Source organism: Anabas testudineus, chromosome 17 (genome assembly GCF_900324465.2).
Source record: "Anabas testudineus chromosome 17, fAnaTes1.2, whole genome shotgun sequence".
Lineage (NCBI taxonomy): Eukaryota > Metazoa > Chordata > Actinopteri > Anabantiformes > Anabantidae > Anabas > Anabas testudineus.
The window spans coordinates 2,326,790-2,594,280 of NC_046626.1; the positions used below are offsets into that span (position 1 = coordinate 2,326,790).

Below are 267,491 nucleotides of genomic sequence, written 5' to 3' on the forward strand. Positions count from 1 at the left end.
AGCACACATTTTTTGGTTAGATTGTGTGTGTGTGTGTGTGTGTGTGTGTGTGTGTGTGTGTGTGTGTGTGTGTGTGTGTGTGTGTGTGTGTGTGTGTGTGTGTGTGTGTGTGTGTGTGTGTGTGTGTGTGTGTGTGAGTGAGAACCCTTGTTTGTGTTCTTTGTACACGGTCGCATAATGTGTCAACAGTAGTTACTGTGCTTATACTTGGCCTGAGTCATTCGTCCTTCCTCCCAGCCTGCGCATGTCTCAGGTGATTTGAGCGATGGGTAACTGGTTGTTTTAATGTAAGGCATTATTTGTAATAAAAATGTAAGAGAAAAATTATATAGAGGATCACAGCACATGATCCCTTTGTTTTTTAGTCTGTGAAGGAAAAAAAAAAGTTTTTTTCACCTCAGCCTGAGTTTGAACTGTACTTTGCAATCCTGCATTGTTATAAATTAACCTGCATAGCTATCGCAGTATAGGTTATTTAAAAATCTACTAATCGATTTGTTTTTGGGTAATTGTAATGAAATTTTGTTATCGTGGGGATGCACAGTAGCAAAATTACAAAACAGAAGGGAAATAATACAACTACAATATTAAACAGTCATAATTAGTGACTAATTAGTGTCCGAATCCTAAATTGAAGTTTCTTATGTTTCCCCATTTAGAATGTGTATGGAAAACCCCATCCAGTTGTGTTGGATGTGATATGTCTAAAGTGGTCATTGGTGGGAAGCCAATGAGGGATAATGCCTTTATTTCTGCCAATCTATTGGTCAGTGGGGTTACCCATACAGAGCAAGGTGAGATCCATGACTGTAATCATAATTATATCAGATTAGTGTCATTTTAAAAGGCTCTAGGGCCTTTGTCATTTAGGTATGATGAAAACAATGCAAGCACACAGCAGTGTACTCAATGTATCATGTCTCTGTGCTCTCTGTAGCTTTCTGAGGTGTAGTGTTTTTTGTGAGTGTCTTGGACCTCAGGCTGTCTCTGTTCACCAGCTATAATGGATGCAGGTCTGAGGTCTGGACCTGTTAAAACAAAACAGAAGTCAACAGCTGTCCTCTTACAGATATGACTGCGGTTTGTTTGGGTGGTCAGGAAGATACCTGTGCAGCAGCAACAGTTCCAGACCAGCCTTAGTACAAGCACAGTAACCAGCAGGTGAATAATGAAAGACTCCAGTCACACTTGTATAATTGTTGTGTACAGATGTGTGTTTAGAGAGTTGATTGGACACAGAGAACCACAGATAGTGAACTGATCAACTTAAAAGTTTATGTAAATAAATGTATGCAAAGTGTACATGTTAAAAAAGAACATTCCTCTCTTTTTGAGTTCTGACTGTGAAGGGTGTTTTTAGAGGTTTGATGCCACCATGATGGCTTTAACTATGATGATATACTACAGAGAAAAAAAGTTAATTGTGGTGTATGTGGTGTATTAAAAAAAACATACAAATGTTTAATAATAAAAAATATTGGTCTTTTCAGTAAGTTGCATTGTGTGATGAAAGTCTGAAGTGCTAAATATGAGTTCAATGGGGAAAACAGTTTACTGTAAAAATAAATTAAGTGATAAACCTAATCAAAATGGCATTTTTGTATATATATGGGGATTTTTGTAAATTTTTATTTGAATCTAATGCAACACAAACTACCAAATTCATTTAATAAAGTACACTGTGGTCATTTTTCTGGCCTTAAGTTTGTTTATTTGTTAACTACAACCCCTATTCCACAAAACAAGTTGTGATGACATACAAACTGTAAAATTAAAACCTTGATGATCTGCACGGAAAATAGACAAGATATCAAATGTTAAAACTGATATTTTTTCTTTTTATGGAAAATGTGTCCTACCAGCAACATGGGCCAAGGATATAATTGATTTTTGATGTTTGTTTCACCCAAACATCCTTTTTTTAGGTCAAAATTAAGCTCTAAATTCAAAAACATTCATTCTTGCTGAAAAACCAAACTGCATTTCTTTATTACAGCAGCATAGTGCAACAGTGTAAGTGCTGTCACAGCACATAGTACAGCACTCACAAGTTACACCTGCCTGTTTTACTCCCTGAAGGTTTTGAGGATGGAGGGGACGGTGAAACGACTCAAAAACTTAACCAAAGTGGCTCAAATTTCATCCAAGATTTCTTGTCCCCTTGCCCTGTCCCTTACTTGTTTTCGTCCTCCTTCTCCACCACGTCGTCGTCCTCCTCCTCTCCATCCTCAACCTATTTCTTCTTTTCTCTGTCGAGTCATTGTTCCTGATGAACTGACTCGTCTGATCTGTTGGAGGATCTGATTGGTGTGTTTTCACTCTTAGTGTTTCACCTGGGGAGTTGCGTGCTTATTGAACTCCAGCTGTCCTGGCTTGAGTGAACAGTATTGAGTGCTGGTGCTACTCACATGACCAAAAGGTGTGTGCAATGAGAAATAAAGAGATTTGTGCGTAGAGTTCTGCTGACTCGTGTCAAAGGGGGGAGTGGTGGAGTGTAGGAGTTTAGGGAATTGGGTGTGCTTTTTGAAAAATGGCATCATGGTTTTAATATTTTAGAAAAAAAATTATATTATAAAGTTATATTAGTTATAGTGTTTTAGCAATCTGGAAAAACTAATATGGTGTGTAAAAACTCTGCAAAACTGAGCAAATAATATGAAGAGCATCCCACAGCCAGCAGTTCAATGTTAGGGCTACAGACACACTCTTTCACAGTTACATGACCAGGATGGCACCACCTGTTAAAGAAAAGGGCAAGCCCCCATCCTCTCCTATCCCTCTTCCAAGTGCACGGTGCCACTAGGAACCACAGGTAGACCTGCACTCTGAGAGCAAAGTGATCTGCTGGTATAATATGGAGCTACGAGATCTTTAAGATATGATAGAACGTGATTATTAAGGTTGTGTGTCAGTTGAGTTTTTGTACATCGCGGAAGAATCAATAAATGAATATTATCAATGCACCATTAATGATACACTGCCGAAAGTGAAATCGTTTCTTGACATTCTGGAAAAGCTCTTTAATCTTTAATAATTTTTTTCTAAAACATCTGCAATGGGAGGTTCACACTCTGTAACCAACTTTATTTATAACTTTATTTACTACTAAGGATAGTTTCAATCTTTAGCTGCCTGACAGTGTTACACATACAAATTAAAAAACATGACATATCTAATAATAAAATAGATTTAATAACAGTTGAAGTGGATTCAAAAGTGCATTTTTTACACTATATTGACATAATTTAAAAAAATACATGTTAGATCAACTTGAATTTGGAAAAAGGCAATGAGTGATGTATCCAGTTAAACAACACTTAAAAACACACTTGGTCTCACAAAGGCTTGATTAAAAATGAAAAAAAAAAAAAATCTGATTTGGCAGTGATACTTTGAAGATGTGCAATCATGTGCAGAACCACAATATTTACTCATACATGCACATAAACACACACAAAGATTATTACACACCATATCCAAATCACAATTTGAACGGTACTTAACAAATGATTAGTTTACACATCTGATAAAGCACTAAAGATCCAGGAATGAAACAAAAATCATGATCATCAACAGCCACACAGAAACATCAGTATATGTACCGATATGATAAATGTTACAGTGAGACGATACTTGACTTTTGGAAGGGGATACTGATCGGTTTATGAGCAGTCACTCATTAGTCAAGGTGAGAGGTTTGGTTGTAACAGCACATGCATGAATATCAGGATACAACATGCCTAAACTGCATCTGAAGCATAATGTAAAAAAAAAAAAGGAAGAAGAAAAAAAACTACTTAATGTATAATGCTAATGTGCTTCTCTTGAGGTTTTGATGGAAGGCTGTTGATCCATTTCACATGTAACATCTGCTTATTTACAGTTCAGTAGGTTTGTGTACCTTAGATCATTTTCTGTATTTTCATGCCTAGTCCTGAAACTAAATCAAGAGAACCCAGTTAATCAAACGAGTCAAAAGCATATTATTTTCATTAATTTACTGAGGTAAATGATTGAATCTGGAATCATTAATTTAAGTCAAGTGTTTTAATCAGTAAAATCAGTTGCGAGTCTGGGAGGTCCTGATTTATTTAAGGAAATCTGGATTTGTCAAGTCAAAAATAGGTTTCTGAATACGTTAGCAGAGTTGTTGATGCTCACCGGGCAGGAAATGGTTACAAAAGAATCTCTGAAGAGTTTAGACTCTAGCACTCGACTGTCAGATAGATCATGTACGAAGTGCATTTAGCACTAGTGTTACCCTGCCTCGGGACAGCTAGTCCTCATTAGTAATGTCTGCCATCTGAGCTGATGTCGTTCTGTAGTTGTAGGACTAGATGTGAAATCCTGATCATGTTTCAAGTCCTATTTATACATTAAAGAACAAAAATTCTGAGGGGTTCTCAAACTTGTAAGTGATCTGTATGTGTCAGATCTGGATCTTAGAGCTGAAAGTGCCAATATCTTCAAACATTAACTTCTTTAGCCTGCCTTCACTTTCAGGCTAAAATAGTCACAAACACATTTCAGTCATTTAGTTTTAACACATATTGAACTCATGGTTAGCATTTTTTAGTGTGTGTGTGTGTATGTGTGTGCACAACTTTTTGACTTTTACTTAATGTAGCTGTATATACTCATCTTTATTACTTAATTTATTAGGTCTGACTGATAAAGGACAACTACTGCATCCATTCTAACAAATGACCTCATTTCAGCTCATTTGCCATTTTTAGAGGTTCGGCACGGTCCACTGCTAGTTTCTGTGCCAGAACTAAAGCTTTTTATTATTCAAATTTGTAAAATGTCAAAATCTTTGCAGTTCCCATAGCACAGAGTTATGTCTTGTCCTGTCTGACCAATAGTCCAATATTACATATTCAGCTAGAAAACATTGACAACAGCTAATCGAACATTTGTTGATGTTCTCAGAACTTGGTGGTTGTTCTTGTTGCTGAGTCAATGTCAAAGGTAGCAACACATAAGGAAACTGACTGAGACTTTTCTCTGAATTGAAGGTGCACCTGGACATTACAAAAAGAATCCCTCAGGAACTAGTGGCTCCCTGACAAAAAACTCTGTGATAAATAATTTCAGTAGCATTTAAATCTTCTATGTACAATTTTCTACTTATCTGTGCTTTTATGACTTAGTTCTTTTTTTGGAGGCCAGTTACATTGTGGTCGAAATATCACATATTTTGTGCAACCATGGGCAAAATACTCAACACCTTACAATATAATATAAATATAATACAACATCATAAAGTACAGCTTCATAAATGACCAAGAGATGGTTAAGTTTTAATGTAACCCTGCAGTCTGACTCCAGGAATCAGTGTTCCACTGTGTTCTCAAACTGAAGATGTGCAAACTCAAAGTCCTGATAAAACTTTCAATTTCAAGCAAATATGTGCATAATCATACACATTGGACAGATGTTTTAGTGCTGATGTTAATGGCCTTTGTGTTTGGTGTGGAATCTCTCCAACAAGGCTCTTAGTATGCTCCCTGGGATCTGCTGGTTCTGGTCTATCAGAGACTGGACTGCCTGCTGCACCTGAGACCAAAACAGGTTCAGTCAGTTGGGTGAGTATAATTCACATTTTACCAATACTCAGCAAGACAGCCTTCAAATGTAAACACTACAGTGGTGTTATTCAGCTTGGAACCCATCTGAAACTGACATTTCAAGACTCAAGAAGAAGAAGAAGACTCTGCTCTGCTATGTTACAGAGATGTTGTGTCTGTTCCTTGAGGTACATTTGTGATTTATAAAACTGGGCATTAAAGGTGGTTCTGAAACCAGCCAAGACCATAACACACATCCACAGTCTAATGTCACAGTTCAGTTTTTTGTAACTGTGACACAACCCGACCTATCCACCACCAGTCTGTTAGAGATACCCCACCTCTCCTGCAGTGGATTCTTGCATATTAATACCCCCCGACTCCCCCAAATATGATACAATGTTGTAAGATGACCTATCACTCAATCGTTTTGCACAGGCTTTATGCTAAGACAGTAACATTGTGTCCAGACTAGCATTAGCAGTCTATCATGGACTATACAGTGTGGAGTGCAGAGGATAGAAAAGGAGAATTGGACAAAATGTGTAGGAATGACATACACATACATACACAGACCCCAATTCTGGTGGCACAAAATATTCAGACAATGGCTGCTCAGCTGTTTCACAACCGGGTGTGTGTTTTTTTTTTCTTTAGTTACTTTACAAGTAAGCAGATTAAGTGTTGCATTTGCATTTGGAACCTGTTGTTATTAAACTGTCAATATGAAGTCCAGAGAAAGCATCTTCCACTGAACAAATAATCATTAAGCTTAAGAACCAAAACACCAAAAGCAAATACATTACTGAGGACAAAAACAGTAGAACTAGGCAAATCAACTATGTGGTACATCCTTGAAAAAATGGAAAAAGTTTGTAGAGTAAGTATCTGTCTGTAAGCAACAACTGATGCAACAAATGAGACTAAAAAACACCTAGAAAAATGGCAAGAATGGAATTTGGAGAAGGGAGGTAAACATGGCCTGAGTTACCAAGAAGCTATGTTCGTCTAAAGTATGGTGGAGGTAGTGTTATGGTATGGCCTTGGAAATCTGGAAATCTGACCATAATCCAATTAAATTTGTATTTCACATGTTGAAGGCAAAACTGAAGGCAAAACAAGAACTGAAGATAGCTGCAATAAAGACAATAAGACAGAGCATCGCCCTTCAGTTAGTCACTGACACCCAAAGAATTACATCCAAGTATTAAAGTTGACCATTTAAATTGTTGTTCTCAGCATAACACCAGTCTCAGCTGCCTCACCTTTTCAGCCAGCTCTGCAGCATTTATGTTGGGGTCATATGGGATAGGGTCACCAAGGAAGGTTCGAAACTTCACAGGAAATCCACCATAAACAGGAGCTATAGGAAGACGAAATCTCTCATACACCCAGCGGAAAAATCCTGAGTAGGAAGAGACAGACAGTATGTCACAAGGAGAATTTAGATTCTAATTCTAATTCTAAATTTAGATTTAGAAAGTATTTTCTATTATCTTTCTTTTTGTCAACAAACTCCACATGTAGAGCCAAACCAATTCAGCTGAGTGCAGCAACATCCAAATATAAGGTGCAGAATGACCTGTGCTGTGTGATCTTCTGGATATGTGTCCATCAGCTTAGTTTTGATATCTTTGGGATTAGATTTTGATCTACACTTACTGAGTGTTCCCAATGATCTGAAGCCTTCTCGGACGTTCTGAGTAAACATTGGAATTACTGGCTAGAGGAGAGAGAGGGCAAGAGAAACAAATAAGAGACGACTTACTACACTGCACAGTTCTAAAATAGAGAACAATGTGAAAGTAAGATGCTGCACTTAAAACAAAACATTACAGTTGTTAATTTATTTCTTAAGGAAAACTTAAGAAAAACAAGGGAAATCTGGACCTTCACTATCAAAATCAACATGACAACACAGTCATAGTCCAGGATATCACAAGGAGCGCCAGGGTAACATCCAGCAAACTAAAGGCCAGTGGATAATATCTGTGTTGACCATGAATATCTGATCTTATTTTAGGTCACGTTTATGCAGAAATTAAAAATGAAAATAATTAGTAGTCTGTTGTTATGATAGTCCTGGAGCTTTTCTGACCAAACAACAACTAGGAATTCACTTGTCATTGTTTTCTGGGACAACTCACAGTATGGCTTTTTTTAAAATGGTTTGTTTATTAAAGCAAATGACTTGTGAAAAAATCCTTTTTCTCCTTAACTGAATACCTTGTTGTCTTTAGTAACAACTGTAATGAAATACTTTAAACAACACGTCAGTCTTTCATACTACTGTGGTGGGATTGGGACCCACTCTTTGCAGAATCACTTTGATACAGCCTCAAACATGAACAGCCTGTTTAAGGTCTTGGCAGAGCATTTTAATATTGTTTGAAACAGATTTGCTTCCAGCTCACTCTAAATCACCTTCTTCTTGGTCTCTTCCTTCGATTGTACTATTGCGTGCTTCTTGTTGACACCTTTCAACCAACTTTACACTGCTGAAGAAATTGCTTTTAAATTATGTTTAGGACAAACCGTGTCCTACAGACCAGAACCACAGCCTACCAGTGTTTAGTAATTTATTAAATGCAAACTGCACACAGGGATAAGGTCTATCAATTCGAAATAGTATTTTGGCCCTATTCAGGTAACCTTTGTTTTATGCTTATACAAGATTTTACAAAATCAAGTGGGGAAAAAACACATTTGTGTGTATTATAATCTCCAATTGCAAGTATTCCAGACTGAAACTTGAACAAAACTACTGAGCGACGGTGACAGATTTCTTGAATACCAACATACCACTTGAGAGTCTATGGCAACCTGGGCGAAGCCTTTGCGTTTGCCCCAGAGAAGAGGATAGGTCTCATCACTGAACAGAGCCTCCCGCACTCCTCCTGGAGAAATTCCCAACAGGTGACCGTTCCTCAGAGCCCGAACACACTCCTCCTGAGGACCATGGATTACACTGAACACTTCTAAAAGTAATTTAAAACCTGGAGCAAAAAGACAGGAAGGTAGACATATTCAAAGTCACTGCATTCTGCTGTGAATGAAAAACATGCGAAAGATAATTAGGGTGAGAAATCCTGAGGTCACACAAACACTGGCAAAATGTAAGGATTCACTAAACTCCAGCATCATCCATTATTAACAACTGGCAGGATACATTATTGCTGCCAAGGGGGGAGGAGACGTTTTTATGGTTGTTCTCAATAAAGACATACAGATCAGAATTTTTTGTGTTATCATTTTAGACACATTATATTTGTTTATACTCTTGACTTAGATAAGGATCAGAGCGCATTTTATAACAAATTAATGCAGAAAACCCTGAAATTCAGAAGAAAATTTACTTTACTTTTTCTTCCCACTGTAAGTTGTATTTGTATATTTAAATTCTATACCCAACTTTAGTAAATATATGTATTTGAAATTAAGAATACAAGCACATACTTTAATACATGCTAAATTACTTAAAAAGCTTATGCTCAGTAGATAAGCTTGAGAACACAAGCTTACTCAATTACAGGTGTAAATGGCAATCTACACAAGAGAAAGGAGAAAATAAGTGTGGAAATAAGTGAGAAGCAAACCAGAAATGACCAACTTTGCCCTATAGGTTCAGGTAATAGGTTAGTAAGTTCCTGCTGATCAAAAGCAATAGGAGTATATCCATTTAATATGTTTGAAATCATGCGAGTACCTGGGACCTTGAAGAGGAAGTGGTCGGCAACAGAGTGGCATGTCCGTCCCTTCTGGATGATAACACTGGCCAGAAAGTAGTAGTAATCGATGGGAATGGCCCCATGATAGTACACTATCAGTGCCGGTCCTTTGTCAGGGATCTTCTCCATCCCATGGATCTCATAGCCTTGCACAGGGGTAAAGAACATGCTACCTAGGTCTACAGATTTTATGCTAATGCCAAAGAACAGGAAATGTAATGATCAACCAGTTTTATTCTTTTCCTAAAGAGATTTTGGATAGAATATTAGACATTAAATAGGTCAAGAATATGAATTTCTGATTATCTCTGATTTTTCAATTCATACATTTTACTGTTATTGCTGTTTTGTATCTAATAATAATGAACAACATTTGCAGTTAAAGTTTCCAGTGGGTTGCTTTAGACTTTGAAATTAATATCTCCAAGGCAGTGAATACACACTCATATACTCTGTGTAAATTCTTCTCTAGCACATCCCAAAGATTCTCAATGGGGTTAGGGTCTGCACTCAATAGTAAATGGTGGTCAATCCATGTGTAAAAATTATGTGTCATGCTCTCTGAACCACTCTTTTACAATTTGAGCCTGATGAATCTGGGCATTGTTATCCTATGCCTTTGCCTTCAGGGAAGAAAAAATCCATTGATGGAATAACTTGATCGTTCAGTATATTCAGGTAGTCAGCTGACCTCATTCTTTGGGCACATAAGGTTGCTGAACCTTGACCTGACCAACTGCAGCCACCCCAGATCGTAGCACTGCAGACTTGTATAGTAGGCATCAGGCATGATGAGTGCATCACTTCATCCTGATCCTCATCCTTCATCCATCCTTTTTACCCTGATGTGTCCATCACTCTAAAACAGGTTGCATGCCAGTGATTTGACCCTTCTAATGCAGATTACCATCTTTTCCTTGATCACAGGATGTGTCTTTCGACATGGTTGTTTAAGAAATGAGAAGCTACTAATTGTATCAGTTAGGGTTAAATAACTTGTTGCCAGCTAAAACATAATCATCCACGCAGGCTGACCTGGCCTCTTGTAGTGTCACGGTAACAAAATATGAATTGAGTAAATTACTCCAGCCTTTATACTTGTACACTGAACTTTTCTTGGCAAAGACACATTTGCCTCATAAATGAATATATACTATTAAAAGAATCAATTCACTCTCTTACCATGCCATATGGCTCCATGTCCATCCCACAGCATAGCCAGGGTCTTCCTGGCTCCATCCCACAGGTTGTTACAGTAAGCTTCTCTTAGCTGATTTTTCCTCTGTTAGAAGAAAGAAGCCATGGAAGCAACAAGTTTCTAACAGCCAAGCTCTCCTGCCTATTGTTTTGTCCAACACTCTTATTACCAATAATCAGATTTATTTAGGTTTCATTTCAGCGACCAAGATTTACATATCATAGGTGTAAATCCTGGCTGGGTGGGGCCACACCTGATTGGGTGGGATGGCAACCCCATGGCCTTCTGTTTCCCAACCCAATTCCCCATCAATGAGCCAACAGGCCCCCATGAAACCTTCACTCTATGTCTACATAAATATGACCTAAATCATGACCGGACTTTAACAAAAATCTTGAAACTGAAGATAAACTGAATCAAATAAAAGAAAATATTATTTAATATGCTATATTTATTTATTATTTATTGTGGAAAATTACCTTAAAGAGTCAATACTATGTTTAAGTTAGGTTTTATATTTTATTCTGGGGGCACATTCATTCAAGATTCTCAAATTAAAAAAACGTCCACAGAACATTATTTGATTATCTTCTCCTGATGGACAAACACTGATATTTAGCCGCTGTAAGAGAGGCCTTTGGGTTCCTAAACATTACTTGGGGTTTCTTTTGACCTCCCAGGCTATTATACACCTCCTCTAGGTGTGATAGACCACTAATGGGGGAGGGTAACAATGAAACAAAAAAAAAAAGGAATAAGCACTTTTAAAGACATTGCTGGCTTAATTAGTCTGTTAAAATAATAACTAATTGCTTAAAATATTAATTTTACACATATTCATTTGTAGTTTACACATTCCCACCTACATGTTTCACAGTCTGCACTCTGCAGTCGCTGAGATAGTTCTACTGGACTACATCCCGTCCAACTTAATTTATTTTGCTTATATCTTAATTTAGTGCCAAACAAATTCATCAGACTTCTTGACTTGAAGTTTTCTGAGCAATGATTTTCATGGATGCTGTTCACAGGTTTCTCCTGTGTTTTTCATACTAAAAATCAGTTTCCACAGATAACCATTTAGGCATAGAATCACTGTTTTTCAACATCAGATTTGTAAACAGCCAGTTATGCAAGGGGTCATCTTCAGAGAGACACTGCACATTATGTTATTGATAGCGGGGCTCTTCCTATTACCTATTACCACTGTGTAGCTGTGTTTCAGCTCATGTTCAGTAGCTACTAATGCTTGTTTTTTCTCTCCCATTGTTATCTCACAATCTGGTTTCTGGCCGATCCTCACCATCTGGGATCTATTTTGCATTGGACACAGGTCAAAACTAATGAAGATTTGATCACTGTAGGTTATACTATAACTTTTTTCATGCAATTAGCCTTAATTAGAAACCACAGGTGTAATCACCTTTGTTGTTAGTAAACTATAAAACTACTTCACAATTTAAAAAAAAAAACACAATTATTGAAAGATCATACAGTTTAGACTCATTTTGGGTGATCTTGCACTCGGGTGAACTAAAATGTGAATGTTTTCAACAGTCCCATTATGAATTAGAAGAATTGCAAGTAGAGCCTAAACTACAGTGCAGACAGAGGTAAAGCATAATTGATTATGTTAAGACTGAGAATTGATGGGTTACAGTATTCTAAAAAGGTAAAACAGGACAGATTGAGCTCTCCGGGTTTTATACCATGAGCTGATCCGACAGTAATCAGTTCAGTTTTGTCATTTTGGAGGAATGGAGGGGATTAAGGCAATGTGATCTGTGCTGGCATAACAGCTCTAGCCTGTGGTTGGGTTCACCAGTAATTATTGTTTGGCATGTTGAATGGCATTGTCATTTTTGAGTGCTTTTGCAAATTACATTGTGCAGATGATGGACAGAGTGTCTGTGTACCTTATAGACGTGAAGGAAGAGTATAGACAGGTAAAGAAGGATAACAATGAGGAAGGGCAAGATGAAGACGATGGCCAAAGGGGTGAAGACCCACAGCAGGTACTCCAAAACACTCAAGTAATCTTCCTGACCGAGGCCTGCCCATTCCTCCCACATGTGAAACAAGCACACCTAAGAAACAAGACAAAGAGGGCAACACTTAGATCTCAACAAATGCAATGAAGCCAAACTACTTCTGGTTCAGAGCATAAACTATACAGTCTATGTTTCAGAGCTGCAGATGCAGTTGTAAGTGTCTTGTTCACATCTAATGTTTATAGACTATTCACCCACCCTGTTGAAAAGAGGTGAATATCTGAAAACATCAGCGCTTAAAAATAACTAACTTTTTTGTGTGCTATTCAAAAATCAAGTTGACATTTTTTAGAATCTGTGACTAATAATGAAACATGGTCTGCACTTATACTATAGCGCGCAGAGAAACTTGGGGTTCAATATGTTGCCTAATAAACACTTCAACATATGAACCATTAACCATAGAATTGGTGAACGACCATTCTACTTCCTGATCCACAACCACACTGTGTCTCTCATCCATCAAACAATGCCAAACCGCATTCCTCATGTGTTACAACAGCATGGTTATGTAGTAAGAGTCTGAGTAATAAAACTTGTCTGTCTGCATTCCAGTCGTGTCCCACTGAAAACATCTGATATGTTGTCTTTGTTTTATTTTAAGTTGGTTTAAAAATATGTTTTAATTGCTATTTGTCACTTTCTGCTTTTTTTTTATTTTACATTTTACAAAGTGCCCTAACTCTTTTGGAAATGCGGTGAATAATTCTGTCAATTGTTTTGTCTACAACGTGATAATGAAAACACTTAAAAATATTCTCAGTGCTTAAGAATCCTTGCTGGTTTGTTGGAACAACAAACCTGAATATATTCAGTTCACATGGACATAAAACAGAGAAAATGAAGAAAATTGACAACAATGAGCTGTGTTTTATATCACCAATAAAAATACTCAGTGATGAATGGCCTCACCCTGTTCTCGTCCAATACACAGAGGGTCTTTGAACCAGCATGGTCACATCCTACAAACAATCAGCCTATTTGGATTTGAATTTGTAGCAGCTGCACTACATCATATTCATTTTGCAGATGACAGGCACACAAAGAGGAGTTTAGAGACTAGTGTCTTGTTGATTATAATGATGGAGTTTTCAGCACTTTTCATACTAAATGCACAGAGTTCGTACCAGGAGGGAGACAGTGTCCTCTGCTCCTGTCAGACAGGACTGGTTCCCGCTGTCTGCCATCCTGCCCTGCTGTCAGTCACTGAAGCTGCAGATCAACCAGCTGATGGCAGTCCAGCACCCACAGGGGGAGAATCACTCCTCATGGAGAGCATCTGCTGCTACATACAAGCCAACTATAAGAGAAGAGAGGAGAACACCGCCGAGCTATGACAGATTTCTACTGTATTCCTGTTATACCGCACATAACTGTCAGTGATGCATTTTACCAACAGTGTCTCTTTTGTAGTAAGTAAAACGTATTGGCATTCAAGTCACGTTACATAGTGCTAGCATTTGTTGCAGTAAATTAAACGTCATCTATACTGCATATAATTTAACGATAGCTAACATTAGCTAGCTCTGGAGTAAAGTTACAGCATATCTATGAAGAAGAGACCCGCGATATTCGATAATAATGATAAGAGAAAACTGGATTCAGAAAACGTTAACGTTACCTAAAACAGTTACTCTGTGAACTGCGCCTTTAAAAACACAGTATCCCAATATCCCACCTTAAAGGGAAGGGGAAAGTCCAGGGAGGAACATTTAAATCTTTAGGGAATAACTGTCTGGTCCTGATTCCGGAAGACTTGGTGTGTGACACAATCAGGGCCTGGATAATTCAGTCCCCCTGGAAACCACGGTATAGATAGAATGGTTCCTCTCAAATAGTGACATACCCTTCAAAGTAAAAGCACAAAAACATGCAGCAGGAAATCACAACAAACAGAGGAAGAGGAAAGTCAAGGGAGGCTTTGTGGAAAACAAAGGTGTTAGTGAAGTTGGTCCAGTATAACTGCGTATCCTATATAATCCCATTAGTTGTATATGTTTTTTTATATAATTCTATAGCGATAAATAAATTTAAAAAAATGAAATCTTTTTTAAAATACATTTTAAAAAAGATTTTAAAAATGTATTATATTTTCAGTATTAATAAACCAACAATGTTAGTGTGTGATACATCTCTCAAAAAAAGGTATGACAGACAATGATAAACTATTTTTTTCTTAGGATGTAGAGATCCTATGAAAGAGAAAATTGTAAAAACTGTCCTCGTGTAGAAGACAATGCATTGTGCTTAGATGTATTGTTGATTCTTTGTGTGCAGTAAAACAAGAAAACAGGTTTAAGGTCAAATAGAACTTTTATTCTGAAGGACGCCACCGGAAGCATTGTTATTGTGCTTGGCAGCGGAACGGTGGAAGTTGTGCCTGGCCGCGAATCTATGCTAGTGCTGCAATGATGCTAGAGAGGAGCAGAGTGATGGTGGTGGCGGATATTTTCTTCAGCAGGAGACACTCATCTGACGAGGACAGAGTTCACTGTCTCTGCTCCAGAGCCTTCGTGCAGTGAGTCTTTCTCATTGTGTCCTATATCGAAACCACGTGGTGATGGTCACATATGAAGGGAGAATAGTGTAGGTGGATGTGTTGTTTTTCTTGATCCGTTTTCTGTGTCTCTTCCTCTGTGCAGGGATCGAGACCTGTACCGCTCTGACAACAGACTGCTGATCTTTGACCTGGCAGACACTGCGGTCCAAGGTGCTGTATGTTAAACCATCATCATGTTTAACATTCCAGCTGAGCTCAAAGCTGGTTCTGAGGTTTCCACTGACTGACTGACTGACTGATAGAGAGAATTGCATTTTTCCTTAACCCACAGATGAAGAAGACGAAGAGGAGGATGAAGAGGGCATATTGGACGAGGAAGCTCAGCTGATGGCCAGCATGGGTCTGCCGCTGGCCTTTTCCAGCTCCTCTGACCAGAGGAGACAGGTAAGTCAGAGCTGCTGCTGCTGGCTGTTCTATGTCTGCCTTTTAGAAGGAAGTGTTCCTACTTAATGTCTAGAAAAAAACAGACCTCCTCTGTCATGTGACAGGGGAGGAGGTCTTACAGGAAGCCTGACACATTCTGGGCAGAAGCAGCTGAAGATGAGGAAGATGACCAACATCCACAGCTTGTCAACAAAGGTAATTCAAGTTATGTTTTGAGGCAGAGCAGGAGGCCTGTGATTTTGCTGAGGTTGTGTTATCATGCATTAGTTGGTGGCACAAGTTTGGATCAACGGTGTGGATCTTTCCGGCTTCAGAACGTTCTGCATCAGTGGCTAAAATTACTGCAGCTGGTTAGTGTAGTGGTAACATCACCACCTCCCATGTGGGAGACTGGGGTTCATATCCCAGCTGTGGCTTACAACCAGTAGGGGCCCTTAGGCAAGACCTCCTCACGCTTACCTCGCCTACCCTTGTATCCTACTTGTAAGTTGCTTTGGATAAAAAGCGTCTGCTAAATGACTAAAATGTAAATACTTAATATTGTTAAATATTGCTGTCAGTGTTTTGATGTCATGTGACACTGCTTTGTAATTTCTGAACTAGGTGATGAGAAAGAAATGTATGATCCACTGGAAGAAGAAACGGGAGGGATGCAGGATCCTGGCTGGGAGACCTACTGGGGTAAGGTGAAGTGCACATATTTGTCATCCACTGAACACAACCACACATTTTTTTTTTTTTTGTCATTGGACAACATCAAATTTGTAATCAATATTTACAAGGTGTCTACCAAATAGCAGTGAAATTTCTCACAGTCAGCCATGTTGACCAAATGTTTAGCTCCAACCTCTGATGTGCATTGACTGCAGCATTGATCAGCAGATCAGCAGACTTTGCTGAGTCATCATTGTGTGACCTATTGATTGAACTTGGCTTGCATGATTCCAAGATGTCATATAAAGCATTAAAATTAGTGAAACAAACCATGGCATATGTCAAATATTAAATCCCACTTCAGCATGTTCTCCATTTTATCTGCTAAAGCTCAACAGGGTGAAGCTCTGCTGTGGGGAAGCTGGCTGGAGAAACACCCAGAGACAGAGCTGCTGTCTGCAGATGATCCCACAACGGTGACCGCCCCTTGGGACGACCCAGACAGGAAGGCTTTGTGGGACAAACACGCTGCAGACACCTACTACTCTTACTGGGAGCAGTACTCGTACTGGGCTGCACAGGGTTGGACCACTGGCCAGTCTGTCTGTCCATCTGGTGAAGAAGCAGCAGCAGCTGGTCTGATGGACAGAGACACAGAAACACACTCAAATGAAGGAAGAAATCAACATGGTGGAGCTGAGAGCCAACAGAGAGAAGAAGAGGTGAAGGCTCCTCCTTGTGACGCTGAGGTTTTGATTGATGCGTTTGGACAGAGCTGTACGTTAGAAGCAGTTGGGGACTCACACATTCACACTCAGTCAGAGGGAGAGCAGTGTGGCTCTAATGAGCCTTCAGATGGTGGGAATGAGCGCAAGAGATCTGCCGCCTACTCCCAGCGGAACACGGCTCAGCATGCAGGTAAAAGCTGTGTGTGTGTGTGTGTGTGTGTGTGTGTGTGGGTGTGTGGGTGTGTGGGTGTGGGTGTGTGTGTGGTGTGTGTGTGAACCTGTGTTTATTGCATTGTGTGGACAAATATTGTTGCTGTGAAGATATTTTGGGCAGTCCTTATGTTTTCAGAAAGCAATTTGAAGAGTCAGGTAAAGGTTTTATGTTTACTATGTCATATTTTATCTTTTAATCGCTAATGTCAAATTGCACACTATTACTATTATATTATTGTTAATTCAAATATTAGAATACTTCTGTCACCTTTCCATCATTTCAAGAGAATTTACAGACATGTCCAACATCTGAAAGGCAGGCTCATTTATGCACTCAATACTGCATCAGTGCAGTGTGGTATGGAGATGATCAGCCTGTAGCACTGCTGAGGTGTTAACAGGTGCTTTGAGAGCAGCCTTTAACACATCTCTGATGCTGGGTCGGTGTTTCTCATATTCCTCTACACCCTGTAGATTCTGTGTGGGGTTCAGGTTAGGTAAACTGACTGCAAATCAGACACAGTTATATCATTGTCAGCAAACCAGCTAGTGGTAGAAACAATATCTGATGAGTCACTAATTTATATCTTAATTTAAAATGTATTATATGTGATCCAAAGTTGCTAATACTCATATCTATGTCATTTTCCTTTCTTTATGTTTTTATGGCTTTACAATCTTTTAGCCATATTTAAAAGTAAAATTAGATTTTTCATGAATAATTCCACCATTTATTGGTAGATTATTCTAAATTAATTTCAGACTGGCACATATTAGGATCATAGGAATAGTTGTGATTAATGCTGATTGTCTGAATGTGTATTTGTAGTAAGAAATGTTTGTATTTTGGCACAGACTCCCAGCAGACTGCTGGCAGCTCTGCCAGGCAACATGACTCTCATAATCAGAAGCCAAATAGAGAAGGTGATGAAGATGATGACAAACCTCCACGAGAGGGACATGCTAAAGTCAAACGCATGTGAGTAAAAAACATACTACATACAATCTAAATTAGTGATGCAATAGGACTCTCGTAGTGAGTTTGGTGCAGACTGGACTGAAATCAATTTAATACTGCATCAGTTCAATCATAATTCAGTGCAATTCAATACAGTTTATTTACATGGCACCAAATTGCAACAATATATAACTACATAATTATATAGAAAACCCAACAACACCACTTGTACAAGCACTAGGTGACAATGGAGAGTAAAAACTCCCTGAAATTGAAGGAACTTGAAAGAACCAGGCTCAGGGTGGGCAGCCATCTGCTTCAACCAGTAGAAACATTTAAATTTGTCCACCTATACCTCTGAGTCAGGCACTGTGTTAAATATGGCTGCTTGAGTTTTTTAGATGCTACCATACTAATCATACTGTAGCAAACATCATGGCACTATGGCATTCATGAGAATACCTGCAACAGATTTCACAACAAAGATGACAGTACTAGCCTGGAAACAGTTTAGTTTAACTCAGATCAACAGTTGGGACTTTTTCTATAGGACAATAAAAACAAAAATTTGAGATTTGATAATTAGCTTGAACCTTTATTTATCTGACAAAATACAAAAGAAAATTCAGAATCCAGCATAGGTTTTTTTCCAAAAACAAGCTGAATTATGGACTTGTCTCATCACAGAACATCCACTGTCTTTCGGTTCATCTGACATGAACTTGGACCCAGAGAATTCAATTTCAATTCAATTCAATTCAATTTATTTGTATAGCGCCAATTTACAACAGAAGTTATCTCAAGGCACTTTACAGTGTTTAAGGTTTAAGACCTTACAGAAAATATTTATACAAAATATTATAGAGAAAACCCAACAATCCCATTTGAGCAAGCTTTAGGCAGTGGAGAGGAAAAACTCCCTTTAGAGGAAGAAACCTCCACTAGAACCAGGCTCATAGTGGGCGGCCATCTGCCTCGACCGGTTGGGGTGAGTGGAAAGAGAAGAGAGAAAAGAACAGCAGGCAATAAAGACAACAACAAGCATCAAGAACATTGGGCAGATGAACTGGATTCTGGAGATGTACAGCTCCAGGCCGAGGATACCTGCAGAAAAGTACAGAGAGAGGGAGACAGAGAGGAGGAAACACAACTACAGGAGAGAGAAGACACAAAGTTAATGACATGAAATGGTAGAATTAGAATGGATAGAGGAGAAAGGAGAGAGGAGAGAAGCTCAGTTTATCAGTAGAGGTCCCCCTGCAGACTAAGCTATATCAGCATAACTAAGAGATGGTTCAGAGTCCCCTGATCCATCTCTAACTATAAGCTTTATAAAAAAGGAAAGTTTTAAGTCTAGTCTTAAATGTAGAGAGGGTGTCTGCCTCCCCAACCTGAACTGGGAGCTGGTTCCACAGGAGAGGGGCTTGGTAGCTAAAGTCTCTGCCTCCCATTCTACATTTGGAAACTCTAGGAACCACAAGTAAACCTGCAGTCTGAGAACGGAGAGTTCTGCTTGGAAGATATGGAACTATGAGAACTCGCCTATGTTTCTGCCCTTTCTCTCTCCTTGCATAATTGAATTTCAGGTTGCATTTCTGGGTGCAGCAGTGGACCGTGTTACCTAGAAAACAGTTTGACAACATAGTCTTGAGCCAATGTGGGTTTTTTTCTATCATGGTAGCATGATGCAGTGCCACTTGAGGCCTTAAAGGTCACACACGTAACACAGGGGTTTTTGCTTTTGTAGCCATGTTTCTAGCTAATTCCATATTTTCAGGCATCTTGAGCTTGAAATTTTATGTTGTAGTTTTAAGTGTCTGTGATTTAATGTCTCACTGGAAACAAAGAAAATATTGAAGATGAAAGCATGTACAAAAAAGTAATATAAAAAGAAACATTCATAAGAAAATCTGTTTATCCTGTGAGCTCCAGCTGCTAAAAAGAGCTAAAGTAATCGTCCTTTTAAACTCTTGATGCAGCATTTCCTGTTTGTCTGCAGTCATGAGCTGGATGTGGAGGAGAGCCCACATCTTATGTCTGAGGAGGCCTGGAGTAAACTGGGACTCAAACACAACCCAGATCCTGTGTAAGTCTGATTCATTTATGCTCTAGTCATGATCCAGGTGTACTTCATTTGGCTGGTCTCCTGCCTGCCAGCCATGTTTGTTCATAGCTGCTTTAGGTTACATCTATGGTTGTTTTTCAGGTTCGAGAGAGTGTTGAGCTTTAAAGGCAGTGCTAGTCAGAAGCATCAGAGGCAGCGGTGGACTAAGAGGCCCAACAAACACACCAGGTTCTCAGAGAAAGATGGAGACACGCAAGCTAAGATCAGCACCTCCCTCCAAAAGGTAGCATCTGTGAACTGGACACACATCTGATTTGATTGTTGAAAATACATTGCTGGTTGGTATTGCTGAGCTGCCATGCTGGATATTTCCAATATAACAACTGGATCCTGTACAGACATGCATCTTTGAGACAAGAACTTAAATCTAACCAGCTGGGAAATCCAGTGCAGTGTCTGTCTTAGCCTTAGTCTTCACTGTCTAATCCCTTTTTCATCTTTTTTTGTGACTCAGCAACAATGCAACAACGTTTCAAGCTCAACAAATCACACTATGTGGAAATTGCACCAATGAATCAAGTGTATTGTTATAAAGCAACACAATTCACATGGTATGAAGGTTGCAGATAAGATCAATAAAATAATTTTCTATGTTTGTTTCACAGGTCCAGAATTTCCTTAAGAAGATCCAGAGCGAGACACAGATGAGTCCATGTGACCAAGGTGAGGTAGAAGGAGGAGGTACAAAGGAACTCGAGGACAAGCCTCCATTTCTAGGAGAAGAGGAAAAGAAGATGGATGTGAAATGGGATGATGACGAAGCAAAATATAGTTCTCTTACCTGCCTAAATGCAAAGAGGAGAGAGAGCACTCAGCCCAGCACCTCCTCCAACTCTGCTGGTGGGACTGTGGATAGTGAGGAGGAGGAAGATGAGGAGCAACTTGGCAGACAATTAAGATGCCTTGACATCCCTGAATTTCTCCTGTGTGACACACCTGAAGACAGCAGTGGTAAGAAGATGATTCTGATGGTCTCTTTTTGGTAGTAGAAAAAAAGACAACCCTTGCAGAATTGGTGCAGTCTAATAATAAAAAAACGTGTGTGTATGTACATGTGTAGAGTTAAATGTAAAAGATGGAAAGAAGACTGGGAAGAAGAAGAGGAAGCAAAAGAGGAAGCAGCAGCTCCCAGCAGAGATGGCAGCTGAACCAGAGCTGGCGAAATACTGGGCTCAACGCTACCGACTCTTCTCTCGTTTCGATGATGGCATCAGGCTGGACCGAGGTCAGTCTGCATTAACTGTAGCTGGGGACAGAAAGGTTGTGTGTATGAGTCATAATAATGTGATTGGCCCTGATGAGCAAGCCGAGGGCGACAGTGGCAAGGAAAAACTCCCTGAGAAGGCAACAGGAAGAAACCTTGAGAGGAACCAGACTCAACAGGGAACCCATCCTCATATGGGTGATTACATGCTGTGTAGGCAGCAGTCCAGTATAACAGTTAAAGTCTTTTAAGTTAATATGGAGTCCGGTTAGTTATTGCAGGCAGACTAGTTCCATTCCTTGACTATCGAGCGTTGAGTCGAGACCTCCAAGAAACAGCTTCCGACGTCCGCAGAGGCCGGGACCGACATCATAGTAGCTTGTGACCAATCCAGTCTCCAAACGCATCCCAAAGGGCAAACGGTGGATCCAGGCGACGAGATCTCCAGCCAGAAGTTGGGCATCAGGACGAGTCAGACAGGTCCAGAGGGCAAAGGGTGGAATGACGTGTAGCTCGACAGAGAGACAGAAGAGGGAAAAGAGAGAGGGAGAGGGAAAGAGTTGGTTATCTCTGGAAACATGAGCCACACTGGGATTTTCAAAGTCTTGAAAATGTGAATGCACATTTGTGCTGATCCAGTTTGTAGATTTGAAACAGAGTCTGTGTGATTTCAGTATAACCAGCCTGTATTATAAATCAAGAAATGCTTTTAACACGGAATTTCTGTCTCTCTCTCCCTCTATTACACACAAATGCACTGTTGTTGTGCACGCGTTCAGAGGGCTGGTTCTCTGTAACACCAGAGAGAATCGCTGAGCACATTGCCCTCAGGGTAGAGCACAGCTTCAAGGACTCTCAGCTGGTCATAGATGCTTTCTGTGGTGTGGGAGGAAACGCCATCCAGTTCGCCCTTACCGGAAAGAGAGGTAAGCCTGGGAGGGTATGTTCGTTTGTTCAAACCTTCATTCATCTCTATCAGTAAACAAGAACCAGGCTTTGGTTTGAGTTCATCAACGGACTATAATAAATGGGAGTATGATAAAGTAAATGTACTAGATTATACTGTAGATGAGACGATATTAACATCTGATTGTATTGTATCACAGATGTATGGCTGCATCATTTCAGCATTTATATTTCTTGATATATAATGTCTTGATATTGAATTTGATATACTGCGAGTCCTACATGGTTTCTTAAGGAAATGCATCATTTCCAAAACAGCCTTGACTAATAAAATCATTCCACATGTGAACCACCCCAGCTTTCAGTTTTAACCCAACTGTTGAACTGTCCAGTGACTCTATCACAAGTCGAGAAAGGTTCCCGGTCCCTGTATAAATGAAACAGCCAGACTAAGAGTTGCTGTCTTCTTGTTCTGTCACACTTTCAGTTCTGGCCATTGATATCGACCCTGTGCGCTTGGACTTGGCGCGGCACAATGCCATGGTTTATGGCGTGGCTGACCAAGTTGACTTCCTGCAAGGAGACTTTCTGCAGCTGGCATCCCGTCTTCGTGGTGATGTAGTCTTCCTTTCACCACCATGGGGAGGACCAGATTACCTGACTGCTGAAGTGTTTGACATCAAGACCATGATGGATCCTGATGGATATCCTTTGATGCAAAGGCAGTCAAGTCCTAATTGGTGGTACAGTAGATAGGATTTATTTCGTAGCTGTTTCACTGTTTCCAGGGTGTAGGCTGACTGAGCTAAGTGGGTGCCGGCACTAAACACGTTATAGAAACTGCTTCATTCAATCAAAAATGCAGCTTGTAATAGAATTGTTTTGAAAACCTGGACTGTAGTCATAGACAGTAAATACTGGTTCTTATCCTTAACAACCGTCACATTTGAGATTTTCCGCCTTGCCAAACTGATATCAGACAACATAGTGTACTTCCTGCCTCGCAATGCTGACATGGATCAGGTCTGTATTTTTGTTTTTTGTTGTTGTTGTTTTTATTAGCATCATTGACTCTATAATACATGTCTGTAGTTAGTTTGTGATTCACATTTCTCACAATAGAACAGAAGATTTTAACAGAATTGCTACAAAGGTAAATGCATTTGTACCTGTCCAGCATCTGCTGAGCAAGATTCAGATCCATCAGCGAACTGCTTACAGTCAGGATTATTCAGAGGTGTTTCTTGGAGGTCCAGTCCCGGAGAGCACACCTGCTCAATACAAGCAACACAGTTATGTGCCACCCTTTATCCAGGTTAGGGAGCAAACTGGTTAGATCAACTCTAGAACAGAATTTATTTTTTTAAAGTCAAGTTTCTGTCATTTTATCATGGGCTCCATTATGTTTACTGTTCTTAAGAGCTGAGAGGTGGTCACACACATCTTCAACAAGAGCCTCACTCTGGAGAAGGTCCCAGTCCTGTGGAAGACCTTCTGTGTGATTTCAGTTCCTAAGGCTGCAATCTTCATATTAGCATCATTAGGCATGCATAACAGTGTGTATGGCTCAACTGTAGGCAGTCTAGTTTTACACATCCTGCTATGTTGGAGTCAGTGATGTTACACTGTCTCCTGTGTGTTTGTGTGTTATCTAAGAACAACGTGGGATCCGTGTCTGGTGTCCGCTGCATCTGCCCTACTCCTTAGTCTGATATGGAATGAGGGGGAGCCTGTCTTTTGGTTGTTTCTGTATTATCTGGACAGTCTTTGCACCAATGCTCAGGGGAAGCAGATTTCAAGGTTATATCAATCCATATCATCACCCCTTTCTATGCCTCTCATTTCAGGACACTGACCTAGCCCTCTGTTTTGTCCTTTTACTCTGCCAGTATTGTCAGAACCAATATGGGTTTTTTTGGGGCCTTCTTTCTCTAACATTGGTATAATCAGGATTGCTCAGGATCACGTCACCCTTCTGTGGTTGGTGGTTATTTGGTGCTACATTGAGGAGAACTTGCTGGTACCAAAGAGGCTCTTTTATCCTTATCTTTTCCCTTGGAAGCATAGGATGGATGAGCAGAGCCTAATGCTGGATCCACTTTTCAGGTTTTTGCATTGGATAAAGAGGGATACAATAAAGGCTTAACTATAGCAGATTAACAAAAGAGGAGAAACACGCTGACACTGATGCTATATATATGTTATTCTGCTATAGTTAAGCCTTTATTTATGTCACAATTGATTTGAAATAAAACAATCAGGATGTGGTTGAAGTTTAAACCTTCAGCTTTATTTTAAGAGGTTTCACAAAAATACATCATTTTAAGTAGAGAACTTTCATTTTCAGTGACATTATTGTAAATATAGTTGTTTTCTTCACCAAGAAAAATATTCTGCAGTCATCCACTTTAGTTGTGTTCCATGGTCTTCCAGGCCCTCACCAGTTGTTTCTTTCTTTTTAACAATGTGCCAAACTGTTGATTTGGCTCACATAAGGTTTTTGCAACCCTTCCTATAGATTTATGTTGTATTTTCAGTCTAATGATGACCTCCTTCAGTTGTGCTGAGTTGAGATCCCCTTTGAACACCTGGTCAATTAACTTTTTCTCTGTGGTTTGTGTATGCCCTCCAATCTGCTTTGAATGGCTGATTTTCTTTCATGCTGTTTTTGAACAGTTTGCTGTGCTCCTCTCTGACCTCTGTTGTTCTTTCTTTCTCTAAAGCTTTTTTCTGTTTTAGATTTCATATTTTTTTACACACTTAAATTTAAACACTCTTTTTGTGGGTGGCAATGCTGAAGGACTAGGCAGCACAACATCCTTCTCTGCCTTTTTTACTTCCATTTTCTCTAACTGGCATGTCTCTTATTCATAAAGAAAGCAAGATAAGATTGACACCTTGACAGGTTGCCAGTCTATTACAGGGCCAACATATAGAGACAAGCAACTATTCACACTCACATTCACACCTATAAGCAATATAAAATCAGCAGTTTTGGGGGGTTTGTAACAATCAAGCAAAACAGCAGGGCTCTGACCTGGTGCTTGTTCTCAAAACCAGATGAATAAACTGACTACATTTTATTAATTACTGAAATGAATAAATAGATCAATAGGTATAATGTATGTCCATCTGTATGTCCACAGATAGCCTCTCTTGCTGGTCCAGGAGGGAAAGTGGAGGTGGAGCAGAACTTCCTCAACAACAAGCTGAAAACCATGACTGCTTACTTTGGTGGCTTGATAAAGTCAGATAGCTAGCAGCGCTGGCAAAGGCACAGACTAATAAGAATTCCTCCGTTAAATGACAATGGAACAAAAAATCTCTGCTCTGTGCACATCAGCTTTTACTCACAACACGTCCTTTAGGTAACACTCAGAAAAGGCTGGAGTATTAGGTTTTACATCAACAATTTATCTTTTATTCTTTTTTTAATTGTACCTTTAAATCAATAAAATGTGTCTTTTTTATAATTTAATTTCTCTTCTTATTTTTGTTGTTAAGACAACATGTCACTACACTGTTGAAATTCCTGCCTTGAACTTGACAACAAAATCAAATTAACCATGGATCACACACTGACAGTACTGCAGTGTGGCTGAAGCAGAGTTTCAGATTAAAGTTATACAGCATTTGTATTTATATGTATGTATATTTAGTGCCTATAAAAAGTATTCACCCTCTTGGATGTCATGGTCATAAAAGTTAGTGACACAACTAATAAAAAAAAAATACCTCATTAATATCAAAGTGAAAACAGGTTTCTACAAAGTAATGTCAAATTGAAATATGTAAGTTGTAATCAGTGTTTGCATTCATATTCACCCCCTTTAAAATAACTGACCTAATCCAACAGAGGTCCAGATATTTGGTGCTAGTAGTCCCACAATTAGTAAAATGGGGATCACCTGAGTGCAGTGAATGCATCTCAAGTGATTGCAGTATAAAGAAACTTGTGTCTGGAAGGTCCAGTCACTGGTTATTCAGTATTCCTGGCTACCATTGCACCATGAAGACAAAACAACACTCCCAGCTACTCTGTGAACAGGTCATTGAAAAGCATAAGTCAGGGGATGGGTACTAAAAAATCTCCAAGGCACTGAACCTTGAAGATGCACAGGTCGAGGTGGAGGAGTAACAGCAATCTTCCACTCTAGTTTATTAATCAACCCCAGACCTAAACATAGTTTGAATTCATTTGAGAGGCTCACTCTCTCTGTACCGTCCTCCTGTCCCTTATTGAGTTTTTAACTGAATTCTCAGACTTTCTATCTGATTTAGTTCTTAGTGCAGATACACTCATTATAGTGGGTGACTTTAATATCATGTAGATGTTGATGACAACTGCCTTAATACTGCATTTAATTCACTATTAGACACCATTGGTTTTACCCAAAATGTAAATAAACCCACTTTTAATCACACCTTTGATCTTCTTTTGACATACGGTGTTAAGAACTGATTCCATCTTTTATTTCAGAGCCATGTACCAACACAGAGGAAGGCAGTTATTTCAATGTTACTCCAGCACAAGTGGACTATCTTGTTAATAGTTCTGGTGCTTCACTTGGAACAATACTTGATACTGTTGTTCTTCTGAAAAAGAAGCTAGTGAATCAGTTCAGTTAGCTCAATGGTACAATTCACAAATCCGTAGCTTAAAGCAGAAATCACGTAAGTTGGAAAGGAGGTGGTATTCCACCAATTTAGATAAATATTGCCTAGCCTGGAAAGATAGTTTAATAATATATAAAAAAGCTAGTAAAGCTAGAACCACATGTTACTCCTCATTAATAGAGGCAAATAAGAACAACCCCTGGTTTCTTTTCAGCACTGTAGCCAGACTGACAATGAGTCTTAACTCTGTCAAGCCTAGTGTCCCCTTAACTCTTAGCAGCAATGATTTAATGAATTTCTGAACAAATAAAATCATAACTATTAGAGAAAATTGAAAATTGATCAGCTCCCCCCTGCAAACGGCATGGATGGTCTCATTTGTACAACAGCTTCATTTGTAAAGACCAATTTGTTTAAAGACCACATTTGTAGTTAGACTGCTTCCTCCCCATAGATCATTCTCAATTAATTTCAGTAATTAATTCATCCAAACAATTAACATGTCTCTTAGACCCCATCCCGACTAGACTCCTCAAGGATGTCTTACCTTTGATCACCACGTCCATATTAGATCAGATCAATCTATCTTTACAAATAGGCTACGTACCACAGGCTTTTAAGGTTGCTGTAGTCAAAACCCTGATCAAAAAGCCTACTCTGGAGCACAGGGCTTTAGTAAATTATAGACCAATATCCAATCTGCCCTATCCAATCTTTAAAAGTCTTGAAAAGGTATTTTCTAAGCAATTATGTGACCACCTCCGCAGCAATAACTTGTATGAAGATGTCCCCCTTAGGCAATATTATTAGGAAACACTCACTATAAATTTCCATTGCTAGGCAGATTATACCCAGCTATTCTTATCTATGAAACCATTAGAAACGAATCAATTAGTCAAACTTCAAGCATGCTTAAAAAGACATAAAAGCCTGGATGTCCTCCAAATTCCTTCTCCTAAATTCAGACAAGATGGAGATTATTTTGTTTGGTCATAAAAATTATGTTACTATGTCTAATCACATTCTTACCGTAGATGACTTAGTATTGGCCTCAAGTAATACTGTAAGAAATCACTGAGTTATTTTTGATCAGGATATCTCCTTCACTTCATACATAAAAGAAATCTCTAGAACTGCCTTTTTTCACCTAAGAAACATTGCTAAAATTAGGAGCATCCTGTTCCAAAGTGATGCTGAAAAACTAGTTCATGCATTTGTTACTTCCCGACTGGACTATTGTAATTCATTATTAATAGGATGTCCCAATAACTCATTAAATAGCCTCCAGTTAATCCAAAATGCCGCAGCCAGAGTTCTGACTGAAATTAGCAAGAGAGATCATATTTCTCCTATGTTAGCTTCTCTCCATTGGCTCCCTGTAAAATCCAGAATTGAATTCAAAATTCTTCTCCTCACTTATAAATCTCTTAATAATCAGGCTCCATCTTATCTTAAAGACCTCATAGTTCCATATCTTCCAAGCAGAACTCTCCGTTCTCAGACTGCAGGTTTACTTGTGGTTCCTAGAGTTTCCAAATGTAAAATGGGAGGCAGAGCCTTTAGCTACCAAGCCCCTCTCCTGTGGAACCATCTCCCAGTTCAGGTCCGGGAGGCAGACACCCTCTCTACATTTAAGACTAGACTTAAAACTTTCCTTTTCATAAAGCTTATAGTTAGAGATGGATCAGGTGACTCTGAACCATCTCTTAGTTATGCTGATATAGGTTAGTCTACTGGGGGACCTCTACTGATAAACTGAGCTCCTCTCCTCTCTCCTTTCTCCTGTATCAATGCAAATGCCACCATTGCATGTCATTAACTTTGTGTCTTCTCTCTCCTGTAGTTGTGCAGGTGTCCTCGGCCTGGAGCTGTTATCTCCAGAATCCAGTTGACCTGCCCAATGTTCTTGCTTCTTGTTGTTTTTGTTGCTTGCTGTTCTTTTCTTTCTCCTCTTTCCACTCACCCCAACCAGTCGAGGCAGATGTGATGTGATGTGAACCTGGTTCTGCTGGAGGTTTCTTCCTCTAAAGGGAGTTTTTCCTCTCCAATGTTGCCTAAAGCTCGCTCAAATGGAATTGTTGGGTTTTCTGTATCATTTTTTGTAAAATTATACTCAGTAAGGTCTTAAACCTTGCAATGTAAAGTGTCTTGAGATGACTTCTGTTGTGAATTGGAAATTAAATTGAAATTGAATTTAACATCCCCTGCAGTTCAGTGGAAACCATCATCAAGAAATGATAGAAATATGGCACATCTCTAAATCTGCCTAGAACAGGCCGTCCACACAAACTGAGTGACCGTGAGAGACTAGTGAGAGAAGCCACTAACACACCGATGACTACTCTGAGGGAGTTACAAGCTTCAGCAACTGAGATAGGAGAGACTGTACATACAACAACTGTTGCTGATGAATGCAGCTTAATATAAGACAATCCTGGAAGACAATCTTTTTCAATTGGCAAGACAACTACGACTTGGGAGAAGATTTGTTGTCCAGCAAGACAATGACCCAAAGCATACAGCGAAAGCTACATAGAAATGGTTTACCGACCACAAGGTGAATGTTCTGGAGTGGCCAAGTTAAAGCCCAGACCTCAACCTAGAGAACTTGTGGATGGACTTGAAAAGAGCTGTTCACATCCGATCCCCTTGCAACCTGACAGAGCTTGAGCAGTTTTGCAAAGAAAAATGGCATAAAATTCCCGGGCCCAGTTGTGCAAGCCTAAGTGAGACATATCCACACAGACTTCATGCAGTGATTGCTGCTAAAGGTGCATCTACTAAATACTGACCTGAAGGGGTTGAATATTAATGCAAACACTGATTTAACCAATCGGTGAATTCAACACTGATTTTAGGCACTGTGTGTATATATATATATATATATATATATATATATATATATATATAGTGGCAAGAAAAACTTCAAGGTTTTCTGCATTAATTTGTCATAAAATGTGCTCTGATCTTCATCTTACTCACAACAATAGAAAGCACAGTCTGCTGAAAATAATACTCACATTCACATACTTTTTCCACCCTGCACTGTGAATGTTTACATGTTATGTTCAATAAAAACATGAAAACATATAATGTTTTTGTACTATTATTTTAAGCAGACTGTGTTTTTTCTATTGTTGTGACTTAGATGAAGATCAGAGCACATTTTATGACAAATTCATGCAGAAAACCATGAAATTCCAAAAGGTTCACAAAGTTGTTCTTGCCACTGTATATATGCAATATGCACAACCCCTGTTGCCACCCCTACCCCACACAACCCCTGCTTTCTTTTTGTTCATCCTAACACTGACTTTATTTTACTTTCTAATTTTTATTGTGCCTTCTGTTTTTTTTAATTACTATGAAAACTTCAAAAATAGAAAAATACATTTCAGTATGATAGGCAGAGTTGCAGGTTGAAAGCGTCACACTGCATTTGTCTGTAGATAAAGTAACTTCTTTATTAGTTAGTACTCATTCTCAAAATCTAGTATGTATGTAGATTTAGTTTGTTTCATGAACTCTGAAAGTCAATATGTAGAATGGTCTTACATGTGGTAGCCACAGACAAATGCTCTCCCCTTAGACTTCCTGACTGATTCTTTATAAGTCTTGTTTTGTGTTTTTCTATGGCTTCACTGCTGGTGGCATGAGGCAGTAGCTGCAGCCCAGTCGGGTTGCACAAGTAATTCAGTTACTCCAAGATGTCATATCAACACATGCAGATGCAAAAAAAGTGTGCTGTCTCTTAGTTCAGTACTAAAAGTGGTGGTTTTAAGCCCTGTCCAGTTCTCCTGGTGTAATGAAGAGCTGTACAGGGCTTAAAACCATCAGGTAGTAGTGACCTATGGCCTCCATCCTGTAGAAGGGCAACAACCCAGCAGCAGGATCTTTGTGTAAGGAGAAACAGGCGAAGCGCTGCAAAAGCTCAAAATCAATGACTTCAAGTAGGCTACTGGTATTTATGTTTCTGACCAAACTGTCAAACAGACTCTGAGGGCTCAACATCTTCTGGTATGACCAGTGCTCACAGCCCTGCCCCATGCAGTGTGATTGACATTCTCTAGAGAACACCAATGTTGGCAGGTCTGCCATTGGCATCATGTTCACTTCACAGATGATTGCAGGTTTACACTGAGCACATGTGACACATTTTTAGATCATCAACTATGTAGCCAGTTCCTGGATAACTAAGTTATTGATGCAACTGACTCACGCTGCCCTGACCTAAAACCAATTGAGCACCTATGGGACATTTTGTATTGGTGCATCCAATACAACCAAGTCCTAGAAAGGCTGACCAGGAGCTCACTGATGCCCTAATCCTAGGAGGAACATAATCAGCTGACTCCTCAGGAGCATGTGCAGACAACTTCAGGAATGAATACTGTACTGGCAGGTGAGGGCCATACACTCTGATTTACATTATAAATTGTCAAGATGAAATTCATGAACCTACGCAACAGACTGGAAAAGTTGTATAGTTGTAAAACAATTTATCATGAGTATCATAATGTAAAAAAATCCAGTTTTCCATGTCTGCCCTTCCACCTTCTAATTGGATGAACACAACTCTGCCAGGTATTCGGCAGAGACAGCTAGAAAAACTAGCAGGACAGTGTTCCAGAGATGGGTACCCCTGCTCTACATGCTGTGGCTGAGAAGGATTCTGTCTACTCCTGTCAGTCCTGGACAATCTATCTATTCCACCCACAAAGTTAAACCTCTACCATGCAAGGGGAAAAAAACTATAAAAACAAGATCCAGAAGCAGCATGTTAGTCATCAATAGATTAATCTACTGTATTTGGTCATGGAACTAAGATTAGGAAGTGTAAGATTTGTTCTCATCTTTTACTGGTCGGTTCAAGGAAGCATCATTTTTTTCCAAGACAATGAGAAAAGCACAGAATGGGAAATCAGCTATAAAAAAGAAGAACAGTCAGGCAAATCTTTATACATGTAACATGAAGACAAAGCAGTGTGCTGCTACAGTGGCTTATCAAACAGAAATGTGTGTCATTCAGTGTCAAACAGCATGCCATTACACTGCAATGCAGCCAAAGGAATACAAATGCAATACAATCAAATGTCAGGATGAAAGCTGAAGTTCTGTAGGTTGGTAACAAACAAGACCCAGCTCAGGTTGTTAAAGGACAGATGGAAGAAGGGTCTTTCAGGTCATCTTATAGGGGTTTGGCAAGAGTTAGTGCAGCCAACTGTTACCAGAAGGAAGGTGGTCTCACCACGACCACACATCCCAAAATATCCTAATCCCAATAAAAGAAAACCTCTGCTTTAAAAATGTGAAAACAACAAAGCAGTGAGTGGAGCTTGTGTGGACTGAAGGTACATTCTTCAAAAAGTTAAACTCATCCCAGAACTCATTTGGCAGCAAAAACACAAAAACAAAAGATCAACACTGTAGAATCACTTAGAGACTGAGCCAGGTGAGTAGATGCAAGAATAAACAGGAGTGTGATGTTTTCTTTTGCCCAGTTCTTAATCCAGAAGATACGGACAAAGTCATGGCTACATCTCCTTTGCAGACAAGCAAGCCAGTCAATACACACACACACACACACACACACACACACACACACCAATGTTTTTAGTATTAAGGCTCAAATTAAACTTGCTGAAAAGAAAATGAAATAAGGCAAATAATGACACATTTTGAAAAATTCATGCCATAATTTTCCAATCTGAAACTCCAGCTAAAAGGCTTAAAGACAAAAGAAAAAATACAAGCTTATAATAAAAAAATAAATAAAATATATGACTCCAATATGAATAAATAGAAACATAAATAATTAAAATTACATTTAAAAACAATATTTAAAAAAATCCAAAATAAAAGCTAACACTCATCCAAGGCCTGTAAGTTCATTTTTTAAACCGTCCTCCACCCCATCTGAAGGCTGTCATCCTGTTATACTGTCCATTGTAAATAAAGTTAAAACATCTCCACATAGGCTCTGCCAGGCAGCGTTGCGTAGTGTGCTTTAACACCCACACTGTGATGTCATGGTGTCCATTGTCCATGTTTTTAAACAAATCACTTGCCACATCCTCAAGGTTCCACCTGTGGTCACCTCACTACTACTCCCTAAGCTTAGAAGACTACATACATCCTAACGTCATGTGTCCAGTGCTGTTCAGAGAAGATCAGATGAACCACTCCTTCTTGCTCTCATCGATGGTTTCGGTGAAAGCCGGGTCATTGACGATAATCGCCGCGTCAGCGCAGTCCGCTGATTCCGCTCCTTTGGCCTCATTGGTGTGATAGGAGCCTTTGTGACGAAACATGTGACGGATCACAAACACCATGATGCAGAGGACAGTGAAGATCACCATGGAGATGATGCCTGGAAATGAACAAATGAGACCTGATTAATAAACTGACCTTGTTGAGTGCTCCTAGAACATTTTCAGAAAAGGGAGCCATGGTTAAAACTGTTGTCATTCATAGTCTTGTTACATATATTAAGCATTATGTGTAGTATTTGATAAAGGGTAGAGCACAGCTTCCACTGAAGTGGTCCTCATGAATCCACATTATCAACCCATCTAAAATTTCTAAACTTGGTGAATATATTTATTTATACTTATATTTAACTGTTTAACTGTTGACTGATGCCATCTAAAATCTACAGGATCCAGTCAGGTAAGGAAACACCACGCTGTTGACCATATTTTCTTTGCAAAGCAGGTTTGACAGATTAAAAATGATGGGGATCCAGTATTGATAACCTCACTTTTAGTTGCTTTTAGAAGGGTGTAAAGTGTTTTACACTGATTTACACAAATATACCATAACCCTGTACATCAAAATAAGATAATATGCTTCTAATAAGACAGAACTGTATCTTTAATGATATTGAAATACTGAAGTCTGAGTTAAACAAAATTCACCTCCAATAATAGCAGAGTTGCGATCCACTCCAACACCACTGGCTTTGTCCTCACTGAAGGGGAAAACTGCTCCAGCTGAGGGTGAAACAAACATTTATTGTCTGGTTAAATCCTGACATACACTTATTCTTTGGGTTTTCATTTAAAGCTATATTCTCTGTTTTTCTACCAGCTTCTATGTGCCAGGGGTCACTAGCTGAGGCCATGGGGGAGATGGTCAGGGGTGAGGCTCCACAGTTGGACGGGACCAGAATCCCGTGGGTGCTGACAGGTGCCGCCATGCCCGAGCGCAGGGCAGCTTTTAATGGTGCAATGCTGTTAAACTGAACTCTGGACAGACAGCCCACAAAGCCTGGTGTGTTGTAGCGCTCAATTAGGATGGGGTCAATCTGTCCTGTTTCTACAAACAGAAAATGCTTTAATGAGAGGTGGGAGAGTTTTCATCTAGAGAAAGCAATAAATACATAGCTACAAATTATATCCTGTTTACACTCCATAATATTACCGACTTAGCTAAAGTTCAGCACTGTAAATACATTCTTTCAACAATACTGAAATTATCAATTAATGACAGTTAATATGTTAAATATGTCACTACAATGACATATTGCTAGGATGAGTAGATCATTAAGTACATATCACTGTTACTGCTACTTTCAGGATTGATGCACAGTAGAAAATATCAGTTTTGGTTTGGAATAAAAAATTTAGGCCGTCAAATGATGCTGATGTATTGTTAACATGTAGTCACTGTACACTATGACAGTAAAGATCCAATTAGGTTAGTCTAAAAGGCAAGTTTGCATTTATTTCAAATGTGTCAGGTGGCCATATTAACCATATGAAACTGGTTTTACCTGATGTAATCATACCCATAATCAATCATATGTTTCAGTTCTTCTTTAGGCATATGACTTTTGTTGTGTTTGTGTGTAGTTTTAGACCCTTCACCAACCAGTGAAGCTGCTCTTCACATGCATGTCTCTCTACACTCATATTCTAATTAGTTTATGTTTCTACTTCAGGACAGAATTAACATTAACAAACTTCCTTAAGTCAAATGAATTTAGTCTGAGACACACACACACACACTTGTATTCATCACACTTACCAAACACTTTTCCAAGAAAGATACTTTTGATCAAATTGAAGTGCGTGTCGGAGGCCTCAGGCATTGTGTATGTGGACACTGGGTAGTGGTCCAACTGGAGAATGTGGACAGAAAAAAGGACCAGAGACAATTTTATTAACTCTCCGCTCCTATTATCACCTACAACCACTCATTGTATCAGTCATATCTGTCCAGGCTTTGCGATATGTTATTTCCGCCCTCATCTCAGTACATGTTCTGATCACATCATGGACAGATTATATATAAACAACTCAGCAACAATCTCTCATTACACAGTGAAACAGACTCCTTGTGCTTCTGGATAATCCCAGGAGCAGAATTTAAATCCCAGAATGTGGAGGTAATGATCTCCATCTGCTAATATGCATTAGAAATGTAAATGCAGAACTAGTTCAACATTTTGAACATTTAGCTTTATGAATGAATTGAGAAATAGTGTTTGCAGTAACTCCACCTACAATTCTGTAAAGTGTTCTATTTCTGTTCAGGTACAATTAGAAGCCAGTGAACAAGGTCCTACATGTTAATTAGAGGGATGCAGGGCTGTTAGAGCTGGGCTAGCTTTCAAGATATAATATCATCTGTGCAGCGAAACATCTCTGTCTGCTCTGTTTCTATATGTTTTCTATTTGATTTTATTATTTCATTATTTATTTGTTTTGGCATGTTTTTCTTAAGTTTGGCTGTTTCTGCTCTTTACAATACGACCATGGTCTTGAGTTAAATAAATCTAAGTACTGAGAAGAAGAGAGTAGAGAAGCAGAAGCACTGACCTGTACTCGTATCTCCCTTAAGTTCCTGGTTAGGTTGACAGAGTGTGGCTGTCCATTAGCCATGTTACGATGGTCAACATCTATGGTGTAAGGTTCTGCTAATCCGCCAAGACTGTAGCGGATCTGGAGAGTACCTAAACATGCACATGTACAGAAGTAAAGTTTGTTTAAGCACAGAATATTCATGTAAAAGCAGGTCACAGTTAATCTTTTTTAGATAATTGAAATAATAAATAAAGACATAAATAAATAGAGACATTGCTGAGGAACCCACCATTGTGCCGGAGCACCACAGCCAAGTAGTCCTGGGTCCTGGAGCTGATGTAGACCAGGATGCTGGGGGAGCTGGAGGTGCTGAAGCTGAACACCAGCTCCTCTTGAGTCAGGTTGGCCTCACTAGGGACACTGACACCTGACTGACTCTTCACTTCTCGCAACGCAAAAGGTCCCGCCTCCTGCAGGAAGTCGTAGCGCACCAGGGTTCCTGTCTCGAAATAGCCACCTACGTCTAATACGCACACACACACACACACACACACACACACACACACACACACACACACACACACACACACACACACACACACACACACACACACACACACACACACACACACAGGATAAGAGGTAGGGAGAGGCAAAGATGAGAGTCTTTGCTGCATCTGATTTATTCTGATCTAACCTGATGAGGTCTTACCATCAGTGCAGAAGGGTCCATCATATGCAGTGAGGGAGCAGTCACAGGAGTAGCCATTGTACTGCTCCACACACTTCCCTCCATTCTTGCAGTGCATCCCATAGCTGCTGCAGTGACCCTGGCAGCCTGGATTCACCCCAGGAGTCAGCTTTGCCCTCTCCTCCAGGTCAAAGGTCATACCGTTTATCTTCAGAGCCCGCATACAGCCCAGGAAGCCCCGCTGACCACTAGAGGCACCTAGCAAAGGAAATAAAGCTGAGTTGGCAGCTGCAGGCGTACAGCACAGACAGCGCTCTCTCGCTCTGTCTTTAGCTATAAATTGACCCTGTTTGTTTGTGTCTGTCTTTTTCCCACAGCTGCACTTGTCTTCTAAGTGTCCTGCCTGGCCTTCTAAGGAGCCCTATTTAACTCCAGTATTCACTCATCATTTGAATTGATGTATTACATAAACAGTAATTAGATTTTTCAAATCACTACATACATGTTGTTGATTTTAATTATACTTTAAAACTGTCAGAGTGTGTCTTACCAACATACAGCTCGCTGTAAAACTCCAGTTTTGTGTGTCCCTGTGGGGGGATGTGTCTGACTTCCCTGTACTGTCCATTAAGCTGCAGCACTGCCTCTTTAACGTTCTTCTCAGCTTCAACACGATGCCATTGGTTGTCGTTCAGTGGCACTGGAGAGCGAACAGTGAGCTCCACGCGTCCACTGCCCACGTCAAAAGAGAAGATGACCACTGAGCCTCCTGACAGTACCATGATACAAAGAAAACATTAGTACGATTTTAGGAATATAGGAATTTTCACTAAGCAGATTTCTCTGTATGTCTGTAATTTCTGCAAATAAAATGTCAGTCCAGGTTGCACAGCTTTGACACTCACAAGCATATTTGTCTTATCTCATGTATCACTTTAATGTTATTATTTTTTGTTACTTCCTGTTATCCATCATTTACTACAAAGAGAAACAGGTGACGACTGGTATGAATGGTGTTACTGTCTCTCTCAGGGGAACAGAGTCAGGTGTTCCTTTCAGGATATTTATTCATGGCTGCAGTGAAAACATGGCCGACAGTTTGCACTCTTACTGCATATAAGATAAATTATCGCATTAGAGCAGTAACTGGACCTAAACACTAAATAAAACCAAGAGTGTGAATAAAGAGACTAGACTTAGTTAGGAATTCCACTAATTAAGGAGACAGGAGGTATATCTGCTTACTGGAACTGGACTCCTGCACACCTCTGATGTTCCACCCTTTCCCCAGCAGGGAGCAGCAACTCCCCACTGACCAACATGACCTGCCTTTAGACTGAATGGGCCTTTGTGGTCTGTTCCACTAGAACCAGCAAGCCAGGATTTAGACAGAACTGGTATTATGTAGTAACCTTTGCTGTAATGAAATGTACTCAGTTGTGTGACAGCATACCTGGCCCACACTTTCAAGATAATTGGAATGCTACCTAAATAATATTTGTAGATTAATTACTCACACATTTGTGCAAGATAAAGTACTCTGTGACTTTGTTTCTGTAGGTACTATACAGACTCCCCTGCTTTTTCACATTTTACTGCTTTGTTAATTATAAAAGAGGGAAAAGTTTTGCTCATCAACCTACACATCCACAGTTGGACATTACATTAACAACCTGAGTATGAGCTATGATATAAATGAGCTATTTCAGTTTTTCTGTGGCAAGGCTGGTACAAAAGAGGTAAAGAAGAGTACTGTATAATAATAATATAATAATAATAATAATAATGAATATGAGTATGTATGTATATGTGGTGGGGCATATTCAAGGAAGACCCAGAGCTATAGTCTCAGGTGACATTAGAGCTACTATTACTGATCAGGTCATATTCCACTGTCTGAGAGTGCAGCACAATCCACAATGTTCAGCAATAGCATCATGCTGCAAACCAGCAGAGCTCCAACAGTTGGCAGGAAATGCATAAATATCTGCCCCACAGGGTATGTGGAAATGTACCTTCCAAAAGCAATTCTTAACTGCCTGACTTCTCATACAGAGTACACACACACACGTACACACCTCTGAGTTCAATGTGAAGGAAGTCAGTGGTTCCTATGTTCTCCAGAAACACTCCATGAGTGGAGGAAGTCTTAAAGTAGAAGGAGATGTCAGTGCTGGTTTCTCCTCGGAACGAGGGGAAGTGGAGGGAGGAGGCGGGGCTGGAGAAGGATGCTGCGTTCCAGTAGTTCCCTTTAGAAGACAGCAGGATATCGGTAAAAAAGTACTTCATTTTTCTGATGATGCTTAATATCTCATGATTACTTGAGTGTATTTGTGAGAACACGACACTCACGGTCACCCTGGCACCGGAGTGGCCCTACTGTCAGTTTGGCCTCAGATCCAGCTCTGCTTGTATCTCCAACCACAACCTGACTCACTGGCAAATGGTCTTTATACACCAACAGGCCTGCATCCTCCTTCCTGCACGCATGCACACACACACACACACACACACACACACACACACACACAGAGGAAACACCTTTCACTCAAATGAGGATCATACTATATTACCATAGACAATACCAGTAGCAGTTGAACTACTGAACTTTTGAACAGCCTGGTTTTGTTATGACTTTAGTGCAGCACCAGTAAGAAGTGGTGATCTCTCCTCTTGTTGCTTCTCATAAAGGTTCTTCCATTTTGTTCCTGTTAAGGTTTTTTTGGATTTAGGAGCTTTTCCTTACATCATTTGTTTTACAGATTGTGAAGCTTCTTGGGGAGAATGTCTGAGAGATATTGATTGGATTTGACCAAAAGTCATTTCATTTCACATGTTGAACCATAATAGGTCCAACTCACTAATTTGCTCGGATGAGAAAATTCTACACTGACCAGGTTTCAGAAGCAATTAAACTGATTTCCAGTTACAGTTTGTCAAAATGATGAGCAAGACTGTGAAAAATATATTTCACAGACAATAAAACCCTTTGTATGATAGATCATATAAGCACAAAATAACCATACGAGACACTAAAAACTAACAACATACACTGAAAAGAAATAAAACAGGATACACAAGCATCCTACTTTTACATGAATATAATACAGAAGTCTAGTAGTATTAGTATTAGATGTACATTTACACAGTTAGCAGTGATCAACTCACCAGGCACGCAGGTCAGCGTCACAGTTGCAGTAGTGTTTGGGGTCAGTGCAGTTGTGTTCGATACCACAAGAACACTTCTGTATCCCTGGTCCTGAACCTCCCCAGTAAGAATGTCTCTCATTGGCTCTTCCCACCCACCAGGTAAATGGTACGTCACCTGGGAGTCAAACAAAAAACATATTCAAATTCAATAAATTCTGCATTGATGGCTTGACAGAACCTGTGATCATGTATTAAAAAGTATGTGTACTTACCTGGAGTGTTGAGCAGACGAGACATTCGGCAGGTGTAGGCTACATACTGTTCACAGTACTCCGCACTGCCAGTGACCAACAGCACCTGCATACACACACAGAAAGGAGACACAACTCCTTTACTAAACAGTGAGATAAGGTATTCATTTTTTACATCACTTTATCTTGTTATAGGAAGAATTCTTCACTTTAGACCACGTATCTCTTCAGTTATTCAGTCTTTCTCAGCCTTTGTCATTTCTGACCCTGCCATATACATCTGTTTTCTCACGTCCAAATGTTCCTCCAAAGTCCCTCATTAACTCAACAGTACTCTTTCCTATCTATATTTAAACACTGGTCTGTCTTGGACTGGCATTTTGCTTCCTCCTTTTTTCCTTGATCACCTGCTGTTGTCAACCTCTGTCTCTATGCTACCTTTGTAGCATGCTGCATGGTTGTCCACTCATGTTTCCTGTCTGCTCTGTACTGTCAAATGAAGACAAATTAAACAAAATAATTTTTTTCTAAGGACAACAGAGTGACAATGTTAGAGCATTAGGTTGTGCAAATATACATTATACAAAACTTAGCATGTGGCTAAATATAGGCTTGGGGCCACTGTGGATCAGGAGGTCGAGAGGTCATCCACCAACTGTGGAATTGCTGATGGATTCCCGGCTCCTCCTGTCACTTTTTGACATTATGACCTGACCACAGAACAGCAAAGTGAGCAGCAGGTAAGTCAAAAATAAAAAACATGTGTGCTCACTGTGTACCTGTTCATCAGTCAAATTGTAAGTGATCTGTAGCACTGCCTTCCCCTCCTGGTCTGCACTGGTGACAGACGTCTGAGGAGACAGGTTGTTCTTCAGTGTGGTCCAAATCTTTCCTTCTGAAAGACCAGAAAACATGCTGTCATCAGTCTTCAAAGCTTCTTCAGGAAAGACTAACTTGCACTGTTAAACCTTAACTGTCAAACACTGTTCTAGGAAATACAGTATATTCCTGCTATGTTACCTAGAATCACATAACTAAATGAGACAGGCTGTTCTCACAGTGGCATCTTACCTGCCATATCACAGTTGACTCTAAAGGGAGCAATAGACCCACTGCCGTCTGGGTCGATCCAGTAGCTCCCTGAGCTCTTCCCCTGGTACTTATACTCCTCACAGGACTGCTGGTACATCGCTACAGTAGAGACAGATCACACAGTTCAGTGCACCCAAAACTCTGTGTGCATATCTAGACAGTTTTTTTTGTCATTGTGAAGATGTTTTGATTGTTCCTCAATTTCCAGGACTATTCCAGGGTTAACGTTAGGTCAGACAGTCATATATGATACAGGTGTAAAACATAGATTAGGATAAGGGGCTCTGACTAGCCTTATGTCAGTGAATCTGAAGTGGTGAAGTATACAAAATTGTGTGTGCACTTACACGTATGGCAGGTAGCTCCAGTGTATCCAGTGCCGCTACAGTTGCAGCTGAATGTGTCCCACGTCTGGGAACAGCGGCCACCATGCTCGCAGTGGTTGGGAACACACCTGACACAACACAGAGTGATCAGTGATCACAGAAAGTACAGGGCATGGACCAGTTTCTGGCCAACATTTGCTGTGAAGCACTGGAACGGTGTGCTGGTACTAGTACTGTACCTGTCTATAATGGCACACATATCCAGGCTGACGTTTTCAAAGGTCCCAATCTGGCCCTGCTCCACAGCCCTCAGGTCAGCTAGATGGTCATCTATGTGGATCATCTGCATGCAGCCCTGAAAGGAGCGCTGAGGTGATCTGGAGTTAGTGTGCAGGAAATAGCCTGGGGGCAAGAAGATAGGGTCAAAGGTCAATGTTCCAATCATTGAATCAACAATAGAGAAATAAAAGGTTTTTCTTCATACTCGTTACCGGCATGATGGTGAGCAGGAGTTTATTAAGGAGGTCATGAGACATGAACACCATCTGCCATAACAATGTGTAATTCATTTAATATTAACAGTATATTCTACAGTATTCAGTATATTATCTGCCTATCCACAAACATCACCAGACGTTGTCAAAATAAAGTGCACATGACCACTGTGTTCTTGACAAAAAAAAAAAATACAAGTTTTTTTTTACAAGAGGTAACTGATGTGGAACTAAAAGAGGTCATCAGTACAGAATGTGAGTTTCTTTGAAGGATGTTGTGTAGGAAAGGATGTGTCACAGGATGAAAATGAGTGCTACTGCACTCTGTATTTGGATGACACCACACCGGAAAAAAAGAAAACTGATCGGTACAAATATGTTTGGGTTTTCAAAATGGAAAGCTGAGAAATCTCTCACATGTGATACACACTAGTCATGAATACGGTTGCTAGAGTGATTATACACCAAGCGTTTACAATTCCACCGTGACTTTAAGTTGGATAATATAATTAGTCCTTTACACTACTATTCTCACTATTTAGTATCTACCATAGCATCTGTGTCCTAAAATCTCACAGTGCTTCAGTTTATTACTTTCGCTGATTTTATGAACCCATTCTGCATGTTGGCTCTAATACAGAAGTCTGAATTCTGTCACACAGCCTAATTAAGGAAAGCCTGTGGCTGGTCCGGAGAAGTTCACAGTTTATTCTCCTCTAAATGCTGCTCTATCATATAGTGTGTGTGTACTGTTGTGATTGGGCAGCTTTGACTAGACAGAAAAGTAGCTGTGTTATGTGATTCACTGGCTGCTAAGTCCAACAAAAGTTATTCTGGATAGTTTGTTATTTTTTTGAACAGCCACCTCCAAAGTAGTAGGTTCCTCCAGTCTGGATCTGGATGGGGATGGCTGTTCTGATTGTGGATGCTTCATCTCCATCCACTGTCAGCATTGCATAGTTCTCCACTGCATTCAGATGGACACTGTGCCACTGGCCATCATTCAGACCTGAACCTGAGAGCATACATACACAACAATAACTGAAGACAGCAGCAAGATAAAAAAGGAGCCACAATGTAAGGATCTGAAGATTCCTGTACTTCCTGTCTAAAGACCAATTAGCTCAGCTCACCTGATGAGATATCAATGCGTGTGTTCTTTTTCTGTGTCACGTTCATATAGACGGTGACCTTGCCCTCTGTTAGTCCCACCTCCACCCAGCCATCAGCCAGTGCCGTAAACACGAGCAGCCCGTTGGGGTTCCAGGTCCTGAAAGACAGGCTGACTGACAGAGTGTCGCTGTCACTCTGACCTGGCAGCTGCAGGAAGGATGTGGAGTTGAAGAAGACTGGGAAGGAATTGGACTCTGCACAGGAGAATGTCAGGTTACGCTGCAGTGGAAGAGCAGTAGAGAGAGAGAGAATAAAGAGAGAGTGAATGTCTCAAATTGAGGTCCCAGCAGACTGCGTATTACAGCGTATCTACAAGCACCTTCACTGTTTCACACACACTTCTATTACACTGCTAGGAAAGATGTGACACCAAGAGTCCAATAGTTGAAATATTGGAGTTCTCAAGGTATTCCAGCTTCCCCCAACAGTCCACAGATATGCACTTTTGGATAAGTCTGCTCCCTGCCTGAGGGGCAGACAGAGAAACTGCTTATTTCTGACCAGAAGGAAAGTTGTTGACGTTTCCATTTGTCTCAAACTTACAAAGACAGGTAGATCTCAGTGATCCCACGATGGTGGAATGAGCTGCCAAACTCTGCACGCTCAGCGACCTCACTTTCAATATTTAATATTTAAAAAACATCGCATCTTCCTTTAGGTGTGAATGTTTGCCTGTCTCTATATGTTAGCCCCGTGATAGATTGGTGATCAGTCCCTTAAGAAAGAAACAGGTTTAGAAAATGAATGGATGTGTCAAGCGGCTGTGTCTATATGAATATATTTAGATACTGGTTATTTGTTGTGTACAGTTTGCATGGACATACCATGTAATATGTAATGAACCTACTGTATACCTGAGCTACTGTTATATGTACTACATACAGATATATACTAAACAATGTCAATACTGGTAAACTGTTCCCTCCATCCATTACATATACATGTACACTTATACCAACATCTGCCATCTGTTAGTTGAAGCAATCTCCTCCATGTTGCACAGTAGGTACAGTGATCTTTTCTTTGCATGCTTCATTTTTAATTTGTCCAAAGGACATTCTCCCAGAACATTTGTGGATTGTCAATATGCGTTTTCACCTTCTACATGTTTTTTGGTCTGTTCAGTCTACTTTTGGATAAGTCTGCTCCCTGCCTGAGGGGCAGACAGAGAAACTGCTTATTTCTGACCAGAAGGAAAGTTGTTGACGTTTCCATTTGTCTCAAACTTACAAAGACAGGTAGATCTCAGTGATCCCACGATGGTGGAATGAGCTGCCAAACTCTGCACGCTCAGCGACCTCACTTTCAATATTTAATATTTAAAAAACATCGCATCTTCCTTTGCAAAAAATTTTTTTATTTAAATTTAAAATGTAAAGGCAGACAGGAATAATGCAAGCCATGTCAAACACACACACACAAACACAGAGAGTGATGTCTTACAAAGCTGGAAGTGTCCACTTTCTTCCTGCGGACCAAGTTAGTGATGTTGTCTCCGTTGTAGGTGATTCCCTCCATGCAGCCCACAAAGTTCTCTCTGCCTCCTGAGGCTGGCTTTGCTGATACAGGCAGCCCTCCGAAACTGATCTAAGAACACACAGTCAATACTGTGACACTGGGCCTCATGCAAGAGTTTTTAGAAAAGTGAATAATCATTTCGTGTGATTAGCTTCTAATTAAAGATGGAATTCTATTGCATTTACTTTGAAATGCATTGTCTTTAGTGTTATATACAAATAATTTAGATCATATTCATTTACATTGACATATGTAGGCAGATGCTTTTAGCAAGGTTCAAGGCAAAGACAGGGTAAGTGTCTTGCCACTACTGGAGGTAGAAAACAGCAGCAACAGGATCTGAAGCCCAGTCTACTGCATGAAGGGCAGCGACCTTAACACTACACTATCCAGCCATCATATTCTAATACTAGCTCATGCTCATCGTTCTGCAAATTACTTAGGGATCAGCTATCTTGATTTTGACAGCTTATAATTTAAAATCAAATTACAATATCCAATTTTTGCACAACACTCTGTGAACCATTTTACAAGTATATTAATCTAATATTACATTGACAGCTCAGCCAGAACCAAGACTTTTATCTGTAAACCTGATACCAGTCACAACTTCTTCACAAAGATTGAACAGAGACTGCACACTATAAGTGTTTGTGAACACTTAACCAGCTCTAAAGACACAGTTTTTGTCAAATAAGATTTGAAGCTAAAACACCTTGGAGTTATAAGTAATAGTTCTCATTTTATTTGTATCTGCTGTTCAGCATCAATTGTCATCAGTTACTGACTGCATGAGAAACAGAGGGTCGTTACCTCATAGTCCAAGTCCAGGTGGTCAAACTCTCCATTGGTCCTGAACTGCTGAGTGTGCTGGTCTAGAGTGAAGTTAACATTTCTGCGGTAACGCTCTATGACAACTGAGTGCCAGTGGTCGTCATCCAGCAAGCTACCACTGGTCACAGAGGTGTGACCCTGTATGGAGCCATACTGGTTACTGCCTGGAGACAGAAACAGGTTAACACAGACTGGAGAAGGTTGTACATGTTTATCACTTTACTTCTTACAGTATCAAGAGAACACTGGAGAGCCGTCTCTGGAGAGACCACACATACAGTGGACAAAATTATTGGCACGAATAAACCCCAAAGGTCACTGAAATAACTATCCACAGATGTTCACAGCCTACCATAATCTAACATAGCCTCCTCCATGTTTCACAGTAGGTACAGTGGTCTTCTTTTCTTTGTATGCTTCATTTTTGCATCTGTAAACATAGAATTGATGTGACTTTCTCATCTTGCTTTTTTAAGATTCTTTGCTTTCAACAGTGGAACCAGCTCCCAGTTCAGGTTCTGGAGGCATCACACCCTCGCTACATTTAAGACTAGACTTAAAACTTTTCTTTTTTATAAAGCTTATAGTCAGAGATGGATCAGGTGACTCTGAACCATCTATTAGTTATGCTGCTATAGGTTAGTTCTCTGGGGGACCACCACTGAGCTCATCTCCTCTCTCTTTTCTCCAATATACATTCAAATGCTGCAAATTCAAATTGACTGTGAATACAACTAACTGCAATCTCTCCTCTTCTCTCTCTTTCCCTCTCCCTCTCTCTTTTCCCTCTTCCTGTCTCTCTGTCGAGCTACACGTCATTCCACCCTTTGCCCTCTGGTCCTGTCTGACTCGTCCTGATGCCCAACTTCTGGCTGGAGATCTCGTCGCTCGGATCCACCGTCTGCCCTATGGGATGCGTTTGGAGACTGGATTGGTCACCAGCTACTATGATGTGGGTCCCGGCCTCGGCGGACGTCGGAAGCTGTTTCTTGGAGGTCTCGACTCAACGCTCGATAGTCAAGGAATGGAACAAGTCTGCCTGCAATAACTAACTGGACTCCACATTAACTTAAAGACATTAACTGTTATACTGGACTGCCTGCTGCCTACACAGCATGTAATCACCCATATGAGGATGGGTTCCCTGTTGAGTCTGGTTCCTCTCAAGGTTTCTTCCTGTTGCCTTCTCAGGGAGTTTTTCCTTGCCACTGTCGCCCTCGGCTTGCTCATCAGGGACAATCACATTATTATGACTCATACACATACACTGTTCATGTACTGTTCTTTGGTTGTGTAAAGCTGCTTTGTGACAATGTCAATTGTAAAAAGCGCTCTACAAATAAAATTGAATTGAATTGAATTGAAATGCCACCATTGCATGCCATTAACTTTGTCTTCCATTAAGTGCACTTTGGCTCAAATAATGACTTATGGTGTGATCTGATGTTGATGTACCTTAACTTGGATTTCACCTTTAATGTATTTGGAAGCTCTTTAATTACCATTTGTATTATCTGTCTCTTCAATTTCTTACTGACTGTCCATGTGCAGGGAGGTTGATGGTCTTACAGCGTTTACCTTTAACATATTTGTCTATCATTTCTTTTCTAATCTCCTGAGACAGCTCTTTCGCTTTCTGTGGTTCATGTTGAGTGTGGTACACACCATGAAACCTAACAGCACTACTTTTCACCCTTTAAATAGGCAAACTGACTGATTACAAGCTTGAAGACACCTAATATGCTAATTACAGGACACACTTAAGTTAAAGATGTCTACCATGATGGGGTACCATCATTTTTGTCCAGGCTAGTTTCATTAGTGTGTATGTCTGTGACCTTACATTGACATTGGTTTTTCTTTCTTTAAAGGAAGGGTGCCAATAATTTCGTCCATGTCTGTATGCAAAGCTTGTGCTTTCTTTATGGAAGGTTACCTAAGTTGATACTGAGCTTTAGTCTTGCCCTGTGGAGCTCCACTGAAATGTAGTCTCCCTGTTGACCCTCTCCGTGGAGCAAGACTCCTTCTCCAGCTGTGGTTCTAAACTTCAGAGAGATGACATCTTTTACAATCTTCATCTTTTTACTTCTAAAGCGGTAGGAGATCACACCGTGTCCATCAAAACTGATCACATCAGCCCCTGCAAGAAAGAAAAGCAAAAAAAACTTTCTGTGCCTGCTTGCTTGACTATGGAAATAGAGTTAATTTGTGTCCTAAACTCTGTGTAAAATGACAATTACACATGCAAAAAAACTGTAAAACATCCTCAGGTTTATGAAATCAGGAATCAACACTTTGATTCGGATCATGTTTTCACCAAGTTTAACAATAAGAATGTGCCAGATTCATTCATTCTGTTCCTGCCTCTACCATTTTATAACTGCACTTCATCACATTCATCCAATCCCAGTACAGGTTCAGACCTTTTACTGTATCACTTTCCCTTTTCAGGCAGGCACCCACTAGTATACCATTTCGACCTTCCACAAAAGCATTCAAAACTCCTCACTGGGGAACTTTCCTACAGTGAGCTCCGCCAGGATCTGCTTCAGCCTCAGTCACTTAATCAACACAGACTGATTCTGCACCAAAGCTTTAACTTTATTCAGTCATGCTCATTGCATAGCAAAGTCTGTTCTAGCTGAAACACTATTTTTATTTGTAAGTTTAATTTGATTGTGTTTGTTTCAAATGATCCTGACAATTGTGGCATCAGTGACGACTGACAGAGCAGTAGCCTACTGTAATTGTTCCGGGACATCACTCTCCTGGAGGCAGTCCAGTCCAGTCTAACCCATACACTAAAATCAGTCAGTGTAAAACATTCTGAGACACTCTGAGAAGTTATGTATGGTGCATTCACCTAAGAACGCTAGGTAACTGTCAGAGAGAGTCAAGTAGTTGGTTTACCACAGTTTCCACTTCCCCCAGTGGTAGCTCTCTGTGCGGAACACTGCTGGTTTCATTTAATTAGGTTACCTAGCTTTGAAATGCTTTCCTCCACAGCTCAGATCTAAATGACATTTTGTTGGCACTGTGCAGAGAATAGGAAACTGAAATATCCCTTGCAGAAAATATGTCCTGCTTACTCCTGATAATCCACAGAGCTGCATTATTCACTGGAGCAGAATAGAGACAGATTCTAACAGCTTTACTACTGTCCTTTGTACTAAGCAAGTCAAAAGTCAACAGCTACATGTTCGGCAAGGAGATTTGGCATGTGTTGTTATGCTGGATGCCTGCAACCCTTAAGAGGTCACCCCTTGGTGGCTGGGTGGGGCCACATCTGGCAAGGTGGACTCGACTACTTGGACCTGGCTCTGGATTCGCTTTGAGTTTGTTGCCTGCTGTCACTGCAGTAATTAATTTTTTTTTTTTTGTGTCTGCATCTTTTGTTATTAATTTCCTTTTGATGAGCTCCACCAATATTCTGGTGGAAGCAGTTTTTTCTACTCACAATAAGAGCAGCCATAGAGTTCCAGGCGCACTCCGGTACGACCCTCCCTGCTCCACTCCAGTGGAATAAAGCGTATGTAGCGAGCCAGGATGGCGTGCTGCAACTCATGGCGAACCACACCCTCACTGTTCATATTCCCCTCAAATGTCTGAAACACATACAGAAACCAAACATATGGAGGTCTTCACAGTCCATGTAACACATTTAAGTTTAATTAAATTTTCCATTAAAATAATTATAACAAATGTAATTCAACCTTCTTATGTTCTAAGCATTAGCGCAAATTTACATTTTGTCATTTGGCATAGGCGTTTATCCAAAGTGACTTACAAGTGAAATACAAGGCAAGAAAAATATCTAAGTTAAGTGGAAAAACAATTAAAAAACAATCAGTGCTGATTTTGATCTATTTTGTATATAAATCGCCCCTTTTGGTTAAATTGCCGCTTTGGGACAAATAACATTATTTGAATTGAATTGAACAATGAAGAAAGTGCTCTAGGAAGAATTGTGTCTTATGTGGTGAGGTGAGGGGCCCACAAGACATTGTTCGCTGGTAGAGCACAGTGGATGGGAGAGATTGTAGACCTGGATGAGAGAGTTAGGTAGGGAGGTAGGCAGGTCCTGTTGAGTAGACCACTGGTGTGGTGTAACGTGTCCTTCTTGGCTGATCAAAAACAAGACACGCTGATGCAATTTAGATGATCTGGAGGGGTTTGATAGGGCAGCGGGTAACCTCATCATTAGGACATTGCAGTAGTCGAGATGAGATATGACCAAAGTCTGCACAATGAGTTGGGTTGCATAGTCCGAAAGGTAGATTCTGATATTTCTGATTTCAAAAAGGGCAAGTCTGAATGACCTTGAGACAGTCGCAGACTTATTGTGGACAATCACTGAAGATTGATGCTGATCTTGTTTTATTTGACTGGCTGGGAAGAAGAGAACTTATCTATTGGAGTGGTTGAGTTGAAGATGCCTTTCTCTAATCCAAGCAGAGATGTCAGAGAGACATGCAGAAATGTGTAATGAGACAGTGGAGTCACCTGGTAGAAAGGACAGGAAGAGCTGTGTGTCTTTCATCAGTGGAGTTCTCCTCTGTCGTCTTGTATTAAGTCCACATTAGCTTAAGCAGTGACTGATGGTGTGATCTGACTCTCTATGGATTCGTTTTTGGGTTCTTTAGTTACCATTTGTATTTTCTGTCTCATCAATTTGTCATCAATCTTCCTCTTATGGCCATGAGGTTGGCTACATTCACATGGACCTTAAACTTCTATCATTTTTATTTCTGAGAGACAACTCTCTCTCTCTCTCTCTCTTAGCTTTCTGTGGTTCATGTTGAGTGTGGTACACACCATGATACCAAACAGCACAGTGACCACTTTTCACTCTTTAAATAGACAGACTGACTGATTACAAGTTTAAAGACACCTGTGATGCTGATTAGACGACACATGTTAGTTTAACATGACCCTGTGGTCAAATTATTTTACAACTTTTCTAGTCGTACAATCATTTCTGTCCAGGCCAGTTTTATTAGTTCGTTTTTTAAATGATTCTGTTGAACCACAAGTCAAAAGCTATGCCTGATTTTCATTAGTTCATTTTTAGTACATTTTTATTTATCATAACTTTTGTCAGTTTCAAGTTTCTTCAGGGACCTTTTCTTTCTTTAACGGAAGGGTACCAACAATTTTGTCCACAAAAAATTACCCTGAGCATTAGATATATCAAAGTCATTTATAATGATGCAATTCATCCTCACCCAAATGTTTCCATCCTGTAGATAAGGTCTCCAGTTTTTCTGCGTGTCACTGTAAAGCAGTCGATACTTGCTTGTCCAGTCAGAGCTAATGTAGCGTCCCTGTGTTGCTATTGCAACCACCTGCTTCCTAGAACCCAGGTCCACCTGTAACCACTGGTAACGGTCTGTATCCAAGGGCGACCAGCCTCCAGCACCTAGCAGAAAGAAGAGCAGAAAAATACATATATGATGTAGTATATTGATTTGAAAATTATTTATATAAATATCTATGAATGATAGGGAAAGGTAAACTTTATTAATAATTTCACTCCTATGCCCCTTTCATCAGTATAATGAGCAACTGTCTAATATGAAGTGAATTAGGTGAGGAATAAATGAATGCTTGTAAACATACACATTATGAGAAGATGAACTTTATCACATCTTTTTGTGTGTGGCTATATGCACTGCATACTGAAAGAAATTAATTATTAATCAGAATCACCATGCCCTGCAAGCAATATCAGTATACACATACTGTATGTATCATCAGAATATCATGACAACATTAAATGTGGTGGATGCAGGAAACACACAGTGTTTCTCATTGAAATGACATACCTTGTTTTCGATTGAGTTTGGCATAACCTGCTCCACATCCTCGGTTGTACACTGATGAACTGGTGAAAGAGCTGTAGGGGAGTGGAGTGGCCAGGCTATCCTCACACCTCCCTAAACAAAGCAGGTAAAAACACACAGAGCACAGGTCATCATCAGTTATAAATATAGTGACTAAAACCACCACCAGGTCAAAGTGCAATATTTTAATTAGCAATGTTTACTATTTGTTACTCTTTTGTCAAAGGAGTATGTGGCCTACTAACATGTTCTCATTCAGTGATGTGTGACACAAAAATGTTTTAGACCCCATGTGACACGTCACAAAAGTGTCACTTCTACAGTACGGTAAAGCTTTGATTAGCGGAAGCTGATGCTGGTGTCAGTTAACAGAAACCCAACATACTGTTAAGGAAACAGGGTGTAAACAGCAACTGATAGAGTGTCAGGCACTATGTTTTGCCATGCTCCTCTCCTCCCATAGTGTTCTAACATAAACTTACATTAGTCTTTGCTTCTCAGGGAGAACAATATACTTTTTTGTGTAGAGCAGACCACCTGCTTTTCCCCACGCATAAACCAGATTACTACTACATTCTACTTATATACCTATATTAAGAGTGACCCACAGCATAGAGGACAACATCTGATGATATAAACAAATCTCAAACAATTCCTTGGCATTCATAGTCCAGCTTCACAAGTTGGTTTTAGGGAACACAGGCTAAAAAGATTACGATGGAATAATTTTGTACAAGTTAATGTTAGTAAGGTTTGGTGTCTATGTCTATCATGACATGTTCTCTTTAGTCAGACTGATTTTTTTTTTTGTTTTGTGGACAGAGGTGAATTCCTCTGAATGGCTTCTCTGCTCTTTGCAGGTGATATGGCTTCATCAGACCATGTTTTACGCTAGTTTGCTGAGTGTGAAGCTCAGAGAAGATGCCCACCTCTAAGTGTGAGTCAATAATTACCAGCCACAAAATGGTTTATTGTTCCTGCCAGGTTGGGAGTCATTTGCGGAGTCACTTGAGGTGCAGGATCAAGGGGTGAAAGACTATGCTGAACTCCACTCACCCTGCTCACTGCCTCTTCAGGAAACTCCTGGCTGCTGGTTCTGCTCCATTAGGTCCATCACCCCACCACAACATCCACACAGAAACTCTCAAGTTACATTTTCTTTTTATTTATATCCTGTGTCAATTTTTTACTTATCCCTGTTTCTTTATTCGTCAAGTCTATTTTTCACTGTCCTGTAAGTTAAATACAGTATTACTGGGTTTTGTACATGGGTTAAATGGAGAGGGAGATAGTCAGGCAGCTCTACACGGAGTAATGTAGGTGTTGTATCAGGCTCTTGAGAAAAAGAGGAAACAACAACAACAAAGTTTTTAATTTAACAGTCAATTTATGTTTCAACTTTCATCTATGGTCACGAGTTTGGTGTAGTGGCCAAAACAATGAGATATGCAGATGAATTACGGGTCTCCCCTTTAGGTAGGAAACAAAGATGACTCTTTGACAAGGTTGTTACAAGGAAATACTCCATCAATGTAAAATGTTGTGGTTGATTTTGTAAGAGTGCGCTGGACAGCACAGGCCTTCAGTAGGTGGTTGGGTAATGTAGGCAATCATGAGAGTGTGCGAGCACAGGATGTGCAACACAGGGTCTTCAGTGATTGTCCCCACTCCCAGAAACCTGGGGGTTATTACGGATGATGAATTGAGCTTCACTGACCACTTCTCCTCTGTCTCAAGGCCAGAAAAATATGACCTTACCTTTTGAACTACACAACCTAAATTATTGTGCAGGCCCTGGTGGCTCAATGGGTAGATCATTGGCATTTCGATGTAGAAGGTTTGGGGTTCAAACCCTGTCACAGACACCAGGTGTGTCCTTGAGCAAGACACTCCACACTAGCTCCCTGGGCACTGTATGTGGCTGCCCACTACTCCCCCCAGGGGGATGGGTTAAATGCAGAGGACCAATTTCATTGTAACATGTAAATGTGACATATGACAAATAAAGGCTTTCTTCTTATCCTATACTGTATCTGGTCTCAACTATTGCAATGTTATACTTACAGAGTTACCAGCACAAACTATCAAATGCCTTCAGATGGTCCAAAATGCTGCAGAGTGTCTAATTTTTGATTCAGATCTCTGCAATAGTTTTCTGTTGCTGCCTGCATCAGGTTCAAAGCCCTGACCCTTGCCTACAGAGTGGTCAACTCAACAGCACCTGTCTACCAAAACTCACCTATTCCAGGTCTACAATTCCTCTTGCCCACGCTCTTAAAATGAACAACTTCTAGTGGTCCCCTTTCCTCAACTCAAAAGATCCCAGGCTAAGCATAGTAGTTCCACAATGGTGGAACAAGCTATAAACCTCTGTACGCTAAACAGCCTCACTTTGGATTTAGAAAAATCTGCTGAAAATAGAACTCTTCCTCAACTTTCTCTGCACCTAAATTTGAAAATCTTTTTTTTTTATTAAATTACGTCTTGCAATAGCACCTTGTGAAACTGAAACATTTCTTCCTTTAGCAATTTACTTTATTGTTTTTCTTCCTGGCTTAGATATTTTGGTTGTCTTGTAGGTCACTTTCTCTCTCTCTCTCTTTAGATAAAAGCCTAAATGTTATTGTAAATCTACAACAAAAGTGTTGCAGGCAGAGAAAACCCACAAAGAGCAAACTCTTCACAGAAACCTACTGTAAGCACTCAACCACAAAAATACTAAGAAATAATACAAAACCCACCACAAAACTTAAATAATAAAAGACTTAGAAATACACTTTGATTTAGTTTTGATAAAGCAGCAGCATTGGTCATATTGTCAGTATGAAGTGTATCTGTGTGTGTGTGTGTGTGTGTGTGTGTGTGTGTGTGTGTGTTGGTCTGTCTTTGTTCTCTCGCTCACATTCAGATCAACTGATATAAGATGGTGTTTGGGATGGGGGAGGGGTGAGAATGTGTGTGTGTGTGTGTGTGTGTGTGTGTGTGTGTGTGTGTGTGTGCGTGCGTGACAGGTGCGGGGTATGGTAATGAGTGGTAACAAAGCAAGGTCTAAGCAGTTTAAAGGAACAAGAAAGAGATTATGTGATCAACAGAAAACCTAGAAACCAGACAGCTTGTCTCTGTGAGGAGACACTTTTTTCATTTTATTTCTTGTTTTCATAGTCACTGAACAAGATTGCCCCCTCTATGCTTCCCGGCCTTAATATTGGTCACTTCGGGAAAACCCTGGATACCACTGAATGATAATCCAATATAATATAATATAATATAATCAATTTGATGATTTTCAAATCTTTTTCAAAATAGTCAGTATTCTTATTTTTTTATTGGATCATATTAGAGTTGTATGTAGTGATGTTATTCGAATGGATTTGGAGCCCAAATATTAAACTATATGAATAGAACTTACAAATATTACTGATATTTGTAAGCATTGGGGTTTTATCATGAACAACTGATATTTTCTTTATTTCATGTCACTCACCTGATGCATTTTAATACTATTCCTCACTCTCTGGTTTTAGGACGGTGCTGGAGTGATGGCACTCCCTTTTTGTTTTACTTCATTTGACACTGATTTTTAAAAGCACAACATTGCTGATGCAGGAGTGTAAATGTATAGGTGTCTGCAAACTTCATGGAGAGAGAAGATAAGCTGAGAAGCAGTTTCTGTTGCATGGCTTAAGAAGTTTCTTTGGACATTTTTCACAATTACAATCTGTTGCAATCTGCCTCAACATAAGCTAAAGTAAATGATTCAGAGTCAGCATGGACTATAAAATAAAAAGTGGAATCATATCTGTTTCACTAGTGTGGGGACGACCTGCCCTCATCAACTATCAGGACCTATCTTGAGTAATAACTGAAAGTAGTCATGCATAAAAAGAACTGTACTACAGCAAAGTGTACAAGGTTACCTACCAACTTCACAAACATGAAACAGGCAGCATCAGTTAGAATGCACAGAAAGACTCTACAGCCCTGTTCATTTCCGTGCCCATGCCATTGCCCAATGTCATGTTTACTTGAAGTAATGACAGCATGTCATCAAGTTCCTGTTACCTTTGTGGTTGCTCTGTCCACAAATATCACGCTCAGTACCTGAAAAAGACTTTATGCTATTGTAAAGTCCTGTCAGTAGCTTGAGGAAAAAGGGTTTTAAAATTCTATTAGTATGTGAAATACACTTCTTTAAATGGTTGTTTAATCAGAATGTTGTATGACATCTCTGACTGCACCATGTGTTTTCCATTTTTATGATTGTTCAGCACCTGCAGGACTTGGACAGCTGCTCTGTGATAAAGCCCAGTAAGAGCAAGAAATGCTGAGTTTCGTACAACAAAAGCCATCTGTGAAACTGTGCTGTTTCAAGGGAAACAACATTTTAATGCAGTCCTGGAGCCATCTCTAAAAACATGAAATGTTCTTTGACATGTGGGAGGCAGGGCTCTATTAAGGACCAGCTATGGATATAGTATATGTGACTTTGTCTTTATGGACTGTTAGAGATTATTAAATATTTCAACAGATAGCAATTGCTCCTTTTCTTTAAACCTAGCAAACCCAAAATTCTGGAAAAGATTTGTAGTGAAAATGTTTTGTTAAGAAACAACAAACAAACTAACCTCGGGAAAGAAAAGTCACAGAAAGGACATCCTTTGATCAGGTATAATCAAAATACCACCTATGTATTTACGACCCTTAAGAATGTAAGGGATGATCAGTGACATGAGACACCAGGTCTTCAGGACATGTGATAAGACATTTGGTATTGTATTTGTGTGGGGGTTGTTTGTTCTTTGTGCCTATAAAAGAAACTGTAGAAGACAAAGTCAGAGAACACTGGCGATGTCTTCTCTCCATGCTGCATGTAGTAAACCTGAAATGAATCCTCACGCTGTCGTCTTAGTTTTTTTATTCTTGTGAGAAATTTCCACAACAGATGGTACATAATTATTCTAACACATCACACAGTCCAACAGGGGACAGTTAAGCTATAATTGTCAATAAAGGCCTCCAACCTACTTTACCTTTGATAAGTTCCCTCTTTGACTTTAGGAGGAACATCTATCTAGATTCTTAAGTCATCTATGCAGGTCTCTTTTTACACCAAGAGCACTGCTGCAAACAAATTTTCCTTAGTTTCAACAATCCATCCATTATTCTAACCACTTTGTCTGTTAAGGACCATAGGAGTGCTGGAGCCTCTCCCAGCTGTGAGAGAGGGGCAGGGTACACCCTGGGCAGGTCACCTGTCTATCACAGAGTCATATGAAGACAGAAAACCATTCACATCTATGGGCAATTTAGATTCACCACTCTAACTCTACCTCCTGACCCAACTGCATGTGTCTGGTTGCTTTGAGGACCCATGCAGACAAAGGGAGAACATGCAAACTTTGCACAGAAGGAAATATGGGTCAACCCTTGGATTTAAATCATTTTTGCTGTTAGGTGACAGTGCTAACCACTACACTGCTGTTCCACTTCATTTTATCAATTCACTATTCAGCACGGCAAAGTGTCAGCGTGCTCTTTGACAAACTTCAGGTGTGCTGCCATATTTTTGTGGTAGACAACACAAAGCACTATTCATGGTGAGAAAAGAGAACTGCAGACCAACATGAAGCATCCACCCAGAGGTGAAGTATGATGAAGGAAGCCTCTTGATTTGGGGCTGCTTTGCTTCCACTGGACCTGGAAAACTAAAGTTAAAGTAAGCGCCTGCTTGAGGTTGTTGCTGTGGACCAATCTGATCCTGATTTTAAAAAAATTAAAGGGTGTTTTAAGCACAGCTTGACAGATAAATAGCTAGTGGACGGGGTCCAAAAACTCAGCTCCACTGTATCTTTAATAGACTGTTAAAATAAATAAATTGTGTTACCTGGGATCAATAAATCTTTTTTTATTACTGCTTAAACATTTCTTAAGCTCCACACCTAAATTTGCAACTCTCGCGACTTTCTGTAAATAAATTTCATCATAGCTTAAAGTAAGTCTGATGTTTGTCTAGGTTTGTTTGTTTTATTTGTGCACACATAAAAATTTTGGCGTGCTCCTTTAATATCATTTAGTTGGGCAAACATAGAATATGTTTTTCTTCAGACCATCTTTAGCTTGTTAGCAATATAACAAATACATTGGCTATTGTACATACATATGAAATGTCTATGTGTATGCTAATATATGTGTCAACAATTAGCCTAACCCACCCCAAAAGTCATCCATAGGTGGTATACAATCAGAAAATAAATGACTGTCAACAAAATCAGATGTACATCAACCATGTGTCATTTGCAAATTTGCAAATTAAAACCAGAACCATGGAAATGCGAGCAGTGTGCATTGCCCACCCCTACTTTGTTCCTGGGGAATCATGTCATATATTATTACAATTCATGGGAAAATGATCTGATCTCAGCTTCTGGGTCATATTATATAAAGTGTTATCAACCCCAATAACCTAAATAAATAAACTTCCAACACAAACTCCACATCTGCTAACAACTGAACACTTTTGTGCTACAAACCACTCATAAAGAAATGAGAAATGCATCACCCTGTATTACCCAATGGGAAAGGCTCCTTCTATTTTGGGATGCATGTATGAAGTGCTGGTGATGGCCATTATTTATGGGCATTGTGTACAGGATATACAGTATATTTTGTGTGCACTGGCTCCACCGATGCACTGGTCTCTTCTCTCTGGAGGGTCGGCACCTAAACTAAAGCTTTCATAAATACACACACCATATGTTCCTGACTCCTTTTAAACATGCGGTAACACAGTCCTGATCATGATGAACACAGTGAGCTACTGTGTGAGTCAATGTCACCATACGTGATCGTGAGTAAACACACTGCTGTTTATGCTGCGAGGGTGCAACATGCTGACTGTAGTCCACATCCGTGACTGCACACAGGTCTGAACTGCTCCCAGCAAGCAGCAAGAGACGCCACCACATTAGCCACGGTGGCTAGTGTGTGTGTGTGTGCGTGTGTGTGTGTGTGTGTGTTAGCCTACTTACGGGATCCTGGGGATGTAGCGCTGCAGGTGCTGATGATGCTGCACAGGACCGGCAGCAGTAGCAACAACAACGCGGTGAAATCTGACATGTTCCAACAGAAGCCACAGTGAAAGGGAGCAGGCGGGTGTCTGTGCGGATCTGCCTCCGCTGGGCTCTGTTGTTCCTGGGATGCACAGCTGAGACGGTGCTTTCTTTATTAGCAGCCAAAGCAATGGCTGTCCGCCCGCTGCGACCTGTGCGTAATGTATTGTCTCCTCTGTCCTCTTCTCCTTCTTCACTCCAGTGGGCTCACAAAAAGAACCTCCGGAAGACAGTGGACGGAACGCGGCTGTGCTGCAGACTGGGCCTCGATCTCCAGGTGCATGGTCAGACACAGACAGACGGGAGCTGTCCAACCGCTGAGCTGAGCTAATCAATACTACCCCTCTCTCTGCAGCACTTGGTACGGTCCGGCATGCAACAATACAGGGCCAGGGCTCCCCCAAAATAAGGAGAGAGGGGGGCAGATGGGAGCAGACGGTCATGCACGAGCTCCGGAGCATAATAATACCAATAATAAAAACAATGATAGAAACGTATCACACAGGTTTTATATCAAAATCTAAGTATAAAAGATGTATAAAAAAAGAGCATGAGTCACCATCAGACGTGAATTCACAAACACTCTCTATTAATCAATAATGGAGCTTTTGTCCAGGATCCTAATGAAAATCTCTGTGTAACCTGCCACTGGGCCTAGTGTCAGGGCCCCAGCTACAACTGACATGATCGCTGAGTTTTTATGAAGCCTTCATTTTGGAAATGTAAACATGTTTTAACTATGTTTTGTCCATTTAAGAAAGCAAAGCCTGTTAAAGTTCCCTCTGTGCCACTGCTTAATGGAAGAGGTTAAATCCAGGGACAAGTGTTCAGCAGTGACCTGGGGTTGAACATTTAGTCAAGTCACTGCACACTTGTTGCAGAAAGCAGGTCAAACAACCCACGTGACCATAAATTCTGAAAAACAGAATTGTGATTAGATTGATGGTTAGTAAGTCGAATTTCCACTAAACAGCATTTGTTGAAATGCTTTGACTTGATTGAATAAGGAAGTCTTTAAACTCCGCTGACAACTGATTCATTTTTTTTTTTTTTGATGAAGGACAGGTTTGAGGCATGTGTGGCATAAAATGACTGCAGGCCTTTCATGTGACTGGTATACGGAGCAAGATCTGATCTCGTGGCGCACACAGCCAGTCACAGCGTTAAACATTCAGCTCGTCTCATTTGTCTACACCTATTACCAGATGGCCACAATGCTCATGTCTTGTGCTTGAGTGTTTATTCCACAAAGTAGAGTAGTAGCACGCCTTTGACTAAAAAGATTTCCCATAGATATTTCACAATAAAAGTCCCTCAGTGTTTTTAAAGTGGAATGCTTTTAATGTGGAGAAGCAGAGAGTTTAATTCTCAAGCTTTAAGCTATTAGCAAGTTGAATGTAGCCACATTAGCTGAGTAATGCTAAACAGCTAATATGGCTAACATTAGCTTCTCTCAGAGTCCGGAGTAGGAGAAATCTTTGGTCTTATTACACAGCAGGACAGTCAGGATGTCCCAGAGACGATGTGTGAGACAAAACTATTTATATGGCAGTAGGGGATTGGAGGGTAGTAAAGCTGCATGTGAGCTTTCTCACACTTGGACAGAGCAGGCAGCACAGTGAAGATCATCATTTTTGACTTCTCTAGTGCCTTTGATACAATCCAGCCTGTCCTTCTGAAAGAGAAACCCCTAAATATCCACTTAGTACGCAGGTAACCTCCTCCACAGCCTCCTGGATTACTGACTACCTGACGGACAGACCACAGTTTGTACAGCTGCAAGGTTGTGAGTCTGAGCAGATGATTAACACCACAGGGGACTGTCCTCTCACCTCTCCTCTTCACCCTGTACCCCTCTGACTTTCATTACAACACTGAGTCTCTGCAGTCATGAGGTGTCATCAGTGGGGACAGAGTACAAAACCTGGTGGACTGTTCTGTAAAGTGGTGTAGAAACAATCACCTGACATTAAATGTGGCAAAGACCAAGGAGATGGTTGTTTGACTTTAGGAGGAACATCTATCTATCTCTGCACACATTTTCAGACTTGCTGCTGCTATAATCTACACAGTTTTTCAGTCTGAAAATGTACAGGCACATTTTGGGGTCTACAGGGACCGGTGTTTTTAAGTCCCAAAACAGGTATTTGACCCTTCTAACCATGACAGCTAGAGTAACAGCTGAACCCGAAACCTTACCCTATCCTAAATAGTTCCTAAAAAGCGCTTTGTCCTCACAAAGATGGCATCAGAGCAGAAGTCCTCCACACAGTTATACACATACAGAATTGGCTGTCAACTTCAGACTCACACAGTTCAGCAGTACCACTTTGTGAAACCACTGCAGCTGCCAAACTTAGTTTTACTTCCGCTTATCTGATTATTCTGAACTTTGTCAGTTTACTCAATTTCTTCTTTCACAATGTTTGTTTTTGTTTCCATGTTCTATTTCTAAATATTGTAAAACTGGAAAATGCAAATAACTGAAAAACTGAAGAAAAAGATTGTGCAACACATTACTGGAGTAGGATAGTACTTATTCAGATGCAGCTTAATACACAATGTGCTGTTATTTGTTTACTGTTTGCATTGCTGTCCACAATTCACACATCACAGTGTTAATCAAACTACATGCACTTTTTACTTATCTGTACAGATGGGACTGCGTTCTGACACAGACAAGACACAGAGATTTTGTCCCCCCTTAACATTGCTGTCAGTGATGGGTTCACCACAAGGCTAAACTGCAAATGTGCGGGGGTGGCATGCAAAAAAGGTTTTATTTATCTTGTGAATGCATCAGTATGATGTATATGTGTAATATCTGCTTTCACCATATAATTTCCCCATATTATTGCAATCAAGTTTGGGAGAGCCAAACACCACCAATGTAATATGAGTAAATGTTTATATATATAACCAGGAGAAAAGAAAATCAGAAGGAGGTTGAATAATTTTTCATTGTACTACACTTTGTAAATATAGACCACCACAGTATAAGCAAACACATACGAGAAGTGAAAGTGTAAAAGACACTCTGATATGGCCAGATTTTCTGAGATCATATCATATGATTCACACCAGTGAAACATAAGAAAGCCCAGAATGAATGATTATGAAACTATATAAAACTATAGTGACGTAATTATTCGGTGCATCAGCAACTCCAGACATTTTGATCTAGGTTGCAGCTTTAAGTCCGCCATTTGCTGTATGTATGACAAAATTGCCTCATTGTGTTTTATTAAGTAGAAATTCATTTTCTGATACTTCATACTTTGCCTGCACTACATTTGTTATCTTTTACAATCTGACTAATAAAACACTCACTACACAGCAGTATACAATGAAATTCTAATGAATTAGATTTAATTATTAGATTCAAAACAATATATAATACAATATCTTTTGTATATAATGACATCAATGAAAAGTACTTTACTTTACACACATAATACATTTCTACTTTTATTTAAGTAACATTTTGAATGCAGTACTTTTACTGGTAAAGGAGTATTTCTACACTGTGGTAGTGCTACTTGCCCAGAACAGGCCAGCGACCTGTCCAAGGTGTAGCCGGCCTCTTACTCAGTGACACCTGGGACTGGCTCCAGCACTGTCATGAAAATGAAGGATTATACAGTAATAATACTTCTTAAGTGTGATCTTCTTCCACCACTTGCTATTATGAAGCTGCTTGCACTTGTTCAGAATGTATTGAGAAATGACACAGACTAATGTGTCATTAAGTTTTTTCACTATGACTGGAGAAGTGTGCATAGCTGAGAGGAAACTGCTCCAGATGTTCTGTCAGAAAAGGGGAACAATTTAACCACTGACCTGATCACACAGTACAGAGACACTGAAGAAGGACTGATGTCACAAGAAAACTGTTTGTCACCTTTATTGTAAAAAAACAAAGACATACATTATTTTAAAATACATACATTTTTCACAAGCTGACTGGAAACTATAGTGCATAGCTGCTTATGCTTTAGATGTAATGCTTTAAAAGTGAAAACACTGCATTTTCAGCTGTGTTGATGAAAGATTGGGTTCAGATAAGGGCAGTGATATGGGTTTGGGACTAAGAGCATTTGAGGCACACAGTACTGGGAAAGCTTTTCTTCTCACACAATGTGCTGATTGTTTCCTTTTTATAAGAAGAAAGTTTCGTTTCAATATATATGTAATTTATATATGATCAATAGCAGAATCACTTTGTAGCAATATACAGGCTTTGGAGCACAGCAGATGACAAAACATACTTAATTTCATTACATTTAGCCATTAATACAAATGTAAAGAATGTAAAGAAAAGAAACATATAAAGAGCAGAGGTGAAGAGTAACTATAAGAGCATTTATTCTGTACTTGTAATTTTGTTGAGTATTTTCATTGTATGCTACTTTTACTGCTATAAAATTCAGAGTAGTATATTGAACTTCTTACTTTATGTGTTGTTCATCACAGTTCCTTTGCAATATTTTACCCCTTTAACATCTGTAAAACAAATCTGGATTTTGTTAATGGAGAGCTTGCACATTTGTACTTCAAGTAGATTTTAGAGCATGTACTTGTAACTGAAGTAAAGAATATGAAGTGGTACCTCTATTTTTAGTTTTGTGAATATTTTTTTCAAAAATAAAAACATACATACATAAAAAGTTAATGATGAAGAAGATCTGATTTTTGCCAGCTGAGAATGGGATTTTGAGGTGTAGGTGCAGACATATAAGCTATATATGGAGTGAACTCAGACATTTGCTTTGTCTGCAATGCCCATCTGAAAAACACAAGTAAGCTGAACTCTTTGCACGTCAATGTGGTGTGCGTGGGTTGTGTCTGTGCAAGTGTCTGACTAATACTCATAAGTAGAGTGTGGAGTCCTTTGTGATGTGGTTCTGGTGCTCTGGCTGCTAATGCTAATGTGTCTTTTCAGACAGGGGACCTTCTTAGCCACCAACCTCATGAAGTGACTCTGGAATTTCTTTCCCAAAAATGTGTAAAACACAGGACTGATGCAACAATACAAATAGGCTATGTTCCGAGTCACATACAATGCATGGTCCAAGCGCTCTATGTCAGAACAAGTTTTTTCATCTGTCATTGAGACCTGTATAGCTTGCAAGAGGATGACGATGTTGTAGGGTGTCCAGCAGGCGAAGAAGGTAAAGATGATGACAAATATGAGCTTGATGGCACGGCACTTCTCCTTCATACGCGTAGACAAAATGCGGATGGTGATGCTGATGTAGCAGTACATCACCATGAACAATGGGAGGAGGAAGAAGAGCAGAAACTGCTGGTAATAACTGACCAGACGCCAGCGCTCCATGGTGCTCTTGGGGTATCCAGACTCCTCACACATCAGTCCACTAAATGTGTTCTCATACACATTTTGGAGAACCAGCTCTTTCAGACTTGCTACAATACTCATGCACCAAACTACCAAAGATGCAATGATGGCATACATCTTTTTCCTGCTCTTGGCAGCTGCCACTGCATGCACCACTGCCAGGTATCGGTCAAGCGTCATGAGGGTGAGGAAGAGGATGGAGCTGTAGAAACCGATGAAGTAGGCGCTGCTGACCAGCTTGCACATAGCAATGCCGAAAATCCACTCTGACGAATGGTATATCGCCCAGAAAGGTAGACTGGAGGCAAAGAGGATGTTGGACAGGACCAAATTCAAGAGGAAGATGTTTGTCACTGTGTTGAGCTTCTCATACTTGTAGATGATAAAGAGAACAAGCCCGTTGCCAAGGTAACTTAGGAGGAAGTTGACATAGTAAAAAACTGGTATGAATCTTGCACCAAACTCATTGACGGACTTCTTCGAACAGAGCTGGACAGGTCCACTGACCACATAGTTTGAGTCAGTGGTGTCATAAGTGTAATTCCATAGTTCCAGGAAGATCCTATACTGTTCATCATCATCACTCATGGTTGGAGTTTGTCCTGTGGCACAGACACATTAAAGAGACATGTTAATGTAGTTGCTGGTAGTAGATGAAATTCTACATAAAACACAACTGGTCCAAACAACAAAAGCTGAACTGGACCTCAGCTCAGCCCTGCCACAAGGAACCTGCATCCTGTAATCTCATGTTAACAAGATGGGTGACCAAAGACCAAAGTGATTACATTGTGACATGATAAAGATGAACTAGTAACTAATACATGTTAACAAACCCATTAATTAAAGCTGCTCCATCAGCTCTGTCAACTCTTTTAGATTTTTTTGTCAAACAGAAAACAGAGTGGTTGAATGAAGTAAAGTAAGTAAGCGCTGAGACAAACTGTTTTTGGAAAGTCTTTTGACAGATCTTCATCTTTTCCTTACACCTATAAACACACCATGGTGCAAACATGTTTGTGTGAACAAGGATTACTACTAGTTCAAAGAGACCACTAGTTCTAACACTGTGGTTTAGTTTGCAGCACACAAATGAAAGAAAAAATTCTGAATGTAGAGTTGTGGTACATCAGTGATTGGGCAGCTAATTTAATTCAATTTAATTTATATATTTATTATATTTATATAGGATTGTAATACTATGAGTAGCTGGAAGCTTTTCTATCTTGCCCAGTTACAGGTGATGGATAAAATAATGATTACTGCACATTACACTGCAGTAATCACTCTGTAGAGATTCAGAAGGGCAGCTGTTACCTTGACAGACTAATAAAGATACAACCAACAAGCCCCTGACAGTAACACGTTTGGAAGATAAAGTACAGAGTAGTGTTATGAAATATAATGAATTATTCACACTTTTTAGTGAGTATTTCAAAACAGCGAACGGAATCTGCTGACTGAAGCAGTACAAAAGTCCTGATTCTCTCAACTGCTGTGCAATACTTCCTCCCAGAAATGACTCATTATCAGCTTGATGTGGTTGAGATATAGTTGTTTCTTTTTCTCTTTTCTTTTTCTTTTTGTAGCTTCTTTGTACTATTTAAACATTTTTGAATCTTTTCAAATAAACACAACAATAATATTGTGGTTAAGGTGAAAATGTCTATTATATCCCTTTAAAATCAACCTTGTTTGCTAAAAATAATCTATGCAACTAAACTTTACATTTTTGTAGCAAATGTAATCATATCATAATTATATTCATAAATATAGCAGTTTTATTTTTTTTTTGACCAAATCTTTTTCTGACGTTATCCAAGTGCTGTGAGTAACAACACTGAATATTTAGACAGGGAGAAAAACACTGCTTCAAATGAAGAGGGTCTTTTTTGCATTGTGTTCAACACCACACATTTCAATTCATTAAAAGTTCTTCTATAGGGAAGTGCAGCTCTGTGAGTTCAAATTCATTTACTGGGTGGCTGTGGCTCTAGAGGTAGAGCAGGTTGCCCACTCACCAGAGGTTTGGTAGTTCAATCCTTGGTTTCTATGGTCTCTATGTTGAAGGATTCCTGTGCCAGACCAAGACAATGAAGTCCAAGCTGCTTCCAGTTCTTATGGAGTTAAGTGGGTAATAGAAGCTTTTTCTTATGTGGACTCTCTAAATTAAAAGGCCATGGTCATTTCCTGACTTAATCACCACCACCATCACTGTCTTATCTATCTTCATCTAATGCTATATAGCTGTGGGTTTCTTTGTTAGTTTCAATGCAGCTGAAATAAATAAATACTTACTGGATGATAAACAAATAAAATCCTCCTTATTGTATTCTATTAATGTATTAATTATGCCTTGTTACCCATCAGACCGGATTTTTTGTTTTGTGTTGTTATAGATAAGACATTGCTGTAATTAATGCAGAAAGCAAGAGTTTAGTTAGATTTATTTCTGACAGTGTCTACGCCCCACCTTAACCACCCACCATCATCAATAACAAATATAGACAAAAGGCAGTGGTAACTATTAGAAGAAATCTTATCTAAAAGACAAAAATCTAAAATATTTAAATAATGATTAATGTACTTTTAGGTCATTGCAAGTTTCCCAAGGCTTGTGTCTGAGCAAAACTGATGACTGAAGATCAAACAGAAAAATATTGATATCTCACAATAAACAAACCCTATAATGTAATTCATTCTGTTGATGTTATTGTCCTGAAAGCTGATGGAACTCACCAGTGAAGCTCATAAGAAGTGCAGGGGGGGAGGACAACCAGGAACTCAAATTGACTACAGCTGACTGAGCTCAAGCCTTTTACTGTACATTACTTAGGAAGAGGCAGTCCTAAAACTGTGTGTAGTTTCTGTAGAAATCATTCTGTGGAAATCATTTTGTAGGTCAATTACTACTGTCACCCAACATACGTTAAAATTAGCACTGTGATATAACTGATAAAATAACTATAATAGAAATTATGTGGCTTTTATTTTGATAAAACTAAACAAGAGGTTACATGCCTACCATTTGACTCTTTTACTGCAGTACGTTTAAGAGCTAATCACAGTATCACACCAAGTCAGGTAAATGTCAGCAATTTCTATCTAATGAATTGATTTGTTGATTGTTGATTAGGTTGTTTTTTTTTTTTTTTTTTTTTTTGATGAAGAGAATAGAAAGAAGTTTTGCATGTGGTGGCCACAGACAGATGTTCTCCCTTCCTGACTGATTCTTCTCAGAATTTGTGGTTTGTATCTTTGTCACTATTGATGACAGGCTGTACCGGCAGCCCAGTCAGGCTGCACATTGAATCCATATGGCTATGTGCAGTTGCAAGAAGGTTTGCTGTGGCTCTCAGCACAGTTTCATAAGCATAGAGAAGACTGGCCGTTACACCAGTAGAGCTGGACAGGGCTGAAGAAGGCCAACAGTCCAACAGAAGGCTTTGACTGAGAACAATCTGTAACCTTTACTGTCTTTTTTAAACACAACCATTTAATGTACAGAATTATAGTGAAAAAAGTGAAAGTGTCTTAATAACTGGTGGAACCATCTTTAGCAGCAATTGTCAGCAATGTCAAGGAAGCACTTATTTGAGGTTTTGTTAGAAACCTGAGCCTAAAAGAGACAGACACAACAGGACTGGATTTTTAGGATGTTTAGGAGCTGAACAGGAAGTGGTGCAGGAAACCTGAGAGTACAGTAGGCGGTGAAATTGTTGAATGTCAGTTTGATCTTCTGGCTTACCATTCTGTAGTTGGGGTAGGCTCTGAGACTGGGAGGTGAGTATTCTTTATCCAATTCAAGAGGAGCAGTGAGGTGTGAGTGCACTGCAGGCAGGTGAGTGTGTTCAAAATGGTAAAGCTCAGTGTCAGCATTCTCCAAGTGGTCACTTGGTGGCAGAGGGTCTCAGTGGAGATGTACAGGTTGTTACTGTACTTAAACACAGTTTTTAAATCCATAATCAAAAACAATGCATCCTCTTCTTCAGTCCATTAAAACTAGTCCAAAGCCAGATAAGTACAATCCACAATAGAGCCAGACAACCAAATCCACAAGTTCAGAGCCGCGGAGCAGCTGCTGGGAATGCTCAGTATTTCTGGAGCGGAGGTGTCTTGTTGTGGACTTTGGTGTGGAGCAGTACCACTGTGGATGCACTGGTGGATGAATAGACAGAGTTTGTATTCAATACAGAGATGGATGGAGAGCCAGTGAAGTGTAGGCAGCGTAACAGTGATGTGCTCTTATTCACGCACCTTTATAAGAATCCTGGCAGCACCGTTTTGAATGTGTTGGAGGTTTTAAAGGCACCTACCAGGGATTCTAATGATAGAGGAATGTGATCTTACAGATGTGGTCAAATGACAGGCGGGATAGATTTGTTGTGTGATTACTTTTCAAAGTAAGTATATATTATATGCTCTGATTGAATATCAGAATAAGCCTCTAACTTAGAAGTGGAAAACTTCACAGTAAACATTACACAGCTCTTATCTCATACCATTTCATGACTTCTTCCTCTTGGCGCACACCTTTAGTTCTCTTTCCTGTTGATCTGAAACTATTGTTTCTACTGTTTTTGTGGCTTTTGCAGCCTCTTAATAGAGAAGACTTAAGAAGGAATCGAGGTAGTTTCGGTCAGCAATGAGGAGCTCCTGACTGGATCTGTGTGGCTGAAAAGACATGTACCTCCAAAGAAAGACAAAAATATTTATATATTTTTGATCTTCTCTAAATGGCGTTCCAGGAACTGCCAGCTGTCACAAAAGGTGTGAAACAACAGCTTATTTCCTCCAAACTCTTTCCTTTCACATTCAAAAGCCCCACCCCACCCCCTACCCTCAAACCACACACACATTTACACACACACAAAGAAACCACACTGGCGAAGAAAACAAATTTGCTGAATCTAACTTAACAACTAAACCATCACAATTCAGAACTCCAAATTCTTTTAATTATTATCTTTTAATTATATATGCTGTCTGATTTCTATCAGTGACAACACACAATCTGCCTGTGGATGCTAGTACTGAGAAAGAAACGATTATCTAACCAGATGTATTTATCCATATACAGGCAGCTACGACAACAACAACTAACATTTTTAATGTTCATTAAGGTAAATGAACATAAAGCAAAACTGCAGATTCCACCAGGCAACTTCCTATTTTAAAAAGGAAGGGAGTTTCAGTTCTGCTTCAGCTGAGTCAGAACAGTCTCCAATGGTCCCACAGTCAGCCACTGCATATCGTATCAGAAACACAAACCTTCTGACACCATAACAATTACAAACATGTTAAGGTACACTATTTGACAGTTCCATTTATTTTATTCTCATATTACCTGTAGGTACGGAAAAAGTACTTACAGGACATCCTGTACGGGGTGGCTGTGGCTCAATAGGTAGAGCAGTTCACAGGACTGGTGGTTCGATTTCCGGCTGCCATGTCACATGCTAAAGTGTCCTTGGGCAAGATACTGAACCCCAAGTTGCCGCCAGTGAGCCAGGTCAGCAGCAAAGCAGCTATGCTATCGGTCTGTGTGTGTGAATGGGTGAATGAGACGCAGTGTAAAGCGCTTTGAGTACCAGCTAGGTAGAAAAGAGCTATATAAGTGCAGACCATTTACCATTACATAAGTATTAATACACTGTAAAAAAAAAACTACCTATTGGAATGAAATGACTCATTCAAAACTACACATAAACCTTCATTAAATGACTCTGTTGCCATGTTTGCCCCAAAACAAACTAAAATGTCAATCTCTTGAGGGGCAGCTCATTGCATACCAGTAGTCATAATGCAAACATTGCAAGCATTACCAGTAGCAGTTGTATCAGAGCTTTGCTGTCATGGTAACAACGATAAACAAGGGGCATAGGGGAGAATGAACAATGAGTGGAATTAATGTGACAAATAAGGGATCAGTCACTGTCACAGTTGTGGCAAATAGGTAGGTGGCTGCTGGCTTGCACGCTCAGAACTGACAACATACACTCTGAGCTACACTTCTAATGAATTGTTGCAATTCTCCCCATGCTGGTTGGAAATTGCAAATCTAATCTACAGAAACTTTTACTTTCGTTTAGGTAAGTCAAATAAAAAAAATAAAAAAATGCATCTACATTACAGTGAACACTAGGCAGAAATGTTTTGTTTTATTTTAGTTTAAATTTTTATTCCTGAAAATCAGATGGACCGATAGACAACCTGAAAACGTAATGCCTCTGTACACATGGTTCTGTCTCTGACTGTGTAGTCTGCTTGGCCCAGTACACATAACTTTACATTTCTTTGACAACTTACAGTATCTGGACTGGTGATACAAACATGGAGAAAATTATTGGAAACCTTCTGTTAAAAGTAAGAAAAACTCAGACTGGTCATTGAAATAATTTGAAACTGACAAAAGTAATAATAAACATTTACTAAAAATTAACTCAGACAATTAAATCAGACAATGTTTTTTGGTTTTGGTTTAAGAGCAGTATTTTAAAAAACAAAAAAATCAAACTTGCCTGGACAAAAATGATAATTCCCCTAGACATGTTAAACTAACGTGTGTCCTGTAATTAGCATCACATCAAACATCAGACTGACTGCCAAATAGGCAGTCAGCCTATTTGTGAAAAGTAGTCACTGTGCTGTCTGGTAACATGGTGTGTACCACATTTAACATGAACCACAGAAAGCTAAGGAGAGAGTTGTCTCAGAAGATTAGAAAAAAAGAATAGACAAACATGTTAAAGGTAAAGGCTGTAAGACCATCACCAAGCAGCTTGATGTTCCTGTGACTATAGTTACACATATTATTAAGAAGTTTAAGGTACACAGGACTGTGGCCAACCTCCCAGGACCTGGCCACAAGAGGAAAAATAATTACAAATTGAGGAGACGGATAATACCAATGGAAACCAAAGAGCCCAGAACAACTTCCAAAGAGAAGTGGATAACACCAGCAGAGCCAAAGTGGACTTAACAGAAGACAACAGGGGGACACCACTGTTGAAAGCAAATCTCGAAAAACAATCCTATTGAACATCTGTAGAAAGAGCTGAAACCAGTCTGGAGAAGACACCCCAACCTGAGACAGTGGGAGGAGTTTGCTTGTGAAGAGTGGATCAAAAATACCTGTTGACAGGTGCAGAAGTCTCATTCTGAGCTACAGAAATCACTTGATTGCAGTGATTGGTTGTGTAACTAAATACTGAGTTTAGGGTACCTACATTTTTGTCCAGACCAGTTTCATTAGTTTGTTTTTTTTAAAATGCTTCTGTTGAAGCACAACTAAAAAGCTTTGTCTGACTTTTATGAGTTAACCTTTTATACATTTATTTTTTTTTTTTATTATTACTGAAATTGAAACTGACTAAATAAGTGACTTTTGTCAGTTTCACGGTATTTCAGTGACCAATGTGGGTTTTACTTTCTGTAATTCATCTTCCCCTCAATCACTGACCAGGCCCTAATGCAGCAAAGCAGGTCCAAGCTGTAGAGTAGCCACAGTCCCAGTGTGTGTCCCAGTGTCCCAAGTGTGTCCATTTGTAGACGCTAACTGTAAGCTGTATTGTCTTTGACATCACTTTGTAATGCTTTTCAGCTTTATGTAAATGAACAATTCTTAATCATAGAATTCACATTCTTTTCCAGTAGCAATGTGAGTTTTTTATTGTTGTTCTCAATAAAGACATAAAATGTCCAAATTATTTTTGCGTTATTGTTTTAAGCACATTAAAGGCTGAGGTTAAGGCTGGTCCTCACACTGCTGAATGTACAAGAGCACAGACACACACAGTTATATTTTTCATACATGTTGACACACTTTGGTCTGAACCTGTGGCACATAATAGTTTGATTTTTAAAAGAGAATTAATTCAAAAAGAAAAGTTGAAAAATGACTTAAACGAGTGTCACAACCATCAGCCATTGCAACAACATGGCTGCATCACATCATTTATTTCAAATCAAATACAACAACTCACAGCAGTCTGTTAGGAGCCCAGGGCCATGCACACAGCTGTGCATCACAAGTAGCTTCATCTCTACCGTGACATTTGTTATCTTGGCTCTCGGTTGTGATTTGGACTGAATTGAAACTTTTATTGCATAGTAACCCTTCTGCTCAGCGTCTGCTGGTGCAGGACGGCTCCCATTCTCATTGTTCACGAATTCACAGTAGAGCAGCTCAGGGCCAGTGGACTGTGTCTAGCTCCTGTGTGTTCTCCATAGCCTTCGCTGGAGCTGGGAGAGGAGGATTCAGCAGGTCGAAGGTCTGTCCTTCTCGGAGTCGCAGGACCGCCTGCCTCAAGTTCCAACTACAGATAGTGACAAAGGTACAGTGGTTTGGTGAAAGCTCATGTTAAATCCATAGAAATCACTAACAATGGGACATAAACCTTGGCCTAAAAGTAAAACGTGTAAGGCTGGAGGTTCCCAAATCCCATGATCATCTGAAAATACTGTAGTTCATGGATAAATGTGTCATATGCCTTTCACAAGGTTTTATCCAGCACAAATGTACACATTTCATGTGTACATTTCTATTACCAATTCAGTTCCCCAGCCTTTGTCACATTGTACATAGAAACAGTCGTAATGTCTCATCAACGATTTGCTTCTGAAACATGAACATCAAACATGATTTACATAAAAGTCACAATGTGTCATTTAATGAACTGAAGAAAGCAGCTGATGCCGTCACTGCTCGGTCCTTCTCTTCTCACTTGTGCACCGTGTGCTCTCTGCATTGAGCACTGACATTTCCAGGCGAGGAAAATACCACACTGTATGAGCTTGTGTTTGTCTATGTTATGTTGCTATGACACAAAAATTTGCCTATCAAGCATGTCATCATCAGCACTTATACCAAACACTTTCGTGTTCTATAAAAATCCTGTCGTGATCATTTGCATCACACATTTAACACACAGCTACATCACAACAAACTAAATAAAAAAATCATCGTTACCAGTGGACTGGTATAGAACAGAATGTACTAACCTGTTGGTATCAGGGTCTCTAATTGAAAAAATATACAGATAACCACCAGTTTTGGTACCAGTCACAGGGATCTTCATCTGCAAATTAAAGAAGAAGAAGTTGCTATTGCAGTTAAATGTAATGACAATTTGACAGGAATACTTCACAAACTTCACTGACACAATTTCAGATACAGAAGAAATCAGTTTCCACATTATGGAACAATTACTCTCAGTTTTACTCCACTAGTCAGCACTGATTTTACCAGTAATTTCAACAGTGTGGCGCCCTCTTTTGCTTGTTGTTTAAACTGAAACATTTCACACCTACCACAACCATTTAACATCAACTGTTAAAACAACTTGAATATATCAGTGAATTAATTGATTAGTGAATGAGGGGCAGTGAACTGACACATAAAATAATTGGTTTATGTATCATGGCTACTATTTTAGTGAAAGTTTCAACAACATTATGCATTATGGATTTGAATATGCCACATCACATTTTGGGTTTTTGTGCGTGCAAGCTGATCACAACTGTTACACAGCCTTTCACAAATAGGTGTGTAAAGAAAAGGGCATTGATAGTTTTTAATTCAAAATGTTTTGAATGTGTTATCATTTGTTATTGTGGGCATATGATGTATTTTCTGAAACATTTAGTGAAAAGATGATGCTTAGTTTAAGAACCTTATCAGGTTCCAATAAGCCCAAATAGCAAAGAGAAATAAAAAAATGCATATCAAATTAGAGCTTGGGTCTTAAGAGGTTAAAGATAGTAACAACAAGAACGTGAAGCTGAATGTAGTATGAAGCTGTATGATCACATCATTTACTTCTTGGGTTTACATACTTCATTTTTTAGGGAAGCTACAGATCACAATACAGTGCTAGTTGTTTTCAGTTATCATCCCTGGTGGTTGATCAACAATAGCCCTTATGGCCACATACACTCTGATAGTGATTTTTTTTTAACTCAGTCCACTAACATGCAGCATTGATTCAAACGAGGCTTCGCATCCTGGAGCAGGCTCATAATAGAGAACTCACTGAAAAGCCTTACTTATTAAGGTAAAGAGTCTGTTTATATTAATCTAAATTAGTCTGTTTCATTGTGAAAATTAGAAAATTATTCTAAATTATTGCTCTGCATAAGGTGTGTACTTTCAGGTGTCCACCAACAATCAAAGACAACCTGGTTTCGGAATTCACAGTTTGTGTCAGTTAATCAGGTTCCGTTTATTTATACAGTGAGGGAAAAAATTATTTGAACCCAAGCTGATTTTGTAAGTTTGCCCACTAACAAAGAAATGATCAGGCTATAATTTCAATGGTAGGTTTATTTGAACAGTGAGACACAACAATGACAAAAAAAATCCAGAAAAATGCGTTTCAAAAAGAGTTATAAATTAATTTGCATTTCCATGAAGGAAATAAGTATTTGATCCCCTATCCGTCAGCAAGATCTCTAGCTCCCAGGTGGATCTTATACAGGTAACGAGCTGACATTGGCAGCCCTCTCAGCTTGTTACCTGTATAAAAGAGACCTGTCCACAGAAGCAATCAATCAATCCAGATTCCAAACTCTTCACCATGGCCAAGACCAAAGAGCTTTCCAAGGATGTCAGGGACAAGATTGTGGACCTACACAAGGCTGGAATGGGCTACAAGACCATCGCCAAGCAGCTGGGTGAGAAGGTGACAACAGTTGGTGCAATTATTTGCAAATGGAAGAAACATAAATTAACTGCCAATCTCCCTTGGTCTGGAGCTCCATGCAAGATCTCACCTCGTGGAGTTTCAATGATAATGAGAACGGTGAGGAATCAGCCAAGAACCACTCGGGAGGAACTTGTCAATGATCTCAAGGCAGCTGGGACCATAGTCACCAAAAAAACAGTTGGTAACACACTACGCTGTGAAGGACTGAAATCCTGCTGTGCCCGCAAGGTCCCCCTGCTCAAGAAAGCCCATCTACAGGCCCGTTTGAAGTTTGCCACTGAACATCTGACTGATTCAGAGGAAGACTGGGTGAAAGTGTTGTGGTCAGATAAGACCAAAATCGAGCTCTTTGGCATCAACTCAACTCGCTGTGTTTGGAGGAGGAGGAAGGCTGCCTATGACTCCAAAAACACCATCCCCACTGTCAAATATGGAGGTGGAAACATTATGCTTTGGGGGGGTTTTTCTGCCAAGGGGACAGGACAATTGCACCGCATCAAAGGGAGGATGGATGGGGCCATGTACCGTCAAATGTTGGGTGAGAACCTCCTTCCCTCAGTCAGGGCATTGAAAAGGGTCGTGGTTGGGTACTCCAGCATGACAATGATCCAAAACACACGGCTAAGGCAACAAATCACTGGCTCAAGAAGAAGCATATTAAGGTCATGGAGTGGCCTAGTCAGTCTCCAGACCTTAATCCCATAGAAAATCTGTGGAGGGAGCTGAAGGTTCGAGTTGCCAAACATTGGAGAGGATCTGCAAAGAGGAGTGGGCCAAAATCCCCCCTGAGATGTGTGCAAACCTTGTGGCCAACTACAAGAAACGGCTGACCTCTGTGATTGCCAACAAAGGTTTTGCCACCAAGTACTAAAGCACGTTTTTCGAAGGGATCAAATACTTCTTTCCTTCGTGGAAATGCAAATTAATTTATAACTCTTTTTGAAACGCATTTTTCTGGATTTTTTTTGTCATTGTTGTGTCTCACTGTTCAAATACACCTACCATTGAAATTATAGACTGATCATTTCTTTGTTAGTGGGCAAACTTACAAAATCAGCTTGGGTTCAAATAATTTTTTCCCTCACTGTATGTTCACAACACATGTTTGTATAATTATTTCAAAAATTAGATAATTAAGTAAAAAGGCAGGTTAGTCATGAAAAGGCAAGTTAGTCATCAATGTTTGCACAGCAATGAACAGATGTCAATTAGCTAGAACCGATGTGACAGATCTTGTAGAAACAGTGTGGTGAAAGCTCACATCAAACACAGAATAACAAATTGGAATGACTTACCTGTGCAGTGTGCTGATCTACACGGTTGCTTCTATCTGTCAGATGGATATTATGGACTCTTAAAGGCGGGGCCCCTAGGTTTTGCATGGCAACCGGACATGCTTCCAACTTGTGCAAAGCCAGTCTGTGATAGTCGGACTGAGCAAATTTTCCTAATTGAATAGAAAGGAACAAAGAGCATATTATAGACCAGTATCCAATCTGGATCTTTGAAAATGGTTGTTGCAAAGCAATTTTGTAAAACATCATGTCAGTATCATGGTCCACCATTGCTGAGAAAATGGAAATGTCATCACTCTTCTTCTAAATCCACTCTGGGAGAAATATGATTATATCTTGCTAATTCTGGTGAGAACTCTGGCTGCAGCATTTTTTTTTTTTTTTGTTTCTTTACACACAGCGGATTTCCCAGAATCACAGAGTAACAACTTGCTTTTACTATGAGTCTTACTCTCTTTCTTTCTCTCTCTCTCTCTCTCTCTCTCTCTCACACACTCACACACCTCATTTGTACTCACTCTGCATCAGGTAGTACATGGTGCCAACCCCTGCGCCAGTCACCAAGGTGGTGAATATGGTGAGCTGCTGCAGGTGACTAGTGGAAACCCTCATCTTCACTTCCTACCCTAAGGATGCACACATGGACAGTTGAGGGCAATGTAGAGCAGTGGCAAGATCAGTGTTATCGTTGGCAAGCCCTCTCACTGACTATGATGTGTGGCTGACGTAATGCTCGTTTAGCCACAGACCAAGTGCTTTAGAGGTCTCTCCTTGTTATATCCAACCCTTGAATATGTTCATATGATTAGATTAGATTAGATTAGATTAGATTAGAAAACATCTAATAAACGTTTCTGCAAATTGGACTTTTGGGCATCTTTAGAAGATGCTGCTCCTCTGGCTGAAAGATGTGGAGGGAACAAAGTTTGCAAAGATTTGCTATTAGGAATTATTTTCCTTTCAGCTGTTCCCTTTCAGGGGTCTCCACAGAGAATCGCGTGCCTCCGTCCTTCATCAACTCTATCCTCTGCATCCTCATCTCTCACACCAACTAACTTCATGTCCCTTACTAGATTGTCACTCCCGTAGAGAACCTCAACATCTTGCCGCCAGCTCTGGCTCCTGTCTTTTCTTCAGTGCCACTGTCTTTAAGCCGTACAGCATCGCTGGTCTCTCCACCATCTTGAACACCTTTCCTTTCATTTGCACTGATCCTCTTTTATTACACAACATGCCTGACACTTTTCTCCACCCGCTCCATCCTGCATGCACACACCTCTTCAGCACTTTTCCACACTGTCCGTTGCTCTGAACCGTTGACCCACAGATCACAATGTCATCTGCAAACATCACAGTCCATGGAGATTCCTGTACTATTAGGAAGTTGGTGAATGGAGGGGAGAATTCAGAATTAACAAAAAAGTCCTACTTCTTCTGAATAAATCTGAAAAGTAAGACTCTGGTAAACCAAATGTAAATGTAACTTTAAATGTTTAATATCACATTATATCTCATATCTCACATAGTTGAGAAAAAGAAACTGCCACTAGCTAATTTACTATAACATTAATGACAATTTGACCAAATGCAAAGAAATATAGACTGAACAAAGAGGCATCCTCAAACAAACCAGCACATGAACGTTTTAAGTTAGTGGTTAAACCCTAACACAAAGGACCTTTCTATTGATATTTTAGAGTCGTGTTTATCTTCATTAAATTAAATGTAAGACGTCCACTTCAATGATTGAGGCTTCTACATTACAAACGCCCTGTTTTAGGTAAATACACTTAATTAAATGAATGAAGATGACGTTTAGCAGAGACAAGACTGTGTAAAACATATAGACCGAGTGAACACATATAAAGTTTGGGTTTTCAACAACGTCTGTTACTTCTGTTACCTCTTAAATCTTTAACTAGAAAATCTGAAATCGTTCTCACCTTGTTTACCGCGGTAGGACAACGCTGTTCCGTTTACATCCGTAAACGTCACACGGACTCTTGTCCAATTGGGGTGTGGGTGCGCTCTGTTAATACTCTAGCATGAGCCGCTGTGTGTTCAAAAAGGCGGTGTCTGTACTCGGACTGAGATCGAGTGCAGTCAGTACGCAATGTGTTTTAACGTGACATAAGTAACTTGCATATAAACATTAGACATGATCAACATCCCGATTCTAATAACAATTATGTTTTTTTTTAAGTTATGCCGGGGGGAAGTTTAGCTCATACATGTAGATGCCGCATCAGGGCTTCTGAAATACGTCTATTGTGCCGCCATATTGGATCGGGACTCTGTCCTGTACTGACCAGTTCAAGTTATGTCGAGATACAAGGTAAAACAATTGTCATGGTGGTATGAAGCAACATGGCTAAAATGTTCCTGTCTAACAGCAACAACGTTTGTTTCTGTGTGCCCAAGGCAAACTTCCAAAAACTGGGGGGAATATAATTCCTGCTATGTTGTGATTTTTTTAATGTCAAAACCCACTTTTTCATCAGCAGGTTCTTTTGTATTGCAAATTATTCAACACATTTGGAAAGAATAACAGACGGATTACCCACAAAAACAAATCCCTGTATTATGAAGTTTATGGTAGAGAAGAACATCTGGTCAGTTTTACATTAATTGGAAAACACAGAAAATGTCTATAAAAAAATAATAATCGGTTTATAAAAAAAGAAAAAAGGATTTAATGTTAGTCAAAAATCTCTTCACTAATTCACCTCCCCTTCATGATGATATTAATTTTAAAGAGATAAAATTCACAACTACAACTTAGACTATTCCTTAGCCTTTTTAATATAAATACAGCCTTTTTAATATTATCCAAATTGCACAAAATGTAATTATTATCAAAAACCTTCGAAAGCAGGTATATATATGTATATACCCGCTAGTACTGTGTGTGTGTGTTTATATATGAACGACACAGTAGTGGTGTATACAAATATATGTATATATATATATCCATCTTCCTGATGTATTCTTGGAGCTTAGTTGTTTCATCCTAGATATTGGCTTTGACGCTCACTAATCCTCTGCCTCCTTCCTTCTGCTAAGTGTACAGTCTGGATTTGGGGTGAAACCCTCCTTGTCTTCCTTGTCTTGATGTCAGTGGCTTCCATCTCCTCTTTTGGCCAGCCTATTATGCCAGCGAGGTACCTATCCTCAACACCTGCTATGTTGCCTTCTGGTAGTTCTATCCCCTCAGTTCTGACTACCTTTCCTCTCCTTGCTACCATCCGTCCATCACGTAGAGGAGTTGGCTGATGGTTGTGGCATTCTGTAGTCAGTATCGGTAACCAGTCTTGGTGATGATCTGGCTGAGTGAGTTCAGGCCTATGCAGAACAGCAGCAGGGACAGAGCATCTCCTTGGTATATGCCGCCATAGAGAACATCCTGTTTATTCTCCTGGTCTCAACTTCTCTGGTGTATCTCTTCAGCCAGGTAGCCAGGGCTGTGAGCCTTTGCTTGGCAGTCTGCACGACCTCAGGTATGGTCATGTTGCTGTTCTTCTTAAGTACGTTGTACGTCTTCATGATGCTTTTCTGCAATTCTCATAGTTGGCTAACTTCTCTCAATGTTGCCTTGATCTTAGCCTCCAACCTTCGTTTCCATGGAGGATACTGCACCTTGTGCCTGGTGTTGATCTTATAGCCAAGTATCTCAAGGATCACAGTTGCTGTACTGTATATCAGTTGATTGGTCTCATTGATGGTCATAGTTAGTGTTGCATTCACATCTTCTAGCAAGCTTTCAGAAGGTACTGCACATATTCTTGGTAATCTGCCTCGGGGGCTCCAGGTGTCCATCTTAGCCATGATCTTCAATCTTAGGTCAGCTGCTCTTGCATTACGCTCTGTTATTATTATTGGGGCTTGGATTGTGGGGAGGATGATGGTAATATCTCACCGCTGTCCTGTCATCCTGGCTGCCCCTTGCCGTAGCAATTGTGTTGTACCTGTACCATTACATTTTTCTTTTGTATGACAGTGCTATTATAACTATATACCTGTTTATATTGTAGTGACTTGATTAGAATACAGCTAGTGTACATAGGAAATGTGTTTACAGTAATAAAACACATATAAAATATCAGAATAAACATGTTTGTTTTAACATTATGTTGGCTAAAGTGACAAATAATAAGTGTAACCTCTGTAGAGGAATTTGGAAAGGTCAAGGACAAAAACAGAAGTGATGAGAAGTTTCTTCTTTGAGAGATCAGAAGTCCAGCAAGGACCTGGTTTAGCATCTGGCCGCCTCATGTGGATGCCATGGTTTAACATGTTTCCCAAAATATATTTGACCAAGTTCTGGAACAAGGTCAAACTGAATGGCATGACCAGGTACTCATATTGGCCCGCAAGGGTGTTGAATCTTGTCTTTCACTCAATGCCCTCCTGGACATGTACAAGGTGGTAGGCAATTCATAGGTCCAGTTTGGAATGGATTGTTCGTAAAGATTAAGAAGGTGAACATTGTAATTTGAAAGTGGAGAAGATCAGGGGCAAAGGATAACAACCTCCTATTGAAGGTGTAGTATCTGGCAGAAGTTCAGTGGCATAATCATAGGGGTGATGAGGAGGTAGAGATGTGGAACGCACCTTAAACACCATTTTCAAATCCAGATAGACAGGGGGAACATTAGACACATGGTGGAAATCAGGATCCTCTGCCTCCAGGGATATTGACATGATGTATGCTGAAACATCTCAAACAGGAGGCAAAACAAGCAGTGCACCAGCCCCGAATCTCTCCCATACCGAAGTTGATGTATGAATTATGTTGTTCAAGTCAAGTGATGCCCAAGACCAGAGAGAGTGACATGGAAATGTCATGGTTTTTTGCAATTTCCCATTTTTCATTACAAGTTCAGCCCCTTCATCTGCCTGGTTCCTACTCACAGACACAGACTACACACAGATTGCGTCTCATTGTCTTCACTCTACTACTACTTAAACCGGTCAGCACTCTTCTGTCAGTCCGTTGCTTCTCCTGAGCTATTTACCCTCCCTCCTATCAAGTCCCGATTTACCCACAGGCCTTGGAAGACCATCTCAAAAGTTTGTTTTCGTCAGTCTGTATGTATGTGTATTCCCTACCTGTCTGTGCAGCTGCTTTTTTGTTTTTTTGCCAAGATTCTTTTTGGATTTGCCTTTGAACACTATTATTAAAAGGACACTCGTTACTCCTGCCTGCCTACATTGTGCTTTTGGGTCTACGTCTACTTTTGTAACAGGAAAGAAATCATCTCACCATGATTATTACTATGATTACTAGAAAAAACAGTCTTGAATGTGACATCATGGAGGAGTTCTGGTTATTCAGGGCACAGACCAATAGGGTTTGGTCCAAATTAGCTTGTCACACAGTTGTACTGTGAACGCTTTTGTATATTAAGGGCCTAAAGAGAGTCTTGACAAAAGAACAAGACAAAACAAAACAAAAAAGTGGAATCTATTGGTAACATTTGTTTGATTCCTGTTAATAATGAATGAATGAATCTTTGCTGTAAAAAACTCATTTATTTAACAGTTTGTACATGTGTGAAGTTTTGAATACTGGAAAGACAGAACTTGAGTCTGAGTAAAATTTTATTCCATGAAATTTTATTTAAGTATTGATTGTAGGAAAAAAAAAAGTATTAAACAGTTAAACAATTTTAAAAATATGAGCAGAAACCAAAGAAGCTGGAGAAAACCCACAATACCATGGCAGCTAATGCTCTGAGATTCCAGTGTTGACCACTGAGGTGATCCAAAAAGCTCGAGTCTTGCCTGCTTACCCCCAGATCCACTGTTTCGAAGGAGCAGAAGGTGACATCAGGCTATTGTTGTCTTTATTTTCTCCATACTTGTGAACTGGTGAACCTCGCCCATTCTTAATTCTAACAGACTTGTCTTCTCTTGAATGATTTATTTATGTCTCTGCACCAGTGATGGTCATTATGTAGTTCAGTGGGTTAAAATAACCTAGTTTACTCTTTTGTCTGATCAGAAACAAACTATTGAATATATGAGATGCATCATTAACCTTAATGATAGGTTATGTCAGCTTATTTCCATTGCCAGAGTGGAGAGAATACAGAGAAATATGTAGTGCAATATATGTACATTTGTTCTTACAAGAATTTGGATTATTTTTCTAGTCAAAGACCTCAGAGGCTCAGTTTTCATTTTCAACTGTCATCAGCTGAATAGAAAGATAATATAAATGTTCTGTTGTCAAGTCCAATTTTGTTTTTAGATATAAAATAATAAATGATTATTCAGGTTTTCTGAGTCAAAGATAAAATATACTATACAGTTATAGGCTGTAAGTGCAACAGTTAGAATATGTGTTGGTGGGTGCATCAATGAGTTGGATATATATAAAGGTAGGTCTATCACTACAGAGGGGTATATTGGAATTTAGAGAAACATATGTTGTTATCAAGGTAATATCTTTCCCCAGGAAGTCAGTGGATATTTCACTAGGGCAATGCCAGACCTCATTCTGCACGTTATAACAGTGTGGGTTTGTAGGCACAGGGGGTGTGTGCCTCCAGTCCAGATCTGTCTCCTGCCTTATCTGTGAAGTACAGCCCAGATAAATCCACCAGTGTCTCCAGCTGATTCTGAGTTCGGTACATATTGACCTGCCTCATGGAGTCAGTTCCTCTCTCAGTGATCTGTTAGTTACAACTACAGCTATCACTGACACAAATACAGCACAAGCTGATGCTGAGCTCAGGTCGTTTCAGTTGTTGCCTTAAAGAGCAGCAGCCATATTAACAGATTAGACCAGTTTCTACTTAGCACAGACCTGAGCTTTGCTAGTTAGCGGATTTTTATGGCAATTAGATGGCAATTATTAACAATACAAGTAATGATAGGGTAGCTTAACAGTTAATGAAGCTTTCATATATTATAGCCTTCATACCAAGACACAATAATATATATATACTGACATATAATGAGTACTGATACTGTGTTCAGTTTTACATTGCAATGTGCACTAATTTCAATGCCAGTTTGTAGTGCCGCAGTAATTATAGACTTATTTAATTCTTTTTCTAATGCTTGAATATTGCATGAATATTGATGACAATTCATATTTAGTGACCAAATGGTGGCACTTGTACTTTTCTTGTTGAGTGTTTCTGTCAGTACATGAAGGGTTAAAATACATCATCCAGAAAAACGTCGTTCAAAATACTAAAAACTGTCTTTTGATGCTGCTTTCTTATTTCTGTCTGTCTTCAAGTACATTTGTACCTGCACTTTTCACTTCATTATTATCTTTGTGTACCTCTGCTCCCTGTGTCAGTGATAAAATGCGTAGATCCTGCCCCGCCCCTCCGCTACAGGCAGGGCTGTCGGTCGCCTACAGCAAGCGCACCTTATATAAATCGGGCACACACACACACACACACACACACACACACAGTGAACCGTTCGGCTCCGTGGACAGACACGCGGCTAATGTCGTGTTTTGTGATCTAAGCGGTGTGTCCCCCTCCCCGTGACAGCAGCTCATCTCGGCTCATCTCTTCGTGCAGGCTGAACAAAGCAGGTGAGGAGACGGCTGCTGCTGACGGTGACGTATGACCGGTGTGACTGCAGCGCGCTGACAGAACTCACCCGAGCTCGTTTCAACAGTGTTTAGCTTTTAAAACCATCGACCATAATCGATTACGTAACGCTACTGTAGTCCCAGTTGTTGCCTTTTGTCATCCTGAGCTCAGCCTCTGACCGGATTTGTGTTCTGGGTCATCTCTGCAGTGAGTGTGCAGATTAAGTTAACATGACAAAACAAGAGGAAGCCCCCTCACAGCCACTGTCACCTGTCCCACTGAGCTGCACCTTGTGACATGTGCCTGATGTGACGCGCTTCCTCCTGCAGTCAGTGGGAACAGAGCAACGCTGCTGCAAAAAGAGTGAAGTCAGTTTCTCTCCTGATAAATACAATTCTCGGTCTTCATTATTCCTGATGTGACTAAGAGCGGACAGGCAGATGAAGTCAAACGTAGAACACATTCATTTTAAAGTCATGCCTAACAGAGGTAATGACATGTTACAGTGTGTAGTCAATTTTAACATGGAAAGAGAAATCTTCTAAAACGAGTTGAAACTTTTTGCATTTGATATTCAAAAACACCTCAAAGAGTCCAATACTCCAATATTATATAATAGGAATGTTCTGTGACAAAATATCCCTCATAGATCAGTTAATAGACCTATTCTGATTAGTCTCAGCCAGAGTGAGTCAAGTGATCTGGAACTGGAAACACGACCATTTCAGATCAACATAATGGAGGAGGTTAGGAGGCTGTCCTGAGTAATCAAAGACTTAACTTGTAATCACATGTGACAAAGGAACTCCACTGACTTAACCACTGTCTGGAACCTCTTTTCATACTTTGTCAGTGATTATGTTTGGTGCGGTGGTGATTGGCGTCGGCATAGCAGGGCAGGTGAGGATCAGAGACCTGTTGGCTCCAGAGCCAGGCAGTCCTGCAGAGAAACTCGCTGTCAGAGGATTCATATCCAGGTAACACACACATGCTGTCGAGCATGAACAGACAGAGAAGCAACATAAAAACACTCAGATGGTTAGAAATGTTTATTGCTGTAAAGAAGGTTAAAGTCAGCAAGAGAGAATAAACATATCAAACAAACCAATTAAGGGACCTGACTTGAGACATCTAACAGCCAGTAATAAGCAAAGTTAACTTAAAACACTAAAGGAAGGAAAAACGAAACACTAGCCTACACTTCCTTCTGCTGGAAAGAAGCAGTCCACAGTTAAAACCAAATACATGGCAGTGTAGCTCCTATAGCTTCTAAACAACATCTAGGGCAAGCAAGGAAAGAGGATTGATCTATTAAGGTAATTGGGATCCACCCACTATCTGCAAATGGAGAAGAGCTGGAATAATAGTGATTTTTCTCAGAGGTGACCAAGTGCACTGTGATTACGTCTCTCTCACCTCAATAAAAATAGTGACCTACAGTACGTATGGTGTAGAAGTGGCATCATAGGGAGAGTGGCGAGGTAAAAACCACTGCTAGAAGAACATTAAGTCTCTCTCTTAAACCTTTTGGGAAAATGCTCTACGGAGTGAGGAATTGAAAGTTCTCAGTTCCTGTTCTGCTGTCATAAATCCTCTGTGTCATCAGCTGTTTCCTCATCACTATGTTTTTGTCAACAGGAGAAGCCTGGACACTCAGCAGGGAGTGGGTCCGATTTCTGCTGAGGAGGCTGTGAGCAGAGAGGACATTCATGTGGCGATTATCTGCACTGAGAATGTGTCACATGAGGACACTGCCAGGTAATGCAAACATGGGACAAATTAAAAGGATAACCCAAGATGGAGGGATCTGTCAGAATACACTGCCATGAATGAATGATGAGTAAATTCAGTCTATGAAGCGCTCTTACTGCATCTTGTTTTCCATCTGCATTAGCATTAACTTGTGTCATCACAATGATCCACATAGTAACAACCTCCAATTCAATTCAATTTTATTTGTATAGAGCCAAATTACAACAGAAGTCAACTCAAGGCACTTTACAGTGTAAGGTTTAAGACCTTACAAATATAACTGTATACAGATTTATACAGAATTATATAGAAAACCCAACAATCCCACTTAAGCAAGTACTAGGTGACAGTGGAAAGGAAAAACTCCCTTTAGAGGAAAAAACATCCAGCAGAACCAGGCTCATGGTGGGTGGCCATCTGCCTCAACTAGTTGGGGTAAGTGGAAAGAGGAGAGAGAAAAGAACAGCTGGTAACAAAAAACAATGACAACAAGCATAAATAGCATAAACACTTGGCAGGTTAGTAGGGCCAGTAACTGCCCTCTGGAGATATACAGCTCCAAGGCTGAGGATACCTGCAGAGGAGAGCAGAGAGAGGGAGACAGAGAGGAGGAAACACAACTATGGGAGAGAGAAATTACAAGCCTATTGACATGCATGAAATTGAATGGAAAAATAATAGGATAAGAGAAGAGCTCAGTGTATCAGTAGAGGTCCTCCCAGCAGACTAATTTATAGTAGCATAACTAACAGATGGTTCAGAGTCACCAGAGCCATAACTAAGCCTAGTAGAAGCTTACATTGAGAAGAGCTTGATAGCTAAAGTCTCTGCCTCCCATTCTGCATTTGGAAACTCTAGGAATCACAAGTAGACCTGCAGTCTGAGAACAGATTTCTGCTGGGAAATAATTTGGAACTGTGAGGTCTTTAAGATAAGATGGAGCCTGATTATTAAGGGATGTGTAAATATAAGGAGAAGTGTTTAAACTGTATTCTGGATTTAACAGGGAGCTAATGGAGAGAAGCTAATATAGAAGAAATATGATCTCTCTTGCTAATTCCAGTCAGAACTCTGGCTGCAGCATTTTAGATTAACTGTAGGCTTTTTAAGGAGTTATTGGGACATCCTACTAATAGTTAATTACAATAGTCCAGTCTGGAAGTAACAAATGCATGGACTAGTTTTTTAGAATCACTTTGAGACAGGATGCTACTATTTTTGGAAATATTCCTCAGGTGGAAGAAGGCAGTTCTATGGATTTGTTTTAGGTATGATGTAAAGGAGATATCCTGGTCAAAGATAACTCCGAGATATCCCACGGTATTACTTGAGGCCAATGTTATGTCATTTAGGTTAAGAATATAATTAGATATCATGTCTCTAAGGTTTTTAGGACCAAACTAAATAACCTCTGTCTTGTCTGAATTTAAGAATTTACATCTTTAAAGCATGCTGAAAGTTTGATTAATTGAATAAAAAAATGGCCCAAGCACAGAACCCTGTGGAACACCGTAGCTAACTTTTGTGTCCATGGAAGACTCATCGTTAACATGCACAAACTGGAATCTATCTGATAGATACGATCTAAACCAGCCTACTGTTGTTACTTTAACCCCAGATCAGCCAGGCCACGGAGTGCACTAAATTGCATAATAACATATGTTGTAGTTTTCACTGTATATTATACATATAAAGAGATTTCATGCCACTCACATAGGACTTGAACAGTGTCAGATGTTATGAGTTAAATAAAATGTATATAGCACCAAATCACAACGCGAACAATCACCTCAAGGCACTTTACGGTGTGAGGCAAAACATTTACCAAGAAAACTTCTTCTCTTTCTCCTCCTCATCAGGACTTTTCTGCAAGCGGGGAAGCACGTCTGTGTGGAGTATCCCATTACTTTGAACTACAAGGCAGCAGTGGAGCTCTGGGATTTGGCTCAAAGAAAAGGTAAGTCTCGAACTATATGTTCCATGTGTAGTTGAGTCACGTCATCTGATGGTGGAGGTCAGCGCAGTGATTCACTAGTGAAGGTTAGCTCCGTTAGTTCAGTTGGTAGAGCAGTCGTCTATAAACCCCAGGGTTACTAGTTTGATTCCTGTTTCCCCCTGGCTATAAGTCAAGGTGTCCTTGACATATAGCCTAGACACTGATACCCCACGTGTGTCATCTACTGCAGGGGGATCAATAAAGTATATTATTATTATTATTATTATTATTATTATGAAACATCTTCTTAGCATTTTTAGCTGAACAACAGTTCAGAAAATGTCCCTGCTCCTCACCACACTACATAACAACGGTACATCCTACTGTAGGTTTAGTAACAGATTTGAACCCAGTTCCATCCAACACCTTGTTAGTGTGTTTCTACTCTCACTGTGTTTGTGCTCATCAGGATTGATTCTCCATGAGGAACACATAGAGCTGCTCACAGAAGACTACAAACAACTCAAGAGAGAGGTTGAGGGAAAAACCCTGCAGGAAGGTACTCTTCATTTTACAGGTAAGAGAGTGGAGTATGTTCCTTCATCTCACTTTTAGATTAAGCTTGGAAACTAAGTTAAACATCTTTTAGGAGATGTAGTAACAGGGTGTGTAAATTGTTATTTCTTGAAGGTGGAGCTCTAAAGCCTGGGTTTGGTTTCCCAGCATTCAGTGGTATTGCTCGCCTCACCTGGTTGGTTGATTTGTTTGGTGAGCTGTCAGTAACTGCAGCCACCATGGAGGAGGATGCTGAGAACAGCTACAGCAAGATGACTGCAAAGCTGCTCACTTCTGACAACAGGTGAGGGAGGTTATACAGCATACATGTACGTCTCTTACAGAGATAGGAGGATGCTTTCCTACTGTCCTACCCTGTCCCAACCTGATGCAGCTTACTTATACATTACTGCAGATGTGTTATCCATGCAGATAACCTTTCATAATAAAATAATAACCAGCTCCTGTTTCGTAAGGAAGTTACAAAGACACAGGTAATGACGGAAAATAGACTTAAAATCATCACAAATAGACAAGGAACACACAAAATTACTGCTGAAAAATGACCAAGAGACACAAAATGACAACAACAAAATCAGAATGGAAAACGGAACTGAACGACTAGAAATGCATAGAAAATAACACATGGCCTAAATGGCAGGAGGTTTATACTGTAGAAGGCCTTGTTTATAAGTGGTATTGTCTCTCTTTTACCTGGCTGTGCCCAGAGGCCCATTTCTGTCTCTAGAAGTGGCAACAGGTTGAATTTAAGTGTTTTAAACGTGGACTTCACCTGTGTCCTTTTAGACCTCTGACGTGGATTGAGGAACGGGGACCAGGCCTTCCCAGGTCCAAGAACATCAACTTTCAGTTTGACAAGTGCACTATGACCCAAATCCCTCCTGCACCCAGAGGGACCGTGGGCCTCTTCATGCAGGACTTGATCTACTTTTCTGCCAAGCTGGCTGGACAAGTGAGTCCAGAGGAGCTTCAAAGAGAGAAAACCAGGATCCTACACTGCCTGGAGCTGGCAGACAGAATACAGTCACTCTGCCAACAGTAAATGGGGGCCCTTCCGTTTACGATAATCATACAGTTGATGTTATTTCAGTATGAATTGATTTTATTATCACTTAGCTTTTTGTATTGAGCTGTAAAAAGTTAAGTTAGTAAGTAGAAAAGTAAAATCAAGACAAGTGACTGTATCATTTAGACCCCAGTTATAACTTTAATACCACTTTAATACCATACTGCCTTACATTAATGATTGAATCACTGTTTGTTTGTCTTTTTATTTTGCTTTTACACTCTAAATAAAAATTACACTAGCTTACATACTGGAAGTCTACATTATTTACACTGTGTGTTTCAGCTGAGGGGCTTTGCCAGACTGGGTAAAACTAGTAACGTTCCAAACAGTGATCCATCCAGACTGATGGATGTTCGGTGGTTGTCTGTCCTAACAGGCCAGTGGTTGAACAAATGGCAATACCACAGTGTAGAAATACTTAATTACAAGTGAAAATCCTGTAAAAGTACAAAATCATTAACTTGGTAAAAAACTTAAATATAAAAAGTAAAGGTAACCTCTGATTTTAATATTATAGGCTTATTTATTACTAATGTACTAATGTACTAATGTGGCCATCACTTCAATATTGATGGAGTTTATTTTAACAAACTCGAATGCTGTTTTGATGTTCATATAGATGTATACTGGTTTTAAATCTCAAGGATATCATTTGAATTATTTTAAATACTGCTATGTACCTTTGCAATTTTACACTGAGGATATTATGATTACTGTGTTTTGTATTGGTTATGCCATCACACCAGCGATAGTCATGGCCGGAGGCATTATGTTTTTGGTTTGTCTGTCTGTACAGCCATGCAATTTTTCTTATGAATCTAAAAAGTAACTAGTGATGAAAGTTTGGTCATTTTGCCAGAAACTGATACATTTTATTTATAATTTATGCAATTTATTTTTGAGGTCAGATATAAAGGTGCTGCTGTACATGGGATTGTACTGAGAAGTGTTTGTCCTGTCAGAAAATTAGAAACACCATCACTACCCGAAACTGAACATGATATGTATAATAAAAGTAACAGAACAGAACCTATAGGAGTCCTATTTACTTCGACAAAACTAACAGTAACAGTAGTACACATCTATAATTATTACCTAGTATGACTGTAGCTATTTTCCATTTGATATAAAAAGTTCCTAAAGTGCTAAAGCTTGTGCCTTGTATCTTCTGAAATCGCGATATGAATGTATATTGGGCTGGAAAAAGTCGAAATGGAGAAGGAAAAGAATAACAAGAAGCAGTACAGAAAAAACTGGGACGGTTTAACCAGTAAGACCACGCTATGAGAGAACAACTATACAATTGGCTTTCAAGTCCAGACACAAAGGGAAAACTTGTTTTTTTTTACAGAGTTAGTGTGAATACTGACATGAACCTATTTAGTAGTGAACCCCTAAACTCAAATGTAACTTTACACGATGTATAAAAGCAGCAATCCTTTCAACTGTTAAATGTGAGTTATTTTTCCCCTCAGAGCTGATTATCAAACAGTTCAGCTAGTTAGCTAAGAAGGTTACTAACAACTAAAAGATTATAAAAACAACTCTTCCGAATCGGCGTCTCTGAATGAAACATCGGCCACCTTCATTGTACTGACGCAGAAACCTTCTGAACAAACTCACTGCTGTTGTACAGATGCAACACATAAAACCAAAGGTTTCACGACTGGAACTGGTGCAAACACTTTCCAAACAGCTCAGAGCGAGTGCTCTCTATGTGAGCAGTTTGTTTTTCAGGTTAATGTACTTCGACGTTGGTTTTGGTTGCAGCGTATCGAGTCCTACAAATAGTCTTTGAAACACTTCAAAGGTTTTGGCAAGTTTGGGAGGATAATCCAGATTTAGGGCATAGGTCAGGCCAAAGAGAAGGCAGCAGGCTTGGGGCATGTTATCCACACCTGTCAGCACCGGAGTCCCCTCGATGATAATGCCCACAGTATCTGGTTGCTGACAAACATAGATCCTCATACTGTGGGTTTTAAGTTCCTCATGCACTTTATCTTGTGTTGTTCTCTGTAACACAAACATACAAACAATATGACTTCAAATCCAAAAACTGTTGATATGGTGTCACTATCTATGTACAGGCCACACTATGTTGTTCAAATAGCATTCACACATTTTACTGTGTTGGACATTTATTTTTGGAGTTCAGAAGGTAGAGCAGTCTTCCACCAATCGTGTGGTTGGTGGTTCATTTCCCAACTCCTTATATCATATTTTGAAATTTTCGTGGACAGGACACTGAACCCCAAGTTGCTGGTGGGTCAGTGTGTGATTGTGTAGGAACAGGTATATGACAAGCAGTTTAAAGCTCCTTGAGTACTAATAAGGTAGAAAAGAATTATATAGTTGCATATGTTCCATTCTTTTCAGTACAATTTGCACATTTTTTCAGGAATTGTTTCTGCTTTAACATAGTCCATAATTCTTCCACATGTATATTATTTCCACAGTAGTGCTTATCTTATCTATATGTTCTTCATTTTACTGCATATTGAACTTTTGTTTGGATGCATTTCGTTGCCACTTTTACATGTGTATCTAATCTAAACTAATCTTATCTAATCTCATCTAATCTAGCTTCTTAAGTCTGAGGATAGTTGGTAAGAGACCAAAAAATGTATCCCTTAGGTTGGTTTCATTTCACACCTGCTTTGTTGCCATCCAGGTGGATCTGTATATCAAGCCCAATTTACACATCCACCAAGTTGGCCATCCTTAACGATCCACTTTAGAGGGTAGGAGGGGTTGTCAGAGGTGTGACTATTAGATCTATTCACACCCTCCCCTTCCATCGTTATATAAGTGTTTGCGCCTACATGTTGTTATATACCTCCAGATACTATCATAGTGTACCACTAATAATAACATTCAATTAACTGGCATTGACTGAAAATGATTCTACCGTAGTCCACTATTGAAGTACTTAGCATGCTACTAGTAGATCACCACATAGAAATAAAGCCTGTGAAACAATCAAGTAAAGCCATGAAATACAGTAATTACAACAATACTTACATAGTAGTCAGAGATGAGCTCCTGCACACTCTCCCCCATGTACTCGATGAGGCATCTCAGAGTCACATCCCTCTTCTTCACCACTGAGGCATGGGGATCCTAAAGTTAAGCATGAAATAAACCCTGCTTTGAAAATTCCTCCCATCAGCACCTCAGTCTTTTATGTCACCTCCCACTTTGCAGGTATGTCACTTTGTTGTTAATTTAATGAATCTACACAGTAATCCATGATGATGAGGTAAAAAGAGAAGAAAAAGATTCTTGAAAGATTCTAAAAGCATGTTTTCATTTTGCCTTTCGTGGTTACTGAGTGTCCATCAATGGGCTACACATCAGCTTTATCCATCAAATTACATCTGCAACACTATCAAGAATCTGACACTTTCTATTACTGCAGCATTTCACAGACAGTTATGAATATGATACGGTGTTGAAGTCAACTCCCTCTTGGCTTTACCTTAATCAGCTCAATCAACACACTCTTCATACGCTGTCCAACAGCTCCTCCCTTTGAGCTGAACAATTCCAGGAACTTTGGCGTGTACCGGTCGAGCTGGGACATAAAGGTGGACTCCAGAGGTATGGTGTTGCATCTTCTGAACTCTTCATTTATCTGGAAGACAGGATTTTGTCAACTACTGATACTGAAGACATATTGTAGGTTGTAAAAGTTGCAGATAGATACAGGGAAATAATGGAGAAAAATACCAAAATAAGTTCCTACAAAAGTTTGTTGTGATGATTATTGATTATTATTAGTGTATTTTATGCGTCGGTTTGGGTTGAACATGTTGGCTATGATGGCGCATAACCAATACCATCATAGTAGTAAAGGTGAACAACTGTGTTAAAAATAGTTTGATCTGGTTCTGTGATGATAAGTTAAAAGTACATGTCTGGGTATGGAGCAGATGATCACAGAGCTTATTATTCTGTAACAAGACCAAGGAGTCTTCTTCCAGCTGACTTCATAGTCTCCCACAAGCTCAAGCAGTGTTGAAAATGAGCTTTTTTTCTCTTTGTTGCTCTCCTATAAAATGTCCACCTGTAAAGTCATATGTACCCATCGAAGCTGAACAAACTCCTCTGAAGGGGTCATAGTGGCCTCCTTCACTAGTCCCCTTCTTGTTAATCAGTTTTTGAGGATGTCCTGCCTTAGGCAGATTTACATATTTGCTGTGTTCCATTAATTTCTTAATAATGAATTTAACTTGACTTTTGTTGCATTAATCATTCGACTTTTGCTGTTTGAGGAGCTGCTTGGAGTGTTCTTTTATCTTCATTATTGTGTTTTTGAGCAGGAAACTGATCCACCAGGAACTTGACCTTCTAGATACAGGTGTGTTTATACCACAATCACTGAAACACATTAAAGGTAATCTCTATTTAACTATTTAACTAATGTGTGACATCTGAAACCAACTGGTTGCACTGGCGAGTGAATACTTATACAATCACTTATTTTCTGTTTCATATTTTTTATTTATTTGTATTTATTAAGTTGTGAACTTCTGTATGACAACAGAATTGTTCCATTTCAGTCCTTTAAACTCCTCCCTTTTTAAAAATCTACAGTAAACTTTTCTCCACTTATGTGTTGTTTTCTCTTATGAAAATCAATTACCTTTTAATTATATTATATTATATCTAGATGTCTAGATTTTTTAAAACAGTTCTGTGACAGCCATGCTTTCTTTCTCAGTTTTTACATTTAAACAGAAGTGACACAAAAAGTGGTTTCTTGCCTGCTCTCCTTCCACAAAAAATCATTCCTGATTAAGCTTTTTCAGACTATGAAAGTATCAACTTGGCATCCAGATGATGCTGAGCCAGGTCCTTGCTGCACTTCTTCTGGTCTATTAAAGAAGAAACTTGTAATCAGATTTTGACACCTGTTCCACTCTTATTTTTGTCATAGACCTCTCTCGTCCTCTCTAACTTGTGTTTTTAATACTGTATACATGTTTCATGTATTTTTCTAGTTGTATTATAACAAAGAGACTACGAAATAAACATAAATAACAGCTTTGTCATAACAGCAAATCTAATGGTGACCTAAGACTTTTGCACAGTACTGTATATCCATTTCTGTGACTGGGTAAATACTGACAATATGATTTCAGTGCCAACAAAATGTTGAAGAGAATGCACTGAAATTATATGACCTAGTTCATGAAGAGGATTCTGTATCTTTCACGAAACAAAAGGTTTTTTGACTCCAGTTTAACAGCCTGTACCACACTAAGGACATGTCGGTGAACATTCTCAGTCGTCCAGGTGAAGTTATCTGGAGGTTGACTCATGGCAACTGGACTTCCTTCTTGTTAGGTTCAATCAACCTAGACCAGACATGAATGACACGCATCTCAGTGTGTTTACCTGTAAAGGATGAAAGAGGAAGGGCCATCTCTCTTTGAAATCTGCCACCTGCATGGACTGGCCCACCACTTCCCTTCTTCTACAGCTATACGTTCTGGACATCATGTCATTTATCATCTTTCCACTGTCAGTTGTCTTGCTTGCTGTCATTAGCTCAAGCCGCACGTTCTCCAGGCTGTCGTCTGTTTCACCTGCTGGATGTGGAGGGAGGTAATTCACCTCAGATTTCCTTGGTTTCTTGATATTTTTGGCAGGCTTCTTGTCACCCTCCTGCTTGTGTTTCAGCGTATTTATTAGTAGTTCAGGGTTACCATGTGCTTTAAGTTTGCAACGGTAGTTTGCACATTTGTATTTTAGGCTTTGTTGCCAGCCATAACAACCATTAAAAGATCCGGGCTCCCTCAGGCAGGGATGCTTCTCTATTAGTGCCTGTGCAACCGCAGCCCTCTGTGGATCATTGGGATAAGCCGTATAGGAAAACATGGCCTCTGCCAGCCGCTCCAGAATGTCTGATTTAACACTGGGTGACGTCAGCGGGGTTCCATCTTTTAGAAACTTCTCATTGCCTTGTCTCAGAGCCATTTCTGTGTTGTAGGAGAAGATGGGAATGGGAAAGATGACTGGCCACAGGTTCTGCCTCTCAGGGACGGAGGGGCTAAGAATCAAATTGTCTGGCGAATCCACAGAGACCAGATCACAGACAGAGGACACATCAGAGGTGTCAAGGTTGCGCTCTTGAGGGACCGTGGTCATTATGATGCCTGGGGGCACATGCACTACTTTAAGTGTGTCTTTGTCCTTCAGGTCACTTGTAGACGTTAGTGTGAAGAAGTCATCAAAGTCTGCATCTTTGTACTGAAGGCCTATGTCTGTGGTGATGGAAAAAGCCTGTTTAAACACTTTTATGAAGTCCTCCACAGATGATGGGATGCCATCCTGAAATGTTATCTTCTTAATGTCGTGATCGATGATGACTCGAAATCTCATAGCTTGTTGCATATCTGGAAGAACAGGAAACATGAACATGGGAGAGATATTTAACCCCATAAGCTTTTTTAACCCTTTGAGAACACCAATCTATATTAATCGAAGTGATAAGACAACACTTTATTGATCCTCAAATTCACACGTCAAAGCAGCAGATTCAAACTACTAAACTACAAACTGACAGCAGATAACAAGGTTAACAGATGAACAACCACATATACACACAGATGTTTATATCATGTATAATCTGTCCATTGTATATCCTTATATATTAACTTATATATCTGTCGATTTATAGCTTCTATTACTGTAGATTATTGGTTATAATATATTTGCTATGTATTATTTATTAAACTATACTCTGTACATGTTTGCCTGACTGTTAGTGTGCTCAGGTTCATGTGTGAGCTCTAAAATCCTCCTTCAACTATCAGACTAATTGTTTAAAATTCCTCAATTAAATTAGAAAACCATGAATAACTGAAGAAGAATTCTGTAATTATTAATATTTGTTAGATTATGTGTGTCAATGTTTTAAATGAAATGTAAACAAACAGGAAGACCATGTGAAAGACTGCAGAAAGGAAGAGTGTGACGTTGTGATTTAGTGCATACTTGAGTTTCATTTCAGTGGTTGCACGACCCTTAGCTACAGATCGGCCTACTGTCATGTTTTTCCTTAGTTTGAAGCACAGGATGTTGTACGGACACCTGGATTTATCACATTCACAGAACTACTGCATAAAGAACAGTTCATCATCACATGGAGGATCACCCAGCCTAAAACAACAGCTCTGTAAAGTTTCTGTGACGAATTTAGAGCAGAAAATCTTGTAGCCAACATAGCTAAAAAGTAATAGCTAATTCTTTTTTCACTCACTGGACAATCCTACTTTGCTTTACGTAACTAAATCTCAATGCCCTTATTGTTTGGCTAATATAAAGTTTGTTTTGGCTCAGAAAAATCTCATCCAACGTTTACAACAGCTGGGCTTCATCCTGGTTTGGACTGGTTCCGATTCACTTCCGGTGTCACCGCGAATAGACAAAACGCTGCATGGCAGACTTGGTCCTCCAAGATCAGTGGAGGATATTAGAATCTGTATAATAACGACGCACTCTGTTTGGTAGATCGTGTATATGCACCACTGTTGTAGTACCGACGACAGCACCGATCATCTTGATCATAGTTTTCCGCTTTTACTCTGAAAGCCCTACAAGCGCAACTTCCGACCTCAACATGCTTTAGCTTGACGCAGCCACAGGAGACTAAAGCAGCTTTTCTCCGACGCCGCAGAAACGCGGTCCCGGCTGTTCAGTGGCTTTCACCGCAGCACTCTGTAAGGTTACAAAAGAGACGCATGTGATGTTTGTGAAACTGCCAGAGTCAGCACAATGTAGCAAACCTCTCCAGACCTGCTTTGTTGTTCACGAACTCGGACCTCTCAGCTTCCAGCAGCCTGCGCTGGCGACTCATCTCCTCTTCGTAGTTTGACACAGTTGTTTCCAGCAGCCCGAAGATCTCGTCCACCGCCACAGAGAGCCGCTGGTTGATAAAAGTTTTCAGTGTTTGGAGTGTGGACATGTTCAGTGTTTCTGCACACCTTCCTTTTCTTGTTGGCTGTCCTCCCGCTCAGCGACGTCATCAACACCCCCCACACCCACACATCATTAACCCCATGCATGATAAAATGGCTCAGCATGAATGAACTCAAAGGAGTTTGGTTCACACAACTCGATTTTCTGAATTTATGCAGATGTTATGATTTAATTTTTTTACACAGTTTTGCAGGACTTTGACCGTCCTGGAGAACATTTTCACATATTTCAAAGGAAATGTTTCTGTTCCTCAGTTTATCTCACTTAAAAGGCAAATGGATTTATAATGTTTAAGCAGAAGGGAGCATATGTTTTGGGGATTATAGATACAATAGAATTACAGCATACACGGTCGATCGGTGGTCTCAGAGGTCAAGCAGCTGTCTCTAAGACCACCCGAACGCTTGGTCTTGCTTCCCTCCCAGAGAAGTGGTTCAGAGACTGCTACTCATCTCCTGAGACCTCTACTACACAGCCTCATTGGGGCTCTAGAGGTTTCATCCTAATACCACTCAGGGTGCCGTTGTTTAGCTTGTATAGCTCTGTGCATCCCTCCTTAGATATGCCTCCCCACACCATTACTGACCCACCAAATCGGTCATGCAGAACGTAATTTGTAATTTCTCCAAGGCTTCTTCAGATCCGATCACGTCTGTCAAGTGGGGTCAGGGTGAACCTGCTCTCACCTCTGATAAGCACAGGGTGCCTGTGGTTGACCGGCCAATTCTGGTGTTGTATGGCAAATGGCAATTTGTCAGTGAGTAGAGGGCCCACTAGCACCCAAGCAGCTTAAACTAATAACCAACTTCCTCTGTTACTTGACTGACTGAAAAGATCAATATTTCAGAAGTTCAACTGGCTTGATGTTGTAGATTAAAAAGTGTTCCTTTAATTGTTGCGAGCGTGTGTGAGTGTGTGTGTGTGTATGGGACGCCATAACCAAGTGGCTGGAGTATGGGCTGGGAGTCAAAATCAGATACACCTCCAAAGGTGTTTGAGAATGACCAAGCTAACATCCTGTGGGAATTCCAGATATAGACTAACAATACAGTAATGGCTGATCAACTGGACATAGTAGTAGTGGACAACAGGAGAAAAAGGCTGTTGTGAGATGTTGCCATCTCAAATGATGACAATATCAGGGAGAAGGGAAATGAGCATATTGAGAAATACCGAGGGCTGAGAGAAGACCTAGAAAACATGTGGAAGGTGAAGGCAACAGAGGCCCCCGTGGTTATCACAACACTTTGGGCTCGATCCTAAAAGTTTGACTCAAATTCAGCGGTGGATAACAGGAGGATGTTGTGCAGGGATTTCAATGGTCACAGCATAGCATTTCTTATTTCCTAAACTTGACTAAGCAGTCATAAACAAACAGTAGACTAATAATTATTATACATATATGTATAACTATAATATACTAGTGAAAGACATTTACAGTAAGTATGTTTCCTTGGGGTTGTTATTTATGGCCAATCTGTGTCCAAAATCTACTTTCTTTATAATGAAAATCATACGATCGTTAATGGCAGTTAACTATTGTAGTTACTGTGAAGACACCAGACTTTATTAGTCAGGAATAAATTTAAATGTGCCCATGTACAGTATTTGCACTCTACATAAGGCTATTGCCTTTTGTATATGTTGACTTCACCATTTCCTCTTCCTCCTTCCACTGTGTGTGAATACAGTGGAGATAGTCTACCTGTTTGTGCCGTTAGATATCTCTGATGTTAATCGTGCTACCTCACAGAATTCCACTGCCAATGTCAAAACTCTCCTAGGTTTCGGTCCCTGCCTATGTGCTCTCCACCTGATTTTATTCTTCTTTATCCTTCTCCGACTCTCCGTTGACTAGAAATAAGTGAGGTTTTACAATAGTCACTGCAAAGGTGGTAAATTATTGTGTTACAGATTTTTTATTTTAATAAATTTGCAGAGATTTCTTAAAAACATGTTTTTTACTTTGTCATTATGAGTCTGGGGTTTAGACTGATGAAAAAACAAACATTTTATCTATTTAAAAAAGTGTGCAAAACGTGAAGGGGTCTGGAAACTTCCTGAAGCCACTATCATAAACAAACTTTAACAAAGAAAGGGGACATACTAGCCTGTGACATTAGGTCACTGGCTTGTTTAATTAGGACAAAATATGCAGGCCACATATCAGTAGAAATGTGCTACCAGGCTAGGTCCTGACCACTTTGAGCAATCTTAGGTACTGTGAAGACATTCAGGAACCAGGAATTGAAATTGTGATTAGTGGACAACCCACTGCATCTGCTGAGCTACCGTATTTCTAAAAACAACAGCAGTTTTAATTACTGCTGCTGCCTTTAAGTTAATAATGTCAGGTTACTGATGTGACTGTTTATTCAACATTTTCCCTTAAATGCAATTCACAGTTCTTAGAATACCTTAGTAAGTCTCTCACCAGCAGAACTTTTCCCTTGCGTGGACCGTCATGTGTTGTGTTAGATTTCCTTTTTGTGCAAATCTTTCACCACAGACAGGACAACTGCATGGTTTCTCCTGTGTGTGCATGGTCAGGTGTTGTGCAAGACTTCCTTTTTGTGCAAGATTTTCTCCACAAATGGGGCAGCTACAGGGATTCTCCCGTGTGTGGACTGTCAGGTGTTGTGTCAGATTGCCTTTTTGGGAAAATCTTTCACCACAGACAGGGCAGCTACAAGGTTTCTCCCGTGTGTGGATTGTCATGTGTTGTGTTAGATTTCCCTTTTGAGTAAATCTTCTTCCACAAAAAGAACAACTAAATGGTTTCTCTCCTGTATGACATCTCATGTGTGTCAGCAGATGGTGCTTCTGGCCAAACCTTTTACCACATTTTGAGCAGGTAAATGATTTATTGGTGGCATTATGTCCTGTATCATTTTCAGAAACTATGTTCTTAATAGTTTTTAAACCTGTCTGAGGTTTTCTGATCTCCCTACAATCATCACCACTGTCTTTAGAGTTATGTTCAAAAGAGTTATCCATCTTGTCATCAGATCCAGACAGACTAGATACCAAGATCCTGTGTGGTTCTGGTTCTCTATGCTCCTCTCCATCAGCTTCTGTTTTCATCTGGTCAGCTGAGCTGCTGGCTGGTGGCTCCTCCTCTCTGTTCTTGTCAGTGTGTCTTTGATGAAACTGTGAGGAATGACTTTTCTCTTCAGCATCTTCACTTTTCACATGGACACTGCTATATTGAAACCTTGTGGCATTCTTTTCATGCAGTCCTTGCAGGTCAATTGTGACTTCTTTACTGGTCCAGAAGTCTTGTTTTTCCAATTTTATACATGGGCGGTCTGGATCCTCCTGGTTCAGGCTGGGAATCCACTCCTGCTCCTCTGGAACCTCTTCTTTAACCACCAACTGTTGTTGACAAGCTGCAGAAAATATTGAAATTCAGATACACGGTCAACAATAACCTGAGCGTCTTACCTTTATTTGTGTTAATAACATAAGAGCAAAAAACACATTTACAGTGGTGCTTGGAAGTTAATGAAGCCTTTAGAATTTTCTCCATACCTGCACGATTATGGCATTAAACAACTGAGACGAAACATTACATTTATGAATCTCTAGGACTGTCAGTTAATTTGACGAGGAAATTAGAGTTAGATTTTTCAGTTCATGTAATGATAATCAGGGATGAGTCTGGAAGATACTGCTGGATTTAAAGAAGAGAAATCTGGGCTTTCACTATGAAAGTCTGAAAAGGGTTTTTGATGCTCACCAGGCATTTCCACAGTGCAGTCCAAACTCTTGGTTGTTCTTGATGTGATCTTTGTGGATCAGTCACTTCTGGTCACCCAACAAAGATCCCACCAAGAAAAAGAACATACACACATTATATATATATATATATATATATATATATATATATATATATATATATATATATATATATATATATATAATATATACATATATATATATGTGTGTGTGTGTGTGTGTGTGTGTGTGTGTGTATAGGAAACTAAAGGACTCTCTTGCAGTGGCAATGTTCATGGACAACCATCAAAACAACACTGGATGGCCATGGCATTCACAAGAGATTTGCAAGGAGGAAGCCATTACTCTTCAACAAGAACACTGCTGCTTGTCTACAGATTGTGGATGTGACATGATGAGACATGTGGATATGTCAGAATTCTACTGGAAGAATGTTCTGTGGACAGATGAAACCAAAGTAGAACTTTCTGACTTGAATGAGAAGGGTTATGTTCTGTGACAAACAAACTTTGCATTCCTGCATAAGAACCTGATCCCATTAATGAAACATCAAAGTGATAGTATCATGATTTGGTTCTTGCCATTATTGGTGGAGCCGTAAATTCTGAGTTGCACAAACAAACTGTACAGGGAAATGTGAAAGTACCCATCTGTGAATGAAACTCAACACAAAGTGGATCATGCAGTGAAACAACAACCTTAAATACACAAGCTTGTTCATCCAAAGAAAAGTTAAAGCATTAAGATTGTAATGTTCTGGAATGGTCTTTATTCTGTGCTCTGGAAGCCAAACAATATCCTTAATATAAAGTAAAGTTTTCATAGAGTTAAAAATGGGGTTCAGCTGACACGTTTTTTTAAATGTCCAACACAAGGTGCAGAGAAAGAGCAAAGGTCGCGAAGTCTCGTTCGCTTCCTGTTAACCTGTTAACGTTAGCGTTAACGTTACTTCTTGTACCACTGGCCGTTGCTGGTGTTTACTCTGAAGTGTGAGTGAATGGATCACGCTAACGTCCCCAGTTCGTGTGTGGGACCTGGTGAACACAGCAGCTACAGCTGTGTGTGGAGCTGTGTGGAGCTGTGTGTGGAGCTGTGTGTGGAGCTGTGTGTCGAGCTGTTTGTCGAGCTGTTTGTCGAGCTGTGTGTGGAGCTGTGTGTCGAGCTGTGTGTGGAGCTGTGTGTGGAGCTGTGTGTGGAGCTGTTTGTCGAGCTGTGTGTCGAGCTGTGTGTGGAGCTGTGTGTGGAGCTGTGTGTCGAGCTGTGTGTGGAGCTGTGTGTCGAGCTGTGTGTGGAGCTGTGTGTCGAGCTGTGTGTGGAGCTGTGTGTCGAGCTGTGTGTGGAGCTGTGTGTCGAGCTGTGTGTCGAGCTGTGTGTCGAGCTGTGTGTGGAGCTGTGTGTGGAGCTGTGTGTGGAGCTGTGTGTGGAGCTGTTTGTCGAGCTGTGTGTCGAGCTGTGTGCGGAGCTGTGTGTCGAGCTGTGTGCGGAGCTGTGTGTCGAGCTGTGTGTGGAGCTGTGTGTGGAGCTGTGTGTGGAGCTGTGTGTGGAGCTGTGTGGAGCTGTGTGTGGAGCTGTGTGTCGAGCTGTGTGTGGAGCTGTGTGTGGAGCTGTGTGTCGAGCTGTGTGTGGAGCTGTGTGTCGAGCTGTGTGTCGAGCTGTGTGTGGAGCTGTGTGTCGAGCTGTGTGTCGAGCTGTGTGTGGAGCTGTGTGTCGAGCTGTGTGTGGAGCTGTGTGTGGAGCTGTGTGTCGAGCTGTGTGTGGAGCTGTTTGTCGAGCTGTGTGTCGAGCTGTGTGCGGAGCTGTGTGTCGAGCTGTGTGTGGAGCTGTGTGTGGAGCTGTGTGTCGAGCTGTGTGTGGAGCTGTGTGTCGAGCTGTGTGTCGAGCTGTGTGTGGAGCTGTGTGTGGAGCTGTGTGTCGAGCTGTTTGTCGAGCTGTGTGTCGAGCTGTGTGTCGAGCTGTGTGTGGAGCTGTGTGTGGAGCTGTGTGTCGAGCTGTGTGTCGAGCTGTGTGTCGAGCTGTGTGTCGAGCTGTGTGTCGAGCTGTGTGTGGAGCTGTGTGTCGAGCTGTGTGTGGAGCTGTGTGTGGAGCTGTGTGTGGAGCTGTGTGGAGCTGTGTGTGGAGCTGTGTGTCGAGCTGTGTGTGGAGCTGTGTGTGGAGCTGTGTGTCGAGCTGTGTGTCGAGCTGTGTGTCGAGCTGTGTGTCGAGCTGTTTGTCGAGCTGTGTGTGGAGCTGTGTGTGGAGCTGTGTGTGGAGCTGTGTGTCGAGCTGTGTGTGGAGCTGTGTGTGGAGCTGTGTGTCGAGCTGTGTGTGGAGCTGTGTGTCGAGCTGTGTGTGGAGCTGTGTGTGGAGCTGTGTGTCGAGCTGTGTGTCGAGCTGTGTGTCGAGCTGTGCACTGACCTGCGGCGCGCTGCTCCTCCTCAACTCTGGGACACGTATCCAGCAGCTTCCCACAGCGGCGCTCCATCTCCTCCTCATACTCCGTCAATGTTCTCTCTACGTGGCCCATGACCTCCTCCACGGCCTCAATTAGCCGCTGGCTGATGAAAACCTTCAGACTCTGGAGTGTCAGCATTATTCCGCAGACAGCTAACTGATGTCCGTCCTCCGGCTGTACGCTCTGTTGTCGGGTCGCTTTCTTTTTCTGGTTGCTGGTGGTTTTGGGAAACACAGTTAGCGCCACCTACTGGACGGAGTGGCTCCGTGTGGCGTTGCCATTCACCACGGTGTTTTCAGCAGAATCATTTCATCTTCAAAGACACACTGGGCTTTACAGTTTCAATGTTTCCCTGTTTTATTAAGTGTTCCAAAAGTCGCCTAACTCATATTTTGACTGAAACAGAAACTAATCATCAGTTTTCTTCTTCTCTCTGCAGTTTCAGATCTTTTGAAGACTGTGTTTGTTAGTTTCAGCTTTTCAGAGACGTTTTACTTTATCCTATCTATCTCTTTTAGCTTTCATTTTCATCGTGACTCTTCTGTAGATCTATACAGTAAGGTACCAACATGGTATCAATATTATTTGTTTTTAGCACACGACCCATTTGAATATGTTTGCTGATGTGACGTCACATTACACATTAAGAATTAGAAGAAAAAAAATAACAGAACATTTGAATTTTTAGATATCTGATCAAATTCCTACAACAAGCAAGAAAGTATGCACAAATGTTTAATGCCTGCACATATATAGCCCAAGCCAGTCCTGGCTCTGTACTGATAAATCCCCCTTTTTTTAAATTGAGAAATGATAAACCCATGTCAGAATAGGAGTTTGTCAGATTTATTTCTTTGATGGTCATGTGTTTTGGTTTTAATGATTTTATTTTTAATAATTTCACTACAGTTCTTATGAAAATGTTCTTAGTTACGTTTTACCACTAGGTGGCAGTAGCTATGTTACTCCTGGAAGGTTCAGTGGGACACTAGCATGATGAGAATAATAATCATACTGTAATAGTAACAATTATGCAGAATGTAGAATGCAGAATGATATAAAAGGATGACATGATGAACAACAGGCTTTGTAAGAAGACATGCGGACTCACTGTAGTCTCTACAGCACAATACCATTTTCTATCTATGGTATCTATGACTGTAGTGGTCAGCACTGTTGCCTTACAGCAACGAATTGCTGTAAATCTACAGTGGATATAACAGTATCTTGCTGTATTTCATAAAAATAAAAAAAAGTACTAATTAATCGACCTGCATAGGTAAATCTGTAGTTAACAGCATATAACTATAATAGCATAAAACAGTTAGTTTTCTATCAAGCTGTGAAAATATGCTCACTCAATCTTGTGCAAATCTTGTCTCTCTCCATCTCAATCTTTGTCAAGGTTGTAGGTCACTGGTTGTGTTTTGATAGGAAGACTTTGGTATTAAAGTAGTTGTTCATACTAAGCCACTCATTTTTGAGCAACAACACATGAATAAGTGAGTTTGACTCTGGACAGCAACAGCTTCATTCAATGTGGAGTTCAACAAAGCCAAGGTAACGTAACATTTAAGATAAGATAAACTTTATTAATCAGATTACCTACCTAAATTAGCAGTGTCCAAAATTTTGGACTAAACTGTTAACCATTCAATTAATATACTGTTGGGTTGACATAGTAAAATTGGTGAATGGTTCTATAACACAGGTAAGGCTAACATTTACAAGATATTATTCAGTTATTAAGCGAATTCTAAAGGGAAGAAACAGGAAGATTTTCAAAAGACACTGTTCATGTAGAAGAGCAAAAGGCGCCTCTCTCCGGAGATGAAGAAGTGACGTATGTCAAATATAGCTCCTGCTGCTTCAGCTTCTTGAAGTAATGGTGTTTCTTGGCCAGTGATATTGTGTTGCTCATTTTCTCATTTTCTCTCTTTCTTTTTTTTTTTTTGTTTTTGTTCTACAGACACTCACCATTGCTGACTGAAGATACCAACAAAACGCTGCAGTAAAGTTGTTTCTCTGTGCCCACCCTGTCTTTCTGTCTTCACTGTCATGCAATTCACAATACATATTGACTTGATTCCAAGCTAGATTTGAAGCACTGCTGATGGTGCGCTATTGTTGACTTTTGTTGGTGACTGATTTTATTTCAGCGTATGATGTTATGCTGTAATATTTGTCATGAAAGTAAGCAGTATAGATGATTGAGTTGTAATAAACAACTGTTTCATTTTGTATTTATTTTTTTCAACATTTTACAGGACATAAATGAAAAGGTTGCAGATTTTTATTACCCCTGGTAAATTATCAGGAACATGCTGGCACATGACCACAGTTTTTCCCACTGTCATATACTGTAATCTAATATACAGTAATCTACTGTTAAACAGTACATGCACTGTAAAATAACTATATTAATAATAATACTGGCATCCCTGCTGCCACTATTTTACTGTTATTTTACAGTGAAATTCTTCAATTCTTCTACAGTAGACTTGGGTTCCAATGAATCCACGGGCCAGCAGAATGCCTTTCTGTGTGGAGCTTGCAGGTTCTCCCCATGTCTGCGTGGGGGAGGAGTCCTACCATATCAAAAATTATGTTTATTTTACATAACTAAATAAGCCAACTAACACAAAGACAAACCAAACAACAAACCAAAGTGGATGACCAGAAGAGAGAGATCCAGGGTTTACCCCGCCTCTCACTCATTGAAAGCTGGGAAGCATTCCCACGACCCTTAAGAGGACAAGCAGTTATGATGGATGGATGAATGTGACTTTTATATATATTTGTTTTTTCAGCCACCAGAGGACACTATGGTATATGTGTTTCCTGTTACTATACTGAATCCACACACAATTTCCAATTTCAACTTCTTCCTCTTTGCCCACAGTTGGGTCTATATTTACCCATTTAGTCATGCTGTACAGCCAAGTACTGCTCAAGCCTACAGAACTTTATTTTTAAATTGTTGCAGAGATTCATTTCAATAGATACCAAAAATAGAATACGAAATATAAGAGCAAAATGTGCACAAGAGGATCTTCACCATAGTCACAAATATCAACATTATATCAACGCTTTTGTTATTGTATTATATATTTCAAGCTGATAAAACATAACTGCAACGACTCAAGTAACCAGGTTATCAGAGAAACAAGTTTTCTCAGGTATGATAAAACAGTCATGATCTTTTATGTCTCTGTTTCTCATGAAACAAAAACACTCTTTTGACAGCACTTTGCTTTGATGTTTTTCTCCTTCACTTAGATTTTGTTTGCTTGCCTTGTTCCTCACTTATAAGTTGCTTTGGATAAAAGCATCTGCCAAATGACAAAAGGTAAATGTCTTTATTGAACACATCAAATTAACATACAAAGCGGAAAAAATAAGTCTGGGTAAATAACAGTTAAGCAGTATGTGACTAATGCTAGCGGGCTGATTCTGATTCTGGTTGGTGACACTATAGTAACTAATAGTACAGCGTTTAGCATAGCAACCTCATGCTGCTACAGTAATGATATAAACACACAGTTGCACAATGTGTGTCTGGTTTATAGTTTCAGATGCTTGATACTGGAAGAAAAGCTCACATTTTTCAATTGTGCAAGTCTACAGAATATAACGTCAAGTGTATGTTTTTGATTTTGACAACTTCATAATTTAACGTTACCTGGCTGTATTCATGTCTACCATATCTAATTTCACACTGGTTCACAAGAGGCAATGGGAGCAAAGTTTGCCAACTATGGGCATTTACAGCTAAGAGGAAAATAGCAGTTATGCTAAGCTGCTTTACATTTCTTTACATAATATACCATTAATGGGGTAAAACTACCACAGAAAATTAGACATTTTACAGCTATTGTCAAGTAACTACCCCTGCACTTCTGGTTTTCCTATTAGCTCTGCCCTGCCCACAGATGATTACCTGGATCAGGTGTGTTCTTACTGCTGTTTGTTGACTGAACATGCCTGATTCAGGTAATCAGCTGTGGGGAGAGCAGAGATAGTAGGGAAACTAGCAGGTCAGGGGGTCATTAAGAGCCAGGTTTTAAAAACTGAGACATTTCACTAATTGCTATGACATGAAATATAGTACTAATAACTCAAGTATGCGCTAAACCGATAATAGTAAAAAGGTTGGAGACTTAAAGAGTTGGTAATACACCTTTGATATATCTTTATATGACCTGAAATAAAACCTAAAATAAAAATGTTTTTAACAATTAAGTTATTATACTTATTAACATTAAGTGCTCCACAGAGCGCCACAGGAGGTCCTTTCTAACTGTGGCCACTCGGGTGGCGATGACCTCATACTCATCTGCTTGCTCACGCTTTGCACACAGGTCCTCTTGTGAGGAAGACATGTAAATTACAAAGGTATTAGAAATAAAAAGGAATATAAAACAGAATGGCAGCTCAACCCTCGTTGGTTTGTCTCAGCATTCTTCCTTGTGGTCTTTGAAGAGAAGTCTCCAGCTGATGTTTTTGTTTGTGGTAAGTGAACATTATCATAGTAATACAGAGTGAACCACGGAGTCATCAAGTACAATAAAGATAAAACAAATCAAAAATATTACTAACAGCAGACCAAAGACAATTTTCTAAAGATGAAAGTAATAATACTTGAAGTACCTGGACATTAGTTGTGAGCAAAATGTCGGTGGAGGCTCAACATTCTTCAGAACCCTCTTGTGCAACATGACAAACAAAAAAGGAGAAAAAAAAACGTGTTTAATTAATGACAGCGTTTGTTCTAACTCTGAAAAGACCTTGAATAAATAGCTATAATTGTCATATATACACTGCAGTACTACTGCTGAACTCCATCATACAAAAAGGTGTGTCTGTTCAACCGGCCCTCAGTAATAGAAATAAAACAACATCTGTCAACCTACAGCAACACATCTGAATCCTCTTAATAACAGAACATAAGAAGCTTCACAGAGGGAGGAAATATTGTGAGACTGCTGAATTAGAATTAGAGAGCTTTCGTTTAAATGATTACCTGAAAGAAATCTGATTAATTCACACGTCTGACTGCCTCACAGCCACTCAGTCTGGATCTCCCTCCTCAAGGTTCAGGTGGCATCTTTGATATTTTCGTTAAGGGTATTAAAGTCTTTTTAGAACACGCCCGGTGAGTTGTAGCAGAAATTCATTTTTTATGAAATATAACATCAGAACAATTCACAGCAACACTATAACTAACTAGTGGAGCCTGCAACAGCTAATTATTGTAAACTTTATCTAAAGCAGCTGTAATATATTGGGCTACAGATTTGAACTCGTGAGGCTGAAGACTCCTCAGAGACAGCTGTGTACCAACAGTCCGCAGTGATATTTTATGGTGAACTGGTATGTTTATGGTGAACTGGTATGTTTAGATGCTGTCTTCCCAACTCTCACTGATCACTTTGTTTGTTGATGGTGAAGTGTTTGGTTGCTCTACATCCCAGTGCGCCCTCATGTCTGTGTTTCCTTCTGAACCCACCCTTTTAGTTAGGCTGTCATAATTAGTCCTGCCGGAGTCCCTGCTGCACTACACTAAATATACATTCACCTCAAACTTTTTCTGACTGTGAATACAACTAACTGCAATCTCTCCTCTTCTCTCTCTTTCCCTCTCCCTCTCTCTTTTCCCTCTTCCTGTCTCTCTGTCGAGCTACACGTCATTCCACCCTTTGCCCTCTGGACCTGTCTGACTCGTCCTGATGCCCAACTTCTGGCTGGAGATCTCGTCGCCTGGATCCACCGTCTGCCCTTTGGGATGCGTTTGGAGACTGGATTGGTCACAAGCTACTATGATGTCGGTCCCGGCCTCGGCGGACGTCGGAAGCTGTTTCTTGGAGGTCTCGACTCAACGCTCGATAGTCAAGGAATGGAATAAGTCTGCCTGCAATAACTAACTGGACTCCATATTAACTTAAAAGACTCTAACTGTTATACTGGACTGCTGCCTACACAGCATGTAATCACCCATATGAGGATGGGTTCCCTGTTGAGTCTGGTTCCTCTCAAGGTTTCTTCCTGTTGCCTTCTCAGGGAGTTTTTCCTTGCCACTGTCGCCCTCGGCTTGCTCATCAGGGACAATCAGATTATTATGACTCATACACATACACTGTTCATGCACTGCTCTTTGGTTGTGTAAAGCTGCTTTGTGACAATGTCAATTGTAAAAAGCGCTCTACAAATAAAATTGAATTGAATTGAATTGAATTGAATTGATATCTCAGTTTGACAGGAAACCTTGTATTTGGGTAACTGGGATGTGCAGTTGTTACATTTACATTGTATTTCTCCTACACATATAATAGCTATGTCAGACAATAATAATAATATATACAGTCATTATGATTTTGTTATAGTAATATCAGAGTGGACCGAGCCATGTGAATTCTTCTTGACTTCAGAAGGGTGAAGGATTCTGAAGGATTAGTGAAGATCAGATCACATTTCAAGACAAATTTTTGGAGAAGTCAGCATCATTCATTAAATTGTGTTGCATCACTGGATCAGCTGCTTGTAAGGATTACCCATGGGTCTCTCTCTTTTATTATTGATATCTCACACAGAGACTAAAACCAACAATGATTTGTGTCTAGGCACTGTGACGTGAGATCTCTGAATGCAGAGCCTGATGTGTCTGATTTATCTGTATAAATCACATCAGTGGGCCAGTGTAACAGTGGATGACTTGTTTGTTCAACATGAAAAATGTGTGACGGATGCACAGAATGGGTTATAGTTTATCTTATCCTTTAAAGCCTTAACTAAATATTTTTGAAGTAACAGTATAAAATTAATTATATCATGTCACATTCATTCCCTCTCAAATTACTAGTTTGTGCACACAGGTGACTTAATTCTATGATTTTTTTTTCTTTCCATTGCATCTCCTGGACTCCATAGTCTCATGCTAATAGGACATTAAACTCCAACAACTGGAACTACAAATGGACTATCCTACATTAACCATGTGAATGTGCTCATTGATTTTTACATGTGAAACTACACCAGTAAATATCAGTGCTCCAGGCTGAAGTGTGTGCACAGCCTCAGTCTTGATGTTTCTTTGCTGAGAGGCCTCGCCGAGATAGGGCACACTGAAACCAATGCAAATGTTAACAGGGGGGTATCTTACAGCAGAGAAGTGATGACCTGTGAAATAGGAGAGGGTATGTGCATTCAGAGATGGTTGAGGTTTGCCACTATCTCTCGTTCACATACTGGTGGCATACTAATACTGATGCTGTTTGACCTTGGTGATTCTCACACCAAAATATTGTACTGCACCTCTGAAACTGTAGAACGCGATGAAGTTCCTCATAATCCTCTCCCAACAGGACAAAAAGACCAGGACAGTCCAGGTGTAAGGACGGACAAGAAGTGGAGCTCAAAAAACTAAAAGATTTAATTTTGAGTGATGATTATCTGGGTCGTCGCACAGGTGTCGTAGGTCGATTGCTGAGCACTTTATGGATCAGGGCTTTTATTTGTTTAATTAAGTTCCTTCTTTTTGTCAACCTATGTAGTGTAAATGTTTTGCCAAGATAATGTTCTGGGTAACTTTTTGCTTTTTTTTTTTTTCAAAAAAGGAGCATTACAAAACACACACAAAATAAGTTTTTCACAAATTAACAAAAGCATTAAACAATTGTAAAGATCCTGAAAAATCTTGGAACAATTACACAACTGTACACAGTTCTTCACAGTTCAAAGTGCCTTGAGATAACTTCTGTTGTAAATTGGCGCTATACAAATAAAACTGAATTGAATTGAATTCTTCATGAACATGAAATGTATGTAAATGTAATATGGTGTGTTGACGCTCCACCCATTGGACTTCAGGATTATGATGCAGTCTCCAGGCAAGCCCGAAGCTCTCAGCCGCCAGGACTATTTTGATCACAGCAGTTCCCAGCCAACTTTCACACTTCACAGTTAGAGCATCTCTAATGGAATAGGACGCTGCATACTGAAGGCCAGGTCAACTCAACAACACAGCAACACAGAATGCCCCTCCTTTCTTCTAGCCATTGTCTGACTGCACTGGATGAGGCTGTAATACAGGGATCATATGGACTACATACGTATTTTTCAAGCACAATAATGATGTCTATATTACATTTCACCACAGGGAATGTGAAGCAAAGGTAGGTGACAAAGAACACACAAACACATCATTCAAAATGTAAAGCCACTTTTTAATTGAACCTTGTAGAAACAACTGTCAAAACAGTTGTTTTATAGAAACAACTGTCAAAAACAAACAAATAATGTTGTAGTGTAAAATGTCTGATAACAATATGTGCACTTTATCACCAGCAATAGTCAAAATAATAGCTGATTTTAGCAACCAAGCCAAATAAGAACTTACTATAAGGATAATTAAGAAAAGAAAAGATTGCTGTCATCATTTCAGATATCAGTCAAAACAGATTGTCTTGTTGCAGCAGAAACAATGATGGCACATTTGGTAGAGTTGGTAGAAACATACGTTACAGATGGAGTTCAAATACAAACATGTCTCAGTTCATAACATACACAAACATTTAAGACAAATATGTCAGTGAATATCATCCAATGTCATCCAACATATCAACTTCCAGATATTTAAGACAAACTTTAACTTAGTTCCAAACTAACTGGTCTCATGAAAAGAATGACCAGGTTCCACTTTAAATCTGCTGCCAGTTTTAATTTAGGCCATGAAAACATTCCTGATACACCAAAGACTTGCTTACCTTCTCTTCCCTTAAAACCATTTCATCAAAAAACTATCAAGACAAGTAGCCAAGGAGTGTCCTCGAATGACCTCGTTCTGTAACATTGTTGTTTCCTCTCTAGGTTTCGACCTGCGTGCACAATGTTTTCTCTGCCTTAAACTTTACCACCCACACTCCAGCAAAATAACTGAAAGTTCATAACAAGCACCTACATCTTTTTTTATGAGGAACACGTTTGCGCCCACCATAGACCTTCCTCAAGGTAAGCTGCACTTTATCAACTACACTGGAGGAAGCCTAGGGTTGGCCCAAACATTTTTTTGTAATAAACAAGCATTTACGCTGAAAATAATGCAGCATTAAAAACATAACAGGGAGTTTAGTGTGAGCATATTGCTACAATGAGAGGATGAAATACTGTTTATTACATTGATGGCTTATCAGATGCATAAATATGTAAATGTTCTGCACTTATATAGTGCTTTTCTACCTAACTGGTACTCAAAGCGCTTTACACTACATTGCATTCACCCATTTGCAGACACACTAACACACCGATGGCAGAGCTGCTATGCAGCTGACCTGACTCACCGGGGGCAACTTGAGGTTCAGTATCTTGCCCAAGGACACTTTGGCATGTGACAGAAGGAGCTGGGAATCGAACCACCGATCCTATGATTGGCAGATAACTGCTCTACCTAAATCCTTCCATTTAATAATTATTAAATTACTTTATATAAATAATGATTAAATACTACACCACCATATATGTAATATAACACTCTAGCCAGCTTCAGACATACCAACTAGCCAGGAATTTGCTACAGCTCAGGAAATCTTAAACCCAACTACTATGTTCTACGAGGAGGAGCCATTGTTAGGCTGTCTTGGCTGACACACAATTCAAAGTCACATGCAGGACCTGGACAGCACCTGTGAACTGCCAGAAAAAGGTGTGGGTTCCCATATTTAAAAAGGGGGACCAACTCCTTAAATTGCTCACAAGTGAGGGTAACATGGAGCAGGCTCAGCTTTAAAGAGAGACATCTGTCTGTTACTGAATCAATTATATATCCCAGTTCACCTGGGAATGCCTTAGTATCCCCCAGGAGATGCTTGGGAGAGAGGCATCTACTACCTTGCTGAACCTACAGCCACTGTTACCAGACACCAGGTAAGTGGTAGAAAATGGATGAATAAAGCTGCTTAGGCACCTACCCATTTTTCAACATCCTAATCAAAAGAATGTTTACTTATAATCTAATTCTGTATATTGCAGACCTATGCACAGTTGTGTTACTGTATTCACGTCATCTAAGTGGTCATAATGATTTCATGACTTCACTGAAATGAATTCATGTTGCTGCAAAATGTTGCAAGTGAATTTGCTGGAGAGTGGGTCTAATGCAGTTCTGTTGCATGTGAACTTGCACACTGTGTGTGCTTGATATACTACCTGTGTAATATCTGCAAGCCCAAGCAATTCTCCACCTGTTACTATAGCTCTGCACCAACTATCATTGTAACCATTAAAAGCACCACCTCCCCTACTGAACATATTCTACAGTTTGTGTTCCCAAACACACACAACTGTAGGAACTTGGATAACAGACAGGCATTCAACACAACAGTACAGCACTGTTTGCTCTGCTTGTCTGATATTTGAGTTCAAGTAAAAAAGGTTCTTACACATTACTAATCTAATCTCCTCTGCCTCAGTTCATCAAGTCTCAAGCTGTTTTCATGTACTGTAACAAAAATGTAAATATTTCCTTAAATACACCACAGCTACTATACGCCATTAAAATTTTTTTGTTTTGTTTAATGTATTCTTTGAAAGATCACTTTCTGGCGATAAGTCTCTACAAAGTGGAAACTGTGATTTTTCAGACAGGCTGGTGAAAGAAAACATTTAGATTTATAACATTTAAGAAAGTAATAATTATGAAAACCTCCAGTGCACCGCTGTGACAGTGACAAATTGTCTATTCATAATGTTTCAGGTGTTGATCCATGATTAAGACGTCATGTAAACTGTTGCCCTTATATAGCTTGAGGGTTCAACTAGACTTAATAAGAGATGTTTTGCACTGTACACATAAATATATATCATACATTTTGTCATATGTTGCTGATATGCTGATTTATTTATGTAACAAAATTTACATTTTTGTTAAAATAAACAAACAAAAAGAGTCAACAGCTGCTGCCCCAAACTTTATCTGCAGCTCCTCTTTTTTTTTAATATAAAGAAGTAGCATATGTACTGTATTCAAAATAATGATTAGGGGCTCAGTAAGAGGTTTTAGTACTTTCAAATATATTTTATATTTGAAGACACAGAACATCTACTACTGCTATTTAGAGTCCATAATATTATTGAAATCCCACTTCTTATATCTTCCCAACTAATCTGACTGATTACACACTTCATAGAAACCCAGCCATATCTGCATGCTACACCACAATCATATCATTGCAATCAGAGTGGAAACATATTTAAGACAATGGCTTTAGTTTTCCTAATGTAAACTTAAGAGGAGTTTAAACATTCATATATATATATATATATATATATATATATATATATATATATATATATATATATATATATATATATATATATGACCCCCATTCACATATCACAACAGCTTACACTCCGAAATACCTTTTAACACGTGGAAACTGTTCTTCAGAAGATCTATACTTGATGTTGAGAACTGCTGACTGATATTAACTGCATTATAATACCCCAAATGAAAGCTAATCTCACACAACACTGTTTATTATATCATTGCTTCCTGACAGAGAACTAAGTCAAACAATTAAAAAGGTTGTTGACAATTTTGAAAGCATCAGAGTCATTAAGAGTCTTTTGATATTGGGAACAAGTGGAGAATACTGTTCCAACAGTAAGTACCGAGATGGTAAAGAGAAATCCCAGTCTTTCCTTCAATCAGTCAAATCTCAACAGGACACCACACAGAAAAAACTAAGTCATCAACATCATCCAGCCCATGAACTAATATGTCTAATCTAAAGGTGAACAATAAATCATCAGATTCATCCACAGAATAATACTTGTGTGTACACAGTGTGTGTTTGAAACTGTCACATTTTCTTAAACATTAATTTTAGAGTCACAGTAATCTGTAGTTTCTCTCTTTCTTTCCCAGAACATTTTGTAGAAAAGATCATCACATGTGGAATTGTGGCTTGTTCTAACATACAGAATGTTGAACAGTAATAGAAAATGAGTCATTAGGGCTTAAACATTACATAGACCAGGTATCATGCTAGCATGTTGATCTACTATATGTCTCTCGTCTGATAAAATCCACTGATAATACATCAAAAAGAAGATACAGATTAATGATCACTGACAAATCAGGTCAGCATTATTAATCTTCATTAGCAAAAATTAAACACTGAAATGTTAATAAATAAATAAGTTAATAATATATATTTCCCTGGAAAGGGAACATACCTAAACAAACTATTAAAATTTCGCCGAAACCTTTTTCAAAAGAACAGGACATGGTCTGTGTTCCTAAAATCCTAGGTTTTAGCAGTAGTTAAACATTTCACTATTGCATGGTAACCACAGTGTGTGACAAAGGATCTACCATTCACAGCAGTGAAACAGTATGCTGACAGAAATAATCAGCTTAACATCAATAAATAGTATTTCCAGAGAGCAATGAAGTTCAACAAGGCTCAGAAATACAATAATACAGTATACAGTGTTAATCAACTCAGAATGCCCAGAAAGTCTACAACTGAAATGATGACTTTAACACTAGCCCTCAGCATTAGACGATGCAATCATCACTTCTAAGCAGTCAGCACAAGTACACAGTTCCTTAGTGTGTTGACTCTAAAATATGGTAGTCTATATTAAATATAGTTGTAGAAAAATTATATCAGCAACTACTGGGTTATACATGAATAACTTTAGCATTTAACATTTCTCAGACACCAAACGCATATATCAATGTACAGTGTAGGACACATTTAGTATTCCAACTATAGAGATCTTCTTTACTAGGATAGTCACTGTGGTATATTAGGTAATGCGGACAGCTTTAGTGTAAAAAAGGAGACTGAGGCCTTAAATCAGTGTATTTAAAGCCCAGTTTAACACCAACTTTCACCTTTCATGCCATTCACATAAAATAAAAAAAAATTGATTTCAGGTTTTTGTTTTGCAGATTGTGCTTTGGCAACTAACTGTCAGTTTCATATGTAGGTGTACTGACAGGGGAGTGTCCTGATTCAGACCAAAACAGCATTTAGTTTATTTATCTGAGCTACAGATACTCACAGTGAGGGGAATCTGGTGCCTTCCAACACACTACAGGAATTTAACATTTATTTTGTAATTGTCCAGTCACATTACTAGCATTTCTCATTGTATTACTTTGATATAGGCCCGAAGCAATCTCCTGATGAATTTTAAGAATTCAGGTGATAAAAATCTAAAAATGTCACTCAAGGTCTAATTTCAACATGGAACTGAGGCTAAGAATCTAAATTTACTGAACTGGGCCTAAGTTTCACCTGTCACTTTAAAACATACATTATATACACACACCTATATACAGCAATCATCTTCCAAACTCCACAAACAAGATACATGAGCCTATGTTAAATTAAGCTGAAAAGCAATGAGGACTGTGGCCACGAGAATCAAAATGTAGAGACTTTAAGTGAAGGCCCAGCACTACAGTATCACTGAAGTTAGATACAAGAAGGGAGTCTTCCGTTAATTGAATCAAGGAGGAATTTAGTTATAAAATGACACCTATTCCTACAAAACAGGCTGGAAGAAGAAACACACACTACACACTACTATATACACTAAAATCCAATGAGGTTGTGGAGTAGTTCTCCAAATGTAACTTTGCTTTTTGGAATAAAATCCCTCTGATTGTCTAATGTTCACCCGATGCGGTATAGAAAACCACAGGCACTAAGGCCCACAGATAGAGATAAAAACAGATATGAACAGATCGATAGACTGACTGATAGAAATAGAGCCACTCTCCCAGGACCCTGCACATGGAGAATCAGCCAAGAGCTTCGCATTCCTGCTCGGGCCCCTCTCACCCACCACGACGTCACTCGGTAAGGCAGCTGTTGGCTTCCATCAGCTTAAAGTGCATCTCCAAACATATCCAGTCCAGCACCCGCCCACACAAACAGCAGAATCAGACACACGTGTAAAACAAACACTGAGATATACCCTGGCTTGGTTTCCATCTAGATAGTTTTGTGTGGATTTTTATGAAAAAAGAGAGAGAAAAGTTGAGTAGAAGAAGTTGAGTAAAATCTGTAATAAAGTTAAATGAAACATGGCATATGAGCAGTTTAAATCTAACTTAAGAACTTTCTTTTCTTTCTTTCTCTGGACCATTTAAAACAAATTCTCTTTCACGCAGCTAGGCCAGGCACAAACTTTTTATTGCAGCACTTCAAAGCTTCCAAATTAGCGGAACGGTGGGATGGAAATGGAAATACAGGCAGGCGAGCACACACATTACAGGCATTTATAAGTAATATAGATGCCAGGCCTCACACTCACTCACAACCACTCTACTCTCCTGTTATTTCTAACCCTGATGGACAATCCATAGTTGGGGGCTCAGGGGTCCATTTCCAACCAGCGAATGCTTGCTTCAGCTTTCACTGTGCTTAGTGGAGTCACAAATCATCGCCAGTCCAATCAGGGTGGACTAAGCTGCCAAAGACAGTCATTTGCCCATTCACAGAGGGGGTTGGGTGGAGGGTGGTGCAGGTTTCATCTTTCTCTCCCTCCTCCCTTCCCCCTCCCTCTCCATGTGTGTCTTTCTTCCACTTCTTCTTCTCCTCCTCCTTCTCCATGTATTTTCAGTCACCTGTTTTGTCCGTGTCTGCCGTTCTGACTGGAACCATTTCTTTTAAAAGGCCCCTGTGGCTGATGGAGTGTTAGCGGCTTAGGGTGCTAGTTCAGAAGAGCCCCCTGCAGAATCAGAAGTAGAAGTTGGGGTTTAACAGAAGTGCTGTTATCATATTAGATGACTGTGTTTGCAGTCACACTGTAACTAGAAACACAACTCTTTAAATAAGATGATATGACAGTAAGAACAGAGGGTGGTGGAGTTGTACTGGCGAGAGGAGTTTCTAATCTTTTGGCCCTCTAATTAATGTAAACATAGTGGCCAAATCACTAGTAAGTATGTTGATGAGCAGAAAAAAGGGTTATATCAGATCATAGAAAATATGTTCATGTAGCATGACTCTGGCTCACAATGAATAACCATTAGAAAAGTATATTCAGATAAAATCTTACCTGAGTTGAGATTAGGTCAGGTGAGGAAATGGACAAAAATGATTGCTAGACCTACATTCAGCAGCATCACAAGAGCCACCAAGATAGAGTTAGGACCCTGTGGAAGCACAAGATTTTATGTTAATATGCTCTCAATTAAGTCCAGTCACATTAGTGTATGCAGTATAACAGGATAAAAACCCAGTCCTCAAGTACCATTGCCCTGCTTGTCTTCCAACTGTCCCTGTCCTAAAAACAACTGATAACTGGGATCAGGTGTCTTCGGTCAATCAGAAGCTGGAATATAGCGATTCACTTTGTCTTCCCTCCACATTCATCTGAGATGGTATCTATCTACTTGAGTAGTAGTAGTAGTAACAATATACAACTGTATGTATGAAAAAGTTTGAGCAACCATGGGCACTTGATTCAGGTTAAAAATAAGAGTTGATAAAGTAGAGAAATAAGACTTGACTTGGTAAGTGATTAGTTGGGGGAAAATATATTAGCATACACTTTCCCTAGCAACTCAGAGTCTTATTATTGATTGATGGATTTTCCTTTTACTGCAGATCACTTAAGTTTTTGAGATATTTTAGGTTGCACAAATAGAATGTTTATAGCATATTTACAATGCCAGATTTTCTGGGATGCTTGAGGTTTGATTCTCCTTAAAAGGCTCAACATATGGCATATAAGTAACCTGAAAATCAACCAAAAAAACTTGATCTTACTCACCGAATCCTCCTCTACAACTTCCGGAGCTATTTCCACACTGGCTTTCTTGGTTTCTGAAAGGCTTTTTGGTTTGGCTGATTCTTGTCTTTTTGGCTTGGAAGGCTCTGAAACTTTGGTGCTCTCTTTTGGTGGAACTGGTGAAGGACTTGGGGCTGGCAGTGATTTTGGTGCTGGTGTCCGTATCGGTTTGGCCTCTGGTGGTAACCTGGCAAGGCTTGATGGGTGAAGGTCGTAGTCAGAACCAACTGGTTCATCGGGTGGGGGGATCTTGACATCTGCCTTGACATAGTAACCGTGGTATTGAGAGTGAATCTGCCCATTGCTTGGGTAACTGCTGAGTGTCGCCATGACAGTTGATTTGGCTGCAGGATGAGCCTGTTCCTGTTGCTTCACTTCCTGTCTGAGGGAAAGTTTCGATGCTGCCTTTGTTATGCCTGTCAAGAAGAAGAAAAGAAAAGAGAAGCAGTTAAGGAAAGAAGAAATATGGAAACGTCTGTTTCTGACTGAAGCTGACATACCCATTGAAACAAATCCTCACTGGGGACAGACCATGACAGTGAACAGACTGGGCAACTGATTATGTAGTCTGTAGTTAAGTAGTAACTATTATGTAGTCTGTGAGACTGGAAGATGTCATTGGGATCAAAGGAACAGCACTAGAGTGGTTTAAATCCTATCTATCAGATAGATTTCAGTTTGTACATGTTAATGATGAATCTTCCATGCACAGCAAAGTTAGATATGGAGTTCCACAGGGATCTGTGCTTGGACCGATTCTTTTCACTTTATATATGTCCCCCTTAGGCAATATTATTAGGAAACATTCTATAAATTTCATTGTTATGCAGATGATGCCCAGCTATACTTATCTATGAAACCAGGAGAAACTGATCAATTTGTCAAACTTCAAGCATGCTTAAAAGACATAAAGGCCTGGATGTCCTCCAATTTCCTTCTTCTAAATCCAGAAAAGACAGAGGTTATACTGTTTGGGCCTAAAAATCTCAGAGACACTATGTCTAATCACGTTCTCACCATTGATGACTTAGTATTGGCTTCAAGTTATACTGTAAGGAATCTCGGAGTTATCTTTGATATATCTCCTTCACTTCATACATCAAAGATATCTCTAGAACTGCCTTTTTTTAACAGGCAGTTGAACATGCTAAAATTAGGAGCAAGTGATGCTGAACAACTAGTCCATGCATTTGTTACTTCCAGACTGGACTATTGTAATTCCTTATTAATAGGATGTTCCAATAACTCATTAAAAAGCCTCCAGATAATCCAAAATGCTGCAGCCAGAGTTCTGACTGGAATTAGCAAGAGAGATCATATTTCTCCTATGTTAGCTTCTCTCCATTGGCTCCCTGTAAAATCCAGAATTGAAATAAAAATTCTTCTCCTAACTTATAAATCCCTTAATAATCAGGCTCCATCTTATCTTAAAAACCTCATAGTTCCATATCTTCCAAGCAGAACTCTCCGTTCTCAGACTGCAGGTTTACTTGTGGTTCCTAGAGTTTCCAAATGTAGAATGGGAGGCAGAGCCTTTAGCTACCAAGCCCCCCTCCTGTGGAACCAGCTCCCAGTTCAGGTTCGGGAGGCAGACACCCTCTCTACATTTAAGACTAGACTTAAAACTTTCCTTTTTTATAAAGCTTATAGTTAGAGATGGATCAGGTGACTCTGAACCATCTCTTAGTTATGCTGATATAGCTTAGTCTGCTGGGGGACCTCTACTGATAAACTGAGCTCCTCTCCTCTTTCCCTCCTCCTGTATCAATGCAAATGCCACCATTGCATGTCATTAACTTTGTGTCTTCTCTCTCCTGTAGTTGTGTTTCCTTCTCTCTGTCTCCCTCTCTCTGTACTTTTCTGCAGGTATCCTCGGCCTGGAGCTGTACATCTCCAGAATCCAGTTGACTTGCCCATTGTTCTTGCTGCTTGTTGTTGTCTTATTGCCTGCTGTTCTTTTCTCTCTTCTCTTTCCACTCACCCCAACCGGTCGAGGCAGATGGCCGCCCACTATGAGCCTGGTTCTGCTGGAGGTTTCTTCCTCTAAAGGGAGTTTTTCCTCTCCACTAAAGCTTGCTCAAATGGGATTGTTGGGTTTTGTCTATAATTTTTTGTATAAATATTTTCTGTGAGGTTTTAAACCTTACACTGTAAAGTGCCTTGAGAAAACTTCTGTTGTAAATTGGCGCTATACAAATAAAACTGAATTGAATTGAATTGTGAGGAGCCTGCTTTCCAAGTCTTCACTCATACACATAAAGGAGGTTTCATTATAGTTCAGACTGCCTACCTGCTTCCAAAGACTCGGCTGTTGGGGTTTTGTTCTCTTTCCCAGCAGGCTTGGTGGGAGCAACAGTGCCAGGAGTTTTACTGCTGAAAAAGGTCTTTTTTGGAGCAGTGGGTGAAGGAGTGGGGCTAGGAGCTGGGCTCTGGGATGGAGACTGGGTAGGTGTTGTTCCTTTCCGGTAGAAATGGGGGCTATCTGAAGGAGATTTTTCCTTTTTCTCCTCCACATGATCCTCCTTCACCTCAACTGGCTCATTATACTTTTGTCGTATGTAATCAGGGCCTGGAAAAATAGAAAGAAAACTTTTTAAGTAAATATACCTGAGAAGTACAGGCATATACAGCTTGGGCAACTTGCCAGCAAATATAATCACTCAGTCTAATAACTGCTATCTAAAACAATCTTGTTGTGTCGGGAGAGTAGTGGTAGAAAAAATAGTCCACTTACCATACTCATTATTAGGGGAAATAAATAAAAAAGGATATTCTGCTGGAGATGATACTGTAGTTTTCAGGAAATCCAGCAGAGTAACACCATATCAATAAGTAATAAACAAGGTTTAATAAAAGTTTAATGTAGTAAAGTAGGTATTGAATCAGACTGGCATTGACAGATATCACATTCATCATTCCCAACCTGTCTGACAGAAAGATCCGAATCATCAAAAGTATTGTTAGAATACATGATACAGGCAGTATAAAGGTTTTTTTTCTGTCACCAGATGAGTCAGTTATGGTATCATGTGAGTATCCTTATAAAGCGAGCAGACATAAAAATGGGCATTCCCATCTCCTAAAACTGGCAACATGTCAGATGAAAGACAGCATCACTCTGACAGACGAGGGAGTAAAGAGCACACTTCCTCTGCTCCTTCCTGTGACAATAACTTGACAATAAATTGGTTTGCAGCTTGATGACAGCAATTGTAACAAAAAGAGATATTAATCAAATCATTAAACAATGAAGGACAGAAAAGATGACAGACACAAACTTCTCATTTGAAGCAGTGTTACAAATACTGTTTTCTAAAAGACATATAGATTTTTCAGACAATTTAACATATGTATCACCTTAGTCTTTCCAGGTTTACTGTATTCTACTCTACTATGTGTACTGTTGCTGCTCTTACAGTACCTGGCTGATGAAAGCTTGGGGAGAGCTCTCTGGCCACTGCTCTGGCAATATCTGAATCCTGAGTGGCTGACTGTGCAGCCTGGTCTGCAGCCTCTGCTTTGGCTCGAGCATGGGATGTTCTGCAAAAATACACAAATAATACCTAGAATTAGTGAATGTATAAAGTAACTAAACAACTACTTAGCTTTATTACCTCCAACTTTCTGCTTTAGTACAGTGAGGCAGTATTTAGGATAATTGTCCAATAAAAACCTCACTGTTATCCTGTGGTCATAACCCCACCACCTGTTGCTGCCACTCTCTCCACCAACCTCTTACTGATGTTCATTTGCAATATTGTTAACGTATTGTACAGTGGGTGCCCCCAGTTATTCTCAAAAGCTTTTACAGACAACAATTTATGGAAAATAATCCAAAAAATGAATGATAATGAGAATAATTGTTAATTGCAGCCTGTGTGGTATCATTTCCATTATTGCTGCACCATGTGCACGATGATTGTCACTTCAATTGTCTTGTGGTACAATTTTATCTAACAAAGGTGAAAAACTGACACCTGAGTGAAGCTAGTGCTTTCAAATTTGAGATCTGATCCAATGATATATTTTAGTTTTATTTTATCCACTAGTGGCAGATTGCCAGGATTATGAAACCCAATGGCTGCACTCTTTCACTCTTCCATCTGGGCATAACATAGATTGTTGAAACACAAGACACCAAGATCTATTTCCACTGAGCATAGAGGGGGTGGGGAGGGGGCACTTTTTAAACTCCTGTTTTTTATTAGGTTCAGCCTGTTCTTTGCTGAATTCTGCTGAGTGCTGAGCTGTAAACATTTACCTGGGTGAGTGAAAGAGTACAGATTGTGTACATTCCTGTTAGTAAACACTAAGAATCTATTTTCTGACTGCAGAGTACAAAATATTCAGTAATTAGCTTTTTATTTTTAGCCAGAGCCCACCTGTAATGGCCTCCATTACAACACAAATGCAAAAAGATGCAGCTAATTTACACTAATTCTGTTAGCACCTTGATGTGTGTTTTGATTAAACAGCGCTCTGTCTACTCTCCCTAAGATTGTTTGCAAGTCTGCCACTTTCACTGTAATTATATCAACCACTTATACCAACCAATGAGTTGTGGTAGTTCCAACAACTTTCAACATGTTACTAAAAATCACTTTTTGTACTTTGTAAATGCATTTTTGGCCGTCAATCTCCACACAAAATCCCATAATGCCAAAATGAAAACTTGTTTAATGCAGTACACATACACACTCAGTAAAAAGGGAATGGGTCTAAATCCTATATGCCTTCTCTCTTGATGATTGTTCACATTAATTTTAGTAGATAGTCATGATCCTGGCTCCATTTTCTGGTAATGCTTTTATTTTGGTCACCTTCTTGTTCCTCTCCATGTTTCATGTTTCCAACTTCACCAATCACCTTGATTGTTTTAACATACTTTCTGTCTTAGTTCTTGTTAATCTTTTTGGACTAAGCTCACTGCTGTTTTTGCATTTTGTTGTTACTTCGTGCCTTTTGCCACATGTTTTTGGACTCACTCTCGGCCACAAGCTTCCTTGTACTTTTTCACTTCAACTCCCAGAGATCACTGATTCCGTTGTCTGTTTCCTGTGCTCCCCTCCGTCGCCCAACTCATTGTCCTGAGACATAATTCCTTTCATTAATTTCTCTGCTGTGTCTAGCATTATAATTGAGTCCACAAAATTAGAATCCTGCATATTTTTTCTCCCAGGCAAGAATTGATTAACATTACTACAATAGTTAAGTTATGGTATGCTATGCTATGCTATGCCATGCCATACAATACCATACCATATGGTACAATACAATATATTTTATTGTGCCAATGGGGAAATTCTTTGTGGGCTGCAGTGTGTTGTCACATATTATGGTAATATAAACTTCAGCAATCCTGTTTTACCTATGTGTAAGTATAAGTGCAATGTCAAATATATAAACAAAATCCTTAAAATAGAAAACAACTTAAGGGTACATACAAGTACTTTACATGATAACAAGGGATAGTGCATAGTTTGGGCATAGTTTAAACACATCATAATATAAGTTAGGTTGTTTTTTTTTACATTGTGCAATAGGCAGTTAAAATGAAATGCTCTTTTGTGTGGATTTTGTCTGTTTGAAAATCTAATGTTTCACAGGACAGATCCTTACCAAAGGAAGGAAACTGATCTTATGATTAGGCAGATTTGGAAGTTTAATGTGTGGCAGCTGCCACAAACTAGTTAGGGTAGGGTACAATGAAAATGTGTTCATAAAAATTTAATTATGAAAAAAAGGGTGAACCTCCCTGAATTGAATTTTTATCTTGCACAGGCAATACAGTAAATCAGCTGCCATTGTTGTCTGAATGACAAGATATTTTAACATTAAGCTAAATAAACATGTAATCTACAAACCTGCTCAAATTATATCTGTGATGAATAACACTCACTCATCCTTTCAATGTTGAGTACCATGTTTGGCTGTGGTGGTACTATTTAGTCAAATTAATTAACAGTCAACCCAGAGCCACAACAAAGACAAACCCAGGAAAGCACCAGTCCAAAGGTCAGGCATGTCATCAACAGAGTTCAGACTGTTCTACCACACCAACCATAGAGAATACTAGATAAAGCACACTACCGCCTGGGTGTGTGCGTGGGAGTGTGTGTGTGGCCAGGGATATGCACTCCTGTCAGCTGTTCATAAGCATCCTCCTCCCTGGCCTTATTTAGACAAGCACTATCTCTCTCTCTCTTTCTTGCTCTCTCTCTCTCTCTCTCTCACTCACACACACACACACACACACACACACACACACACACACACACACACACACACACAAACATACACCCAAACTGGCAATCTGGCCAAGAATTTGCCGACTTGCTTCTCTATCTCCAGCCCACTCAACTGGTGTCTCTGTTTTCTCACTTCACTTCCTCTCTCTTTCTCCTTTCCTCCCTCGCTGTTTTCCCAGGTAACGGGAAAAGTGACGCAACCTGAAACCCTTCCACGCGTTCCTGAGCTCTGACTGGTACACACCAGCTATGGCTGCCCTGCTATCCTCAAAGACTGCATCTCCTATTTCCTACATTCTATCACCCGTTCCACTGCTCATAGCATGCATATGTGGATCAGTGTTAAAACTTTTTCTATCCTGTGCTCATAGATAATTGTAAAAACCCCAGTGTTACAAGTTCACATAGGACTGTGTTCACATATTGCACCATCATTTTGGTATAGGTTTAGTTGATGCAATTGCCATGTTGTGAACAGTGCAGCAGAATTAAACTTCCAGTACAATATATTCTACATAAGCTGCGGTGGTTTGATGTTATTAATCACCACAGGCCACACCTACAGTGTCACGATTGATTTAATTTTCCCTGGCTGCCATCCGAGCTGAATTATGTAGGTAAAAACATTACATTCAGATTCAGACATATGCACTAATGTATTTAATAATCCATCTACACACAGCAATATAGGGAAATCTTTGCTTACTCTGCCTTTGCCTTGTACACTTGTACCGTCTCCTAAATGTAATGTAATGTAAACGTCATGGCCACACACAGCCTCTAAAGTGCATTTTCTTGCTTGCTGCAATACAACATGCAATACATTCTAACTCACAACAGTAACTACTTCCATTAGTTCAAGTTCAAGTAGTTAAAGTTAGGAAAGCCATTTAAAAAATCTTGAAGAATAAAATTGTTGAGCGTGGTGTAGTAATGAGCACTGATGCCGGGTGCCTTTCTGTGTGGAGTTTGTATGTTCTGCCCATGTCTGCGTGGCTTTTCTCTGTGTTCTCTGGCTTCTTCCACTGTGCATGTTAGGTTAATTGTTCACTAAATAGTCCATAGGAGTGAATGGCTGTCTGTCACTATATGTCAACCCTGTGATAGGCTGGCAACCTGTCCAGGGTGCAGGGTAGCCTATCGTCCACTGACAGCTGGGTTAGGCTCCAGCACTTCCGTGACCCATAAGAGAACAAGTGGTTAGGATAATGGATAAATAAATGGAAAAAATATCAGCATATCATATCTCATTATTTCAAATTGTTATTGTTATTTCAAATTGTGAATTAGCCTACCATATACAAAACATAGCAATGTTCTACACTCCAGTAACACTAGGTGTCCATATAAAAAAAAGAAATAACTTTCTCATGCTAACCACTGAACTTTCTGTGAATGGTATAGTATTGATATGTCAATTTATGTCAACTTGAGATAAATAAAAGACATAGTCAATATAACTTTGATAGAACACATTCCATCCATGTTTTGACAGACACCACGAAAAGCCAATGATAATGACAATAGCCTGGAAAAGTTACAGCCACACCATGTTAAGTTGACACACACAAACGATAGTATCAGCTGACAGCAGACCAAATGATAATGTTTGGGGTTCTGCAGCCATTCACTTTAGTGTGAAACAGAAACTTGAGCAAAAGTGTTACAGAAGAAAAAACCCAGTAGGACAAAAAAATTGTTAAAAAGAGGGATACTAGAAATTCAATAGTGTGAAGATCTTCTGGCTAATTTTAGTCCAAACAATAAGGCGTGGTGTGCACTGCAAAATGTATCAAAAGCATATTCCCACAACACAGGTAATACCACAATTCTGTCTTACCACCTAAAGCATTGCCATCCTTTAAAGCATGCACAATCCAAGATTTTATGTTCTCAGAACCAAACAAGTGCTGGTGGTTCCTGTTGATACAACTGCAACAAAAACAACTTTTCCATGTCTTACAACAAAAAAACTAAGAGACGGTGATAGTACATACAGTATAAAAATGACGCATTTAAGCGGCTGAATTAACTGTATGATATGTTTACATCTCACTTTCAAGCTTTACGCTTGAAAGAAATAGTCATTTGACTTATATGGTGATATATATCAATATCAACTAAAAAAAAATGATGGTGGTAAAATGTTTTCTACATTATTCATTTTTACATTTCTAGGTACATTTTAGTTGACCCAGTAAGTGGCTGATGTAGGCAATGATGATGTAAACAGTAAGTTAATCAGTCACAATTAACTAGGTACATTCTGCTTTATGAGATCTGGCAATCGTTCCTAACAGGTAAATTCAAACTAAACAAGCATAAATTTTGACATGTAAGAACAAAGTCCGGCAAAGCAGTAGAAAAACAAAATGTTCTGTTAGGTGAGTCTAAGTCATTTTATGACTTTTTGGCTAAGCTTTATTGTGCTCCGGTGATTACTGTGGACAATATTGTGATTTGTGATTGTGATACTAATGATAACTTAGAAATGTGATTTTCTCAACTCAAAAATACAAAGTACCATACAACATACAAGAAACTATCTTTAGGTAGCATTATTTTAAGCTGTTATCATTTCAATTACATCTAAATCTAGGTCTGATTTCAGAAGCTTTCTATGCGGCAGCTGTCCAGACTGAATGGTAAATCTACACACTTGAATTTACTCACACTATAATTCTCTTATGTGTTTTGGAAAAATATATTAAACATAACAGCACAGACAATGAGGATAAATTATTGGTTGTTTCAGCCCACTCAAAACTCATTTACACTTTCTGTTCTTTGCTCTCCTCCACACACACTAAATACAGTGAAGGGGTCATAGCCAAGGGACAAAACAGTTGAAATTTTAGTGACTAGACTCTCAGAAGGTAGTTAATCTCAGACCACAAATAGCTAGATTTGTTGTAGGTCACTTTTTGTGAAACAAAAAGTTAAAAACTAAATGGGGCTGAAACAAAGTTGCTAAATCTGACGACACGTGAGTTAAACACAAACAACAGGGATTGGGGGAAACAGCAATTTAACTGTGGATTTCTAAGATTAGTTATATATGATACCTGGAGATGGCAATCTCTACTTTTGTTCTGGCAATGGCTGCTGCTCTTACTGCTCCCTCGATGGCTCGATCCACCTTCTGTTTGGTTTTGGTGTTTTTCAGTGGGATCAACTGCTTCCTGATGCCCCGGGCCAGCATGTTGTTTTTGTACTTCCCTTCTTCCTTGGTACCATCAGGAAAGATAGTGCAGCCATAGCCATGGCGCTTATTGTTCATCCATTCACCTTCGTACTTCATGCCATTGGAACGCTCTGAGACCCCGAAGCCACTGCGCTTGTCATTCTTCCACTCGCCCATGTAGGATTCAGTTGTTGTGGCATCCACATTATCCTCCTGAGTCAGGTAATCATCCCCTGGGTCTCCATCCCCAAAGCTGATGGTGGAGTTGGCATCACTTGAACTGATACGGCTCATGGTGGTGTCGCTGTGTGCTGAGCTGCGCTTACTAGAAATCGACGAGCGTGACTCTGATTTGCGCAGTCGCTGAAGACTACCGAAGAGAGAACCACGTCGAAAAAGCCCCTTCTTCTTCTCTGAACCTTCGCCATCTGAGTGGAAGTTGAGCACGAAGCCACCACGTGTGCCAGCAGGGCTGTCAGCCATGCTGTCACGCAGTACTGTACCATTACTCTGCTCACTGCGGAGGGAAGCCAGTGAAGTTCGTAGAGGTGAGCGGATGACAGAGGCCATACCGTATGGGACGCTTTGACGTACACCGTACCCATGACGCATTCCACCAGTCCACTGACCCTGATATGTACCTATAGCAAGAACAGAAAGAGAAGATGGACAGTAAGTAAGGTGTAAAAGACAGAAAGAAAAAATCTGCCAGAGAGAGAAGGATAATCAGATATATGCACCATATGCATAATACAATAACAGAATCTGACATAATGACAAAACTGTTTTTTTTTTTGTTTTAAAAAAGTTTTTTTTTTACCCAGACATTTCAAAATAAAACATTTTAGATTTGTATTGCATTACTGTGAAACCACAACATTTTCACAAGACCTAAATCATATCAGACATCCTTAAACATTGTCTGTATATTCATGTTTGAATGCGTGTGCATGTGTGTGTGTGTATCACAAAGTGACTCACAACACACAAACCCAGTAACTGTAAGGCTTCAGTGAAGGGTCTAAAGTGGAATACTTCTATTCTCTAGCTGTTGTGCTCGTGCTGGCAATAGAAGAAATCTGACACTGAATAATGAATAAAATTTGGGCGGGAGGGAGAGAAGTTAAAATTGAGCTGATAGTAGTAGAGTGGTGAGTGTCGGCAACCTTTGTTATGCACATGCGCTCTTGCAGGAAGCTGATTAGAAACCCGGTTACGCGTTTACATGGCAGCATCTACCTCAGAAAATCAGGTTTCTCTAGTCCCCTAACCCAATTACGGTAACTGACATGCATACACATGGAGTAAAAAGAGGATGATGAAATCACAATTGTTGGACATGACAGCGTCCACATAATAAAGACTTTATAAATAAATAAATAAATATTGGCCCATTATTGTAAAAAACTAAAACAAAAAGAAGCAGCTGATTATACACAGCAAGGAAAGGGTCAGGTAGCGGTCAAATTCACATAAATGCAACTCAGCTTGAGTTCATTAACAGAGGCTACTTTAATTCATATTTATTATTAAAATCACCCTCCTCTGGGTTTCATGCCACAATCTTCCTGCTGTTATCCACTTCAAATTCAAGGCTGGAATTTGAAACTATGTGCAGCGGTAACATCGCTGCCCTCCATGCGGGAGACTGGGGATCAAATCCTGGCAATGGCTTGCCTCCAGCAGGGGTCCTTAGGCAAGACCTCCTTATGCTTACCCTACCGTGTACCTTGTAAGTTGCCCTGTACCTTATAAGTCGTTTGGGTTAAAAGCATCTGCCACATAACTAAATGTAATTTAAGGCAAATTCCCCTCGTCTTCAGTTTTAAAATTTCTCTCCTAACCGTGCAGGAGCTTATCACTAATCATTGTGCCAATCAGCTGCTCCTGAGGCTGACTGTCTCACAGCTTCCTATAGCTGCCTGCTTCTCACTATCTCTATCAGGATCAACACTTCATTTTGAAAACTAGAGCAGAGTTACGCCAAGCACATCAATACATTATTCACTCAATTTCACAGTGAGTTAGTGATGTAGAGTGATTAATGCCAGTGACATATACAGTAATAACAATATTTACATTAGGAATGCACCTGTTGCATTTGCTGCAACATCAAACAGAGTTGTCACTTGTCATTGGAGCATAAGCACATTTATAATATGTACAGTAAAACAATAATGGCTTGACTCCACATGTCTTCTTTCTTGACAGGACAGAACATATCTGTCGTATAAAACATCTGTACAGAAAGCTAGACCCCAAATTTGGCGTTACTGTATTGCATTAACTAGTTAAAGAGGATGTCTACTGTTCTCTAATGTAGTAAGGCTAATAGGGTTCAGCTTAGCAGGCTTTATCCAGAAAACAAAACAGCATTTACAAATACAAAATGGATTATTTAGACACTGTTTAAACAAACAAAAAACTGATGAAACTGATCAGTTACAGGAAACACATCAGTTAACAATTATTCAGAACTCTGCAATCCTCCTCTGGTACTTTCTAGCAGCTGTCATAACTTTAATACCATAGGCTCTTAATTTATCTATTTCACTTTAGTTTCATTGCAAGATTGAGACCAATGTCTCTAATCTAATTATTTAGCCAAGAAAATTTATCACATTCGATTTGCATTGTGTATATGCGTATCTGATCTGATATACAGTACAAACAATCTCTAGAGATGCCTTAAAACTGAATCACTGTTTAATAAGAGAAAGCCCCCAGACTTTAACGCCTGCATGTTAGTCTCAGTGTGCCTGAGACAAAAGTTATTTTCTATAATAAAACAATTGTGAGTCTAAAGCCACCACCAGTGAACGTCATTAGGTAACAGAACAGCTGTACTGCCTGATTAGGAGAACTCAGGCTTTGGCCCTGATGGCTTCACCTGCAGATCTTGAGAGGGAATGTGCTATTTTAAAAGATGGAAGTAACTTGAGACACTGGGAAGTCTGTTGGCTGTCCAAACATAACTCCTAGCTATCTTTCTATATGGTGTCAGACCAAAGACTCTGGAATAGCCTATAGATAAAAGACTCGGCCTGTATTCTATTTAGAGTTTCTGAAATAATTTACAAATCTGCCATCTCGGAAACTGACTTCACACATAACCAAATCTTGTAGTACTTTGCATTGAATTAATCCATTTAGTGTTTTGCTTGGTAGTAAAACTGTGTCTGCTGGCATGTTTAGTTGCCATAAACCTTCCATCAAAAATGCCAATACAGACTCACTTTCATATCATCTTAGCCCAATTTGCATAGGAATAGTAATACTTGATTTTCTTTGGGAGATGTGTTCTTGATGTAATATAATACATCCAAATCTGTCTAATGTGCTAATTTGTAATGATTCCTTGGTTAAGTCCTAAAATATATTATTTATTAATTCAAAATGATACAAATAGAATTGTGTGTTCCAGTCATGGAAAGTGGAAGTGAGTTTGGGAGGCATTGCCTTATTTGATGAAGAGAAATCTTCACTGTTAAAGTCTGGTCTTGACAACCCTGTTTTGTCTAAATGTGTTATGACCCAAACAACAGAGGCTGTAAAGGGTTACAAAAGAATGTCTAGAGTTTACAGAAGGAGATCTTCCATACCATTGTTACTCTTCCCAGGAGTGATTGACCAGCAGTCTGTTATGTAGGTAAGTGTATGTAAGTAAATGGTGGACTCTTGACTAAGATCAAGAGTCTATATGGACACAGTCAGAAGGCTACTGGAACAGAATTAAAATCTTTTAGCTTTTCAGCTTGACTGAGAAGTGATATGTTACATAAGTGACAACCTAAACACTGCACTGCAGTATAAGAGCGTCATCCCATTAGTGAAGCATGGTGTCGTGTCATAATTTGGTCCCTTTATTGCTGCCTCTAGACCAGGTGGCTGGCCATCAATGATGGAACAATGAAATCTGAGTTATCCAAGAATTTTCTACAGGAAAATCCATCAGTGAACTAAAGCTCAACAGAAACTGGATCAGCTTAAATCCCTCCAAGTCAATGTGCAGAGTCAATAAACAGTTACTGGAAATACACTACCTGCTCAAGAAAAAACACAGTCACACACTGTAATATATTGTTGGACTGCCTTTAGCTTTGATTATGGCACACATTTGCTGTGGCATCATTTTGATAAACTTCTGCAATGTCACAGCATTTATTCCTTTCCAGAGTTGCATAAATGTTTCACCAAGATCGTATATTGATGATGGGAGAGTTGGACTGCTGTGCAAAGTCTTCTTTAGCACACCCCAAAACCTTCTCAATGGGGTTAGGGTTTGGACTCTGTGGTGGCCATTACATGTGTGATGATGATGTCTCATGGTCCCTGAACTACTCTTTCCCAATTTGAGCCTGATGAATCCTGGCATTGTCATCTTGGAATATGCCAATGAAAGAAAAAACCCATTGATGGAATAACCTGGTCATTCAGTATATTCAAGTAGTCAGCTGACCTCATTCTTTGGGCACATAATGTTGCAGCAGCCCCAGATCATAGCACTGCCCGCACAGGCTTGTACAATAGGCACTAGGCATTACTTCAACCGCCTCTCTTCTTGAGAGACCCTGATGCACCAATCACACTGGAACAGGGTAAATCTTGGACAGTTCTTAACCAAATTTTAGTAGTTTCAGCAATGTCCTTAGATATTTTCTTTGCTTAATGCATGCCAATAATTTGAACCTTCTCTTACAGATTAACATCTTTTTCACAACGATCTTCTGACATGGTTGTTAAAGAAATGAGAAGCTACTCACTCAATCAATTAGGGTTAAATAACTTGTCGAGAGCTGAAAAACAATAATCCATATAGTAATTATTCAATGGTAGGCTCTTACCTATTTTCTTAGTTAAATCAAGGTGGTGACTTTTTTATGCGCAGTGTATCTGTTTACTTACTTAAAATATGGGACAAATATATTTGATTTATGATGCACCAGATATTTACGGACAGGTTATAAAGTCCTTTAAAGTGTCCATATTATGCAAAATCCAACTAATATATATATAATATATATACGACTTTACAGCACTTTCACATATGCCCTCCGGGCTGTCTCGAGGCTCAGGTACTGACATTGGATAGACTTGTGCATTCACACATGCAGCACACAGCAAGAGAAAGTCCAGGTGACAAGTGTTCCCACTCGGGGAAATAGTCTGTTTGATTTTGAGGTGGGGGGTGGTCATTGTCTAGACCTGGCACAAAAGCAGAATGTAGGGCTTAACATTAACATCCACCAACCCACGCACTTTTCTAAACATATGTTAAGTGCTTCACACACAGAATCAGGCTCAATTTAGTTGGCCATTTGCCTCGACCGGTTGGGGTGCAGGAAACAATAAACAATAATACAAACAACAACTACAACATCAGCATCAGTTCTTAAGAAAACCAGTACCAAAGGAAAGACATTCATCTAAGCTAATGGGAAGTCGTCCTAAATGAAGGGTTGTCTCTGTTTAAAGAAGATTAGAAAAGGCTCGTCGTAGAGGTTTGTTTTAAGGAGAGATTTATAAGATGTTACTGAGTCAGCTGATCTTATTTCCTCAGGTAAGTTGTTCCAGAGTTTGGGGGCTCTAACTAAAACAGCTCTGTCACCATTAGTTGTCATTCTAACACCCGGGACATACAGAAGATTTCTACCAGAGGATCTCAGGCTACGTTGGCAGGTTCATATATCCCAGCTTACCAGCTGGGATATAGCTGGGAGAAAGGCCATGGGGCTTTAAAAGTTATTAAAAAAATCTTAAAATCTATCCTTAAACATACTGTCAGCCAGTGCAAGAAAGCTCAGACAGGAGTGATGTGTTAATATTTTCTTTTTCTAGTTAAGAGTCTTGCAGCTGAACAATCAGGAGCCGATTAATAGATTTCTGGCTGAGACAGGTGAACAGAGTGTTGCAATAGTCAAAGCGTGAGGAAATAAATGTATGTAAGATTACTTCTGGGTCATGAAATGATAGAATTGAACCTATTTTGGAGATATTTCTGAGGTGATAAAAACCTGAACAAGCTTAGTGACATGATGCTCAAAGTTTATTTTACTATCAAACCAAACATCAAGACTTTTTACAGCAGGCTTAAAATTATCTAAAAAAGAATCCGTGCAGGGCAAGATGTTTTTGGTTATATGCTATGGACTAAAAAAAACATCTATTCTATTTTGTCAAAATGTAGCTGCAAGAAATTTTGAGCCATCCGATTTTTTATCTCATTTATACACTTGTAAGGAACTTAGTCCTCTGTGGTCTGAGATCTTAAAGGGACAGTACAACTGATTGTCATTAGCATTGTAGTCATCTCAAAAGTCATCTGAAATAATAAACGAATTACATGCACACATAAATACATTCAGATGCTGGTGCAGTGCACAGCCTTGATATGTCAAAATAGAGTCAATGGGCTCAGTGAGAACACACTGTCAAATGATTGTTACGTGCTGTAACACTTATGACCTTTGGAAAAATAAGTTAAGATGTGGTTTACTGTGTGGCTGTCTGCAGCACTCGCAAACCCCTCCACAATTTAAAACAGACTGCTTGAAAATTAGAATGTAAATAGCACCAAACTAAATTGTTAGTATTTCAAATAGCATGGAAGGAGAGCATCCTGAGCTATAAAAAAACCTCTGCAGCTAGATCAACGTATCTCTCCACTCTTATAGAAAATAACAAAAATAACCCTAGATTTTTTTTAAATACAGTAGCCAATTAACTAGAAATAAGACCACTGCAGATACCTCCACAACAACGTTGTGCAGTAGTGAGGACTTCATGAACTTTTTCAATAACAAAATTGTAAATATAAGGCATAAAATTCAGGCTTTAAAACCAGACAATTTAGCAGACGCAGATGATAAACTAACCACAGCAAATTAGTACCTAGAATACTTTACTCCCCTTGCAGAGAATGAACTAATTTCACTCATTTCTTCTGCAAAATCATAAACTTGTACATTAGACCCTATACCGACACACTTTCTAAAACAGATAATAGAAATAATAGAACCCCTGCTAAAAATAATCAATTCTTCACTCAGCAGTGGGTATGTTCCAAAATCTTTTAAATTGGCAGTTTTTAAACTGCTAATTAAGAAACCTGATCTAGACTCCTGTCAGCTGTCTAATTACAGGCCGATATCAAACCTCCCCTTTATCTCTAAGATTCTCGAAAAGATAGTAGCAGGGCAGCTATTACTTATAAATAACATACACAAACTGTATCAGTCAGGATTTAGGCGTCATCACAGTACAGAGACAGCACTTGTTAAAGTAGTAAATGACCTCCTATTGGCCTCTGATCAGGGCTGCGTCACTATACTTGTGTTACTCAACCTTAGTGCAGCTTTTGACACAATTGATCATAGTATTCTTCTTCACAGATTAAAAAATGTAGTAGGAATTAAGGGAACAGCCCTCTCCTGGCTTACTGTAGATCCTATTTAACTGATCGGTATCTGCAGATCTAAATGGTGATTACTCTACATGCTCTCCAGTGGAGTTTGGTGTTCCACAGGGTTCGGTTTTAGGCCCACTGCTTTTCTCCCTCTATATGCTTCCTCTGGGCAACATAATCCATAAGCATGGTATTAGCTTTCATTGCTATGCTGACGACACACAGTTATATGTTTCATCAAAACAAGATGAGATCAAACAGCTTAATAAAGTTGAGCAATGTGTAAAGGATATACGAGACTGGATGCTAATTAACTTCCTTCTGCTTAATCCTGATAAGGCAGAAGTTCTAGTCATAGGACCTTATGCAGCTAGAAGCATGATTTTAGATCACGCCGTAACTTTGGATGGCCTTTCTGTTCTATCTAGCGCAACAGTAAAAGACCTTGGTTTGATTCTAGATTTCAGTCTTTCATTTGAAGCTCATGTAGACAATATCACAAGGATAGCATTCTTTCACCTCAGAAATATTGCCAAGATAAGGAATATTTTGTCACTAAATGATGCAGAAAAATTAGTTCATGCTTTCATCACCTCTAGGTTGGACTACTGTAATGCCTTACTGTCTGGTTGTTCAACCAGGTGTATAAACAAGCTTCAGTTAGTTCAGCAGCAAGAGTCCTCACTAGAACCAGAAGATACGAGTACATCACCCCTACCTTATCTACACTTCATTGGCTCCCTGTTACATTTTGCATTGATTTTAAAAATACTACTCCTGACATAAAGCATTAAATGGTCTCACGACGCAGTATCTGAGTGAACTGCTAGTGCCTTATGATCCGCTACGTCTACCTTTCTTACAAAGCCCCAAAGTTAGGGAATAGTCTTCCAATTAGTGTTCGGGACTCAGGCACAGTCTCAGTGTTTAAGTCTAGGCTGAAAACCTATTTATTTAGCCAAGCACTTTTGTAAATACATTTGCCCTAGGTTAAGACTCACAGACGTAAAGCATCATGGTGAACTGGTTTGTTTAGATGCTGTCTTCCCCACTCTCATTGATCACTCAGGTTTGTTGATGATGAAGTAATTGGTTGCTTTACATCCCAGGGAGCCCTGATGTCTGTGTTTTCTTCTGGCTCTCTTTTTTAGTTAAGCTGTCAGTTAGTCCTGCCGAAGTCCCTGCTGCACTCTACACTAAATATAATGTATATTTATATTTTCATCTCATACATTATGTTAGTGTGACCTAACTGTTATCTCTCCTCTTCTGTTCTCCCCTCTCCTCTTCTCTCCTTTCTCTCTCCCTCTCTCTCTTTCCCTCTTCCTGTCTCTCTGTCGAGCTACACATGTTGTTCTACCCTCTGCCCTCTGGACCTGTCTGACTTGTCCTGGTGCCCCGCATCTGGTTGGAGATCTTGTCGCTTGGATGCCCCGTATGGCCTCTGTGGGATGCGTGTGGTGGCTAGGGTTGGTTCCACTCTACCATGAAGACGGTCCTGGCTTCGGCTGATGTTGAAAGCTGTTTCTCTGAGGTCTTGACTCGACGGCAGTCGCTCAATAGTCCAGGACTAAGCCCAAGCCTCCAATCACTAACTGGACACCATATTAACTTAAAGAAATCAACTGCTATACTGAACTGCCTGCTGTCTAACACATAGTATGTGATCACCCATATGAGGATGGGTTCCCTGTTGAGTTCGGTTCCTCTCAAGGTTTCTTCCTGTTGCCTTCTCAGGGAGTTTTTCCTTGCCACTATCGCCCTAGGCTTGCTCATCAGGGACAATCTGATGATTATGTTTTATAAACATTCACCGTTTATATAAACTTCCATAGTTTCTTGTTAAAAGCGCTATACAAATAAAATTGAAATTGAATATTCTGTAAGGTTCTAAACCTTATATTGTAAAGTGCCTTGGGATGAGTTTTCCTATGATTTATAGGTATATAGATTAACTAAATTGAATTTAACTAATGACAATATTTAATGCTGTATTATTTAACTGCTGCTGCAAACACAACACATAATATTCTCTATTTTAAAATACTTTGAGGCAGTTCAGGAGGCACAATCCTTACCTTCCATGGAAGTGAGGTGAGTTTCATTCACAAAAATAAAATGCAACAACTTTTACTTATAATATAGAATTTAAAAAAAAGAAAAAGTAAATTATTTCAGTACTTCTTCCTCTACTGACAATTGGTACTGATAAATAAACATTATTAGTACACCTTACAAAAGTCACAATGTCGTCAAAACTGAGGGAGACCTACACTAACTGCAACTTTACCTGAAGTAATCTTTGTTTTGTTTAGCATTGTCCATGTTTGTTTTGATAAAAAATAAACAATATTGAAAGAGTCGTCGGGGGTTGGTTGCTTCCAGACTGTCAAAGACTAGAAATCTGTGATCTGTGGTTGAAGTTCTTTAGTGGTGAGCTATCCAGTCTTTGAGTTAGTCTTTAGGTGTGTGCAGGCCTTGTAACAGTGTCTGGGAATGGTTTTGGGAATGGTTACAGTCAGAGCAACGTGGTGAGTAAAACATGATAAAGTTGGAACAATACAGATGGAATGAACACTTTGACATACTTTGATATGCAGATGATGCTGAATTAACTATTTGAACCATTTTAGTCAAGGTTATTTTGTTAAATTCTTCTTTTCAAGCTTTTACATAAATACAGGATTTCCTTTGAGAAATTACAATACTTCCTCCGAAAAAACTTGAACGTCAGTTGTGAGTGTGTTTAAGCTATTAAGCCCTGATAATAAACTGAAAAGGGTCCCCAAACGTATACCTTTCTGTACTGTATTAAACACATTACAATACAGATTGATACCATAGGCTAATGTCACTAGTACTGCATTTTCAAAATGACCAGTTGAATCAATAATCAGTATGATCTTGTAATAGCTATAATATATTGGCTACAACAATTTACCAGAGTAAGATGGAATAATTTTTGCCACAGGTGCAGGGAAGTAGGAATGGTTTAATATGACAAGTAGTGGATAAAAGTAGCTCCACAAACCCTTTACTGAGTAATTTACAGTTTACATAAACCACTTTGTGCTGCAGCTTAATTTAATCTTATTTGTAAGATATAAGATATGAGATATTTTTGTCCCAGTACTTTAAGGATCCTACACTTCCTACGACACAACTACTTTTCAATTTGCACCTCTGTTTCTGCATATAAACTACAATGGCAGCCCACTGGTGGGGGGAACAGGTTAATAACTATGAATAAACGACTTCAGATTAGGCCACAAACTACTCATGCAAAACTACAATAACATAAAGAACTGTGTGTCACAAGTGGATGTGGATCTAAATTGAAACTGGCTCATTACGTATGTATTTGTATTTACTGTGTATTTGTATAGCATATATATATGATGTTAAATAGTCACTGCTTCTTAATGAAACTAAAAAAAGATTTCCAGTTGGTTACAAACCCAATGCCCCACTTGTGTGCGCGCGTCCTAATAATAACGTGCACACAGATTTTCCTACACTGCATTATCTAAAAATAGAAATATATAAACATATGTCCCAACTGAGAAAAACGTTTAACTACCATCTACTGCTCCTCTGTCCCGGTGATGTCCCCCTCTCACCTCCATCACCGTACGTCTCCACGCCGTATCCGTCCTGCAGTCCGTTACTCCAGGTGCCCTCGTACCTGGCTGGTGTGTTCAGGCTCTGCCGGACTCCGTACCGACCCTTAAAACCATGAGTCCACTCTCCACGGTAGATCCACCTTCCCTTGGTTTCTACGCCGAGTCCGTGGCGTTTCCCCTGAGCCCAGTAACCCTGGTACACGTTCCCGCTGGGCCAGGTGTAGACGCCCACCACCTCGAAACCGTTCGACCACGAGCCCGAGTACTCTCCCTGGCCCTTGGGTCCGGTGCACACACCGTGGCCGTGGGCTTTGCCGTCCTCCCAGCCTCCGCAGTAGGTACCACCATCGTCAAAGTCGAACCGACCGCCCGTCATTCAGAAACAGGGGGGACGTTAAAGAACTACTTGATGGCTTGTGATTAAGTCCAAAGTGTGCGAATGGTTTTCAGAAGCTAATAATGTTAGATAATGTTAGAGAACGAGCATTCGGCGGAGGTGTGAGGGAGCGGCCCGTGTTGGCGGCAGCGAGCATCGGCCGTGCCGTGAGTCGGTTACTGCGAGCGGTCCGTGGGAGGGTGAGAGGCGGCCGCCACGGCTGCCAGCGTCGCTCCAATGCTGAGGAATGGAAGACTTGCCGCTCCTCTCTGTAAAGTGAGACCTGCTAAGCTAACCAAACAATATGACGCTTCCCGTTTGGCATTTCAGAATAAGAGCCAGCGTTTTAGAGAATTACAGCCCGCTAGAGAAGGGAAAACTCTCTGTCGGAGTGTCACCAGGACAGAGACACTGCGATATGAACACATCACTTGACAGTTGAATTGAAAAACAATTAATATAAAACTAACGAATAAATGTTTTGTCTATTCCACTGAATGAAATTTACATATCGTTTTCTATGAACATTTACAACATATAAAAACTTACGGCTATCATTCACTTGTATTGCAAATGCTCAGATAGCTGAAAAGATTATTATAATTTTAGTTCAATTCAATGAATGTGAATCTATGGTTAATGCAGACTATATGCTACTTTTCCTTAAAGTTCAAAACTCCAAAGACACAAATTCTGTGCCAGGTTTCCAGTGCGATGATTAGTTTCCAACATTTAAGTAAAGGTCTTGTATTGTGACAGAAGACTCCTCTACAGACACCTGTCAGAGTAAACCTGGACTTTACATTTTACATAGTGGCAAATGATATTTGATAAGTTCTTTTAAAGGGTTAGTATGAGTGTTTGTTTTTTGTTTGTTTGTTTATATATGTGCTTGAAATATTTCAGGAATACATCTAATTCTCTCTCCAACCAGTTGGGTATGGTAGAATAAAATGTGCCTAAGATTTCCCTGTGTGAACATTAACAACATCTATTCAAATGTTCACATGCGTTAAGATTGCTGGTTTCTAAATTTAGAACAACACCAGCTGTTGCTCAAACTGAACATGTAAAATGGGCACCAAAAAGTTATGGTAGAAAAAATAATGTATTCAAGACAGTAATGCTTGTAGGTGATAATACTCTCACAAAGTAATCCATTTAGGGTTAGGGTCTTTCCTAACCTTAACCTCTTCCCCCTTTAACCCTAACCTCAACCTTCCCCCTCCCCCTTCCCTTTCCTTAACCCAACCCCTTCCCCCTCTTTCCTTACCTCAACCTTTTCTCTCCTTAACCCTAATCTCAACCTTCCTATTTATTTTCTTCCTTTTTGTTTTATATATGGACATCTACGTACAGGTGTAACATCAGGATCTGGAATATAGCTTATTGGGATAAGCACTTACCTGTGAACCCTGAGATCAGTGGTTTGATTCCTTGTCCCTCTTGAATCCTAGACAAGATCCGGTATGGAAATATAACAGTTTTGACAGGAACCAGACTTAGTTTTATTGTCCATGTATCTTATTTTTGATGATTTGATGATTTTTTATTATTTTAGCTGCTTCACCCTTTTGTATACCTTTTAAATTCCTTAAAAAGTTGAATGGATGCACGGCCTCGATCCCCGCACTATGCCGGGAGGTATATCAAAGCCTGTCTCACGAGCATCGAGCTGCCCATGCACATAATAGACATCCAGTTGCAACAGAAGTGGGTGATGGTTTTATTGTAAATACAGTATGATTTTGCATGGTGTTTCATGAAATTAATTGTTATGTATTGATATGATGATTTTGCATGTTTTACTTCTAACTAATGTGGCATGATCTTGTGTGATGTTTTAACAATTAGCACTTACATAAAGCACTTTTATATTACTATTTATTGTATATATTTATTGTAATTTTATTATTTAATATTCATAAGTGGCACTATTGCCAATGATTTTTTTTTAATTTATTATTTATTTTAATTCTATACCATCTCCCATCCTGGAATCCGTCCTGGGTTTGACTGGACACACTCTGTCTTCCGACCTTCTTCTTTTTAAGTCCTTTTTAAAAAAAAAAAGAACACATACATACTCTTAGAAAAGCATTAAGACACAATGTTATATGACAAAATATGAAAGAATTAAAATACAACCTCTTTTTAAACTACACGAATGGCATTTTATTGGAGTTACAGTTTTAACATTTGGAATTATAAATATAAATTTATATCGATTATTTTATACTTACCTTTTTAGCAGCAGGAGGAGGAGGGGGTCTGGCAATCTTGTGCAGACCCCTGATGCCAGTGCCACATATATGGAAAATTTAAAAATCTAACTCTTCTTACCTAACTCTGACCCTAACCCATTAGCAGTAGGCACAGACATGATGGCACTTTTCCCCAAAGCAATAAGCAAACCGCTTTTGTTTGAAAGCAGGAAAACCACCTGTCTCCTAAATAATGAACAGCTACATGTCTGTCCACCTGAGAATCTACAGGCCTGTCACATATACACACTTTTTATCTAAGATTTCTTCAGTCAGCAAACAACAGCTTCCACATGCCAGGAACAGAGTTTAATTAATCCAACAGGATTAATGACTTGGTTGATGCTGTCTGGAGTGAAATATTGCAATCTCAAGTCACATGAAAACAATTTGTCAAAACAAATTTTGTTTTTGTACTAACCAATGTCTTGCCACTGTGCAAATGTAAATTCCAAGTTTACTGTGACAGCTGACTGTGTTGCATGTCCCAATTTGGAATATTTAGCTATACAGTACTAATATTAAATTCTTCATATCATATTCTCACAATGCAGCTGTAATCCAATCTAGTTTAGTTTTTATTTAAATTACTTTAAAATGAAATAATTTTACAGCATTGTAAGTATTACTGTGTTGATAATGATTTATCTGATGCAGTGTCACTGTCAAGACTGCACAAAGAAATGGAGTAAACGCATTGTTACAATTTTACATTGTTATTTCAGAATGAAAGCCTGAAAATGAACCCTATCCCTTACATCTAAACTCAGACGAGCAAACCCATGACGGTGCTACATGTCAGCTGTTCAGACTGCTAGGGCAGTGCACTGTCAAACACCACCATCTTCTGGAAAATGTTGTTTTTACATCTCAAAGCTGCCGTTGAGGTGCTTTTTAAAAATGTATTTCCTTTTAGCTCTGATTGAAGGTGGAAACAGAAATGGTGTCACAGCAGTTGTTTTGTGCGAACATACATATTAGGGAAACGGTCAGACTTCACTTTTGTGAAAAGGGAAATGCATGAGGACAAAGAACAAAAGTCTTTGTTTAAAAAATCTTACTCACTTCAAAAACTGCATTTAGAAACATCTATTCAAATTGCCCCAAATTGGTAAAAAAAAAAACACAAAAGAGGCATTTCAATTCAATTCAGTTTTCAATTCAATTCAGTTTTATTTGTATATCGCCAATTCACAACAGAAGTTATCTCAAGGCACTTTACAGTGTAAGACTTAAGACCTTACAGAAAATATGTATACAAAATAATTATAGAGAAAACCCAACAATCCCATTTGAGCAAGCTTTAGGCAACAGTGGAGAGGAAAAACTCCCTTTAGAGGAAGAAACCTCCAGCAGAACCAGGCTCATAGTGGGCGGCCATCTGCCTTGACCGGTTGGGGTGAGTCGAGAGAGAAGAGAGAAAAGAACAGCAGGCAATAAGACAACAACAAGCAGCAAGAACATTGGGCAAGTCAACTGGATTCTGGAGATGTACAGCTCCAGGCCGAGGATACCTGCAGAAAAGTACAGAGAGAGGGAGACAGAGAGGAGGAAACACAACTACAGGAGAGAGAAGACACAAAGTTAATGACATGAAATGTTGGAATTTGCATTGATACAGGAGAAAGGAGAGAGGAGAGGAGCTCAGTTTATCAGTAGAGGTCCCCCTGCAGACTAACCTATATCAGCACTAACCAACCAACTAAGAGATGGTTCAGAGTCACCTGATCCATCTCTAACTATAAGCTTTATAAAAAAGGAAAGTTGTAAGTCTAGTCTTAAATGTGTTCTAGTTCAGGGTGTCTGCCTCCCGAACTAGAACTGGGAGCTGGTTCCACAGGAGAGGGGCTTGGTAGCTAAAGGCTCTGCCTCCCATTCTACATTTGGAAACTCTAGGAACCACAAGTAAACCTGCAGTCTGAGAACGTAGAGTTCTGCTAGGAAGATATGGAACTATGAGGTCTAAGATAAGATGGAGCCTGATTATTAAGGGATTTATAAGTGAGGAGAAGAATTTTAAATTCAATTCTGGATTTTACAGGGAGCCAATGGAGAGAAGCTAACGTTGGAGAAATATGATCTCTCTTGCTAATTTCAGTCAGAACTCTGGTTGCAGAATTTTGGATTGAGTTATTGGGACATCCTATTATTAAGGAATTACAATAGTCCAGTCTGGAAGTAACAAATGCATGGACTAGTGTTTCAGCATCACTTTGGGACAGGATGCTCCTAATTTTAGCAATGTTTCTCAGGTGAAAAAAGGCAGTTCTAGAGATATCCTTGATGTATGAAGTGAAGGAGATATCCTGATCATCCTGAGATTTCTTACAGTATTACTTGAGGCCAATACTTAGTCAACAGATGTCAGAGGTCCCAGATGTATGAGCCATGTGAGATTCAATTCAATTCAATTCAATTTTATTTGTAGAGCGCTTTTTACAATTGACATTGTCACAAAGCAGCTTTACACAACCAAAGAACAGTACATGAACAGTGTATGTGTATGAGTCATAATAATGTGATTGTCCCTGATGAGCAAGCCGAGGGCGACAGTGGCAAGGAAAAACTCCCTGAGAAGGCAACAGGAAGAAACCTTCAGAGGAACCAGACTCAACAGGGAACCCATCCTCATATGGGTGATTACATGCTGTGTAGGCAGCAGTCCAGTATAACAGTTAAAGTCTTTTAAGTTAATATGGAGTCCAGTTAGTTATTGCAGGCAGACTAGTTCCATTCCTTGACTATCGAGCGTTGAGTCGAGACCTCCAAGAAACAGCTTCCGACGTCCGCCGAGGCCGGGACCGACATCATAGTAGCTTGTGACCAATCCAGTCTCCAAACGCATCCCAAAGGGCAAACGGTGGATCCAGGCGACGAGATCTCCAGCCAGAAGTTGGGCATCAGGACGAGTCAGACAGGTCCAGAGGGCAAAGGGTGGAATGACGTGTAGCTCGACAGAGAGACAGGAAGAGGGAAAAGAGAGAGGGAGAGGGAAAGAGAGAGAAGAGGAGAGATTGCAGTTAGTTGTATTCACAGTCAGATAAAGTTTGAGGTGAATGTATATTTAGTGTAGTGCAGCAGGGACTCCGGCAGGACTAATTATGACAGCCTAACTAAAAGGGTGGGTTCAGAAGAAAACACAGACATGAGGGCGCACTGGGATGTAGAGCAACCAAACACTTCACCATCAACAAACCCGAGTGATCAGTGAGAGTTGGGAAGACAGCATCTAAACATACCAGTTCACCATAATGCTCTACGTCCATGAGTCCTTCCCAGATCTATTTACTCAAATGCTTGACTAAATAGGTAGGTTTTCAGCCTAGACTTAAACACTGAGACTGTGTCTGAGTCCCGAACGCTATTTGGAAGGCTATTCCATAACTTTGGGGCTTTGTAAGAAAAAGCTCTGCCCCCAGCTGTAGTTTTTAGGATACGAGGTACTGACAGGCAGCCAGCATCCTTTGAGCGAAGTAGGCGTGGTGGATCATAAGACACTAGCAGTTCACTTAGATAATGCGGCGCAAGACCATTTAATGCTTTAAATGTCAAAAGTAGTATTTTAAAATCAATGCGAAATTTCACGGGGAGCCAATGAAGTGTAGATAAGATAGGCGTGATGTGATCGTATCTTCTGGTTCGAGTGAGGACTCTCGCTGCTGCATTCTGAACTAACTGAAGCTTGTTTATGCACCTGGCTGAACAGCCAGACAGTAAGGCATTACAGTAGTCCAACCTAGAGGTGATGAAAGCATGGACTAATTTTTCTGCATCATTTAGTGACAAAATATTCCTTATCTTGGCAATATTTCTGAGGTGAAAGAAAGCTGTCCTGGTGACATTATCTACATGAGCTTCAAATGAAAGACTGGAATCTAGAATTACACCAAGGTCTTTGACTGTTGCACTAGATGTAACGGAAAGGCCATCTAGAGTTACGGTGTGGTCTAACATCTTGCTTCTAGCTGCAGATGATCCTATAACTAGTACTTCTGTCTTATCAGGATTTAGCAGAAGGAAGTTAATTAGCATCCAGTCTCGTATATCCTTTACACATTGCTCAACTTTATTAAGCAGTTTGATCTCATCTGGTTTTGATGAAACATATAACTGTGTGTCGTCAGCATAACAATGAAAGTTAATACCATGTTTACGGATAATGTTGCCCAGAGGAAGCATGTAGAGGGAAAAAAGCAGGGGGCCTAAAACTGAACCCTGTGGAACACCAAACTCCACTGGAGAGCATGTGGAGTAATCGCCATTTAGATCTACATACTGATAACGATCAGTCAAATAGGACCTAAGCCAGGAGAGGGCCGTTCCCCTAATTCCAACAACATTTTCTAGTCTGTGAAGGAGAATACTATGGTCAATGGTGTCGAAAGCTGCACTGAGATCGAGTAGCACAAGCATAGAGACACTACCCTGATCAGAGGCCAATAGGAGGTCATTTACTACTTTAACAAGGGCCGTCTCTGTGCTGTGATGAGGCCTAAATCCTGACTGATAGAGTTCATGTATGTTATTTCTATGAAGATACGAGGATAGCTGCCCAGCTACTATCTTTTCGAGAATCTTTGAGATAAAGGGGAGGTTTGATATCGGCCTGTAATATTACAGCTGACAAGGGTCGAGATCAGGTTTCTTGATTAGCGGTTTAATAACTGCTAATTTAAAACACTTTGGGACATACCCACAGCTGAGTGAGGAATTTATGATTGTCAGCAGGGGTTCTGTTATTTCTGGCACTATCTGTTTTAGAAAGTGTGTCTGTATAGGGTCTAATGTACAGGTTGAAGATTTTGCAGAAGAGATGAGTGAAATTAGTTCATTCTCTTCAAGAGGAGTAAAGTAATCTAGGTACTGATCTGCTGTGGTTAGCTCATCACCTGCGTCAACTAAATTGTCTGGTTTTAAAGCTTGAATTTTCTGCCTTATATTTACAATTTTGTTATTGAAAAAGTTCATGAAGTCCTCACTACTGCACAACGTTGTTGTGGAGATATCTGCAGTAGTTTTCTTTCTAGTTAATTTGGCTACTGTATTAAATAAAAATCTAGGGTTGTTTTTGTTGTTTTCTATGAGAGTGGAGAGATACGTTGATCTAGCTGCACTAAGAGCTTTTTTATAGTTCAGGATGCTCTCCTTCCAAGCTATTTGAAATACTAACAATTTAGTTTACGTTCTACGTTCTGATAAGACAGAAGTACTAGTTATAGGATCATCTGCAGCTAGAAGCAAGATTTTAGATCACGCCGTAACTCTAGATGGCCTTTCTGTTACATCTAGTGCAACAGTGAAAGACCTTGGTGTGATTCTAGATTCCAGTCTTTCATTTGAAGCTCATGTAGATAATATCACCAGGACAGCTTTCTTTCACCTCAGAAATATTGCCAAAATAAGGAATATTTTATCACTAAATGATGCAGAAAAATTAGTCCATGCTTTCATCACCTCTAGGTTGGACTACTGTAATGCCTTACTGTCTGGCTGTTCAACCAGTTGCATAAACAAGCTTCAGTTAGTTCAGAATGCAGCAGCGAGAGTCCTCACTAGAACCAGAAGATACGAGCACATCACGCCTATCTTATCTACACTTCATTGGCTCCCCGTGAAATTTCGCATTGATTTTAAAATACTACTTTTGACATTTAAAGCATTAAATGGTCTTGTGCCGCAGTATCTAAGGGAATTGCTAGTGTCTTATGATCCACCACGCCTACTTACTTTCCTTGTCAGTGCCTCGTATCCTAAAAACTACAGCTGGGGGCAGAGCTTTTTCTTACAAAGCCCCAAAGTTATGGAATAGCCTTCCAAATAGCGTTCGGGACTCAGACACAGTCTCAGTGTTTAAGTCTAGGCTGAAAACCTACCTATTTAGTCAAGCATTTGAGTAAATAGATTTGGGAAGGACTCATGGACATAGAGCATTATGGTGAACTGGTATGTTTAGATGCTGTCTTCCCAACTCTCACTGATCACTCAGGTTTGTTGATGGTGAAGTGATTGGTTGCTCTACATCCCAGTGAGCCCTCATGTCTGTGTTTCCTTCTGAACCCACCCTTTTAGTTAGGCTGTCATAATTAGTCCTGCCGGAGTCCCTGCTGCACTATTCTACATATACATTCACCTCAAACTTTATCTGACTGTGAATACAACTAACTGCAATCTCTCCTCTTCTCTCTCTTTCCCTCTCCCTCTCTCTTTTCCCTCTTCCTGTCTCTCTGTCGAGCTACACGTCATTCCACCCTTTGCCCTCTGGACCTGTCTGACTCGTCCTGAAGCCCAACTTCTGGCTGGAGATCTCGTCGCCTGGATCCACCATTTGCCCTATGGAATGCGTTTGGAGACTGGATTGGTCACCAGCTACTATGAAGTCGGTCTTGGCCTCGGCGGACGTCGGAAGCTGTTTCTTGGAGGTCTCGACTCAACGCTCGATAGTCAAGGAATGGAACAAGTCTGCCTGCAATAACTAACTGGACTCCATATTAACTTAAAAGACATTAACTGTTATACTGGACTGCTGCCTACACGGCATGTAATCACCCATATGAGGATGGGTTCCCTGTTGAGTCTGGTTCCTCTCAAGGTTTCTTCCTGTTGCCTTCTCAGGGAGTTTTTCCTTGCCACTGTCACCCTCGGCTTGCTCATCAGGGACAATCTGATCATTATGATTCTTACACATTCACTGTTCATGTACTGTTCTTTGGTTGTGTAAAGCTGCTTTGTGACAATTTCAATTGTAAAAAGCGCTCTACAAATAACATTTAATTGAATTGAATTTAATTGTTAGATCTTAGTGCTGCATTCAACACTATAGATCACAATATTTTATTACACAGACTGGAATGTGCCATTAGGGTTAAAGGAACAGCACTAGGCTGGTTTAAATCATATCTATCAGATAGATTCCAGTTTGTGCATGTTAATGGTGAGTCTTCCATGCACAGCAAAGTTAGCTACAGAGTTCCACAAGGGTTCTGTGCTTGAACTGATTCTTTTCACCCTATATATGTCCCCCTTAGGCAATATTATTAGGAAACACTGACTGTGTAGATGATACCCAGCTATGTTTATCTATGAAAACAGAAGAAACTAATACATTAATCAAACTTCAAGCATTCAGACATAAAGTCCTGGATGTCCTCCAATTTCCTTCTAAAGTCAGAGGTTATTCAGAGGTAAAACAACCATCAAGTAAACAAAAGAACCTCACATTTGTGCTCCGGACCAGCTCTCACTTCCACAAGTAAGCATTCTGGCACATTTACATTCTATAGTCCGTTCTTTACAGTGTTTAATGTGGTTATTGCTACGGGATAACTTTTCTTGAGTCTGTCAGGCCTAGTTTTGATTGCCCTGAACCTTCTCCCTGATGGCAGCAATTCAAAGAGAGGCAGCGGGAACTGTGAAGTTCTTCTAGAGGGAGGAGAGGGCAACCGGTGATCCTCTGTGCAGTTTTAATGACCCTCTGGAGATGACAACCTCCTTTGTCTTAGAAGTGTTAAGGAGCAGATTGTTCCCACTGCACCACATTGTTAACTGTTCCAGTTTGGCCTTCCTGATGCCTCCCTTCAGGTTGGCTTGTGTCGAGCTGCAGAGAGCCCTGTCACCAGACCTGAAGGCAGTGTTTCTCTCCCTCAGTAGCTGCTGGATCTCCCGGTTCATCCAGGGCTTCTTGTTAGGGTACACACTGATGTGCTTATCCACCGTAACAGTGTCTATGCTGTTCTTAATGCAACATAGCAGACTATCCGTGAACACCTCCAGGTCTGGATCTTCAAAGATGTCCCAGTTGGTCCTCTTGAAACAGTCCTGCAGCTGCTGAGAGGCATCATCAACTTAAAATTAATTTTGCTGGTATGCAGTTATTTGAATTCGAGGGACAGGTCCATTCATCCTTCAATCTGCTACAGCCCAGGCTATTCTCTATGTACTGTTAATTAGTCTCCTGGCATTCTAAGGCCTTCAGAAAACCTGACGATATTACCTAGGGCCTAAGAAGTCCTTGGGCTTATGCCTGGAAAACCTGAGGCCACACCCAGTGGCTCCTGTCCATGGGGCACTGGCCTATTGGCCTCATCCATGATCCAGCCATGCAACACCCATGTTCACTTGTTAGCACTTTTTGCATTGCTCCATTACAGTACCAGATATAACCTTGGGGCCACAGGGTATCATTAAAACATATTATAGAGCCATATGAGTATAAATATAACTTATAACTTACTTTCATACACTAGATACAAACAAAACAGGGACCTAGGATTACAGTGTTGCTTCACAGCCAGTGGCAGATGGTGATAATTAACTAGGTGGGGCTACAAAAACTCAGGACCTCTGCTTACACACCAATTTTATTGTTTGGCTTGGTGTGCTTAGAAGTGACTCTGACTTTTAAAAAGTTCAAGTTTCAAGAAACTTTATTAATCCAGAGGGACTTTGTTTTGGCCTCATTACAGCTGCTCTATGTTCAAAGAACCATACCAACACAAATACAAAATAACATAAAAATAACAAACTCAATAAGCTGAAAGAAAATCTATAGATGGATAAAAAAAAAGGTCTGTAATAATCAGGGATGGAATGTAGTGCAGTAAACAGTGATGACATGAAAAAGTGAGGCTGTAATTGAATCATCTTCCTCTTGACACCAGATGAATTGGCTGGATAATCAAATAGAGTAGGATCATTGTTAGCAAACTAGTTAATGATAGTTTTGACTCTGTGACCTACTTACAAAGGAAAGTGACATTTTGATTAAGCTGTAAGCAGACAAAAGCATTGAAGTACTCTAAGAACCTCTTCTGAGGCAATGACTTTGGACTTCATAAAACACAGTGGACCTCCACCACCGCAGATAACATGGCCCCATGGCATGTGAAAACCTCATCCTGAACTTTAGTCAACTTGGATTGGGTGACTCTCCACTCTCTAGCCTCTGGAACCTTGATTTCCAAATAAAAAGCAAAATTCTACTTTTTTTTTTCATTGTCATAATAACACAGATTAAAAATAACAATGAGATACCATTAGAACAGCATATAAAAATGGGGACATAAAACAAAATTGTGGAGTATCATGTGAATGCTGCAAATAACTAAAGTCCAGTTCACAGTTATTGCAGTGGTGGAATGTGGTGTGTAATGGCAGTGAAGGAAAAACAATCAATTCCTTGGTCTTTTTGATATTAAGGACCAAGTTGTGGTAGTCACACCATGATGTCAGATCTTGTACTTCATTTCTATGAGCTGCCTTATTGTCATTGTCAATGAGCCCAAGTTCTGTGGTGTAATGAGCAAATCTGATGATTTGATTTGGTGAATAGGAGGCAGAGCAATCATGTGAAAAGGGTATAGAGAAGTGTACTAAGCACACATGCTTGAGGGACGCCCATGTTGAATAAAAGGGTGGATGTGTGTGTGCTTGCCAACTCTCACTCACTGTAAGGGAAATCCATAGTACAAATACAAAGTGAGGTGTTCGATGTTAAGATTGTGCAGTTTGAATCAGAGTTCATTTGGTTGAATTGTGTTTAATCCACACTAAAGTCAACAAAAAGCAGCTTTGAATTGGTGTTTTTGTGCTCCATGTCCCAGTACTGTGTGAAGCACAATAGCAATGGCACCCTCTGTTGACCTGTTAGCACTGTATGCAAATTGGTGGTATTGCATTCTTAATGTGTTTAATGACTAGCCTCTCTAGGCATTTGGCTGGTATAGAGTACCACAGGGCTGTAATAATTTAGGCATGACTGTGATATTGAACTGTTTAAATGAACACCGTAGTGATGCAATTGTCCAGAGACTCATACGTATGTATGTCCTGGCTTCCAAATACATTCCAGTTTGTGTGGTGGAAACAGTCCTGAAGTTTAGGGATATCATCCTCTGGGTATGTTCTAATGGTCTTTAGCATGGGCCCAGCAGTTTTGATTTTTGGTGTGTAAAATGGATATAATAAAAGACAAAGATGAGAATTGTGGTCTGACAGGCATAGGTGGGGATAGTTCTGGGCGGCGTAGTGTACAGTTGATTAGGTGGAATTTGTAAAGAACTATTTTGCCAGTTATGCCTGAACAGATTGAGTCACAGTACTGACACAGGGAAAGCATTCCTGTATGTCTGTGGACTATACTTCAAAAAATACTTCATGCAAGCATAGAAAAATGTGCAAACATCATGCCGAACAGCCTCAGTGGGCAGCAGGTACAAAAACTGGGAAGAGTACAAAAGATACATTTTGGCATTTTGAGTGTGATGGTTTTCTGGCTATCAAACCCAACCTAAGCTGCAGTTCAGTATTGTACTTAAGGCAACATTTAATCAGAGTAAGGTTCAAATCCAGATTGCATCCTTTCTTTCCCTGAAGTTAAAATGACTTGTTTCCACTTGTGTTAATGATAGTTGGAAAATACTGTGCAATACTGAGACAAAAGAAGAATATAGCTGCAAGTGCCAACTTGGCTGCAAATTCTCCATCACAGGAGTTTATAATGGATTCAACTAGTGAGAAAGAGAGCTGAACACTCCTATTCATTCTCAACGTTTGGCTCCCCCTCTATCAGCCCCAGCACATTAGCCAGTGAAAACACTCTAGAGCTGTGTCATTATGCTAATATAGAAACAATGATTTCAGCAGCGGGTATGTGCAACAAGTACAAGCTCTTGTGCTTTTACATGCTGTTGGGTTATGGCCCGGTATTGTTAAAGTTGGACTCACACTAATTAAGCTTTCAATTTTAGAATTCAGAAACAGAAAGATATGTTTGTTACAAGTACAGCAGCTGTGTGATGAAGACACCATAAACAACCCTAAACAGCAAATTATTTCTCTAGAAACAGTTATAGTTATTATCCACATAATGTGCTGTTTTATGGATAAACAATTTTATTGAGAAGGGAAAAAGTAAAAGCTACTGCATTGTCACAATTATTCAAGTACATTGATACAACCCAATGCAAAGGATAAAGACTAATAATCCAAAAAAAATATGATCATCTAGATCTTTAATTGAAAAGATGCAGCCAGTTTCTTGTAACACATGGTGTAGGTTTTATGCATTCTTTTAAGATGCTGTATCACAGTACATTTTTCTTCTTTCCAGGGCAACACTGAGACACACTTTTAGTTTGATTTAATGAAGAAATATTTCCATTACTTGTTTTCCAATAGCAAACAACAACTTGTAGTATGAATATAAGTATGCAATTATGTGATGTGTTAGTGAGGACTGAGTGGAGAATGACTCATGAACCACCTGATAATAAATAAATCACGAACTAGAATGTGACCATTAACAAATATCTGTTGTTTAATAATGCCCTACATAATATAGTAAATATTTTGATGTATCACTGTACTTGGAATCGACCAGGTGCCAGTTTGCATGTTCTCTCTGTGCCTGCATGGTTCTTTCTGGGTACACTGACTTTGTCCCACCATCCAAAGACATACAACATCCAGCACTCTTCAACAAGGTAAAGCATTAAGGATAATGTAGAGAAGGACTGTACTTGGAGGATGGGTAGTGCACATAAAGTGTAACAACTGATTAAATAGATACTAAGTACTACTACTATAGGTCAATGGGTTTATGTTGTTCTGCAGCTGGTTTTGAGCTTTAATAATTAATTAATAATTTGATTAACTGTGTTGAGGTTCCAATCTGACAACTCTCTCAGATCACTTGCTTTTGGTCTGAGAATACATATCTGATCCATCTTAGTAGAGACCAAGATGTTAGCAGTTAAAGTACACGTGTAAAAAGCTGAGTTTTCCTAATAATCATCAGAAAACATTGAGAATCAAGTGAAATGCATTGTTAAATGGCAATAAAATAAAGATGTTTAAGGCTAGTCTGGCAGCTCTGTGTTGAACTACTACAGTTCTTGTGTGACCTTGTTTTTGGCTGTAGGTCAGATAATGGAGGTGGGACAGTTCCAGTAATTATGTAACTCTGTTGTTAACATCTGGTGGGACATAGTGAGAACCTCTCACTATTTGTACACTCATTGTGGTTCATCCAAATGCTCTGCAATCAACTAGTCATGTCATACTTACATACCATATAAAGGTAAATGTGAAATATACCTGGAAATGCACCCAGGGGCAATATAGCACTGTCTGAGTTGTGATCAGCTTATGTACAAAAAGTACCAAACATGTTAGTAACAGCCAAATACCTGAAGTTATAACCTGTAAACTATATTTTTGGTATAGTGTCAAAAGATAATTTTGATCTACTACTCTGTGTTTTTATGAAAGCAGTTATAATGTTAACCTTTGCATGTTGCCAAAGTCAAATTTGGCAGAGTAGTGTGCTTCTATTACAGTTGCTGTGATTTAGTTTTTTTAGGAACAGACTTTTGACTTGAAAAAAGCACAACTGAAATCCTGACATATGTTAAAGACCTGCCTCCTGATCAAATCTGAGCTTGTCTTTATATGGTAGTAAAGGCTCTCAGCTATCCTCCTCCTGTACACACACACACACACACACACACACACACACACACACACACACACACACACACACACACACCAAAACACAGACACTGTTAACCTTTTCTTAAACCCAGTGTTAACCCTAAAACCTGAATGTTATGGAGACTTTACTGTCCTCTGAAAGGAAGTTGAATTCCCACAGTGTGATTGTGTAACAAGAAGTCTGAGGAGTCTGATTAGATAATACAATTTTATGGTTTGTTATACATACAGTAATATCATTTTATAGACAGTTCCTGTAAAACACACACAGCTTACTGCTGCAATGTGTGTCCAGTCATAATGTTAAATGATCAATAATTTCCAATAAACTCTAAGCAATAGCTAACATATGACACCAAGACAACATGACACAAAAGGGAAATCTGAACTACTTCCTGCTTTTCAATGCATTGCTTTGTTTAAGTCAAGGAGAAAAAAATTAAAACAAAGTGTTAAAGGAAGAAGTGTTTCAGTGCATTATTTATTATTTTTTATGTGTGTTTTACTACTCAATATCATTACTGTTATATTTCACTCAATATGGCTTAAATTGTCAACAGAGGACTGACAAAGATTAACACACTGTCAACAACAACAGCAGGGAGTCCAGCATCTGACCAACTCCAGGATTACCCACTAGGCCCAAAGGTGGCTGGCGGAGGAACTGAACCTCTTCTTCACCCGCTTTGGGTAGAGCAGTTGTCTGCCAATCACAGGATTGGTGGTGCGATTCCCGGCTGCCACGTCACATGCCAAAGTGTCCTTTGGGCAAGATACTGAACACCAAGTTGCCCCCGGTGAGTCAGGTCAGCTTTGCTGCATAGCAGCTCTGCCATCGGTGTGTGAGTGCGTGTGCGAATGGGTGAATGAGATGCAGTGTAAAGCGCTTTGAGTACCAGCTAGGTAGAAAAGCGCTATATAAGTGCAGACCATTTACAATTTAAGGTAGAGCAACCAGACATCCACACAATAAACACACATGCACATCCTGCGGCCCACAGTATGAGGCTACTGTGGGCCTCACCATGAAGGAGCACGAGGTGAGGGGCGTATTGAGGTCCATCAACTCGAGGAAGGCTGCTGATCCAGATGGCATCTCTGGACGAGTACTGAAGGGCTGTGCGGACCAGCTTGCTGGAGACTTCTCCAGGATTTTCAACCTGTCTCTGGCCCTATCTGCTGTACTACCATAGTCCCCCTGCCCAAGAAAATACACATCACCAGCCTCAACCAGCCAGAGCTGTGGTAATGAAGTGCGTTAGAAAAACTTCACTACTCCCACCATCCTTCGACCCACACCAGTTTGTGTACAGGGCGAACAGTTCCACAGAGGATGCCGTAGCCACAGCCCTCCACACAGCACTGTACCACCTGGATCATCAGGGAAACTATGTACGGATGCTCCTTGTGGATTATAGCTCTGCATTTAAAACCATTCTTCCCCACAAACTAGTGAACAAACTGTTGGACCTGGGACTTCCATACTCCAACTACACATCAAAGACCAAGGAGGTCATTATTGACTTCACAAAGACAAAAACTGAGGTCTCTCCACTGTACATCAGTGGGGACTGCGTGAAGAGGGTTTCAGACTTCCGCCTCCTGGGGGTCCACATAGAGGAGGATCTAACCTGAGCAGTACACACCTCTGAGCTGATAAAAAAGGCCCAGCAGAGACTGCACTTCCTAAGAGTACTTAGAAAGAACAACATCTCCCAGAGACTGTTGGTGTCCTTTTATCGATGCTCCATTGAGAGCATCATGTACTGTGTTTGTGTGTGGTTCAGCAGGTGTACAGTGGCTCAGAGGAAAGCTCTCCAGAGGGTCATTAAAACTACACAGAGGATCACCGGTTGCCCTCTCCTCCCTCTAGAAGGACTTCACAGTTCCCGCTGCCTTAAAAAATTACAGAACATTCTTAAGGACACTACACACCCTGGACACTCCCTCTTTGAATTGCTGCCATCAGGGAGAAGGTTCAGGTCAATCAAAACTAGGACTGACAGACTCAAGAAAAGTTTTAACTACATTAAACACTGTAAAGAATGTACTATAGAACGGAACTGTGACAGAATGCTTACTTGTACTGTGACAGAATGCTTACTTGTGTAGTTGTAGGCAGTGTCTGCTTTATTTAAGCTGGTCTGGAGCACGAATGTTTACTTGATGTTTGTTTCGTTTTTTTATACTGTTTCTAATTATTTATTCTGTTTTTATTTCTTTTTTTAAATTTTATATATGGCACAGACAGGTCGGCACCTTAATCCTGTTGTAAGATGTTGCAGTGACAATAAAAGTTTATCTTATCTTAAATACAAATGTGAAAAATGTATCATTATTCACTTACATTAAGTCTTACATTGTTCTGTGTTCATCTTCTTGACTGAAAAAAGTGAAAGATTTCTCATTTGCTTTTGGTGGGTGAGGACCACAGATTCCAGTTGAGGTTAGCCCTGCTTCACTGGGTCCTGCCAACAATCTCCTTGTGTCTCCGTTGCATGTCATTAACTTTGTGTCCTCCCTCTCCTATAGTTGTGTTTCCTCCTCTCTCGTCTCCTGCTGAAGCTGCTCTCCAGGGAAGGCAGGGCATCCTGCAGGGGATGAGACTCATGGTTCAGCATAGATGCTAGGTTAGCCAGGACCCTTCTGACCCCCATTTCCCTCACTAAGTCCAGAGGACAGCCCAGGACAGAGCTGGACTTCTTGATTACCTTGTCCAGCTTCTTCCTTCCCTCTCTCAGTGATGCTGCTGCTCCAGCAGACCACCACGATCGCTGATGATGCCCCATTTACCCATAAAGATGCATTCTCCTCAGGAGGCAGGGCCCTTCCTGTACAGTGCATCTGTATTATGAGTCCAGTCCAGTTTGTTGTTCAGATGAACACCTAGGTACTTATAAGATTCTACTCTCTCAATTTCCATTCCCTGAATGTTCACTGGTGAAGGGAAAGTAGACCAACATCGGCAGAAGTCCACCACTATCTCCTTAGTCTTCCCCACATTGATGAGGAGGTGGTTCTGCCGACACCAGTCCATGAATTCTTGTGTCAGTCCTCTGTACTCCACGTCGTCGTCGTCAATGATGAGCCCAACAATTGCAGAGCCGTTGGGAAGGTGACATACTGTGTGTATGTGGGCAGATCAGATGAGGGATACGCATGGTTGAAGCCTCCGGAGATGAGGTAGAGGGCCTGTGGGTGCTGTGTCTGCAGTCTGCTGGTAATGAAGAGCAGTGTGTCACAGGCTGTGTCTGCATTAGCAGAGGGGGGCACGTACACCGCTATCACAACGATGTGTGTAAACTCCCGTGGCAGGTATTATGGCCACATACTAACTGCTAACGGGTTAATGTCTCTGCTGCACAGTTGCTCCCTCACTATGCAATGTCCCAGTTTGCACAATCTCACATTAACAAACACAGCCAGACCCCCTCCTTTCCTCTTACCTTTATCCTCCATTCAGAGCAGATGAAAATTATCCAAAGAAACAGACTTGGGGATTTGAGGACTCAACCATGTCTCCGTGAACACAATGTCGCTGCTGTCTGTGTATTCCTGCTGGTGTCTTGTGAGTACGGCAAGCTTGTCTCTTTTGTTGGAAATAGATCTTACATTCCCCATGATCACTGAGCAGAGGACAGGTCTAAGTCGCCTCTTCTTTTCCAAGCACTTTCTCCCCAGCCCAATTTTTTGAAGTACCTCTGTCTGGATCACATGCCTGTGTCAGGGGAACAGACAGCTCCGCAGCGCAATCAGCTGTTCAGCTTGGTTGGGTCCAGGATGTATTAATTAAAAATAAAATTAAGTGTAATGAAATTATTTGTATTGAGGGAATATGCAGGAACAGGCACTGATTAAAATGTAATGAAGGCAGGACATCTAATCGCTTTGTCATTTTACATTACATATTCAACTTGAGCTGAAGTAATGCTCTGTCTGAAACTTTAAGTTGCCATACTGGCAGCACCACTATTGGCTATTGGATCTACCAGGTTGAATAAAACAAAAACAAAACAAACTCTGACATACATGCTCACCGTACCTCAGGTGGCAGAGCAGTCGTCCACGAACCCCAGGGTTAGTGGTTTGATTCCTGGTTCTTCCTGGCTACTTGTGGAGGTGTCCTTGGACAAGACACAGAAACCCTGTAGTACCTACTGTCTGACAGCTGTCCACAATTTCCCCAAGGCAGTCAATAATGTATCTTATCATTATTATTACTATTCACCCTGCAAAAACCTCTTACAACCCAGTGAAATTTCTTCTAGCTCCGTCACTGATCCCTGCAGACTTTATTGATTCATCCTATTCTTAGTGTTGTAGCATTGTGTGTACTCTTCCAAGATTAATATAAGACATAGTATGGTCACAAGTTATATTATTGTCAAAGACTTATTGTTAAAAACCTTTGTGCTGTGTGTTTTATTTTGAAAGACACTGGGGGTGGTCCAAACCCGGTTACCTTACACTTACCGGATTAAGGAGAATCTACAGCCTCACTGTTGCCGCAGTCACCACGCAGCAAGACAACTAAGTTTGACTTTTGATGATGTTTGGCAGACATTTTAAACAAGTCATTATGAGAGTTTTTTATTTCCTGTCCTGCTCAGCACTGTTTTGCGGAGTTACTGGGCGGGTTATGAACTCCACCGGGTCTCCGCTACAACAATCATCCGACTTTAGTTTAAGTCCTGCAGCTGAACCCAGCTCGTCGTCCGGTGTCCACAGAGTGCGGAGAAAACGCTTCATCAGTCAGCAAGACATGGTGGCCATCCTTGATTATCACAACCAAGTCAGAGCCAACGTCTTCCCCCCCGCTGCCAACATGGAGTTCATGGTGAGAGACATCATATTTCATCAGGATGCAAGTACAATTACTGTAGAACTTAATTACTGTAAGACTGGGCAATATATTACGCAGCAGCGAAAAGAGAACATTTGGTTAAACTATGATTAGAAGTGCCTACACAATCTTTCAATTTTGTTTTGTAAAGTTCTTTTTTACGGGTATGGGCGCCTAAAAGTGACACCTAAATAACCGAGTAGCCTAAGTAGATAAACAAATAACTACATATATAAATATTTGACTGAAACGAAATAAATATTTTACAAGCATTGACAAATAACAATAAACAAATATCTATTTATTTAAAAAAAAACCTTTGTTATAACTTTATTTTTTATGTACATGTTAAAAATTATAAAATATTTTTATTAAATGATCTAAAATTAAAACATAATTCACAACTGCTACTGTACCACAATTAGGCGGTCAACACCTGTTAGCGATAAGAACACACAGAAGAGTGCATTGGGGCAAATGTTCTGTGTGAAAATGTTTTGCCTGAATCTTTTCCTGTCTGTATAAATGTGACCGAGAGGACGGACATATACCTTTTCAATTAACACAAACTTGTGCTAATACAGGTTCAGAGTTAGTTCAACTTGCACCTTTTCACCTTTTCCAACAGCTTGAGAGTGGGCCATGTCATTACGTCATTATATAAAGTAGTGGTGGTTTGCCTATGGCTGGTCTTGGACACCCTAATGGACCACAATACCCTAATGCAGATGTGTCAAACTCAGGCCCTATCTGGCCCACAAGATCATATCAAATGTGTTTTAGAGCTGCCCCCCAGTAAATAGTGCATACACCACTAATACCTTCACTCAATTTTGAGGATCTCCTCAGCTCAGAGCCTAACCCCAGACATCTAAGAAGAGATGTCAGGTATCTGGCTTGAACCAATGTGCATCAGTGTAAATCAGAGTGTAGCAAACTGAGCTTGAATGATGCTGTCTTTATGCACAATTTCTATTTCAAGGCATGGACTGTTAATAGTTGAAAACTTTAAGTAAATTATTATTATTTTTTGGTGTTTTGTTGTTGTTCTGTGAAAAAAGATTTTAATTAAATAGAAGGGGAAAGACTACAGATAAAGACAAAATAAGTTATTTAATTCATTTAAATAAGAAGCGAATACCACTGATGTGTGTTTAATTTCTAATTTAATTTCTCATTTGTTTATAATATTAAGCTTTGCTTGCTATAGATTCAATGTTTACTGAAAACTAAAGTTTGTTTCCATATGAAAAGTTTCAACATTACATATCTGGAGAGATGGAAAACATGCACAATTGCAGTAAATTTTTCAGTATATATTGAGTTTGGCCCGCAACTTTGTCACAGTTTTAAATTTTGACCCATTGCAAATTTGAGTTTGACACCCCTGCCCTAATGGTATTGAGGTCTTTTAAATGTCACGATGATCTATAAACAGGTATTGACTGTAAAAGTACTTGATTAATTTCAATCTATGTTCTGCTTGCTTAGAGACAGGAAGCCGACTTCTTCATAGTGGGGGCATAACAAACACTGCCAGAAATACTGTAACTGTTATTTTCCTGAAATTGAAATTCACTTTGCCTGTCTGTAAGCTATTCTGGTGTCCAATGTGCAGTATATAGTGCATAGGCAGGAAGACAGGAAAACTATATGGGGGGTTCATTCAAATTCCAAAACAAAATATCTCCATGCACACACCAGATAGGACCATTATAACTTAGTATTTTTGCTGTTTGAGAACCTAACATCCTAGAACAGAAGAAATGTCATAATTCATCACCATAACATTTGTCCCAATATCATTCTCTCTCTTATACTCAGTGTGCTCAGCTATGCTTAGCAATTCAATTCAGTTCGAATTCAGTTTATTTGCCAAATCACAACAATAATAATTCAAATAATTCAGACAATAAGTCATTATATAGTAAGGTTAAGACCTTATTTATCTGGAAAACCCAACAAATCCCACTTGAACAGCACTACGCAACCGTGGAGAGGAAAGCCTCCCTTTAATAGAAGAAACCGCTAGCAGTACCATGATCAAGGTCGGCGTTCATCTGCCTCAACAGGTATCATCTCATGCTACCAGCAGTGACAATGACCCTAGCCAAAGATGAGGAGGAAAAAATGTCAGTGACCTTTACCTGCAACAACAAACCAGTTCAATATCCCAGATGTTTAATTGACTTGATGCTGATTAAAAAGTGTTCCTTGTGTTTTTTTGAGCAGATGATTTCCTCCCTATTGTAAATTATTGTCCCTTGAAATTTGTCAGGTATCTTTTTGTTCAATAGGTGTGGGACAGTGATTTGGCTAGGACAGCTGAAGCCTGGGCTGCTACATGTTTGTGGGAACATGGACCAGCTTACTTGCTGCAGTACTATGGACAGAACCTGTCTGTCTGGACAGGGGGGTGGGCAAAACACACACACACACACACACACACACACACACACACACACACACACATACTTAAAAGTGTTACTTAGTTTTACCTTACATACACTGTTAAGTATTTTCAACAGTCTGTGGTTAATGTCTAGCCAATAAAATATTCTACCAGAAGTCACAAAAGCAGCAGTAAAAAAAAAAAGAAATTGACTTCACAGCACACAAAAATCTTTAGTAATCTCCAATATTATAACTCTCACTCCAGTGATGCACAACGTTTTTTCATTAGGTCAGTGATTCTCATAAAGAAACATTCTACTAGTACAATACAACACTTATCTATGTAATATGTATGTGTATTGAGTAACAAATAAAAAAATATTGAATAACAAGATGGAAACATCTATAAGTGTGGCTCAAATACAGATTAATGATCTGTTGGAATGTCAGGGTGTCACAAAATGTGACCCAGATTAAGACCAAGAGACAAACAAAATATGTCTATTACTGAAACAACTGAATATATGTGAGCAGTAAAAGATTACAATATATTGCCTTTGATGCTGTACACAACTACAAAACTGTATTTTCTACTAAATGAGCCAAGATACATTTGGAGCAGATAATAAGAATCTTTTAGTTTATGAAGGAAAGCTGGAACAGTAGTAATATTTGCAAATGTTCTATAATTTGTTCATGACTAATTTACACACATAAGTGTTTTTATTTTATTAATACATTATTTAAGAGTTGCAGTTTGTGATTTTATTCTTGTTTCCACAAATAGCTTTGTTTTGGAGTTATTGTCTAGTACAAAAACTTCAGTGTAGGACCTTGCACCTGGCTTTGCTGTGTCCTTCCTCTTTGTCTTCTAACCACACCAAAGACATATTTTAGGTAGGGCATATAAGAAATACCCTACATGATTGAGTGGTACCAGGGGTGTGGTAACAGGTGCACCAGATCACACATCACATTACGCCCTTCACAGAGACTTTCAACCAGGGAGGGGAATAATTGCTGTATTTCAGTTGCACGCATGGACACTTGGCTACTGATCTGTCACTCACTATCCACCACAGGTATCAGTCTATCCTGCAGCTGGTCAAATCTTGGTATGACGAAGTTAATGATTATGTGTTCCCGTATCCTCAATTCTGCAATCCCCGCTGCCCTCTGCTCTGCTACGGGCCCATGTGTACACACTACACACAGGTGAGGAGGTACAGCATCACTGCTCTTTGAAGTTTATGTGTAATATGAATCAACCTAGCAAAGGGGACCATCAGGGAGGTGCAGGGGAACGATCAGTGTGGTGGCTTCTATTCTTGCTATTTCCTAATCCCCACGAGGGATTGGGAACTGAGTCAAAAACTGGATCTGAGAATGCTTATTAAGTTCTTGAGACCATTACCGTTCAAGATGTTTTTCGCCAGAGGCAAAGACAACCCTTCCTTGGGCATGGATGCAATGGCACATTAGTGGTCACAGGGCCTTCTGTACGCCTTCCCTCCCTGCACTCTTCTATACCCACTCTACAGAGGATTCAGGTTGAGGAGGAGAACTTTCTCTTAGTAGCCCCCTACTGGCCCCAGATGGTTTCGTCCTCTGCAATGTCAATGGTCTTTCAGGGTCACCCCTGACGGGACCTTCTGTCCTAGAACCACAGGACATCCTTTTCCCCAGGTCCTCAGCCTTTTGGCTAGGCCTCTGAGAGGGCCAAGTTCCTAGCCATGGGATTTCCCCACTCCGTGGTTAGCACTCTGCAGGGAGCCAGAGCTCCATCAACGAGGGCGTCAGATTCCTATCATTGGAAGAGCGTTTCAAACAAGGCTGCTGCAAGCCTAGCTGCTTGGGACAAACAGTTTCTAAGATTAGGCTTTTATATTAGATTGTGCATGAAATCCAAAAGGCATATGAAAGGGCAGGCAGGCCGGCCCCTGTGGGGCTGAGTGTGCATCCACACTAGTCCTCGCTGACTTATGAGCATTATGGAAAGTCACCCCATCATCTGAAATCTGTGAGGCAGTCTCTTGGTCAATCCCATCTGCTGCATTATTGTGGCAGCCAGCACTTGCCCTGCTTTGTCATACTTCTGCAACCTGGCTCTGATATTGGTGTGGACCCCAGGCTGGAATGATGTGTTGTCTTTGGAACTCTAAATGAGTAACCTTCCACTCATTTGCAGTAGGGCTTAGCATCTGGCAATGTCAGTCATGTGTATTGGGGTGTCTATGGTGTATGTTTGTAGTTTCTGTTAATAGTTTCTGTATATCTGCACACGGGTGAGCACTCTGCTACACATGGTGAATCTGAATTTAGTGAATACTGTTGCTGTTTGTTTCAGATGGTGTGGGCATCCACCAATAGAGTGGGCTGTGCAGTGCAGACCTGCTACAACATGTTTGTGTGGGGAGTCCTGTGGAGAGAGGCCACCTTCCTCGTCTGCAACTACTCACCTAAGTATGAGTTCACCCTCAGTGAGTCAGTCAGGAAGAATTTTATCATTTGTGTGTGGCTCTCATAAATTTCGAATAGCATTAACTACATAAGCCCTGTTACATGTTTATGAATTGTGTTTGTGGTTCTTGCCGCAATATTATGTGTCACCCTGAACCAAGAAAGTCCTCAAATTAAAATTCCAAACTTTGTGGTGAATCATTTATGAGACTGATTTATGAACCAGATTTTATTAGACCAATCTGAATACTCATTGCATCAGCACTTTTTTTGGTGGCCTGTGTGAGGCTTAATATTGAACTTACATACAGTACCGGAAAGTAAGTAAGTTTGGTACCCCAGAGTGCAGTGCCATTAGGCATGGCCATCTACAATGTTTATTATCATTAAAAATATGCAAATGATTTCAGGCTGCTACAAAATAACCAGACAAATCCTCCAGATCGTTTTTTACAGTGAATGCAGAATGTATTCAGACCTCCTTCACTTTTTTCAATTTTATGTTGCTGCCTAAAATGATTACTACTACTTATTAATCTACAATCAGTACCCCATAATGACAATTTTAGAACAAATGGGATGGATAAATGATAGGGACACAATGACACATTAACCTTGACCTTTGAGTACCAAAATCTAGTGACCTCATCTCCCCAGATGAGGATATTTATATGTTTGAAGAAATTCCCTCAAGGGTTACCTAAGGAATCGTGTTCACAGGAATGGAGCAAATAGCAAAGTCTAATCAGTATTGATGTACTTAAATTGTAAGTAAATATACATTTTTGGTCAGTAGTATGAAACTGTCTAGGACTCAAATACAGGAGCCAGGTACAGGAAAGCGTTACAACTGTTCTTGCATAAGCTTTGACATTTTGGTGTCGATAAACAAATACTGATTCTCTTCTGTTGTTTTTTGTGGAGCTTTTGACTTTCCGATTTTCTGCAGATCTGTGCCTCTATTTAATTAGAGCCCAGGTCATGTATTAATAGGTCTGGGCTACTTTTTAAATGATTTTCTCTAACATGTTTCATCTGTTACACATGATTCAAAATTTCATTTTGATAAAGCATTTGAGTTTTGGCATTTCATAAAAATATCCTAAAGGTTCAATAGTGCTTGGGAAACTCACATAACATTTACTGCAATTTACTGTAGTTACAGTAAAAAATAAAAATAACCATTTCTGTGCAGGGGGAACTGGATGGGAGAGGCTCCTTACAGAGTGGGAATTCCTTGTTCAGCCTGTCCACCTAGCTATGGAGGTACCTGCAGGAACAACATGTGCTTTCCAGCTCTCCAGTCCAACTACATGTTTTGGTTCAAGTAAAGAGAGGGGGAAGTTGCTTTATACAGACTGTATCTATTATATTTGTTTATATTACACATATAACAATTATTCATTGTTAAACTAGCAGATGACAGCTCTGAATTGTAAGGAGGAGAGCTTGAGACTCTTTAGGCTTGGATATGCAAAAAAAGGATAAAGGATTCATATATTACATACATATTCTTGTAAGAATTTAGACCCTTTTCCACCAAAAGGAAGATTGTATGGAATATAAAACAAACCAAATGTGTGACCTGTGTGAAAAACAAAACAAAAAATAAAATAAATAATAAATAAAATATAAATAAAACTAGAATGTGCATTTCCTAAAGAAATGTGTGTGAAAGCTAAAAGCAAGCTGTCATAGCAGCTGATGCTACTGAATACTACTGGGCATGAAAAGTTTTTTTTTTTTTTCAAACTTTCTAGCAGGTTTTAGTATATATAAGGCTTCAGTATGGTTTGCACCGACTGAGAGTGTCTGTATTAGGAATATCTGTAAATGTTTCCCAATACAAACTACTGTAACAGTTTTATTGGGAAACCTCTTCAGTCTTCATGTGGGGCAACTTTGGAATGAGGCTGCAGTGGGAGCTGTTGCAACATTGCTATTCCAAACAGGGTGATTATTTTCTATTTCAATTTGCTACTTAGTATTATTCTGTCTGAAAACAACTCATGAGATTCTCACTTACTAAAATGTCTTAATGCATTTAAATCAAATACATTTTTTTATTTACAGTATAGTAAAGTGTGCAGCATATATACATTGTGCAAAATAAAAAAAAAAATTACATTTTACACAAAATGTATATTCTTAATGTATATATATATGCAGTATGTTAATACATAGACCCTGCATAGAGACATGCATACATACTTGTATGTATTGGTTTTAAGATCAAGCTGAGAAGCAACATTTGTATATATACAAATATATATTGTATATATATATGTATAAACTTCTCTATTTATTTCTGTGTTAGACTAAAATGCATAAGGTGTGCACAGTACCTCTGTATGAATAACAACCATAAGCTGAATTTGAAGGTGCTACTTTCAGTTAAAGTGATACTTTAGGAATTGAGGATAAAGCATCATTGTGAGCTCTTCCTGCAGTCAATAATCACTGCTTATCTTCAGATGAGCAGTGATGTTTGTTTTTATTATACTTTTATTAGTTGTTCATGTATGCAGTGTGAAAGTGTGTTTTTTATATTAAATACTGTTTAAATGTTGTAAATCTTAGGTGTATTATTTTCAGTGTTTCGTCCTACTGCACTTTGTTTGACTTTTTCTGTATGTGGCTTTTTAGTGATCATCCTGTGCACAGCATAAGAAAATGGAAAACCACTAATTCTGATGAGGAAAATAGAATGTAAATTCCTTTAATTGTGGTATTAGAACTGTAACACTAGATGGCAGGAACAAACCATCTGGATATAAGCAAGCAGCGGCAGCATATGAAAAAGGGACATAGGGCTAGAAATGGGCGTGAGAAAGACTAGGTGGGGAGGCAAAGTATTTTCAAACAATTCAAATAAGACAGCACTCTCACTTGTTCGTTCAGTCTTTGGAAAATTAAGTTGAATCTGAACACCAGCATGACCTTTCTTACTAATAGCTCACAGCGTGAATAGAAGCTCACATAAGCAGCAGAGCATGACAGTCCCAAATGGTTGTTCTCCTCGTCAGACTGACTGGTCTGTTTACAGCATTTATGGAAAATCCACTGTAGATATGCTGGCTTCTAAAAACAGTTGATTAAAAAAGATTTGAGGAAAAGTCCCTTTCATGAAGGGGGTAGTAAGACTTCAGTAGGTTAACACTCAGTGGGAAATAGCTGTGAGACAATCTTGCTGATCAGGCCCAGATGCTACTGAATCTTTTTCCAGATGGCACACTCCATTGAAGATGTAAGAGGATGGTCTTACACTGGTGATGTCTCTGCTGGAGCAGTCTTTTTTCTAAATATCCTAAATGGAAGCAGGAATGGCAAAAGAAGATTCTGAATGGGGTGCCCAGTGGCTTTTATTCGGTGGAATGTTGTATACATTACAGTATTGGACTGTCATGCAAAAAAACATACATGGCAGCTGTGCCATCAGTGTGTGAGTGTGTGTGTACTTGTGTGTGCGATGGGGTGAATAAGGGGGGTGGTTAAGACAATTTACAATTACAAAGGGGATCAATAAAGTATATCTGAACAACTAAAGAGAAGTTGGGAAAGGCCTGTATTGTTCGGTCTGGTTTAGTGGTTAGCACTGTCACCTCACAGCAAGAAGGACTCATGTTCAAATCCATAGGTCGGCCAGGATAGGCTCCACTACTCCACTTAAGAGTAGAAGCAGTTAGGATAATGGATGAATGGATGTTCTATCTGAACACATCTTATAAGACATAAGAATTCTTTATTGTCATTATGCATACACATAATGGAATTTGTCTTGGTAGTTCTCGTCAGGAGAATTAAAAAACACATAATAACAACAATAATAAACAACAAATATAGTAAAAAAAACAATATGTGCAAATAGACAACATGTGCAATAATATTCACAATAAGTAGCATCAATAGAGATGTAGGCACAACAAAATTAATATGCATTATTTATAAGACTTATATTTATGGTACACCTTTATACATTTTAATGATTGTGGGGGCTGGCTAGTCAGTCAATAAAACAAGCAGCCATATAGTACTGATCATGCCACATTGATGTCATTGTGACAAGTTCTTGTATTACTAATTAATTTCATGCACATGTAAATCACTGGCAGTGATATGTCAAGCACCATTAATAGATGTCAGAAAGATAAATAATTATTTAGTTTATAGCACTCACAGCATATTTCACAATGTGCATTACATGAAATGAAGTAAAGGAGTAATATACCAGCAGTCTAAATAAAAAAAAACACTGTAGAAAAAAATTATTTTGTTACCATCTCATCATATACATCTCATAGAAATACTGTACATGTACTGCAAATTCTAATTAGATAACCTTACTTAAAAGTAGCATGCAAATTAATTCCCTTAAAACTACTGAGTCAAGTGATCTAGGGTTTGTATTTCATGTACATTTAGTCATTTGGCAAATGGTTTTATCTAAAGCAACTTACAAGGTACAAGGCAAGGGCAGGGTAAGCGTCAGGAGGACTTGCATAAAGACCACCAACTGGAGGTAGACCACAGTCGGAATAGGAACCTGTCTCCCACATGGAAGGCAGCAATCTTACCATGACACTATCCAGCCACTGTTTCATACAAATAAAAGCTTCTTTAGTGTGATACACCTACAATTGAGTTTGAATAACGTGATCTTTTACTTAAGGTGTGATCTTGATTAAGTATACACAACCTAAAATTATTATTTTAAACAACCAAGTCATTTCAAGTGAAAAATAGTGCATTCTAAGCAACATATTTAAATTGAGCTAACTAATGTGACATTTCCATCAACTTAAAATTTCTTAGGCCTGTTTACTAGTAAAAAACCATACAAAGTGAGTACCTTAAAGAAACAAAGTAACTAGTACTACTACTAATAATACTACTAAGTGCTAAACATGACTTTCTATATCATTCACATTGCCTTTAGTTATGGTTAGGTAACCGTGCCCCTCCATGCATTACTATACAAGTATGCTATACTACTACTTCTGTAACCTGTCTAAATTAATGAACATTTCCTCTTTTTTCCTACCTCAGCATAGTGTCTATTCTTCCTTACATCCTGTCAGGATCTGAACAAACTGTGGATTTTTTTTTTTTTTTCCGAAGCGGTCTAATGTGGCTACATGTACAGTATTTTTCTCAAACTCTTCAAAAGAAGAAACATTTGAGCTAATTACACAGTGTGGCAGTCAGGATGTCCTAGATATATTGTGTGAAAGTTTTCCACCTCTTATGATATTTTGTGAAAGGCTTCTTCAGTTCTAACAACCTGGATAGGAGTCCCAGACATTTACCCTTTATGCGTTCAATGAGTTGTTAATACCTTGATGGCCACTGAGATCATGTGGCTCGGCTGTTAAATCTGTAAGTTGAGTCATGGCAACTGCATTTTTTATGAAATGTGTTACTATTTTAAGTAACTTACTTAAAATTTACATTTAGTCATTTTTATCCAATTTGACTTACAAGTGAGGTACAAGGCAAACAAAATAGCTCAGCCAAGGAGAAAAAAATTAAAGTAAAGTGCTATAGGAGAACAGTTTTAGTTTTATGAGGTGAAAGTGCATAGGAAGTTGCGGAAGAGTTCTATTTTCAGATTGGATTTTTGAAGACTGGAAGTGAGGCAGTTGAACGTGCAGAGGTAGGTAAAGTCAGGGCTTCTGGAGATCTTTGATTGTGCATGCTGGTAACCCTGTCATTGTAGTAAACAAGATATGACCTGAGCCTGCACAAATCTGCATGCCCTTAAGACAGAGGAGATGTGATCAGTAAAGCTTAGTTGATCATCAGTGATCACCCATAGATTTAGTGCAGACTTAGTGGGAACAATCACTGAAGATGAAGATGTTGATGTTTAAGTCCAGATTATACTGTCTGTGACTTCACATTCATTATAATAACATTTAATTTTTAGTTTATTTAAGATGGTCCTATTTAAGATAAGATAAGATAAGATCAGATTTTTTTTGTTTGTTTTTTGAGTTGTACAGTCTAACAGCGGTGAGTATGAAGGATTTGCGGTACCACTCCTTCCTACACTAAGGCGGGATCAGTCATCCACGGAAGGAGCTGCACAAAGCCTCCACTGGCTGATGCAGTAGATGAGAGGTATTGTTCATGATGGATGTCATCTTGGCCAACATCCTCCTCTCACCCACCTCCTCTGCAGAGTCTACTGGAAAGCCTAAGACAGGACTGGCCCTCCTGACCAGCTTGTTCAGTCTTTTCCTGTCCCTGCTGCCTGCACCCCAGCAGACCACAGCGTAGTGGATAGCAGAGGCTACCACAGAGTCATAAGAAGCCCTTAGCAGGGGCCTGCACACTTAGTGTTAGTGGACTTTAGTCCCGTCAGAAGGTGGAGGTATCTTTAGCCCTTCTTGTACAGGGCATCAGTGTTATTAATTCAGTCCAGTTTATGGTTTGGCCCCAGTGCTGGAAACTACCACCTCAGACACACAGGTAATCAGTTGTCCATGCAGTCAGTTGTTTATCCACTCCTGCCCTTCCAACTTCTCTCCCAGAGGTGCCAGTCATATGGTGTTGAAGACGCTGGAGAAGTCAAAAAACATGACTCTCACAGCAGTTCCGGCAGCCTCTAGGTCAGTCAACACCCGGTGCGGCAGATAGATGACAGTGTCACCCATGCCAATGTATGGCCTGTAGGTAAATTGCATGGTCCATTGCAGTGCTCACCACAGAGGGAATTTGGCTGAGCACAAGCCTCTCCAAGGTGGGAGGTCAAGGCTACTGGCCTGTAGTGGTTTGGCTCCTTAGTGTGCGTTATCTTAGGAAACAGAACCACACAGGCGGTCAGGAGCTGGTTAGCTCCTGAGCAGTCTGGGTGGACCTGTGGCTTTTCTGGTCTTTAGCCACCTCAGTTCTCTACTCACCTGATCTGAAGTTAAGGAAAGGGCATGGAGGTGAGGGGCAGAAATGGGCTGGTTATGGAAGGGGGTGGTGTATTGTATTTGAGTTCATGCTGAGCTCTCCTCTGCCCTTTTCTGTCCCCTGAAATTAAAAATAAAATAAATAGTGCCAAATCCTAACAAGAGTAAGTCAATTCAATTCAATTTATTTGTATAGCGCTTTTTACAATTGACATTGTCACAAAGCAGCTTTACACAAGTAAAGAAACTATGGACGTTTACACCAACAGTGAATGTGTATGGATTAATAATCAGATTGTCCCTGATGAGCAAGGCGAGGGCGACGGTGGCAAGGAAAAACTCCCTGAGAAGGCAACAGGAAGAAACCTTGAGAGGAAGGCGCAGCAGACCAGGAGGACCTCCGGCGAACGGCCGGGAGGCGGCAGACAGACCAGGAGGACCTTCGGCGGACGGCCGGGAGGCGGCAGACAGACCAGCAGGACCTCCGGCGGACGGCCCGGAGGCAGCAGGAGGGCCGGCGAACAGGACCGGAGAGCCCCAGGACTGCCAAGCGGAGGCCTAGAGAGCCGGCTGCGGAGCTGAGGCCTGGAGAGCCGGCTGCGGAGCTGAGGCCTGGAGAGCCGGCTGCGGAGCTGAGGCCTGGAGAGCCAGCTGCCTGGAGCGGACGCCTGGAGTGCCGGCTGAGGAGCGGACGCCTGGAGTGCCGGCTGAGGAGCGGACACCTGGAGTGCCGGCTGAGGAGCGGACGCCTGGAGTGCCGGCTGCGGAGGCAGGAGCTGAAGCTGAAGCTGGTGCAGCTGCGGAGGCAGGAGCTGAAGCTGAAGCTGGTGCAGCTGCGGCAACAGGAACTGTGACTGGAGCAGCTGCCGTGACAGGAACTGAAGCAGAAGCCGGAGCGGCCGTGATGACTGGAGCGGAGGACGAAGCAGAACCGGGGGCCGGTGAAGCTCTGGATCTCCGCCGTGAGCGGCGGCGTTTAGCAGGACCGGCCTCGGGAGCGCTGGAGACCCGGAGGTCCGGTTCTGGGGCTGACTGAGCCTTCAGCCGGGCATAGATGTCCCGAGCCTCGTCCGGACTCAGGGCTACAGGCGTCAGAGGAGAAGGTGAGGTGTGGGTGTTGAATGGAGCTGGCTGAACGGGGAGGTCATGACTGGGAGTAGGGGTCCGGGACTTGAGGGTTTTGAGGGTAGCCAGAGTAAAGTCCTTAAGGTGTCTGAATTCCGGGTAGTTCATGAGGAAGTCCTTATCGGCGAGGGTTTTGATGGCCAACCTGGTGATGGTTGTGGCGTGCTCCAGATTTCCAGGTGTGTTCAGGCATTTAAACAAATAGTCCGCTGCACTACGCAGGTCCAGGTATTCCTCCTGCAGGGCGTCAGAAAAAAGCCCGTAGTGCTTAAAACAGGGACAGGGGGGAAGTTTGGGTAGGCCATTTAAGGGATCAGAGAGATCCATGGCTGCGGTCTGGTCAGTTCGTTCTGTCACAGTTTAAAGAGGGGGACGAGGCAGGAATGAACTTAAACAGGATTTATTACTGAAAACTACAAAATCAAGGGAAACTAAGGAGGGTGTCAACAGACACTACAAAAGCAGGCAGAAACACGAGAACAAAGTAACAACTCAGGGATCTAAGGACAAAACAAAAACCACTGCACAAGGGCAGGAAAACACTCACGGGAAACAGGTAACAAAGTCTAAGGTCCAGAGGGGGAAAACAAGTCCAGGGAATCCAGGGGGGAAGCAGACAGGGCTGAGGAGGACAGGCAGGAACAGGCAGGTTTAGCAGGCACGGGAAACACAGACTGGAGACTGGTTGGGGAACGACGCTGAAGACAGGTTGGGAGCGACGACGAACTGACAGAGGGGAAAAGGGCTGATGAGAGTTTTGTTGGGGAAAGTGGGCACAGGTGAGTCCAATGTTCAGCTGATTGCTGTGAGCAGAGGGAGAGAATGGGCTGATGGGCGGAGTCCAGAGGGAGAGTGAGGTGGAGAAGTGAGGGAAATCCTCAGCGTGGGCTGATGCCAGGCCGAAACGGTGACACCAGACTCAACAGGGAACCCATCCTCACATGGGTGATTACATGCTGTGTGTTAGGCAGCAAGCAGTCCAGTGTAATAGTTAATGTCTTTAAGTTAATGTGGAGTCCAGTTAGTTATTGGAGGCTCTGGTAGACTTGTTGGAAATTCCAGTCCTGGACTATCAAGCGTTGAGTCGAGACCTGAGAGAAACAGCTGCTGACGTCCGTCAAGGCCAGGACCATCTTCATGGTAGAGTGGAACCAACCCCAGTCACCACATGCATCCAATAGGGACCATAGGGGGGTCCAAGCGACGAGATCTCTGACCAGAAGTGGGGCACTAGGAGAGGTTAGACAGGCCCAGAGGGCAAAGGGTGGAATGACGTGTAGCTCAACAGAGAGACAAGAAGAGGGAAAGAGAGACAGGAAGAGGGAACGAGAAAGAGAGGAGAGCAGAAGAGGAGAGACAACAATTAGGTATGATGTTGTAATAAAGAAGTAATTTTAGTAAGTAAAAGTAATAAAGACACAATGAAAGGTTTAAGACCTTACAGAATATAACAATAAAACTTCCTTTACTTTTTTACTTATTGTGAAGTCCCTCACTGTATGACAATGAAACAAAGACAAGGCTTTACATTGTCTCTTTAGCAGTAACAGTAAGAGTGATTCTTGAGTGTTCTATTACTGCCCAGCTGGAAGAGAAGCAAGACTTTCACAAATTAGATTTGATTTTGTTCCCCCTAAGCAGCACCCTAGGATGTGAGGAAATAAACCAAGTTAAAAAGGTTTGCCAGCTGATTTAAAGACTTACTCCCGCTCTCCTGTGAGCTGACTTTATAAAAATGCCTGAATTTAATTTGTCTCCTGACATCTGCACAAACAAAAACATGTTCACTTATTTCTACATGTGACATGTTGCAGACCATAACTGCTTTCCATTTAAGTAATTATGTTTTCTTCCATCATTGCTCCTCTGTCTTCTAGCCTGTCACTGGTATTGAGTGCTGTCATCACTGAGCATCATCCAATCTCTTCAATTTATGGTACACATAACTGAGGGGAGAGTGCTCTGAGACACATTGTCAGTAATGATAACCTTGGCTCATCAGGTATTTCAATATCGGGACTACTTGGGATTTCTTCCTGCCTTGGGCCCAGTAGTGATTGCAGTAGTGAACGCAGGTAGGCTGTGTAACCCTACCCAATCTAAGACTACTGGTTTTTGCCTTTGGCAACTTTCACAGATTATTATGCTCTACACCTTCTCTGTCTGTAAAGGTTCTCAGTCATCCAGGTCAATGTTATGCCATAGGTACTTTTAAGAGGCACCTGAATTTGATTGAAGATATTTAATCTCTCATAGTAAAGGTTTCATCAGTTCTGACTGACCGATTTGACATGGCATGCATATAAATTCTGTAAAGTCATTTCAACCTACAACATACTACCAGCTAAGGTCCATGTGTGAGCTGTCATGTGCAAGCCCTGCTCTCATTGTTGTTCTCTAACATGGGTGGCATGGACCAGTTTACAGGAGGACGCAGAAGAAGCAGGAGAAACCAAACATTACACATTAAAGGTCTTAGTTAAAATTCAGCAGTTTAAGTATTTAAATGTTGTACAGCATGTATGCTGAGTTACTTGATGATTTTGAAATATTTTTGTTGTTGTATGTGGGCTGGCGAGCCAGCTACAATGGGGTCATCAGGACACCTTTAAGGTGTTGTGCCACCTTCTGTGGGAAACATGAATCAGTCCTATGTTGTTGACAATTAGATGGTCACCGAAGAGTTGTCGTTCCACCTAGCTTTTATGTCTGTTTTTAGGGTAATCTGTGCCCAAATGTAAACGAATAGTGATGGAAAAAAATCATTCTAAATGGGTGACACACTGTGTCTAAGGACACCTTGCCTGCCTATCCTTAACTCAGAGGGCTGTTCCAGTCTGACATAGATGGTCTCCTTTTCTGTTCTTTTAAACCACAGGTCTTTTCTGTCCAGAATGAGGACACTGCTGTCTTGTCACTATCCATTGTGTTCTCAGATGCAGATGGACTGCTGAGGGTTTCCCTCAGGGGGTGTCATTCCTGTGTTGTACCATGCATTGGTGTAATGAATGTTTTGCTTATCCCACACACAAATTTAGACTGCATATGATATAGTGCCATGAGTATGACGTCTTGTCCGTGGGGTGGAAAAACAATAGTCTCAGTATATAAATGAGTTTGAAATGTAGGGGTGTTGTGTTTGTTGAAAGGACTTCTGACTTTTTCAGACACTCCATGAATGTATGTAATGACAATGCTGGAGTAACATTGTCATTGCACACATTCCCTCTTTCTCTCTTACACACACACACAGACACTCAAACCTGTCTTTCTATGTTTGAAGGTAAAACTCATTGACATATTGCATTTACTAAACCCCTACCATAACCTAAGTAAATGCCTAACCTTAACTCTAACCCTAACCCTGGCCCTGACCTGTAGCAAAAGGAAATTCTAACCTTAATCATAAAACCTGGTCTTAACCCCTATAACTCTCTTTCAAGTGGCATGGCAGTAGCTCAGGTGGTAGAACAGTCGCGTACGAAGCCCAGGGTGAGTGGTTTGATTCCTGCTTCCTGCTGGCTACTTGCTGAGGTGTCCTTGGACAAGACACTGAAACCCAGTAGTATCACTGACATTTACTGTCTGGCAGCTGTCCAACCACAATTTCCCCAAGGGGATCAATACGTGTAAGTATTATAAGTATTTCATTAATATAAGCTGTGAGGACTGGCTAACTGCCCCCACAAAACTAAAATGTTTTCACTCTGTAAGGGAAATATGATTTTTTTTTCCTCACTGTGTAGAAAATAAAAGCATCAACTAAATGATTAGACATGCCAGGCATATAAATCCTTCAAAGTTATTTAAACGTAGAACAGGCTTCTAGCTGAGGACCATGCATGAGCAATCATTATGTTTATACTTGTGCAAGCCCTGCTCTCATTCATGTTATTGCTCTCCAACGTGGGTGGCATGATCACACTATACTGCACCTAACCCTAAACTAAACTTAATTTTCACCTCAACCGAAAAATCAAGTCTCAACCATCAGTCCTCAAACACGTATAGATGGAATCTAAAGAGACCTACGATATGATGGATGACATTATACTGCTAATATTGGACTGACTCTGTAAATTCAATGTGTAAATAAAGCCTCCCTGACACAAAGCCACACAAATACACAACAAACATAAGTACAGTTTGTACATCAAAAATATTAACTTAATGTACAAATAACAGTGAAGTCATTTGATGGATTTACAGTGCAAAGCGCATACACACATAAATGCAGACACACATTAGTTTTCCTACCCTCTGGTATGGAAAAGTAAATTCTGACCCGTGGCTTGTTAATATCTCGCTTTATGACATCAACAGAGGAACAAACATGTTCTCGGCGGGAAGTTAATTACTCGTTACAGGCAGGGTCTAATAAAAAGACGGAGCGATATAGTGTGACACCTGAAGCCATTATCCCCCACCCCAACACACCCACACAATAACAACTAAACACACACACACACACACACACACACAGTAAATGTACAGACACATACGCATTGCATTAGCGGGTAAATGAGAACGCTTTGTGATTAGTCACTGTCCAGGAGGTCTCTGTTACCTCTGTAATAACACTGTGCCAGGGGTATCAACTGACTTAATTAAAAAAGTACACTCACAAACACACACACATGCACACACACGCACACCTGATGCCAGCTCATTTAATTAGCTTCACCTGCATCAACACAGAAACGCACATTTGGGGCTGGTGGATTAAATTAGACAGCATTTTGATATCAGCACTTCAAAGCTGTGTTACTGTGAAATGGGTGGAGAGAGAAAAAGAATAAGTGTCTGTGTGTGGGCGGGTGTTTATGTTTGAAACCACTATTGATTGTCCTCTTCATCGAAATTCAATTCAGTTTAACTTAACAGCCTTCAGAACTCAATGAAATTTTGTTTCATGAATCCAATTAGTTTTGCTTTAGATGTGGACATTTATCAGGAAAATGGGCTGTCTTTTACACTTAACATATATTTTTTCAGTCTTTTACAGTTAACATATATGTTTGCAAACTGCTTCAGAAAATGACAATGATATTTAGACTTTATCCAATTGCCTGAAATTAGCTATGTTTCCAATTTGTACAAACAATGGTCATATAAACTTTTACATGATCATTTCCATGCATACATAAGGTCACTAACTGGAAAAAATACAAGGCAAAAATAGCAGAATAAGGCAAGGTGCTCAAATGCAAAACAGTGAGCAAAACACTTCACTCTTGTTGAAACAGTTACAAAAAGTCCTGCCAGGCTGCTAACAATGCTCTGTCTGACAAGGGCCCTAGGCAGCTACCATTGTGGGACCAAAGAGCTAAAGAGCAGAGAGCTTTGCTGCACAGCAAGATGACCGAGATGTGCTCAACCAAGTTCTCATGTGAGAAATCTGCAACGATACAATAAACATTATAGGTCACTTTTGGCCACCAACTGCAAACTAGAAACATACAGGTCCAAGGCCAGAGATACCTGCAGTAGTAAGTACAGAGAGAGGAAGATAGAGAGGAGGGGACAAAACCACTAGAGAGAGAATACACAAAGGACATACAATGGTGGCATATAAATGGAGAGAGAAGAGGACCTCAGTGTATCAGTGAAGGTCCCCCAATAGACTAATCTATAGCACCATAACATTACAGATGGTTCAGAGTCACCTGAACCAGTTCTAACTATAAAATTTTTCAAAAAGGAAAGTGTTAAGCCTATTCTTAAAAGTAGAGATGATTTGTGCCTCCTGAACCTGAACTGGGGAGAAATCAGCTAACTAATTAGTCAGCACCTATATAGTTCTGAAAAATGAGTCTAAATGATTCAAACTAATAACTACTCATTATATTCTTATTATAATGAGACTAATCATTCTTTGTGCCCCATGATTGAAATAGAAAACTAGTTGAAATCAATAGAATCGACAGAGAAAGTTTAAATGAATGTAAAATATATATGTCTGGTATGTCAAATCAGTTAGTTAGAACTTGTATTTGCTACATAGTGAGGACCAAAATACAAATTTTACTTACAAAGTGAGGACATTTTGGTATTGTGGGAGCATTTAGTCAGTCCTCAAAATTTCAAAGAACATTATGTGGGTTAAGGCCATGTTTTAGGGTCAGGACCTGGGTGGAACCTTAGAGTTAAAGTTTGTGTGTGTGTGTGTGTGTGTGTTTGCCTGTGTGTGTATTAAAGCCATAAAGCTAGAAGTACAGAACACACACATGTACACTTTATTATGAGTTTAACACACACAGACACATAGTCGCTTACATGGTTCATTAGGGTTAGGATTAGGTGAAGGACACTAATAATGGGACAGTGCTATGTGACCAGTGAAGCCTGCAATCTCTTCCATGCACACAAATAAGAACTCAGATACACTTGGGCTGGTCGATTACATTAGATAATTTTCTTTTTTGCTTAAACACATTTCTTGAAACTATTCTTCGTATCCTCATACAGTAAACACAAATCCACAATGTCTTACCCAATTCCCCAAACATACTATTTTCAGGCCAAAATGAAGTTCTACACTCAAAAAAATTCACTCTTGCTGAAAAAACAAACTTTGCCCTTAAATGTCTCACACAAAGCTTCAAAAACACACACACAACAACATAATCTTACCAGTTTTGGAAATATTGTTTTGATGTGTGTATGTTGTGTTGCTTGTGGGTTGTGATTCCTTCCATTAAAAAACCTTTTCACATGACTGAAACAATAGACACAACCAATGTATACATTGGCACATTTTTATTCATTCATATACTACACAGTACAATACACACAAAAAAATTCCACCTCAGCATCCCATCTTTAATCTGGATCAGGCCAGAGAACCTCATCCATATCACAGGCTATATTGGCCCTAGCCAGGCAGCGGGGGTAAAATGCTCCAGCATGCCTGATCCACCCTTGGCACGCATCTAAGGAAATGTCTAGGACAGGCTCCTTCCATCGCCTGGAGGAGGTGATCATGGATATAAGGTTCTCAGTCATACACGAAATCACCAACCTGAAGCACAGCTCGAGAGGGCACAAATGGCAGCATGAACTGCTATACTGTGATGGTACACATTACTTCATATGATATTGAAACTCATGCCTGCTTCCTCCTCTCTGTCTCCCTTTCTCTCTGTACTGTGCAGGTATCCTCGGCCTGGAGCTGTATATCTCTAGAATCCAGGTGACCTGCCTAATGTTGTTGCTGCTTGTTGTTGTTTTTGTTGCCTGCTGTTCTTTTCTCTCTCCTCTTTCAACTCACCCCAACCAGTTGAGGCAGATGGCCGCCCACTATGAGCCTGGTTCTGCTGGAGGTTTCTTCCCTAAAGGGAGTTTTTCCTCTCCACTGTTGCCTAAAGCTTGCTCAAATGGAATTGTCGGGTTTTCTATATAATTTTTTAATATAATTATACTCTATAAGGTCTTAAACCTTACACTGCAAAGTGCCTTGAGATGACTTCTGTTGTGAATTGGCACTATACAAATAAAATTGGATTGAATTAAATTGAATTGAATACCTCAACATATTCCACTCGTTGGTGTTTCACTCTGTCAGAGTTTCATTCGTAAGGGACACTCTATGCCTTTTTCATCCGGAACTGGTACGTTCTGAGGACGCTATCAATTGTGGAGAGGCTGATGCCATTTATCTTTTGAAAATGATGATTATCCTCAATCACTCTCCTTTGAATGACTTGCAGGTTTACCTTTGTTTAAAAGCTCCCTTTCTTGCTCCTCTGCCAAAAGTCTTAGCTGCCTCCAACAAGTGGTTGTCTCTGTGTCCTACAAAAATAGATGCTCTTATTACTGTTGGCATTCACACATCCTTTTTACATGAAAAAAATGGAAATATACTGAAACTCCATTCATTTCTTGTAAATGTTTTAGAATCCTGGTTACAGTGTTTTAGCAACCGAGAAAAAACTATAATGTACTGAAAGCAAGCTTCATATTTTACATGAAATTCTTCTTCTCCCTTAGTGTGTGTGGGTCCGTGGCAGTTCTAGGATTTCATCCCTTATGGGTGCTTAACCCTTACTGCTGTTTAATTTCACTACTGATGTTAACCTCTGTTTTTGTGTTTATGGGGAATTCTATTCTATATTAGCATCAAACTAATAGTTACTTTTTAGAACGTCGTGGCACACTTTCATGGTCATTTGACGTATGGGAAACATGTCATACTGTTGTAGATATTTAAATGTGATATGGTTGATTTGTATATTTTTTCTTTTTGTCTCAGTTTTACAGTATTTTTATTTGGGAGGCAAATAAAGACCCTGAAATTCTTGTCTGTCATTTAGGAAACTGTTTAGGTATATGCCAAATTGGACACCCACATTGAAGGAGGGTAGAATATGCAGATTAGCAATCAGAATAAAAAACATAAAAAATTATACTTTAGCTAAATTTTGATAGTTGATCATTTTAGGGGAGCTGATTTGGAGAACAAAGCCCTCGTAAAATAAAAATTGATCACGTTCTTTGATTTCTCCAGTGCCTTTAACACCATCCAGCCTATCCTGCTGAGAGAGAAGCTCATGAAGATGCAGGTAGACTCCTAGGTCTGACTACCTGACAGACAGACCACAGTTTGTACGACTGCAGGAATGTGAGTATGAGCCGGTGGTCAGCAGCACAGGAGCACCTCAGGGGACTGTCCTCTCACCTTTCCTCTTCACCCTGTACACCTCAGACTTTCAGTACAACACTGAGTCCTGCCATCTGCAGAAGTTCTCAGATGACTCTGCAGTGGTTGGGTGTATCAGTGGTGGGGAGGAGACAGAGTACAGACTGTTGTCTGGTGGACTCAAGTTGTACAGGGTGTTTTGTTGTTATTACTGTCTATACTGTATGTTATTCTTGTCCTGTGTTTTGTGTATTGTCGTTGTGTAGATTTTGTTACTTAATGTTCAAATGTTTTCTGTGAAATAATCTATCTATCTATCTAAAAAAAGGGTCTAGAACCACCCCTGGTGTGGGAGTCATAAGTGATCACCATTTCTGCCTATAGAATGTACAGCCAGCATAGTCTTAAAAAAATCGATAAAGCCACAGGCACCACAAACAGATGCTCTGACTCTGGAAACAAAGTGTTTTTCACATTGTAACGGATGGTACATGTGCATGGGGTTGTAATAGGCTGCTATTGACGGAGAAGATAAGCCAACCTTTACCTAAAGACTTTCCTTTCCTTTCTCTTTTCAGAAATCTGCAGGCAGCATGTGTCTGTTTCTCTTGCATTCTATGATTGGAATGATGTTACTGTGTTACCATTATCTGCACAGATCTGCTGGTTGTATTGTGCCACAACAGCACCAAACTGCAACATAACCACAGAAACCTATATGATTGTTACACATCAAACAAAAATGCAAGATCCCGATGGACTGAAAACAGTTCTCTTTGAAAAACAGGGATGTCTGTTTTGTTGTACTGTTGTATTGTACTGTACTGTAGCTCAAATACCAATTTCTGTATCTGTTTAGATCTCCTGGGCCACGTTCCAGAGAGTAGGTTGAAAAAACTCTGAAGCCTAAAGTTAAAAATATTACTGTGTTAATGAATATTCTTTCTTTAAAGTATGGAACAAGAGTCAATGGACAATTTGCAATTAATAATATAATTATTTAGATGTAATCTGACAATTTAGTTGGCATTTGGACAAAGACATAGTGCCTAGTAAAATTGTAAATTGTATTTAAACATGTAACACATATGTTTATTTATAGATCTTTCACTGTCAATAAGCAAGTGAAATAAAAATACATTGTTGATGATAGTAATACATACTGTTGTCGTGTGTTCCCTGTATGTAAATATTTTTATTTTATACATGTGTTGCCTGTGTAGTTGTTATGTTTAATATTTGGTTGACGTGTCATGTAGATTTGTGTTGATGCTTGTGGACGTGTGTAGGTGTGGGCTCCTGGCTGTAGGGTTTAAGTGGAGTGCAGTCCTCTGCATCTTCTCAACTATTTATACAGCACACTCCTCATTTAGCTATTAGTCATCACACATGTTTGCAACCAAACACACTTCCTCCATCACTGCAGAATAATTTAAGCTTTTTAATTCTGTTTATTTTATATATATATATATATAGCTAGCTGCTGCTATTTCTCCTCTGTGTGTTAGATTCCCCAAGGGTTTGTAGATAATTTTGCCCTAAGAAGCACTGACATTTATTATTGGATTACAATCCGTCACACTGAAGTCACGTTAATAACTTTGTGGTGTATATATTGATTTACTTGGGTAGAAAAATATACTAGACCAAATTAGTGACATAAACAAAAGTGAACAAAAGGACATGAGTTGGAATCATTTAAATATGTTTGCACTATGTGGCACACACATTTAGCAAACTCTGTCGTTCTCTCAAGCATTTTCTGATGAAAGGTGAAGTGACAAACACACAAATCTACTCAGACAGCCACTATTCATACAGTCCCAAGCCAGGCTGGCAGGCACATTCATTCAACCCAGCACATCAACTGGCAAATAGGGACGCACTGATGGCATTGTGAGGGAGGTAAAAATGAAAGGATTACAAATTTAGTTTGACAAAATGCCAAGTTACAGATGACGCATATTACAGATAAAGAGTAAAAAGTAAATACAGTCACACTATATTCTTCTGTTGTTTCTTTGATTAAAAAAAAAAAAATAGCCCTTTGACTCGTGCTTTACATTAGATTACAATGTAATTTGTGGCAGCTGGACAGGCTCCAGATGTCACATCGTTGCATTTGTTGCCCATTTCTACTTGATGTCTTGATATATACTGCAATGTAAACTGGCTGACTGATAAGACCAGGTCAGAGTAAAGTAAAAACATGTGAGTTCACCAGTACAAAAGGAAAAGAGACTGAAACTGAGGAAGGGGTTTGGAAAGACTGTATGATTTGGTGGAACAAGCTGGATTCAAAGACAGACACTCCTGTCCTATCAGGAAACGGGAATAAGAGCATTATATTTTCAGTTGCAAGAATATGGATGGAAGGATGGATGGATAACTGAATGGAGCTACATCACAAAGATACAGAAAAATCACATTAATGTTAACAGACATGAATGATGTGACATAATGCATTTCAGGGTGCAGACCCTGACAGCACATTTATTATCACTGGTGATGAAGTAATACACATTTAGCTAAACAAAGTAAGACAAACAGAAATGCAATATGAACTTTTCCTTCTAGTATTTGATTACTCCTTATAAAGCAAGACTCTATGGTGATTGCTTTTACTTGACTTCCTGTTAGAAAGCAGGTTGGATCCAGTCATTGTAAACTTTACATCCTCACTGCTGTTTTAGACTCAATTTGTCCCTGAGTCATGTTCGAAGATTGACTTGTAATTTTGTTTTCTAATATGCTGCAGGCCACACCTGGCCACACTTTCTTCAGTAATAATATTAGTTTGTTAACTGAAGCTAACTGAACTTTGAAACAATCACGGTGACAATGACCTTTTTTAGATGAGAGGGGAAAAAATTTTTTTGAACACACACACACACACACACACACACACACACACACACACACACACACACACACACACACACACACACACACACACACACACACACAACCATATAAACAGAAAAAGAGAAAAGAGATAATGAGAAATAGTCTTAGGACACACTGTTACATCCTGGCCTCTAGGTGATATATAAGCTGTTTCATGAAAGGCAGTATATTTCTTGCTATTATATATAGAAATCAAACTTCCAGCTGTAGTATTTGCCTAAACTAGACATCATATACTGTAAGTTACATACAAATCTGTCACATTGCTACACCCTGCCTTCAGCAAATAGTTATAAACCTGTGCTCAATTTGCAACATGACAAAAGCTGTCATGCCTTTTTAGCTCTTGTAGTGTACACTGATTAGCCCCAACAGTAAATAGTGGGGTGTTTACATGTACCTATGTAACTGTTTCGCAGGTTTCTCAGGTATTTGGAAAACAGCACATAAGAAACCAAGTAATTGGACATCCATATAAACATTCTCCGACTTATTTTAGAAACATGGTTCACGCTTTTTTTAATTGCTACCAAGCATCAATATTGAAACTACAGTTTCAAAACTCTTTTCACAGTCTGCATTACAAATACATTTCAGCTAAATAGTTCTTCTCTACTATATATCTATAGTACTTTATAATAGAACAAGATATTTGCACTTTATTTGTGTGTACTTAATTATTTTGTATTGTATTGTATGTTGTAAGAAGCAACACAGCGATTTGCTTCAATTCTATTTATGGATTCTCATGGTCAGTAATCTAATCAAAGCACTTGGTGCATTGACATTATTCTTGGATGTTTTTCTATGCTTCCTGCTTAAGGCAGCAGAGTAGCAAGTGTCTGCAAACTTTGTTCTGCACATAGGCTCTTGTAAAAACACAGATTAGAAACCAGGTTCCATCTATATATGGCATTCCAATACCCTACTGAGATTATAGAAATCAGGTTTCTATTTATTGTTTTTTTATTGAAATAACTAGACAGCACCGTGGAGTCTACCTACTTATACATCCATTGTGTTGCCTCCTATGGAAGAAACTGTGAGCACAATTTCAGTTCTTTTACCATAAACATCTACAGTACATCTACCTTAATTAACAGTATTTTCCTAAATCTTAAGTTTTTGCCTATTTTCATACCTCTTAAGAACAGAATGACTTACAGTCATTTAATTTTTCCATACTGTCGTAACCTGGCAACAGCACAGAAAGTCAGAACAGAGAAAACATCTATCTTGTGAAATGTAGAGAAGGTGACTGTTACTGCCACTGTTGTTGTTGTGAAAGTAGTCTGATGACAAGTAAATAATACACAGTTGAGTTTTCCATCTACTATTGAAATTCCATTGATTTCTCTTCCATCTGCTGGTTACACAACACAATCAGATCTTGTTAGCAACATCACTGCATTAGAAAATGCAACACAAAGTGAAAGTGTTCCAGTAAAACAAAGCTATGAACAAAGCTGTTTTTGTGTGCTGCAGTATTCTACCAATTGAACATGTCTATTCATAAGGCTGGCTGAACTATTGAGATTAATTAAAGGAGGATCCATGACAAGCTGTGCAGGAATCACAAGACAGTGGTTAATTACTGTCAAGGAGTGATTAATCTTTGCTGCCACCTCCATGTTTAATGATAGGCACAACGGAATCAGTGTGGTAGTCCTGATCAGGTTCATGCAAAACCTGACATTCAAATACCACCAGCTTTTTAGTATTTTTTTTTGTTAATCTGACTTAGTAAATCAAATCCTTGTTTGCTGTGTGTCTGATTGGTCACCAGCTAATTAACACAGGCAGTCTTTGTGCAGTCATGACCATTAACTGTGCTTTTCAAGTTTTTATGGAAAACATGCTTTGTGGTCAGTCACTACACATTCTGTTATTGGTAGCAAGGTTCTTCCTATACCTTGTAAGCACTGTGCAGCTGTGTTTAAGTTCATGCTTAGTAGCTACTAATGCTTTTTGTCCCTCTGGTTTCTCCTTATTCTTAACCATGCAGAGCCAGTTTGTGTTTGACACAACTCAGACTCAAAACTAAGAAAACTGTGGTTATCTCAGGTCTTCCTGAAATTATGATGTAATTCATCCTTATTCATGCATTTAGCATTGAAATCACCTTGTTTGAGTAATCACAGACAATCAATGCACTCAGAGGCCTGTAGTTTTAATGTATTTTTTTAATGTAATTAATATGAACCTATTCAGCCTCCTCCTAAAAAGACTCTTTTAGGAAACTTGTGTGCAGCTGTGGATCCAGTAAACAAGACCAATGGAAAGATGGAAAAAGTTATTTTCCGCTCAGAGCTTTGGGCACATAATGTTGCTGAACCTAGACCTGACTGCAGCAACCCCAGATCACACCACTGCCCCCACGGCTTGTATGGTAGACACTAGGCATCATGCATCACTTAATTCACCTCTCTTCTTACCCTGATCAGACAACAGAGTAAAGAGTTCAATGTTTTCCCTAGCAAATTAAATCCCTATTTTCCAATTAGCCTCATTGACAATTGGTTTTCTTTAGGCTACACAGCTTTTTAGTCCCAATCCCTTGAGTTCTATTTGCATTGGGTGTGGAGAAATGTTCCTTCTTTCACTATTAAACATAGCTGTGAGTTTTACTGTTGTTTTTTTTACAATTTTATTTAAACAAATGTGGGGTGATTACTGATCATCCAAGATTTTTAGCAACCACATTTCGTCCTTCGAAGCTGATGGTTCCCTACTATTCTTCCAGTATTTAAAAATGCATTGGATAGTTCTTAACCCAATTTCAGTAGTTTGGGCAATTTCCTTAGATATTTTCTTTGCTTGATTCATGCCAATAATTTTACCCTTCTCAAACATATTTTCCATGACCGCTGAATGTGTCTTCCCATATGGTTGTTCAATTATACCTCATTGTAAATTGTAGTTTTATAGTGACTCAGTGATATTTTACAAATTCAATGGTATAGAGAAAAACACATACAACCCCTCAAGTACTGTGAGGCCAATTCCATTATTTTTGCCTTGGCTAAAAATATTATGGGTTTGACATCAATATACAGTATGGATATAAGACAAAAGATCAACCTTTCTTCTGTACTTAATCAAGACCACACCTAAAGTAAAAAATCAAGTTATTCAAACTGAATTGTAGGTGTATCACACTGAAGAAGCATTTACAGTGCCAAGAAAAAGTATGGACACCCTTTGGGATTACGTGGAGTTTTGCATGAATTGGTCATAAAATGTGCTCCCATCTACATCTAACTCACAACAATACAAAAACACAGTCTGCTGAAAATAATACTACAAAAACATTATATGTTTTCATGTTTTTATTGAACATAACATGTAAACATTCACAGTGCAGGGTGGAAAAATTATGTGAACCCCTAGCCTAATGACTTCTCCAAGAGTTAATTGGAGCCAGGAGTGAGCCAACCTTGAGTCCAATCTGTGAGATGATATTGGATGTGTTGCTGGAAGCTGTCCTGCCCTTTAAAAACACACTCCAGTCTTGGGTTTACTGGTTTCAAGAAGCACTGCCTGATGTGAACCATGCCTCGCTGAAAAGAGCTCTCAGGAGACCTACGATCAAGAATTGTTGACTTGCATGAAGCTGGAAAGGGTTACAAAAGTATCTCCAAAAGCCTTGATGTTCATGTGTCCACGATAAGACAGACTGTCTACAAATGGAGAAAGTTCAGCACTGTTGCCACTCTCCCTAGGCGTGGTCGTCCTGTAAAGATGATTGCAAGAGCACAGCGCAGAATGCTGAACGAGGTAAAGAAGAATCCTAGAGTGTCAGCTAAAGACTTACAGAAATCTCTGGCACATGCTAACATTTTTGTTGACACATCTACAATAAGGAAAACATTAAACAACAACTTTGCTCCCTCAGGGCCTGGACGGATTGTTGTCTTTGATGAAAAAATAATTTCCAGAGTTTATCAAGACATTTTGCAGGAAAATGTAAGACCATCTGTTCGCCAACTGAAGCTCCACAGAGAATGGGTGATGCAACAGGACATGACCCAAAGCATACAAGGAATTCAACTAAAGAATAGCTTCAACAGAACAAAATACGGCTTCTGGAGTGGCCAAGTCAGAGTCCTGACCTCAACCCTGATCGTTGTGCAGATCTGATCTGCAACTACAGGAAACGTTTGTGTGAGGTTATTGCTGCCAAATAAGGGTCAACCAGTTATTACGTCCAAAGGTTCACATACTTTTTCCACCCTGCACTGTGAATGTTTACATGTTATGTTCAATAAAAACATGAAAACAGGAAAAGTGTATTTTTTTTGTATTGTTGTGAGTTAGATGTAGATCGGAATCATTTTATGACCAATTCATGCAAAACTCCATGTAATCCCAAAGGGTGCCCATACTTTTTCTTGGCACTGTATTTGTATCAAACATTGGCTAGATAGTGTAGTTGTAAGATATCCGCCCTCCCAACCTCCAGTATGGGTCCTAAGTCAAGGCCTCCTTACGTTTACCCTTCTTTGGCCTTTGGCCTTGGCCTTGTATTGGAGCCTAAAATGCAGCTGCCTGTCCACAACGAATTTCTCAAAGGGGATTAATAAAGTATCTTCAAGTATCAGAATTATTATTATTAAATCTTAAACTGAGTTCAGACATTCACTGCTATTTATTGTTTGAATAATCAATGTGATAGGACACACCTGGGCAACAAAACACACCTGACAGTCACATTTTAGTTTTAGTTTTGCTCACATGATAGTGGGCAAAATAACAATCAGACATCAGACCCACACTTAAACACCTGATAATAAAAGCTGTAATGTTGATCCTTTGTCTCATATTATTAAATGTTTTCAGTATACAGCAAAAGTAAAGGAACAGGCCTCACTTTTCCAATACATTTGGGGGGAAGTGTATATAGTAGAAATTTCACTTAAAAACTGAAAAACTGAAAAATTTCATGACAGTGCTTCTGTATTAGATTGGATTAGATTGTACAGGTGTACTTAATCCTGCCATGGTCAGTGGTTTGGTTGCAGGTTCGTCCCAGCTACATGTCATGGTATCCTTAAGACACTGCCAACATGTACTGTCTGGCAGCTGTGCAACCACAATTTGTCCCAGGGGATCAAAAAGGCATGCCATGAAAAATAAAAAAAAATGGGTGAAACAGATTTGCTTTTGCTGTATTTGTTTATACAATAATCCCCTGATTCTCTCTCTTATTCACTCACACACACATACACACACACACACACACACACACACACACACACACCCTCTTTAGGGTGACTGAATATGCATGAAGAAGACAGAGTCTGCTCCTCTTCTCTCATTCTCAGACCTACAATTACCCGGTCCTTGTGTTCAAAATGACATCTACTTGACAGCCCCTAGTTTATTCATACTGGTGCTGTATATAGTTCCTATTTAAATAAAAAACAGTTAAATCATGCATCACATTATGAACAGAGCCTGTGAGCCTCACAAAATCATAGACAAGAACAGCACAGACACATTCTCAAATGTGGAACATAAAACAGTCAGAGTATAGTTGATGTTCGTACACCTGGGTGTTGAAAATGTGTGTCTTGATGTTGTATCTAAAACACATTGCAAGACCAAAATGGCACATACTGTATTTGTGATTTTAAATAAATTAAGCATATTTCTAGCCATACTGTAGCTTTAAAACATGGCTTACAAATTGAATAAAGGGTTGGCCCATGTAAGATGATGTCTCCGTTTTTAGGATGCCTAATTTACTGACTTGTGTTCAGAGCCCATCTTGTGAAATTAGGCACTGCTGCCTTTAACTGATGAAATTGTTACTTTTTCTGTATTATGACATAACCTTGATACCTGGCAGTGAGTACAGATAATGTTTGGATCAAAGCAAAAACAGAGGGAATAATGTTCTGTAATCATTTCAGATTGCATCATATTGCTCATCAAAGCAACAACTCTAAGTAGCTGAAATATGTGCAGTCGATGAAGTACATCCTTTGAAATAGATCATCTGCCTACAAGTAGTAAGACAAATCTGCAACATTTCCTCCATTAAGACCAACCTCCTCATTTTGAAGAACCATGAGACAGAAGTACATATGGTATGGTGCTCCCTTGGATCCTCTATTCACAGAGGAGGATCTCTTGTTTGTGCCAGTCCTTTCATCACTGTCCAAGAAGAAACTGTGATGATCGCTTAAGGCAATCTATGTCTTCAAATTGCAGCAGCAAGATTGTTCATCCAGAAATTATTCACAGTACTTTTTCCTAATTTATTGGAAATTAATGCATTGTACATAAAAGAAAGATCTTTACAGCAAGGCTATAAGAAAGAGATGATATTTAGACACAATGCTTTCATTAATTGAATATTTTTTACCCAATATTCTGTACACAATAACCTATATGGATTGTGTACCGTGGGTTTGGACAGTTTGTCTCTTTCAAATAATTCCTACCCTGCTCAGACCACAACTGTGACTTGCCACATTCACATCTTTCCACAAATAGTCTAAAATTGGAACACAGAAACATGTCCTGAAGCCACTGCAAAAGTATTTTTTGCTTTGCATTATTGTCCTTCTAAAATATTTGCACCAGTCAGGACAGTAGTAGTCAGGGGCAGGTTTTCTTCATCTCAGCTCCCCAGTCTTGTTGTCCCTGCTGCTGAGTATAGCATGATGCTGCCACCATAGTGGCACTACTTTCCACCATAGTTATCTTAATAGCAGGTAATAGTCTCTGATGTTTGAAAGACACAATTGCCTAAAGTTTTGCCCAAAGAGTTTAATCATCAGAGTGGAGAATTTTTTTCCTCATGCTCTCAGTGAACCTAGATGTCATTTGACAAACAAACAGCCTGTGGCTCCTGTCTAAACAGTACCATGAAGACCTGATTGATGGCATGTTACTGAAGTGGTCGTCCTGCCAGGATCTCCCAACTCTGCAGAGAACTTCTGAAGCTTTGTCAAAATCACCATTGTGTTCCTTAGACACCATCTGTTACTCAATGCTAGGTTTATTTTACTCAATTTGGACAGGCAGCTAACTCAGGGAAGAGCTGTGAAGGGTTTACACCCTTTCCTGAGCTGTTTCTCATCACAAAATATGGCGGTCTACAGAGAGATCGTTGGACTTCTTGGCTTGTTCTTGTCTCTAACATGTGGTGTGAACTGGAACTAGAGCTACTTTGACTGACAAAAACCCCTCAAACCTTTTCAGTTTGCTCCGCACAAAAAGAATATGCTTATGTGAGACATGCCTCACCAAAAGGAGCTTTCAGAAGATCTACAATCCAGAAGTGTTGATTTACATAAAGCTGGAAGGTTTTACAAAGTAAATGATTTTACAAACAATCTATAAAAGGAGACAGTTTGGGACTGTGGCCACTCTAACAAGACGTGAGTGGCCAAAATGACCTCAATTACTCATTAATGAGGTAAAGAAACAACCCGAGTGACAGCAAAAAATTTTAAGGCATCATTGGAACTGGCTAACATGAGTGTTTATGAGCCTACAGTATGTAAAACATTGAACAAGTAGAGTGTCTATGGTAGTACACCAAAAAGGAATCTGCTGCTTACTAAAAAGAACATTGCAGCACGCCTGAAGTTTTCTAAAGAGCACTCCTTTTAGCTCTATTTAGCGTAAAAACTCCATATTATCATGAAAACATCATCCCAATCCTAAGGTATGGTGAAAGAAACTTAATGAATTTGGGCCTGCTTTGCTGCAACAGGGCCTGGCCAGCTTGCAGTGACTGAGGGGAAGATAATTTACCAATTGTATCAAAAAATTCTTCAAAATAATTTGAAATTGTCTATACGTCAGCTGGAACTCTGTAGAAGACAATGACCCAAAAGACACAACAGAATGGCTTCAGAAAAGCAAAATCCTTTTGGAATGGCCAAGTCAGAAGATAAATTAATGGTTTTCAGATCTTCTCTTTTCCTTAGATTTTATTATAGCTAAATTTCAGGTCATTGTAGATTTGTAATGTGAACCGCAGTCCAAATATGAGCAGATAAAAGGCAGAGGTTTTTTTTGATGACCCAAAGAGTCTCATCATCAGTACATACTGTATATGGGACCCAGTTGGCTGACTATTGTGTATGTATTGACATGACATTTAGAAAACACATATCTAGCGGAAAACCTTTCTGTTGAACTAGAGATGGGGCTTTCCTTATGTAACAGTGTTTTGCTGCTGCAGGAACTTGTATACTTTGAGCACACATAAATGCAAAAGACATGTTTACAGATGCTTTTTAAAATAGGCTAATAACAAGTTCAATGTCAAGAACACAAATGTTTAATTTGATTAGCTGTAGTTGAGGAATGTACTGTCATTAGAAGTTAAATTGGCTGACCTTGGTTGACCATGACACATTAAAGTCAGAGGACAAGGATAACTGGGGTAACTGTAACACACAAAGGACTTACTTGCTATTCACAGCAGATTAGAGGGGCTCACTGAGTGGATATCAGGAGAAGCTCTCAGAGGCAGTAGTGATGGAGCAAAGGTGAGTAGTTACAAGACGGCTACCTGTGATGAGAGACAATGTGGCGGCTTCCAGTGTCTTTGTCTGCCATGTGGTCACTAGAGCGGAGTGTGACGAGGGCAGAGTACAGCAAACTCAATGAAAACACACTGCGTACTACTATGGACAATAAGCCGCTTCAGCTGAGAGTCCACAATCTTTTCCATACTCAACTGACGGTTTGAAATCCACAGTTCCTATTTAAATGAAAAACAGTTCAACCTTGCATCACATTATGGACGGAGCCTGTGAGCTCATAAAATTTACAGACAACAACACATATGTTTTCAAATATAGAACAAAATGCACTCAGGGTTTAGTTGATGTTTGTACACTTGTATTGGGTGTGGGAGATGTGTGTATTGGTGTTATAACTGAAATGAAAGTACAAATTATCTGTAATTTGTAATTTTGAATAAACGAAGGATAGTTTTAGCCATAGTGTAGCATTAAAACATGGTTTCTGCCATGTGGTGTTATACTGCTAAGAAAGCCACTCCAGTACTGATGACATGCAATTAATGTTGAATATGTCTTACTAAAAGCATATCTAACTTAGTCGGTTTAACTTACATGCTGTGAATTATATGAACTGGTTAAAAGGAACTGTTCCATCCCAGCTCTCAGCAAATTTATTAAGGATTATACAAACAAGCACTTAAAAGTACCACTTCACTTTGGAATAATATTTCCATTTTTTTATTACACTTAGCAAGGGTGACTTCATAGGTCACCAAACTCCATTATGTATTCACTGGATCGTGTACTCACTGCTGCCATACTAGCTATGCGCAGATGTTTTTTGTTGTTGTTGTTGTTGATGTTGTGTTTTTTAATTACTAATTGCAATCACTTGAAATGAAAAAATGGGAAATACCTGTTAAAAAACTGAGGATGTATAACGTTGTGTTAGTTGGACCACTGGACCAAACAGAGTTGCGATTCGAGGTAGCTGTGGTATTGTAACCAACCAGCAAACAAGGGAACCCAAGTGTGGTAACACAAGGAGACAGATGTTGAGTATAAGCAAGATTGGTTTATTACTAAAAAATACACACACACCACACACACACAAAACCACAGCATAAGCTGGTGAAACTAAAAGGCAATAACTGAAAACGCTCACTACAAGGATGAATACTAAACAACTATAAAGAACAAACAAACAAAAAAAATCACTGCAAAGCAAGAGCTGCAAACAAAACGCAAAGTGAACAATAACAAAACTAGTAAACTAACAAACAAGATCTCTAACTTTACTAACTGTGAAGAATAAAGCTGGTGGCTGGGGAGAGGATGAATAGGAGAAAGGGTCAAACGAAGGCAAGAAAGACAAACTGCCCCAGCTGGTCTGAGAGTGGAACTGTAACAGGTATTTTCCCTTTTGGATTGATATCCTTCCTTCCTAAAGATGGATTCAAATAAGGAGACCTAACAAAATAGGAACAGCTAATCTAAACTTTGTTCTACAAAGTTGCCATTTATTAATAATAGATCATTGTGTGTGAGAAGAAAGTTTTATTGGATTAATATGCTCTCAATGCTTCCAATCCTCAAGCAGCATTTGGAAATGATGTTAATGGTCATTCCTGCACTTTTAACAACATTCTAACATCTCAGCAATGAACTTGATAATAAAATACAGTATTAACAGGCCTTTGCAATATGCATATTGATGTTTTGTGTTTGTTGGTGAAAAATATGTTGATGTTCTCAAAAAATGTAAAGATTATTTAAATTTTTACCTGTTGAATGTCCCCTAAAATGAATATGGTGAATTCTATAGCTAGTTCATATTTTCCCATCATTTCACCATTGTAAAGATTCAGCTTTTAGCAGAAGGATATGACTAATCAATGCAGCCAGTAAGTTGTCCCAGATTAATAGTATAATGCAGTAATCTGTAATGGTGTATAATCTGTAATAATCTGTAATATCCAAAATTAATTTGAGAAACACAATCCTTTTAATACACAACTAACAGTACGAAATCCACAGAAACATCAAATCCAGTCCAAGGGAGAAAATCAGGACTCTGACAGTGAAAGGTCCAGAGCCAGAGAAGACAGAGTCAGAGGGCCAGAGGCAGAGCCAGAGCCAAAGCAGAATAACTGAGAGCAGGTTAGGTAACAAGCAGGGGTCAGACAAATGTCTGAGTCCTGTGAGTAAAAAAGCTGGAGAGTTGCTTCTGTGAAGAGTAGCAGACAATCTGGCAAGGTGAGTGATCAAGATGTAGGGGAGGGAGCAGGCATTACCGATCAGAATAATTAAGAGTGTGAATTTCCTCTAGCAAGGCAGAGGCAGACAGGACAGGCATAAACAGGCCTGAACAGAGTAAGCACTGGCTAGATCGTTCCTGTTAAGTAAAGACAACAATCTGGCAACTGCATAGTGTCACTTAGAGGTATATATGGACAGAACTAGATAGCATAGTGACTGCAGCTGGGTGTGGGTGTGGTCAGGAAGTTCTGAAAGGCTAGACAATGTTGTTATGTGTGGGTGTGTGCGCAAAAGGGAGCAGAGCATCGGGAGTGTGACCAGGTGAGCATTGGTGTGGGTCTGTCTGAGCAGGGGCAGAAGGAGAAGAAGTAAACAGAGGCAGGACCAGGTAAAGATTGTGACAAAATGCTGTTAGTAATGTCAGTGTCTCTGTTGTTTTGGGGTTTTTCTTCATAGCTTTCACAATGCTTATCATCATCTGCTGTTTTCCTTGACCAACCCAACCTGTTCTGTGTGTGTTATGCAGTACACCAGTAGTTTCCTACTTTTTCAGGACATTCAAAATTGTTGTTCAGTCAGAAGTTGGACGATTGCAATTTACTTAACTTCCCCGACTCTACCGTCATGCATCATGGTATGTTCAAACTACTGATTGACTGAACACACCTGACTGAGATAATCAGCACTGGGAAAGGAATAGTTGAGGACAGTGACTCTGAACAGTATTGCCCACCCCTGCTATAATATGATAAATTAGAACAAATGACTCAGGGATATATTTTCATCGTGATTAATCATCTCCAGCACAGTTGTAGAACTGTCCACACCCTACATAATTTATTTTGTGCTCACCACTGGGAGACGCAGTTACTGGATACGCCCATCTTAAGATCATATGTGAAGACATCATTTCCACAGTTATTATGATGAATACAGTAAACCATTTGTGAAGTAACACATTTCTAGGTATTTATTTGTGTGTAAAGGATGTGCAGGGCAGTTGTAATTGTTATCACAGCAAATGTCTCTCAATAGTTTGCACATTCCATTTAAATCGGGGTAGATTTCTCTTAGCCAAAACACATAGTGTGGAATTTGTGACCCTCTGAGAGACTAGTTTGTGACTTTGTGACTAATGCAGGAGCAGTTATTCTGCTACAGCAGCCAGTGCCTGAGTAAGTGTTTCCTTTTTTCCTCTTCACTCTCAATTCCACTTTTCTGAGTATTTGTGTTGCATCTCGGTCACGTCTGACCTCTTAATTTTACAGTTGGGAAAGCTATAAAATAAATGGAAAGCTATTGGAGACCTCAGAATTTCTTAACTGCTTTTTTGCAGATGATGTGGTTCTGTTTCCAGCTTGTACTGATGTGGTTAACAGTAGAGTGTGAAGCAATTGGGATAAATGTCAGCACCTCTATTTCTGAGGTTATAGTTTTTGCTAACTGAATGATTTTTGTTAGACAGTTTATACAGAAGCTAAATATACACGTCTAGTACTCAAAAATAATACAACACAAAGAAGTGATCTTTGCAAAAAGCAAGTCAAAGGTCACCAGTACAGTTCTAGCCTGGCTCAGGTCTTCTGGACAAACATTCAAGCTATCTTGGCAAGGACAAATGTTTAACTCTCACAACCTCTCCACGACATACGACAGGGTTCAGTTCTTGGTCCTCTTCTCTTTTCCATTTACAGTATACTACATTCCTAGGCTCTATCGTCCACTCACACAGCTTTTTCTATCATTGCTGTGCTGACACACAGTTCGTCCTGTCTTCCTGACTCCATTGTCACATTATGCATCTCTGCCTATCTGTCTTGACATCTCTGCTTGGATGAATGAAAGGCATCTTCAACTCAACCTCTCCAAGACAGAAGTTCTAGTCTTCCCTGCCAGACCTTGTAATATCAGCAGCAACATAGTGTCTTCAGTGATTGTCTCCATTAAGTCTGTCAGACCACATGTCCTCTATCTCAAGGTCATGTAAATTTGGCCTTTTAACATCAGAAAGATCAGATCCTACCTTTCTGACTATGCAACACAACTCAATATGCAGGCACTGGTCAAACATCATCTGGACTACTGCAACAAACCGTCAAATCCCTACAGAACATCCAACCATTCTGCAACTTCCTATGCATTTAAATCTCTATCTTCCACTTGCATTTCATGAAATTGAAACATTTCTCACTACAGCACTTTGCTTTAGTATTTTCACTTAACTCTTAACTTAGATTATTTGCTTGCCTTGTACCTCAGTTGTACCTCACTTTAGATAAAAGCATCTGCCAATTAAAAACTCTTCTCAGCCCTATCTTGATGTGACTTCACAATCAAACACAACATGCAAATAATTTTTTACTGATCCTTTTAGGGAAACTAAGGACAAAATTATGTCGCTGCCATTTTACACGGTGGAGAGTTCAGAGTCGTCAAAAACTGTCACGATTCCTTCCTGCCTTGTCCTGTCCCAGTTGGTTTTGTTTTTCTGTCGCCCTCTCTTTTTCACCTAGCTTGCGTCTGTGCAGTGATTTTTTTTTGTTGTCATTTTGTTTTTCTGGTTTGTCTCGGCACTTTGTATCCCATGTCTTGGTTGCTACTTTGTGCCCCACCGGTCACTTTGATTTAGTGTTTAGCCGGTCTCTTGTTGTGTTCCCACCCCCCCACCCCCCAGCTTCTGTTGCACAACTACCAACTTTCCAGATAGAACTTACTGTGTTTAATGTGTTATTAAAATAAGCTAAAATTTATGGTGTTATTTAAAAGGTTAACGTACTTCCTTTAACTTAATTTTATACTTTAATGTGGAGGTGTTAATTTGCAATGCATCATCTATACTGTTTATTTAATATGTTACTGTGAAAAACTAATCAAAACCCAGTTAGTGTGTGTTTGATACCACAGTAGCAAAGAAACAATGAGGAAGGAAAATGTGAGGTATGGAGTGTTTCAAGTTAAGAGTGTGTGTGGGAGATGCCTTTTGTAGGCACAGTAGTTGTTGTGAGTTTGGACATGGTGCTTTCACACCAAACATGTACTAAGTGATGATACATCTGAAGTTATGTATTACACTGTAACAGCAATGAGCAATCTATTTGAAAATGGCTTTATATTTCTAAATATTATTTCACTGGTTTTGAAGCCAGCAAATCTCATAAAGGTTCAGATAAGTAAATGCAGTCATCATCAACTTAGCATCATGAGCACACACAGTTCTGTTTCAATTAATTCTGCTTCTGATTTCTTCCTCGGACCAAAGGCTAATCTCAGAATCCAAGGCTGTCTGTACAGTGATCAGTCACAACATGCTCATACATAATCTGACGGGCTTTTGGTGATACACTGGTTATTCAGGACATCTGTTGATTACGGTTGCCATGAAATGTTTCCCATGCTAACACTTGTCTATATCTTGGCTGATCATCAGTTTATTTTATTCATGTTCTGTAATTGCTAGTAACTGTCACTGATGACATGCTAACTGCAACATACAGTTGGTTTAAATTTTTTGTGTAGTTTTGCTGAGAGTCTAGCTTCATTTTGCAGAAATGCCCAGATCATATTCAGTTAATACAACTAATACAAAGTGCAAGTAATTGCAATGTAGGTTTTATATAGTTTTGTTTTGTTTCTTTACTGTATTTAAAACTTGTCAGCATTTCTCCACAGAATTGATGTTGCTGACTTCCTCCTTCTATAGTATAGGTTTTTCCATATAAACCATAGCAGCACTTTGACAGAAGTGGCAAAATGTAGGGCTAAAGAAATAAATAAATAACTGAGGAACGTGTGAATCATGCTGCACCTGGGCTGCTCACATCTGAGCAGATCTTTAAAAAAACAAATGAACCACAAAATCCAAATTTGAATCTCTGATAAAGACAATACACCACAGACTGTGCCGGAGAGCTTTGCAATACTGTGGAGTAGACGTGTGATTAATTGTCCATGATTCATGGTGAATGCAGTCAAAAACTTTGTCATAAGCTTGTGAGCTACATGCAGAGCTGTTGCATTCACTGTTGCTGGTTGACATGTAATTACCATCATGAAGCAGGATCTTAGTGAATGTTCAGTTTGTTTAGGTTCAACGCTGAGAGAACATTTGTTTTTTCATATAACTTTTGAACACAAGCAATGACTGGTCATGACAATTATAGAGGAAAAAATAATGTATTGTTGGGGACATGTCCCAATAATACAAGGATGAAATTACTTGCTTGTCCCTCTCCCACCCCCAGCTTTCATGAAGCATGATTGAGGATACAGCAATACATGTACAAAATTATCTGGTTGCCAGTTTATACAGTAAAGACTTTATAATTAAAGGAGAAGGAACTCCAAAACACAGTGATTCAATATCCATTTGCCAGTCTGGATTTTCAGGTCAGGAAATAAAATTTATAACAGTAATAAAACCATTTGTAAGCTTTAAATGAGCGGGCAGACCAGATTTAACCCAAGGGACTTTGAGAGTTTGACACCAGTGGTGGTTCTGATTTACAGAAATGTGTGTATGGCACATGGCAAAGCTGTTGAGATGAACAGCAACATGAAGCAGGAGAAGTAACACTTAAAACTGAGGAAATTAGCTTTCTTTTATATTTGGGGGTGCACACCAAGCGCAATGGGAAGCACAAGCACAAATATTTATCCTTACCAAAAAAACATTAAGTGGCCCTTCTTGTGTCAGAATGCCCTGTGCCGTATGCACGTACTGTATAGGTTCATTTGGATATTGTCATTCTTTATGGTCATGGAAAACCTCTATGCCCAATACTTTACAGCCACTTATTCTAAGAGTACTTTTATGTGCTCCCAGAGCAGTGGCAGAAATGTGGTGTCCACAGAACACCCTTTTGGTCTGTGGGTCACATGGATGACATGGAAGCTCTGTTAAGTGTTTGTCTTTAATAAGGGTCATGTAGAGTTCAGAGGAATTGATGAAGGCAGGTCTCTTTGATTTGTTTGCTGTGATGCTTTAAGCTCTTCACATTGAAGTGAAAGCTTTCTGTGGTGAAGTTAACCCTTTACTAGCAACATAAAAATGAATGAATCCATTACTGCTGATTGAGTGACTCCATTATGGCTAAGGGTTTTATTGCTACAGGAGGGACTGGAACTATAAGCATTACTGTAGGGAATTCCTAAAACCAGCTGACCTATCACATCAATTCTCATGAACCGTGAACAATTAGCTTTTTTTTTTTAGCATAATACAAACATTGTATTAAATAAATACACTACCACTCAAAAGTTTCAGTTCACTTAGAAATGTTATTGTATTCCAAGGAAACACACACAAAATTAGTCTGAATAGGAAATATAGCAAAAGAACAGGACATGTTGACATTGTCAGAGTTAGAAATAATGATTTTGATGGAATTTTTTTTGGCCTAATTAAAAAAAACACCTTTTGCAGCAATCAAGGATGGCAGACCTTAGGGATTCTAGCTGTCAATATTTCAATATAATGAGATTTCACCTCATGTTTCTTGGAGCATCTTCAAGATGGATTGGCTTAATGGAGTCTTCCTCCATACCATACAGTCTGGTTGCTCCCACAACAATAGGGTTCAGATCTAGAGACTGTGCTGGTTACTCTTATCCAGTCAGAATTCTGTCTGACTGCTTCTTCTTCAAATAATATGACACATTTTGGGGATGTGTTTCGGGTAATTATCCTGTTGTAGGATGAAATTGGCACCAATTAATTGCTGTCCACAGGGTATGGCATGGTGTTGCAAAATCTTCTGATAGCTTTCCAAGGTCCCTTCCACTCTGTACAAATCTCCTATTTTACCACCTCCAAAGCATCCCCAGACAATCACACTAACTCCACCATGCTTGACTGAAGGTATTGAGCACTGTTCTAGCATCATTGCATTTGTTCTGCGTCTCACAAATGTTATTCTGTTTGATCCCAAGACCTCAAACCTGGACTCATCTGTCCAAGAACCAGCTTGTGCTGCTCTTTGAAGGGAATAGTTAACAGCATGATAAGAAATGTCAAGTTCTCGCCATGAGTAGCCATCCTTTCTAAGGACAATAGACTGATGCGTCTCTAATGGAAGGTCTTTCTTTCTGTCCATTTTTAACCTGTAAACAAACAACTGCAGATATTCAGGTACTAAACTAACCAAAAGAATGCCATGCGCCCCTGCTTGCTGCATTATTACAATGGTTCTCAGCTGTGTAACACAATTGCAAAAGGGTTTCCTCATAATCAATTAGCCCTATAAAATGATTAACTTGAATTAGTAGCCATACCAGGAGATTGAAGTAGAAAAGTGACCATTGCTAATAATAGTCCTCTATGAAAAATTTAGATTATTCTTTAAAAATAATCTGATTAAATTTAATTGTCGTTTGTGAAAAGGAAACAATTGTTTGTGAATTGCATAAAAATTGCAAGTGATCCCAAACTTTTAAGCAGTAGAGTATATATTTAAATGTTTACAATAACAGAGTTTAGCTGCAGTGCAAATATGTCAAATCAAAATGCACTCTTGTTATTTTAGGGACACAATGCACCTATATTTTGAAGAAATTGTTCTGGGCCTTTGGCACAAATTTAATGTATGTATCAGACATCACACATCTAATCTAGTGTAATCCTTGTCTGAGACCCTTGATTGCAGTTGTTGATGATGCTAAATCTATTCAGCATTCCTGCGGTGACCAGTGAGCAGCTGAGAAGAGAAAATGGTTTTTAGGGGTCTGATTGTGAAATAATTTACAAAAAGGTTAACCAAACGAAACATACTGTATGGATTAAGTTAATCATTTGGGAGGCATGACTTTGTAGTTATATATAGTTATAAATATATATATATATATATATATATATATATATATATATATATATATATATATATATATATATATATATATATATATATATATATATATATATATAAAGAAAAAAAATGTTTTCTCTACACTCAGCACGAGTGTAACTATTATTATTATATCATTTTTATACTTTTATACAGCATAAACATTAGTCAGTAAATCCTATAGTTAGCCCAAAAGCAACACACAAACTGATGATAGTCAAAGTAAGTGAAACAGTGTTTTAATACCTGGATGTTGTTTCCTATTGCAGCAATAGCCTGAAGCAAGCTTCCTGGATTTATTTTTTGAAAAGGTAATCATTTAGAATTTGTCTGGCCTCCTATCACAAATAAATTTAACTCTGAACTATTTACAAGGAGAAAAGGGTGGGCTTACTGTCACCATTGGCCTTTTGGGACATTGCGTCATGCGAGTGCTGCAGCTCTAGAATTCAACAATACAAATAGTCTTGTAATGACCATCCTAACTAATGTCTAAATGCCACAGACAATATGAGGCTAAACAGTGCTCTATATTTCAGCTTCATGTAGGCTCAAACCAGAGATCCTGGCCCTTTATATGTACGATGACACAAAAGGCCTCAGACAAAAATTTTGTTTGGCTAGTTCACCTGGACGTATTTTCTCAAATGGGGTAAAAAATATTATTACATTTCATCTGAAACACAACAAAAATATTGTAAAAAGCAGATTCTACTATACAATATGCAAGTCAAAACCAGTATTTACGTCTGTTGTGTTCTTGTCTGTACAGCTGTATGAATTTAACAGAATATGACAGACTAGAGTGGGCACACTCACAAAGGCAGGTGTACTTTAATCTACGATGTCAATCAGAGTGGAAAAGGTTCAGACAGGCTTCCTGAGGCTAAGGAGGAAAAAGACCAGACTTGCTTTATAGCTTCTAAGCAGTGGAAGCTGAAATGTGGACATGCTTGTTTTCTTTCTTTGCTTATCTGTTTGTTATTCAGGTGTTAGACAGCCCTACAGCAAAGTGCAGTTGGCCACACACACACATGCACGCGCTTAACCACATAACCAAGGGTGTGTTGCTTTAAATGGGTTCACTAAATTGTCTGCCAGACACAAAAACGCAGCTTTACATAAGCCCAAAAGTAGGATGTATGTTTTCTGACAATCACATTGAAAGAGGACTGTGAAAAATCAGAAATGTCCCTTTTAAAATGTCTTTAACAATTCTGCAACAAAAAAATCTGCCTAAAGGTTACACTGTTGCCAGAAGCTCTATACTACTTTTACCGAAGTGCAGGACAGGTTCACATGAAGCAGACAGACAATAAATGTGAGTTTATTGACTATGACTTTACCTAAAGTCACATGATGCATTTCAGCATCAATGTTTTTCTATCTATTGATGTTTCAGGTCTGTCCCACATTTTACTTTATCTGTTACCCGTTATATCTGAAAGCTGTTGGGATCCTTTTTTATTGAAATGTTAAGTTAATGTATTTAAATTTTATTCATTTGAAATTAATATAGTTAAAGAGGTAGAACATGCTTTATTATAAAATGCATGTCATAAAATGTTTGCCAAAGCCTTTCCCTGTTACCTCTCACATGAATGCAAACTGAATCTATTATTTTTGATCAATACATTTGTGTATGCGTACTTAAATTGTACATGTGTGTATGTATAATGTATATGCATGCACTCTAGTGTGAACTAAGTGATGAGAGTTTACAGCACCAAGTAGGAAGTGACAACCTGCAGCAACCTGTTCTCATCCCATAGCATCAGATAATTACTTTTCCGACCGTGTCAAATACTGACCACCACAGAACAGTCTTGTTACATCACAGTAATGAAAATGAAGACCTGAAGGAACAATAAAAAAAGTAAAGGTTTAGAGTCTGGCCCCACACCATCAGATAATGACACCAACAGTAGAGCCTTAGAAGTCTCATACTAAATCTAAAGGTACTCCTAGGACAGCACAATTTGACATCATGGTACTAAGGCAAATGTGTGGAACCTGTCTTCATGAACAATCACAAATGCTTTGTTAGGGTTGTGGTTGAGTTTACACAAAAAACATTTCTAGGTTGGGGTAAGGCACAAAATATTGAGGGTTAGGATTAAGTAGATCATGAATGATTACACATTATTCTTTACCTTACTTATTTACTTAAGTAATAGTAATATAGTAATATAACACGTAGCAAGACAACACAAAAACTATAAAATGGGACAATCTGCATTTTGAGAACTTGTACACTACTAGTCAGAGTGAGTATTAACAAGACTTTTGATATTTTGAATCCTGTCAGTGGTAATAAAACGCCATGTCTGTTTAAAGGGAAAACTTGTTTAGTTGAGAACGATTTTGTCATTACTAAATAAACAGCTGAAATGACAGTTGACAGGCCAGTAATTTGGATTAGAATTGCCATGTTATTATAATAATAATTTGTTGATTAGCAAGGACAACCACAGTAGAGTCTGAATAAAGTGTGACACAGCTTTTTGTGAACCCAATGAGTGAAACTGATGAGCTGATGACTGTTTGACAAATGTCAAAACTTTGTGAGGACAAAGTCCTATTGCTTCTTTGACTCTACTAAATTTCCAAATACACATGAACACATTAAGCAGCCACAACAGATAAACAAAATGTGTGTGTTACTTTTACACTCACTCTACTGAACTTCCAAATACACACTAACACATCAAGCAGGCACAACAGTTAAGCGAAATCTGTGTGTTACTTCTACAGTCACTGTAAGATGTACACACTGTTTATACAACCAGCCCTCTCTCTAGAAATTTTATATAATATACAGTGCATCCAGAAAATATTCCATTGCCTTTTTCCACTTTTTTTGTTATGTTACAGCCTAATTCCAAAAAACTACTTTGACATTGTCATTATGGGGTATTATTTGTATATTTTGAGGAAATAATTAATTTAATCCATTCTGGAATAAGGCAGTAACATGACAAAATGAATATATCAATATTTTCTGGATGCACTCAGTATAACCTTTGTCATGCAGTAGATGATCACAGGCTCTGGCCACAGAAAGTGGCTTAACCCCCCAGCTGTGGCTGCTGAACAGCAAGTACCACTGTAACTTAGAGAGATGGATACAGTTAATTAATGAAGCTAACCAGATCTCAACACTGTGTTATTAGGTTGTGACACTGACTGGCAGTAGATAGGATTATGTTTGGGATGAAGCTGTAATCCAGGCTAAAAGGTAATGTCCAGGCTATACCCCACCACCGACACTATACCTTTATCTCAACAGTGTATTAACGTCTATATAACCTGACTGGACATACTACAGCACTGTCGTAGATGGATACAGTTAGTTAATGGAGCCTATAATCAGCAATGCTGAGACTGACTGAGTCAGCTTATAATGGTTAAACTACATGAATTACTCACTAGAGTTACCCAGAGTGGTGGAGCACCTTTGTACTGCTTGCTTTAATGGCCCTTTTACACTGCCTCTATAAGATGGCTTTGCAGCGCCAATATGCCACCTCACTGTGTTGTATAAAACATAGCAAGCCAGCGTGGGGGGCTCTGTGTGGACCCTCCTTTAACCTGCTTCAAGAGGCCGTGTCAGAGATGAGCCCAGTTCACAGCACCACCTGTATGAAAGAACTGTTGAGTTACCACAAAACCACTGATAACACACTATGGAAGAAAAGGTATCGACTTGCCTGACAATAATAAGTGTTTAGTTTGCATGATACAAAAAAATGTTTTTACTAGTTATGCTGGTAAACTAGCTAGCTAATGCCATAATTTTGTGTAAATCTAAATCAGTTATTGCAGAATCTTGTAGAGTGGCTACATGCTAATCTTGGCTACACTGTGCTACCAGTGGCTAGCATTAGCTCATTAAGTTTATATTTAGTGAGCTAATAATTACATTTTACATTACACCTATACATCTGGTGCCATTTTTTTTTTTCATTTTTTAGTCATCATAGATTAGTGGGGAAAAGAGTGGAGGCTCAGCAAAGAAGCTTTTCTGTGATAAAATGATGACTGAAATGCAGAGTTTGGACCTTGCTGGCTGTGTGGAGATGATCTCTTTTGGGCTAAAAGTACAGGTGTCTGGAGTTTTTTTTTTTTTATGGCTGCGTCATCAATCTTTTTGCCAGTGAAACTACAATGAAGCTCTGCATTACATGCTGTACAATACAGTGTAGCTGTTGCTACTAACTTTGTGTGTATTGGGAATTCCATTGTTTTCTGCATTCATTTGTCATAAAATGTGCTCTGATCTTCATCTAATTCACAACAATAGAAAAACACAGTCTGCTTAAAATAATACAACACAAACATTATATGTTTTCATGTTTTTATTGAACATAGCATGTAAACATTCACAGTGCAGGGTGGAAAAAGTATATGAACCTTTAGACTTCATAACTGGTTGACCCTTCTTTGGCAGCAATAACCTTAACTAAACGTTTCCTGTAGTTGCAGATCAGATCTGCACAACGATCTGGAATAATTTTGGACCACTCCTCTTCATAAAACTGTTTCAGTGTAGCAATATTCTTGGGATGTCTGGTGTGAATAGCTCTCTTAAGGTCATGCCAAAGCATTTCAATTGTGTTGAAGTCAGGACTCTGACTGGGACACTCCAGAAGGTGTATTTTGGTCTGTTGAAGCTATTCTTTTGTTGAATTCCTTGTATGCTTTGGGTCATTGTCCTGTTGCATCACCCATCTTCTGTGGAGCTTCAGTTGGCGGACAGATGGTCTTACGTTTTCCTGCAAAATGTCTTGATAAACTCTGCAATTCAGTTTTCCATCAATGACAACAATCCAGAAAAGCAGCTCCAAACCATGATGCTCCCTCCGCCATGTTTTATAGTGGGGATGAGGTTTTGATGTTGGTGTGCTGTGCTGTTTTTTTCTCCACACATAGTGTTGTGTGTTTTTTCCAACCAACTCAATTTTGGTTTCATCTGTCCACAGAATATTTTGCCAGTAGTGCTGTGGAACATTCGGGTGCTCTTTTGCAAACTTGGCTTCCTCCGTGTTGTCCTCCCATGTACTTGATTCTTGTTTGATGTTTTCCTTATTGTAGATGTATCAACAAAAATGTTGGCAGAGATTTCTGTAAGTCTTTAGCTGACACTCTAGGATTCTTCCTTACCTCATTAAGCATTCTGCGCTGTGCTCTTGCAGTCATCTTTACAGGACGACCACACCTAGGGAGATTGGCAACAGTTTTGAACTTTCTCCATTTGTAGATATTCTGTCTTACCGTGGACACATGAACATCAAGGCTTTTGGATATCCCTCATAAACCCTTTGTATTTACAGTTTATTACATTAAACTTCAGGGGTGCAATGTTCATTTTAGTAAGCAGTGGCTTCCTTTGTGGCGTTCTGCCATAGACACCATGCTTGTTCAATATTATGAGGGGGTGGCTGTGGCTGTGGCTCAATAGTAAGAGCAGTTAACTGCCAATCACAGGTTTGGTGGTTCGATTACCGGCTGCCACGTCACATGCCAAAGTATCCTTGGGCAAGATACTGAACCCCTAGTTTCCCCCGGTGAGTCAGGTCGGTGTGTGAATGTGTGTGTTAATGGGTGAATGAGAAGCAGTGTAAAGCGCTTTGAGTACCAACTAGGTAGAAAAGTGCTATATAGACCATTTACCATTTTACCTTCTGTGTTTGTTTAATGATCTATTATTTAAAAAACATTAAGTAATTCTTTATAAATAAATATTTCAAACCAATGAGATGTGTCTCTGGTCAAATATTGTCAGAATGTTTGGATTAAATTCACCTTATCACAGGTAGTGACCAAATGTAACCTCTTCCAAAACACTGAACACAGAACAATTATCACCTTAATAAAGGAGGGGTGAGTGACTTTGTTTTAGCTTGATGCAACTAATAAAATGACAGCTGAGTATTTTAGAAAAATAAAAAATAAAAACATTATTTTTTTCACAACATCTAAAGTAAATTTAAAATATAAAATGGCAGGGTTTCTGCCTCCCAAACCTGAACCGGGAGCTGGTTCCACAGGAGAAGAGCTTGATAGTAAAGGCTCAGCCTCCCATTATACATTTGGAAACTCTGTAAACCTGCACTCTAAGAACAGAGAGTTCTGCTGGGAAAATATGGAACTATGAGAAATTTAAGATAAGATTATTATAGCTTGATTGTTAAGTGTGTGAGGAGAAGAATTAAATTCAGGATTTTACAGGGAGCCAATATAGAGAAGATAATGTATTAGAAATATGTTCTCTCTTGCTAATTCCAATCAGAACTCTGGCTGCAGCACTTCTGGCTTACCTGGAGACTTTTTAAGCAGTTATTAAGACATCCTATCAGTAGTGATCAGTAGATTACAGTAGTCCAGTCTGGAAATAAAATATACATGGACTAGTTTTTCAGCATCACTTTGGGACAGGATGTTTTAATTTTAGCAATATTTCTCACGTGGAAAAAGGCACTTCTATAGATTTATTTTATGTATAAAGTAAAGGGAGATATCATGGCTAAAGATAACTCAGATATTTCTCACAGTGTTACTTGAGGCCAATACTAAGTCATCTAGGGTAAGAATGTGATTAGACACGGTGTCTCTGAACTTTTTAGGACTGAGAAGATTCTCAGTCGTCCCGGTGAAGTTATCTTTAAGTTGGCAACCGAACTTCCTTCTTGTTAGGTTGAAACATGTGTAGGAAGACAGGCATCTCAAGACAGCTCTCAAGACCTGTGGATACCTCAAGTGGGCCTTTAACAAGGAAGCATCCTGCTCCGGAAAAAGAACAATGGAACAGTCTGAATGCCAGGTCCAACGCAAAAACCTGGTCATCCCTTACATGGATGGGGTTTCAGACAAAGTGAAAGGTATTTTTAGAAAACAAAGCATACCTGTCTATTTCAAACCCACAAACACATTCAGGCAAAGACTCATCCACCCCAAAGACTGGACTCCAAAACACAATATGGTGTATGTGGACCAGTGCAGTGAAGAATGCTCTGAGCTGTACATTGGAAAAAACAAACAGTCACTACACAGGAGGATGGCACAGCACAGGAAGAGCAACACCTCGGGACCTGAATTAGCTGTGTACCTTCATCCTAAGGACACTCATTCGAGGACAGTGATGTTCACATATTGGACAGAAAAGACAAGTGGTTTGAGAGAGGGCTGAGGGAAGCCTTGCATGTGCAAATCAACACCCCCTCACTCAACAGAGGTTGTGGCCTTAGACACAACCTGTCTTCTATTTATCATACTGCCCTTTCATCCATCCCCAGAAAGATCAGGCCCAATTCACACCTGCACCAGGTTGGACATGACCTGAACGACCTATTTTAGGTGATAAGAGGGCATGGCAGAGGTGTGACTATTACATCCTTCACATCTTCCCCTTGCATTGTTTCACCTAACAAGCCTATTAAGGCTAGGGGTAGAGTGAAACCAAACCTGGAGACCTGGAGTATAAATTTGTGGGCTCTTTCAGACTCAAGAAGCCACTTGGATGAGTAGTGAAACGTTTCAATCTAACAAGAAGAAAGTCTAGTTGCTATAAGTCAACTTCCAGATTTCACCTTACATATTTTTCTTTAATTGACATTACTTTGTAGAAACCAGTTTTCATATTGACATTAATGAGGTATTTTTCTGAAATCCACCTTTAATTGACCATGATTGATTTATAATCAATAAATGGATGAAACATTCAAGGGGGTGAATACTTTTTATAGGCACTGTATATTCTCTTTAACAGTAACATGGGACACAGTCCTCCTGGAATACAGATTGCATTAACTGTGCTTTTTCAGCAGCACTAAATTTATCTTTTTGTCCAATACAGCTAATTAGTTTTGATTGTTGTGTTTGCGTTGTTCATCTAGTTCTGACTTTGATCGGTTTGCATTTGTGCATATCTGTTTTAAACAAACAGAATGAGCTAAAACATAACAAGAAAGACAGAGCTTTAAAATCACATCCTCACTACAAAGCCAGAAATATTGTTGTTTTGAGCTAACTTGTGAGGAATGGTAAATGGTCTGCACTTGTATGGTACACAACACATTCACACACACAAGCACACACACAGATGGCAGACCTGACTCACCCCAAATTGGGCTTCAGTATCTTGCCCAAGGTTTTCTGCTAAACTTTAAAGTTCTTGGACCATCATCTTGACTTTTACTGGATCTGTCTAGCTTTGATTTATTTGTGCCCCAATTAACTATTACACCCCTAAAGAAAAAGTAATGAATAAACCTACATCAACCCCAACCTTATTTTCTTCCTAAAAGTGTACAAATGAGGGTTCTTTGCATTCCTTTGTTTTTTCCAGAAATGTTGTGGATAAGCAAGATAAGCCCAGCAGGAGATTGATTGGCTTGCCCTAAACGTTTAACAAATCTAAAAATAAATATGAAGATAGACAGACTTAAAACATATGCACATCTTGTGTTTAATGTCAATAGTTCGCCAGTTTTGTTTTCATTTCATTCAGTAGATGTAGTTGAGCTGGTTTGTTTACATGTGCCATTATATATTATTATTATATATTATTTATAATGCTGTGCTTACATGTTTTTTTTTTAAAGAAGTCTAAACCATGCACAACATTTGGTCATCATGATCCTTGTCTAATTGCAATTTGTCTCTTGCAATTAACCTAGAGAGTAATGGTACATTTGATACCAATTTGGCTGACCAACTCGCCGGGGTGTTCACCAACATCTTCAACCTCTCTCTGAGCCAATCTGTGGTCGCTGATATTTTTAAAGCTTCAACCATTATCCCTGTCACAAAAACAACAACGATCTCCTTATTCAGCCTTAATGACTATGGGCCAGTAGCACTCACTTCAGTCATCATGAAGTGCTTCCAGCGCATAGTCAAGACCCACATCTGTGCCTTCCTTCCTGCCACACTGGATCCACTACAATTAGCCTATAAAGCTAACAGGGCCACAGAGGACTCTGTTGCTCTAGTAGCACACACTGCTCTTAACCACCTGGACAAGAAGAATACATATGTGAGAATGCTCTTCATTGATTACAGCTCAGCATTTAATACTATTATTCCCTTTTAGCTGGTCCTGAAGCTCAAAGATCTAGGTCTGGATAATTCCATCTGCAGCTGTATATTTGACTTCTTGAGCAACAGGTGGTGAAAATCGGCCCCCATACCTCCTCCACATTGATCCTTAACACCGGGATACCACAGGGCTGCGTCCTCAGCCCCCTCCTCTACTCCCTGTTCATGCATGACTGCGCAGCCAGGCACAGCTCCAACATCATCTTCAAGTTTGCTGACGACACAACCATCTTGGGCCTCGTCACTGACAATGATGAAGCCGCTTACAGGGATGAGGTAAGATCTCTGACCAGCTGGTGCCAGGACAATAACCTCTGCCTTAATGTTAGTAAGACCAAGGAGGTGATAGCGGACTTTAGGAGACAGCGGAAAGCCAAACACACCCCCATCCACTTTGGCAATGCTGAAGTGAAGCAGGTCAAGAGCTTTAAGTTCCTTGGCCTCCACCTCACAGAGGACTTGTCCTGGTCAGCACACGCAGACAGCGTGGTCAGGAAAGCTCGTCAGTGGCTGTATTTCCTGAGAAGACTAAGGAGGTTTGGTATGATCACCAGGATCCTCGTCAACTTCTACAGGTGCACCATTGAGAGTCTGCTGACTGGCTGCATCACATTGTGGTATGGGGGCTGCTCCAGACATAGCAAGAAATCCCTGCAGAGAGTGGTGCAGACTGCACAGAGCATCATTGGCAGCAGTCCCCCTCTATCAGGGATATCTACCACAGACGGTGTCTACGCAAGGCATGCAGTGTCGTTAAGGACCCTAGTCATCCAGCACACAGATTTTTACGCCTGCTACCATTCGGCAAATGTTACAGGAGCCTGACTGCACGCACTAAAAGACTGAAAGACAGTTTTTACCATCAGGTCTCAGCAATCACATCCGTACCTGTACCTGTGCAATATTTATATATATATATATCTACATATATAGAGACTGTCTCTTCTAGTTCATATCTGTTCTATTTTATTCAATTTATTCTTATTCTATTTTATTCTTTATATTCCACATTCTACCTAATTATTTTATTCTTCTCTTTTTCTTCTTTTTTTTCTATGAGAGAGTTGGCTGGTTTGTCATTTCAATGCATTGTTTGCCATGCCAACCTGCATATGACAATAAACAAAATAAGCAAGAGTTGGAGTATAACTGTGTTATGCATGGCCACTACACACATGTGAACATGTGCCTAAAATAATAACACAAATCTTTTTTGTCTTTATTGAGAAAAACCATAAAAACCTAACTTCTAGTGAAAAACCTGTGAACGCTTGGGATTAATTACTGGTTGACCCCCCCGGCAATTTTATTCAATTTATTCTTATTCTATTTTATTCTTTATATTCCACATTCTACCTAATTATTTTATTCTTCTCTTTTTCTTCTTTTTTTTCTATGAAAGAGTTGGCTGGTTTGTCATTTCAATGCATTGTTTGCCATGCCAACCTGCATATGACAATAAACAAAATAAGCAAGAGTTGGAGTATAACTGTGTTATGCATGGCCACTACACACATGTGAACATGTGCCTAAAATAATAACACAAATCTTTTTTGTCTTTATTGAGAAAAACCATAAAAACCTAACTTCTAGTAAAAAACTTGTGAACGCTTGGGATTAATTACTGGTTGACCCCCCCGGCAATTTTATTCAATTTATACTTATTCTATTTTATTCTTTATATTCCACATTCTACCTAATTATTTTATTCTTCTCTTTTTCTTCTTTTTTTTCTATGAGAGAGTTGGCTGGTTTGTCATTTCAATGCATTGTTTGCCATGCCAACCTGCATATGACAATAAACAAAATAAGCAAGAGTTGGAGTATAACTGTGTTATGCATGGCCACTACACACATGTGAACATGTGCCTAAAATAATAACACAAATCTTTTTTGTCTTTATTGAGAAAAAACATAACAACCTAACTTCTAGTGAAAAACCTGTGAACGCTTGGGATTAATTACTGGTTGACCCCCCCGGCAACAAAAACCCCAACCAGGCTCTTCCTGTAGCTGTGGATCAGACCTGTACATCGTTTAAGAGGAATTTTAACCTATTATTACTAGTAGAACTGCTTTAGCTCGGTCATATTCTTTGGACATCTTGTGTCTTGCTCTCTTAAAGTCCATAGCATCTTTTTTTAGGTTGAGGTCTGGGCTCTGACTTGGCCACTCCAGAAGGTGGATTTAGTTTCTCTGAAGACATTCTGTTGTGGACTTGCTCTGGTGTTTTGAGTCATTGTCCTGTTGCATCACACAACTTCTTCAGAGTTTCAGCTGTTGTACACACATTCTCACATGTTCCTAGAAATGTTTTGATGCACTTTGGATTTCATCTTCCCCCATCCCCATCACCATCGCTGGCCAGGCCCTGATGCAGCAAAGCAGGCCCAAATCAGGATGTTTTCTTCACCATACTTTAGGATTGGGATGATGTTTTCATGATGATATGCAGTGCCACTTTTATGTCAGATGTAGTGCTGTCTTTCCAAATAGTTTAACATCAGTTTCATCAGTCCACAAAACATTTTGCCAGTACTGGTGTGGAGTGTCAATGTGCTCATTTACAAACTTCAGGCATTCTCTCACCTCTTTACAGGCACACAGTTACAAAGACACAGTAGTGGGATATAAGTTATAATGGTAAACATGCTACTTTGCTACCATCCAAACCACCACTGCCATAAAAATAGTTTTCTGGCACAATATCTCTAGGACAACTCAACTCAACTCAGCTAGTTCATCAATATGATGATCAATATGATAAACTAGCACCAGTTAGAGCCACACTGTACAAGAGTCACTACAAACCCATCATGTTAAACTGCCCTCAGTGACTGACCATAAAGGTGTAGGGAATGAAACTGACATTAGCATTTTATCACGGTCTACAATGTTTTCATTATTATCACAAACAAACATGACTTATTACAGTATTAACAGTAACTCTCAGGCAGTGCATGCTAGTTTTTTTTTTTTTATCATTCATTCAACTCATGATTTAACTTAAGACTTTTAGTCAACTAACAAACTAACTCTAAACATTAATTTAAATTTGTTCAAGGTGTTTATATTAAGTGGTGCCAGTGAGGGTTGTGTAAAATGTATTTTGGCTTGAGGCAATCATTTTGTTTAAATGATACTTATCCCTCATCTACCATCACCCTCTCTCCACCTCTTTTCATTTCTTCCATTCTGTCCCGCCCATATTTTCTAATTTAATATTACCTCCCACATATTTTGTCCCTTGTCTTTGTTTGATGCCACGTTGTCTCTATGCTGAACAATTTTCAGCACTTCTTTCTACTGAAGAATGAAGAGCCACTAAAGGAGGGGTTTGAGAGTGTGGAGTGTGTGGGTGGATGGGGTGGTGGTTCAAAGAAGAATGAGAGAGAAAATGAAAAAGGAAAAAGAAAATATGTTAGACACATATTAGTCGAAAGCTGGTATTTTCTACAACCGCAGTGCTGTTTCTGAGAATGAGATCTGATAAATTGACTGGTGACCACAGTTACATGTATGAGACAGCTGCCATATTGGCTGCTGTTTTTCCCAAGTAGACAGCACCAATCATGATAATGACTGCAGCACTTGGGGGGATGGGGTTTGTGTCAGTGCACACACCCAACAGAAGCAGCAAACACAGTGCTTCACTTACATACTGTATACTCTCAGCAGTACACACAGGTACTGGCACATGATATTTTTAAAAAGATGCAGGTTAACACTCCCCTGATTTCGTGGATCGTGGACTACCTCACCAACCGCCCACAGTACGTCCGCCTGCAGAACTGTGTGTCTGGCACGGTGGTCTGTAGCACAGGTGCTTCACAGGGGACAGTTCTGTCTCCATTCCTCTTCACCCTGTACACCTCAGACTTCAGGTACAAATCAGAGCAGACATTTGCCATCTTCAGAAGTTCTCTGATGACTCTGCAGTTGTAGGATGTATTAAGGGTGGAGATGTCTCAGAGTACCGGGGAGTGGTGGACAGTTTTGTTGATTGGTGTGGACTCAACCATCTGCAACTCAACATCAACAAAACAAAGGAGCTACTGTTGGACATCAGGAAATCTGGGAGTCCTGTCATCGCTCTCTTTATTAAGGGGGAGGAGGTGGAGATCATATCAGAGTACAAATACCTGAAACTGTACTTGGACAATAAACTGGACTGTACTAAGAACTCAGCAGCATTGTACAAAAAGGCTCAGAGCCGGATGTACTTTCTGAGGAGACTCAGGTCCTTCAACGTCTGCAGCACTATGCTGTTGAATTTTTATGAGTCTGTCGTGGCCAGTGTCACCTTATATGCTGTGGTGTGTTGGGGCCACAACATGAAGATGGCAGATACTGACAGGCTGAATAAACTGATTAGGAGGGCTGGCTCTGTTCTGGGGGTGGAGCTGGACCCTCTACATGTTGTAGCTGAGAGGAGGACGCTGTCCAAACTCCTCTCAATCCTGGACAATCCCTCCCACCCACTGCACAGTGTGTTGGCTGGACAGAGGAGCACGTTCAGCCAAAGACTTATTAACATTAAATGCCCAACAGAGCTCCATAGGAGGTCCTTTCTACCTGTGGCCATCAATCTCTTCAATTCCTCCCCCCTCTGTAAAGGGCGGGGGAAGTGATAGTTGTGTCTTATAATTGCTGTCATTCCACCATGAACTATAAATATTGACCCATTTTCATTCATCTATTTTACATATTTTACAAATTCTATACATATATTGAGTTTTCTGTATTGATGTTCTTGGTTATGTGTATTTATGTTGGTGTTGGATCTTTCCTGGTTGTGGTTCCCTTTCTTTCTGTCTGTTGAGAACAACTGTAATAAGGTGAAACAATTTCCCTGTGGGATTAATAAAGTTTTTTGAATTTTGAATCTTCTATCATATTTTGTCAAAATGTGCTAAAATTATTGCATGCTTTAGTGTAAAAGCTTCTGCTAGACGCATGTTCATTTCGGATTAGGGAGAAACTGATTGAATGCTGAAAGCTGCACTGACTGATATTTTTGTACAATATCAGAGATGAGCTACTTAGTTTTTTAGTTCTTATACTAAGTAAACCTGAGCTGTGTGTTGGGAAAAGATGATGCTGGTGAATGATTTCATTCATTTGTGTAACTTTCCAGTCTTGTGAACACAGAAATATAAAGGAGCTTGACCTGCATGAAGAACATGCATTCATCTGTTAATGTACATTTACATTTAATCATTTGGCAGAAGCTGTTGTCCAAAGCAAGTTACAAGTGAGGTACAAGGCAAAATATCTAAGCCAAGGAGAAGAACTTCAAATGAAAGTCTCTAGGAAGAACTGTTTTTCTTTCATTAGGTATAAGTGCAAGATTTTTTTTTCTTTTAAGATTTAAGTACAGAGAAAGTTGTGGAAGAGTTCTGTTTTTAGCAGGTTTTTAAAAATTGGGAGTAAGGTTGCTGAGCTTGCAGAGGTGGGTAGTTTGTTCCACCATTGTGGAACCAGTTGTTCCAGTGGATCTTATATCTTATAAGGTGAGGTAAGGGGCCCACAAGTGTTTTTCACTGGGAGAGCGCAGTGGACAGGAGGGATTGTAGACCTGGATGAGGTTCAACCAACCATTTTAGTTATGAGCTGTATGAACAGTTGTGTTAAGAAACTTGTGCTCTGAGTGTGTTTTCTGACTTCGTAACAAAGTGATTTGACTGTGCAGTGACATTGAGTCAGTCCTCTACAGTTGTGTAGCACACTTAATGTAAGCAGATCACTCTGCTTTATAGTTTAATAGCTTGAGGCAGGGACATGACAGAGGGTGTATGCCTGCCACCCTCTGACACACAGATGGCAAGACTAATTATTAGAGCATGGACAGAAAGCACATAAACATGCACACAATGAGATGTATGTTACAAAGTTAGATGCACTTAAAACTGTGTACTGTATGAGCACATCACACATACATCCATACTACATTTTTATTTTCACTTTTCATGTACACTCAATAATCCTGTGATTATTTGATTTCAAATAATTTATCTAAGCAGAAGTACGTTTACTAGATAATCAAGAACATAGCATCTAGTAGTGATCTTCAAATACATTAAAAACCTGATTCCCTGTTTCATTTCCTTGACACTCAACTGCCCCTGAACAAATGCTCTACATATGAAGTGTCCTGCTTTGTTTTAAAATACACTGCAAAAAAAAATTCACACTTGAATGGTGGAAAGAAATCATGCTGGATAAATATACCAATATGGACTGGGTAATGTGAAAATCTAAGTAAAAAAATTATATAAGAAGTTAGTCCGTTTTGCTGAAATGGATGTTGTTGTGCACCAGGAGGAACCCAATACACCAGCATAAGATGTAACAATGAGTTCAAGGATTTCATCCCGATACCTAGCGGCACGCAAGGTCATACTGCGTTACTGAATTATGTTACAGGCTGCATCACATTCTCCACAGCCTCTCCAGACACTTTCACATGTCTCACGTGGTCACAGTGAACCTGCCCTCACCTGTGCAAACCACAGGGCACAAGTGGCAGACTGGCAATTCTGGTGTTTTATGGCAAATGCCAATCGAGCTCCATGGGACGGGCAGTGATGACAAGGCCCACTAGAGGACATCAAGCCCTCATGCCACCCTCATTAAGTCTCTTTCTGAATATTTGATCAGACATTTACACTAGTGGCCTGCTGAAGGTAATTTTACATACAGGGCTCTGGCAGAGGTAATCCTGTTTCTCCTTGCTGCTACAGTCCTGTCCAGCTCTCCTAGAGTAACTGCCTGTCTCCTCTCTCCTTCTACATATTTGTCATTTGTGCCATCCTGGAGGAGTTGGACTGCTCCTGTGCAACCTCTAGGTATCGCATCAAGGTATCGCATCAATCCGCGAGTCGTGACACTGACCCTAGCCAAATGCAAAACTAGTGAAAAAACTATTCTCTAAAAGTGTCAAAAATCTTAATTTCAATAACGTCAAAGCTGCTGAAATTGATTATCAACCCCTCTGCTATTTGATCAATATCTCAGAGGTGAATGACTAAATGCTATATTCTGGTTAAAACGTGTACTTTTAGTGTTTTTGAGCAGTGTATTTTCAAAGGTTCTGGATCAGTCAAAAGCTAAGCACTTACAAATAAAGGTCTTACAGCTCAACAATAAATATGCTTATTATGATGTTTTGCTAGAGTTTAAACTGCTTTCAATTTCTTGTGCATGAATTCCTCAGTCTGAGCTAGTTCCAAATAAACTTGTTGGGTTGTAACCAGTCTTGTAGACAAATTCTGCAGGTTCATGTTTGACAACTTAAGAACATCTACTGTGCATATTGTTGAGAATTAAACACTGAATTACAGTTACATAAGTACAGTGTGTGGCAGTTTAATGAGTCTTAAGCTCTGTGTAGATGCTGACCACTCCTGCCATCCTCAGATGGCACTCTGTATCTGTCATCGGTACCTGTTCCTGCCTCGTCATCTCTACTTTCATTTTCAATATCACTGTTTTGCAGTCAAAGTTTCTAAAGATTAAATTGTCTATCTGCCTAGTATTATTGTGGCCAGATAATTAGATATAATAGTTACAGTTAAGGTTTGCTGCTACAGTGGCAAGAAAAACCTTGTGAACCTTTTAGAATTTCATGGTTTTCTGCATTAATTTGTCAAAAAATGTGCTCTGATCTTCATCTAAGTCTCAACAATAGAAAAACACAATCTGCTTAAAGTAATACTACAAAAACATTATATGTTTTCATGTTTTTATTGAAAATAACATGTAAACGTGGAAAGTATGTGAACCCCTAGCCTAATGACTTCTCCAAGAGCTAATTGGAGCCAGGAGTGAGCCAACCTTGAGTCCAATTTGTGTGCTGATATTGGATGTGTTGCTGAAAGCTGTCCTGCCCTTTAAAAACAAACACCAGTTTTGGGTTTACTGGTTTCAAGAAGAACTGCCTGATGTGAACTATGCCTCGCAGAAAAGAGGTCTCAGAAGACCTACAATAAAAAATTGTTGGCTTGCATGAACCTGGAAAGGGTTACAGAAGTATCACCAAAAGCCTTGATGTTCATGTGTCCACGGTAAGACAGACTGTCTACAAATGGAGAAAGTTCAGCACTGTTGCTACTCTCCCTAGGCGTGGTCGTCCTGTAGAGATGACTGCAAGAGCACAGTGCAGAATTGCTGCCTCAGGGCCTGGACGGCTTGTTGCCATTGATGGAAAAAATGAATTCTGGAGTTTATCTAGACATTTTGCAGGAAAACGTAAGACCATCTGTCCGCCAACTGAAGCTCTGCAGAGGATGGGTGATGCAACAGGACAATAACTCAATAATATTATTATATTATTATTATATAATAATTCAACAAAAGAATAGCTTCAACAGAACAAAATACGGCTTCTGGAGTGTCCCAGTCAGAGTCCAGACCTCAACCCGATTGAAATGCTGTGGCATGACCTTAAGAGAACCATTCACACCAGACATCCCAAGAATTTATTAAGTTTAAAGGTTCACATACTTTTTCCACCCTGCACTGTGAATGTTTACATGCTATGTTCAATAAAAACATGAAAACATATAATGTTTTTGTAGTATTATTTTAAGCAGACTGTGTTTTTCTATTGTTGTGACTTAGACGAAGATCAGAGCACATTTTATGACAAATTAACGCAGAAAACCATGAAATTCCAAAAGGTTCACAAAGCTTTCTTGCCACTGTATATAACATGTGTAACACTCAGTGATTGACACTTGATTTTATTGAGTTATACAAACAATCTGCCCATTTTAGCCTCCTCATAAAAAATAAGCAATAGTCACCCGGCCAATTTTAGAAATTATCCTCTATGGACCATAAACAACAAAATTAATAAAAAAGAAAAGTTATTAGTTTTTAGGATCCTTTATCATTGGCCATTATTTGTTGAGGAGAAAATCTGAACTGGTGATGGTGCCAAACAAAAATCAGCATAGAAGATCTGCTCTGAGTGGCCTTTGTACTCCCTACAATCATTCAAGCACTTCCACAAAAAACTTTATTTCGCAAAAAATACAGTGATCAAAATTAGAGTACAGCAATGACTATAGCATGGAAAAAACAATTTTGTGAAACAAAATTTTCACAGGGCCTTGCTTTGAATGACTTCAGCACACTACAGGACATCACAAGTCTGTCACACTGCTCTGGAGTGATTTTAGTCCACTCCCAGTCTCTTCCACAAGTCTGTGACTATAGTGGATTTCTGGACCATAACTTTGTCACCAAAGATTTTCCTGAGATTTTCTATTGGGTTTCGATTAGGATTCTGGGCTAGATACAGAATTTCATTATTTCAGTGTTTTCAGTTTTAAAAAACTGCTTAACCTATTTGGCTGTGTGACAGAGGGCATTGTCCTGCATACAAATTGTTGGCTGATTGGGTGACAAATGAAGGGAAGGAACTGCATGTTCTGGCCACGGACAGAGAGCAGGCACGGTGGCATCTGATGAAGATCAGGGCTTGGCCAACGAGTTAAATCTGTTCTTCAACAGGTTTGATTCCAGCCCTCCCCCTCCCACTTCACACATCTCCAGTACAGCAGCTACACCCACCCCCACGCACTCTCACCATTGCACACCACCCCCATCCACAACCATCTCATCTCTGCCCCCCACCTCCACCCCCCTTTGCCTCACTTCTAATCAGGTAAGGAGAGAACTGAGGCGACTTAAGACCAGGAAAGCTGCAGGTCCAGACGGCATCGGACCCGGACTGCTCAGGGACTGTGCTGACCAGCTCTGTGAGGTGGTCACTTACATCTTCAACCTGAGCCTGAGTCTGGAGACGGTCCCGATCCTGTGGAAGACCTCCTGTGTGGTTCCGGTTCCTAAGATGGCGCCAAATCACTACAGACCAGTAGCCTTGACCTCCCACTTGATGAAGACCATGGAGAGGCTCATCCTCAGCCACCTTCGCTCAGTGGTCAGCACCGCGATGGACCCGCTGCAGTTTGCCTACAGGCCGAACATCGGGGTGGATGACGCTGTCATCTACCTGCTGCACCGGGCGCTGACTCACCTGGAGAATGCTGGAACCGCTGTGAGGGTCATGTTCTTTGACTTCTCCAGCGCCTTCAACACCATCCGGCCAGCTCTGCTGAGAGAGAAGCTGGAAGGGGCAGGAGTGGACGGACAACTGGCTGCATGGACAACCGACTACCTCACCAACAGGCCACAGTATGTGAGGCTACACAACTGTGTGTCAGAGGTGGTGGTTTCCAGCACTGGGGCTCCTCAGGGGACGGTGCTCTCACCGTTCCTTTTCACCCTTTACACATCGGACTTCACGTACGACACCAGCAGTTGTCACCTCCAGAAGTTCTCTGACGACTCGGCCATTGTTGGCTGTGTGTCGGGGGGGAACGAGCTGGAGTACAGGTCAGTCATTGTGGACTTTGTGGACTGGTGTGAGCGCAACCACTTGTGCTTGAACACCAGTAAGACAAAGGAGATGGTGATTGACTTCAGGAGGAGAACACCACAACACACACCGGTGAGCATCCAGGGTTTGGACATTGAGGTAGTAGACAGTTTTAAGTACCTGGGTGTTCACCTCAACAAGAAATTGGACTGGACTCACAACACCGATGCCCTGTACAAGAAGGGCCAAAGTCGCCTCCACCTTCTGAGGAGACTGAGGTCCTTTGGAGTGTGCAGGCCTCTCTTAAGGACATTTTATGACTCTGTGGTAGCCTCTGCTATCCACTACGCCGTGGTCTGCTGGGGAGCAGGCAGCACAGACCGGGACAGAAAGAGGCTCAAAAGCTGGTCAGGAGGGCCAGTTCTGTCCTGGGCTGTCCACTGGACTCAGTGGAGGAAGTGAGTGAAAGGAGGATGTTGGCCAAGCTAACATCCATCATGGACAACACCTCTCACCCAATACATCGGACAGTGGAGGCACTGAGCAGCTCCTTCAGTTGCAGACTGTTACACCCTCCATGTAGGAAGGAGCGGTTCCGCAGGTCATTCACTCCCACAACTGTTAGACTGTACAATGCCACAGTTTAAATATACATGTACAAAACCGGTCCATAGCCCATCTGACTGTATTGTTTTTACTTTATTTTATTTATTTTTTATTACGTATAACATATTATATATGTTAAGTCGTAATAGTGTATATAGTTGTAGATTCTCGTAAAATGTTTATTACTTTTGTATTTTTGCACACCCTCTCATTCTTTTTGCACATTGCTGTTGTTCTTTTTGCACTGACCTGCTGTAGCAATTGAATTTCCCCAATGTGGGATCAATAAAGAATATCTTATCTTATCTTATCTTATGTTGTCGTAGAAGGTTCTGATAAACATTTGCATCACTCTGCCATGTAGCTTTATAGGAGGCCCAACTCCTGCTGCAGAAAACACAGAAGACACTTCCTTTTCCTCCACCTTTCACTGACGTCTTTACAAACTTTGGGTTCACCAAATGTTTGAGCATAACATAATGTTTTCCATTGGGCCCCAACAAATTTAACTTGCTTTCATCCCTGAAGTGAACTCTGGACAATTCTCCTCTGTCCACACAACAATGACCAACTCCTCTTGCTTTGACTAATAGGATCATCCCTTTGGCCTTCATCTGGACAACCTGCTGCTGCAGGGTTTCAGTCACTTTAGAAAGGCTCAATATCTTGCTAAACAGGGTTTCTCGGATAATTAGGGCACTACGTGCTAAATTAACACCAATAACTAGGAGGTATCTGAAAGTATTGTCTAATTTTGATCAGTGTTATTATTTTCACTGTGCTTTCGAATATATGTAACCACTAAAATATGCTTAATATACTGCTATTTTACTCCTGTTTAGATAATTAAAATATGACTAAACAGTGACCTTGACATTTAGGAAATTGTAGGTTGTTCTCTAATTTTGATCCCCAGTGTGTATTTGGAAATTGTACTGTATGTTACCAGTGAACATAGTACTTGTGAACAAACATGTTTTTTTTATGTTGCTATATAGAAAACAAAATCAAGTATATTCTTCAAGAAATGTATTTGTGATTGCAATTTAGTTGTATAAAAATTTAGCCACGCCAACAACATAGACTCCTTAGGTCTGTGCAATTCAAAGTACAGATTTTAAATTTTTCCTTATGATATTATTCATCAAAACTAAGAATTTATGCAGTGTAGACCTTATAAACCTTCTGTCATCAATCATCAGAGATAGTGTAGTGCAAATGTTCTGACAAGGTTATGCTTATTATGGCCACGTAAAGAGTTCTATTTAGATGGAGCTGAGGTGAGCATGGGCTTCATAGAGATTATTGCAGGTTATTGTGAACATACAGTAAAAGCAGTATACCTGAGATTACCAGTGCATGAGTTGTTTGATCTGAAATGCCCATTGGCGTTGGCACCTGTGCTAGCCACTCCAATGTCGAAAGAATGTATAGAATAGTGTTATTAGACTGTGTAAGTTAGATTATATTGCATTACATAGATATGTAGGAAATTAAAACCTTGGTCAAAACACTTGGGGGGTGGCTGTGGCTCAATAGGTAGAGCAGTTGTCTGCCAATCACATGGTGGTCACATGGTGGTTCAATTCCCAGCTGCCATGTCACATGCCAAAGTGTCCTTGGGCAAGATACTGAACCCCAAGTTTCCTCCGGTGAGTTAAGGCAGCTGCATAGCAGCTCTGCCATCAGTGTGTGTGTGAATGGGTGAATAAGACGCAGTGTAAAGTGCTTTGAGTACCAGCTAGGTAGAAAAGTGCTATATAAGTGTAGACCATTTACTTGCTAAAGGCATTCGTTTTAGTGAAAAAGCAGTGAGGCATTGGCAGCTTTCCCACAATTGATGTAGAATATGGCTTATACTGTACATGTGCTGAGATACTTTAGGAGTCAAGATGGAAGATGAAAATAAAATCAAACTCACAATTGGTTCTACTTCTCTAACTCTTAGGAATCTACTGTTACAGGCATGCTGGCATGACTCCTTGTTGCAGGTTAGTGGGTTAGCCAACATGTAGCATTAGATATACAGTAAAAATCCATGCTTCAAGTTGACATCTATTGAAATTGCATGATGCTGATATGGGATTAAGATGTGCAGTCAAGTTACCTTTCTTTTTCTTTTATTTTTAGAAATTTTGTTTTGTTATATTCCTAATTAATGCAGTGTTATATTTGTGCACATTAGCCACTGATGTTTGTCTTAGTTTATTTTGTTTCACGTTTTGTTTTGTTTTGTTTTGTTTTACTCAGGCTTTTTATAACAGACTATTCTTTTGGTGAGAGTCTTCAAGGGCCTAGTTGAGTGTAAATTTTGGCCCAGTCAAGAAAGATTAAATTATCATTTGATGATGAGCAGCCCAAGAACTCATGTAAAATCTGACAAATTCTGAAGTGAGTGGCAACAGTTTTGCAAATAGCACCAATACCTATTTTCACAAGCCTTTGCGAAGCTTGATTGGAATGGGAAATATAGTATAAGAATAATGGGCCTCAATCACCAATATCTTCCTAAACATTTTCTTAAAGTCCTACGTCAGATTCTTAAAACAGGTGATTTACTCACATGGCAATTTCTATATTGAAGAATCCCACTGTCCTTGTAAGTTGAAAGCACATTTTGTTGTTTCTATTTAGCCTATTTTGCATATGTTAACACTTTGCCAGTGCCCATAAATGGGAATTAGATTGCAGTGTAAGACTTACACAGAAATTGAAACTTGAAGTTGATGGTGAATTACCAGACTCTTTGCAGTTTTTAAGCAGAAGCACCATTATTTGAAGTGAACAGCAAGCCAGTATCATGTTTAGCAGCACCAGCAGAGGATATCAAATAACTTGCACACGCACAGACTGGAGAACAGACTTGTCAAGAGTCTGCTATTAGGTACCTGTACAGGTGCATACAGTAAATTAAGGATCCCTAAAATGTTATTAGGTGGCAACTGCCTTTGGTTGAGGTTGTTGAAGCTATTTTAGCTCTCATTCAACTTCTTAAACTTCTTGAGTCATTCATTCATTCATTTTCTCATCCGCTTATCCGGGGCCGGGTCGCGGGGGGAGCAGCTTAAGCAGAGATGCCCAGACTTCCCTCTCCCTAGACACCACCTCCAGGGGACACCGAGGCGTTCCCAGGCCAGCCGAGAGACATAGTCCCTCCAACGTGTCCTGGGTCTTCCCCGGGGCCTCCTCCCGGTGGGACAGGACCGGAAAACCTCCCCTACAAGGCGTCCCAGGGGCATCCGAAACAGATGCCCAAGCCACCTCAACTGGCCCCTCTCGATGCAGAGGAGCAGCGGCTCTACTCCGAGCTCCTCCCGGGTGACTGAGCTCCTCACCCTATCTCTAAGGGTGCGCCCAGCCACTCTACGGAGGAAACTCATTTCGGCCGCTTGTATCCGCGACCTTGTCCTTTCGGTCATGACCCAAAGCTCATGACCATAGGTGAGGGTAGGAACGTAGACTGACCGGTAAATCGAGAGCTTTGCCTTTCGGCTCAGCTCCTTCTTCACCACGACGGACCGGTACACCGCCCGCATTACTGCTGCCGATGCACCAATCCGTCTGTCAATCTCACGCTCCCTATTTCCCTCACTCGTGAACAAGACCCCGAGATACTTAAACTCCTCCACTTGAGGGAGGATCTCCCCCCCAACCTGAAGGGTGCAAGCCACCTTTTTCCGGTTGTTGCTTCTTGAGTGATTGGGGGTATTTGGTCTCTGTGCTGTCACTAGGTCATTTACATATTTAGAGTCACTGTGGCCATTTATGTGTCTTGCTAAGGATATATTAGTCAAGCTATGAGTAGTAAGGCAAGTTTTGATATTTAGATATGTTAGGCAAGCTTAGACCTTTTGCTTGCCTTGTACCTCACTTGTAAGTTGCCTTGGATAAAAGCATCTGCCAAATGACTAAATGTAAATGTAAATGTTAAACTCCTTGGAGGCTGATACTGGCTATGGCCCAGCAGTAACTGAAGGCATAGTAATGCCACTTGTGACCCTTTGGTGACAGTTCTTTGTTGAGCAATTGGGACAAATAGAACAGAATGGGTTATTTGTAGTCTTTATGATAAAAGCAAAGGGGTAGCTAAGGTGTGGCCATGCTCCAGAACCCTAGATAATAAACTTAGTTTGGTGTGAGTTCCTTACTCTGTTTCTAAGGGTGAGCCTAGCCACACTACCAAAGACTACCCAAAATGCATGATCATAGGTCATACCCACTGAAGGCCAGAGTCTGATGAAGCCAAAATAACCACATAGTCTTGTCACACGAATAAACTAAAAGCAGTCACAAATGACAAGGGTGAGTTTATGAATTCCCACAGAGGCTTGGCAGAAGAAAAATTACATTGTTAAAGACAGTTGTTAAAGACAATCTGGCTTTACCAATAACGCAAGAAATAAGAATGATAATGATAATTATAATGTCATACTTGATTGATCCCCTTGGAGAAATTGTTGTTTGGACAGCTGCAGTGGACGTCTGCGCTTTCACGGGGTGTCTGTGTCTGGGGATGACATATACAAAAGGAGAAACAAGTAAGACACTGCAGGTGGAAGGAGGTCTAGCCAAGGGGAAATCATATCAAAGCAAGAACTGAACATTTTGCATTCAACGGCCTGGACTGATTTTGTTGTTAAATATATATTTAATATATATTTTATTATAAATTAATCACAACCCAATGAAGGTATGGATGTAGTTGTTGATTGTGCATAACTGTATTGGAGTGTACAAAGAGGTGTTTCAGTTATTTATTCAAGTCTATGGGGCAAAGTAGAATAATGACTAGAACACAAACATTTTAAACTGTCTGTCAACACGATGTATTGATACGTTCTTATTAAGCTGTATCTATTTTGTGGACTGCCTTTTTGGTGTAATAAAAACGCCAGTTAAATCACTACCTCTCTAAAATAATTTAAACTTAAGTTGAATATTATAATCTTTATAAAGGAGGATTTATTGTAGGACCGCCACACAGATGACACACCTCTTTTCACCTATAAAGCACCTAACAATCCACCATATACCATTTTTCACATTTTCCCAGCAGAACACTTTTTGGTGAAGCTTATAATCAGAGCTGACTCCGGTGACTCTGAACCGTCTCATAGTTATGCTGCCATATATTTAGTCTGCTGGAGGCCTCTTCTCTCTCTGTTTACTGGATATTGCACTGTTGCATGCTATAAACATTGTCTCTCCTGGTTCTCTTAGTTCTCTCACTTTGTACTCTTCTGCAGGCACCCCCGGCCTATGAGCTGTATATTTCCAGTGTGTAGTTAATTGCCCTACAAACCTGCCCAGTGTTATGTCCAGTGCTTGTTGTTATTTTACTCTCTCCTCTTTCCACTCATCCCAACCAGTCAAAGCAGATGGCTGCCCAACCTGAGCCCTAAAAACTAGGGAACACCGCCCTATTACGTGCTCCAATTAGACTCAAGTACTGCTCACACCATGAACCTGAAGCATATCCAAGCACAACCCAGAATGCACTATTAAGTAAAACAACAGCTAATGTGAGTCTTTGTTCTTTCTAGTTTGGGATGTAAGGCTACAGTTGAAGGTAAAGTGAGATATGTGCAGATTTTTTGAGTGGGTGCAATTTGAGTGGAGTGGGATATAATCTGAGTTGAGTACTGAGCAGTAATGAGTATAGTGGCTTAGTGCAGCTTTGAGCATTTAAAGAAAGTACATTGTGAATTGAAAGATCGCACATTTAAAAGAATATGCATGGGAATTCATTCTACCTTTGAGCTGTCATTGTGTGCACCTATGCAAAATAAAGCAACAAAAAGGTTTAATCTTGAATGCTATTTTTATCCACAAACAGGCAAAGACTAGAAAAAATGGATGCCTGTCATTTTTAACAAAAACTGCTTTGCCCTAGCCAAAAATATATCTCACTTATAGAGTGATATTAAGTAGAGAACTTGCAGAGTAGTAATTCTGGAACCCATTGGCTCTCCTGAAACCACATATTTGTGCTGCATAGCATGGTGTACATGGTGCAGGGAATTCCCAATCACAGTATTGGGACATCTATGTGGAGGCTGATTTAGTGATTGGCTGGTGGAATTCAACTTACTATTCGAGACAGTTACATATGAGTTGGGTTGCCAAAATAGCAATAGGAGTTACCAAGCTCATCAAATGAACAGCTAAGCTTGGCCAGTGGGTAGCTGACCTGAAAATGAGAAACAAAGCTGACCATACAACCCAGGTTGATTGCGTTCTGGGGGATATGATCACTAAAAAAGATTCAGCAGGTGATTCAGCGCAAATCTTGATTAATCCCTCTCTTTTTGTGATGTCTCTGGAATGCCTTAAAGGAATTTATTCAAATTTGGCACAAAGTTAATTGTGACCTTATATATATACCGTCAACCTACATTATACTCCAGTTTGTTCAAGCAAATTTTCAGGCCAATCACATAGTAGAATCAAATAAAACCACTGGTGGATTTCCAATAGGGGTTGGTGAATTACAGACATCAGCATTAATCACACAATCACACAAACATAACACAACATAATAGGTTTATTTTGTTAGAATAGGAACTCTTTTGACCAAATGACCCCACATGTTGTTTGGAAAAACTGCTTTCTTTCTTTCTGATACAAAGCACTTTTTTATAGTTATTTTCAAGATTCTGTCATCAGTGGAGCAGGCTTTTATTTTGTTATTATTGTTGTTGTGGTACTTTCAGGAAATGTGTTCTCCCAGTATCTGATGGAATATCCAAGGTTGTTACATTATGTTTACTGCCTGGCATGCTTACCTTTATCACAGACTGACACACAGCTCCAGGTTTAGTCAGAAAAAAATTGGAGTGATAAAAGTCAGCATGATGGAACTAGTTAATATGGAGAAAGAATGAAAGAATTATTTATTTTCAAATATACAAAAACAATACGTTTGCATCTGGCTTTCAGGATAGTTTTTAGAGTTTCCTAATAATGTGTTAGACATAACACCGACTTTTAATGTATGGTCAGTGGAACAGTAATAAAATGAGTACTCTTACAGTACAGGGAGTAGTGTGAGCGTGTGCAATATTTGTTGCGAAAGGCTCATGACAGTGTGCACAAGGTTGTGATTTCTTCTACATACTGTATGTTCAGTTTGTGTTAGAACTTGTGTCTAGCTCCACTACAGTAAAGGTACAGCTAAAGATTTGCCCACTTTACAAAATACACTGCTCTTTTATAGCATCAATTAATTGATCAATTAAAATTTTGGGACATTGATCTGGTAAGTAAGGTAGCATTGATAATCAGTTTTGGTGTTAATAAAATTAAGTAAAGGTGCACTAGAGGGACAACAACGAGACTACCCCTAAAACAGGAATGGCATACAAGGGGAGACCACTGACATTTTTCTCTTTTCATTTTTTGGGCTGTTTTTTTTGTTTTGTTTTGTTTTGTATGTATTGCAAATGACTAGTGTCAGTATTCCCTAGCAGATTCCCCCTAAGCATATGTGACAGATGTGAAAGGGTTTGGAGAAGCCATGAAGAATGTTATGCTGTGTATAACATCGTTCATTATGATCGCTTTGGTGGTGGGTCAGTGATGGTCTGGGGCGGGACACATAGACCACTGAAAGCTAGACAACAGCACCCTATGCTAGTACAGTGGCTCCTGGGTTTCTCATGTGACAAGAATATCCAGCAGTTCCTGCGAGAGAGAGGAATTGATACAATTGACTGTCCCCCACACTTGCCTGACCTAAATCCAATAGAACACCTCTGAGACATTAGGTCTACATCATTCAGACACTGCCAGATTATACTTCAGACTGGGAGCTCAGTGATGCCCTGGTCCAGACCTGGAAGTAGATAGCCCAGAACACCATCCGTCTTCTCATTAGTAGCATGCCCCAACGTTACTACGAAATCTTATTACTGTGACAGGATGAACTTTGTACAAGTCTTCAACATGCCTGTTTTTATAGTCAACTATAGTACCAACAACCAAATTTACACTCTTAAACTTTTTTCTGTTTAAAGCACAGTGGCAGCACAGTTGCCATTATTTTACTGTAAAATTAACTGTGCTTTAATGTAGCTAAGATTTACAGTTTGGTACAGTTTTTGTAAAGACAGCAAAAAGTTGTTATTGTGTGTTGTAACAATAAAATACAGGTCAAAGATTTAGCAATTCATTACTATTTAGATAGATAGATAGATAGATAGATAGATAGATAGATAGATAGATAGATAGATAGATAGATAGATAGATAGATACTTTATTGATCCCCAAGGGGAAATTATGGTGTTGCTGTTATGATTCCAGCCTCGTTCCCCCTCGTGATTTTATTTTGGCGATTTCCTGTTTCCCTTTCCCGGTCTGGTCACATGCACTCACCTGATAGGTTACACCTGGTTTCCCCCTGAGTATAAATACCAGCCTGCTCACCTGATTTCTCTGCCAGATAGTTTGTTCTCCCTACCTGGACACTATCCTGTATCTTTATTGGACTGTTTTGTTTGGATTTTTCGGACTCCTGTTCTGGACCACGTCTCTTGCCTGACCCCCTGGTACTGTGAGTTCTGTTTATTCCCTGTCTTTCCCCCTGCTCATGGTACCAGACCTGTACCTGGACCTGTACCCCTGTACCCCTGTACCCCGTCTACCCTGGATTCCCCCTCATTGGACCAACCTGACCTGACCCTGCTTCCCTTCTGGTTCAGTAAATTTTCCCTTTGGTCTGTTTGCTCCCTCGTTGTCCCCTTCCCTGCTCTGTTTCTGTTTGGATCTCCCTGTGTTTCGACCTGGATTGTCTTTCTGTTGTGGATTCTGCCTGTTGGACTTACCCCTGAACTGCCTTGACCGTGTATGACCTGGATTACCCTTGACCTGAGTTTAGCCTGTTGATTTACTGTTTGGACTGCCTAGTTCTTCACCATTAACTGTTTACCCACACTGTGTCTTGGACATTGGTTCTCGTCACGTTCTGTGACTGTCAATATACTCTGTTTGCACTCCTGGACACTCTCCACTGGTTGCCCCCATTCACCACCTCCATTCTGTCCACGTGCTCTCCGTTGGTCGGCCATTTTGGTTTTGACATTGTCCTCCATTTTGCCCATGTGCTCTCGGAAGGTCTTGGTTTGAACATCACTTCCGGTTTCTAACCAGACCACCATACTCACCCTACCTCATCTCCTCCCATCTGGTGACTGTTTCATTGATTTACTGTGCCCTGTCGATTACAAATAAACATTGTTTACTCTGTTCTGTCCTGTCTGATCTCTGACCATGGAGTCCTTCATCCAGCTCATGACAGTTGCAGCAGCCATTACACACAAAAACATTGAGTAACATAATCTACACAACAATACACAAAACACAGTACACAGTAATAACAACTAAACACACAGTAGGACTTGAATGTAAAGTGACTTAGTTACACATTGTTAAACCATCAGCGTGGACACTGACTCTCTGTCAGGTAATCATTGTACAGGCTGATGGCTGTTGCAACAAATGACTTCCTGTACCGTTCCTGGTCACAGCAGAGCTGGAGAAGTCTCTGACTAAAGCTGCTCCGCTGTTTGACAAGTGGGCTATGGAGAGGATGTGAGCTGTTCTCCATGATGCTCAGCAGTTTGTGCAGCTTCCTCCTCTCCACCACCTGCTCTAAAGGTTCCAGAGAAGCCCCCAGCACAGAGCCAGCTTTCCTGATCAGCTTATTCAGTTTCTTAGTGTCGCTGGCTCTGATGCTGCTGCCCCAGCAGACGACAGCAAAGAATATCGCACTGGCTACAACAGACTGGTAAAAGATCTGCAGCATCTTGTTGCACACATTAAAGGACCTGAGCTTCCTCAGGAAGTAGAGTCTACTCTGTCCCTCTCTGTATACAGCGTCTGTGTTGAACTTCGAGTCCAGTCTGTTGTCCAGGTGAACTCCCAGGTATTTGTACCTCTCCACCACCTCCACCTTCTCACCCAGAATCGACACAGTGTCAAAGCCAGTTCTCTTCCTCCTGAAGTCCACAACCATCTCCTTACATTCAAGGTCAGATGGTTGTTCCCACACCACTTCACAAAGCTTTCCACCAGACCTCTGTACTCTGTCTCGTCCCCACCGCTGATATACCACTGCAGAGTCATCTGAGAACTTCTGTAGACGGCAGGACTCAGTGTTGTACTGAAAGTCTGAAGTGTACAGGGTGAAAGGGAAAGGTGAGAGGACAGTCCCCTGAGGTGCTCCTGTGCTGCTGACCACCCGCTCAGACTCACATCCCTGCAGTCGTACAAACTGTGGTCTGTCTGTCAGGTAATCAGTGATCCAGGAGGCTGTGGAGGAGTCTACCTGCATCTTTAGGAGCTTCTCTCTCAGGAGGACAGGCTGGATGGTGTTAAAGGCGCTGGAGAAATCAAAGAACGTGATCCTCACAGTGCTGTTTGCCTTGTCCAGGTGTGAGAGAGCTCGCTGGAGCAGGTAGACAATAGCATCATCTACTCCAACCCGGGGGCGATAGGCGAACTGCAGTGGGTCTAGTGATGTCTGGACCTGAGGTCTCAAATGAGTCAGAACCAGTCTCTCAAGGACCTTCATGATGTGTGAGGTGAGGGTGACTGGTCTGTAATCATTTAGAGCAGAAGGAGATGAGGTTTTTGGAACTGGCGTCAGACATGATGTCTTCCAGACCTTAGGCACCTGCTCCATTCTCAGGCTCAGGTTGAAGAGGTGCTGTAGAATCCCAGAGAGCTGCTCAGAACAGGACTTCAGGACTCTGGGTCTGACACCATCACGTCCTGCTGCCTTATTCTGGTTCAGCTTCTCCAGCTGCCTCTTCACCTGGCTGCTGGTCACTGACAGATGGGTAGGGGAGGTGGGTATGGTAGAAGAAGGGGAGGGGGATGACGGTGGGATCATTTCTTCTGCAAGAGTTCCAGTGACAGGTGTGGTTTTATGACCGTCTCTGATGTTCATTGTAGGATGGGTGTGGGGGGGCAGCAGTGAAGACGCTGTTCTGTATTTGAGTCTGGCAGAGGAAATTTAATTGTTACCTTTTCTAGAAGAGGTATATTTACAGATTTTTATTGTTAAATGAAGTACATAATGTATACAGTACACTACACACTTTTGCATGAATATTTCATTAAGTAATTTTATTTCATAACTCTTTACTACATTAAACTCAGTAAAAATGAGTGAGAGTGCACTTGATGGACTGGAGCAAGAAAGCCTTTGATGTAGTGCAGGTTGCTGGGGTGGGGGAAGGCACCCAAGGTCTCTGAAAACAGAAGCGAAAACAAAACATGGCATGATTTTTTTATAAGTTAAGCTTTGGTTGTTTTGTTTAGCAAGCAAGCTAATTTTAGCAAATAAGCTCAGCAACCTACACAAACAGCTATGTTCATTCAAGTTAGGCAGTTAGAATATGAAATGTCTGGAGATGTGCACATGGCAAAGGTTTATCTAAGACAAAGTAAATTCAAGCTCACCCTGTAGTTTGCAGGATGACAATCAGACGTCTAGTGCTAGTCTGCAATGTCACAACTGCCACTAAAGAGAGAGAAAAGTTATTACCATTCCTCCCTTGAAAAAGAATGAAGTGAATGAAAGTGTTTTTGTCTTTATCAATTTGTCTCACCATTTAGCAATTTTAAAGATCTGTATCTCATGGCACAAAATAACTTGCTTGGAAATGTTATGCACTTGGCTAATGCTAACAGCGGCTGGTTAGTGTAGTGGTAACAACACTGCCTACCCTTGTACTGTCTAAAAGCGTCTGCTAAATGACTAAAATGTAAATGTAACAAGCAAAAACAAAAGCCACTTACCTATTAATTTGAAGAATGAAGATGAAAATTCAAACTGGATTGTTGGCTCAAGCATGTGGGCTCACTACAGTTGCTTATGTTCCCAAGATGCATGCAAAAAATATTGTAAGGTACTGTTTTCTCTCCTCAAAGTATAAATAGTTATAGTTATAAGGCATTTCACCAAAAAAAAAAAAAACAGCAATGTACTGCATTTGAGGATTACAGAAATATACTGTTGAATTATTTAGGTAAATTAATTGCAAATTCCAAGAGTGTATCTCACTAACCAGCTTAAAGGTACAATGTGTAAAATATGCACGTCATGTTGTCATGTATGACTGCATAGACTAATAATATGTCAGATGATGAGGTAGCTATGGATACACTGTAGAGACTACTGGCACAACAGCAGGCCACATTAGTCATGAATGTGTTGTCAGTGCAGGTCACGACTAACACTGCCTCTGGGATAAAGACATATTAGAACTTAGTTGTCAAGACTTCTGACTGATTCAAACCCTCTCCACTCAGCTCCTGCTCTCTGCACTATTCTCCTTCTGTTATCTAATCAATCTGGTGATTTGCCTACAACTTTGTTTTTTACATTTTTTCTTTTTAAAATCCTTTCTTTTCCTTTTCCTTCACTGAACCATTCATATTTCTTAGCTCATCTCCTCTTCCACTCTTCTTTTTTGAAGTCCTCATTATTTACCTGGACTTACCATTTCCTCTACCCAAAATTGGAAGTAAGGGGGCAAACTGCGTGGCACTGCCATCCACTCTGTCCGCTCATTCCTAATTATTGCAACCTCTCTCACTCTCTCTCTCTCCCTTTTTGCTCCTCCACATGATTGTAAAGAGCAGTTGTTAAGCTTAGTCTCTTTGTTTGTCTCATCAGAGTGAGGTAAGCTGAAAGAGCACTTGGAAAATGTGTACATGTGTATATTCTCTATTGGTGGATGTGCAATACAGTCTGGTACCTGCTAGAAGTGCTGATGTTTGATAAGCCATCATCATCAGAAACAACATAATAATGGTGGGTAGTAAGGGTCAGGGGAAAATGACATCTTGCTCAAAATCAAGGATAATTTTCTCTGTGGTACAGATGTCTAACATGATTCTCTGAATGATGCTAATGTTTTAGAGCCAAAGCTAATTGCATGTAATAAGCCAGCAGTGATGTTTTTGATAATGCCTTTACATTAAACTGTATTTTAAGCTACATTGTTTTTTTCCAGAGAAACACCAAACCAATAAGACCAGCAGAGTTGCAATTGAAGCAGACACTAAAACATGAGCTTGTTTTTTTTTTTTTTTTTTTGTTTTATTTTGTGTAGGATCTGTAAACTAACCACTCTAATTTGAGTTTATGTAACTGGGTTGTCTGCCCAAACCATTTCAGTAGTTTTAAATTGTGTGTTTTTTGCAATGGAATTTATAAACTCTGAACGCTGATTATGTAAAACTTGGTATAAAAGAAGACAAATCATAATCTGTTTGACTTTCCATACTGTAATCAGGTCTCAGATCAGTGTGGAAAGCCACCTGTAAAATACCTTCTGTAAAATATATATTTTTTAAGATTATTTTTGCATTTAGTGTTATTTTTCTCTCATGTGCTCATGCCAAGGTTTTTTTTACTTAATTCTAGCAGAAAGATTAGCATGTAGAGTAGCATGGCACTTTCTTCACTCCATTCTTAAAAGTCGGATTTTAGACATATTCCTAACCCCCTCTATGAGCACTTTCTCCGGACTCCACCTACAGTATGTGGACAGTAGCCTTCAACGAGCTCGAGATAGTTTCTAAACTAGTGCTATAGTTTTAACACAATGGTTTAGCCTATATAACTCCTGTAAAAAAGCAAAACCTCTCATCTAAACGACAAAAACACATAGCTTGGGATGAATTGGGAATAAAGTAGCTAAGTGTAAAGATCATTCTTGCACATAGTACAAAGTAGTCTACAATTGACATGATTTTTTTATTCTTCTAATACATTTCCAGAACATATTTGTCTGTCAAGAGCAGAAAGATTGCTGATTCCAATAACGTGAAAGAAATCTGAGGCATTTGTTTGGTTGTAATGTTGCTGATGCTGGAGTGGAACAACTTAGTGAAGAAAATAATATTCTACCTGACACAAAACAACTTAAATTGGTGTGAAGGAAAGGAATCTGGAAGGACAGATGGTGGTGGACTTTGCTAAGAGGATGGAAATGGCTGTAGTCAACACTTACTTCCAGAAGCGAGAGGAACATAGAGTGACATACAGAAGTGGAGGTAGGAGTACACAGGTGGACTACATCCTATGTAGACGAGGTCATTTGAGAGAGGTTAGTGACTGCAAAGTGGTGGTAGGAGAGAGTGTAGCCAGACAGCACCGCATGGTGGTGTGTAAGATGACTCTGGAGGTCAGGAAGAAGAAGAGAGGGAAAGCAGAGAAGAAGACCAAGTGGTGGAAGTTAAAGAATGAAGAAACTTGTGAGGAATTCAGACAGAAGTTGAGACAGGTTCTTGGTGGTCAGGACGAGCTTCCAGATGACTGGGAAACTACAGCAGAGGTTATCAGGGAAACAGGTAGGAAGGTGCTAGGTGTGTCATCTGGAAGGAGGAAAGAAGGTAAAGACACTTGGTGGTGGAATGAGGTAGTACAGGAATGTGTCAAGAGGAAGAGGTTGGCTAGAAGGAAGTGGGATGTAGAAAGGACTGAGGAAAGTAGACAGGAGTACAAGGAAGCGCAGCGTAGAGTGAAGAGGGAGGTGGCAAAGGCCAAACAGAAAGCTTACGATGAGCTGTATGACAGGTTAGACACAAAGGAAGGAGAGAAGGACTTGTACAGGCTAGCCAGACAGAGAGATAGAGATGGGAAGGATGTGCAACAGGTAAGGGTGATTAAGGACAGAGATGGAAAGGTACTAACAACCCAGGAGAGTGTGCAGAAAAGATGGAAGGAGTATTTTGAGGAGCTGATGAACGAGGAAAATGACAGGGAAAGAAGGGAGGAAGATGTGGATGTTGTGGAGCAGGAAATAGAAGAGATTGGAAAGGATGAGGTTAGGAAGGCTCTGAAAAGGATGAAGAGTGGAAAGGCTGTTGGTCCTGATGACGTACCTGTGGAGGTGTGGAAGTGCTTAGGAGAGACAGCAGTGGAGTTTTTAACCAGTTTGTTCAATAGGATTCTAGAGAGTGAGAAGATGCCTGAGGAATGGAGGAGAAGTGTTCTGGTTCCGACCTTTAAGAACAAGGGTGACACGCAGAACTGCAGCAACTACAGAGGAATAAAGTTGATGAGCCACACATTGAAGCTGTGGGAAAGAGTAGTGGAAGCCAGGCTTAGGAAGAAGGTGGAGATTTGTGAGCAGCAGTATGGTTTCATGCCCCGTAAGAGCACCACTGATGCTGTTTTTGCTTTGAGAATGTTGATGGAAAAGTACAGAGATGGTCAGAAGGAGCTGCATTGTGTCTTTGTAGATTTAGAGAAGGCGTATGACAGGGTGCCAAGGGAGGAGATGTGGTACTGTATGAGGTCGTCGGGAGTGGCAGAGAAGTACGTCAGACTAGTTCAGGACATGTATGAGAGAAGTATGACGGTGGTGAGATGTGCTGTAGGTCAGACAAAGGAGTTCAAGGTGGAGGTGGGACTACACCAAGGATCAGCTTTGAGTCCCTTCTTGTTTGCTATGTTGATGGACAGGCTGACAGATGAGGTCAGACAGGAATCTCCCTGGACAATGATGTTTGCGGATGACATTGTGATTTGCAGTGAGACTAGAGAGCAGGTAGAGGAACAGTTGGAGAGGTGGAGGTTTGCCCTGGAAAGAAGAGGCATGAAGGTCAGTCGTAGTAAGACAGAATACATGTGTCTGAACGAGAGGGATCAAGGTAGAAGCGTTAGGTTACAGGGGGCTGAGGTGAAGAAGGTACAGGAGTTTAAGTACTTGGGGTCAACAGTTCAGTGTGATGGAGAGTGTGGAAAAGAGGTGAAGAGGCGAGTGCAGGCAGGTTGGAGCGGGTGGAGGAAAGTGTCAGGAGTGTTGTGTGACCAAAGAGTGTCATCAAGACTCAAAGGAAAGGTGTACAAGACAGTGGTGAGACCAGCTCTGCTCTATGGGTTAGAGACGGTAGCAGTGAGAAAGAGACAAGAGGCTGAGATGGAGGTAGCAGAGATGAAGATGTTGAGGTTCTCCTTAGGAGTGACCAGGTTAGACAGAATAAGGAACGAGTACATCAGAGGGACGGCTCACGTTGCCTGTGTTAGCGACAAAGTCAGAGAGGCCAGACTGAGATGGTTTGGACATGTTCAGAGGAGGGATAGTGAGTATATTGGTAGAAGGATGTTGGAGATGGAGCTGCCAGGCAGGAGGGCAAGAGGACGACCAAAGAGGAGATATATGGATGTCTTAACAGAGGACATGAGGTTGGCTAGTGTTAGGGTAGAAGATGTTCATGATAGATTTAGGTGGAAAAGGATGATTCGCTGTGGCGACCCCTGATGGGAAAAGCCGAAAGAAGAAGAAGAAGAAGAAGACACAAAACAACTTAAAAGAAACAGTGACATTGATTAACTAAAACAAGGCTGTACTAAAAAGAGGCACAAAATAAGGAGATGCAGCACAGACAGAGAGACAGAATAACGAAATTAGGCTCAAAATAACCAAGAGACACAAAACTACTACAAAAAGATGCAAGATGACTAAAAAGACAAATAAAACCACAAAGAATGACACATAATTACTGAAAGGAGATGTAAAAGAATGACAGAGAGACAATGAGCAGCTAAAAGATGCTCAAAGTAACTAAAAACAAACTAAACTATTACAACGCCACTAAAGAGACACAAATTATTATTTTGTAATGCAGCAAATATAAAGACATAGTTTTTCTCAAAAATCACTTTGTTTTCAAAGACAATGTTTAATTTTATTCTTATCATGTCCTACTAACCCCCCAAAAATTGAAAATTCAGACAAAATGAACACCTATGTCTCAGGAGACTTGGAGACAAAGGTAAAAAGCACATTTCCTAAATTGTTAAATTATTTCTTTAATGTTGCTGTAGCAGATGCTAGCTGTCTAGTACAGTGGCCCCTGGAGCATTTCTCGCAATTATTGTTACGTGTTTTACCAGTTTATGTGTTTTTGTATATGTGTTTTTGTATTTGTTGTATTTCTGGATTTCGAAGATGTTGATTTCCATAATGCTTGTGCTTTCACTCTTGTATGTGTTTTGTTATTGGGCCCCTCCATGTTCTAGCCCTGCTTTGTCTGAGTGCATGTATATATGTGCAGAGCATTAAGTATTCATCAGTCAGTCGTCAGTATTATTTATAGTTTGTTGTCTTTATCTGGTAACAACACAAAACCGCCTGTGGCTCTATCTGTAACTTTCCTCCTTTCCACCCCTCAACACTAAACTGCATTGTTTGTTAAATGGCCTTTATCTGTGTTTCCTGCAAAAGTGAATAACAGTACCCATCACAAAAAACAAGTGGTACTTGACAAAGTTCAAACCTGTGGTTCCAATGATTCAACAAATTAAAAATGTTTTATTTGGATTATCTATTGTATCTATCTATTGTTATTATATAACAATTACTACCAATTATACAGTGAAATGATATACAGACTAAAGGTTTATGTATTTGATATACTGTATGTGTTATGGAAAATGTGTATTTTGAGTTATTAAACTAGTACTGATGGTTATTTGACTACTGCGGTATTAGTATTTATTGATTGCCATGACCTACTGTATACAGTATAGGACTGTTACTCTCTTTATATTTTTCATTTGGAATTAACTCTGTGATACATCACAGATCTCACAGAATGAGGCCTGATAAGGACAGAGTGATTTTGATGTTATTATTATTTTGTCAATATATGCAGCATTTTGTTGACAGATAAAAATTTGAAATTATGGAGCACTTGCAATGACAGAATCGAGAATCCAGAGAGAAAATGATTGTGGGACCTAAAGGCAATGCATGTTCACATGGGCAACTTCCTTCATTGTGGGTAAATGGGGTGGCTGTGGATCAATAGGTAGAGGTCTGCCAATCATAGGATTGGTGGTTTGATTCCCGGCTGCCATGTCACATGCCAAAGTGTCCTTGGACAAGATACTGAACCCCAAGTTGCCCCTGGTGAGTCAGATCAGCTGCATAGCAGCTCTGCTATCAGTGTGTGTATGTGCTTGTGTGTGTGAATGGGTGAATGAGCTGCAGTGTAAAGTATGTTGAGTACCAGTTAGGTTGAAAAGCCCAATACAGTATAAGTGCACACCATTTACCATAATTAACTGAATGCACTGTTTGACTTTTAGATTTACACACTTTTTTTGTGTATCATAAATAAATCCGCAGGTCACCTTGATGCCTTTCTGTGTGGAGTTATATGATCTCTCTGTGTCTATGTAGAATTTTTCCAGGCACTCCGGCTCCTCACATCATCCAAAGACATGTAGTTAGGTTAATTGGTCACTTTAAATTGCCCATAGGTGCGAATGATTGTCTGTCTTTATACAGTATTTTAGCCTTGTAATGGACTTGTGACCTATCCATGGTGTCCCCTGCCTCTTGCCCAATGACAATTGGGATAGGCTTCAGCACTACTTTTATTTAACAAGAAAAGTGGTTAGGATAACGGATAGATGTATCATAAAACATTTTTGGTGGTGTCACACTTCTTTTTACTTCCAGCACATCATTTTTGTTTACATTGCGATGTTCTCTAATTTCCTATAAGCATGGACATAGATAAACACGCAAATTTACGCACACACAGACACACACACACACACACACTCACACACAATGTTGTGTGTGTTCCTTATGTCTCCTCTTATATAGCCCCTACTCTCCACCTTATCTCACCGACACAGAGAGCTGTTATCATAGGTGCAGGTATAACAAAGACAAGCTTTTTAATTAAGAAAAGACGTTTTGCTAATATCACCACACCGCCTTGCTGTTTGTTCCCAGCACTTATTTGTCAGGAACAGGGGCCTAAATAAAGATTAACCTGCATACCAGTCATGAGCTGTTTCTCTCGCTCTCTCTCTCTTTCTCTCTCTCTGTGTGTGTGTGTGTGTGTGTGTGTGTGTGAACAAACAATTGTGTCAATAATTAAAAAATGTACAATGTGCCTAGACATTTAAATGTAAAATGCATACACATAACATGTAGCGTGATGGGAATATGAGCAGTGTGAATGATTATGTCTATAATAAAATAGACCACAGGAATATAAATTGTTAGATGTGGAGTCGTGACTGGTGTTGCTGATGTGTGTACTGTATGTATTTTAGGACCAGAATGTTACCTGTTGTTACTGAGCAGATGTTGCAAAGCAGAGATTGCATTCACTGCTGATGCACAATTTTTACCAATTACTGCCGCACAAAATCTGGTCAGAACAAAAAAGCCTGGTTAGAACCGATGTGGCAATCAATCAAGCACACATCACTAAACTAACCATTTCTACTAGAAATCACCTTTAGATGCTGGTAATTTGCAACAGAATCTATTTAGAGGAAGAACATGCCTGATTTTTTTTTATCAAGGTAATAAGTAAAGATATTGAATCAACATAATTGCCGAGCTGTAAAATAGCATTTACTGCAGCCACACAGTCTTTCCCTAAATTGTATACGACTGTAAAACAGCATAGAGTAACTGGAAGTTAAGTCATGGTGACTGGACCTCTTTGTTAGTTGAAATGTTTCTTTACTCATTCATATAGTTTCATCAGCCTGAGGAGAATCAGTCTATAATCAAGCATTTGCACAGGCTACTGTTGTTGTAAATTTGCTGCTTATTTGTGTGTTCATATATGTCCCCTGCACACAATGAGCAGAGACACCATATAAGCAACGAAAAGAGCTGACTGTTGCATTACCACATGTTGCCTTCATAAACTAGACTACAGACATCAGCAACCAGCACGTCCATTCTGCTCCTGCATGGCAGGAAATGACTCTCATACCAGCAGGAGGCGCTACTGTGTTTTCCTCTTTCAAAGAGGTAAACTGTAAACAAACCAGTAAACATTGTATCATTTTCACACCAAAGTCATTTACCACGCACAGTTTCTACTGTAGCTACTACTAATTCAAAATATGTTTGATAAGAAGTTACAAATAGCACTGGAGTTGTCAGCATATTGGTTTTTGGTTGTAGGCTAATGTGCTATACTGAACAACCAATCAAAGTGATCTCTCATATTGACATTGCTGAAAAGCCACAGGTGCCCGACTAATGCATTGGGATACATGGCAAAAAATAAGGCGACAAACACTTACTAACTGCCTGACAATGTCTGAGGTTCCAAGCTTGGTATTTTACAGGCTTACGGAACTTCAGATGAGCATTAACTTTTACAGTACTAATATAAGTTATGGGAGCTAATCGTGGCATCTCCAATAACACATTTTGTATTGCATTTTCAAACCAAGATTTATTGGCTGTTTACCCACATGCATTCAATAGGCAGTTGATCTGCTGCCGCTGCAGAATGCAAATTCCAAAACAGCCCAAGTACAGCAGGGGAGAAAATCTCAGTGTGAGTGGCAGCCAGTTGAGAGCCAATCGCCTGCATGCCCAGGCAAAATGTGCATGTGCATGACATAAAGAAGGGATATGTAGAAAAACAGCTGCATAGTGCTATTAGAGAACAATAACTCCACAGGAAAACTTGAAAGTGAATGGTATAATGGATTTTTTCTAATTTCCTAATTTAAAAGACAAAGCAGAATTTACCTCTCATCTGTCACCAGGGATACATAAAGCTGCTACACAGCCCCTAGATCCTGCCTGAGAGGAGACATGACATACATTCACAGCCCTTTCTTTTTTGCACACTTTACACACTTTTACACTGTGTACAATTTAAATTTCTGAAGTGTCAGTGAGCCCTTATCTTCAGGTCTCTACATAAGGATTATATTGATATCATATCATATGATATTTTTGAAGGAAAAAAGACAGATCAGTTGTTTTTAATGACTGTACAGAATAACAACATAATTGAATCAATAGAATAGCACTGAATATTTGACTTTACTTAACATTTAGGAGCCACAAATCAGTGTTTAGGTTTGTTCGGTTGCCTGAAAACACAGTTGGCTAAACAATGACACGAGATCTGCTAATTAATGAATGTATTTTTTTTATATATATTAAAAATATATATTTCAGGTGTTGTCGGAGAAAAGGACAGGACTGAACAGAGGCTTCACCAGATATGTAGTAGAGCAAAGAACAGAGAAACATTCAGCCATTTTCCCCACTGTTTAGATAGTTTCCTGTGTTCAAATAAAGTAGGGCTCAGGTCGGGTTCAGTAATAGTAAAAACGTGAGAAAATGAGTGAAGTGAAAAATGTTTACCATTAAACATTCCGACTTGCTGAGGACAGGGATGCAGTAAGTTATATAAAACAGCAATCCATGAACCGAAATGTTAACATAAAATATGATTCCCACACAGCGCTGCTTCTTATCTACATCAAAGGCCCTGTGAGGAGTAATAAAGCAGATGACTTGACAGAGCCGACATGTCACTGATAACAGATGTTAAGAGACAGGGGAGACTGTCACGTCACATCGTTCTGCTTCCAAACCCCAGCAACCCCCTCCCTTCTGTCCACGGTGACGTAACACACACAAACTACTTAAACAAGCCGCGTGGCGCGCAGCTCCACACCGAGAACTCTGTACGGAGTGCGCGTCCGTTACTGTGTGTGACGGTGGACCGAGCACCGGGCGCAGACGCACACCGACAGACAGACAGAGAGCGAGAGAGACAGACAGAGAGACAGACAGAGAGACAGACAGACACAGAGAGAGAGAGGGAGAGTTTGCTGATTGGCTAAGCTGTGACCGCTCTACCCTCCACGTGCCACACACAGGCAGCCCCGCGCACATATATTGGGCGCAGAGGCTCGAGCCACTCAACAGTTCCCCACCCCACCGGTACCCCGAGGGCACGCGCGGACGAGAAACGCACCGGCTTAAGTATCTCTGAGAAGAAGACAGAGGTAGGAGAATCCCAAACAAGCTCCACTATTAGTTATTACCAGTACTACTGATACTACTGATACTACTACTGCAGTCACTACTCTAGTGATAATCATTGGAATTTATGGAACACATTAAGACCACTTTAGGGAACCTTAATGCTTTATACACATAGTGTTATATTTTAATATTGAGTAGGCTGTTAGTCGTTGTAGTTAGTAGTAGAAGCAGAGGTGGTAGTAGCAATAATAGCATTACCAATAGTGAATTGGAAAATTACTCGGTTTTCTATAATACTAGTAGTTTTTAGCAGTAGTTTTTTTTTCTATATACATATATATACATATATGTATATATATATATATATAATTAAGTGATTTATAATTTTACTGTGAAATACTGAGAATCTTAATATTAACATGACACTGTTTTTTGTTCTTTTTCTGTCACTTTCTGTCCTTAGTCCATGGCTGCCCCCACACACAGCAGCTGCGTGTGGATGTTGGTTCTGGGTGCATGTGTGTCGCTGGTAGTGGGATCGGACTGTGGAAAGGAGTGTGCACTGTGTGTGTACCATCTGCTGGGACAGCAGTCTGGTTTCTCCTCACTGGTAATACCACAAAATTTGATGGTTTGTGTTCGGAAACACTTCTAACAATCTATCAATTGAAGTCAGTAGGGCTGCTGACAATATGGAGTCTGAGCTATAGTCAGTTTTATCACAGATTAATTCAGTTTTATAGATTAACACAGCGTGGTACAGAGCAGCAAAGCAGTCTGGTTTCTCATCTTCATTTAATCATTTTAGTATAATATGCCATCACAACAGCCAGCAGCTATCGTATATCCGGGATCTGACTGATGATAAGCAAAGAGCAGATTCTTTTTAAAACCTATCCTTATATTAGACAAAATACACATTGAATCATTTTAAATTAGCTCCTTACAACCGTTTTGTAAATGCTTAATTTTTGTTTGTTTGTTTGTTTTTTTAAGATTTCCTTCTTCTGTCTTCCTTTCTGCTCCGTTTACTTTCAATCCAACTCTTCCATTTTTTCTGGTCAGTTCCTTTCCTAATCTATAGATTTTCTTAATATCCCCTTTTCCCTTTCCTGTGTCTTCTATCCCTCTGTACCTGATTTGCTTTCACCCCTCGTCTCCTTCCTATTTTCCTGTTATGTACTCTAAAAATACTCACTAATACTGTCTCATAGACTTTATACCAAGAAAGCCTCAACAAATATATACAGTATTTACTATTCCCCTTTCACTGACGGTAGAATGTAGAATGGCCCCTGTAATCTATTCTGCAGAATCAATGTCTATAATTCATTGATGCAAATTGATTTAATTAGTAGACATGAAACATTACAATAGATTAGAATGCTTCACAATTTGTACATACTACAGTCTTTTGCTTTATCTCATCTTCTGTGCTTGCACTGTCACCTACTGCATCTTGAGAAGGAGTGATTTGTTGGGTTTTCTATTTCTTCTAAGACATTATATGTTTTAGTATGTAAAGTGCCTTGAGATGATATTTGGTGTATATATATATTTGGTTTTATGTAGATTAACTGAATGTTTCATATGTTATTATACCTTTTATTAGCATATCATTGCCACTTAATTCTCTAAAACAACAACAATATAAGTGAACAAATCAATTCCATAACTTGAAGCTGTCATTCTGTAAAAGAATTAAACATATTATTTAGTCAATTCTGTGATATACTTTGAGCAAAAACTTTAAGAAACATTAAAACCATCATGAAGAAAATATATATTTTCTTCAAACTTGCAATCTTAAAATATGACAAGACTTGGTTTCTGTTGTCTTTTCCCTTTTCACACATTAGCTACTTATTGTTTATTGTTATTTACTTCCCATTACAGCCAACAGACGGTGCTGCTGCCCTAGCCCCTCAGGTGCCAATATGTCCTCAATTTTCCTGTTCATTTATTCTGTCTTCATAAGCCAGTGGCGGTAAAAGCTCAGCAAGAATCCCTCCTGCATGCCATGAAACAGGAATTTATAATGCCTCCAATAAGTTAAGTCTCACGACACATAAGAGGTTAGGTTAGGAGCAGGTTATCACAGCAACACAGGGCCCCCAAGAAAAGGGCAAATGCCTTTAATCACTCACATAGTTAAAACATTAGTTAATGGACTGACTAGTATAAGTGGATGATAACTGGGCTTTTATAGGGGGAGGTTCATGTCAGTGGGAAGAGAACTGGTAGGGACAGATGGTTCAAAAGGCAAAATTATGTTCCTAACAGAGTAAGTGAGGGAATTTAGATAAAAATTGCTCCGAAACCAATGCTGTCTTTTGTGGAGTTTCATCTGTTGCTTGAACTCAATCTTGTTGACACAGGATAGATGGCAATAGCTTTCTCTTTATTTATATGTAAACAGCTACTGAAGAAACTGTTGTCATGGTCAAATGTAACTAGGGTAAAGAAATTAAACAACAGTGATGCAAAGAATGAGCAATTGAGACAGGGTTAGGGATATCACAGAAAAAAAAAAATTATATTGTTATGTTACTGAAAGATTGGGCAACCTAAAATAAATATACTTCTCATTAATTTACTTCGTTCAGGTAACACATTCCAACATTTGTGTAAAGAGTCAAAAATAGTCAATAGTCTGGCCTATTGACAGTATTACCTCATTATGACTAAATTCTGTTCAGTAGGATTCACTTTCCCCTTTAATGCCTTAATGCTTTGAAATCTCCCAGTAATTCCTTCAACAAGCTTAAAAGAAACCTGGATACATTTTCCACAAGCAACTCAATCATGTCTCTCTATAGACCCATTGTTAAAATTCAATTAAATTCTCAAAACTCACTAAGTAGCCAAGTGTCAGACAAGTTTTTCACTGTGAAGACCAACATGACCAACCAACCTCCTCAACCTAAATACTCTAAATAAAGAATCCATTAAGAAATATTCAACATGAAGTACCCACTAGAACATTAGATAACATTAAACATTGGACTAACTTTTGGGAATTATCACAGATACTTAAGTCAACAGCAGTTCATAACAGTGGAGCTGCTGCTTATACACAGTATACTGTGCATTTAAATTTTCTAGTCAAATCCACGGGAACAATCATGATGCTGTAAATATGTCGCAGATTTGTGACAGCTTAGTATTTACCCTCTGCTATTAAACTATCTGTGTTTTGACAGATTGGATTTCATGAGAAAGAAATCTTCAAACTGAAAAAACATATCTGAACAATAAAGCATGTTGTAATGGAAACCTGAAAGTCATAAAGATCATTTTGATTTTTCTAGACATGCTCACTTGAGTGCAATGGTGGGTTGGACAGCCAGAAACTCCAACTGTGCCAGGACTTGCTATTGGAGGAGGAAAACCATGATCCTCTGGATGCTGACCCCCGCCAACAGCAGGAACAGGAATCAGTAGGAGCCTTGATGGCTGATGTTGAGGATGGAACATCACCAGAACACCAGCTGGCTAAGAAGTATGGTGGCTTCATGAAGCGCTATGGTGGTTTCATGTCTCGCCGCTCCTCTTCTCCAGAGGGGGAACTCGAGGATCCTGGAAATCAAGACGGGGAAGAAAACGTTCGCCTGGAGATCCTAAAGATCCTTAATTCAGCTGTTGAGAATGGCGAAGAGGGGAATGGTCAGGGAGGCAAGGCGGTGAAGAGGTATGGGGGCTTCATGCGTCGGGCTGAGGGAGGGATGACGCAGAGCAACCTGCTGGAGGCAGTGTTAGGCCGCGGGCTCAAGAAGCGCTATGGGGGCTTCATGAGGCGTGTGGGCAGGCCTGAGTGGCTGGTGGACAGCAGCAAGAGTGGAGGGAGTTTGAAACGGGCTTGGGAGAACGGCAATGAGCTACAGAAGAGGTATGGGGGGTTCATGGATTAAGATGCCATAATTATGGTCCTTCAAGACCCCCGATTTCTCCTTGCCCTCTTTTCAGCCAATCACCTTGTAGTCTGGACTTGTTGGTGTTTGAATCTAATTACCCTGTGTCATCTGGCTTTGTATAACATGCTACTGCTTACTTCATTGGTTCTATTGGTCCTGTAACGAAAAAAAGATACATAGCTCAGATGTACACAAATCATTTTTTGTCTGTTTTTGGTTTTCATGATAATATTATTTATTAAAAGAATCTGTTGATCGAGATGTGTTGTTTCAGTGTGTGATTTAAAACAAAAGTTGTTCACAAGGTTTCAGAAGGTAGTGACACAGTAGAGTCACAGGCTGTTTAAATATTTGCTTAATGTACATTTATATCAACACAGCATATAACAGGATTAGTATGGATTTGAACTGAAATTGGATAAATTTTGAATACAGCAACTGTATTACAGTACAACAGCAACTCCTAAATTATTAATGACAGCTGACCTGACCTGACACTAGATTTGATCCATTGTGTTGTAATCATATCTTCACTGAGTCGTGTATTACTGTGTTATATTTTTTATTATCTGTGTTACCCTAGATGACATAGCATTAATACTGTGAGGAATCTCTGAGTTATCTTTGACCAGGATATCTCCATTACATCATATATAAAAGAAATCTGCAAAATATTACTAAAAGTAGGAGCCTCCTGGCTTTAAAGTGATGCTGAAAAACTGGTCCATGCATTTGTTATTTCCAGACGGGATTGTTGTAATTCACAATTGATAGGATGTCCCAACAACTCCTTAAAAAGCCTCCAGTTAATCCAAAATGCTGCAGCCAGAGTTCTGAGTGGAATTAGCAAGAGAGATCATATTTCTGTTACATTAACTTTTCTCCATTGGTTCCCTGTAAAATCCAGAATATAATTTTAAATATGTCCTCACATAGAAATGCACACAGATCTATTTGTGGTTCCTAGAGTTTCCAGATGTAGAATGAGAAGGCAGAACCTTTAGCTATCAAGCTTCTCTTCTTTGGAACCAGCTCCCATTTCAGGATCAAGTGGCAGACACCCTCGCTACATTTAAGACTAAACTTAAAACTTTGCTTTTTTATAAAGCCTATAGTTAGAGATGTTAGTTATACTGCTATAGATTAGTCTGCTGAGGGACCTCTACGAATACACTGGGCTTCTATCCTCTCTCCAATTAAATGCCACCATTGCTTGTCATTAACTTTGTGTCTTGCATCTGCTGTAGTTGTGTTTCCTCTTCTCTGTCTCCCTCTCTCTGTACCTTTCTGCAGGTATCCCAGGCCTTGGAGCTGTATGTTTCCAGTATGCAGATACGGACCCTACCTACCTTCCCAGTGTTTTTTGCTGCTTATTGTTGGTTTTTTTTTATTTTTTTTTTTGTAGCCTGCTGTTCTTTTCTCTCCTTTTTTCTCACGTTGAGCCTAGTTTTACTGGATGTTTCTTCCAGCAAAACTGGAAGAAACATACTCTCCACTGTCCCCTAGTGCTTGCTCAAGTGGGATTGTTGGGTTTTCTATGTAATTCTATATACAGTTATATTTTGTGAGGTCTTCAACCTTATGTAAAGTGCCTTCAGGTGGCTTTTGTTGTGATTTGATGCTATATAAATAAACTGAATTTAATTTAATTTAAACTGAATTATCTTTGCTTTATGTTCAGGTCTAGGATGTTTTAGGTGAACATTTAATTAAATTGTATGCAAGGAGCATAGGTAGATTTTTTTACCATTGAGTGCACATAATCCTCTCTGGCTGTGAGCTGTCTCACAGGTAAATGTAGGCAGCTGGATTATGTAATGTTTAGAAGTTGATTTACTCATGTTACTCTTAAAATTTGCAGATGACACAGTAATAGTCAGCCTGCTGAACAATTATGAGTCTTCTTACAGTCTTGTGGTAGACTAATTTATTAAATGGTGCTCTGAATCCTTCCTTAAATTAAATGTAACAAACACTAAGGACATGTATGCAGATTTTAGATGTAATGCACCAGGTTCTGTCAACACTGTAATAAATGGCTTTGAATTCTGGGCACCATAACTGAATACTGTTCAAAAAAAGACGTATTTTCGGTCTGCGAAAACTGGCCAAGTTTCAGTTTGACAGAACTCTGACATTATTTTACAGAGTTTTCACTGAAAGTGTCATTACATTTTCTTGTATCTGTTGGTTTGGCTCACTCAGTGTTAAACTGAAATCAATGGAACCCCATTAAGCAGCCTGTCTGACCTCCATAGAAAGCAGTTGCTGAACAAGGTACAGCCGATCCCGTCTGATAGCTTCCATCCGCTACACTCTGAGTTCCATGTACTGCCTTCTGGTTTTCTCTTTAGGCAGCCACAAGCCAAAACCAACAGATACACTCTTTCCTACCCTCAGCTATCAGTATGGTGAATTTAATTAGAAGTGATGATCCTCCCAGCCCCCCTTCCACTAGGTACTCCATGTTGACGTTGTTTATTTTCTCTGTTTCATGTGCTACTGTGCTGCTACAAAAATAATTGCCCCCTGGGGACAATAACGTTATTGATTGATTGATTGATTGATTGATTGATTGATTGATTGATTGATTGATTGATTGATTGATTGATTATTATTGATTGATTATTATTGATTATACCCATGAGTTCCATATCTTTGGTCAAAAAGCCTTCTGAATTAGCTTTATTTCAATACACTGGTCTGCATTGTGAACTGCTTTTATGGGGTGTGGTTCTGGGGTTTGTCCTAAAGATTTGGTTCCAGCTACCAGATATATTTATGTAAACCATTAAACTTTTACTAGCTTCACTTAAGTAGGCTGCTGTGTCAATATTTTTGTTTCTAGCTTCAAGCTTACAGTTGTGTAGTGAGGTCCACATTAATGTATGTCCTCATATCAACAGTCAAACTAACAAGAGGGACCTGCCTCATATAAGCCATGGTATCCTCTGTGGTTGCCACATAAATGTAAAACAATTGGTCATTTATTACAATGAATACCATCATCACCCAACCTTTGTAATCTGAACACGGTTAAAAAGAAGCAGGTTTATGACTTAAGCAGGCAGTGATTGGAGTAATCCACACAGCCCTTATTGTGTCTTCAATTATGTATTTTTGATCCAGAGGTTTGTTCCACTTTTGGTGCCTGTTAGCACAAAAACATGTTTTGCATTTTAATTTAAATACTTTTACCATCTTAGGGTTATTTTTGTTCCCACCACTGTACAGTATATCACTTATCTAGGTGGATCCTTGCTGACATTGGTTAAGATGTGGGTCACACACACTGGATAAGTCACATGTCCATCACAGGTCACACCCACAAGTAATGAAGAGTCACTATAATCTAACCTGCATTTCTTTATGGGAGTGGGAACCTAGAGTGCCTGGCACCAAAGTGCTGCCTATATGTGTATGTATATTGTATGCCTTCAATTTAACTGTTTACTGCAATCTGATGGCCTAAATGGAAACGATGGTATCAATACCTAAAACAAGACTGCATGACATATTGTAGTGAAAAATACATTATCCACTTTCTCCTTGGAAGATTTTGGAATTGGCATTGGATATTTTTTCTAAATGGGGGAAATTGATGTAAAAGATATGGTTTCTGTACAGGGTTTCTTAATGCACAAGACCTGCAAACATTTTAAAGTATGATTACTTTTTGTTTGGTTGGCGCTGAGGCAGTGAGGACAACTTATGCTGAACCACAATCATGTAACCATTTTTATTTAGAGTTGAGCTAATTAGAATTATTGATTTGCATTATGTTATCCTTGAAACCAGGAAAAAGAAGCAATGCCTCAAGCCAAGACTTTTAAACGTATAGCAAATTTTTGATGTTTGGAGTTAACATTAAGAAAAAACAAAAAGAAAACATGATAATTAGACACAAGCTTGACTATTTTATAAATACAGGTATAGTGTTTTAACATCAGTTTCAAACAACCAGTTATCAGCTTATATTGTATATACTGACCATCATAACTGTAAAAGATGAGAAAACAAGTTTTAAAAATGGTTTGGATTTCCACAATTGTCAGATTTTAGGGGTAGTGTATGTATGGTTAAAATGGCCAAACTTAGATGACTAAGCAAAATAGCTGGACATTTGACACTGCAGTAACACCAATACATTATAATTCAAAGACACTCTCTCAAGGTCAAACAAACACTGTAAGTAAAGTTGGTTTTACATCACAAAATAGTTTTTTCTCTTCAGCTGTACAACTTTCTCTATAGAATACCATGCTTTCTATTGTCTAATGGGTACTTTTTTTAAATTCAAATGGTCCTCCATGTCTTGCAGTCCTGACTGTGGGTAGAATTAAGCTGCCTGTCTATCATCTGCCTCAATTATCATCTGCACAATCTCAGTTTAAGTCTAATAATTCTCTGCTTACTTGTTGGAGGGAAAATATCCTCTCTTGTGGTTTATGAAAACTATGATAATTTCCCCAGTGCATTTCTGAATAAAACAGTATTTTGCCTGAATACAAATGGTATCAAATCAGAAATATATATCCACTGAGTCATTTTATCCTTAATGTAATGTAATAAGAGATTTTCTTTCATTAGACAATATTAGTTTTTCTATGCATCATTTGTGGTTACTTTTTCATCTCTATTATTAAATTATCTAAATTTCTCGCAATTACAGATAATATAAAAGATGTCAACCTGATCACTATGTTTGAATTATGGAATCCATACGCCTTCCATCTAACTGAAAATAATAACTACATGATTAAGCTATTTCTGTTATAATATCTGTTGGTTATTGTATGACATCACAACACAGCCATACTTTTAAAACATTCACAAAAGAGTGGGCATGGCAACATCATAGCGACCATACAAACTATAAAAAAGTGTTTAAACTAACCTAAACTATTTAAACAATTTAGAAGAAATGAAATCAGAAGGGAATGCAGCCTCCACCTCAGCTACTCTGATCTAAGTAAAGCAGCTGCAACAATGAGACAATCCCCTAAGTAAAAATGGTTTTATTGGTGGAAGCCATTGATATTTTTCCCTCCTCGTCTTTCCGGACTGTTTTTTACTAGCCTTGTAATTGGCTAGGGTCAGTGTCACTACTGGTAGTATGAGGTTATACATTGACCCTACACATGCAGTCCAACTCCTCCAGGATGGCACACCAATATGTGCCATTGCCAGAATGTTTGCTGTGTCTCTCAGCACAGTCTCAGGAGCAGGCGGTTCCTCTTTGGAGAGCTGGACAGGACCATAGAAGGTCCTAAACCCATAAGCAGGACCAGTAACTAGTCCTTTGTGCAAGGATGAGCAGAGGATGAGCACTGCCAGAACCCTACAAAATTATTAATACATTTTCTAGTGGGCCTTCTGCTCATTACCTGGCACCATAGAGCTTGATTGGCATTTGCCATAGAATACCAGAATTGGCAGGTCTGACACTGGCACTCTGTCATTTCACAGATGAGAGCAGATTCACCCTGAGCACATGTGACAGATGTCAAAGTGACTGGAGAAGCTGTGGAGAATGTTATGTTGATTGTAACATCATTCAGCATGACCAATTTAATGATGGGTCAGTGATAGTGGGGGAAGTCATATCCATGGAGGGAGGCATAGACCTCTACAGGCTAAACAACGGCACCCTGAGTGGCATTAGATATGGGGATTTAGTCCTTTGAATCTTGAAATCTTGAATCTTGAATCTTGAATGACACAACAAGCCTCTGCCTCATGTGGTGAGAGTATGCAGGCAGTGTCTGGAGGAGGAAGGAATTGATACCATTATCAATTAACTGCTCATGCCCACCTGACCAAAATCCAATATAATACCTCTGAGACATTATGTTATGTACGTCAGACAGTCTGGGAGTTCAGTGACTCCTTAGTCCAGATCTGGGAGGAGACACCCAAGGACACCATCTGTCGCCTCATTAGGAGCATGCCATGACGTTGTCAGGCATGCATACAAGCACATTGGGGAAATACAAACTATTGAGTACCATTTGGAGTTGCTGCAATGAAATTTAAGCAAAATGTAATAAACTGCTGTATCATTTTTTTCACTTTGATTTTCAGGGTGTCCTAGAATTCAGCCCTCCCTAGGTTGATAATTTAGATTTTCACCAAACAAAGTGGCATCCTTTGATTTCCAACATATTACCCATTCCATATCAGTATGGATATCTAGCATGACAGCAGATGAGATGGAGGAAAAAAGAATATAAAATATATGGTTTCTGTACAAGGTTTCTTAATGCACAAGACCTGCAAACATTTTAAAGTATGATTAATTTTTGTTTGGTTGGCGCTGAGGCATGACAACTTATGCTGAACCACAATCATGTAACCATTTTTATTTAGAGTTTAGCTAATTAGAATTATTGATTTGCATTATGTTATCCTTGAAACCAGGAAAAAGAAGCAATGCCTCGAGCCAAGACTTTTAAACGTATAGCAAATTTTTGATGTTTGGAGTTAACATTAAGAAAAAACAAAAAGAAAACATGATAATTAGACACAAGCTTGACCATTTTATAAATACAGGTATAGTGTTTTAACATCAGTTTCAAACAACCAGTTATCAGCTTATATTGTATATACTGACCATAATAACTGTAAAAGATGAGAAAACAAGTTATCATATATAGACATACATATATCATAGTATCGCTAAAACAACACGTTAATAGTTGTGTAATACTTTTATACACTACTGTACATGCAGAGGTTAAATTAGAGGTTGAGATGAGAACAAGTATCTGTATTAATAAATTATGCAAGCATACAAGGAGCTTCACAAATACAACATTACTGTACAATCTGTATCTTAAATTACTATAAGATAAGAATGAAAATAATGAGGAAAACGATCTTTGACGTTATTTATCCATTTACCTAACCAAACCTCATGGTTTGGTTTAGGCACAAAATGAAAATTGGTTAAAGCAGTGATCCCCAACCCTGGTACTCAAGGCTCACTGTCCTGCTTGTTTTCCAACTGCCACTGTCCCACCCACTGCTGATTACCTGGATCATGTTTTTTTGCCAATCAAAGGTTGGAAAAAAAGCAGAAGTGGGACTTGAGGACCAGGATTTAGGACTACTGACTGAAAGGATAAGTTTAAGTTTGTCTTAAAATGACAACTATTGTATGAGCACCAAAATGATGGTCTCCACTGGCCTATCTGAAAATGTGTGCCTCAGGACTTCTGACAGAAAGAGCTGTTTCGGGGTGTGTTGCATAGAATGCAAATGAGATATGATCTCCACGCCTCTTCACAAAAGGCTATATGACGTAGCAATGAGACCGACTCACTGGTTTCATGGAGACAGTTTTCAGCAAAGGTCCATGCAGAAGACCTACAAAACAACAGGACTGACTGGTCAGTAAACAAGCTTATGTAATTAACCATATTTAGCATGGCATGGAAATACTTGTTAATACTGGTTAATACTAACACTATTGGAACATAATGTTAGCTCAAACGTAATGTCAGGGGTAAGTTGGTTATATGTAACAGTTTACTTGTTAGTGAACAAGTTTATGTAACTAGCCATATTTTGAAATGTACAATGTGGCCAGCGGGCTAATTGTGTAAGCCTATTTTATCTGTTCTTTTATAAAGCTATAAAATATAATATAGTAATATTTGATAATTTTGAACATAGGTCAGCTTGGTTTAGTTGGTTTAGTTTCATATGCTTGATACTGGAATAAATAGTGAGATTTTTTAACCCAGTTGTGCAAGGGTGTCTACAGATTATAATATCAGGTGTATTCTTTTTATTTACCTAACATCATAATAAATAATAAATAATACATTTATTTATAGATCACTTTTCTAAACATGTGTTACAAAGTGCTTCACATAAAAAATAAAAAAACATTGGTAGCCCAATAAATCCAACTTGAGCAAACAATAGGCAAACATTGGAGAGGAAAAACTCCTTTTAGAGGAAGATACCTTCAGCAGAACACACTGTTTTTAAAAGTAGTTACTGTAAAAATGGAGGGATGAGAAAGTGGAGGCAAAATAAGGAGATAAACAATGTTTAGAGCAGTAAGTTACAAACCCGAGTGTCCTTGCGTCCGATCTAGAAAGTTCCAAGATTGCCGTCCCAAGTTAAGAAGTCAAATTTATAGCTTGCTGTGTTCGACCTTCAGGTGCTCATGCAGATGTTGTAGATGCAACAGATGCAATAGTTAGAACAGCACCAGGCAGGATAACAGTAGATGAAGTTTGAGTAGACAGCAACCAGGTAAACAATCCAATAGGCAAACAAGTGAAAGGGAACAGACAAGAAGCTTTTACCCTTGTAAGTCAATTTGGATAAAAGTGTCTGACAAATGACTAAATGTAAATGTAAATTAATCTCAACAAGCAATCTGGCACGATAATTTACTTGGCTGTATTTTTAATATACCATGACACCTTATCTATTTCACACTAGGTCACAAGAGGCTGTTATGAGGTTAGTGAGTCGGGGACCTGATTAAAATGCCAGATGCCATTAAAGGTGAATGACAGGAGTTTTATTGTTATAAAGTAATAGTTACATCAATGGATGAACACAGGAAACAATCAGGGTGGTACACCAGCAGTGGGGATCTACATTAGAGAGCCAGGTAAGTAATATTGCCAAAAGGGGGATAATACAGTGGCAAGAAAAAGTATGTAAACCTTTTGTAATTGCATTACTTTGTTTTTTCAACTCCACAGTGAAAGTATAGTTAAAGGAGCCTGTATTCTCCGTTCTTAATCCTGCCCCGGCCTTGTTTATGTCACCTGTTCTGCTTCTGTCTCTACCTTCAGTCACATTCCCACTCCCAGAGACCTCTGAAGATCTTCAACATTTTGTAGTCCTGCTATCATTCCAGTCACCAGTAAGTCCCCCGCCCACTCATACACCTGCTCTCGTTACACCAGCTGTTTGCCAAGTCATTATGTTCCAGTGGGCATCTGTCATGCTGTAGACTTTCTGCCCGTTATATGTTTTTCTTATTTGTACCTGTACCTGGACAGGATGTGTCTTATTATCTCAGAAAGGTGTTCTCTGTGTGCTCCCAACAGTGTGCTTTTTATCAGGTGCTTCTCTAGTTGTTTCCACCATTAGAAGCTACAAATGTATTATTGTGCTACAGTCTTCTCTCATGTAGGTGCCTTGCTATGTTTCAAACTTGTCATTATTTCTTACTAACTAAACTCAATTAAATTTTATTTGTATAGTGCCAAATCACAACAGATGTCATCTCAAGGCACTTTACAGTGTAAGGTTTAGGACCTTACAGAGTATAATTGTATAGAAAATTAAATAAAAATCCTAACAATCCCATTTGAGCAAGCACTAGGCAACAGTGGAGAGGAAAAACTCCCTTTAGAGGAAGAAACCTCCAGCAGAACCAGGCTCATGGTGGGCGGCCATCTGCCTTGACTAGTTGGGGTGAGTGGAAAGAGGAGAGAGAAAGGAACACCAGGCAACAAAAACATTGAGCAGGTCAACTGGGTTCTGGAGATATACAGCTCCAAGGCCAAGGATACCTGCAGAAAGAGCAGGAGACAGAGTGGAGGAAGCACAACTACGGGACAGAGAACATACAAAGTTTTAAGTCTAGTCCTAAATGTAGAGAGGATGTCTGCCTCCCAAAGTTGAACTGGGAGCTGGTTTCGCAGAAGAGGAGCTTTATAGCTAAAGGCTCTGCCTCCCATTCTACATTTAGAAACTCTAGGAACCACAAGTAAACATAGGGTAGACTAGAACTTCAATTTTGGGAATGTTAAGTTGAAGGTGTCTTTATCTCATCCAAGCAGAGATGTCAGAGAGACAGGCAGAGATGCAAGATGAGACAGTGGAGTCATCCAGCAGAAAAGACAGGAAGAGCTGTGTGTCATCCGCATAGCAGTGATAGGAAAAGTCATGTGAATGGATGATAGAGCTTATAGACGTATAAGGTCATAAGGATCTGATGGTTCACAGTGTCAACGGCTGCAGATAGGTCTAATAGAATAAAGACAGAAGAGTTACCTGCAGCTTTTACCACCCATAGGAATTTCACAACAGTCAGAAATGCCATTTCTGTGACCACTCTTAAAGCCAGACTGATTTACATCGAGGAGGTTGTTCCGGGAAAGAAAGTCAGAGAGTTGATTGAAGGCTGCACATTCCAGGGTCTTGGCCAGAAATGGAAGAAGAGAGACCGGTCTGTAGTTCTCCACAAGGGAGGAATCCAGAGAAGGCTTCTTCAACAGTGGAGTAATCTGGGCCTGCTTAAACGAGGTGGGAAAGGTGTCTGTTGTCAGAGAAGTGTTGATGATCTGTGTAATGGCTGGTATTAGTGTTGGTGCAATAGCTTGAAGAAGAGTGGAGAGGATCGGATCAAGAGAGCAGGTGGTCGGGCGATTCGAGAGGAGAATGATGGACACGTCGTTCTCTGACAGGGTTGAAAACATGAAGAGAGATGCATCGTTGGGTTTAGTTAGCAGAATGTCATTGTCAGGAGGAGAGAACTGGGAGCTGATGGCTGCCATCTTGTTGGTGAAAAAGGAGGCAAAGTCATCAGCTGTGAGACAGGTGGGTGGCAGAGGTGGGGGTGGATAGAGCAGAGACTTGAAAGTGAAGAACAGCTTTTTGGTGTCTGTTGTGTTGTTGAGCTGGTCCTGGTAGTATTCAGTCTTCGCCGTAGTGACACTGTGAGAGAAAGTTTGAAGCAACACTGATAATCAACAAGAGCAGGTTGAGACTTGGATTTGCGCCACTTTCTTTCAGCACTCCTGAGCACCGTGCGTTGTTCACGGATTTGGTCAGTGAGCCACGAGTTGGAAGCTGAGGGACGAGCTGGTCTAGAAGAAATCGGGCAGAGACTATCCAGGCAGAATACCAAGGAAAAATCTTCAGCTCAGTGATCCCACAATGGTGGCTGCCAAACTCTGCACGCTCAGCCACCTCACTTGCAATATTTAAACAACAGCTGAAAACAGAACATCTTCCTTTGCACTTAAAAAAAACAACACTTTTCTGCTCTTCTAACTCACATCTCTTGAAACAGAAACACTTTTTTGATAGCACTTTGCACTTTTTTCTCCTTGACTTAGATTTTGTTTGCATCCTTGGTTCTCACTTGTAAGTTGCTTTGGATAAAAGCGTCTGCTAAATGACTAAATGTAAATGAATTGAAAGCGTATTGCAGAGCTAGTTATGCTGCTATAGGTTAGTCTGCTGGGGGACTAGGTCTACTGATACACTGAGATCCTCTCCTTTCTCCTCTATCCACCTTTGCATGTCATTAACTTTGTGTCTTCTCGCTCCCGTAGTTGTGCTTCCTCTTCTCTGTCTCCCGCTGTCTCTGTACTTTTCTGCAGGTATCCTCAGCCTTGGAGCTGTATATCTCCAAAATCAAGAGCTTTGGGCAGAATTGGTTTAAAAATGAGGCAACATAAGTCTGTGTAATGATCTCTCCTTTCATTCAGACCCACTTCCCAGTTTATAGTAGTAGAGTGGTGAGTGTCAGCAGCCTACATGATGCTCTTCATTGGCAATGTACAATTAACTCTCCTGCTTGTAAAACCTTTGCAATTTTAATTTGATTGAAGATTGCATATATGACTCAATATTTTAGCCAGCTGGAGGTATTGTAAATTAATAATTTAGTAAAATAAGGTAAAAACCATAAATTACAGTGAGTACAGTTTGTATTTGACTTAAGTAAATGTATCATTTACTGTCTCAAAGGTGACAGTGAATCCTGCACTTTTGTGCCCCATGTTGCATACAGAATAATGAAAATTTTTATTTTGTACTTGGTTTCCCGTAACTTTTGTTTGTTATTAAACACTTTCACACAAGATGCTGAGTTTAGGGTTAAGCCTTTGTATAACTTAAATATTTCACATTAAATAGGTAAAATTATAATAAACACATCATGTCGGTTTGCTGATTGTTTACTAATTGTAAAACATTAATCTGTCAGATACCCGGTAAGGGCTGAAACATCTGTGCAGATGTTATTTTAGTAATCTAAACAGAATCATCTAATTAAGTCTAAAATCATGTTCTCTTATAAATCACGTTTATTTTGTAAAAGAATCGATCTTTACATTGAAAACACTGGAACACAAGGAAACATTTCTATAAAGCATCCTGTTGTTGAGCCAACACCTAAACCAATCAGATGTTAGATCAGGGCAAAGCCAGGTGTTTCCCATCATGCCCTGATGTTTTGTAGTCAGTGGAGAGCAACTGCAGCTTCTGGCACCAAAATCTGCGTCCGCCTTGGTTACATATGCATGACATCAGAGCAAGTCAGACACCTGTGACTGATTCTGCACAGAACTTGCTCATATTAAACGAGCCTTTTGTCTTGTGTTACAGTTCCACCTTCAGACCAGCTGGTGCAGCATCATTTCCTGGGTTTACTCACCTGTTTTTTTTGCTTCTGGGTTTCTGGCCCAGCTGGTTCACCTCTCACTTTGTATTTGTCTCCTGGATTGTCTCCTGTTTCTTTGCTTTTGTCCAACCCTTTCTCCTGTTGTCAACTCCTCAGCCACTAGCTTTGTTCTTCACACATTGTAGTTAGTTAAAGATCTTCTTTGTTAGTTTCCTAGCCTTGTTAAAATTTGCTTTGCATTTTGTTTGCTCTTTTTTTTTTTTTTTTTTTGTATAGCGCCAAATCACAACAGACATCATCTCAAGGCACAGTGTAGGGTTTAAGACCTTACAAAGTATAATTGTATAAAGACAGAAAACCCAACAATCCCATTTGAGCAAGCACTAGGCAACAGTGGAGAGGAAAAACTCAGTTTAGAGGAAGAAATCTCCAGCAGAACCAGGCTCAGGGTGGGCAGCTATCAGTTGGGGTGAGTGGAAAGAGGAGCGAGTGGTGCAGTGTTTTTTTGTTATTAGTTTCTCCAAATGTATAGCACAAACAGCAGCTTCATAAAACTTAGAAACTGTCCGTCTTCACTGTAGCGTCTTGTCTCCGCCCTCTGCTCTCATCTATTTTCTAGGCGAGGTGCAGTTCATCCCGAACAAGCCTAATAATACTTACCACTAATACCCTTACAGTGTGAAACCACCACAACAGTGACAGTGAAGATTGATTCAATTACAACAGTACCTTTGTGTGTACTTATTGTAAAGTAAAAAAGAAAACAGCTGCAATGATTATCATGCAGTCAGAGCTATGTGGTAGCCTAGTGTGCCACCAGTTGGAGGGGTGCCAAAGGGGAGGAGGAAATATTTTATAATTAATGTCAGAAGCCCAATCTTCTTTAAAATCTGTCTCTCCAGATGTTTACTCCTTGAAAGACAGCTGGCAAAATAACCCACTGTGCTCCATGAAATCATTGAAGTTGAATATGATTTAAACTGTCAGATTTTCTGGGCCGAGTAGATTTACATTGACATCTTCTCTCTATGTATATTACTGACAAACAATGAGGTTACTGCGTATTTTCTTAATTTGGCTGTAAAACCTTCTCTGAACTGCTGCAATACTTGTAAAAAAGATAAAGGAAAATACTAGAATTAAAATCAACATTCACTCAGAAGACACTATCAGATTATACCACAAGTGAAAACCTCATGAATTACAGCTGTTCCTGCCCAGATAAACAGTAATCAGGGAAATGGTGGAGGGTATTGGGGCAATAGAGATATTAATAAAGAGGTTACATTAAACTTTTGACCAGGATAATATACAGTAGCAAGAAAAAGTATGTGAACTTTTTGGAATGTCTTGGTTTCCTACTTAAATTAGCATAAAATGTGATCTGATAATAATGTAAGTCAACAGTATTAAATAATATAATGTGCCTAAAATGATAAAACAAAAGTAATTTCTGATCATTCATGTCTTTGTTGAGAACAACCATAAAAACCTCATAGTGATAGTGGATCAGACCATTCTTCCTGGCAGAACTGCTTTAGCTCCGTCATATTCTTTGGACGTCTCTTGTGGCTCTCTCAGAGTCATCCCAGTGCAGTTGTTTCTTTTAGGTTAAGGTCTGGGCTCTGACTTGGCCACTCCAAAAGGCATAATTTGGCTTTTATGCCAAATGTAGTGTTGTGTGTTCTCTTCAAATATTTCAATACAGTTTAATCTGTCCACAAAACATTTTGCAAATACTGCTGTGGAGTGTCAATGTGCTCTTTGGCATGCAGCAATATTTATTTTAGTAAACAGTAGTGTCCTTCATGGTTTCCTGCCATAGACACCCTGCTTGTTCAATGTTTTACATACTATGGATGTTACAAACTAACAAATTAGGCAAGAGATAAACTAACAAAAAAGGATTTTATTTACCACCCCGTCTCAAAAACAGGAGACACGGGAAACCAACAAGACAGGGAACTAACAAACACAAAAAACACTAACATGCAGTGAAAACAAAGTGACAACATAAAGGGATTCGAAAAACAGTGGCGAACAAAGTAACAAACAAAGCATGAACAAAGTGACAACACAAAGTGAGCCTCAGGCATAACTGCGCTGATGCAAAGTAACAACAAAATATCTATGCACTAAAGCAGACAAAAAAAAAAAAAAAAAAAAAAAAAAAGAAAAGAAGAAAACACGAACTAACTAAACTAACTAACTAACTAAAAAAGTCACTGCAATGGTGGGCGAAAATACAAGTCCAAAAAAGAGAGGCAAGGTCAAGGGCGAAACAAAAAGTGGGTTATCCATTAAAGAGTCCATGAAACAATCTGTGGAAATCCCTGACGAACGAACGAACGGGGAGTGGTGGACACTTAATATGTACCAGATTATATGATACACATTAGTCACTGTTTTCCTATGCCACACCACTGAAGACTTAAATTAAATGTTGCACCATTATATTTTTTTAATATAGTAGAATGACAATAAAGACATATATATAAATTCACAACCTCATTCTCAAGTATGCATTTGTCCATCAATCCATTTTCCGCTGCTTATGTAGCTCTCTAAGCATGTCACCTGCCACATTTTCAAGCTCCTCTGAGGCCAGGAGAGATATATTGTCATGTGTTGGATGAAGGACTCCATGGTCAGAGATCGGACAGGACAGAACTGAGCAAACAATGTTTATTTGTAATCGACAGGACACTGTAAATCAATGAAACAGTCACCAGATGGGAGGAGATGAGGTAGGGTGAGTGTGGTGGTCTGGTCGGAAACCGGAAGTGATGTCAAAACCAAGATGGCCGACCAACAGAGAACACATGGACAGAATGGAGAAAGTTCAGGACAGTCACAAGTGTCACACAAGCACCACGAAGAAATAGTCCACAGGGCTAACTCAGAGGTCGAGGGTAATCCAGGTCATACACAAAAAGGCAGTTCAGGGATAAATCCAACAGGCAAAATCCACAACAGTAAAAACAATCCAGGTCGACATACAGGGAGATCCAAACCGAAACAGAGCAGGGAAGGGAACAACAAGGGAGAGAACAGACCACAGGGTAAACTCACTGGACCAGAGGGGAAGCAGGGTCAGGTCAGGCTGGTCCTACGAGGGGGAATCCAGGGTAGCCAGGGTAAAGGGGTACAAGTCCGGGAAAGGGAATCAGACAGGAGGTACAGGTCTGGTACCGTGAGCAGGGGGAAAGACAGGGAAAGAACAGAACTTACAGTACCAGGAGGTCAGGCAAGAGACGGGGTCCAGAACAGGCAGAGTCCGAAAAATCCAAACAAAATCAGTCCAAGGAAACACGGGATGGTGTCCGGGGTTTTAGAACAAACTATCTGGCAGGGGAAACAGGTGAGCAGGCCGGTATTTATACTATGGGGGAAACCAGGTGTAACCAATCAGGTGAGTGAAGGCAATCAGACTGGGAAGAGGAAACAGGAAGTCGCCAAAATAAAAGCATGGGGGCAACACCAGGAGCAACGAGGCTGGAACCATGACATATATAAAATCCCTCCAGCAGTGTTGTATAAAGTACAGTCCCTTGAGACAATTTTGTGCTTTGTGATTTGCTGCAATAGATTAGTCTGCTGGGAGAGCTCTCTTGACACACTCTTCTCTCCTTTCCTCTCTCTCTCTCTGCCACCATTGCATGTCGTTAACTTTTTTTCTTTCTTAGTTGTGTTTCCTCCTCTCTGTCTCCCTCTCTCTGTACTTTTATGCAGGTTTTCTTTGGCCTTGGAGCTGTATATTTTTCCAGAGTGAATTTACTGGCCCTACCAACCAACTTGCTGTTTTTGCTCTTTTGCTTTTGCCTTGTTGTTGTTGCTTCTCTTTCTGCTTTCTGGTTTCCGGTTCAACCGGTTAAGGCAGATAGCCGACCACCCTGAAAGTGGTTCTGCTGGAGGTTTATTCCGGTAAAGGGAGTTTTCTTCTCTCCACTGTTGCCTAGCACTTGCTCAATTGCGATCGTTAAGTTTTCTGTATAATTCTGTACAGTTATATTTTGTTATTTTAGGTCTTAAACCTAACACTGTAAAGTGCCTTGAGATAAATAAATACCTTCACAAAAGAGACAAAAAACACATGTAGCCCAACAGGACCAACTTGAGCAGGCACTAGGCAAACAGTGGAGAGGAAAAAACCTCCAGCAGAACCAGGCTCTGGTTAGACGGCCATCTGCCTCGCCCGATTAGGGTGCAGGAAACAATAATAACAAACAAAACAAAACAACAAACAATAATACAAACAAAACTTACAACAACTATAACCTCAGTCCTTAAGAAAACCTGTTGCAAAGGAAAGACATTCATCTAAGTTAATGGGAAGTCGTCCTAAATGAAGATTTGTCTCTGTTTAAAGAAGATCAGAAAAGGCAGAGGTATGTTTTAAGGATAGATTTAAAAGATGTTACTGAGTCAGCTGATTTATTTCCTCAGGTAAGTTGTTCCAGAGTTTTGGGGCTCTAACTGAAAAAGCTCTGTCACCTCTAGTTGTCATTCTAACACCCAGGACATACACAAGATTTCTACCAGTGGATCTCAGGCTATGTGCAGGCGCATAATGTTACAATTCCTCCCTTCGCCCCTGTCTGTGGGTTTTGTTTTTGTTTTGTTGCCTACTCTTCTGCCACACCCATATATGGACTTCCTCTTTCTCCACTCTCTGGACTCATTACTGACTGACCTGTGGGTCCCTTTGTTTTATAAACTCCCCTCAGTCTTTCATTCATTGCTAGTTTGTTGCTCATTGCTCGTTTGCGCCGTATCCTCCACCATTCTGGTCAGTTTGTATGTTTGTTCGTCTGTCAGGAACCACTCTGTTCTCCTTTTTGTTTTACCTATTTGTCGGACTCTGTTTTCGTTTGTAAATTTGAATTGTTTTGTCTGCATTTATGCAGCGTTTTGGGTTGATACTTCGTATTTTTTGGTTCTTCTGTTTGTTAATGTTCTCCTGCCTTGGGCAGTGATTTTCGTTTGTTACTTTGTATTTCAAATTAGTCAGTTGAAGTTTGTATTTTTGTGTATTGATTAATTAGTTGGTACTTTGTATGTTTTTGTTGGTTTGATAGTTCGTATTTTGCCTGTGTCACTGCACCATTTTGTGTTGTTACTTTGTGTCTTTATTCTCCGTGCTTGTTTAAGTTTTCCCCGTGTCCCCCATTTTGGACCGGGAGTTATAATAAACCTTTTTTTTGTTTGTACTCGTTGGTCACGTCCGTCAGTTCGTAACAGATAAGGCTTTAAAAGCCTGGATATTTAGCTAGGTTAAGGCCATGCGGGGTTTTAAAAGTAATTAATAAGATCTTACTGGCAGCTAGTGCAGGGAAGCTAAGAGTCATGTGTTCATATTGTCCTTTTCTAGTTAGGAGTCTTGCAGATGACATCTGTTGTGATTTGGTGTTATGAAAATAAAATTGAATTGAATTGCTTCTGTTTTATAAAAATGTTGACTTAGCTTCTGGAAGGGAGTGACAAAAGTTGGTGTACACACACACAGAACTTCAAGACAAAATGTTCATCAAAATGTTAATAATTAATAATGTGATTAAGGCTGCTATATGGCACCCGAATGTAGGCCTAGTTTCCAGTTAGTGATACATACTGTACGGTGGGTAATTTAAATGCAAAACACCAGTTACTTCATTAACAGTGCTCCAGGATCAGACTTTTATTTATTCTTTTGTACCAAGGGGAATATAAAGATAATTACTTAGATTTGTTGCCTAATTATTATTTCATTATAATCACTTTGCTGTAGTGTTAGTGGTTCAGTTGAAAATGTACCCACATAGCCAGACTGACTGACTGGCGCTAGTATAATGAGTTAAATAAATAATAAAGACAAATTTAATTGCATTATAAATCACTGTAGTTGTTATATAATTGCATGTTTCAATGATAATGGAAAAAAAAATCACTAAAGTGAGTGACATCATCTGCGTTTTGATAGCATATATAAGTCAAATACTTTATATTATATTTACATTTTATGCAAAAGCAGTTGAACTGTTTATATTGCATACACTGAAAAAAAAAATTCATGATTTTTACAGAAAGAACTGTCAGCTGTGGTTATACATATAAAATGTATTTTATTTGGATTTTTACAGTATGTGACAGACCAACACAAAGTATAATTGTGAAGTGGAAGGAAAATTATAAATATTTTTCAACATTTATTTTACAAATAAATATATAAAAGTGTGGACTTTGTATTCAGCCACTCTGAGTCAATACTTTGCAAAGTCACCTTTTGTTGCAATTAAAACTGCAAGTATTTTGGAGGATGTCTAGCTAGCTTTGCACATCAAGAGAGTGAAATTTGAGGCCATTCTTTATGTAAAATAGCTTAAGCTCAGTCAGATTGAATGGAGAGCATCTGTGAACAGCAATTTTCATGTATTGCCACATATTCTAAGTTGGTATTGGGTCTGGAACTTGACTGGCCCATTCTAACACATGAATATGCTCTAATCTAAACCATTCCATTGTAGCGCTGACTGTGTGTTTAGGTGCGTTGTCCTGCTAGAAGGTGAACCTCTCTCTAAAGTATTTCACAGATTAACAGGTTTGCCCTTTATGCCCATCAACTTCAACCAGCAAACTTTCAGCAGAACCAGGCTCAGGGTGGTTAACATCTGCTTTGACCGGTTGGGGGTGAGTGGACAGTAGAGAGACAAGCGGTTAAAGCAGCAAAGCAGCAACTGCTTGTTCAGGACTGTGGACTGTGCGGATCAGCTGGCTGGAGTGTTCACCAGGATTTTCAACCTGTCCCTGGCCCGGTCTACTGTCCCACCGTGCCTGAAGTCCTCCACCATAGTCCCCCTGCCCAAGAAAACGCACATCACCAGCCTCAATGACTACCGGCCAGTTGTACTCACCCCAGTGGTAATGAAGTGCTTCGAAAAACTGGTAAGGGGTCACATCACTTCACTACTCCCACCTTCCTTCGACCCACACCAGTTTGCGTACAGGGCGAACAGATCCACAGAGGATGCCGTAGCCACTGCCCTCTACACGGCACTGTCCCACCTGGAGCAGCAGGGGAGCTATGTGCGGATGCTCTTTGTGGATTATAGTTCTGCATTTAACACAATTCTTCCCCACAAACTAGTTAACAAACTGTTGGACCAAGGACTCCCACACTCCACCTGCTCTTGGATCAAGAGCTTCCTCTCTGATCGCAGTCAGAGGGTGAGAGTGGGCCCACACACCTCCAAGGTCCTTAGTCTCAGCACTGGCTCCCCACAGGGCTGTGTGCTGAGCCCCCTGCTCTACACTCTTTACACTTATGACTGTACACCGGCTCACCACAGCAACACTATCGTCAAGTTCGCAGATGATAGCACAGTGGTGGGACTCGTCTCAGGGGGAGATGAGTTTGCCTACAGAGACGAGGTGGAACAGCTGACATTGTGGTGCAGGGGGAACAATCTGCTCCTTAACACCTCCAAGACAAAAGAGGTTGTCATTGACTTCCGGACGACAAAAACTGAGGTCCCTCCACTGTACATTGGTGGGGACTGTGTTAAGAGGGTGTCAGACTTCCTGCTTCTTGGGGGTCCACATAGAGGAGGATTTAACCTGGGGAGTACACACCTCTGAGCTGATAAGAAAGGCCCAGCAGAGACTGCACTTCCTAAGGGTACTTAGGAAGAACAACATCTCCCAGAGACCGCTGGTGTCCTTTTATCGATGCTCTATTGAGAGCATCCTTACATACTGTGTGTCTGTGTGGTTCAGCAGATGTACAGTGGCTCAGAGGAAAGCTCTCCAGAGAGTGATCAAAACAGCACAGAGGATCACCGGTTCCCCTCTCCTCCCTCTAGAAGAACTTCACAGTTCCCGCTGCCTCAAAAAAGCTCAAATCATTCTCAGGGACACTACACACCCTGGACACTCTCTCTTTGAACTGTTGCCATCAGGGAGAAGGTTCAGGTCCATCAAAACTAGGACTGACAGATTTAAGAAAAGCTTTTATCCAGTAGCAATAACTACATTAAACACTGTAAAGAACGGACTATAGAAACTAGTACTGTAACTGTGACAGTATGCTCACTTGTGGGAGTGAGAGCTGGTCCGGAGCACAATGTGATGTGATCTTTTTTGATTACAATGAAGGGTTGTTTGTGTCTTATTTTGTCTTTTGACTGTCTCTGATTATTTATTCTGTTTTTTTGTTTGTTTTTTTATTCCTTTATTCTATATATATATGGCACAGACTGGTTGGCACCTTAATCTTGTTGTACGATGTTGCAATGACAAAGTTTATCTTTCAATGCTTTACGTACTATCAACTCATGAACACAGATGTTAGCCAGTTCCAATGATAAAATTTACATTTTTGACTGTCACTCAAGGTTTTTTCTTTAGCTCATTGAGTTTGATGAGTTGTGCTCTTGGGGAAATTTTCACTGGCTGCCCACTTCTTGG

At 39.8% G+C, this 267,491-nt stretch overlaps 11 protein-coding genes across 17 annotated transcripts; 4 read left to right on the forward strand and 7 right to left on the reverse strand.

The window, feature by feature from the left end:
- Positions 1-3,173: 3,173 nt before the first annotated feature.
- tmem68 (transmembrane protein 68) lies at positions 3,174-14,326 on the reverse strand. Of its 2 annotated transcripts, none has more exons than XM_026375019.1 (9): positions 14,169-14,326; positions 13,675-13,847; positions 12,413-12,583; positions 10,481-10,580; positions 9,277-9,444; positions 8,373-8,566; positions 7,233-7,293; positions 6,836-6,975; positions 3,174-5,559 (listed from the first exon to the last, which is right to left on the reverse strand). In XM_026375019.1, the coding sequence occupies exons 2-9, from the start codon at positions 13,732-13,734 to the stop codon at positions 5,455-5,457; spliced, it is 999 nt and encodes a 332-aa protein (XP_026230804.1). In that variant the 5' UTR covers positions 13,735-13,847; positions 14,169-14,326; the 3' UTR covers positions 3,174-5,454. The 2 variants fall into 2 exon arrangements, with proteins under 2 accessions (XP_026230804.1, XP_026230805.1); XM_026375020.1 differs by having other exon boundaries at positions 14,226-14,324.
- A 560-nt stretch (positions 14,327-14,886) lies between these two features.
- Positions 14,887-25,752, forward strand: tgs1 (trimethylguanosine synthase 1). Its single transcript, XM_026375266.1, has 15 exons — positions 14,887-15,065; positions 15,190-15,257; positions 15,379-15,491; positions 15,596-15,686; positions 16,095-16,172; positions 16,536-17,063; positions 17,942-18,065; positions 20,044-20,130; positions 20,251-20,392; positions 20,775-21,120; positions 21,230-21,394; positions 22,153-22,299; positions 22,767-22,983; positions 23,224-23,302; positions 25,426-25,752. Exons 1-15 carry the CDS (start codon positions 14,956-14,958, stop codon positions 25,537-25,539), a joined length of 2,409 nt encoding a protein of 802 aa, XP_026231051.1. The 5' UTR covers positions 14,887-14,955; the 3' UTR covers positions 25,540-25,752.
- A 6,283-nt stretch (positions 25,753-32,035) lies between these two features.
- Positions 32,036-58,472, reverse strand: cntnap2b (contactin associated protein 2b). Its single transcript, XM_026375515.1, has 25 exons — positions 58,104-58,472; positions 51,058-51,168; positions 50,458-50,651; positions 48,690-48,837; positions 47,169-47,372; positions 45,212-45,396; positions 44,324-44,467; positions 42,841-43,099; positions 42,573-42,722; positions 41,453-41,615; positions 41,235-41,341; positions 40,867-40,986; positions 40,575-40,690; positions 39,817-39,901; positions 39,563-39,719; positions 38,747-38,874; positions 38,473-38,643; positions 36,945-37,163; positions 36,416-36,652; positions 35,993-36,226; positions 35,719-35,852; positions 34,925-35,018; positions 33,983-34,213; positions 33,814-33,888; positions 32,036-33,266 (listed from the first exon to the last, which is right to left on the reverse strand). Exons 1-25 carry the CDS (start codon positions 58,189-58,191, stop codon positions 33,067-33,069), a joined length of 3,954 nt encoding a protein of 1,317 aa, XP_026231300.1. The 5' UTR covers positions 58,192-58,472; the 3' UTR covers positions 32,036-33,066.
- A 3,591-nt stretch (positions 58,473-62,063) lies between these two features.
- Positions 62,064-66,363, reverse strand: ccr12a (chemokine (C-C motif) receptor 12a). 2 transcript variants are annotated; one of them, XM_026375442.1, is made up of 2 exons: positions 66,283-66,363; positions 62,064-64,145 (listed from the first exon to the last, which is right to left on the reverse strand). In XM_026375442.1, exons 1-2 carry the CDS (start codon positions 66,293-66,295, stop codon positions 63,046-63,048), a joined length of 1,113 nt encoding a protein of 370 aa, XP_026231227.1. In that variant the 5' UTR covers positions 66,296-66,363; the 3' UTR covers positions 62,064-63,045. The 2 variants fall into 2 exon arrangements, with proteins under 2 accessions (XP_026231227.1, XP_026231229.1); XM_026375444.1 differs by lacking the exon at positions 66,283-66,363 and adding an exon at positions 65,565-66,256.
- Positions 66,364-71,412: 5,049 nt separating this feature from the next.
- LOC113171302 (cytochrome c oxidase assembly factor 1 homolog) lies at positions 71,413-77,564 on the reverse strand. Of its 4 annotated transcripts, none has more exons than XM_026373586.1 (6): positions 77,488-77,563; positions 76,821-76,917; positions 76,063-76,170; positions 75,545-75,696; positions 72,547-72,623; positions 71,413-71,861 (listed from the first exon to the last, which is right to left on the reverse strand). In XM_026373586.1, exons 3-6 carry the CDS (start codon positions 76,154-76,156, stop codon positions 71,732-71,734), a joined length of 453 nt encoding a protein of 150 aa, XP_026229371.1. In that variant the 5' UTR covers positions 76,157-76,170; positions 76,821-76,917; positions 77,488-77,563; the 3' UTR covers positions 71,413-71,731. The 4 variants fall into 4 exon arrangements, with proteins under 4 accessions (XP_026229371.1, XP_026229372.1, XP_026229374.1 ...); XM_026373587.1 differs by having other exon boundaries at positions 76,821-76,912; positions 77,488-77,544; XM_026373589.1 differs by lacking the exon at positions 77,488-77,563 and adding an exon at positions 77,448-77,464.
- A 5,385-nt stretch (positions 77,565-82,949) lies between these two features.
- blvra (biliverdin reductase A) lies at positions 82,950-88,684 on the forward strand. Of its 2 annotated transcripts, none has more exons than XM_026374566.1 (7): positions 82,950-83,105; positions 83,960-84,083; positions 84,745-84,864; positions 86,718-86,815; positions 87,264-87,371; positions 87,485-87,653; positions 88,157-88,684. In XM_026374566.1, the coding sequence occupies exons 2-7, from the start codon at positions 83,965-83,967 to the stop codon at positions 88,410-88,412; spliced, it is 870 nt and encodes a 289-aa protein (XP_026230351.1). In that variant the 5' UTR covers positions 82,950-83,105; positions 83,960-83,964; the 3' UTR covers positions 88,413-88,684. The 2 variants fall into 2 exon arrangements, with proteins under 2 accessions (XP_026230351.1, XP_026230350.1); XM_026374565.1 differs by lacking the exon at positions 82,950-83,105 and adding an exon at positions 83,139-83,474.
- A 145-nt stretch (positions 88,685-88,829) lies between these two features.
- Positions 88,830-96,528, reverse strand: LOC113171828. Its single transcript, XM_026374563.1, has 5 exons — positions 96,243-96,528; positions 93,840-94,840; positions 91,918-92,073; positions 91,461-91,559; positions 88,830-90,452 (listed from the first exon to the last, which is right to left on the reverse strand). The coding sequence occupies exons 1-5, from the start codon at positions 96,409-96,411 to the stop codon at positions 90,153-90,155; spliced, it is 1,725 nt and encodes a 574-aa protein (XP_026230348.1). The 5' UTR covers positions 96,412-96,528; the 3' UTR covers positions 88,830-90,152.
- A 1,285-nt stretch (positions 96,529-97,813) lies between these two features.
- On the reverse strand, positions 97,814-102,787 carry LOC113171829 (zinc finger protein 771-like). The gene is made up of 2 exons (XM_026374564.1): positions 102,558-102,787; positions 97,814-99,814 (listed from the first exon to the last, which is right to left on the reverse strand). Exons 1-2 carry the CDS (start codon positions 102,730-102,732, stop codon positions 98,856-98,858), a joined length of 1,134 nt encoding a protein of 377 aa, XP_026230349.1. The 5' UTR covers positions 102,733-102,787; the 3' UTR covers positions 97,814-98,855.
- An 11,185-nt stretch (positions 102,788-113,972) lies between these two features.
- Positions 113,973-139,467, reverse strand: LOC113171349 (junctophilin-1-like). Its single transcript, XM_026373648.1, has 7 exons — positions 138,862-139,467; positions 127,718-128,477; positions 121,826-121,944; positions 120,695-120,973; positions 118,387-118,820; positions 117,670-117,766; positions 113,973-117,339 (listed from the first exon to the last, which is right to left on the reverse strand). The coding sequence occupies exons 1-6, from the start codon at positions 139,238-139,240 to the stop codon at positions 117,686-117,688; spliced, it is 2,052 nt and encodes a 683-aa protein (XP_026229433.1). The 5' UTR covers positions 139,241-139,467; the 3' UTR covers positions 113,973-117,339; positions 117,670-117,685.
- A 19,035-nt stretch (positions 139,468-158,502) lies between these two features.
- LOC113172119 (peptidase inhibitor 15-like) lies at positions 158,503-166,207 on the forward strand. Its single transcript, XM_026374950.1, has 5 exons — positions 158,503-158,830; positions 161,134-161,252; positions 162,313-162,445; positions 163,578-163,693; positions 164,886-166,207. The coding sequence occupies exons 1-5, from the start codon at positions 158,540-158,542 to the stop codon at positions 165,019-165,021; spliced, it is 795 nt and encodes a 264-aa protein (XP_026230735.1). The 5' UTR covers positions 158,503-158,539; the 3' UTR covers positions 165,022-166,207.
- A 76,351-nt stretch (positions 166,208-242,558) lies between these two features.
- On the forward strand, positions 242,559-246,902 carry LOC113172202 (proenkephalin-A). The gene is made up of 3 exons (XM_026375067.1): positions 242,559-242,764; positions 243,208-243,354; positions 246,056-246,902. Exons 2-3 carry the CDS (start codon positions 243,211-243,213, stop codon positions 246,653-246,655), a joined length of 744 nt encoding a protein of 247 aa, XP_026230852.1. The 5' UTR covers positions 242,559-242,764; positions 243,208-243,210; the 3' UTR covers positions 246,656-246,902.
- The last annotated feature ends 20,589 nt before the right edge of the window (positions 246,903-267,491 follow it).

Bases quoted from the DNA above. Each gene is read 5' to 3' on its own strand.
- LOC113171829 (XM_026374564.1), bottom strand. From the start codon at position 102,732: ATGCTGACACTCCAGAGTCTGAAGGTTTTCATCAGCCAGCGGCTAATT. The intron at 99,815-102,557 runs GTCAGTGCACAG...TATTTTCTGCAG, and splicing joins GGAGGAGCAGCGCGCCGCAG to CTTGTCAACAACAGTTGGTG.
- tgs1 (XM_026375266.1), top strand. From the start codon at position 14,956: ATGATGCTAGAGAGGAGCAGAGTGATGGTGGTGGCGGATATTTTCTTC. The intron at 15,687-16,094 runs GTAATTCAAGTT...TTTCTGAACTAG, and splicing joins TCCACAGCTTGTCAACAAAG to GTGATGAGAAAGAAATGTAT. The intron at 21,395-22,152 runs GTCAGTCTGCAT...GCACGCGTTCAG, and splicing joins TGGCATCAGGCTGGACCGAG to AGGGCTGGTTCTCTGTAACA.
- LOC113171349 (XM_026373648.1), bottom strand. From the start codon at position 139,240: ATGACGGGCGGTCGGTTCGACTTTGACGATGGTGGTACCTACTGCGGA. The intron at 120,974-121,825 runs GTACTGTAAGAG...CTATTTTTCCAG, and splicing joins CCCAAGCTTTCATCAGCCAG to GCCCTGATTACATACGACAA. The intron at 117,767-118,386 runs GTGAGTAAGATC...GTGCTTCCACAG, and splicing joins AAGTTGTAGAGGAGGATTCG to GGTCCTAACTCTATCTTGGT.
- LOC113172119 (XM_026374950.1), top strand. From the start codon at position 158,540: ATGATGTTTGGCAGACATTTTAAACAAGTCATTATGAGAGTTTTTTAT. The intron at 162,446-163,577 runs GTGAGGAGGTAC...TGTTTGTTTCAG, and splicing joins TGTGTACACACTACACACAG to ATGGTGTGGGCATCCACCAA. The intron at 163,694-164,885 runs GTATGAGTTCAC...ATTTCTGTGCAG, and splicing joins GTCTGCAACTACTCACCTAA to GGGGAACTGGATGGGAGAGG.
- LOC113171828 (XM_026374563.1), bottom strand. From the start codon at position 96,411: ATGTCCACACTCCAAACACTGAAAACTTTTATCAACCAGCGGCTCTCT. The intron at 91,560-91,917 runs GTAAAGCCAAGA...GCTTAACTTTAG, and splicing joins TGTTGATTGAGCTGATTAAG to GATCCCCATGCCTCAGTGGT. The intron at 90,453-91,460 runs GTAAGTATTGTT...TTTGTGTTACAG, and splicing joins AGCTCATCTCTGACTACTAT to AGAACAACACAAGATAAAGT.
- LOC113171302 (XM_026373590.1), bottom strand. From the start codon at position 76,156: ATGAGGGTTTCCACTAGTCACCTGCAGCAGCTCACCATATTCACCACC. The intron at 75,697-76,062 runs GTGAGTACAAAT...CTATTCAATTAG, and splicing joins CATGTACTACCTGATGCAGA to GAAAATTTGCTCAGTCCGAC. The intron at 71,862-72,546 runs GTTAGTACATTC...CACTATCTGTAG, and splicing joins AGAGACCCTGATACCAACAG to TTGGAACTTGAGGCAGGCGG.
- blvra (XM_026374565.1), top strand. The intron at 86,816-87,263 runs GTAAGTCTCGAA...TGTGCTCATCAG, and splicing joins GGATTTGGCTCAAAGAAAAG to GATTGATTCTCCATGAGGAA. The intron at 87,372-87,484 runs GTAAGAGAGTGG...TATTTCTTGAAG, and splicing joins AGGTACTCTTCATTTTACAG to GTGGAGCTCTAAAGCCTGGG.
- LOC113172202 (XM_026375067.1), top strand. From the start codon at position 243,211: ATGGCTGCCCCCACACACAGCAGCTGCGTGTGGATGTTGGTTCTGGGT. The intron at 243,355-246,055 runs GTAATACCACAA...TGATTTTTCTAG, and splicing joins AGTCTGGTTTCTCCTCACTG to ACATGCTCACTTGAGTGCAA.
- tmem68 (XM_026375019.1), bottom strand. From the start codon at position 13,734: ATGGCAGACAGCGGGAACCAGTCCTGTCTGACAGGAGCAGAGGACACT. The intron at 6,976-7,232 runs GTAAGTGTAGAT...CTTCCTACTCAG, and splicing joins CAGATCATTGGGAACACTCA to GATTTTTCCGCTGGGTGTAT. The intron at 5,560-6,835 runs GTGAGGCAGCTG...TTTTGGTCTCAG, and splicing joins CTGCAGAGCTGGCTGAAAAG to GTGCAGCAGGCAGTCCAGTC.
- cntnap2b (XM_026375515.1), bottom strand. From the start codon at position 58,191: ATGTCAGATTTCACCGCGTTGTTGTTGCTACTGCTGCCGGTCCTGTGC. The intron at 40,691-40,866 runs GTAAGATGCCAC...CTGGTCTTTCAG, and splicing joins AGTCAACTGTGATATGGCAG to AAGGAAAGATTTGGACCACA. The intron at 34,214-34,924 runs GTAAGTGTGATG...TTCTGTTTGTAG, and splicing joins CTTTCTTGGAAAAGTGTTTG to AAACAGGACAGATTGACCCC.